Below are 282699 nucleotides of genomic sequence, written 5' to 3'. Positions count from 1 at the left end.
ACAAAGATGAAAAACAACTATAAAACACAATAAAAGTTGTGATATATAATAAAATTATGAGGGATACAGAGACTCATGCATTCAAAAGAGAAGATTTTATGGAAATGATAGCACTCATTAAGGAGAGACTTAAAGGATAAATAGGATTTGAAAAGCTGATGGTTCCAAGCTGAAATGCCATGTGCTGAAACCTATGTATATAAAACAGCTAAAATTTTTTTTAAAAACAAAGGGTCTATTGTATCTTGAGCCCATGGGAATATGTAATCAGGAGACTATGGATCTATCACATTAGGACAAATCCAATGTCCACATTAGGATAAATACCAAATTCCCATTAACAAATTTTTTTCCACTAACAAATTTTTATTTGTGCATACATTACTTGGATTATTCTCTTTTTGATTGGTAAGCATTGTGCTTTTCTCTCATAGATTTCCTCTTCTCTCTTTATTAATCCAAAAACTAGTGAAAGGCATCACATTTTCAGGTAATACTGAAATAGCAATAGAGTGTTTATGAATAATCAGTTTACCCAGGAGTATGGATCTGTATAGTGAATGACTAAATTAAGTAAAATGGCTTAACTTAGCCATTTTGCTATTTTTTCCAGCCTCAAATATTTGTCAGCCTCAAATAGGGACTACTTATGAATGAAGACCCAATATTAGAATAAAGATAAAAATGAAAGGCAGTGAAAGGTGAATGAAAGTCAGAGGCAAAGGAATTGTTGAGGAATAGAAATAAAATTTCAGTTAACAAAAACAAGCAAGAATAACTTTTGGTTGAGGATGTTTACTTAGCATCCCTGGCAACACCACTCATTACCACGTAGAAACACCAGGGGCAATAAAAGAGACAAGTAGCCTCAAAGAGGCTTGGTAAAAAAAAAAAAAAAAAAAAAAAAAGAACAAAAAAAGGACTTCTACAACTCTAAATGGTACATTCAGCATTTTTTCCTATACATTCCAAATGTCCTCAGATCCAGAACCTCATGATTCCTGATGCTGCACACCACTGATTGGGCATTCCCAGCAAAGGTCAGAGGAGCCATGGGGAACCACACCACTGTTACCGAGTTCATCCTGCTGGGGCTCTCAGAGGCCTGTGAGCTGCAGATGCTCCTCTTCCTGGGGCTCCTCCTGACCTACCTGCTCACTCTACTAGGGAACCTCCTCATCGTGGTCCTCACCCTCATGGACAGGCGCCTCCACACCCCCATGTACTACTTCCTCCACAACTTTGCTGTCCTAGAGATCTGGTTCACCTCGGTCATCTTCCCCAAGATGCTGACCAACATCCTGACTGGAAACAGGACCATCTCCCTAGCCAGTTGCTTTCTCCAGCTTTTCCTCTATTTCTTCCTGGGTACCACAGAGTTCTTCCTACTGGCAGTGATGTCCTTTGACAGGTATGTGGCCATATGTAATCCTTTGCGTTATGTCACCATCATGAGCAAAAGAGTCTGTGTCCAGTTAGCTCTTTTTTCATGGATCATGGGATTCCTTCTTATAGCCATTCCATGTTCCATCATATTTCAGCAGCCATTCTGTGGTCCCAATATCATTGATCATTTCTTCTGTGACAGCTTTCCACTCCTGGAACTCATATGTGCAGACACAAGTCTGATCGAGCTTCTAGGTTTCATCCTGGCCAACGTCAGCCTCCTGGGCACTCTGTCCGTGACAGCTGCCTGCTATGGCCACATCTTCCACACCATCCTGCGCCTCCCCGCAGCCAAGGAGAGGTGGAAAGCCTTCTCAACCTGTTCCTCCCACATCACTGTTGTCTCTCTCTTCTATGGCAGCTGCATCTTCATGTATGTCCGGTCAGGCAAGAGCAGCCAGGGGGAGGACAGGAACAAGGTGGTGGCCTTGCTCAACACTGTGGTGACCCCAGTGCTCAATCCCTTCATCTACACCCTCAGGAACAAACAGGTGAAGCAGGTGTTTAGGGAGCAGGTGAACAAGCTCTTCTAATAAACCTGTGGATCCAAGAGGCTGCACATAAGATCCCCAGTCAAGCTAAGGGAGCATCAGGCCTCTGCAACAGATGGAGGCTTTCTCATCCACAAAAAGCTTGATGACATGTTTCTGGGGCACCAGTCACTGTGCAACTCAGCAGCAATTCATAAGCTCTGTGGCCTCTCAAGGCATTTTTAGTAATTATCAGATCTGAATATTTCTCTTCATTCCATCAACGTCTGCTTGGCTTCCCAGCAGAATATAGCTCTCTGATAGCAGGTACTAGCTCTTTAGAGAAGGGCACAACAACCCACTCCTATATTCTTGCCTGGAGAATCCCATTACAGAGGAGTCTGGTAGGCTATAATCCACAGGGTCACAAAGAGTCGGACATGACTGAAGCAGCTTAGCAGGCACGCATGCATGCACCAGCTCTGTAATTCACCATAAGCCTCTAACACCAATCTGTAGTCATAGGTAATATCCATACTCAGAAAGTACTTTCAGGCATATTGCTTTGTGTCTGTTTATCTAACAACTTTGAGGAGAAGAGACCAGTCCTCATTTAGCACTGTTCTCATTTCACACTTACATTCTTGCCACAGATACATATCAGTAAAAATTCAAAAAAAAAAAAGGCTAGCTGCTTATTATCTTGCACATAACCTACTTATGCTTTGTTTAGTATAAAAATTCATAGAAATTCTTCATTCCTATTTAGAAAGACTCTTCCTCTTTCCGGTTGTTTACTTCCCTGAGCCCCAGTTTTCTCATTTGTAAAATGGGGATGACAATGGCCATTCCAAAGGATTATGATAAAAGTCAAATGAGATACTCTATGCAAGAAACTTAAATAGTGACAGGAACCTAATAAGTCTCACTAAATGTTAGTTTTTTTCCATCTATCTCTCATCTTACCTTTCCTCTCTTCCTTTTGAATTTCACACCAGTTGCTAACAAAAGCTTTTCTGTTTGAAATACTATAAATTTTATATTCTGAATGTCATATTAATCTTATTCAAAGCTAAATACAGTATTTAACCTATGAAACTTGTTACTAACATGTTCAATATTTTAATGAAATTTAAGTCATTGGTAAATCAAATATTAATTAAATAATGGAATTCACATGTTAATTTATTCTGAAATAATTATTATATGAATACTATATTCAAGGAAATGCACATTTCATTGATAATACTTAATTTATCCTTTGAATAGAAGTTGAAATCTAATAAGGAAGATATACATAAATAACTATAATTTAGGGTATAAAATGATCTATGTAAGAAAATACCATGGGTAGCTCTTCAGCAACAAATAGGAAAACCAGGAGGAAATGGATGAATCCCTAAAGAAAGAGAATTTTTAAAAATCTAAACAGAAATAGAAAATTTAACTGGCCCAATTACAATGGAAAGATTTTTAAAAAGGGGTTATATAGCCACTATAAGCTAAAAAACTATGTTCTCAACAACAAAAACAAACAATCCTTCTACAAATGGCTAACAAGTACATGAAAAGATGTGTAGCATCACTAATGATTACAGAAATGCAAATTAAAATCACAATGAAATATTACTTTATATCCATTAAGATGAATAGTATTTAAAACATTTTTATGAACAGATTATACCAACTATTGTCAAGAATGTGGATAAATTAGAACTCTCATGCATTGCTGATGAGAGTGCAAAATGATGCAGCCACTGTGGAAAACAATATGGCAGTTCCTAAATAAAGTAAATGTAGATTTATCATATCATCCAGCAATCTCACTTGTAGACATAAACCCAAAAAAATTGAAAGGGCTTGAACAGATATTTTATATCCATGTTCATAGTAACATTATTCACAATAGCCAAAAAGGTAGAAACAACTCAAATGTCCACAGACTGAATGAGTGGATAAACAAAATGTGGTATGTACATACAATGAAATATTATTCAGCCTTAAAAGAAATGGAACTCTGATAAATAAAACTCTACAACATGAAGGAAACTTGAATACATTATACTCAGTGAAATAAACAAGACATAAAAGGAAAAATATAGTAGGATTCCATTAATATGAGGTATCACTTCAGTTCAGTCGCTCAGTCGTGTCCAACTTTGCAAACCCATGAACCACAGCACGCCAGGCCTCCCTGTCCGTCAGCAACTCCCGGAGTCCACCCAAACTCATGTCCATTGAGTCGGTGATGCCATCCAACCATCTCATCCTCTGTTGCCCCCTTCTCCTCCTGCTCCTCAATCTTTCCCAGCATCAGGGTCTTTTCAAATGAGTCAGCTCTTCACATCAGGTGGCCAAAGTATTGGAGTTTCAGCTTCAGCATCAGTCCTTCCCATGAATATTCAGGACTGATTTCCTTTAGGATGGACTGGTTGGATCTCCTTGCAGTCCAAGACTGCAAGTCAAGAGAGTCCAAGACTCTCTAGAGTCTTCTCCAACACCACAGTTCAAAAGTACCAATTCTTTGGCACTCAGCTTTCTTTATAGTCCAACTCTCACATCCATATATGACCACTGGAAAAACCATAGCCTTGACTAGACGGACCTTTGTTGGCAAAGTAATGTCTCTGCTTTTTAATATGCTAGCTAGGTTGGTCATAACTTTCCTTCCAAGGAGTAAGTGGCTTTTAATTTCATGGCTGCAATCACCATCTGCAGTGATTTTGGAGCCCAGAAAAATAAAGTCAGCCACTGTTTCCACTGTTTCCCCATCTATTTCCCATGAAGTGATGGGACCAAATGCCATGATCTTTGTTTTCTGAATGTTGAGCTTTAAGTCAACTTTTCACTCTCTTCTTTCACTTTCATCAAGAGGCTCTTTAGTTCTTTTTACCTTTCTGCCATAAGGGTGGTGTCATCTGCATATCTGAAGTTATTGATATTTCTCCCGGCAATCTTGATTCCAGCTTGTGCTTCCTCCAGTCCAGTGTTTCTCATGATGTACTCTGCATAGAAATTAAATAAACAGGGTGACAATATACAGCCTTGACGTACTCCTTTTCCTATTTGGAAACAGTCTGTTGTTCCATGTCCAGTTCTAACTGTTGCTTCCTGACCTGCATACAAGTTTCTCAAGAGGCAGGTCAGGTGGTCTGGTATTCCCACCTCTTTCATAATTTTCCACAGTTTATTATACAGTGATCAAAATCATAGAGATAGAATGTAGAATGGTGGTTACCAGGAAGTGTGGGTAGGAATAGAGAGTCACTATTTAATGGATATGGAATTTCAGTTTGGGATGATGAAAAAGTTCTGGAGATGCATAATGGTGATGATTTCACAACAATGTGAATGTACTTGATGCCAACAAACAGTACACTTTAAAGTGGTTAAAATGATAAATCTGGGGCATGCAAGAGCAAGCGCGCAGTGGGATGGCCCCGGATGGTCAGTGAGTTTCGCATGAGCGGACAGGCGAGCGGGTGGTATGAGGGTTGGCTCCTGGTCACATCAGGGTGGGCTCCTGCAGTCCCTGGGGAGGGGGCTCCTGCCAGAGATCAAGTCCTGAGCCTTTGGAGTGGGAGCATTGACTCCAAGGGCTTCTAGGAGTCCCAGAAGAAGAAGAGAACTAACCCTAGGGAGTATCAAATAATGAGAACTCACACAAAGGAAACCACTTCAATAATTACTTTAAATGTAAATGGATTAAATGTTCCAACCAAAAGACACAGACTGTCTGAATGGATACAAAAACAAGACCCATATATATGTTGTCTACAAGAAACCCACTTCAGACCTAAAGATACATATAGACTGAAAGTGAGAGGATGGAAAAATATATTCCATGCAAATGGGAAGCAAAAGAAAGCTGGAGTAGCAATGAGACAAAATAGACCTTAAAATAAAGAAGATTACAAGAGACAATGAAGGACACTACATAACAATCAAGGGATCAGTCCAAGAGGAAAACATAACAATTGTAAATATCTATGCACCTAACATAGGAGCACCTCAACACAGAAGACAAACACTAACAGACATAAAAGGAGAAATTGACAGTAACACAATAATAGTAGGAGACTTTAACACCCCACTCATACCAATGGACAAATCATCAAGACAGAAAATTAATAAGGAAACACAAGTCTTAAATGATACATTAGATAAGATGGATTTCATTGATATCTTCAGGACATTCCATCCAAATGCAAAAGAATACACCTTCTTCTCAAATGCACGTGAAACATTCTCCAGGATAGACCATATCTTGGGTGACAAATCAAACCTCAGTAAATTTAAGAATATTGAAATCATATCAAGCATCTTCTCTGACCACAATGCTATGAGATTAGATATCAATTACAAGAAAAAAACTGTAAGAAACACAAACACATGAAGATTAAACAACACATTTCTAAATAACCAACAGGTTACTGAAGAAATCAAAAGGGAAATCAAAAAATTTCTAGAAATAAATGATAATGAAAACATGACAACTCAAAACCTATGGGATTCAGCAAAAGCAGTTCTAAGAGGGAAGTTTATAGCAATACAATCCTACCTCAAGAAACAAGAGAAACATCAAATAGACAACTTAATTTTATACCTAAAACCTAAAACAACTGGAAAAAGAAGAACAAAAAAACCCACCAAAATTAGTAGAAGGAAAGAAATCATAAATATCCAAGCAGAAATAAATGAAAAAGAAAATGAAAGAAACAATAGTAAAGATTAATAAAACTAAAAGCTGGTTCTTTGAGAAAATAAACAAAATTGACAAGCCTCTAGCCAGACTCATCAAGAAAAAAAGACAGAAGGGTCAAATCAACAAAATTAGAAATGAAAAAGGAGATGTTACAACAATGAAGAAATACAAAGGATTATAAGAGACTATTATGAACAACCATATGGCAAGAAAATGGATAACCTGGACAGATTCTCAGGAAAGTTCCAATATTCCAAGACTGAACCAGGAAGAAATAGAAATTATGAACCACCCAATTACAAGCACTGAAGTGGAAGCTGTGATCAAAAATCTCCCAAAAAACAAAAGCCCAGGACCAGACGGCTTCACAGGAGAATTCTATCAAACATTTGAAGAAGAGCTAATGACTACCCTTCTAAAACTCTTTCCAAAAATTGCAGAGGAAGGAACACTTCCAAACTCACTCTACGAGGCCACATCACCCTGATACCAAAGCCAGACAAAGACAACACAAAAAAAGAAAACTACAGGCCAATAGCACGGATGACACAGATGCAAAAATCCTCAACAAAATTTTAGCAAACAGAACTCACCAACACATCAAAAAGCTCATACACAATGATCAAGTTGAGTTTATTCCAGGGATGCAAGGATTTTTCAATATATGCAAATCAATCAATGTGATACACCATATTAACAAATTGAAAGATAAAAACCATATGATAATCTCAATAGATTAAGAAAAAGCCTTTGACAAAAGTCGGCAACCATTTATGATTAAAAGTCTTCAAAAAATGGGCAAAGAAGTAACCTACCTCAACATAGTAAAGGCCAGACATGATAAGCCTACAGCAAACATTCTCAATGGCAAAAAACTGAAAGCATTCCCCCTAGGATCAGGAACAAGATAAGGGTGTCCACTTTTGCCACTATTATGCAACATAGTTCTGGAAGTCCTAGCTACAGCAATCAGAGAAGAAAAAGAAATAAAAGGAATCCAGATTAGAAAAGAAGAAGTAAAGCTCTCACTGTTTGTGGATGACATGATACTGTACATAGAAAACTTTAAAGATAGTATCAGAAAATTACTAAAGCTAATCAGTGAATTTAGCAAAGTTGCAGGATACAAAATTAATACACAGAAATCACTTTCATTTCTATATACTAACAATGAAAAATCAGAAAGAAAAATTAAGGAATCAGTCCCATTCACCATTGCAACAAAAAGAATTAAATATCTAGGAATAAACTTACCTAAGGAGACAAAAGAACTGTACACAGAAAATTATAAGACACTGATGAAAGAAATCAAAGACAATATAAATGGATAGAGAGATATTCCATGTTCCTGGGTAGGAAGAATCAGTATTGTGAAAATGACTATACTGCCAAACACAATCTACAGATTCAATGTGAATCCCTATCAAATTACCAATGGCATTTTTCACAGAACTAGAACAAAAAATTTCACAATTCATATGGAAACACAAAAGATCCCAAATAGCCAAAGCAGTCTTGAAAAAGAAGAATGGAGCTGGAGGAATCATCCTTCCTGACTTCAGGTTATACTACAAAGCTACAGTCATCAAGACAGTATGGTACTGGCACAAAAACAGAAATATAGACCAATGGAACAAGATAGAAAGCCCAGAAATAAACTCATGCACCTATGGGTACCTTATTTTTGACAAAGGAGGCAAGAATATACAATGGAGCAAAGACAGCCTCTTCAATAAATGGTGCTGGAAAAACTGGATGGCTATGTGCAAAAGGATGGAATTAGAACACTTCCTAACACTATACACAAAGATAAACTCAAAATGGATTAAAGACCTAAATGTAAGACCAGAAACTATAAAACTCTTAGAGGAAAGTATAGGCAGAACACTCGATTACATAAATCAAAGCAAGATCCTCTATGACCCACCTCCTAGAGTAATGGAAATAAAAACAAAAGTAAACAAGTGGGACCTGATTAAACTTAAAAGCTTTTACACAGCAAAGGAAACTATAAGCAAGGTGAAAAGACAACCCTCAGAATGAGAGAAAATAATAGCAAATGAAACAACTGACAAAGTACTAATTTCCAAAATATACAAGCAGCTCATACAACTCAATACCAGAAAAACAAACAAACCAATCAAAAAGTGGGGAAAAGACCTAAACAGACATCTCTCCAAAGAAGACATACAAATGGCTAACAAACACATGAAAAGATGCCCAACATCGCTCATTATTAGAGAAATGCAAATCAAAACTACAGTGAGATATACTTCACACCAGTCATAATGGCCATCATCAAAAAGTCTACAAATAATAAATGCTGGAGAGGGTGAGGAGAAAACGGAATGCTTTTGCACTATTGGTGGGAATGTAAATTGATACAGCCACTGTGGAAGACGATATGGAGATTCCTTTAAAAACTAGGGAAAAAAAAACACCATATGACCCAGCAATCCCACTCCTAGGCATATACCCTGAGGAAACCAAAATTGAAAGAGACACACGTATCCCATTGTTCACTGCACCCCTATTTACAATAGCTAGAACATGGAAGCAACCTAGATGTCCATCGACAGATGAATAGATTAAAAAGTTGTGGTACATATACACAATGGAATATTACTCAGCCATAAAAAAGAAACTCATTTGTGTCAGTTCTAATAGGTGGATGAACCTAGAACCTATTATACAAATGAAGTCATAAAGAGAAAGATAAATATCGTATTCTAATGCATATATACAGAATCCAAAACCATGATACTGAAGAATTTATTTATAGGGCAACAATGGAGAAACTGGGATTTTGGAGAAATTGGGATTCATTCCAATCCCAAAGAAAGGCAATGCCAAAGAACATTCAAACTACCACACAACTGCACTCATCTCACACGCTAGTAAAGTAATGCTTAAAATTCTCCAAGCCAGGCTTCAGCAATACGCGAACCGTGAACTTCCAGATGTTCAAGCTGGTTTTCGGAAAGGCAGAGGAACCAGAGCCAAATTGCCAACATCTGCTAGATCATCGAAAAAGCAAGAGAGTTCCAGAAAAACATCTATTTCTGCTTTATTGACTATGCCAAAGCCTTTGACTGTGTGGATCACAAGAAACTGTGGAAAATTCTTCAAGAGATGGGAATACCAGACCACCTGACCTGCCTCTTGAGAAACCTGTATGCAGGTCAGGAAGCAACAGTTAGAACTGGACATGGAACAACAGACTGTTTCCAAATAGGAAAAGGAGTACGTCAAGGATGTATATTGTCACCCTGTTTATTTAATTTCTATGCAGAGTACATCATGAGAAACGCTGGACTGGAGGAAGCACAAGCTGGAATCAAGATTGCTGGGAGAAATATCAATAACCTCAGATACGCAGATGACACCACCCTTATGGCAGAAAGTGAAAAAGAACTAAAGAGCCTCTTGATGAAAGTGAAAGAAGAGAGTGAAAAAGTTGACTTAAAGCTCAACATTCAGAAAACGAAGATCATGGCATCTGGTCCCATCACTTCATGGGAAATAGATGGGGAAACAGTGGCTGACTTTATTTTTCTGGGCTCCAAAATCACTGCAGATGGTGATTGCAGCCATGAAATTAAAAGCCACTTACTCCTTGGAAGGAAAGTTATGACCAACCTAGACAGCATATTAAAAAGCAGAAACATTACTTTGTCAACAAAGGTCCATCTAGTCAAGGCCATGGTTTTTCCAGTAGTCATGTATGGATGTGAGAGTTGGACTATAAAGAAAGCTGAGTGCCAAAGAATTGGTACTTTTGAACTGTGGTGTTGGAGAAGACTCTTGAGAGTCCCTTGGACTGCAAGGAGATCCAACCAGTCCATCCTAAAGGATATCAGTCCTGGGTGTTCATTGGAAGGACTGATGTTGAAGCTGAAACTCCAGTACTTTGGCCACCTCATGTGAAGAGTTGACTCATTTGAAAAGACCCTGATGCTGGGAATGATTGAGGGTAGGAGGAGAAGGGGACGACAGAGGATGAGATGGTTGGATGGCATCACTGACTCAACAGACATGAGTTTGGGTGGACTCTGGGAGTTGGTGATGGACAGGGAGGCCTGATGTGCTGCAGTTCATGGCATCGCAAAGAGTCGGACATGACTAAACAACTGAACTGAACTGAATGGAGAAACAGACATAGAGAATAGACTTATGGACATGGGGAGAGGGGAGGAGAGGGCGAGATGTATAGAAAGAGTAACATGGAAACTTACATTACTGTATGTAAAATAGATAGCCAATGGGAATTTTCTGTATGGCTCAGGAAACTCAATCAGGGTCTCTATCAACCTAGAGTGGTGGGATGGGGACAGATATGGGAGGGAGTTTCAAAACGGAGAGAATATATGTATACCTATGGCTGATTCATGTTGAGGTTTGACAGAAAACAGCAAAATTCTGTAAAGCAATTATCCTTCAATAAAAAAAAACAAAATTTTTTAAAAATGATTTATGCATTTTACCACAATAAGAAAAGTACTTATTGCTCCAGATCAAAAGCAAAACTACATTACCTTTGACTCTTTCTCTTTCATTTCCCAAAGTCAATACATTAGCAAATTCTGTGGATTATACATTCAAAATAGGTATCAAATTTATCACTTCCTACCACCATACTAACATCTTTGTCCATACCACCTTCCCCTTCCTCTAGGATATCTATCCACTACATGCCAACTCAATCCCATCCCATATCCCTGGTGGAGGACAAAGGATAAAGGGAAGGTCTACTTGCATAGTAAACAGAAAGGATGCCAAAGCCACACACCCTTTCTCTCTGAAGTTCTCCTGCCTGAAATAGGCCTTATGTGAAGAAATGAATACATTTTCACTTTAAGTGACATTCAAAATTTAACAATTATATGGGTTCAGACAATTTAATAATTCCATTCTTTGAACAAATGGTAAATGAAGGACTTCTAAAATTATATGTATGCCCAGAAAATTTGCATAGCTGTCCTGAATTCTATCCAAGGTCAAGGAAGAAATAACTACATGAACAGGTTTAAATGGACATTCAAGAAGGAGGTAGAGGGAAGAATGTAAATTACAAATAAAAGATTATTTTCTATAATAAACAAACAACCCAAGAGATAAATGAGATAAGTATATACATAGACACCTGACAGAAAAGTAAACCCAAAGGGCCCATATACAAGTGAAAAGATGTTCAACTTACTAACTGTCGCTGTTGTTTAGTCAGTAACTTGTGTCCAACCCTTTGGTGACCCCCAGGGAATGGAGCCTGCCAAACTCCTCTTGTCCATGGGATTTCCCAGGCAAGAACACTTAAGTATGTTGCCATTTCTTTCTGCAGGGGATCTTCCTAACTCAGGGATCCAACTCGTGTCTCTGCATTGCCAGGATGCTGCTTTACCATTGAACCACCAAGGAAAAGTGAAGCCACTCAGTCGTGTCTGACTCTCTGAGACCCCATGGACTGTAGCCCACCAGGCTCCACTGGCCATGGAATTTTCTAGGCAAGAGTACTGGAGTGTGTTGCCATTTCCTTCTCCAGGGGATCTTCCCGATTATACTGTTGGTCAGGATAACTCAAATTAAAATGAGTTTTATTTTATTTTTTAAATAAAATAAGTTTTATTTTAAAGAAATTCAAACCTTTGATTTACAGAATTTTAGACATCTAATCCAATCCCAAAGAAGTGCAATGTCAAAAAATGTTCAAACAACGGTATACTATACTCATTTCATATGCTAGCAAGGTAATGCGCAAATCCTACAAGCTAGGCTTCAACAGTACGTGAACCAGGAACTTCCAGATGTACAAGCTGGATTTAGAAAAGGCAGGAGAACCAGAGACCAAATTGCCAACATATGTAATCATATGAAAAAGCAAGAAAAAGATCATAGAAAAAGCAAGAGAATTACAGGAAAACATCTACTTCTGCTTCATTAACGCTAAAGACTGTTGGATCACAACACACTGCAGAAAATTCTTAAAGAGATGGGAATACTGGCCCACCTTACCTGCTTCCTGTAAAATCTGAATGGAGGGAAAAAAAAAAAAAAAAAAAAACAGTTGCAACCGAATACAGAGCAATGGACTGCCTCAAAATTGGGAAAGGAGTATATCAAGGCTGTATATTGTCACCCTGCTTATTTAACTTCTATGCAGAGTACATCATGCGAAATGCTGGTCTGAATAAAAAAAGACAAGCTGGAATCAAGATTGCCAGGAGAAATATCAGTAACCTCAGACATGCAGATGACACCACCCTAAAGGCAGAAAATGAAGAACTAAAGAGCCGCTTGATGAAGTTGAAAAATGAGAGTGAAAAAGCTGGCTTAAAACTCAACATTTAAAAAATGAGATCTGGTCTCATCACTTCATGGCAAATACATCGGGGGGAAAATGAAAACAATGACAGACTTTATTTTCTTGGGCTCCAAAATCACTGCAGATAGTGACTGCAGCCATGAGATTATAAGACACTTTCTCCTTGGAAGAAAGGCTATGACAAATCTGCTGCTGCTGCTGCTGCTGTCGCTTCAGTCGTGTCCAACTCAGTTCGACCACATAGACGGCAGCCCACCAGGCTCCCCTGTCCCTGGGATTCTCCAGGCAAGAATACTGGAGTGGGTTGAGCATATTAAAAAGCAGAGACATCACTTTGTGCACAAAAGTCCATATATTCACAGCTATGGTTTTTCCAGTAGTCAAGTACAGATGTGAAATCTGGACCATAAAGAAGACTGAGTGCAGAAGAATTGATGCTTTTGAACCATGGTCCTGGAGAAGACTTTTGAGAGTCCTTGGACAGCAAGGAGATCAAGCCAGCCAATCCTAAAGGAAATAAACCTTGAATATTCATTGGAAGGACTGAGGCTGAAACTGAAGCTCCAATACTTTGGCCACCTGATGCAAAGAGCCAACTCACTGGAAATGATCCGATGCTAGGAAAGATTGAGGACATGGGGAGAAGTGGAGGACACAGGATGAGATCGTTGGATGGCATCATCGATTCAATGGATATGAGTTTGAGCAAACTCCAGGACAGGGAACCCTGGCATGCTGCAGTCCATGGGGTCACAAGAGTTGGACATCTCTGAGTGACTGAAAAACAACTTTATGTAACTTCATCAGGAATATCTCCTCATACTTCAGTCTGGTTCAGGATCTCCGATGTGGTCTTCTTCAGACACTAGTCTCAATAGTGTCTTATTATTTAATGGCTGTCTTCCCCACAAGACATTGCCTATATCTGGCATCTAGAGTCATACTTACCACACAAAAAGCACACCACAAAACTTATTGAATGTTTTAATAACTATGTTTCTTTGTTACAGTTAAAACTCATTAGAGGTTTCTCAGCTTCTCAGTCAAAATAAAGCAAATTTTAATTCCAAAGTTGAAGAAAGTAAGAGGTTAAGGACTTTCTTAGGTCTTATTACCACTGATGATAATGAATCTCCAGGGAAGCATAGCTCCAACCAGTAAGAGAATAACATGAATCTCTAGATTGGTTAAGTTTGAGCTCTGCACCTTCTGTATCTCTGAGTTTCCATGGAGACCAAACAGAACCCCAAGCAGTCCAAGCCTGATGCCAGCTCCACAAAGGCAGAGTCTGCCATTACTATTTCACCCAGAACCCTATATGGAAACCATACTCCTGGAAGGGCCAGAAATCTCTTACGCCCAACTAAAAAGGAGTTATATTAATCAGCATCTATTGATGTCTGTCTCTGCCTTACTATGTGAGGAATGGAAGAATCATTAAATAGGTTTTCATGTCCATTTCCCCAGGAAATTGGTCCAGTGGTAACACAGTGATGGATCAGGAGCAATAGAAGCTTCCTGAGAAACTGGTGAAGTTTCAGGTGAATATTCAGATATTCAGGGAATATCCAGAGATTGTTACTTTCTGAGGACAACTGAGAATATGTAGATAGTGAGAGTCAGAGAATATTTCTTAAGAGAGATTGGTTGTTGGAAAATATGAATATTTGCAGACACTGTGTACAAGAGAACAGGACCTGTCTGTGTCCATGACCTGCAGACCATATTACAGCTCTGGCACGTCCTTCACTGCATCTCAGGTGAGCCCCCAAGAAGTGTACTCCTCGGGCAACCTTGCAGAGTCAGAAGGTTCCTGTGAAAATCAGGAATCTCCCCTCATCAGAACTGCCTTGAAGACAAAATGAGCATCTCACCTAGTATCTACTGAGGTAATCTACGTTGGTGCGATTTTTGGTGTGGGGAAGGGGAACCTGATTTCTCTGGATGCTCTGGCTGGAAGCCTGCCATCTGTTTTCAGGTGTCCACTGGCCGGCTGTGGCACAGCTCACTTCTTTGATTTTTTGTATCGTTCTCAGTATCCTGACTCAGGAACAGCCGATGGCTCACAGAATCATTAAGACTATTTTTTCACTATTCATGGGCAGCCATTTATTTCCCATTTGTCTCAAACTGTTTTACCCAACTCTTAGTCCAAATGGGCTCATTGTGCTGGTTTCTTTTATGACTTTGAATTTAAGTTATTTTACAATCAATAATAACATAATAAAGAGACAGAACAAAAATCACCCAGCATCCTCCCATCCTATTGGGGCAATTATGCTCATTTTCCTGTGTTCTCATCCAATTCTTCTCCATATAGATACATATTTTACACAGCTATACTGGCAATGGCACCCCACTCCAGTACTTGTGCCTGGAAAATCCCATGGACAGAGAAGCCTGGTAGGCTGCAGTCCATGAGGTCGCAAAGAGTCGGACAAGACTGAGCAACTTCACTTTGACTTTTCACTTTCATGCATTGGAGAAGGAAATGGCAACCCACTCCAGTGTTCTTGCCTGGAGAATCCCAGGGACGGGGGAGCCTGGTGGGCTGCTGTCTATGGGGTGGACACAGAGTCGGACACGACGGAAGTGACTTAGCACCAGCACCAGCATACTGCACTGCATTACCATTTCTCTGAGGCAGGCGTATCACATTAGTTCCTGCTCCTGTCTCACACAGAGTCAGCTTTTCTCCACAGAAGCTTGCCTTTACCTGTCATTTCTATAAACAACAACCGATGGCGAGAATGCCTACTTCTTTATCCAGAACCAGAGAGACACTGTTGAACAATGTAAAAACCAGAAAAAAAAATCTTAGAAAAGACCAGGAAAACAAAGACATATTCTCTAAAACTGAAATTGAACCAAAAAATTCTAAATATGAGCATTTATCATTATTGTTAATATTACTTAGCAATTTATCCCAAAGAAATAAGCATCATGCCTAATCTACAAATGCATGTTCTCTCCTCTGATACAACAATTTCATAGCACATGAATCCCTCAAACAATATCAGCCAATAATATCTAAGAAAGGATTTGTAATAGCATAACAATAATTTGTTGTACTGATAATGTGGGAAGCAAGGATGTTGAAAATAATAATCTGTGTGCTCATTGACCATTCAAATCCATACACTGTAAAAAATAGAAAAGTACAATAGAAATAAATGAATATATTAATAGCAGTTGTCTCTGTAGGACTATAGGTGATTCTTTCCATTTTCTGTATATCTTAAAGTGTCCATGATGACCTGATAATATTTTTATAATTTAAAACTTTTCGTTTAAATACACATTGCCCATACACACTGAGGAAACCAGAAGGGAAAGAGACACGTGTACCCCAATCATTTGTTTATAATAGCCAGGACATGGAATAGATGTCCATCAGCAGATGAATGGATAAGGAAGCTTTTCCCAATTTTAATTTTACTAAATGGATGAAATAATTATCAGAGTGAAGTAAGCAAGAATATCAACCCAGAAAGGAATTTAGAAAGATGATAAAATAACCCTGTTTAGCAGCAAAAGAGACACTGATGTATGGAACAGTCTTATGGACTCTGTGGGAGAGGGAGAGGTAAGGATGGCATTGAAACTGTTATCATGTATGAAACATTTTCAATGCACAATACTGGATGCTTAGTGCAAAGAGGATGGTATGGGGAGGGAGGAGGGAGGAGGATTCAGGATGGGGATGACCTGTGATGGATTCATTTTGATATTTAAAAACTAATACAATTATGTAAAGTTTAAAAATAAAATAAAATTTAAAAAAGAAAAAAATAATAAATACACATTGTCCGAAATCCAGTATGTTTTCTCCAATTTTATTTTTACTTATCCTTAATTATCCTGCAAGAATATCAGCCCAGAAAGGGAGAAATAAAAATAGCTAGCATTGTGTGACTGCATGGTCCATGGTCAACCTTGTGTTAGGTGTTGAGTATACATTACTAATTTAAATTCTGGAGAACTTTTCTCTTGTGAACTGTGACATATTCATATTCCCATTGATGAAGCAGAGTTTTGTGAGGTTAGAGAACTGGCCCCAGACAGATTAGTAAATGTTGAAACTCAGGTGCACACACACAGAGTCTCTAAATGAAATGTCTGTGTAACAAGTTCTAGAGTAAATTTTCCATCAGTGTTTTTGATAAAGGTCTGTGATCAATGGATACAGGATTTGTAGAGAAAATATTTTACTTTATTAGAGAGACCACTTAAAACATTTGGACAAATATAGGAAAAGACATCATCTGATCAAGAAGAAATAAAGGGACACACACTTCCTAACATAAATAAGAAAAACAGAAAAAGAATTGATAAAGGCAAAACTTTCCCCAAAGAATACCAGACAATTGAATCAAAGTATGTGACTTGATGCTAACTGAGTGTGAGGACCTGGACAACCAGCCTGATGAGGGAGGAAAAGGGACCTGCAAGTTGAAGAAATAAAGGATTCCTTCAGCTCAAAATCCCTCTTTCCTTTCAGTTCCAAGTGTCCTCAGATCCCCAGAACATCACGACTCTTGATGCAGCACACCGCTGATTGGGCATTCCCAGCAGAGGCCAGAGGAGCCACGGGGAACCACACCACTGTCACCGAGTTCATCCTGCTGGGGCTCTCAGAGGCCTGTGAGCTGCAGATGCTCCTCTTCCTGGGGCTCCTCCTGACCTACCTGCTCACTCTACTGGGGAACCTCCTCATCGTGGTCTTCACCCTCATGGACAGGCGCCTCCACACCCCCATGTACTACTTCCTCCGCAACTTTGCCGTCCTAGAGATCTGGTTCACCTCGGTCATCTTCCCCAAGATGCTGACCAACATCCTGACTGGAAACAGGACCATCTCCCTGGAAGGCTGTTTCCTACAGTGTTTCCTCTATTTCTTCCTGGGCACCACAGAGTTCTTCCTACTGGCAGTGATGTCCTTTGACAGGTATGTGGCCATATGTAACCCCTTGCGTTATGTCACCATCATGAGCAAAAGGGTCTGTGTCCAGCTAGTTCTTTCTTCATGGATCACAGGGTTCCTTCTCAACATCATTCCAGGTTTCCTCACAATTCAGCAGCCCTTCTGTGGTCCCAATATCATTGATCATTTCTTCTGTGACAGCTTTCCACTCCTGGAACTCATATGTGCAGACACAAGTCTGATCGAGCTTCTGGGTTTCATCCTGGCCAACGTCAGCCTCCTGGGCACTCTGTCTGTGACGGCTACCTGCTATGGTCACATTCTCCACACCATCCTGCACATCCCCTCAGCCAAGGAGAGGCAGAAAGCCTTCTCAACCTGTTCCTCCCACATCACTGTTGTCTCTCTCTTCTATGGCAGCTGCATCTTCATGTATGTCCGGTCGGGCAAGGGAGGCCAGGGGGAGGACAGGAACAAGGTGGTGGCCTTGCTCAACACCGTGGTGACCCCAGTGCTCAATCCCTTCATCTACACCCTCAGGAACAAACAGGTGAAGCAGGTGTTTAGGGAGCAGGTGAACAAGCTCTTCTAATAAACCTGTGGATCCAAGAGGCTGCACATAAGATCCCCAGTCAAGCTAAGGGAACGTCAGGCCTCTGCAACAGATGGAGGCTTTCTCATCCACAAAAAGCTTGATGACATGTTTCTGGGGTGCCAGTCACTGTGAAACTCAGCATCAACTCATAAGCTCTGTGGCCCCTCAAGGCAATTTTAGTAATTATCATATTTGTATATTTTGCTTCATTCCATCTATATGCCTGGCTTTCCAGCAGAATACAAATTCTTTGATGAGAGGTACTGGCTCTGTAATTCACCATAAGCCTCAAAAACCAATCTGTTGTGATAGACCATATAAATACTCAGAAAGTACTTTCAGATTGATTTTGTGTTTCTGTTTCTCCAACAACTTCAAGGGAGAGGAGAACACTGTTAACACTGTCCTCATCTTGTCACAGTAATATATCCATAAGAATTCAAAAAATAAGGTTAGTTGTTTATTATCCTGCATATAAGCTAATACTAAACTCTTTGTTTAGTATTAAAATTCATAGATATTCATCATTCCTATTCCAAGTAACCTGGTTGGTTACTTCCCTGAGCCCCTGTTTTCTCAACTGTAAAATCAGGATCCGTTTCAAAGCATTATGATAAAAGTCAAATGAGATACTCTATGCAAGAATCTTAAATAGTGACTGGCACATAACAAGTCTCACTAAATGTCAGTTTCTTTCATTTGTATCTCATCCTACCTTCCCTCTCTTCCTTTTAAATTTCACACTTGTTAAGAAAACTTTTCTGTTTGCTAATACTATATATTTTATATTCAGAATATCCTATTTATCTTATACAAACTTAAATACAGTATTAAACCTATTGAAATTTGTTACTAAGATATTCATTATTTTCATGAAAAAGAAAATTAAGTCATATTGGTAAATAATCAAATATTAACTAAATAATGAGATCAATTCACATGTTAACTTATCCCAAAATAATTATTACATGAATGCCATGTCCAAGGAAATGTTCAGTGGATAACACTTAATTTATGCTTTCAAAGAATTTGAAATCTAATAAGGAAGATAGAAATGACAAAATAACTATATTTTAGGGTATAAAATGATCTTTATAAGAAAATACCATGGGTAACTCTTCAGTAACAAATAGGAAAACCTAGAGAAAATGGACAAATCCCTAGAGAATGAGAATTTTCAAAAATGTAAAAAGAAATAGAAAACTTAACTGGCCCAATTACCATAGAAAGATGTCAAGAAAGGATTATATAGCTACTATGAATTAAAACCTATGTTTTCAATAACAAAAACAGCTCTTCTACAACTGGCTAATAAGTACATGAAAAGATGTGCAGCATCACCAAACATTCAGTATAGTTCAGTTGCTCAGTTGTGTCTGACTCTTTATGACCCCATGAATCACAGCATGCCAGGCCTCCCTGTCCATCACCAACTCCCGGAGTTCACTCAGACTCACATCCATCAAGTCAGTGATGCCATCCAGCCATCTCATCCTCTGTTGTTCCCTTTTCCTCCTGCCACCAATCCCCCTCACCATCAGAGTCTTTTCCAATGAGTCAACTCTGGGCATGAGGTGGACAAGGTACTGGAGTTTCAGCCTCAGCATCATTCCTTCCAAAGAACACCCAGGACTGATCTCCTTCAGAATGGACTGGTTGGATCTCCTTGCAGTCCAAGGGACTCTCAAGAGTCTTCTCCAACACCACACTTCAAAAGCATCAATTCTTCGGCACTCAGCTTTCTTCACAGTCCAACTCTCACATCCATACATGACCACTGGAAAAAACCTAGCCTTGACTAGACGGACCTTTGTCGGCAAAGTAATGTCTCTGCTTTTCAATATTCTATCTAGGTTGGTCATAACTTTTCTTCCAAGGAGTAAGAGTCTTTTAATTTCATGGCTGCAGTCACCATCTGCAGTGATTTTGGAGCCCAGAAAAATAAAGTCTGACACTGTTTCCACTGTTTCCCCATCTACTTCCCATGAAGTGATGGGACCAGATGCCATGATCTTCATTTTCTGAATGTTGAGCTTTAAGCCAACTTTTTCACTCTCCTCTTTCACTTTCATCAAGAGGCTTTTGAGTTCCTCTTCACTTTCTGCCATAAGGGTGGTGTTATCTGCATATCTGAGGTTATTGATATTTCTCCCGGCTATCTTGATTCCAGTTTGTCCTTCTTCTAGCCCAGTGTTTCTCATGATGTACTCTGCATATAAGTTAAATAAACAGGGTGACAATATACAGCCTTGATGTACTCCTTTTCCTATTTGGAACCAGTCTGTTGTTCCATGTCCAGTTCTAACTGTTGCTTCCTGACCTGTATATAGGTTTCTCAAGAGGCAGGTCAGGTGGTCTGGTATTCCCATCTCTTTCAGAATTTTCCAGTTTATTGTGATCCACACAGTGAAGGCTTTGGCATAGTCATTAGGGAAATGCAAATTAAAATCACAATGAAATATTATTTTATAGCCATAAAGATGGATATTATTTTTAAAAATTTTCTTGAACAGATTATACCAAGTTTTGGCAAGCATATGGATAGATTAGAATTCTGGTGCATTGCTGATGAGAGTATAAAATGATTCAGCCACTGTGGAAAACATTATGGCACTTCCTAAATAATACAAACATAGATTTAGTGTATCATCCAGCAATCTCACTTCTAGACATAAACCCAAAAGAATTGACAGTAAGGACTTGAACACATATTTTTACATCTGTGTTCATAGCAGCACTATTCACAACAGCCAAAAAGGTAGAAACAACTCAAATGTCCATGGACAAATGAATGGATAAACAAAATGTGGTACATACATACATTGGAATAGTATTCTGCCTTAAAAAGAAATGGAATTCTGATAAATTAAATGCTACAACATGTAGGAAACTTGAAGACATATGCTAAGTGAAATAAGTAAGACATAAGAGGACAAATACAGTCAGATTCCACAATATGAGGAATAGAGTGAGCAAAAAAAAAAATCATAGAGACAGAATGTAGAATGGGGGTTACCAGGAAGTGTGGGTAGGAATGGAGAGTTATTATTTGATGAATATAAAATTTCAGCTTGGGATGATGAAAAAGTTCTGGACATGGATAATGGTGATGATCTCACAACAATGTGAATGTACTTGACACCACCAAACAGTACACTTCAGAATGGTTAAAATGAGAAATTTTATATTATTATGTATTTTACCCAATAAGAAAGTACAGATTCCAGGTCAAAAACAAAACTGCATTACTTTGACTTCCTCCCTTTCTCTTATTTCTCAGTCAATCCATCAGCAAATTCTGGGGATTATACATTCAAAATATGTACTAATCCACCATTTCTTACCACCACCACTACCATCTTTGTCCATATAACCTTCCCCTTCCTCTAGGAAATCCATCCCTACCTGCCACACCAATCCCATGCCCATACCTCTGGAGGAGGACAGGGTTAGCAAACTCAGGTGAGGGGGAGGTGGACTTGCATAGTTAACACAGAGGAAGCCAAAACAACACACCCTTTCTCTCTGAAGATTTCCTGCCTGAAACAGGCCTTATGCATCAATAGAAAACAATTTACTTTAAATGAAGTTCAAAACTTTAACAATTACATAGGACCAGACAATTAATAATCCCATTCTTTGAACAAATGGTGAATGAAGGACTTCTAAAAGTATACATATGCCCATCATCGTAGCACTGTTTATAATAGCCAGGACATGGAAGCAACCTCAATGTCCACCAGCAGATGAATGGAGAAGAAAGCTGTGGTACATATACACAATGGAGTATTACTCAGCCATTAAAAAGAATGCATTTGAATCAATTCTAATGAGGTGGATGAAACTGGAGCCTATTATACAGAGTGAAGTAAGCCAGAAAGAAAAACACCAATACAGTATATTAACACATATACATGGAATTTAGAAAGATGGTAACGATAACCCTGTATGGGAGACAGCAAGAGACACAGATGTATAGAACAGTCTTTTGGACTCTGTGGGAAAGGGCAATGGTGGGATGATTTGGGAGAATGGCATTGAAACATGTATATTATCATATGTGAAACGAATTGCCAGTCCAGGTTTGATGCATGATACAGGATGCTCAGGACTGGAGCACTGGGATGACCCAGAGGGATGGGATGGGGAGGGAGGTGAGAGGGGGTTCAGGATGGGGAACACGTGTATACCCGTGGCAGATTCATGTTGATGTATGGCAAAAACCAATACAATATTGTAAAGTAATTAGCCTCCAATTAAAATAAATAAAGTTATATTTAAAAAAGTAAAAATTATAAAATTATACATATGCCCAGAAACTTTGCATTACTGTTCTGAATTTCATACAAGGTCAAGGAAGAAATAACTTCATGAAGAGATTTAAATGAACTTTCAGGAAGGAGGTAGATGGAAGAATGTAAATTACAAATAAAGAATTATTTTCTATAATATGCAAAGATAAATAACCCAACAGATAATTGAGATAAGTATATACATAGACACTGACAGTAAAGTAAACTCAAAGGATCAATATAAGTGAAAAGATGCTCAACCATATTAATGGTCATTGTTGCTGTTTAGTCCCTAAGTCTTGTCCAGCTGTTTTCCGACCCCAAGTACCCTACCCCACCAGGCTCCTCCTCTCCATGGGATTTCCCAGTCAAGAATACTGGAGTCAGTTGCCATTTCCTTCTCCCAGGATCTTCCAGACTAAGGGATTAATCTCACATCTCCTGAATTGCCAAGAGGATTCCTTACCCCTGAGCCACCATCTAGTCAAGGTTATGGTTTTACCAGTGGTCATGTATGGATGTGAGAGTTGGACTGTGGAGAAAGCTGAGTGCACAACAATTGATGCTTTTGAACTGTGGTGTTGAAAAAGACTCTTGAGAGTCCCTTGGACTGAAAGGAGATCCAACCAGTCCATCCTAAAGGAGATCTGTCCTGGGTGTTCATTGGAAGGACTGATGTTGAAGCTGAAACTCCAATACTTTGGCCACCTCATGCGAAGAGCTGACTTATTTCAAAATACCCTGATGCTGGGGAAGATTGAGGGCAGGAGGAGAAGGGGATGACAGAGGACGAGATGGTTGGATGGCATCACCGACTCAATGGACACGAGTTGGGGTAAACTCCAGGAGTTGGTGATGGACAAGGAGGCCGGGCATGCTGTAGTTCATGGGGTTGCAAACAGTCGGACACAACTGAGTGACTGAACTGAACTGAACTGAACTGAGCCACCAGGGAAGCCCTTGTACTAATGGTCAAGATAACTCAAGGTAAAATAATAACTCTTTTGATGGTAAAATATTTTAGACATCTAATCCAATCCCAAAGAAGGGCAATGGTAAAGAATGTTCAAACTACCACAGAATTGCACTCATTTCACATGCTACCAAGGTAATGCTCAAAATCCTTTAAGCTCAGCTTCAACCATATGTGAACTAGAAATTCCAGATGTACTATCTGGATTTAGAAAAAGCAGAGGAACCAGAGATCAAATTGCCAACACCTGTTTGATCATAGAAAAAGCAAGAGAATTCTAGAAAAACATCTATTTCTGCTTCATTGACTATGTAAAAGCCTTTGACTGTGTGGATGACAAACTATGGAAAAGTCTTAAAGAGATGGGAATACCAGATCACCTTATCTACCTTCTGAGAATCCTGTATGCAAGTCAAGAAGTAACAGTTAGAACTGGACATGGAATAGTCAGTTAATTAGTTCAGTCATGTCCGACTCTTTGCAACCTCCATGGACTGCAGCATGCCAGGCTTCCCTGTCCATCACCAACTCCCAGAGCTTGCTCAAACTCATGTTCATAGAGTCGGTGATACCATCCAACCATCTCATCCTCTGTCATCCTATTCTCCTCCTGCCTTCAATCTCGCCCAGCATTAGGGTATTGTCTAATGAGTTAGTTCTTTGTATCAAGTGGCCAAAATATTGGAGCTTCAACTTCAGCATTAGTCTTTCTAATGAATATTCAGGACTGATTTCCTTTAGGATTGCCTGGTTTGATCACTTTGCAGTGCAAGGGACTCTGAAGAGTCTTCTCCAACACCACAGTTCAAAAGCATCAATTCTTCAGTGCTCAGCTTTCTTTATGGTCCGACTCTCACATCCATACATGACTACTGCAAAAACCAAAGCTTTGACTCTATGGACCTTTGTTGCCAAATAATGTCTCTGCTTTTTAATACGTTGCCTAGGTTTGTCAAAAGTTTTCTTTCAAGAGCAAGTGTCTTTCAATTTCATGGCTGCATTCACCATCTGCAGTGATTTTGGAGCCCAAGAACATAAAGTCTGTCACTGTATCCATTGTTTCCCTACCTATTTGCCATGACGTGATGGGACTGGATGCCATAATCTTTGTGTTTCAGATGTTGAGTTTTAAGCCAGCTTTTTCACTCTCCTATTTCACTTTCATCAAGAGGCTCTTAAGTTCCTCTTCACTTTCTGCCATAAGGGTAATGTCATCTGCATATCTGAGGATACTGATACTTCTCCCAGCAATCTTGATTCCAGCTTGTGCTTCTTCCAGCCCAGCATTTCATATGATGTACTCTGCATATAAACTAAATAAGCACGGTGACAATATACAGCCTTGACATATTTGACATGGAACAACCAGGGAAGTAAAGTAAGTTGTATTCCTTGGAGAGACTGGTACTGCCATACTTTACATGCATTCTAATCTGATTTGACAATACTTTTTCAGGCTTTCCTGGTCGCTCAGATGGTCAAGAATCCTCCTGCAACACAGGAGACCTGGGTTCAGTCCCTGGGTTGGGAAGATCCCCTGGAGAAGGGAATGGCTTCTCACTCCAGTATTCTGGCCTGGAGAATTCCATGGACTGTAAAGTCCATGAGGTTGCAAATAGTCAGACACAAAGAGCAACTTTCACACCTCATACACAAAGTATCATCTATGCACTGTACATCATGTGACATGTGAGGCTGGATGAAGCAAATTGGAATAAAGATTGCCAGGAGAAATATCAACACCTTCAGATATGCAGATGACACCACCCTTATGGCAGAAAGTGAAGAGGATTTAAAGAACCTCTGGAAGAAGATGAAAGAGGACAGTAAAAAAGCTGGCTTAAAACTCAACATTCGGGCTTCCCTAGTGGCTCAGTGATAAAGAATCTGCCTGTCAAGGCAGGAGAGATGGGTTCAATCCCTGGTCCAGGAGATCCCACATGCTGCAGAGCCACTAGGCCCGTGTCACGCAGCTACTGAAGCCCAAGAGACCAAGAGTGCATATTCGCCAAAAGGAAAGCCACTTCACTGAGAAGCCTGTGCACCACAGCCCCTGCTTACTGCAACTACCAAAAAGTCCAAACAGTAACAAAGACCCAAAAATAAATAAATAAATAAAATAAAATAAAAAACTCAACATTCAAAAAACAAGATCATGGCATTTGGTCCCATTACTTAATGGCAAATGTATGGGGGGGTGGGGGAATGGAAACAGTGACTGCAGATGGTGACTGCAGCCATGAAATTAAAAGAAACTTACTCCTTGGAAGAAAAGCTATGACAAATCTAAACATACTAAAAAGCAAAGACATCAATTTGCCCACAAAGATCCATCCAGTCAAAGCTATGGTTTTTGTAGTAGTCATATACAGATGTGAGACTTGGATCATAAAGAAGGCTGAGAGCTGAAGAACTGATGCTTTCAAATTGTAGTGCTGGAGAAAACTCTTGAGAGTCTCTTGGACAGCAAGATCAAACCAGTCAATCCTAAAGGAAATCAATCCTGAATACCAGTCCTGGAAGGACTCATTCTGAAGCTGGAATTTCAATACTTGGGTCACCTGATGCAAAGAGCTGAGTCATTGGAAAAGACCTGGATGCTAGAAAAGATTGAGGACATGAGGAGAAGTGAATGACAGACAATGAGATGGTTAGATGGCATCAACTCAATGGACATGAGTTTGAGCAAACTCTGGGAGATAGTGAGGGACAGGGAACCCTGGGTGCTGTAATCCATGGATCACAGAGTCAGACATGACTGGTGAATGAACAACAACAATGCATTGAGTGCTCCATCAGGACACCTACGGAATAAAGACCAGACTCTCAATGAGAACTGTATTAGCCTCTGGCTCCAGATATCTCATAAGGCTGTAACCAAGGTACAGGCCAAATGCTTGTCTAAGGGAGGATCTGCTCCCATGTTCACTACGATGGCTGTTCATTGTCATTAAATCCTTGCTGTCTATTGGCTGGAGACATGAGTCCCTTGCCATGTGGGCTTCTCTACTGGACAGCTAATAATATGGCTTCCTTCAGAGCAAGTAAGAGAGCAAGAAAGGACATGCAAGATGGAACCACAGTCTCTTTGTAACATTCTCAAAAATGACATCTCATCCCTTTCACTGTATTCCATTTGTTAGAAGACTATCACTAGGTACAGCCACACACAAGGGGAGGGGATAACACATGGACAGGAATATCAGGAGATGGGTCATCGGGGCCACCTTAGAAGCTATCACAGGCACTATGTCAAATCGATCTGTGACACCAAGGACATAGGCTATATCATGTCTAACTGAAAATTATGAAAGTTCTGGTCAACCAGACGAGGTACACAATTTTTACAAGCACATCTCAGCAGATGCCACCAGTGTGTGCCATGCACACTTCTTAACCTCAGCTATCCAGTCACATGAGCCTACTTCTTATAAGTTATTGATTAGTCATGACTCTTTATCAGGAATAAGGTGACTACACATGCAGTTTATATGAGGTGACCAGGTGTTTAGAAAGTGAGTTGGTAGCCATCTGACCACATTAAGGATAGCCAGACTCTCAGGAAAGATAACCCTAGTCAGATTAACCCACTCATGCACTGAGAGAACTGAAAGCCTGTCATTCATTTGCCTTTTCCAACATATCATTGGCTCCTACTCATACCATTTCTGACAGTCATGTTACATTAGCCAGTTTTCTCCAATCCACAGAATAGTTCGGTGACCAAAGAAAGTGGGATTACAAAGTAGTTATAGCTTGAATGGCCCAAGGACCAAGACAAACACAATTTCAACATCCTTTTACAAAGATTCACATAATAGAGAGGATGCTCAACAGGGACTGGACACCATCTCTGTTTTGTTCACCACTCATAGTCATCTTCAGTACACAGTATAGAGTCTAGTACACAGTAGGTAAGTAGGTACTCAAGAAACATTTATTAAATGAATGATTAATTAATTAATTAAAGGTCCTACACCTCCACACACACTCCAATTTATTCTTCAGGTCTCAAATTGATAGAGATGGAAATACCACAACACCTTACATGCCTCCTGAGAAACCTGTATGTAAGTCAAGAAGCAATAGTTAGAACTGGACATGGAACAACGGATTGGTTAAAAATTGGGAAAGAAGTACATGAAGAGTGTATATTGTCACCCTGCTTATTTAACTTTTATGCACAGTATATCATGAGAAATGCCAGGCTGATGAAGCACAAGCTGGAATCAAGATTGCCAGGAGAAATATCAACAACCACAGATATGCAGGTGACACCACTCTTATGGCAGAAAGCAAAGAGGAATTTCAGAGCCTCCTGATGAAAGTGAAAGAGGAGAGTGAAAAGGCTGGCTTAAAATGCAACATTCAAAAAACAAGATCATGGCATCCAGTCTCATCACTTCATGGGGAACAAAGAAAACGGTGACAGACTATTTACTTGGACTAAAAAATCACTGCAGATGGTGACTGCAGCCATGAAATTAAAAGATGCTTGCTGCTTAGAAGAAAAGCTATGACAAATCTAGACAACGTATTAAAAAGCAGAGACATCACTTTGCCCACAAAGATCCATAGAGTCAAAGCTATGGTTTTTGCAGTAGTCATGTACAGATGTGAGAGTTGGATCATAAGGAAGGCTGAGCACCAAAGAACTGATGCTTTCAAACTGTAGTGCTGGAGAAAACTCTTGAGAGTCCCTTGGACAGCAAGGAAATCAACCCTGAATTATCATTGGAAGGACTGATGCTGAAGCTGAAGCTCCAATACTCTGGCCACCTGATGCAAAGAGTTGACTCATTGGAAAAGACCTTGGTGCTAGGAAAGATTGAAGGCAAGAGGAGAAGGGGACGACAAAGGATGAAATGGTTGGATGGCATCATCGACTCAATGGACTTGAGTTTGAGCAAACTGGGGCGGAGGGGTTGGTGAAGGACATGCAAGCCTGGGTGCTGCAGTCCATGGATCACAAAGAGTCAGACATGACTGGCGACTGAACAACAACTTTATGTAACTCAATCAGGAATACCTTTCATCATCCTTCAGTCTGATTCAGGATATCCTCTGAGCTCTTTTTCACACACTAATCACAATAGTAATTAATATTTATCTGATTATTTCATCTCTGTCTTCCCCACAAGATACTGCCTATCTGTGGCATCTAGAGCCATACTTATCACACAAAAGCACATCACAAAACTTTTTGAATTAACTGTGTTTTTAAATGAACTTTTTATTAACTGTGTTTCTTTGTTACAGTTAAAATTCATTAGAGGTTTCGCAGCTTCTCAGTCAAAACAAAGTAAACTTTAAATCCCAAAATTGAACAAAGTAAGAGGTAAGGGACCTTCTTAGGTCCTATTACCACTGACGATAATGAATCTCCAGGGAAGCAGAGCTCCAACCAGTAAGAGAATAACATGAATCTCTAGATTGGTTAAGTTTGAGCTCTGCACCTTCTGTATCTCTGAGCTTCCAAGGAGACCAAACAGAATCCCAGGCAGTCCAAGACAAAGAGTCTGCCACGATTATTTTACCCCAGAACTCTCTATGGACACCATACTCCTGGAAGGGCCAGAAACTTCTTAAGCCCAACTGAAGATGAGTTAAACTAATCAGCATCTAATTATGTCTGTCTCTGCTTTACTATATGAGGGATGGAAGAATAATTAGATAGGTTTTCATATCCATTTCCCCAGGAAAGTGGTCCATGACATGGTGATGGATCAGAAAAATAGAAGCTTCCTGAGAAACTGGTGAAGTTCTGGGGAATATCCAGAGATTGTTACTTTCTGAGGACAACTGGAATATGTGGATGGTGAGAGTCACAGAATATTTCTTAAGAGAGATTGGTTGTTGGAAAATATGGATATTTGCAGACACCTGCGTGTACTGTGTACAAGAGAATAGGACCTGCTTGTTCCATGACCTGCAGATCATGTTTCAGCTCTGGAGCGTCCTTCACTTCGTATCTCTGGTGAGCCCCCAAGAAGTGTGCTCCTCAGGCAACACTGCAGAGTTGGGAGTTTCCTGTGAAAACCAGGAGTCTCCCCATCATGAGAACTGCCTGGAAGACAACTGAGCATCTCACCTAGTATCTACTGAGGTAATCTACATTGGTGCAATTTTTGGTGTGGGGAAGGGGACCCTGATTCCCCTGGATGCTCTGGCTGAAAGCCTGCCATCTGTTTTCAGGTGTCCACTGGCGGGCTGTGGCAGAGCTCACTTCTCTGACTTTTTGCATCGTTCTCAGTATCCTGATCAAGAACAGCTGATGGCTCACAGAATCATCATGGCTTTCCTTCACTCTGTTCACGGACAGCCATTTATTTCCCCTTTGTCTCTCTCAAAATTTTTACCCAACTCTTAGTCCATATGGACTCATTGTGCTGGCTTCTTTTCTGATTTTGAATTTAAGTTACTTTATAAGTGATAATAAAAATAATAAAGAGACAGAAGAAAAATCACCTGCCATCCTCCCATCCTATTATGGCAATTATGCTCATTTTCCTGTGTTCTCATCCAATTCTTCTCCATATAAATACATATTTTACACAGCTATACTGAACTGTGTTATAATTTCTCTGAGGCAGGCTTATCACATTAGTTTCTGCTCCTGTCTCAGAAAGAGTCAGCTCTTCTTCACAGAAGCTTGCCTTTACCTGTTATTTCTATAAAGGACAACCGATGGCAAGAATGCCTACTTCTTTCTCCAGATCTCTAAGTGAGTGAAGCCACTCAGTCATGTCCGACTCTTTGTGACCCCATGGACTGTAGCCTACTAGGCTCCTCCGTCCGCAGGATTTTCTAGGCAAGAATGCTGGAGTGAGTTGCCATTTCCTTCTCCAGGGGATCTTCCCAACCCAGGGATCAAACCCAGGTCTCCTGCATTGTAGGCAGATGCTTTACTGTCTGAGCCACCAGGGAAGTTGGTTAAGACACTGCTACATAATGTAAGAACTAGAAAAAAATTATTCAAAATAAAGACATATTCTCTAAAATTCAAATTGAACCAATGTATGATTCTAAATATGAGCATTTATCATTATTATTCTTCATTACAATTACTTAGGAATTTATCCCAAAAAAGTAACCAAGATGCCTAATTTTCAAATACATGTTTTATTCCCACTGAAGAAGCAGAGTTTGGTGAAGTTAGAGAACTGGCCCCACACAAGTTAGTAAATGATGGAGCTCAGGTACAAACACGAAGTCTAACTCAAATGCCTCTGTAACAAGTTCTAGAGGAAATTTTCCATTAGTGTTTTTGATAAAGGCCTGTGACCAATGGATACAGGATTTGCAGAGGAAATATTTTACTTTATTTGAGAGACCACTTAAAACATTTGGACAAATATGGGGGGAAAAAACCATCATCTGATCAAGATTTAAAGGGACAAACACTTCCTAACAGACACAAGAAAAATGGAAAAAGAATTGGTAAAGGCAAAACTTTCCCCAAAGAATACCAGACAATTGAATCAAAGTATGTAACTTGATGCTAACTCAGTGAGGGACCTGGACAACTGGCCTGACGAGGGAGGGAAAGAGACTTGCAGGTTGAAGAAATAAAGGATTCTTTCAGCTCAAAATCCCTCTTTCCTTTCAGTTCCAAGTGTCCTCAGATCCCCAAAACATCACGACTCTTGATGCAGCACACCACTGATTGGGCATTCCCAGCAGAGGCCAGAGGAGCCACGGGGAACCACACCACTGTCACCGAGTTCATCCTGCTGGGGCTCTCAGAGGCCTGTGAGCTGCAGATGCTCCTCTTCCTGGGGCTCCTCCTGACCTACCTGCTCACTCTACTGGGGAACCTCCTCATCGTGGTCCTCACCCTCATGGACAGGCGCCTCCACACCCCCATGTACTACTTCCTCCGCAACTTTGCCGTCCTAGAGATCTGGTTCACCTCGGTCATCTTCCCCAAGATGCTGACCAACATCCTGACTGGAAACAGGACCATCTCCCTGGAAGGCTGTTTCCTACAAAGTTTTCTCTATTTCTTCCTGGGCACCACAGAGTTCTTCCTACTGGCAGTGATGTCCTTTGACAGGTATGTGGCCATATGTAACCCCTTGCGTTATGTCACCATCATGAGCAAAAGGGTCTGTGTCCAGCTAGTTCTTTCTTCATGGGTCACAGGATTCTTTATCATCATCATTCCAACTTTCCTCACATTTCAGCAGCCATTCTGTGGTCCCAATATCATTGATCATTTCTTCTGTGACAACTTTCCACTCCTGGAACTCGTATGTGCATACACAAGTCTGATCGAGCTTCTAGGTTTCATCCTGGCCAACGTCAGCCTCCTGGGCACTCTGTCCGTGACGGCTGCCTGCTATGGCCACGTCCTCCACACCATCCTGCGCCTCCCCGCAGCCAAGGAGAGGTGGAAAGCCTTCTCAACCTGTTCCTCCCACATCACTGTTCTCTCTCTCGTCTATGGCAGCTGCATCTTCATGTATGTCCGGTCAGGCAAGAGCAGCCAGGGGGAGGACAGGAACAAGGTGGTGGCCTTGCTCAACACCGTGGTGACCCCAGTGCTCAATCCCTTCATCTACACCCTGAGGAACAAACTGGTGAAGCAGGTGTTTTACAAGCAAATTAACAAGCTCCTCTCATAAATAGGAGCTGGATCTGAGAGGGTGGAGAAAGTTGGCTCCTTTCCTGAACCTCTCCAAATACTGCTGCTTCCCGATTTCCATGAACCATTTCCTCTCAGCCAATTTCTTAGCAAATGCTATAATCTACAGTGGTTTCTTACTGGCTCATGCAATCTTGTCAGAGAGTACAAAAAACTCAGTGTACCACAACTGTGTCTGGTATGTCTTTCTGATCCTAGAGTGTATCTCAGTGGTTTTTTTGGTTTCCTTGTTGTCAGGTTTTGGTTTTGGTTTTGGTTGCACTAGGTCTTCGCTGCTGCACACAGGCTTTCTCCAGTTGCACCAAGCAGGAGCTACTCTAGTTGTGGTGGTCAGACTTCTCGTTATGGTGGCTTCTCCTATTGCAGAGCTCTAAGGTGTCTGGGCTCAGTAGTTAAAGTCCACAGGCTTAGTTGCCCAGTGGCATGTGAAATCTTCTCGGACCAGGGGTAGAATCCATATTCCCTGCATTGGCAGGCAGATTCTTAACCACTGGACTACAAGGGAAGTCCTGCTGTCATGTTTGTTTGTATGTTTCGTTTTGTTTGCCCATGCCACATGGCTTGTGGAATCTTACCTAGCTCCTTGACTAGGGATTGAACGCAGGCCCTCAGCAGTGAAAATGCAGAGTCCTTAACAACTGGACTGCCCTGAGTTTCTTAATCCGGCCTCATTTCAAATTACAATTTAACATACCTTCTTCACTAAAACCTTTAAAAACCAATGAAAATATTCTCAATGAGAATACATTTATTATAAACTTCAGAATTAGTATGTGTCCAGAAAAATTAATGAGGTGGAATAGCCAAGAAATATTGAACAAAAAAAGTGTCAGGTATTAAAACACTAACTTAAGAACAAACAAATAGAACAGTGGAATTGGATAGTCTAGAAAAATGATGCAGATTAGACATAAAGATCTAATAGATGATTAGGGTAGACTTTCTAGGAAATTCCCTGGTGGTCCACTAGTTAGGACTACAAGCTTCCATTGCAGGAGGCATGAATTTGATCCCTGGGTAGGAAAGAAAACCAAAATCCAGCAAGCCACATGGGGAGGCCAAGAAAATAATAACAATAAAACAAAGTAGACTTTCTAATCTGTAAAAAAGAGAGAGTCCAGTGGATAAATAATGCCAAGACTATTGGCTAACCACAATAGAAGACTGTTGTCTTTAAAAAAGATTGGGGTCTAGTACATTACTGGGGAAAGGTTAGAGCAGAAGATCAATTTAAAAGTGATACATGAAACTGTAATCAGAAATCTTCCAGCAAACAAAAGCCCAGGTCCAGATGGCTTCACAGCTGAATTCTACCAAAAATTTAGAGAAGAGCTAACACCTATCCTACTCAAACTCTTCCAGAAAATTGCAGAGGAAGGTAAACTTCCAAACTCATTCTATGAGGCCACCATCACCCTAATACCAAAACCTGACAAAGATCCCACAAAAAAAGAAAACTACAGGCCAATATCACTGATGAACATAGATGCAAAAATCCTTAACAAAATTCTAGCAATCAGAATCCAACAACACATTAAAAAGATCATACACCATGACCAAGTGGGCTTTATCCCAGGGATGCAAGGATTCTTCAATATCCACAAATCAATCAATGTAATACACCACATTAACAAATTGAAAAATAAAAACCATATGACTATCTCAATAGATGAAGAGAAAGCCTTTGACAAAATTCAACATCCATTTATGATAAAAAGTCTCCAGAAAGCAGGAATAGAAGGAACATACCTCAACATAATAAAAGCTATATATGACAAACCCACAGCAAACATAATCCTCAATGGTGAAAAATTGAAAGCATTTCCTCTAAAGTCAGGAACAAGACAAGGGTGCCCACTTTCATCATTGCTGTTCAACATAGTTTTGGAAGTTTTGGCCACAGCAATCAGAGCAGAAAAATAAATAAAAGGAATCCAAATTGGAAAAGAAGAAGTAAAACTGTCACTTTTGCAGATGACATGATCTTCTACACAGAAAACCCTAAAGAATCCACCAGAAAATTACTAGAACTAATCAATGAATATAGAAAAGTTGCAGGATATAAAATTAACACACAGAAATCCCTTGCATTCCTATATACTAATAATGAGAAAATAGAAAGAGAAATTAAGGAAACAATTCCATTCACCATTGCAACAAAAAGAATAAAATACTTAGGAATATATCTACCTAAAGAAACTAAAGACCTATATATAGAAAACTATAAAATACTGGTGAAAGAAATCAAAGAGGACACTAATAGATGGAGAAATATACCATGTTCATGGATTGGAAGAATCAATATAGTGAAAATGAGTATACTGCCCAAAGTAATTTATAGATTCAATGCAATCCCTATCAAGCTACCAACGGTATTCTTCACAGAGCTAAAACAAATAATCTCACAATTTGTATGGAAATACAAAAAACCTCGAATAGCCAAAGCAATCTTGAGAAAGAAGAATGGAACTGGAGGAATCAACTTGCCTGACTTCAGGCTCTACTACAAAGCCACAGTCATCAAGACAGTAGGGTACTGGCACAAAGACAGAAATATAGATAAATGGAAAAAAATAGAAAGCCCAGAGATAAATTCACACACCTAGGGGCACCTTATTTTTGACAAAGGAGGTAAGAATATACGATGGATTAAAGACAATCTCTTTAACAAGTGGTGCTGGGAAAACCGGTCAACCACTTGTAAAAGAATGAAACTAGAACACTTTCTAACACCATACACAAAAATAAACTCAAAATGGATTAAGGATCTAAACCTAAGACCAGAAACTATAAAACTCCTAGAGGAGAACATAGGCAAAACACTCTCTGACATACATCACAGCAGGATCCTCTATGACCCACCTCCCAGAATATTGGAAATAAAAGCAAAAATAAACAAATGGGACCTAATTAAACTTAAAAGCTTCTGCACAACAAAGGAAACTATAAGCAAGGTGAAAAGACAGCCTTCAGAATGGGAGAAAATAATAGCAAATGAAGCAACTGACAAACAACTAGTCTCGAAAATATACAAGCAACTCCTACAGCTCAATTCCAGAAAAATAAATGACCCAATCAAAAAATGGGCCAAAGAACTAAATAGACATTTCTCCAAAGAAGACATACAGATGGCTAACAAACACACGAAAAGATGCTCAACATCACTCATTACCAGAGAAATGCAAATCAAAACCACTATGAGGTACCATTTCACGCCAGTCAGAATGGCTGCGATCCAAAAGTCTACAAGCAATAAATGCTAGAGATGGTGTGGAGAAAAGGGAACCCTCTTACACTGTTGGTGGGAATGCAAACTAGTACAGCCACTATGGAGAACAGTGTGGAGATTCCTTAAAAAACTGGAAATAGAACTGCCTTATGATCCAGCAATCCCACTGCTGGGCATACACACTGAGGAAACCAGAAGGGAAAGAGACACATGTACCCTAATGTTCATCGCAGCACTGTTTATAATAGCCAGGACATGGAAGCAACCTAGATGTCCACCAGCAGATGAATGGAGAAGAAAGCTGTGGTACATATACACAATGGAGTATTACTCAGCCATTAAAAAGAATACATTTGAATCAGTTCTAATGAGGTGGATGAAACTGGAGCCTATTATACAGAGTGAAGTAAGCCAGAAAGAAAAACACCAATACAGTATACTAATGCATATATATGGAATTTAGAAAGATGGTAACAATAACTCTGTATATGAGACAGCAAAAGAGACACTGATGTATAGAACAGTCTTTTGGACTCTGTGGGAGAGGGAGAGGGTGGGATCATTTGGGAGAATGGCATTGAAACATGTATAATATCATATATGAAACGAGTCGCCAGTTCAGGTTCGATGCACGATACTGGATACTTGGGGCTGGTGCACTGGGACGACCCAGAGGGATGGTACTGGGAGGGTTCAGGATGGGGAACACGCGTATACCTGTGGTGGATTCATGTTGATATATGGCAAAATCAATACAATATTGTAAAGTTAAAAAATAAAATAAAATATTAAAAAAAACCAAATGGAAAAAAAAAGTGATACATGCCTTAAATATTTATTTGAAATTAAAGCTAGAAACATGTATTCACTAACCTATAACTATTCTTTTCTTTGAGTATGAATATGATGATTGTTGTAGTCTTTTTTGCTTAAACCACATTCACAATATGAAATTTCAGGATTTGCTTCAGTGGTACAAAAATTGTAAAGATGCCAGAGAAACCATCTGTGAACAGAATTCTAGAATTTTTGCATTTTGTTTGTCTGTTGCCAGTCTTCACAGTCCTTGCCCACACCTCAATCAACAATTTTTTTCATTATCTGACTTTATGGAATCTCTCACAAAGACTCAATTTTGTTTTCGCAGAAATAGCTTTGTTTTTATACTCATATTTCATTGGTTTATCTTTATTTAGTTAAAAATGTCATTATAGTAACAAGTCCAATTATCAAATCAAGGTTTGGAAACAACTGATTCTTGGTACAAGCTAACTGGTGGGAATAAAAATATGCATGGGTACAGCAGACAATTTCTAGCTGCAAAGGCATGCTGTGAACATCAAGGACTTGGGGAGGTAATACAGCAAGAGAGGCTGAGAACAGCTACTAGAAGTCCACCACCTAGGTTTAGATTCCCACCTATTAGCCATTTGAGCTTAAATAAGCAATACTTCTTGCATCATATATATTGAAGGCAGAAGGAGAAGAGGGCAACAGAAGATGAGATGGTTGAATGGCATTACCAGTCCAATGGACATGAACTCGGGCAAGCTCCGGGAGATGGTGGGGGATAGTGAGTGAGGCCTGGCATGCTGCAATCATGGGGTAATGAAGAGTCAGACACAATTTGGCAACTGAACAACAACATACATATATATGGAGATAATAATATATCTACCTCATAGAATCCTTATAAATATTATTAATGTATGTCAGAATGCTTAGCTCAGGGCCTGATAAAGTGCTATGTTAAGTGTCGGGTACTATATTTTACTGAAGGAATAAGCTGCATAAATGAAGATAAATGAAGGGATTACCTAGAACCTTGCAGAAAAAGTTGTTAGATCCTCATCTCATATCTTGCTGCTACTGCTAAGTCACTTCAGTCGTGTCCGACTCTGTGTGACCCCACAGACGGCAGCCCACCAGGCTCCCCCGTCCCTGGGATTCTCCAGGCAAGAACACTGGAGTGGGTTGCCATTTCCTTCTCCAATGCATGAAAGTGAAAAGTCAAAGTGAAGTCGCTCAGTTGTGTCCGACCCTCAGCAACTCCATGGACTGCAGCCTTCCAGGCTCCTCCATCCATGGGATTTTCCAGGCAGGAGTACTGGAGTGGGGTGCCATTGCCTCTTCTGAATCTCATATCTTAAACAAAAATAAATTCAGGATAATTAAGTAAATAGATATAAACCACGAAAAAGAAAGTTTGGATAAAAATTATCTCATTAAAGATGCATAGGGGACTTCCCTGGTGGGCCAGTGGTTAAGATACTGTCTGCCAATGCAGGGAACATGGGTTTGACCCCTGGTCTGGTAAAATCCCACATGCCATTGGGCAACTAGACCCTGCACACCACAACTGTTGAGCCCAATGCCCTACAGCCTGTGCTTAGCAATAAGAGAAAAGCCTGGGCACAGCAACAAAGAGAGTAGCCTCTGCTCACCTAAACCAGAGAAAGCCTGCACACAGCAACAAAGACCCAGCACAGCCAAAAACTTAAAAAAAGAGAGCTTGCATACCGCAACTAAAGATCCTTCAAGTGGCAACAAAGATGAAAGATCCCAAGTGCCACAGCTAAGACCCAGCACACCAAATAAATATATATATATTTTAAAAAAAAAGATGTGTAGAGAGTTTTTTCAATAGAACTATAAACATAAATTTATAAACTTGGCTATATAAATTTTTAGACTTCTTTATGTTAAAGGAAAAAAAACAGTAGTCATGTATGGATGTGAGAGTTGGACTATAAAGAAAGCTGAGCGCAGAAGAACTGATGCTTTTGAACTGTGGTGTTGGAGAAGACTCTTGAGAGTCCCTTGGACTGCAAGGAGATCCAACCAGTCCATCCTAAAGGAAATCAATACTGAGTATTCACTGGAAGGACTGATGCTGAAGCTGAAACTCCAATACTTTGGCCACCTGATTTGAAGAACTGACTCACTGGAAAAGACCCTGATGCTGGTAAAGATTGAAGGCGGGAGGAGAAGGGGCCGACAGAGGATGAGATGGTTGGATGGCATCACCGACTCAAGGAACATGAGTTTGAGTAGGCTCCGGGAGTTGGTGATGGACAGGGAGGCCTGGCGTACTGTGGTTCATGGGGTCGCAAAGAGTCGGACACAACTGAGCAACTGAACTGAACTGGACTGAACTATCTGCCTGAAATCTATTTCCCATTCTTAAAGTAGTAGGTCCCTGACCTTAATAAAGCCCCTCTCCCCTCTCAGTTCATGTAACTGACATGGCATGATGTCATCCCCAACCAGTTAGAGCATGACCATGGCTATTGGCTCAGGAATGGCCATATCACTAAAATCAGACCAGTGAAGCCAAGCAAATCTCAATTCTGAGATACTTACAGGAACTTGTGGAAGAACAGTCGCTCATCTGGACTTGGGGTTGAGAGGGTGTTGGGGGAAAAGGACAGAAGACACAAATTACCAATAAGGGGAACAAGTGAGTAGACACCACTATGGATTCCTTAGGCATTAAAAAGTAATAATGGAACATTATGAACAACTTATGGTAATGTTTTTAACAACTTAGATAAAATGTATAAATTTCTGAAAAGACAAACTACCAAAACGGGAACTTCCCTGGTGGTCCAGGGGCTAAAACGTGCTTCCAGTGGAGGGGACCCAGGTTCAAACCCTGGTTCACATGTCACAACTAAAGATTCCACATGCCTGATAAGGGGTTAATATTCAAAATATACAAAGAAGTCATAAATCAATAGCAAAAAAGATAAACAATCCAATTTAAATGGGCAAAGGGCCTGAATAGACATTTTTCCAAAGAAGACACACAAATGGCCAACAGGCACCTGAAAAGGTGATTCACGTGATTAATTATCAAGGAAATGCAAATCAAAAGACAATGTGGTATCACTTCACACCTATTAGGATGCCTCTCACTATAAAGAAAAGAGATAACAAATGCTCTCAAAGATGCAGAGAAAAGAGAACTCTTGTGTACTGTTGGTGGGAATGTAAACCAGTACTATCACACAGAAAACAGCACAGTGATTCCTCAAGAAATAGAACTAGCATAAGATTCTGCAATCCCACTTCCAGATACAGAACCAAAGGAAACAAAAATCGTTGTTTCAAAAGTATCTGCACTCCCACGTTCACTGTAGCATACTCACAACAGCCAAGGTATGGAGACAACCTACATGTCCACTAACAGATGAATGAATAAAGGAAATGTGGCATATATAAACAACGGGCTATTATTCAGCCTTTATCCTGACATTTTTGACAACATGGATGAACCTGGAGGCCATTATGTCAAGTAAAATAAGCCAGACAAAGACAAACACTACATTGTATCACTTACATGTGGAATCTTAAAAAAAAAAAAAAAAAGGTTGAACTAATAAAAACAGATAGTAGAAAAGTGGTTGCCAGGGGCTGAGGTGGAGAAAATAGGGAGAGGTTGCTAAAAGGCTGCTGCTGCTGCTAAGTTACTTCAGTCATGTCGGACTCTGTGTGACCCCATAGACGGCAGCCCACCAGGCTCTCCTGTCCCTGGGATTCTCCAGGCAAGAACACTGGAGTGGGTTGCCATTTCCTTCTCCAATGCATGAAAGTGAAAAGTGAAAGTGAAGTCGCTCAGTCGTGTCTGACCCTCAGCGACCCCATGGACTGCAGCCCACCAGGCTCCTCTGTCCATGGGATTTTCCAGGCAAGAATACTGGAGTGGGGTGCCATTGCCTTCTCCATGCTAAAAGTCTACAAACTTTCAATTATAAGATGAATAAAGTATGAGGATCTAATATAATGGGGTGAATATAATTGATAACACTATACTGTGTAATTGAAAGTTGCTAAGAGTGTAGAACTCCATTACTTTGGCCACCTCATGCGAAGAGTTGACTCATTGGAAAAGACTCTGATGCTGGGAGGGATTGGGGGCAAGAGGAGAAGGGGACGACAGAGGATGAGATGGCTGGATGGCATCACTGACTCGATGGACATGAATCTGAGTGAACTCCGGGAGTTGGTGATGGACAGGGAGGCCTAGTGTGCTGCGATTCATGGGGTCGCAAAGAGTCGGACACGACTGAGCGACTGAACTGACTGAAGAGTGTAGAACTTACATGTTTTCATCCAATAAAAAGGGAAATATATAAGGTGATGAATATGTTAATTAACTCTGGGGGGGGGGATCCTTTAACAGTATACACATCTATCAAATCATCACCTCTGTACACTTTAAATACCTTGCAATATTGTCAATTATACCTCAATAAAAAGGAAAAAAAAACACACGAGGGAGGGAGGGTTGAGAGAAAGTAAAATGGTCTTTGTTTGCAAATGACATAATCATCTATGTAGAAAATCCTAAGGAATCTACCCCAAAATGTTCCTAGAATTAATGAATAAATGTAGTAAGGTTGTAGAATACCAGATTTTTGTGGGGAATCATATGGTCATGGTGGTTTAGTCACTAAGTCCTATGTGACTCTCAGGACCCCACTGAATCTTTGCCAGTCAGGAATCTAACCCACGTCTCCTGCATTGCAGGTGGATTCTTTACCACTGAGCTACCTGGGAAGCCCTTATAGAGAAGCCTATGATACTACCTTATATGCTAGCAATAAACAATTAGAAGTTGAATTAAAAAAAAATTTACAACAACACCAAAACATATGAAATACTTGAAGGGGTAAATTAACAAAAGATTTTTAAGACTTGAATATGCAAGCCTGAAAACAATAAAACCACTGAGAAAAAATTAAAGGCTTTAATAATAAAAGGAGAAATACACTCATGAATTGCAAAACATTATTATTATTAAGATGTCACCTCTCATAAATTGCTGGTGAGATTATAAATTGGTACAATTTCAGCCTTGTTGAAGCCAAGAGAATAACATGGATCACCAGCAGCTCTACTGGAGCCATCTGAGACAATTCGGCCAGGGTTCTCACTCTTGCCAGGTCTGCTCAAACCGGCGTGGTCTGATCCAGAAACAGGCCTCAATATGTGTCCCTAGAGTTTCCGCCAGTACACGAAAGACATCGGCTTCATTAAGTTGGACTAACTGAACTTCTTTAAATGGATCATCCAGCACAGCTACCTTATGCAGAAACAATACCAGCGCTTTGCATATAAAAGTTTTTAAAACTTCAAAAATAAATAAATTGATACAATTTCATATTATCTAAAGAAGCTGAAGATCTGCATAACCCATAACCTACTAAAACCACCAAACCCAGCAGGTACCCTGGAGAAATTCTTACATGTGTATCCAAGAGAGTTGTCCAAAAACACTCACAGCACACTTCTAGAAACTGGGGGAAGAAACTGGAAACAATTCAAATGTCTCTCCACAAAGTAAAGGATAAAGCAATGTTATATAATAGGATAGTATACAGCCACGAAATGAATGAATGATAGTCACACATTTTAAAATGGATGACTGTCAGGAACATAATATTGCAGTCAGAAAAGAATATACACAATTTGATGCCATTTATATAAAGTTCAAAAATGTACGAAGATAAAAATGTACTCTTTAGGAACAATACTTCCCATCCCTCTGCCCACTGGTTCCAGCATTCTCAGCCTCTGGGTGCCTCCCTACCTGTCCCTTTATGATGCCACCAGCATCTTTCTTAAAAAAGGAATTTAGTCCTTTCCCAGCGTCTCCAGGCTTTAATTCCCACATGCTGCTCAACAAACAACATTCTTAGGATATTCCCTTTTTATAGAGCAATAGGGATTATAAATGGTAAATTAATGTTCCTTCCCATTTTATTATTACACCACACTGCAGACTTCTATGTTAGTGCCCAACTCACTTCCTGCAGTGCTTATCCTTTAGCTTTCTCTAACATTCCATTAGGTACTTACAAGTCACACTATTTTAGAAATCTCAGAAACTTCACATTGCTCATGTAAAGGGTTTAAGGCCTTCAGTACTAGAAAGTTAATTACAGACATAAGGTGTATATAGTATCTAGCTTTGTTCACACCACAAACCAACTAATCCAAATTCCCTTGGTATGAAATATTCATTCATTCATTCATTCAGCCAATCAGCCATCTATGCATTTGTAACCAATATATCAACTGGTCCACCAACCCATGGAGATATGTGGCTACATGTGCTCATATTTTTTTTTTCCAGTTAATTATGTAAGCGTCCATTTTCTGTATTGACATCAGTTCTAATATCTGTTATTGGACCTACCTGTTTCTCCCCTAAAGGGTCCCTGAATTCCAGTCCTTACATAGAAAGACGGTTGGACAAGAGCCCACTCTCAGGCTCTGGATGGGACCCCCTCCCTACAATAATATTACAGAGTTTTAACAGTTAAGTGAAATCATTCTTTGCTTGTTCCTTGGAAAAGAGTTGACTTATTATATTTTGGAGAAGGAAATGGCAACCCACGCCAGTATTCTTGCCTGGAGAGTCCCGTGGACAGAGAAGCCTGGCGGGCTGCTGTCCATAAGATCACACAGAGGCGGACACAACTGAAGCAACTTAGCATGCATGCATGCATTGGAGAAGGAAATGGCAACCCACTCCAACGTTCTTGCCTGGAGAATACCAGGGACAGTGGAGCCTGGTGGGCTGCCGTCTATGGGGTCGCGCAAATTCAGACACAACTGAAGTGACTTTGCAGCAGCAGCAGCATTATATTTCACCTCAACAACCTGGAGAGAAAAAACTTGAGCAAAGATCCAGCTAGATCCTCAGTCTGGAAGGCTCTTTCCTTGTCAGAAGGCTCCTCCTTAAGAGGATGGAGGTAGGAGCCCAAGGAGTGGTTCTCCTTCCTCCCTGTGCTGATCACAGTGGCTGCCTTGGAGTAACCCTGGAGAGAGGGGAAACAAGAATTGGGCACAGAGAAAACACACTAAGACGCTAATTCAAGTTCTCTTCATAAACACAGTCCTGAATCTTGACTCTGTGGATGACATCTAGGTGAAACCTTCCCTTTGGGTGAAGCGTGCCTCCCTCCAGCGGAAGAAAGGAGCCTCACTTCACCCTGCCATCCTTAGAAATAAGCACTGTGTTCAGTGGCTTTACGTGTAAACAAGACCTTGCAATCATTCATTATTTTGCCCCACATTTTTAATGTACTCATTTAATGTAAAATAATTCCCAACCTGTGGAGCTGAATACAAATCATAACCAAGATATATTTTAAAAGATTTTCCAATTGTCTGTTTATCCTTCTTAATCCTCCCTATCTTCTTGTCTTTTAGGTCATCTACCCCTTTGCTGTCCAACTTACTGGAAGGAGAGAAAAGGAGTCAGTGCCGGAAGAAGACGTGAGGGTAGGTAGTTTCTAACTAAACTTCTGCAGACAGTACAAACCAGCATTAAAATGGTGATGCTGCCGATGAAGTTATGTAGCATTTCCTAAAAAGGCCTCTTATCAATCAACCAATAATTATTTACTGAGTCCCTGCCATATGCCTAACATTCAATCACTCATTCAACAGAATTTTGCACTGCCAGGAGCTGTGTTAGGGACTGAAATGCAAAAATGAGTAAGATATGGTATCTACTCTCCAATAGTTCTTTTCTGAAATAAATAAATAACTATAAGACCACCAATTCATACAACTGAAGAATAATCTGTATTAAATTATGTGCACTAGAAATGCATGTCCATAGACAGTAGAGCTCAGTGGACTGAAATTGTAAAGACGAAAAAAAAAAAAAAAAACCTTCTTAAAGGAGGAAGTGTCTGAAAAGAGCTTTGAAAGAGAAGTAAATAATAGATAAGCACAAGAAAGGAGGGAAGGCACCCCAGACTGTGGGAACAGCTTTGGCAAAACCAGAGGCTGAAATAGGCTTGAGATGCTTTGGGAGCAGCAGGGAAATGGAAAAGACAAAGTAGGCTCTTCATTAGCTCTGCAAACCAGTTTAAACCTCTTTCCAAAGGAATGGTGAAATTTTGATAAGATATTGTATGTGGGTTAAGAGTCTTTTAACTGTGGCAGCTTATAATTAAACCATTGTCTCTAGTCATTGTTAGACAGCTACTGAGAAAAGCCAGCTACCCCATGCTAATGTATAACTTCTTTGTTTCATGCAAAATAGTCAGCTCCAGTCTGAAAAAGAGCTGTGTGCCTCTATTCAAGTAGAAATGAATACCTCCTTCTGGTTGGATAATAAAAACCCAGGGCTTTCAAGCTCACAGGGCCTTTCCTGGACACACAGTCAGAGAATCATGTAATTTTCTCTCTTTTCCTTCTATGTATGTGGAAAAAGAAGCAAAAATGCTCTGCATGCAGGAAAGTCAAGAATAAGCCAAGACCTGGCTGTCCCCACGCAAGGAATCATGCAAGCAGATGCAGCCACCCATCACAAAGGCAAAGAACAATATCAAGATACACTTCTGAGGAAAGGAAAGGAGAAGAAGGACTTTCAAAAAATCAAAATGAAAGGAAATATAAGGGAAGGGAAATCTAAATCACCAGGAAATGTGTCTGTCTATAAAATTAAAGTTCAGAGAGAACATGTAAAGATTGCGTGCTAAGTCACTTCGGTCATGTCCAACTCTTTGCAAGCCTAGGGACTGTAGCCTGCCAGGCTCCTCTGTCCATGTTTTCTCCAGGCAAGAGTACTGGAGTGGATTGCCATGCCCTCCTCCAAGGGATCTTCCCCAGATAAAGATTATCCAATCCCAATCCTCTTTATCTCTGACTGTTACTCACACTCCTGAATTTTCTTCAGGAGTGATGAGAAAAACTGAAGAATGAATAGGAGAGGCCCAGAAATGAATTTTGCTTTTTTTAATATCAAAAATAAAAATCCTTGACACTAATAATTAGTTAGCTAGCCAAAGTTTTTAATGTTGTTCACCCTAATGAAGCGGAGAAGGTAACGGCACCCCACTCCAGTACTCTTGCCTGGAAAATCCCATGGATGGAGGAGCCTGGTAGGCTGCAATCCATGGCATTGCTAAGGGTCGGACACGACTGAGCGACTTCACTTTCACTTTTCATGTTCATGCATTGGAGAAGGACATGGCAACCCACTCCAGTGTCTTGCCCGGAGAATCCCAAGGATGGGGGAGCCTCGTAGGCTGCCGTCTATGGGGTCACACAGAGTCGGACATGACTGAAGCGACTTAGCAGCAGCAGCAGCACCCTAATGAAGAAAGTGAAAAGGGACTTCCCTGTTGGTCCAGTGGCTAAGACTCTGCACTCCCAATACAGGGGGCCCGGGTTCAATCCCACATGCTGCAACTAAGACCTGGTACAGACAAATGAATAAATATTTTTTAAAAGAGGGTAAAGAAAATTCAGGAGTGATGAGTAACAGTCAGAGAAAAAGAGGATTGGGGTTGGATAGTCTTTATTTCTAAACATGAGCGTTTCTTAATGGTGCAATCTGTTATACTAACCATTAGAGTGAGTAACTGAAACATCCTACAAAACCTTTTCTGAGCTTTCACAGTAGAAAGGATCCTCTCAAAAATGACCTATTATGGTAGGAAAAGTAGAGTATATGTATGTGAAGGATCCTTAAAGAGTCTGGAGCTCTTATGTTGCCAGTAGGAATGTTCAACAGTCTTTAATAAAGATAAATATAAACTTACCACATAATCTAGCAATCCCACCTTTAGATGTTTACCCAGAGGAAATAAAAAAGTACGTCTACTCAAAGACTTGTATGCAAATATTCATAGAAATTTACTCAAAAATAGCCCTAACCTGGAAACAACCCAAATATCAACTGGTGAATAGATAAATAAATCAATGGGATACTCATACTGTTAGGGAAAACACAGTGACTGAAATACCCTACCCTGGCCAAGCACCATAGTAACCATTTGCATGAGTTATTTTACGATGGGAGGCCCTGGTAAGGAACACAGAACTAACAGGTTACCACTAACCAGAAGTATTCAGGAAAGTTTAAAAGGAGATGCCATGTGTCCTACCAACCTCCCAGAATCCTCACTGGAATTCTTGGTGGAGCAATGCATCCACCACCAGGAAGGACCTTGAGCCAGAATGACTGGCCAGAGACAACCCAAAAACTAATCCTATTATAATAAAACCCAAGACTGCAAGCCATGTGGCAGAGTCCTCCTGGGTTCCCTTACCCTCCTGCTCTCCTCCCAGGCACCCTTTCCCAGTAAAGTCTCTTGCTTTGTCAGCATGTGTCTTCTCGGACAATTCATTTCCAAGTGTTAGAACCCAATCTCGGGCCCTGGAAGGGGTCTCCCTTCCTCCAGCAATACCACAGAATGCTGTGCTTGCATGCATGCTCAGTTGCTTCAGTTGTATCTGACTCTTTGCAACCTATGAACTGTAGCCCACCAGGCTCCTCTGTCCATGGGATTCTCCAGGCAAGAATACTGGAGTGGGTTGCCATGCCCTCCTCCAGGGAATTATCCGGATCTAGGGATCAAACTCATGTCTGCCTGCATCTCCTGCATTGCAGGTGGATTCTTTACCCACTGAGCCACCTGAGAAGCCCCATGGAATGCTACTCAGCAATAAAAAGTTATAACTAATGATATAGGCAGAAATATGGACTCATTTCAAAAGCATTTGCTAAGTGGAATAATCCAGACACTAAAGACTACATACTGCATGATTCCATTGATGTGACAGTCTGGAGAAGGCAAAGAGTACAGAGATCAGATTGATGGTTACCAGGGGCTGAGGATAGGAAAAGGGAATGGGTTCCAAAAAGGAGGGAATATTGGAAGGAGTTATGGAACTCTTCTATATCTTAATTTTGTGTGTGTGTGTTGTATTTTGAGAACTTTTCTCTGCCATGTGGAAGGTACACATATTGACAGCCAACTGAATAGACCAGGATTCTGAGCAGTCTTTTTTCTGACTGTGCCAACTTTCAGGGGCTTTTTGAGATCTTAACCATCATTGCATCAGCTATACAGTGAAAGCCTTTCCTTTCTTAGACTATCCTGGGGAATAAATTTTCTGGATCTTATATCTGTGGCATCCTTCGTGATCTCTTGTGGGGACACCTCTTTTATCTTATTGGTTTGATTCACTATTAAGATATATTTCATAAATGGCCAGATGACAGATCATTTACACTGGAGAAACTTCTAAACTGGTAAATTTTTAAAGAGCTCTCATCATAAACAGCTGTTTTATTGGTGGAAAAAAAAGTTAAATAGTGGGAAAATATATATATAATGGTTAACCTAAGAACTCCTTTAATTTGGAAAAAATGGTTTGAGAATCTTTATTTGTGGTCTCTGCTTCTGCTCAATGAGTCTTATCGATGCTAATAAAAAAATTAGGATAATTAATATTAACTAGGTTTATTAGCAGGGAAGTAAGAAAAAACTTAAGTCTAGAGACTTTTTCCCAACAAGGTGGAAATTTTAAAAGAACTCATCACAAAAGTATAAAAATTTTTAGATGATTATTAAGAAATGAAATAAATAAAATAGATGTTAATAGGATTAAAAACAAAAGGTTTTGATACAACACTACCTAAGGTCGAATGAGTCAAAGTGAAGTGAAGTAGCTTAGTCATGTCCAACTCTTTGCCACCCCATGGACTGTAGCCTACCAGGCTCCACCATCCATGGAATTACCAGGCTCCTCCCTCCATGGGATTCTCCAGGCAAGAATACTGGAATGGGTTGCCATTTCCTTCTCCATGGGATCTTCCCGACCCAGGGATCAAACCCTGGCCTCCCGCATTTCAGGCAGACGCTTTAACCTCTGAGCCACCAGGGAAGCCCCAAATGGGTCAAAGGGACCCTCTATTGGTCCCTCACTGTGTGGTCAGTCCATTCAAGACGGCTGTTCTTTTGCTCTCTGTGCCTCCCCTAATTGACAATCTGCTTTACCTGTACCCTACTCACATGAACCTCCTTACCCCTTAGACCAGAAAGCCTCCACCTGCTAGGAAGGAAAACATCTGCCTTCCTAATGGTTGTTAACCTGAGGGGCTATGAGGGATGTGCCCCAACTGCTGGTTTCCCTGGTAACTGATGAGCCAATCCAATATCAATTCCCCCCATAAATGGTAGCCTCCTTCTACCCACAGCAGCAAAGATTGCTGTTGTGTCCTGCCTGCCACAAACAGTGGGATATCACTTCAGGAACTTGTTTCAGGTATGGAAGATCTCCTGTCTATTAAATCACTGATATCTCTTGTCACTATCTTGGGGCTATTTCTTTGGTCTCTTGAGGCTGGACAACTACAAGGCTTGCAGGCCCACGGAATGCAACCCAATGCCAACTTTAAAAGGCCCCAGACAAGTGTACTCTATTCACCCCAGTTTAAATATTATTTATATTTAAAAGACTGGAAGAAAATTATGAGATAACTGGCCAATAATTTCTCGGGCCAATTAATCAAGTGAAAAAAATTAAGAAAAAAAATTTTTTAATTAAGTGGAAAAAATTAACTCTTTGATCAACCAAAGAGTTGGATTGGGGACCCCAGAGCCTTATTATGTAAAATGGTCAAGATAAAAAGGATGGTTTCTGGACTCCTTGTAAGAGTAAAGCTTGTTGATGGGATCTTAATGGAGAATAAAGTTAAAAGTATAAAAGCTGATAGAATTGAGATAAAAGCTTATGAATATTGGCATATTTAAATGGGCTTTATATAAGATGGCTACATCTCTTTGTCTAATTATATTGTGGGATAGACATTACATCTTATTGGGGAGTGCTTTTCTGCCTGGTACTATAGGACAGGGCATATGAATCTGATCCTCAGGAAAATCTAATTAAACACACTAAAGGAAATCAATAGGGTTATCTGGTGGTGGTAGTTTAGTCACTTAAGTCGTGTCCAGCTCTTTGTTACCCCCATGGACACCTAGCCTGCACAATATAAAGTAAAGACTGGGAGCAATATTCAGGGGCTAATAAAGGTGATCACAGAGATTTGCTCTGGATTTAGCCAGTGAATTCAGAAAGAGGACCTTTGTTAAGTGCCTTATGCAAGCTTTTGAATGCATGATAAATTAAACCCTAAAATTCTATAACATAGAACTCTGAATTTCAGTTCAGTTGGAAATCCCATTGATACTAAAAAAGCAATAAAAGAAAATATGGTGGGGCAAATCAATCCTTCAATATCATTTAGGCAGCAAACCACTTCTTTGGAGAATTAAAATATAACCAATAGAATGGGAGAAAATATTTGCAAATGATGTGACTGACAAGGGCTTAATTTCTAAAACATACAAACAGCTCATACGGCTCAAAATCAAAAAACAAACAATCCAATCAAAAAATGGGCAGAAGACTTAAATAGACATTTATCCAAAGATACAGATAATCAATAGGCACATGAAAAGATGTTCAATATCCCTACTGCTGCTGCTAAGTCGCTTCAGTCGTGTCTGACTTTGTGGGACCCCATAGACAGCAGCCCACCAGACTTCCCCACCCCTGGGATTCTCCAGGCAAGAACACGGAGTGGGTTGCCATTTCCTTCTCCAATGCATGAAAGTGAAAAGTGAAAGTGAAGTTGCTCAGTCGTGTCTGACTCTTAGCAACCCCATGGATTGTAGCCCACCAGGCTCCTCTATCCATGGGATTTTCCAGGCAAGAGTACTGGAGTGGGGTGCCATTGCCTTCTCCGAATATCCCTACTAGAGAAATGCAAATCAAAACTACAATGAGGTATTACTTTACACCAGTCAGAATGGCCATAATCAAAAAGTCTATAAATAATAAATGCTGGAGAGAGTGTGGAGAAAAGGGAACCCTCAAAAACTGTTGGTGGGAATATAAATTGGTGCAGCCACTATGGAGGACAATATGGAGGTTCCTTTAAAAAAACTAAAAGTTACCATATGAAGCAGCAATCCCCTCCTGAGCATATATCCAGAGAAAACTCTAATTTGAAAAGATACACGCACCCCAATGTTCCCAGCAGCCGTATTTACAATAGCCAAAACGGGGAAGCAATTTAAATGTCCATTGACAGATGAATGTATAAAGAAGATGTGATATATATACATACAAAGGACTGTTAGTCATAAAAAATGGAATACTGGCATTTGCAGCAGCATGGATAGACCTAGAGATTATCATCCTAAGAGAGAAAAAGACAAACACTAATTACTTACAGGTATTACTTATATTTGGACTCTAAAATACAAGCGAACTTATTTACAAAATAGAAATAGACTCACAGACATAGAAAAAAACTTAGGGGACTTCTCTGGTGATCCAGTGTTGAAGAGTCTGCCTGCTGACGCAGGGGACACAGATTCGACCCCTGGTCCGGGAGAATCCCACATGCCAAGGGGTAGCTGAACCCTTGAGCCACAATTACTGAGCCAGGTGCCACTGGGCTCATGGGTGCCCAGAGCCTAGGGCACTGAAGTGCCCAGAGCCTAGGCTCCACAACAACAGAAGACATCACAATGGAAGCCCATGAGCTGCAAAAAAGAGAAGCCCCCACTTGCCACAACTAGAGAAAGCCCGCACACAGCAAGGAAGACCCAGCACAGCTATAAATGAATAAGAGAAAACAAACTTATGGTTACCAAAGGGGAAAGAGGAGAGGGGGCTGGGGATTAACACACACCACTATACATGAAATAGACAAACAAGGTCCTATTTTATAACATGTGCTTGTGCGCTCAGTTGTGTCTGACTGTTTGCCACACCATAGACTGTAGCCTGTAAGGCTTCTCTGTCCATGGAATTTTCCAGGCAAAATACTGAAGCAGGTTTCCATTTCCTCCTCCAAGGGATCTTCCCTACCCAGGGATCAAACCCGCATCTCCTGCATTGGCAGGCGTATTCTTTACCACTCTGTACCTGGGAAGCCCTACTATATAGCTAGCATAGGGAACTATATTCAGTATCTTGTATTAACCTGTAGTGGAAAAGAATCTGAAAGAATACATATGCATAACTGAGTCACTTTGCTGTATATCAGAAACAACATGGTAGACCCACTATACTTCCAATTTAATAAAAGCTTCCCTGAAACCCACTGGGGACTTTGAATCTTTTTAGCCTCCCCATTCTCCTTGCTTGGCCTTGCAATAAACCTTTCTCCACTCCAAATTCTGACAAACTCTTCTCCACTCCAAACTCTTAGTTTGGCCTCTCTCAGTGTCCATAAAGCATAATTCTCAGCTCTTAGGCTGTGTATCTTTTCATTCAACACACTTTAAGGCAGTTATCCTAAGGATAAAACTATGGTTTTGCAGTAGTCATGTATGGATGTGAGAGTTGAACTATAAAGAAAGCTGAGTATAGAAGAATTGATGCTTTTGAACTGTGGTGTTGGAGAAGACTCTTGAGAGTCCCTTGCACTGTAAGGAGATCCAACCAGTCTATCTTAAAGGAAATCAGTTCTGAATATTCATTGGAAGGACTGATGCTGAAGCTGAAACTCCAATACTTTAGCCACCTGATGCGAAGAACTGACTCATTGGAAAAGACGCTGATGCTGGGAAAGATTGAAGGCAGGAGGAGAAGGGGCCAACAGAGGATGAGATGGTTGGATGGCATCACTGACTCAATGGATATGAGTTTGAGTAAGCTCTGGGAGTTGATGATAGACAGGGAAGCCTGGTGTGCTGCAGTCCATGGGGTCGCAAAGAGTCAGACACGACTGAGCAACTGAACTGAACTGATCCTAAGGACATAATTGAAGATAATGTGTACAGACTTAACGAAAAGGATAACATTTTATACAAAAGTAAAAAACTGGAGTCAGCTAAATGCTAGCAAAAAATGACCAGTTTATATTATAACTTAGGAAAAGGAGTACATCAAGGCTGTATATTGTCACCCTGTTTATTTGACTTATATGGAGAGTACATCATGAGAAACGCTGGGCTGGAAGAAGCACAAGCTGGAATCAAGATTGCCAGGAGAAATATCAATAACCTCAGATATGCAGATGACACCACCCTTATGGCAGAAAGTGAAGAGGAACTAAAAAGCCTCTTGATGAAGGTGAAAGAGGAGAGTGAAAAAGTTGGCTTAAAACTCAACATTCAGAAAACGAAGATCATGGCATCTGGTCCCATCACTTCATGGGAAATAGATGGGGAAACAGTGGAAACAGTGGCAGACTTTATTTTTCTGGGCTCCAAAATTACTGCAGATGGTGACTGCAGCCATGAAATTAAAAGACACTTACTCCTTGGAAGAAAAGTTATGACCAACCTAGATAGCATATTAAAAATCAGAGACATTACTTTGCCAACAAAGGTCCATCTAGTCAAGGCTATGGTTTTTCCTGTGGTCATGTAGAGATGTGAGAGTTGGACTGTGAAGAAAGCTGAGCACCAAAGAATCGATGCTTTTGAACTGTGGTGTTGGAGAAGACTCTTGAGAGTCCCTTGGACTGCAAGGAGATCCAACCAGTCCATTCTGAAGGAGATCAGCCCTGGGATTTCTTTGGAAGGAATGATGCTAAAGCTGAAACTCCAGTACTTTGGCCACCTCATGCGAAGAGTTGACTCATTGGAAAAGACTCTGATGCTGGGAGGGATTGGGGGCAGGAGGAGAAGGGGACGACAGAGGATGAGATGGCTGGATGGCATCACTGACTTGATGGACATGGGTCTGAGTGAACTCCAGTGATGGACAGGGAGGCCTGGCGTGCTGCGATTCATGGGGTCGCAAAAAGTCGAACACGACTGAGCAACTGAACTGAACTGAACAGACAATGGGATGTTATACAGCCATTAATAATCATGCACAGGGGAATAGTTAATGACATGAAAATATATTCACAATGCCCTAAGTAAAAAAAAAAAAAGCAAGCTTAAAAATAATCTAAAGTATATAATAATCCATTTTTTAATTTATAAATTAATAGACATAGAAAGTGGCTTTCCTGGTAGCTCAGCTGGTAAAAAAAATCCGTCTGCAATGCAAGAGACCCTAGTTCAATCCCTGGGTCAGGAAGATCTCCCGGAGGAGGGCATGGAAGCCCTCTCCAGGATTCTTGCTGGAAGGAGAATTCCCACAGACAGAGGAGCCTGGCAGGCTACAGTCCATAGAGTTGCAAACAGTCAGACACGACTGAAGTAACTGAACACACACAGTCCACTTTTCTCACAGGGCTGCTATGAGGATACAATAGATAATGCACCTGAGAAGCACTTTTAGTATTGAAAAGCACCATACAAATATTGGACTTCCCTGGTGGCTCATCAGTAAAGAATCTGCCTGCAATGCAGAAGCCTCAGGAGGCACAAGTTCAATACCTAGTTCTGGAAAATCCCCTGGAGCAGGGCATGGCAACCCACTCCAGTATTCTTACCTGAAGAATCCCATGGACAGAGGAGCCTGGTGGGCTACAATCCATGATGCCACAAAAAGTGGGACACTATTGAAGCAACTTAGCACAGACGCACATAAATATTATCACCTACTCTACCTAAATCAGGGCTTCCCTCATAGCTCAGTTAGTAAAGAATCTGCCTGCAGTGCAGGAGGAGACCCGGGTTCGATTCCTGGGTTGGGAAGATCCTCTGGAGAAGGAAACGGCAATCCATTCCAGTATTCTTGCCTGGAAAATCCCATGGACAGAGGAGCCTGGCGGGCTACAGTCCATGGCGTTGCAAGAGTCAGACGCAACTTAGTGACTAAACCACCACAACCTAAATCTTTCCCACCATTCATACATAGACTCTGTATTCCTGTTTGAAATCTCCTTTCTTACATTCTCTGGGTCATCTCCACATCCGTTGACCACCAGACAATTCATTCTTCCCACATTTCTTCAGCCATCTTACCTTTGGCCTTTTTTTTTTTTTTTTGGCTGCCCAGTTCAGCTTGCAGGATCTTAGTTCTCCAACCAGGGATTGGACCTGGCCGGCCCTCAGCAGTGAAAGCGCTGAGTCTGAACCACTGGACCACCAGGAAATTCCCAGGCCTTCATTCTTTAACAGATTCTCACATAGTTAGCAAACCTTGGTGCTTTATCTTTTTTCATATATAATAGATTATTAAAAACCCAATGATATTATTCTAGTGAAGGGTCACATTTCCATTTATTCTTTTCCCAACCCTTTCCATCATTACTCTGCTTTGTCTCTTCATATCCTAGCCTCTCCACCATGTTCACCACCCCCATTCCATTTATAATCTGCCTAAGCCTATAACTTCTCCTTTTCTTTCATTCATTCCTTCATCTATTCATACAAAAAATATTGATTGGTTACTTGATATGCAACAATCAATGACTAGTTGTTGGACCATAAAGATGAATAAAATACAAAGGAGGTGGGAAGAAGGACAGCATAGGTGTCAGATGAGTAAAGACTCAGAGGTGGAAAAGAGCATCTCATTCCAGAGACCTAGTTTTATTAGAGAGTGAGTGCTGAATGAGGAACTGCTCTTCCCAGAACTGCTGCTTTTAGGAATCTGCTAGAAACTACTACTCATCCAGACCTCACAGCCCAGAATCAGTTGGGGAGCACCACTGCCAGTGTGAACACTCACGTCCAGGAAGCTCACACATCCACTTACCAATGCTGCCAAAAGAGAAGGGGGTAAATGCCTGGGCTTCTCTTCTGCTTTCCACTCTTGCTAAGTGCCATCATTGGCAGAACATAAACTGCAGCAAGAACCATGAGAGCAAGGGCATTTGGTGAATACTGTTCCCAGGTTTCTAGACTTATTGATACAAAAAAAATGGGCTGAAGAGGCTCTGACTGCCCAGGGCACCCTTCCCCCAAGCCCTTATTACAATTTCGTTCTTTCCTCCAGAGTACTTCAGGATGCTGGATTCTGCATGTATTTCATTCAGCCTCCTATCACAGCTGCTTTGTTATTCCAACTAGGTTGTGAGACTCTAAGAAAGTCCTCTTGTTTGAATCCTTTCTTTGAATCCCCTCAATGCTTGGCAGGCATATTGCTTTACGTTCGGGAAGACAGACAATACATATTTGCAAGTAGCTGCAAAGTTGAAACTTGAATTTTGACCTTCTGGCTCCCAATTCAGAGTTCCACCCAACAACACTCACTCTTTCTTCATTAACAAGAGGATTGTTTTTAATGGGTGTTAAGTACAAGTTTGAAATTGCTTGGTTCAGTTTTGCTTGGCAGAGAAATTCCTCTAGAGTAAAAAGAATTGAATAGACCACAATGATTGAAAAGCTGTCAGCAGACACTGGTTCAGATTAGTGGTATATTGGTACCTATGAAAGCGGTTCCAGCTTCTTGGGGAGGTAATGATGGAAACATAAATGGAACTGAAGAAAACAGCAGCTAAACCCAACCAGCTATTTTTCTAAAATAGACTAACTCAATCTCATCTATCTCAAATTAATGGAGAAGCAAATAGAAGTGATCTCTCTACATTTTTAGTAGTAAGCTCACAATAGGAGAATCAAGACAAAAAAGCTGATGAGATTTGTTACAGAATTTTTTAGTTAAGAATGAATCTGCAGCTTAAGATGATAATAACAATCACAACTGCAAACTGATCTTTATTGGGTGCTTCTCATATGCAGGAACCAATCTAAGAATTGTGTGTTGGGGACTTTCCTGGTGGTCCAGTGGCTAAGACTCCGTGCTCCCAACGCAGGGGGTGCAGGTTCTGTTCCTGGTCAAGGAACTAAATCTGACAAGCGGCACCTAAGGAACCTGCACGCCATGACAAAGACTGCAGATCCCGTGTGCAGCAACTAAGACCCAGCACAGCCAAATAAATAATTTTTCTTATTAAATAAAATAAAAACCTCATGAGATCCCCAGGTAGTACTTCTACAGATGAGGGAACTAAAGCACAGAAAAGGTAACTGACATGCCTAAAGACACACATCTAGTAAGCAGTGTTATCAGGATACACACCAGGCAATCTGAGATGCTTCTCAGGCCTAGCCACTGTTCTACGCAGCCAGAAATGCGAGACCTGGCCAGTTATCTCCCACTGTTAGAAATTCAAACTACATCTTTCAGATTGTCAGTAATGACTATAACAAACAAATCACTGTAATTAACGTTACTCTGATTCATGAACTTGTTAATTACTATCACCTGTTTACACACATGAACCAAAGCATCTCATGTATATAACTTTATAACATTAGATAAACGTCACTTAACTTGTCTGAGTTTGATCCCAGACCATCCAACTCTTATTCTTTCTAGTTTATTAGACAAAAATGTGGAAGAGAATCTGCCAAGGAGTTCTCTAAGTTTGCTAATAAACAAACAAGGCAATGAAAGTGGTTAGACCAGATTTAAGTTGAGGAAGATCATACAGTGCTCCTCTGCCCTCCAGAGGCCATTCTGACTCCAGCCTGGCTCAGGGGTCTGGGAATTTCAAGCAGCTTGCAAATTCTAGCCTGACCACAAGGCATCTGGGAAGACCAAATTGATTCCAAAACCATCCTAAAATGTGCATTCCACTTCAGGATAGACCTGAAAACCTATCTTCCAACCCACTCCAACCAAACCCAGCCTTCCTATGGCAAGCTCACATTCTGGTTCCTATGAGTGCTCCTGCCCCATTCTCGCTGTGAAACTGACTTGAGCTCTATCTAAGGCCCAACAGGAGTGGTGACTGTTTATCCTTCACCACATTTTCTTCCCCACCTGCTGCTGCTGTTTCTCTTTCCCCTATTCTCAGTAAACAATGCTTAATCCTGCAACTGTTCAGTTCAGTTAGTCACTTTAAATCCTTAAATTACCCAGCACCCTGGGATTCTTAAGGGGCTAAACCCAGTGGGTATAAGTTCCTAAAGAGAGTTGAATTCTTATTAAGGAGCCATATCAATATGGCTCTTTGGCCACCTCATGCGAAGAGTTGACTTATTGGAAAAGACTCTGATGCTGGGAGGGATTGGGGGCAGGAGGAGAAGGGGACGACAGAGGATGGGATGGCTGGATGGCATCACTGACTTGACGGACGTGAGTCTGAGTGAACTCCAGGAGTTGGTGATGGACAGGGAGACCTGGCGTGCTGCTATTCATGGGGTCGCAGAGTCGGACACGACTGAGCGACTGAACTGAACTGAAGAGTTAAAATAACAGGATGGCTCTTCCTCTCCCTTCTTCCCTGCCCTTCCTTACTGATCTTTGAAGGTGGCAGTGTGGCTGCCAAAATAGCCACAGGGGAAAGTACAAACCAAAGCAGACGCTGGCCAAGGAGATGGCATCAGGGCTGGGACTGAGAAGCTGGCAGGACCAAGAAGAAGGTCAGCCAAGAAGGCAGCCTTTGTGGTTGGGAGATTGGTTATAAACAATGAGAAATAGGCAAATATATGATGATAAGAGCCCAGTTTACAGAGCCTGAGGAGGAATTTACACATTTGGAATGGAGGAACACTAGAAAAAAACTGGAGGCATTGGATTGGAATTGGAGATGTTGGTGTGAACTCATACTTGATACAATAAATAGATGAAAGAAGACTGGATGGATAGATAGATAGAAATAATCAGTGGATCCTTGTGATACATAGTTATAAGCATACTAAACACCAAGATCTTGGTTTCTAAATACCATTCTCCACTAAAAGAAACCAGGGCAGGGGAGGGATAAATTAGGAGATTGGGACAGAGTATGTAAACACTGCTGCTGCTGCTGCTGCTGCTGCTAAACAGTGTCAGTACCCTTTAACAGAGGGAACATTTTAATTACTCCGTTATTGAAACCCATAATGGGTTTATGTAGCATAATATCACCGCCAACCTGCTTTTAGGGTCTGCTGCTAAGTCGCTTCAGTCGCGTCCGACTCTGTGCGACCCCATAGATGGCAGCCCACTAGGCTCCCCCGTCCCTGGGATTCTCCAGGCAAGAACACTGGAGTGGGTTGCCATTTCCTTCTCCAATGCATGAAAGTGAAAAGTGAAAGTGAAGTCGCTCAGTCAGGTCTGACTCTTAGCAACCCCATGGACTGCAGCCTACCAGGCTCCTCCGTCCACGGGATTTTCCAGGCAAGAGTACTGGAGTGGGGTGCCATTGCCTAGATATAAAAGATATCTAATAAGAACCTACTATATAGCACAGGGAACTCTACTCAGTACTCTGTAATGACCTATATGAGAATAGAATCTAAAAAGAGTGGAGATATATATATATATATATATATATATATAATATATAATGATTCACTTTACAGCATAAACTAACATTGTAAATCAACTACACTCCCAACAAAAATTAATTCTAAAATAATAAAAAAATAAATAAAAGGAACCAGGGCTTCTCGAAGAAATAACTGATTCCAGGACTAGGGCATAAATGAGTTTGGAACATTCTATTGTATCAGAAAACAAGGAAGTGCTCAAAGAACACTTTGATATGTCCAAAAGACATGGGAGTCAGCTTGAGTGGGTTCTCACTAGCCAAAACTGGAACATTCTGATCATTATAACAATGACAGTACCAGATCCTAATGCATTGACTAACATAATACATCCATGATTCATTCCATACTGATATAAATAAATGAATGAATGAGTGAATAAGAAAGAAGGGAAAGAGCTTTATGACAATTAAATCTTATCTAATCACATAGAAAGAATGATTGACTTTTAAAAATCAACATGTGCCAATCATGATATTAGTGGCTGGTTTAGGCAGGAGTCGTCAATGGACCCCACTCCAGTGTTCTTGCCTGGAGAATCCCAGGGACGGGGGAGCCTGGTGGGCTGACATCTATGGGGTTGCACAGAGTCGGACATGACTGAAGCGACTTAGCAGCAGCAGCAGCAGCAACTTAGCCGGGTGATTATGGTTAACCTCATTAGCAATGGGACAGGTTGACATCACCTGTTTCCTGATGTGATTCACTGAGATGAGCATGGCACCAGTTCAGAGGTTTCTCCTGCCAAGAACGCATGGCAAGTCTGGATATGAGGAAGCGTCAGACAAGCCCCAGTCAATAGTGCTAACAGAATGAAACGTGTATAGACTTTAAAACTGTCAAGGTCATAAAAAACAGCAAAACATTAAGGAACTATTCTGGGTTGCAGGAGCCTAAACAGACATGACAAATAAATGCAACATTATACTGGATTGGAGTCTAGACCAGAAAAAAGAGGGAGAGAATGGGATAGTTGTCAAAATTTTAACAGGGTCTATGGATTGAATAATAGTGCTGTATCAATGTTGATTTTCTGACTCTGGTTAGTTATATCAGAAAGTGCTCTTATTTGGGGGGAATACACTGTGGTATTTAAGGGATGGGTCATTGTTCTCCAACTTGTTCTCAGAAAAAGAATCATCATATACATTAAAGAGAGAGAGAAATGTGGTAAAATGTTAAAAATTAGGGACTCTAGGAAAAGAGAAAATGGAAGTTTTGTATACTGCTCTTGCACCTTTTCTCTCAATTTGAAATCATCTCAAAATAAAATATTTTCAGATGAGATGCCATAATGACTAAATTAAAAAGACTGCTAATGCCTAGTGCTGCTGAGCCTGTAGAAGAACATATATTACTGATAGAGGTATACACTGCGACAACTACTGTGGAAAACTATAAGGCAGTATCCACTAAAGGTGTCATAATATACCCTGTGTGTGCGTGCTCAGTCGCGTGTGACTCTGATGAGACCCCACGAACTTGCAGCCCGCCAGGCTCCCCTGTTCATGGAATTTTCCAGGTAAGAATATGGAGTGAGTTTCCATTTTCTACTCCAGGGGATCTTTCCAACTGAGGGATTGAACCCCATGTCCCCTACATTGGCAGGTGGATTCTATATCACTGAGACACCTAGGAAGCCCCTCATGACCCAGTAATTCTATTCCTAGGTATATTTCCCAAAAGAGATGACCACATAAATACATTACACATATAAGCAGATTCAGCCAGCACTATTTGTGATAGCCAAAAACTAGGGGGAAAACCTCTATCAAATATCAATTACTGCCCAAAAAATTACCCCAAAAGTTAGAACCTAATTAACATAGCAGTAATATCTCATTTATCTAACTGTAACCCTTCAGCTATGACAAACCTAGGAAGTGTATTAAAAAGCAGAGTCATTACTTTGCCAACAAAGGTCCGTCTAGTCAAAGCTATAGTTTTTCCAGTAGCCATATACGGATGTGAGAGCTAGATATTAAAGATGGCTGAGCATCAAAGAATTGATGCTTTCAAATTGTGGTTCTGGAGAAGACTCTTAAGAATTCCTTTGACTGCAGGGAGATCAAACCAGTCAATCCTAAAGGAAATCAGCCCTGAATCAGTAACTTACTGGAAAAGACTCTGATACTGGGAAAGATTGAAGGCAAAAGAAGAAGAAAAGGACAGCAGAGGATAAGATGGTTAGATAGTATCACTGACTCAATGGACATGAATTTGAACAAATTCCAGGAGACAGTGGAGGACAGAGGAGCCTGGAGTGCTGCAGTCCATGGGGTTGCCAAGAGTCAGACTTGATTTAGCAACTGAACAACAACAACGTAGACATTAATATCTTGCAGATTCCATAACTCAGGAATCCAGTATGGCTTCTTAGCTCAGTCTGTCATGATGCTGCAGTCAAGTTGTCAGCCAGGCCTGCAGTCATCTCAAGGTTTGCCTGGGGCTGAAGAATCTACTTCCAAACTCACTCATCTCTTATCACTTGGACTTCTGCAGAGAGCTACCTCAAGTCATGGCATTGATTTCCCTCAGGTAAGTAGCCAGACATCCTGGAATGTGAAGTCAAGTGGGCCTTTGGGGACATTTATGGGCTATATGAAGGTCAGGAAGCAACAGTTAGAACTGGACATGGAACAACAGACAGGTTCCAAATAGTGAAAGGAGTACGTCAAGGCTGTATATTGTCATCCTGCTTATTTAACTTATATACAGAGTACATCATGAGAAACGCTGGAATGGATAAAGCCCAAGCTGGAATCAAGATTGCTGGGAGAAATATCAATAACCTCAGATATACAGATGACACGACCCTGATGGCAGAAAGTGAAGAAGAACTAAACAGCCTCTTGATGAAAGTGAAAGAGGAGAGTGAAAAAGTTGGCTTAAAGCTCAACATTCAGAAAACTAAGATCATGGCATCTGGCCCCATCACTTCACGGGAAATAGATGGGGAAACAGTGGAAATAGTGGCAGATTTTACTTTTTTGGGCTCCAAAATCACTGCAGATGGTGACTGCAGCCATGAAATTAAAAGATGCTTGCTCCTTGGAAGGAAAGTTATGACCAACCTAGACAGCATATTAAAAAGCAGAGACATTACTTGACCAACAAAAGTCCATCTAGTCAAGGCTATGGTTTTTCCAGTAGTCATGTATGGATGTGAGAGTTGGACTATAAAGAAAACTGAGTGCCGAAGAATTGATGCTTTTGAACTGTGGTGTTGGAGAAGACTCTTGAGAGTCCCTTGGACTGCAAGGAGATCCAACCAGTCCATCCTAAAGGAGATCAGCCCTGGGTGTTCTTTGGAAGGAATGATGCTAAAAGCTGAAACTCCAATACTCTGGCCACCTCATGAGAAAAGTTGACTCATTGGAAAAGACTTTGATGCTGGGAAGGATTGGGGGCAGGAGGAGAAGGGGACGACAGAGGATGAGATGGCTGGATGGCATCACCGACTCAATGGACATGAGTTTGAGTGAACTCCAGGAGTTGGTGATGGACAGGGAGGCCTGGCGTGCTGTAGTCCATGGGGTCACAAAGAGTCAGACATGACTGAGCGACTGAACTCAACTGAAGCAGACTAAGAAAGAGAACCCATTATGGAAGCCGAGTTGTTTTATAACTTAATCTTAAAACTGAAATTCCATCACTTTTTTCGTATTCACTAGAAGCCAGTCACTGGATCTAGCTCACACTCAGGGAGAGAGGATTACACAAGGTGATAAATAACAGGAGGTAAGGATTTCTAGCAGCCATCTTAGGGACTGTCTACCACACAACTCAAGTGTCCAACAGTGGTATAACAGGTAAATTAATTATGGTCTATTTAAATACAGTGAAATATTAAAGAAAACTAATTATAGCTACTTGCATCAAGAAATGACTCACAGACAAAATGCTGGGAGAAAAATAAGCACACACAAAAAATAATCATATGGTATGATTCTAATTATATAACATGGAAAAAAAAGGCAAAACTAATCTGTGACAATACAAATTGTATAAAGGTTGCCTTTGCAGAAGAAGGGCTTCCCTGATAGCTCATTTGGTAAAGAATCCGCCTGCAATGCAGGGGACCCCGGTTTGATTCCTGGGTAGGGAAGATACCCTGGAGAAGGGAAAGGCTACCTACTCCAGTATTATGGCAGGGAGAATTCCATGGACTGTATAGTCCACAGGGTCACAAAGAGTCGAACACATCTGAGTGACTTTCACTCACTCACTCACTTGCAGAGGAAGGATGGCCTAATGAATAGGAAAGTTGCTTCCAGAATGTCAGTAATGGATCATTACTACATTGGCGGTGGGGGGGGGGGTAATTTCATAAAACTGGAGAATCTGCCTGTATACTTTTGGTGTCTGCACTCTTCCATATGCTTACTATACTTCATTTAAAGGTTTTACTTTAAAAAATTAAGCCCTCAAAATTCAGAATTGTATTTATTTGGTAACTTTTTATTTTGATATAATTTTAAGTTTGCAGGAAATTCGCAAGACTCATGCAAAGCACTCCAATATTCACCAAGATTCACCAAGTGTTTACATTTTGCCCCATTTGCTTTATTATTCCTTTTAAATATTTACTTTCCACTACATACATTTACGACTGAGCGACTTCACTTTCACTTTTCACTTTCATGCACTGGAGAAGGAAATGGCAACCCACTCCAGTGTTCTTGCCTGGAAAATCCCAGGGACGGTGGAGCCTGATGGGCTGCCGTCTATGGGGTGGCACAGAGTTGGACACGACTGAAGTGACTTAGCAGCAGCAGCAGCACATACATTTAGGGGACTTCCCAGTGGTAAGAAGTGGTAAAGAATTATGATGGCTCAATGATAAAGAATCCATCTACAATGCAGGAAATGCAGGAGACTCAGGTTTGATCTCTAGGTTGAAAAGATCCACATGGGTGTGGCAACCCACACCAGTATTCTTGCTGGGAAAATCCTGATTTTTATATATTTATTCATTAACTGTGCACATCAGTATGCATTCACAGATTCTTATTCTAGTTAGTGGATTATTATGTTACTATCCTTAATTCTGAGATTCTAATTGTTCTCCATTTGGCTATTCAGAGATCTAAGCTAAATTCTTGACCTGATTTATTTATTACCAGCCAAGTGACCTTATATTCTGAAATTCCCTCATAATGTAATAAAAGTAGATTGTGAGTTTGGACTTCACAATGTACCCAAGTACAACAAATATATAGGGGAAAGGCAGTACAACATAAGAAAAGAAAGAGGGAAAATTAGAGCAAGGCTATGAACCATAAGTTGAGAAATCTCCCTAGTTTTTATCTTTAAGTTTCAGTAATAAATGGTTAGCTCAAAGTAAATGAGAAGAACAGGGATGGGTTTTTAAGGCTCTGTTAAAATATGCCATTTTTGAAATCAGGAATAAACAGTAGTTAAAGTTCACAGAGAAGTAACTTCAGGCTTCTATTTTCTTTGTTGTAAAAGCTCCCTTTTCCATTTTCATTTGTCGGACACAACTGAGCGACTAACACACAGGCTTCGTGATAAGTATCAACTAACAATAGTAAGAACTAGAAGTTCGCCTACAACTCAGCACAATACAAAAAGAAATTGTTTATAAGACCGGGTTGTTTTTCCCAGTAGGATGTTTTTAAGTAATCGCTCTTTATTTATGGAGAGACAATTCTTCTCAGTCAACGAGCTCTATTTTCTGCATCTTGAACAACAAACAAAATCTCTAAGAAGCATTCTACCTTTCAAAATCTAGATTATGCTAAATAACTCCTACATTTACGAATAAAAGCCTGTCAAAGAAAGTGGGGCTTTTTTCTCACATTGAACTTTGGGAGTTGGCAGCAAACACCTCCAGCACTCTAAAAACCTGACAGGTAAAATCAACACACACCATTAGGAAATGAAAAGCAAAAATCAGAAGAGAGAATTTGACCATTGCCCCAGCAATGGAATTGATCTATCAGAGAGATTAGAAATTGAAAGATTTCAACAGAGAATTATAGAATTGGAAAGGTAAGCTCTGTTTAGGGAAAATACTACATAGGGAGCATTAATCTCTTATAGGATTGGTTACTTTAACCAGCCTTGGACACAATCAAATACCTAGACTTTCAAGAGAGGAAGCTTTGACATCACTGCACAGCATCCTACAAAGCCTAATGAACCGCAACTGGCTTCTGGTAACACCCACAACCACTTCATGACCCCTTCAAACTGCTAAATGGAAATTAGGCTTAATGACATTTAGTCATCCAAACTTTTTTGAAAAGTTTAGAACAAAAAGATGAGAAGAAAATCATATGTTGTGCTATGAAAATCAAGAGAAGAGAGTTTTAGAAAAAAGGGAGATCAACAGTGTTGAATACCACAGAGGAGCTAAAACAGGGAGGGCTGGGAAAAAGCACTTTTGCCTTGTGATTAAGAAGCCAGGACTGCTATTCAATGAGCAATATGAATCACAGGGACAGAAGTTGAAGGAGCAGGAGGAGTCAAGAGAGTAGAACCAGGAGCGACTGTGCACTAGAAAATGGAGTTTCATTCTTAAACCAGCAACAATAAAAGGATTAGAAAAGAGGCTAAGAGTTCCATCGAAGTCAAACAAAGGTTTTTGGTGTGTGTGTGTATCTGTCTGTATGTTCCAACACAGGGAAGAAAGATTATGTACACAAGCAGAGGAGAGAAGAGGAAATTAAAAGTTCTCAAGTTAGGACTTCCCTGGTGGCCCAGTGATTAAGAATCCGCCTGCCAATGCAGGGGCTAGAGTTTCAATCCCGTGTCAGGAAGATTCCACATACCTTGGGGCTACTAAGTCCATGCCACAACTACTGAAGCCCTAGTGCAGAGCTTGTGCTCCCAAACAAGAGAAGCCATCAGTGAGAAGCCCTCAAACCACAATGAAGAGAAAGCCCATAAGCAGCAACAAAGACCCAGCAGAGCCAAAGAATAAATTAATAAACAATACAGAGAAGTATTTTTAGTAAATAAACGAAATGAAAGGCAGCTTTAAAATTTTTTTTAAAAAAGGCGCAAAAGGCTTTTTCACAATGGGTTTGCCACCAGGAACATGTGTCATAAAAACCATCACTAAATCTAAGCCAAAATAGGAAAGGAAAAGACTCATATCCACATTGCTGTTACTGGACAGGTTGACTCAGGCAAGTCTACCAATACTGGCCATCTGATCTACAAATGTGGTGGAACTGACAAAGAACCATCAAAAACTTTAGGAGAGAGGCTGCTGAGATGGGAGAGGTCTCCTTCAAGTATGTCTGGGTCTTGGATAAACTGAAAGCTGAACGTGAGATATCACCATTAATATCTTCCCAAGGAAATTCGAGGCCAGCAAGTACTATGTGACCAACATTGATGCCCCAGAACACAAAGACTTATCAACAACATGATTGCAGACATATCTCAGTCTGACTGTGCTGTCCCGATTGTTGTTGCTGGTGCTGATGAATTTGAAGCAGTCATCTCCAAGAATGGGCAGACCTGTGAGCATGCCCTTCTGGCCTATATTCTGAGTATGAAACAACTACTCATTAGTGTTAACAAAATGGATTCTACTGAGCCTTCTAGAGCCAGAAGAGATACTACAAGGAAATCATTAAGGAAGCCAGCACCTACATTAAGAAAATTGGCTACAACCCTGACACAGTAGCATTTGTGCCAATTTCTGGTTGGAATGGTGACAACATGCTGGAGCCAAGTGCTAACACACCTTGGTTCAGGACTGGAAATTCACCTGTAAAGATGGCAAAGACAGTGGAACCACGCTGCTTGAAGCTCTGGACTGCCTCCTGCCACCAATTTTTCCGACTGACCAGCCCTTGCATCTGCCCCTCTAAGACATCTATAAAATTGGTGGCACTGGTACTGTCCCTGTATGTCCAATGCAGACTGGTGTTCTCCAGTTAATGTTACAACTGAAGTAAAGTCTATTGAAATGCATCATGAACCTTTGAGTGACTCCCTTCCTGGGGACAACGTGGATTTTGATGTCAAAATATTCATTGTGGCAATGCAGCTGGTGACAGCAAAAATGACCCACCAATGGAAGTAGCTGGCTTCATAGCTCAAGGTGATTATATTGAACCAATCAGGCTAGATCAGTGCTGAATACACACCTGTGCTGGACTGCCGCACAGCTCACATCACTCCCAAGTTTACTGAGCTGAAGACTGATGGTCATTCTGAGGAAAAGCTGGAAGTGGCCCCTAATTCTTGAAGCAGGTGATGCTGCCATCATTGATATGGTTTCTGGTAAGCCCATGTGTTTTGAGAGCTTCTCTGATTATCCTCCTCTGGATCATTTTTCACTGTTCATGACATGAAATAGATGGCTGTGAGTGTCATCAAAACAGTGGACAAGAACACAGCTGGAGCTGGCAAGGTCACCAAGTCTTCCCAGAAAGCTCAGAAGACTAAATGAATATTATCCCCAATATCTGCCACCCCAGTCTTAATCAGTGGTGGAAGAATAGTCTCAGAACTGTTTGTCTCAATTGGCTATTTACATTCAATAATAAAAGACAGGGTTAATGATAACACTGTATCACAAAACCTTCAGAAGGAAAGGAGAATGTTTTGTGGACCATCTGTTTTGTATGTGCAGTTTAAAGTTATTAGTTTTTAAAATCAGCAATTTTTTATTTGAACATTTTTAAATTTTTATTTTATATTTAAGCATCGTTGACTAACAATGCTGTGTTAGTTTCAGGTGTACAGCAAAGTGATTCAATTATTCTTATACATGTATCTATTCTTTTTCAAATTCCTTTTCCCATTTAGATGACTGCAGAATATTGAGCAGTATTCCCTATGCTATACAGTAGGTGCTTGTTTATCTATTTAAATATAGCAGCATGTATGAAAATCAGCACTTTTTAATGGAAACAACTTGACCAAAAGTCTGTCACAGAATTCTGCGTTCCATTAAAACAAACCTTTTATTTAACTTTTACTTATTTTTGGTCATGCTGGGTCTTTGTTGCAGCTCAAGGAAGAGTTTTCTCTAGTCGCAAGGGCTTCTCTAGTTGCAGAGAATGGGCTCTAGAGGATGCGGACTCTAATCGTAGTGTACAGGCTTTGCACATGGGATCTCAGTTTCCCGTTCAGGGATCAAACCTGAGTCCCCTGCATTGAAAGGCAGATTCTTAGCCACTGGACCACCAGAGAAGTCCTAAAGCAAAGCTTGATGAGAGGGAAAAAGTGCGAAAGATAGGAGACTTGCTCCCTGCCTCTAGAATTGTATAATCTAGAGGAGGAAACAGGGCTAATTTTCACGAAAAGGCAATAAAAAACACAGAAAAAAAGTCAGAAACAAGTGCAAACTAATATAAGCAGAACTCGGTTAGCTTTAGTAGTAATGAAATGTTTTCTGAAGTACAAAAACCTATTCACATAACATTTTAATTCATTTCAGTTATCTACTGCCACACAACAAAGTACTCTAATGTGCAGAAGCTTTTAAGGTTAATTAGGTCCCCTTTGTTTATTTTTGCTTTTATTTCCAATATTCTGGGAGGTGGGTCATAGAGGACCCTGCTGTGATGTATGTCAGAGAGTGTTTTGCCTATGTTCTCCTCTAGGAGTTTTATAGTTTCTGGTCTTACGTTGAGATCTTTAATCCATTTTGAGTTTATTTTTGTGTATGGTGTTAGAAAGTGTTCTAGTTTCATTCTTTCACAAGTGGTTGACCAGATTTCCCAGCACCACTTGTTAAAGAGATTGTCTTTAATCCATTGTATATTCTTGCCTCCTTTGTCAAAGATAAGGTGTCCATATGTGCGTGGATTTATCTCTGGGCTTTCTATTTTGTTCCATTGATCAATATTTCTGTCTCTGTGCCAGTACCATACTGTCTTGATAACTGTGGCTTTGTAGTAGAGCCTGAAGTCAGGTAGGTTGATTCCTCCAGTTCCATTCTTCTTTCTCAAGATCGCCTTGGCTATTCGAGGTTTTTTGTATTTCCATACAAATTGTGACTATGAGGTACCATTTCACACCAGTCAGAATGGCTGCAATCCAAAAGTCTACAAATAATAAATGCTGGAGAGGGTGTGGAGAAAAGGGAACCCTCTTACACTGTTGGTGGGAATGCAAACTAGTACAGCCACTATGGAGAACAGTGTGGAGATTCCTTAAAAAACTGGAAATAGAACTGCCTTATGATCCAGCAATCCCACTGCTGGGCATACACACTGAGGAAACCAGAAGGGAAAGAGACACGTGTACCCCAATGTTCATCGCAGCACTGTTTATAATAGCCAGGACATGGAAGCAACCTAGATGTCCATCAGCAGATGAATGGATAAGAAAGCTGTGGTACATATACACAATGGAGTATTACTCAGCCATTAAAAAGAATACATTTGAATCCGTTCTAATGAGGTGGATGAAACTGGAGCCTATTATACAGAGTGAAGTAAGCCAGAAGGAAAAACACCAATGCAGGATACTAACGCATATATATGGAATTTAGAAAGATGGTAACAATAACCCGGTGTACGAGACAGCAAAAGAGACACTGATGTATAGAACAGTCTTATGGACTCTGTGGGAGAGGAAGAGGGTGGGAATATTTGGGAAAATGGCATTGAAACATGTAAAATATCATGTAAGAAACGAATTGCCAGTCCAGGTTCGATGCACAATACTGGACTTTGGACTTATGGACTCTGTGGGAGAGGAAGAGGGTGGGAAGATTTGGGAAAATGGCATTGAAACATGTAAAATATCATGTAAGAAACGAATTGCCAGTCCAGGTTCGATGCACAATACTGGATGCTTGGGGCTAGTGCACTGGGACGACCCAGAGGGATGGTATGGGGAGGGAGGAGGGAGGAGGGTTCAGGATGGGGAACACATGTATACCTGTGGCGGATTCATTTTGATATTTGGCAAAACTAATACAATTATGTAAAGTTTAAAAATAAAATAAAATTTAAAAAAAAAAACCAAAGTACTCTAAAACTTAGTGGCTAAAACCACAATCATTGAATCTGCTTGTATTCTACAACTTAGGCAGAGCTGGGCAGCCTATCTACCATACACAGAGTCATCTAAAGTATCAACAGCTACAGTAGAGGCTGAAGAAGCCGCTTGCAAAATGACCTTCTTCACATAGCTGGAGAGTTGGTTGTGACTGTTGGCTGGGAGCTCAGTGGGTGCTGTTAGCCAAGCCCTCAGCCAGGGTTCCTCCATGTGGTTAGGTTGGGCTTTACAGTTTACACAGCATGGAAGTCCAATGCCACTTCCCCCTGAATGCAAAAGTAGAAGCTATTAAGCTTTCTTAAGGCATACAGTCGGTAAAGAATCTGACTGCAGTGTGGGAGACCCAAGTTCGATTTCTGGGTGGAGACAGTCCCTGGAGAAGGGAATGGCAACCCACCCCAGTATTCTTGCCTGGAGAATTCCATGGACAGAGGAGCCTGGCCAGCTACAGTCCATGGGGTCACAAAGAGTAAGACACGACAGAGCGACTAACACACACACACAAACACACACACAGCACAAAGAGTCAGACACGACTAAGCAACTAACACACACACACACACACAAAAGGCATAGGCCTAGGATGAATTCTAAGGACCAAAGCAAGTCATAGGCCAGCTCAGATTCAAGAGACAGGAACTATCAATGGTGCAAAACCGAGAGGGAAGATTCATTTGGGGCTACCAAAATGCATCACTAAAAACAAAGCTAGTTGAGGTGATGGAATTCCAGTTGAGTTATTTCAAATCCTTAAAGATGATGCTGTGAAAGTGCTGTGCTCAATATGCCAGCAAATTTGGAAAACTCAGCAGTGTCCACAGGACTGGAAAAGGTCAGTTTTCATTCCAGTCCCAAAGAAAGGCAATGCCAAAGAATGCTCAAACTACCGCACAATTGCACTCATCTCACACACTAGTAAAGTAATGCTCAAAATTCTCCAATCCAGGCTTCAACAATATGTGAACGATGAACTTCCAGATGTTTAAGCTGATTTTAGAAAAGGCAGAAGAATGAGAGATCAAATTGCCAACATCTGCTGGGAAAAGGCAATGGCACCCCACTCCAGTACTTTGCCTGGAAAATCCCATGGATGGAGGAGCCTGGTAGGCTGCAGTCCATGGGGTCGTGAACAGTTGAACACGACTGAGCGACTTCACTTTCACTTTTCACTTCCATGCATTGGAGAAGGAAATGGCAACCCACTCCAATGTTCTTGCCTGGAGAATCCCAGGGACAGGGGAGCCTGGTGGCTTCCGTCTATGGGGTCACACAGAGTCGGACACGACTGAAGTGACTTAGCAGCAGCAGCTGGGTCACTGAAAATGCAAGAGAGTTCCAGAAAAACATCTATTTCTGCTTTATTGACTATGCCAAAGCCTTTGACTGTGTGGATCACAATAAACTGTGGAAAATTCTTAAAGAGATGGGAATATCAGACCACCTGACCTGCCTCTTGAGAAATCTGTATGCAGGTCAAGAAGAAACAGTTAACTGGACATGGAACAACAGATTGGTTCCAAATAGGAAAAGGAGTACATCAAGGCAGTATATTTTCACCCTGCTTATTTAACTTATATACAGAGTACCTCATGAGAAATGCTGGGCTGGATGAAGCCCAAGCTGGAATCAAGATTGCCGGGAGAAATATCAATAACCTCAGATATGCAGATGACACCACCCTGATGGCAGAAAGTGAAGAGGAACTCAAAAGCTTCTTGATGAAAGTGAAAGTGGAGAGTGAAAAATTTGGCTTAAAGCTCAACATTCAGAAAACTAAGATCATGGCATCCGGTCCCATTACTTCAGGCAAATAGATGGGGAAACTGGAAATAGTGGCAGATTTTACTTTTTTGGGCTCCAAAATCACTGCAGATGGTGACTGCAGCCATGAAATTAAAAGATGCTTGCTCCTTGGAAGGAAAGTTATGACCAACCTAGACAGCATATTAAAAAGCTGAGACATTTGCCAACAAAGGTTCGTCTAGTCAAGGCTATGGTTTTTCCAGTAGTCATGTATGGATGTGAGAGTTGGACTATAAAGAAAGCTGAGCGCAGAAGAATTAATGCTTTTGAACTGTGGTGTTGGAGAAGACTCTTGAGAGTCCCTTGGACTGCAAGGAGACCCAACCAGTCCATCGTAAAGGAAATCAGTCCTGAGTATTCATTGGAAGGACTGATGCTGAAGCTGAAACTCCAATACTTTGGCCACCTGATGCAAAGAACTGAGTCATTGGAAAAGACCCTAATGCTGGGAAAGATTGAAGGCAGGAGGAGAAGGGGACGACAGAGGATGAGATGGTTGGATAGCATCACTGGCTCAATGGACATGAGTTTGAGTAAGTTCCCAGAGTTGATGATGGACAGGGAGGCCTGGCGTGCTACAGTCTATGGGGTCACAAAGAGTCGGACAAGACTGAGCTACTGAACTGACTGACCAAAGTAACAGTCTATCACAGGTTGTTTGGTTTTTGGTTTTCTGGTTTTCAATTTTTTGCCAAGTGTTCTATAGCTGTATATTTGCCATTACCTCTGTATTAATTTTTCAAAGCAACTTTTAAAAGCTTGTTTACAATGACATCCAACATATGTTATTAATATGTCATAAAGATTTCGACAATAAAGACCATCAGTTATCTTACACAACAAAATCTGGAGACAGGTGGGTCTAATTCTGATGCAGCAACAGCTCAATGACATCATCAAGTATTCGGGGATTTTCCAGGGGATTTTCTATCTTTCCATACAACCATCTTCAGCGTGTTCGCCTCTCATCTTTAAAGATTTGTCCCCTAGGGGACTTCGCTGGTGGTCCAGTGGCTAAGACTCCTTGTTCCCAAGGCAGAAGGCCAAGGTTCATCCCTGGTCAGGGAGCTAGATCCCGCATGTCCTGACTAAGAGTTCACATGCTGCAACTAAATACATATTTTTAAAAAAGATTTGTCCCCTCAATGTCACAAGAGGCTCCTCAATCACCCTAAGGAAAGCGCAGAGCCTCCTCTTGAAGTTTTCTCTTTTTATCTGGAAGGAAAGTATTTCCTAGAAGCTACCTTCCTTCAATTTCTAATTCCAGACCATTCTCAAATTTCACTGGATCAGTGATTACAGGGGCTTCCCAGGTGGCGCCAGTGGTAAAGAACTTGCCTGACAATACAGGAGACATAAGAGACACCGGTTCGATCACTGAATTGGCAAGATCCCCTGGAGGAGGAAATAACAACCCACACCAATATTCTCGCCTGAAGAATCCCATGGACAGAGGAACCTGGTGGGCTACAGTCCATGGTGTCGCAAAGAGTCGGACACGACTAAAGTAACTTAGCACGCACTGTAATTTGTTGTAGTTCAGTTGCGTCCGACTCTGCGACCCCACGGACTGCCTGCAGCACGCCAGGCTTCCCGATACATTACAATATTACCTAGCAACAACAAATCAAACATCACTGGGTACAGAAAACCCACACCGAGGACAGCCAGACCCTCTGGAGAGTCTTTTTTAGAGAATAGCGGATTTTAAGTATAGAGAGAAAACCGCTCAGGATTTACAGCCACTAACAAAACCCGGTTATTAGGCTCTGAACTTCAATCTCCTGAAAACAGAATCAGCGCGATCTCGTTAATGTCCCTTTGCGGCTTCTTACCCACTTCAAATATGGCCGCCAAGCGCCAGTTTCCTTTACCTCTGGAGTGTGGTAAAACTCTGACTTCACGCCCATTTCCAAAAGGGCTTCCTCCCGCGAGGCTGCGGTTCTCAGTGCGCAGACGCGAACGTACGTCCTCTTCCCGGCAAGATGGCGTTGGCGTTGATGTGCGGACGCCGGCAGCTTCTGCGCTTACTACGGCCCCAGCGTCAGGTAAGGATACCCCGGGTCCGAGCGCCAGGATGCCTCACTGTCCCTGTGAGCCGAGCCAGGAGTGGCTTGTGCAAACGGGCATGAGCAGACGCTGACCTGCTCACCCTGACCTCCTTCTCGTGGCCTCGGGTCATATGAGGGCGCGGAAGGGTTACGTCCCAGACTCCGCGGGGTCAGCAGCCCCGTATTTTAGTCTGTTCCTGGGACAAGCGTCACTTCTTCTAGAGAAACCTCAGCCTCAACTTCTGGGCCCCGGGGTGGGTCTGCGGTAGCTGAGAAGCAGGACTCACAGCTTGCATGCTTTCGGGCTCGCAGTCTGAGCGCGGGGAGTAGAAGAGTCCTCACCTGTGGAAATTGGCTGCCTGTCTCCTGAGGGGAGGGATGAGCATAATTATCGATTTTACCTGATAAAAGGACTCCATCTCCCTTCTACCCACTCAGTTCCACAGCGTCGCAGGGCCCTGCCAGTGGCCCCGGAAACCGCTGACAGCTGGGCTCGGGTTCCCAGCCGACCGGTGCCTCGGGCACCCGCGCTATGTCCTGCTCATGGCCCCAGGCCCCCGCGGCCTCAGTACCTCTGCCGTCTCTTTTGGAGAAGCCCAGGTAAGAGACATTTCGTCACTGAAATGTTAGGAATGGTGCTTCTTGCAGATTTTATTTTTATTTTGCTTTTATTGGGAGGAGGGGAATATGGAGCTGTGTTCTTGTCCACACACCACCCAACTCCCCAAATGATAGCATCTCTGCTTGGGATAGATTTTCACATCAGTGGTAAAATTATTGAGAGCGCAGGAGGAAAAGTTTATGTTGTAAACAAGGCGTTGTTTGCCAGAATGGTGGCAAGCCACTGATGGTGAAATAAGATGCAATTCTGTTTGTATATTGGAAAAATTATAATTTGCATGTCAAATGTGGATAAAGAATGTCACCTGCCATATCAGTAAACAAAGGATGTTGAGGCCAGCAGTCCCAGTGGCCACCCCCAACAAGTGCACCCTGAGGGAATTGAGGATGGAGAAACAATACTAGCGGTAGCTAGTTAGGGTACATATCAAAGGAGTGATTTCAGTAAGCCCGAACTCTTGCATCTTTCCATACATAGAAAAACACTAAATTCATTAACTTGAGACTTCTGGTTTTTATTAGCTGTAATTTTTTGGTGTTGTAATTACCTGGTTGGGCTGGGACTGAGGGGCATTGTTTGGCAAACTCCTGTATATCCTGGCTCCTCCCTTACCTCTTCTGAACAGTCCCTCAGAGCTGAGAGCCTGTGTCCTAGGCTTAAGACCCGAGTAATAATAATAAGTATTAGTCGCTCAGTCAACTCTTTGCAACTTCATGGACTGTAGCCCGCCAGGCTCCTCTGTGCATGGAATTCTCCAGGCAAGAATACTGGAGTGGGTAGCCATTCCCTTCTCCAGGGGATCCTCCCCACCCAGGGATCAAACCCTGTTCTCCTGCTTTGCAGGGTGATTCTTTACCATCTGAGCCACCAGGGAAGCCCCTCAGTAATGCCCCAAATGAAACACAATTCTCAACTTTTAGGTCTTGTTTTTTTTCCAGTGGGCAGTTTGGGCTACCAGCGAAGGGGCCCAGAGTAGCGTTTTCCCCTTCCCCTGAACTGGGGCCTTGGTACAAGCAGGGGCCTCTTGTGCCTATCTGCCTCCTCAGAGAGTCCAGACAAATGTGGGTGAGTCTCTCCTGGTTCTCGGATCTCCCACTTACCGGTTGATAATCCTTGTATTTGGCAATGTCTAACAGGTACCTGGCTCCCGTTTGAAAGTATGGTGTGCATTCGGCAGCCAATTAAATAGACTGAGCTTCTGGGCAGTCTTTTGTCTGACCGTGCCAATTCTCAGGGACTTCAGTCATCTTAATCTTGGTTGCATCAGCCTATACAATAACGACCTTTACTTTCTTATACTGTTTTGAGTAAACTTTATAGATCTTCTGAAGGCTACATCCTTTGTACTTTCTTGTAGGGGTACCTCTTTTGTCTTACTGATTTGAGTTGTAATTAAAGTGCCACCTGTCAATAACCACTGATGCTTTAAATTGGAAAAATGTCTTCATAGATACATTTTTACAGAGCTCTCATTATATACAGCTGTTTATTGATACCTATGGAAAAAAAAACAGAAGGTGACTACACACAAACTCACACACACACACACAGTAGTTAACCTAAGAATTCTGTTAGTTTTTTTGTTTTTTAAAAAAGGTATGGACAACCTTATTTGTGGTTTCTGTTTCCCTTCAGTGAGTGGGTTTTACAGATGCTAATAAAAACATGAAGATCATTAATGTTGATTAGGCTGATTAACGGAGGTTTAAGAAATGAAGAGAAAATCTACAAACTTCTTCCCACTAAAGTGGAAATGTTAAAGAACTCGTGTCTCAAATGGATAAAGAAATCTTTAAGTGGTTATATTAAGAAAAAAGATATATAAAACAGATGCTAATAGGATCAAAACAAAAGGTTTCAACACATTACCTTAGGTTGGATGGACCAACATTATTGGTCCCAGTATTAGCTTTTCTTCCCCCTAAAGGCTAGAAGAAACTTAAACAGAGATATCTGACTAACAGTTGCTTGGGACAACAGTTGGGGCAGTTGATTAAGTTTTAAAAAATTGATAAAAGAGCCTGAGTCCCTTGGCTCAACCTTTCACTGGGAACCCGGAGCCTTTTATACAAAAATAGATCAAATGATTTTATTAAAAAGGAAGTTTCTGGACTGCTTCTAAGACCAAGACTTGATGTGATCCTGACAGAGACTAAAGTTAAAGTTATAGAAGTTGATAGAAATGAGATAAAAATTTATCAAAACTGGTATATTTAAATGGGCTTTATGTAAGATGATTATATCTCTTTTGCCTTATTGTGGGATAGACATCATGTCTCACTCCCCTGCCTGTTATTATTATAAGACAGGGCATATAAATCTGCTCCTCAGACTATAGTAATTAACCATACTAAAGGAAACCAGTAGGGTTATCAGAGCACACACACCATAACGTAAAAACTGGGAGCTGATGTCCCAGGGCTAGCAAAAATAGTAATAGAGATTTGCTCTGGGTCTAACTGGTGCACTCAGAAAGAGGGCCTTTGTTGAATGCCTTATAAAAACTTTTGAAGACATAGTAAATTGAACCCTAAAGTTCTATAATGTAGAAATCTTGATTTTCAGTTTAGTTGGAAGTCAGTGATTAAAAAAGAAAACAAAATTTAGTTCAGCAAATCAGTCTTAGTATCACTTAGGCAATTGACCAGTTCTTTGGGAAATTAAAAGCAACTATTTTTGTCTTGAAAATCTCTATAAATCAGAAATGTAAATATAGCCTCTAAACTAGTAAGTTTATTAATACTTGATTCAAAACTTAAGTTTTTTGTTGTTGTTGTTGGTTGCTAAGTTGTGTCCGACTCTTTGTGACCCCATGGACGGTAGTCCCCCCCAGGCTTCTCTGTCCATGGGATTTCTCAGGCAAGAATACTGCAGTGGGTTGCCATTTCCTTTTCCACATAACTAAGTATTTTAATGAAACTATGAGATCTCTAGTATTATCTGTTTGTATGTCTGTATATATATTATGGAGAAGTCAATGGCACCCCGCTCTAGTACTCTTGCCTGGAAAATCCCATGGACGGAGAAGCCTGGAAGGCTGCAGTCCATGGGCTCGCTGAGGGTCGGACATGACTGAGCGACTTCACTTTCACTTTTCACTTTCATGCATTGGAGAAGGAAATGGCAACCCACTCCACTGTTCTTGCCTGGGGAATCCCAGGGACAGTGGAGCCTGGTGGGCTGCCGTCTATGGGGTCGCACAGAGTCAGACACGACTGAAGTGACTTAGCAGCAGCATATATATTATACATATAAGATGTCACTACCTCTGGGTATACTTTTCAAAATTTATAAAAGGCCTCTATTTAATTGACTTTAAAGTAAGTACTTACAAATTAACTCTTTCTATATAAAGGAAACTGGCCAGAATGAATTTCGGGTTCATGTGATCTAGGAAGTAGTAAATTAATATCCGGTGTTAAAGCTAGCTTAAGCATGCTGGCTTAATCAGTTAGACATATCTTTTATTCTACCTAGGTTTACTAAAAGTCAGTAAGTTCATATTCTTTGGCAACGTTTTCAGCAAGAAAAAATAATAACTTGGTGTTATTTTCATAAGTTAGGAAATCCACAACCCACATGGTGCAGCAAAATAAATGAGTTGAGTTATCAACTGGGGGGAAAAAAAGCACAACATAAAGGTTGAGAGTTGAGTCTTACTTGGGGCATTCAGTTCAGTTCAGTCACTCAGTCGTGTTCGACTCTTTGTGACCCCAGTAAACTGTAGCACACCAGGCTTCCCTGTCCATCACCAACTCTGGGAGCTTACTCAAATTCATATCCATCAAGTCAGTGATGCTCTCCAACTATCTCATCCACTGTTGGCCCCTTCTCCTCCTGCCTTCAATCTTTCCAAGCATCAGGGTCTTTTCAAATGAGTCAGCTCTTCCCATCAGGTGGCCAAAGTATTAGAGTTTCAGCTTCAGCATCAGTCCTTCCAATGAATACTCAGGACTGATTTCCTTTAGGATGAACTGGTTGGATCTCCTTGCAGTCCAAGGGACTCTCAGGAGTCTTCTCCAACACCACAGTTCAGAGGCATCAGTTCTTTGGCACTCATCTTTCTTTATAGTCCAACTCTCACATCCATACATGACTACTGGAAAAACCATAGCTTTGACTAGACGGACTTTTGTTGGCAAAGTAATGTCTCTGCTTTTTAATATGCTGTCTAGGTTGGAGCTTTTCTTCCAAGGAGCAAGCATCTTTTAATTTCATGGCTGCAGTCACCATCTGCAGTGATTTTGGAGCCCCCAAAAATAAAGTCTCTCACTGTTTCCATTGTTTCCCCATCTGATTGCCTGAAGTGATGGGACCGGATGCCACGATCTTAGTTTTCTGAATGTTGAGCTTTAAGCCAACTTTTTCACTCTCCTCTTTTACTTTCATCAAGAGATTCTTTAGTTCTTCTTCACTTTCTGCCATCAGGGTAGTGTCATCTGCATATCTGATGTTATTGATATTTCTCCTGGCAGTCTTGATTCCAGCTTGGGCTTCATCCAGCCCAGCATTTTACATGATGGACTCTGCATAGAAGTTAAATAAGCAGGGTGACAATACACAGCCTTGACATACTCCTTTCCCAATTTGGAACGAGTCTGTTATTCCATGTCCAGTTCTAACTTGCTTCTTGACCTACATACAGATTTCTCATTAGGCAGGTAAGGTTGTCTGATATTCCCATCTCTTTAAGAATTTTCCACAGTTTTTTGTGATCCACACAGTCAAAGGCTTTGGTGTAGTCAATAAAGCAGAAGTAGATGTTTTTCTGGAACTCTCTTGCTTTTTTGATGACCCAACAGATATTGGCAATCTGATCTCTGGTTCCTCTGCCTTTTCGAAAACCAGCTTGAACATCTGGAAGTTCATAGTTTATGTATTGTTGAAGCCTGGCTTGGAGAATTTGGGGCATTACTGAGGACTTAACTAGGATGCAAGCTCCCAGCTCTGAGGGATTGTTCCAAAGAGGTGAGTGAGGAGCCAAGGTATATAGGAGTTTTGCAAAACAAACAAAAAGGTAGTTGAAACATCAAAGGATTACTGTTAAAGAAAAACCAAGTGTCTCAAGTTTATGAGTTTAGCACTTTTCTGTGTAAGGAAAGATACAGGAGTCTTTTGTTCAGGTGCTCAGTGATGTCCACCTCTTTGTGACCCCATGAACTGCACCATGCCAGGCTTCCCTATCCTTCACTATCTCCTGGAGTTTGCTCAAACTCATATCCATTGAGTCGATGATGCCATCCAACCATCGTTTGCCACCCCCTTTTCTTCTTGCCTTCAGTCTTTCCCAGCATCAGGGTCTTTTCCAGTGAGTTGACTCTTCACATCAGATGGCCAAAGTATTGGAACCTCAGCATTAGTGCTTCCAATGAATATTCAGTGTTGATGTCCTTTAGAATTGACTACTTTGATCTCTTTGCTGTCCAAGGGACTCTCAGGCATCTTCTCTAGCACCACAGTTTGAAAGCACCAATTCTTTGGCACTCAGCCTTCTTTATGATCCAACTCTCTCACCTGTACATGACTACTGCAAAAACCATAGCTTTGAGTATACAGACCTTTGTGGGCAAAGTGATGTCTCTGCTTTTTAATACATTGTTAGATTTGTCATAGTTTTTCTTCCAAGGAGCAAGCGTCTTTTATTTTTTTTTTTTATTTATTTTTTTAAAGGCTTAAAATGTATTTTAATAAGTTCATGTTGCATTATTCATTTCTCAGAAAAACTTCAAAGGTATTAGGGACAAATCAAACATGGTACACCAATAAAAAATGCACAGCATAACTACCTAAGATAGGCAAAGCTAAGAGCTACCATCTGACACTCAGCATACAGCAACCCTGTTCTCAGGGTTGTACTAGGCCTATCAAGAAAGCTGTGAATGGCAACATCACAGACACAAAAGGGCCATTTCTGGGTTGTCCTTACCCAAGAAAAAGATGGAGGCAAGTTTAACACAAGATTTTTTAAAGATACACTAAATGAAAATCTCTAAGAGAAAATGTCTTCCTTGGGACATGAAAGGGTAATATATGGGACATAACAGAACCGTATGTATGTTGTCTGTGACCTCTGTGGACATGTGCCTGAATTCCCACCTGGGAGTGATTGGAACAGTGGGGCCAAGGTCATTGGGGGATGTTTGGTTTTTGTGGTATATGTGACAGGATCTCTGGGGTGAGACAGTGCACTAAGTCATGTCCGACTCTTGCGACCCCATGGACTGTAGCCTGCCAGGCTCCTCTTTCTATGGGATTCTCCAGGCAAGAATACTGGAGTGGGCTGCCATTTCCTTCTCCAGGGAGCAAGCGTCTTTTAATTTAATGGCTGCCGCCACTGTCCACAGTGATTTTGGAGCCTAAGAAAATAAAGTCGGTCACTGTTTCCATTGTTTCCCTATCTATTTGCTATGAAGTAGTGGAACCGGATGCCATGATCTTAGTTTTTTTGAATGTTGAGTTTTGAGCCAGCTTTTTCACTCTCCTCTTCGACCTTTAGTTCTTTAGAACCTTTAGCCCTTTAGTTCCTCTTCACTTTCTGCCATTAGGGTGGAATCATCTGCATATCTGAGGTTATTGATATTTCTCCCTGCAGTCTTGATTCCAGCTTGAGCTTCATCCAGTTCGGCATTTCACATGATGTATTCTGCATAGAAGTTAAATAAGCAGGATGACAATATACAGCCTTGACGTACTCCTTTCCCAATTTGGAACCAGTCTGTTGTTCCATGTCCCGTTCTAAGTGTTGATTCCTGACTTGTGTACAGGTTTCTCCTTTCTTACAGGAGGCAGGTAAGATGTTCTGGTATTCCTGTCTCTTTAAGAATTTTCTGCCGTTTGTTGTGACCCACACAATCAAAGGCTTTAACACAGTCAATGAAGCAGAAGTAGATGTTTCTCTGGAATTCCCTTGCTTTTTCTGTGATTCAGCGTATGTTGGCAATTTGACCTCTGGTTCCTCTGCCTTTTCTAAATCCAGCTTGTACAACTGAAAGTTCTCAGTTCACATACTGTTGAAGCCTCACTTGGAGGATGTTGAGCATTGCTTTGCTAGCATGTGAAATAGGTGCAGTTGTGCAGTTTGAACATTCTTTGGCATTGCCCTTCTTTGGCATTGGAATAAAAACTGACCTTTTCCAGTCCTGTGGCTACTGCTGAGTTTTTCCAAATTTGCTGGCATGTTGAATGCAGTACTTTCACAACATCATCTTTTAGGATTTGAAATAACTCAGGTGGAATTCCATCACTTCCACTGGCTTTGTTTGTAGTAATGCTTCCTAAGGCCCATTTGACTTCAAACTCCAGGATGTCTGGCTCTAGATGAGTGATCACACCATCGTGGTTATCCAGGTTGGTCAAACTTAACTGCAAATGCAATAAAAGAGCCCCATATTGGCCATTTTCAGGGCAAGATTTCCTTTAATTCCCAATTAAGTGAGTACTTACACGTTTTGTACATACATAGACGTGGCTAGAGTGTTAGTTGGAGGCAAAGATGTTAGGCCAGCCTCTCATCTAATCACCCAGTTTAGACTGCTTGGTGTCTCTACTGAGCAACTCCCCATCTTTCATCTGGGCTCCCCTAGTATCTTTCAGCTGGGGAGCCAGGTACCAGTTAGAGACTGCCAAATAAAACTCAGAATCATCAGCCAATAGTCAGGAGATCCAAGAATCCCCCTGAATTGTCTGGACTCTCCAAGGAGGCAGACAGTCCCAAGAGGCCTCTGCTAATATGAGGCCCTAAGTCCTCAAAGAGTTCAGGTGAAGGAGAGAGGTATACTCTGGATCCTTTGGTAGTCACCAAAATGGTTAACTGTGAAAAGTGTACAACCTAAAAGTTGAAGATTATGTTTTATTCAGTGAACTTGCTAAGGACTTAAGCCTGGAAGACTGCCTCTCAGATAAGCTCTGAGGGGCTGTTCCAAAGAGGTAAGAAAGGAGCCAGGATATATGGAAGTTTGGGGAGGTGGCGGGAAACAGGTAGTCAGAATATCAAAAGATTTTTTAAAAATAGTATTAAAGAAAAACCAGGCTCTTCTCTCTCCCGGCCCCTCAGACTGATTCGCCAAGATGACCAACACAAAGGGAAAGAAGCGGGGCACCCGCTACATGTTCTCCAGGCCTTTCAGAAAACATGGAGTTGTTCCTTTGGCCACATCATGCGAATCTACAGGAAGGGTGATATTGTAGATATCAAGGGAATGCGTACTGTTCAAAAAGGAATGCCCCACAAATGTTACCATGGCAAAACTGGGAGAATCTACAATGTCACCCAGCATGCTGTTGGCATCATTGTAAACAAACAAGTTAAGGGCAAGATTCTTGCCAAGAGAATTAGCGTGCGTATCGAGCATATTAAGCACTCTAAGAGCCGAGATAGCTTCCTGAAACGTGTAAAGGAAAATGATCAGAAAAAGAAGGAAGCCAAAGAGAAAGGGACTTGGGTTCAGCTGAAGCACCAGCCTGCTCCACCCAGAGAAGCACACTTTGTGAGGACCAATGGAAAGGAACCCGAACTGTTGGAGCCCATTCCCTATGAATTCATGGCCTGATGGGTGTAGAAATAAAGACCTGGACTGTGCAAATGATTCTCTTAATTGAGTAGAGGTGTTGTGTCCAAATTGAGTGGGTGATGTCTTTTTAAATTTAGTGTTTTTTCTTCCTGAAAGGTGTAAGATAGTTTGTTGTTCAGTATGCTCCATTTTTTAATAAACTGCCAGATATTATTTATAAAAAAAAAGAAAAGCAAAACCAGATATCTCAAGTTGATGAGTTTAGCACTTTTCTATGTATGGACTGATGTAAGAGTCTGGGCTTGTTGAGATCATTCCTTTGATAAGCACCTTAAGTATAAAGTAAGTAAGTGAAGTCGCTCAGTCGTGTCCGACTCTTTGTGACCCCATGGATTATAGCTACCAGGCTCCTCTGTCCATGGGATTTTCCAGGCAATAGTACTGGAGTGGATTTCCATTTCCTTCTCCAGCGGATCTTCCCGAGCGTGGGATCGAACCCGGGTCTCCCGCATTGTAGACAGATGCTTTACAGTCTGAGCTACCAGTATATAGCACCAATATTCTGTTTTCCTCCGTCCTGAATCCCCTCAGGGTATACAGTTGAGGGTGGCTGATGGCTCCCGCACCCTTTGTTTACTCATATGGCAGGCAACATTTTTCTTGCACATAGCGGTCTTTCACAGGCAATCTAGAGAATTTTAGATTATCAACAGGGCCTGATCCAAAAGTAAGCAGTTTGAGTGGCCTATTGGCAGAATCTTTGCCAGATCTACACATCAGCCTTCCTAGTGCCATGAGACAAAACTAGTCATAATGCCTCCCAACTTTTGGTCAAATTTATGACCTGAAAAGAGGAAAAAAAGAGAAAAAATTTATGACCAAAGAATGTCACCTGCCGCGTCAGCAAACAAAGTATATCGGGGCCATCAGCCACTGCAGCCACCCCTATAGTGCATCCTGAGGGGATTCAGGATGGAGAAGCAGAATACTGGCCCTAGAAAGTTAAGGTATATATCAAAGGAATGATTTCAATAAACCGAGGCTCTTGTAGCTTTCCATACATAGAAAAGCACTAAATTCATTAACTTGAGACACCTACCTGGTTTTTCTTGAATTAGCAGTAATCTTTTGGTGTTTGACTACCTGGTTTTTGGGGGTTGTTTGTTTTGCAAAAATTCTTGCATATCCTGGCTTCTTCCTCAGACCTGAGAGGCTGTGTCCTGGGCTGTGTCAGTAATGTCCCAAATAAAACACAATTCTCATCTTTGAGGTTGTGCGTTTTTTCAGTTGACACAATTACAACTTGTATGTCCCTGATTTCATGGACATTAATATTTCTCAGCACCAAGTAGATACCATCTTAAAAACTGAGTTGTTTAAAGAAAAATTATAATAGTTTAAGTGTATGCAAAATTGTGCCAGTGATACTCATACAACTGAAATTTGGAAAATACTAATAAAAGAAATAACTTCCTAACATGAAGGAGAGTCATGAAGTCTTATTCTGAGTAACTTATCTTCCTGCTTAGAGGGGAAAATAAAATATCCTTTTTTAAAAATCATGAACAGGAATATGTATTTAAAATAAGAAACCTTTACAAAGTAATGTTTTTTGAAAAACTGACAAATACCATAAGCATCATAAAACCTAGAAAAATAATTTTTAATTGACTTCCTGACATTAAATGTCATTTTTAAGCTTTGAATTCTTTGGACAGTATAGGCTACCATGGGAGAACAAGAAATAAGGAGTCCAGAGAGTAAGTACCCCAGTGTTGGTTGTTGTAAGAGGGACCTCGTTTTCTATGTGTCTGCCCCCTGCTGAATATAATGTGCTTAGTCGCTCAAGCGACTCTCTGTGACCCTTTGGACGGTAACCCACCAGGCTCCTCTGTCCATGGGATTTTTCAGACAAGAATACTAGTGTGGGTTGCCATTTCCTCCTCTAGGGACCGAATATAATACATGACTTTTTTCCCCCACAGGTTCCGGCCCCTCCAGTCATTCCTGCAACTCCCCCACCCACAGCAGTACCAGCAGTACCTGAAGTGGCTTCTGGAGAGGCCGCAGATGTCATCCAAGCTGCTGCGGAGCAGAGCTTTGCTGAACTTGGGCTGGGGTCCTACACCCCAGTGGGACTGATCCAGAACTTACTTGAATTTATGCATGTTAACCTAGGCCTACCATGGTGGGGAGCCATTGCTGCATGTAAGGGGAACATATCTGTACAAGGGTAGAGGAAATGGGGGTTTGGGGTAGAACTTTAAAGATAGCAGCTCTATGCGTGGATAGAGGAAATAGTTGCATAAGTTTATAGCTGAGAAAAGCCGATGATGCAAATGAGTGAAAGAGGTTCATGACACTTAGATGCACTCCACTGTATTTCTTGGGGGCATTTTAAAACCACTAGGTCATCTAGGATTTAAGAAGTGTAAGTTTTTGAATGTGAGGGTAGGGTTTAAGTATGGGGACCTCCGTAAAAGTGATGAAGCCTGATAAGAGAGCAGAAGATCAGGTCAGATGGGAAGATACTCACATTGCTCCTCTTATAAGGTTAAAACTGCTTTAAATTCTGTTTCTCCCCATACGTTGCTCCAGTGATCTTCTCTCCCCCATGTCTTCAGTTTCTCCATCTTTACTGCCTTCTCTGAACATATAGGTGTGTGCAGGCATACCATGTGTTTCTTGGTAAATTCCTTCGCCTCATCGTTAATTCACTTTTAACTACTACCCTTTCTCCGTCTCTTCATAGCTATCATTTAAAAGAGTATTCTACACCCAGTAGGCTTTTCTCTCTTTCTGTTCTGTGACCCTCAGCAGTCTGATTTATACCACCTCGTTCTAACTGCCAGTGATATCATTTCTTAGTCCACTTTTCATACTTGCCCTTTCTGCATCAGACACGGTAGAGTGTGGAACCTGCCCCTTGGCTTTTGCAACTTTGTCCATATCCTCCTATCTCCATTGCTCAGGACTCTACCTGCCCCTTCAGTGCTGGTATTCCGGGTTCTGTCCTTAGCTCCCTTCTCCGTCCACTTCACACCATTTATCATTATGGTGATAAAGCTTAAATGTGTATCTCCCCCTTGTCTCTTCTCAGCCCAGGCCCACTTGCTTATCACAGATACCATCAACTAAATAAATATTTGTTGAAATGATCAGGAAATGTGAAATGTAAGAAAAGAAATAGGAAGGAGTTAAAGCAGTAGGCCACCAGGTTACCTCCTATTCCAGACATTTCTAGGACAGCATTTTTCAGACTTCATTCCTGGGAGCCCCAGAATTCTGTGAAAGTGCTTCTGAGCAAAGCAAATTCCAAAGATTGAACAGTCTTAACAGTCAGACAAGCCTCCTCACCCAGGGTAGCTTGATTTTATTTGTTATGTATATTGTGGTTACACTTAGAATTGAGGAAAAAAGGAGTCCATTAATCATAGAAAAGTTTGGAAACCATTGATCTATAAAAGTAGCTTCTGTCACCTTTTTGAGGAAATAAGATTGCTGGTTAGTTGTTTGGAGAAGTTAATGCCAGACTTTTGATGTCAACGCAGAGGACTGAGCCTCAAAGGAACTGAGTCACACCTCGCCCTTTGTTTGGGGCCTGTGGGCATGAGCCACAGGGTGGGAAGGTCCAGGCAAGAGACCCTCTCAGGGAGGACCTAGAAACATTTAGCCGTCTAGCTACAGAATGGCTTGATGGAGAATGCAGAATGTCACTCCACTCCTAGTTTGTGTTTCCAGGCACAGTCCTTGCCCGCTGCCTGGTGTTTCCTCTCATCGTGAAGGGCCAACGAGAGGCAGCCAAGATTCACAATCATTTGCCAGAGATTCAGAAGTTTTCCGCTCGAATCAGAGAGGCCAAGTTGACAGGAAACCACACAGAATGTGAGTCAGTCACAGAATGAGCATGGGAGAGGACCTGTTTTCCCTACATACAGCTGGGGGTGGGGAGAGGGCAGTGGGTAGGAGGGGGAACAACTCAAATTGGGAGTTACTACAGTTGGGCAAGTTCTGAGATATACCTGCTTCGTGGGCCTACTGCTTCCAGTGCCTGGCCAGGGTCGGTTAGATGTGACTCATGGGCCAGGTTATGAGGATGGTCACCTCCACCAACCTAGCTGTTAGCCCAACCATTAACTTCTACTCCCTTCCCAGTTTACAGGGCCTCCTCGGAGATGACATTCTACCAGAAAAAGCATGATATTAAACTCTTTAGACCTCTCATTCTACCACTGACTCAGGTGAGCAAAAAACATTTCCCCTCTAACTTCAGAAACAATCAGATTAAGAGAAACAACAACAAAAATTAAAAATCAGATTACCTCCTCTGTGTTTCCCAGGCAATGGCTCCCCACTCCAGTACTCTTGCCTGGAAAATCCCATGGACGGAGGAGCCTGGTGGGCTACAGTCCATGAGGTCGCTGAGTTGGACACGACTGAGCGACTTCACTTTCACTTTTCACTTCCATGCATTGGAGAAGGAAATGGCAACCCACTCCAGTGTTCTTGCCTGGAGAATCCCAGGGACGGGGGAGCCTGGTGGGCTGCCATCTATGGGGTCGCACAGAGTCGGACACGACTGAAGCGACTTAGCAGCAGACCCTAAAAGCAGGTTGGCGGTGATATTATGCTACATAAACCCATTATGGGTTTCAATAATGGAGTAATTAAAATGTTCCCTCTGTTAAAGGGTACTGACACTGTTTATCCTGTGTCACAGGCCCCGATCTTCATCTCCTTCTTCATTGCCTTGAGAGAAATGGCCAACCTTCCCGTGCCCAGCCTGCAGACAGGTGGTCTCTGGTGGTTCCAGGATCTCACACTATCTGACCCCATCTACGTATTACCTCTGGTGGTCACAGCTACAATGTGGGGTGTCCTTGAGGTAAGCCCAGGTTCGCCAAGTGCCTGTCCTGCAGAGTGGGGAGTGAAAGGAAAGCAGTTGTATAGAATGGTCATTCTTCACTCCCTGGAGAAACAGAACTGATGGGTAAGAGATCTGAACCAGGATCAATGACATGCATTTGCTCGTCAAATATATGTTCTTCCCTTGCTTTTTCTTTTTTTCCCAGTTAGGTGCTGAAACTGGCATGCAAAGTTCTGACCTTCAGTGGATGAGAAATTTTATCAGACTAATGCCCCTGGCAGTCTTGCCCATAACTATCCATTTCCCCACGGTAGGTGATGGCGTAGGGGCTGTCTCCAAGTCTCCTGGCAAGGTGCCCAGAGACGCAGCTTCCGAGTGCCTTCTCTTCTCATCCAGGCAGTGTTCATGTACTGGCTCTCCTCCAACATGTTTTCCCTGGGCCAGGTGGCCTGTCTCCGTATTCCTGCTGTACGCACTGTACTGAAAATTCCCCAACGTGTTGTGCACGACCCAGACAAGTTAGCTCCACGAGAAGGCTTCCTAAAGAGCTTCAAACAAGGTAAGGGCCCGTCCTCTGTGACAAGGACAGGGGGAACGTGGTCTTGAAATGGGTCCAGGACCAGTGGTCTTCCTCCCCTTTACACAGGCTGGAAGAATGCCGAAATGGCCCATCAGCTACAGGAACGGGAACGACGTATGCAGAACCACTTGGAGCTCGCTGCCAGGGGTAAATAACCCTTGCAGGCCAAATTCTGTCATTTGCTTCTTCCTTTTCTTCGTTCATCGGGATTTGTTTTCTCTTCTTCCCCAGGTCCGTTAAGACAGACGTTTGCCCACAACCCTCTGCTGCAGCATGGAAAGAATGACCCTCCCAACACCCCCAACAGCAGCAGCAGCAGCAGCAGCAGCAACAAAGCAAAGTCAAAGCAACCCTGGCGTGACACGCTTGGCTGACCTCTGCTGCCTGCTCACACTGGCAGGAACTCTGTCTCTTCAGAGACTCAGCCTTCGAACACGATTTCATGCTGGGTCTTTGCGCCAGACCTAGAAACTGTGGGACATACTGATGTTCATTTAAAAATTGGATTCCACTACAGACTCTTCCACCTGATTGTGAAAGAACCCTGGGAGCCAGGTGATCTTTCCGTCCGCAGAGTTAGTAAACCTCTGTGCTACACACTGCTTCCTAACACTTACTAAACAGGGAAATGGATTGCGCGCTTCAGGAAGAATAGCTTGGGTGATGACTGCTCTTGCTGGCCCATGATCTTAGGAGGCATCTCAGTGTTGTAACCTGGCATGAAGGGCTAGATGTGTTGTCACACCCGTATTTGCCTTGTCTTCAGCGGTGTATGCCTGGTAAGTGGCGAATGTATATGGAGGAACCACATTCACTTATCCCAAGATTACCTATAAAATATCCTTCAAGAAGTAGATGTGCTCAATTTCTTAGTGATAAGAGGAACAGAAGTTGATACAGCTTTTATCAAATAACCTAGCATTTTGCTACAGCAGCATAGGTGTTTTCTTGGGTAGAGGCTGATTGCATCAGCCTTCAGCAACTGGGTTAAGAGGGAAGAAATGCTCAGATTCTTTGTAACATAAGATTGTTTTTAGTCTTCCTGCCTGGCTCATGGAAACTATCCCTAAGACACTGTATAAAAATGATGGAGCCACTCAGAGTTTAGAAGCATACCCTTTTATTGTCTAGCACCTGTGACAGTTTCATGTCTCTAAAGGAGAAGGAAGTTAAAGCATTGTTGGATTTTCCAGTGGAAGAGGAGTGGGCAGGCACACTGGAGGTGAGTGGATATCTTAACACGTGGGAACATGCCACTGGAACATCCAAGCTCACACTCAGCATGCTTCCCATCACAGTCTGCTTTATGTCCCTTTAAAAGAAACCTGGAATAATATGTAGCAAAACAAATAAATTACTCTCCATCTCTCAGAAAGCAAGTTCAGAGGTTGCTGAAGCTGCCTAAGAGGCTTCTGGACAGGTGCCTCCAAAGAAGTGAGCTTTCCTTTTCAACTTCCTTGCCTCCAGCCAGCAGGAGATAGAAGCCCCTGCTTTCCACATCTCGAAATTTCTTGTGGTTATTTAGACTTGGGATCCTGTTGTTTGGACTGCTGTCCTCCATCTTCCAAATCCATCTCTGCAGCAACTGACATACATAGGACCTGGAGGTACCACGTGACAGAGGCTACAAACAGAGGTTTGAGTCAGAACTGAGAAGAAGTCAAGTCAACTGGACTGAGTCCAAGTGACACTGAGTGGGGCTGGGCCCAAGGGGACAATTTCAGTTAAACCTCAACAACAGGTAGGAGCTATGGCAGAGGTGGCTTGGGAGAGTAAGAGTTGCAAAAGAAAAAAAAACCAAGCCTAAGCTGTACAACAGCTGAGCTGACTTAAGGATCCAAGGCTTACCCACAATCCTGCGGAGCCAAAGAGGTCGTTTGTGTTCTGGCACTCTGATGATGAAGAAGTAAAAGGGCAAGCCTGAGAGAGCAATGCCAATGCCGATGAGAGAATTGATGGTATCACTGTAGAGTGGAACAGCCACCAGGAAGACGGTGCAGAGGCAGAAGACAATGGGGAAGAACAGGCTGAGCTGAGGGCCCAGAAGAAACAATCGGAGGTTAAACAGGTCAGGGTGGACAGCCACAATAACCCCCCACTCCCGTAGAGCAGAGTGCTGAGCCTTCCTGTCATCCCCTTCATTTCAATGAGTACCACCCACAGTTCTGGGCCAAGGTTTCTGAGTAGGTGTCAGAATCCCTGGAGCAGGTGCAGCAAATGTGGGATGGAGAGGAATTACCTTGAGAGGACGAGGCCTGTTGGGCTCCTTCCAGCGCAGATAAAGCTGACCCACAATAGAGAGCCCCACGAAGAACCAGTAGCTGAAGCTGTAGTAGTTAATGAGCTTAAAGATGTCCTCCACACACAAATAGATCAACGCCATGAGACCCTGTAGGCACAAGCCCACGTCAGCTCCTGTCAGCCTCTGTCATGCAAAGCCGTTTCCAGTCCCCTTTATCCCACAGATCCACCCCCCCTTGTTAAGTCCTCAGTTTCTCCAACTGTCCTTTTCTGTTCCCACCCCATTTGCCACCTTAACTTCATTCATTTCCTATCAAGTCAGTAGCCTTTTTCAGCCCATTCTTCAAATCCTTGCCAGCTTAATCCTCTATACAACACAGCTCGAAACAATTCCTCAAATAGCTTTTGCCCCAGAACCTCTCCAGAATGGCTCCAACCTATACGTCCAGCTTTTACTTTCTACTACTCAACTCCACACCTCCAGACTGCTGATGCCATTTTTCTAACCTAAAGCCCATCAATATTTGCAACCCTAAATTTTGAAGACCCATTTCAAATTCTCCAAAGTCTGTCTTTCACTTCTACCCCTACAGAAATGACCATTTCTCCCCATAGACACTACATCATTATCTGCCACAGCAGCCATTACAATGTATTCCATGACTATTATGCCTCACCCTAGACGACGAGGCCACCATTCGTTAGAGAAGGTGGATTCTCTTCAGAACCACCGCAGCAGTTAGCACAGTGCCTTGCCCATGGTGAACGGTCTGCTGATAGTTTTTCTATTAGAATATTTAGAGCTTCTTGGAAGCTAGAACAATTGTATCTACTGTTACTAAAGCTTCCCCATTACCTGGCTTTCAGCCCAATCTTGAGATCACTTACATTGAAGAGAAGAGCTGACACCGGTGTGAACCGCTCCACATGAATCATGCAGATGGTATCAGGGAGATGGCCTTCTCTTGAGCCCACAAAGAAAAGCCTATTTGGGGTAAGATAGGAGAGGCTGAAAAACCTGGGGAGCATGGGTGTGGCCGGGTTCATGTGCCACAAGTCCTTCCCTCCATCAAAAGGGTTTGATTAATTTGGAAAGAAGTTGAATACCAAGACGTGTGAGCACTGGAGGCTGCTGATGGGAATGAGGCCAAAGGGTTGACTATCATTTGGGGAGCATGGTGACTCAAGTGGATCCTGTAAGTCTGGCCCTGCCATATCTCTTCACAATACTCCTCAGTAAAGAAGACACTCATACCTAGACGCAGCCACGATGGAGGCATTGAGGCCGCCAAAGCAGGATAATGCAACCGCTAATGGAATGGTCCAATTGAATATTCCAAAAATCTGGTCTGCAAAAGTCTAAGGGGAAGAAATGGAGAGGAGTCATTAGCCAACAGAGATGGAAGGCAAGGAAGAGCATGCCCCCTGGTCCCTCTGCTGGCAACCCAACCCTTCTTACATAGCATGGCTAACAGGACCTGACAAGCCCAGTGCCCTAAGCATACTCCAAGGACTACCGGATTTCTGGGACTCTGAGGAGCAACATCATACCCCAGAGCCCACAAACACACCCTCACCCTTCTAGTGAAAATCCTTTACCACAGCAACAGCATCGCTTGCCAGGATGTCCCTCATGTTGAGCACAGTATAATAGGCCACATTGGTGAGGATGTATATGATGGTGACAATGGGCATGGAGATGCCAATGGAGAGGGGCAGATTCCTGCAGCCAAACAGAACAGTAGATCCATCAGTCCCACAGTCTCAGCCCCATTGTCCTTTGATTCTTAGACTGCCCGCACCAATCCAGGGCTGGGGCCTCCAAGGCAGTCCCCAGTGCTTTTGCCTTTAAGTTGGAGAGTGGCTTAAACTCAAGAACTAAAGAGCGTCAGGTGGAAGAAATATCAGATTCAGAGAAAGGCCTACACACACAAAAAAGGGGAAAGGATTAACAAATAACCATGTCACGGTGTGATAATAGCATGGGAAGGTTTTGTTTTACTCGAGGTTTCTTAGTATCAGGCTTCCTTCTCCAAGATTATCAACACTGGAAAGTTTGTCTTAAGGTTAAATAGAAAAGAAATTATGGAGGGAAATTGTGAAATCTAATCTCTCTAGAGAGTAAGACAGGCCCTCAGTAATAACAATACGTACACCTGAACGAGCAATCAGAAATATGCCCACCCCACTCCCTTAGTCAGTTTGAGAACCTTGAGTGCTACCCTAGCCCTTGGCCAAGACAGCGTATAGTCCCTCTGGCCCAAAATAAGCCATGATCTTTATAAATGTTCTTTGCAGTGAGACTTGGAGCGGGGCTGGGGTAGAGAGAGGCAAATATTCAAGTCATTCAGCTTCTGTCCAGTAGGTGGAAGCACCACTCAGGCCTCCATCAGCTATTGTCTGCTCCCAGGGTTGCAACACTAGATGTATATCAAGAATACTCTTGTTTTTCAAAGCCAAAAGGAGTTTATTATTATTTTAACTTAAGAATTTCAGAAACCTCATTTCCTGGCAAATCTTAGTTCCTAGAGTCACTGAATTTTAGAGCCAGGAAAGGCTCTGAAAGTCATATAGTTCAACCCCCTCAGTTATAGATCGGGAGCAGGCAGAGATGGCAGTGAATTCCCTCAAGGTCACCCAACGAATCAGTGGAAAGACAAGTCCAGGCCCTCTGACTCCCTGCCCAGTGTTCTTGTCACTCTCTGTGACTACAGGACAATTCAGTGGTGTCCTGAAACAAACAAATTCCTAAGTCACTTAGGAATTTGAGAAACATGGGATCAGAAGGAAAAGGTTTCTGGTAGTCTGTGACCTGAAGTTATACACATAGGAATAAGGGTGAGTGAAAATCTATCAAGGAAAGTCTTTTTTTAATTTAAAAAAACACAAACACATGATACAGCCTACTTTGATTAATGCAGAAATGCAAGAACAAATGTGAAAAGCCCTGTAAAATTTTTTAGTATAAGAAAGTTCACCTCTTAGCCCTGTCACTGTGATCATGGAAAGCCCAGTTACTTGTCCAGCCTCAGGCCTGTCAAAATGATGCTGACAAAACTGACCAGTTGTATGCCATCAGCACATAGTAGGAGTTCAGTAAATGACAGCTGTCATCGCTATGGAAAGTTGAGAGTGAAGTACCTACCTCTCAGGGTTCTGGATCTCTTCAGTGACATAGTTGAGGGTGTCCCAGCCAGAGTAGGAGAACAGAGCCGAGTACAGTGCCAGAGCAATGTCACCCACTGAAAATGATGAACCCTCAAAGGAATTTTCAAAGTGAGTCGAGGCTCCTGGAACCCAGAGAACACAGAAGGCAGAAGGATTAGTGGCCTATACCCCAACCACAAGGTGATTCAGTAAAGGAGAGGAAGAATACGACAATAATAGAATGCCTGTGGTTTCGAACACCTTAGCAGTAAGGGTACCAGTGAAAGAATGGGGAGCAGAAGAGAGACACCTACAGAAATGGGCCAGACTGCAGGGATCAGCACCCGGATCCTAGCAGGAAGGACCCTGGTGAATTTCTAGGGTAAAGAACAACAGAGCACAAGGGCTAGAGAACAGGAGTGATGCAGTTCTGTCTGCTCCCCTCCTAACACCACACAGCTGACACGGAGTGGAGGATGGGCAGGGATCAGTGTGCCCAGTCAACAGAGCAGTTATAGGCGTTCACATCTGGAAACTGGGTGAGGAGTGGGTGCCACAGGTTCATTTCTGCCCATGCCCACTCCCAGGGGGGAGAACAGTCACTGCCACAGCACTGGGCTCGACAATCTGCAAAAGCTGGCTCAAGATCAACCTCCCCTGGGAGGCAACATGCATAGACACGACAGGACAGGTTTGGGGGTCAGTCTGCCTGGTACAAATTTCAGCTCCACTATTTAAGCTGGGGCTTCCCTAGTAGCTCAGATAGTAAAGAATCTGCCTGAGACCCAGGTTCGATCCCTGGGTCAGGAAGATCCCCTGGAGAAGGAAATGGCAACCCACTCCAGTATTCTTGCCTGGAAAATCCCATGGACAGAGGAACCCGGCGGGCTGCAATCCATAGGGTCACAAAGGGACACGACTGAGCACCCAGCATGCACTTAAGCTAGGGACTTTAGAGAATTCCTTGGCAGTCCAGTTGTTAGGACTCAGCTTCCATTGCAGAGGGCACAGGTTCAATCCCTGGTGGAGGAACTAAGATCCCACGAGCTGTGGGGCATGGCCTAAATAAAAGGAAATAGTAACAGTACCTATTAAATGAAATCATGCACAAAGGCTACTTAGAAGAGTACAGCTCGTGGAAAATGCTTAACAAACATGAGTTGCTGTTACTATTATTTCTTACCCTGGCCAAGTCTAACAATGCCTGCGATGATGATGGCGATCAGTGCCAATACTTTAGCGTAGGTGAAAACATCTTGTACCAGGGTTCCCCACTTGACATAGGCACAGTTAATGAAGGTTAAGAGACCTGAAAGAAAAATAATGCTGATTGGTGACTGACCCTACCATCCAGAGGGCCTTAGACACCCCAAGCGATTTTTCTAGTACCCATCACAAAAACAGACCCTTTGGCCAAAGACAGAGGTGTTTAGGCTCTGACCTGCTCTGCACTGGAAACCTCTGCCCAAAATTTCCTCACCATTATCATTCAAAGGCACTTGCTGAGCACCTGGGTGCACAGCAATACACACACACACACACACACACACACACACACACACTCAGCACTTAAGAGATACAAAGTGACTGGATCTGCTTACACACAAATGTGCTCACAGCAATAGGAGGCAACTGGCGGCGGAACAGGATTAGTGATGTATTCTGGCTGTTGGCTCTGAAAAGTCAATCTCTCCCCATCTCCAGCCCCGTAGCCCCTTATGTGGGCCCAGGAATAAACACTCTCATGCTGTGGATCACTGTTAACCTTGATGAGCCTTGCTGTAACTTATCCAGTGTCTGGACCAGCAGGTCAGGATGTGTGACCAGGATTAGGCTGGAGTCCAGACTTCCTGCCTCTGCTGGCCCGTTCAGCTGCTTGTTTTCACGCTTGGAAAGATTCTTGAAACAGGTTCCTATACAAAGGAAGGGGGCATTTTTCCTGACTGGACAATGCAAAAGTCAGAGCCATGGCCATTCCTCAAGTCCTTCCACCCTGGGGTAGAGGCAAACTCTTTACCTGGAAGAGCTCCAGCAAAGTTCATGGATTGCCCTTAGAGCCAAGGTTCTTAACCTAGGGCTTCCACAAGGCCTGGAATTCTCTGTAAAGTGTTATGTTCATATGTCCAAAGTATATGCATTTTTCTAAGAAAACGGGTCCATAACTTCCATCAGAATATCAGAGAAATCCACTATCCCTCTCCCACAATAAAACCTATAATCTGCTACTTCAGAAGAAGAAATTCTAGAGCAGAAGCCCACACAGGCTGTGAGGTCAACCAGTAGCCCCAGGATGTGGCCTGGGGTGGCAGGGGGGAGGGGAAGGGGGGGAAATCAAAAGAAACAATTCTGAAATTCAGCAGAATGTCCCTCAACCCACACCCCCAAACCTCTTAAACAAGCAGGTAGGCACATACCCTGTAGCTTTCCTGCTGCGGTACAGCAGATCCCGGTACTGCTCCCTCCTTCCCAGCTCAGCAACTGGGGCACCAGGAGGAGGGCTGCCTTCCCAGAGAGAAAGCACTGGGCCTGCCTGCTTCTGGCCCCCAGCTCAGCCCGAGGGACTCCCTGTCTCCCTTCTGGCGGTGGTGTGGGCTTTAGGGTCCCCAGCCATCCTGGTTTTTTGTGTCCTGGTCTCAACACACTCTGGCCCAGGACTACTTCCTCCTGAGGGGCAGGAAAGAGCAACCAAGCCGTCTCACCTTCTGTCTCCCCCTCCCTCACTGCCTAAGTCTCTTTCTGTTCTTCCAGAAAGGGGGCTTTCCTGTCCCAAACAAACATTAGGGCTTTCTGCCTAATAAACAAGACAATGAACAACCAAACCTTATCACAGGGCTGGGCAAAAATGCACCCATAACTCCAGGCCAATGCAGTGTTAAGTTAATAATTAAAGACACGAGTGTGTAGTCGCCACAAGCACCCCCACAAGATGGCCAAATCTTTCAGATCTGCTGATCCTCCTCAGCCAGTCACTCATCCTTCACTCCTCACTGGCGTCTGCCTCCAGCCATTCAGCAGCCCTCATGCCACTTCTCCCCATCTTGTAACCTCCACCCCTTACCCTCAGGCTCTGCTGCTGACACACAAATATAACTTAAGCCAGGCTGGATTAGAAACACCAGGACAACTGGAGCTGCCACATTCACAAAGGAACAGCATCCCATAATTAAAATTCACAGTTAGCGACTTCCCCGGTGGTCCAGCGGTTAAGAATCTGCCTCCCGATGCAGGGGATGTGGATTTGATCCCTGGTTGGGCAACTAAGATCCCACATCCCTCAGGGCAGTAAGTCCGAGTACCATAACTAGAGAGAAGCCCCCACACACAACAACAAAGACCCAACACAGACATTTTTTTATTAAAAAAAAAAAAATTCATGGTTAGCCCTTAGCATCACCAGGGTGCCAGCACCAAACTGGGATGGGCAGGGACTGGCTCTAGCTCTGAATCAGTCTGTACCCATGTGCCACAAGGTTCTGTTCTCAGCTCTGTCCAGGGAGCTGGACAGGGAAAAGCCGACCCATTACCCTTTGCTACAGCAAATTCTGAAAAGAAAATACAGGGATCGCTTACATTTTAATCCCTACAGCTTCTCTAGTCTACTTCCATATCCATCCATTCATAGCCTTCCTTTGACTACTAGTGTTTCCTCCTCCTGAGCCTTTGTTCTCAGCCACGGACCCACCATCACCCCCTGATCTGCTCTCTATATTGAGCATGGGAGGCTCCGTTTGAAAGAAGAAGGGAATCCTCTGGACAGAGCGCCAGCCCTCATCTTCCCCAGCGCTCAGCTGCCTCCAGGGCCTCTTGGCCATGAGAGCAGGAAACGGGTCCTGCAGGCAGCAGTGCTGACTGAGCGTCCCCACCCGCAGCGGATACAGCTGACCGGTGGCCCCGGAGCCCAGCCAAGTGCACTGTTCTTGAAGTGGAGCCTGACCTCCTGCTTCAGAGGCAGGGAAGTGGGTGGGGTGGGGCCTGGGGTTAGGATAATATAAGGACAAGGGCATTTAATCTCAAGGATCAGGGATGCCCTACCCTCCTAGGTACAATTCAGTCTCCACCCAGTGCTGGGCCAAGTCCACAGGAAGATGGCCTGAAAATCACCTCGGACCCTTGACTCAGGTGCACCTCCATTTCTGCTTTGACCCCTGCTTTCGAGGAAGAAGCAACTGTGAAGAAGTCACTCCTATAATTTCTAAAGAGATGCTCCTTAATGGGCGTGAAACCTAGTCTCCATGGACACCTAGAGAGGGAGGCCAGTTCCAGCAATAAGGCCCAGCGTCAACTCTAGAACTAAAAGCAAGGAGAGTACCTGCATGGGCTAATCCAGAACAGAACAACTCAAATGCCAATCAAGAGTAGAATAGCTAAATGAATACAATGGAATACCACACAGCAATAAAAATGAATCATCTACAACCACAGACAAAATCAGGAATACACTTCACGAACATTAAGTGAACAAGCCAGACACGAGAGGACATACCCTTTGTGTCCATTTACATAAAAACAGGCTAAATTAATCTATGCTACTAGAAATCAGAACAGAGATTTCCCTTAAAGTGTGCACAGTGAGCATGGGGGAAGTGACTTGAACACAAGAAAGGTTCAGGGGGCTGCTTTCTACAATCTGAGCACACATCAAGCTGTACACTTATAAAATGTGCACTGTTTCTTCTCTATATATACACTTGAATAAAAAATTAAAATTGAGCTTAGCTTGCTTTTAGCAAATCCATCCAGGTTATTAAAGATCTTCCTTTCTTCCCTTCATATTTTGCTAACCAGTTTTAACAGATGAGCCTAGAATTTGGGCAGGAATCAACCTCAGATTACCAGCACAGAATGCTCAGAATCCACTTCTTTCTCTTTTTTTTGGAAAGCCAGGTTATCACTTGTGGTGGGCATAGTAGTGACCCTGAGAAGCAGAAGAGTCAGCAAAAGACTTCTGATGTGAGAAAGACTTGACTAGCTACTGATGGCTTTGAGGATGGAAGGGGGTCATGAGCCCAGGAATCTGAGCAGCCCCTAGAAGCTAGAAAAGGTGAGAAAATGGAATCTCCCCTAGAGCCTCTAGAAAGGAACATGGCAACACTGACACCTTGACATTAGCTCAGTGGGACCCATTTCAGACTTCTGACCTACTGAACTGTGAAATAATAAATTTGTGTTGTTTTAAACCACTACATAGGTGGCAATTTGCTACAACAGCAATAGGAAACTAATACATCACTCAATAGCTTCCTTTTTACACCCTTCCTATTCTCCAAGATCCTGGAGATGCCTAGTGGTCACTGTCATCACAACTAATTATAAATCCTTTCCATTTGCTTGAAGCGGGTAGTTGTTTAGTCACCAAGTCATGTCCAACTCTTCACGACCCCATGGACGGAAGCATGTCAGGCTTCCCTGTCCCTCACCATCTCCCAGAGTTTGCCCAAGTTCATGTCCATTGTAAGTGGGTAGTTAAAAACATTTAAAGCAATGACATGCTTTATTACTATCTCCTCAACTCTCTTGGTCTTGTTTCTTTGTTGGCCTAGATCTATTGGCTTGTTGGGTTTTTATTGAACCCTTTCCTAGGTAAGCAATTCTTCTGCAGGTAAAGTTAGAGAAAAAGTGGGACTGTGGTGTCTCCTTTCTCTCTACCATCTACTATCACAGATCTAAGTGACCCAGGGCATCCAGCCTTTCTCCTGCTCTTCTGACTCTGAGCATTGCTCTCAGAACCTTTTGTTGACCTTAGTCACTTCTTCAGGTCTTAGTTTATTAACCTTCAGGACACTTTCCTCACAGGTCTGGGCCACTCCTATATTTATTTAGTCTTGATTATGTCATCTCTCATTATCTCTTGTATATCTTGTTTCTAAAAATCTGAAGTCATCAAAAATCAGTGAGTTCAACCACATCATCTTCTTTGGATGATTCTCCTATTCTTCCTAAAAAAGATAATGTCACTATTTTATCAGAATACACTCCTGCTCTTTCTTGTTTTTAAATCCCTGGCTATAAAATTATAATTCCTTGCCCTGAATTTTCCTGCAATCTCTTTGCCTAAAATTTAGAGTACATTTTGGAGGAAATTTAGCATTTTTTTTTTTTTCTGGGAAGTACCAACTCTGAGAAGGCATAGTCACTTCCTCACAAGGATTCCACATTTCTCCTGGTTATAGAAAATAATAATTAATCTTTATCCTTTATATATTCACATTGAAGTCTTTATGGACTACATACCTTGATGTCTTGGATTTGATTTAAATATCTAGTGGTGGGTGATAAAAGACTGGGTGGAGCATAGACAATGATAAAACAGTGGTGACAGTCACTGATCTGGTGTTTGAACCCTGAGAATTCATTGTATAATTTGCTCTACTTTTGTATATGTGAAAATTTCCACAACAAATCATTTTTTTAATGTAGAGAAGTACTGCTTCTGATAGAAAGCAATTGATTTTAGCCAAAGAAGCTCAGGGAATTGAAGTTTCCATTGCTACCATATCTTCCTTTTGTACAAATTTTATGATTTGTACTTAAGAGGAAAGCAAAATATTTATTCTCATCTGATGCTGTGCAGTATACTCCCACAATTACATCATTCCCACTTCTTTTTGCTTTTGTCCTCTTGTTCTCTTTACCATGCTTCTTCCTTTAGGGTGAGGGGTTTATTTCCATGCTCTTTCCTAAGGGAAACCTTCAGCAGAAATTCCTAGGTAAAACCCAAGAGCCCTCTAATAGCACCATGTAGTAATTCCTCCCATGGCAAGCAGACAGGATTAACAGAGGGCGGGCCCTTGGCACCCTTTCTAAGAGATGGGCCACATATCTGTATGAGGAAGAAAGAGACTTCTCCTGCTTACTTGTGAGGAGCAGCCCTCCTGTGGGGAGAGAACTGGAAGCAATAGAGACAGTATTGTCCATTACATTGTGGGGAAAGTGAAAACGGAGAGGGAAAATCCTCTCCAGAGGTTTCTGAATCTTGGTCCTGAAATTTCCCTCTCACTGCAATCAATCCCAGAGGGAGCAGGCATCCCTTGTTACAGCAGAGCCTCATACAAGTACCTCTCTTTGATATACTACAGCAGTCTCAGCTCTTCTACAGGTACATCACTTTTGAACAAGGTATGCATCCCAGGTGGCTCAGGGGTAAAGAACCTCCTGCCAAAGCAGGAGACGTGGGCTTGATCCCTGGGTTGGGAAGATCCCCTGGAGGAGAAAATGGCAACTCAGGTATTCTTGCCTGAAAAATCCTATGGACAGAGGAGTCTGGTGGGCTACAGTCCATTGAGTTTCAAAGAGGCGTATACAATTGAGCATACACACGTGCTCTTTCACTGTCATATTCTTATCAAATATGAAATTGCTTCTTCCCGCAGTAAAAGTAAAAAGCAAATGTATTTATTAGCCTCACTGAATGCTGATGAGTCCAAAAGCATCACTCCCAGTCTTCTAGCTTCTACAAATGCATTACTGAGCAACTTTTCACCTTTATTCTTCTTTCCCTATAATATCTCATAGCCTCCAAAATACCCAGATGAATACTTTTATCTGTGTGTTTTTCTCCTTTCCTCTAAAATTTCAGTTTAAAGTTTTATTAAATGTACCTCTCCCAATCTCTATGAAATCTGCTCCTCACCAGAGTGTCTCTTTCTGGGTGTCTTAGCATTTACATTTCAGCACTCAGTTCCGTGTTCTTTTTCTTCCACATTCACAGCCTTCAAATGACAGAGATGAAGATTCCACCTGCCACTCAGTTTGCTATCTCAAACTTCAAAGTCAGTGGTGACACATCTCACATGTCTTCTGACTGGTGAAATTATTCATTCCTCAGCGGTCATCAGCAGGATAGCAGTCCCTGGGCTTAACTGGGGTGAGCAAGCTCTTTGTCACATGGTCCTCGAGAAAAACCACCCATCTCTGCATTAGGCCAGGCTGTGTGTAGTCAGTCAACTGCTACAGAGCAGCCTAGCCCCTTAGGTGGAACATCCAGACCTGCAAACCCCAGATGCCTCCAGGGTACTCTACCACCGTGTGTCCTCAGGAGGACCAGATGTAAGCTCTCCAAAAAAACCTCAGATCTGCTGCCCTAAGCCAGACATTTCAAGTTTTCCCTCTTTTCTCTCTACTGCTTGTTTTTTGTTTTGTTTTCTGGTTGTGCCACATGGCTTGCGGGATTCTTAGTTTCCCAACCAGGGATTAAACCCAGCGCCATGGCGGTGGAAGCACCAAGTCCTAACCCCCAGACCCCCAGAAGTCCCACCACTGCTGGTTTTGGTTTTTGTTGTCTGATGGTGGTTTAGGACTCTCTCTGGATCTCAAAAATCCCTTTTTCTTCTTAGCTTCCTTGATGGGTTATTTCTTCCTTCCAAGGAGCCGCTGTATTTCCCAGATAACAGATGACCCTCAGACTCTTTTACCTTTACAGGCTACAGAAATTTTGCTTACTGCAGCATCATGTGTGACAGCATCTGGCAGGAAGACACACAGAGCATAAACCCCATGGGTCACTCGATCAGATCCTCCCACTCTGCCTACTGGACTCAGCATTTCAGTCGCCGTGGCTCCGCACCGCCCAATAGAGCAAGCAAACTGGCAGGCTCGCCTATTAAACCACTCCATCAGCTCTCATCTTGAAGCTAGTGAGTCCTGGTGAACTGGATTCTTACTGGTTTGCTCAGCTAGGTCCAGTTCAGGTTCTAAGAAACGGGACACCAAGCCCGACTGAGCATCAGAATGGCCCAAGAAATGTGAACCTACAGCTCTGGGTCTCCACCTCTGAAATTCTCAGAAGGGCTGAGATGGGGGTCCCCTGGGGGAGCCTGGTTATCTGCTTGCCTCAGGCTACCTTAGCTCATGAAACAAAATCATCACATACAGAACTACCCAGATCAAGGCAAGCCCAAACCCTCACTGCTTAGCTCAGCTCTCCTGGCTCCACACAGGCATCACTTGACAAGCTTTAACAAAGTCCAGTGCTCAGGCCCCACCCAGGCCAAAGAAGCCAGGCTCTGGAGTGGAGCCCAGGCATCGGTATGTTTTTAAAGCTCCCCAGGTGATTCTAAAGCTGCCAGTTGATAACCTCTCTTCCCAAGGCCCCAGTTAGTTCTCCTCAGCAGCAACTTTCTGCTTCCTCAAGCCTTGTCCTCCAAGTCTATTCCCATTCTTCTACCCAGTGGTTCAGAGTTATTTGATTGATGAAGAAGAGAGGGAGAGGAAGGGGCCATGAATGTTTTTTTAAACCCCCTTGGTGACTCCAATGTTCAGCTGAGATTGGGGCCCAAGCTCCTTTACCAGCCTCCTCTAGGCCATTTCCTTAACCTCTTCTGAGACAGAAAGAAAGAGAACAGGAAAAAAGATAAAGGTGAACCCCTGAAAAGCCTTGGGGCTCAGGCCAGCACAGAGCCCCACCGCCCTCCCTGCTGGTGATGAGTCTGTTCCAAGGTCCATGGTGACGCCCTTCCAGAACGACTCTAGTCCCTGTGTTGCTGTCAATGTGGAACATGAATTGTAAGCTTCCTCTCCCTTAATGTACAATGGAAAACCCCTCTGGGAGAGGCAACCAGCTTCCAAGTAGAAAGTTCAAAGGGCAATAGGCAGTTGGGGGCCCAGTGTCTGGCTGTTCCACCTCATTAGCCGCAAGGACATGAAGTCAGTGGTTCTGGTACCAGAAGAAGCTGCCCGAGGGCAGGGGCCAAAGCTCTCAGAGATCTGAGGTCCTCAGGAGTCCACAAGCAGCTCAAGCAGTCACCCTCCCCTCAGCCCACAGCAGCCATCTGCCCCACCAGCACCCTGAGAGCCAAGAGCAGGCAATGCCCTTCTCTGCCAAGATGAACATGGAGCCGGACCTTCTGTTTATTCCTCCAGCCAACATTCACTGAAAAGCACCTGCTGCTGCTAAGTCATGTCAGTCATGTCCAACTCTTTGGGACTCCATGGACTGTAGTCCACCAGGCTCGTCTGTCCATGGGATTCTCCAGGCAAGAATACTCGAGCGGGTTGCCATGCCCTCCTCTAGGGGATTTTCCCAACCCAGGGATCGAACCCACATCTCTTATGTCTCCTGCATTTACCACTAGCACCACCTGGGAATCAGCTATATGCATACATATAACCCTTTCCTCTTGAGAAAAGCACTTACTACACACAAATCACAAGGGTCAAGCATCAGGGACACCAAGACTACCTGATACTAAAGAGCAGTCTGTTCACAGCTCCCCCTCCAGCCCCACATGTGTGCTGCTAGCCGACCAGTACAGAACACACAGGAGATAAACCATCCCATTGACCAAAGGCAAGGATCTAGACCAAAAAAACTAGGTCAAAGGGAGGGTGAGTGTAGGCAAAACAGGAGCAGAAGCATCCAGGGCTGCTAACAATGGGCCAAAGCAGGGAGTTCCCTGGGGGTCTAGTGGTTAGGACTCAGCGCTTTCAGTGCCCTGACCCGGATTCAATCCCTGCGTGGGGAACTCCCAAAAGCCAGAAATCAAAATAAATAAATAAACAATGGACCAAAGCACATTGGCTCCAAAGAAAGGGCAGTCAGTCAGGGCAGTCAGCCAGCCATGTGGAGCTGGGTTTCTGGACACCTCATCCTAACAACGCCACCTCCACCTCCCCCGCAAAGAGGAAGAGGAGTCTCAGCCATCCCTGCTGATCTCTAAGCTACTTAAGATTAAAACTGCTTTTAATCATCTAAAGACAGAATACAGAAAGTCAAGGTTTTAGAAATTAATAAGATGTATATGACTGTGCGTATAACTTGCAGCAATAGATACCATTTTTGACTGACAATTATGTGTTGGGTCACTCACATTCTTACATGTGTGCATGTGTGTGAGTTGATCAGTCGTATCCAACTCTTTGCGACTCCATGGACTGCAGCTCACCAGGCTCCCCTGTTGATGGGATTTCCCAAGCAAGAGTACTGGAGTGGGCTGCTTCTCCAGGGGCTCTTCCTGACCCAAGGATCAAACCCAGGTCTCCTGTATTGCGGGCAGATTCTTTACTGTCTGAGCCACCAAGAAATCCCAACATTGTTACATACATTATCTAATTTAATCAAACAGAGTAGGTTTACTATCTTCAGCTTACAATTGAGGGAACTGAGGCTACTCACTGGCCAGCTCCAAGGCTTGTACACGTTCCACTATACCATATGCTCTATTTGCATGCAAGGATGTGGGCCAGGGGGTGGGACTATTGCCCTCTGGGGTATCAGGGCTTCTGGCTGCAAAGAACTGGAGCAATCCTCAAAGAGCTCCTAGAAGCCAGAGTAATTAGTTTCAGGAGGGACCAAATGTACACCCATCTGGTTGGGAAAAGTAACCATTTATAGCACCCTAGACAGGACAGCAAGGTTCCTTCAGAACTCAGAATTCATCCACTCATCCATTCATTCCCCCATGGATCCAACCATCCAACAAGCATGTGTTGAGCCTGAACCCACTATATTCCAGAAGCTGTGCAGACTCTGTTTTTAAGACCCAGGGCCCTGGGACTTCCCTGGTGGTCCAGTGGCTAGGACTCCATGCTCCCAATGCAAGGGGCCTGGGTTCAACCCCTGGTTGGGGAACTAGATCCCACATGCCATAACTAAGAGTTTGCATGCCGCAACTAGATCCCACGTGCCATGGGGAAGACTGAAGATTTCACATGGTGCAACTAAGACCTGGTGCAGCCAAGTAAATAAGTTTTTAAAATATTAAAAATAAAAACAGTCTCCAGCCTTCCCAGAAAAGTGAACATGGACAATTGCAAGAATCAGGTGCTGTGAAAGTCACTGAGAGGCAACCCACCCATTCTGGGGCAGCAAAGTGGGTTCAGGCAGACACCAGGGCCATTGCTACCTGGACTGAGTGTAGAGGCTCCATGCTGGGGTTGAGGGAAGGGAGGCGGAATTCCTGGCAGAGGGAGCACCGTGTATTTGCCCTAACAATGAAATCAGCAATAAGTGGAGTCACTCATGCATACCAACAACTTATTTATGCAATAATCGGTCAATGATTCCAAGATCTATTCGCAATACTAGCTTATCTAGGGCTGTAGTTAGTTCATCAGCAGCTTTAAAGGAAGATTATGCCTGTAAAGGAAATACATGCCACCCCAAAAGAAGTAAAATCTTTATTTGCTGTCTCGAAATTGTCACTGATGAAAAGGATGAAAGTATGGTAGAAATATACATCATGCTTCTAGAGGTAGAATCCCATTCTACAGATGAGGAAATCAAGGCTAATAAATTCAACCTGCCTGATTCCGTGCTCTTACCCACCATGCACCACTACCTCTTAAAGGGGTGAGGGGATGCTCTGCACGGTTCAAGGGGCAGAGATGCTGACTCTGGGCGCCCAAGCATTCCAATGAAGAAAACCTCATTGTAGGCTAAGAACACTTTATCCAAGTTGAGAAATATACCCCAAACCAACATAAGGCAGGCCTGTCTTTCCCATAAGCTCCTCCCTCAGCCTGAGCCCCTGCCTCTAACAACTGCTCTTCTTGCCTGCAGAGTCCATCTTTTAGAAAGCACACCTACATTCCCTCACCTGCCCTTGTCTCCACAATGCAGCTCCATGACCCCAGTGAAAAAACTGCCAAAGTGCTCCTTGACTTCCTTCTTCCCAAGTCTAATGCTGTTCTGCTCCTTATCTTACTTAACAGTTCCTCCAAAAAAGACTAATTTTGAGTGCAAACCAACCTCTCTTGGGAGCGCTGCCTTTCTTCTGAACACTTTACATATCTGTCTCTCCCGTCAACTGTGAGCTCTGTGTGGGTAGACACTGGGTCACACTTATCCTTGTATCCCCAGGCCCTAACCCAGAACTAGGCATAGAGTAGATACTCAATAAATCTTGCAGGATGAATAAACCATCTGTCTGAAATCTAACTCTACCCTCATTGCCCTGAAAGTTCCCTCTCCAAAGTCACCAGTGATCTTCATGTTGATAAATTCAACTCCACCTGGTCCTATTTAGCTTGACCTCTTAGCATATTGGACACTGTCGGCCACTGACTCCTCAAATTGCTCTCCTCTTCAAAGAATTCTAAGAGTATATCCTAAGCCCTTTTCTCTTCCCTTTCTTATTCTCTCCTAGGATAATCTCATCTCCTAATGTGATTTCAACTATACATTGAGCATTCCCAAAAGTATATCACCAGCCCAACTGTCATGATTCCAGATACCTATGAATATCCAACCACCTACTCAGCATCACCAGGCACAAATTGATCCCAACAATTTCCAGCAAACCTACTGCTCCTCCAGTGCTCCCCCATAAGTAAATGGCAACACCATTCACCCAGTTGCCCAAGCCAGATGCCAAATCGAAGTATCTTATCATCGACAACCTCTACCTGTATCTAATCAGTATCCAAGTCTTAACCAGTCTCTTCATCCCTAAAACATGACTCCAGTCCAAGCCACCATCATTTCTCACCTCATCATCTCTCATCTCTCTCAAGATCATGGCAACAGCTTCCTAACTGGTCTCCCTGCTTTCCATCCTGCAAAGTCAGAATAATCTTTCTAAAAATCACAAGTTCTAAAATCTAAATCACAAATATCACTCCCCTGCTTTGAAAACCCAAAGAGGTTTTTCATTGCCTTAGAAGAAGCCCACTAAGGGACTTTCCCAGTGGTCCAGTGGTTAACAGGTTAACACTCTGCCTTCTGATGCAAGGGGCACGGGTTCAATCCCTGGGTGGGGAACTAAGGTCCAGGAAAAAGATGTAATTTCTCCCTAACTTTTAGGACTTCCCTGGTGATACAGTGGTTAAGACTTCACTTTCTAATGCAGGTGGTATGGGTTCAGTCTCTGGTTGGGGAGCTAACATCCCTCACAGCCGTGGTCAAAAAACCAAAACATAAAACAGAAGCAACATTGTAACAAATTCAATAAAGACTTTAAAAAATGGCCCACATCAAAAAAAAAAAAAAGAGGCAACTCACCAAACTCCTTAATAAAGCATGTGCTATAGATTGTGTTTTCCAAAGATATCAAGGCAATATCTCCCATCCACATGTGCTTTTCATATACTGTGATTTTAACACTCTGCCCATCAAGAGACAGGGTCCGTGCCTCTTCTTTGGAAACTGGATGGTATTCTGTGAATGTTTCTACCCACATAGTACTGTAGCAGGAGGGATACCATGCAACTTCAGAGGCTAGGTCATAAAAAGCAAGGCAACTTCCACTTTGCTTGCTTGGATACTCATTCTTAAAGCCTTCGGTCACAAGTAGAACAGTCTGACTGTGCTGAGGCTGTCATTATGGGAGGAAGCTCATCATAGTCCATAAAGAGAGACCACAGGGAAAAGCCCCAACCCAACTTGAGAAAGCCACCATCTAACTACAATCACGTAAGAGTAAGAGCCTAAGCCAGAACTGCCCCCACTTCAGATCAGATCAGTCACTCAGTCGTGTCCGACTCTTTGCGACCCCATGAATCGCAGCATGCCAGGCCTCCCTGTCCATCACCAACTCCCGGAGTTCACTCAGACTCACGTCCATCGAGTCAGTGATGCCATCCAGCCATTTCATCCTCTGTCGTCCCTTTATCCTCTTGCCCCCAATCCCTCCCAGCATCAGAGTCTTTTCCAATGAGTCAACTCTTCGCATGAGGTGGCCAAAGTACTGGAGTTTCAGCTTTAGCATCATTCCTTCCAAAGAAATCCCAGGGCTGATCTCCTTCAGAATGGACTGGTTGGATCTCCTTGCAGTCCAAGGGACTCTCAAGAGTCTTCTCCAACACCACAGTTCAAAAGCATCAGTTCTTCAGCACTCAGCCTTCTTCACAGTCCAACTCTCACATCCATACATGACCACAGGAAAAACCATAGCCTTGATTAGACGAACCTTTATTGGCCAAGTAATGTCTCTGCTTTTGAACATGCTATCTAGGTCGGTCATAACTTTCCTTCCAAGGAGTAAGCGTCTTTTAATTTCATGGCTACAGTCACCACCTGTAGTGATTTTGGAGCCCAGAAAAATAAAGTCTGACACTGTTTCCACTGTTTCCCCATCTATTTCCTATGAAGTGATGGGACCAGATGCCATGATCTTTGTTTTCTGAATGTTGAGCTTTAAGCCAACTTTTTCACTCTCCACTTTCACTTCATCATAAGGCTTTTCAGTTCCTCTTCACTTTCTGCCATAAGGGTAGTGTCATCTGCATATCTGAGGTTATTGATATTTCTCCTGGCAATCTTGATTCCAGCTTGTGCTTCTTCCAGTCCAATGTTTCTCATGATGTACTCTGCATAGAAGTTAAATAAACAGGGTGACAATACACAGCCTTGACGTACTCCTTTTTCTATTTGGAACCAGTCTGTTGTTCCATGTCCAGTTCTAACTGTTGCTTCCTGACGTGCATACAAATTTCTCAAGAGGCAGATCAGGTGGTCTGGTATTCCCATCTCTTTCAGAATTTTCCACAGTTTATTGTGATCCACACAGTCAAAGGCTTTGGCATAGTCAATAAAGCAGAAATAGATGCTTTTCTGGAACTCTCTTGCTTTTTCCATGATCCAGCGGATGTTGGCAATTTGATCTCTGGTTCCTCTGCCTTTTCTAAAACCAGCTTGAACATCAGGAAGTTCACAGTTCACATATTGCTGAAGCCTGGCTTGGAGAATTTTGAGCATTACTTTACTAGCGTGTGAGGTGACTGCAATTGTGCGGTAGTTTGAGCATTCTTTGGCATTGCCTTTCTGTACGATTGGAATGAAAACTGACCTTTACCAGTCCTGTGGCCACTGCAGAGTTTTCCAAATTTGCTGGCATATTGAGTGCAGCACTTTCACAGCATCATCTTTCAGGATTTGGAATAGCTCAACTGGAATTCCATCACCTCCACTAGCTTTGTTCATAGTGATGCTTTCTAAGGCCCACTTGACTTCACATTCCAGGATGTCTGGCTCTAGGTCAGTGATCACACCATCATGATTATCTGGGTCATGAAGATCTTTTTTGTACAGTTCTTCTGTGTATTCTTGCCACCTCTTCTTAATATCATCTGCTTCTGTTAGGTCCATACCATTTCTGTCCTTTATCGAGCCCATCTTTGCATGAAATATTCCCTTGGTATCTCTGATTTTCTTGAAGAGATCCCTAGTCTTTCCCATTCTGTTGTTTTCCTCTATTTCTTTGCATTGATCGCTGAAGAAGGCTTTCTTATCTCTTCTTGCTATTCTTTGGAACTCTGCATTCAGATGTTTATATCTTTCCTTTTCTCCTTTGCTTTTCGCTTCTCTTCTTTTCACAGCTATTTGTAAGGCGGAGGCAGTGGCGATGGGCGCGCTAAAGCGCAGGCGGCGGCGACGGGCGCGCTAAAGCACGGCCGAGAGGAGGCACCCCCACGTCCAAGGTCAGGGGCAGAAGCCGGGAGGACCCCATGCCCGAAGGGCGGCGGCCAAGAGGAGCTACCCCACGTCCGAGGTCAGGGGCCGCAACGAGAGGGGTTACCCCGCGTCCGAGGTCAGGGGCCGCGACGAGAGGGGTTACCCCGCGTCCGAGGTAAGGGCCGGTGACGAGAGGGGTTACCCCGCGTCCGAGGTCAGGGGCCGCGACGAGAGGGGTTACCCCGCGTCCGAGGTCAGGGGCCGTGACGAGAGGGGTTGCCCCGCATCTGAGGTAAGGGCCGGCGACGAGAGGGGTTACCCCTCGTCCGAGGTCAGGGGCCGCGACGAGAGGGGTTACCCCGCGTCCGAGGTCAGGGGCGGCGACGAGAGGGGTTACCCCGCGTCCGAGGTCAGGGGCGGCGACGAGAGGGGTTACCCCGCGTCCGAGGTCAGGGGCGGCGACGAGAGGGGTTACCCCGCGTCCGAGGTCAGGGGCGGCGACGAGAGGAGTTACCTCGCGTCCGAGGTCAGGGCATTGGCCAGGAGGAGCTACCCCACGCCCCAAGCCCGAGGCCAGGTCAGTGGGCTGGAGGAGCTACCCCACACCCCCACGCCCGAGGCTAAGGGCGGCGGCTGGGAGGACCAACCCCACGCCCGAGGCCAGGGGCGGCGGCAGGGAGGATCAACCCCACGTCCAAGGAGCCGTGGCTGCGCAGGCGCAGGAGGGCCTAGAGGAGCTATCCCACGTTGAAGGTCAGGAAGGGCGGCGGTAAGGAGATACCCCTCGTCTAAGGTAAGGAGCAATGGCTGCGCTTTGCTGGAGCAGCTGTGAAGAGATACCCCACACCCAAGGTAAGAGAAACCCGAGTAAGACGGTAGGTGTTGCATGAGGGCATCAGAGGGCAAACACACTGAAACCATACTCACAGAAAACTAGTCAATCTAATCACACTAGGACCACAGCCTTGTCTAACTCAGTGAAACTAAGCCATGCCTGTGGGGCAACCCAAGATGGGTGGGTCATGGTGGAGAGATCTGACAGAATGTGGTCCACTGGAGAAGGGAATGGCAAACCACTTCAGTATCCTTGCCTTGAGAACCCCATGAACAGTATGAAAAGGCAAAATGATAGGATACTGAAAGAGAAACTCCCCAGGTCAGTAGGTGCCAAATATGCTACTGGAGATCAGTGGAGAAATAACTCCAGAAAGAATGAAGGGATGAAAAAAAAAAAGAATGAAGGGATGGAGCCAAAGCAAAAAGAATACCCAGCTGTGGATGTGACTGGTGATAGAAGCAAGGTCCGATGCTGTAAAGAGCAATACTGCATAGGAACCTGGAATGTCAGGTCCATGAATCAAGGCAAATTGGAAGTGGTCAAACAAGAGATGGCAAGAGTGAATGTCGACATTCTAGGAATCAGCGAGCTGAAATGGACTGGAATGGGTGAATTTAACTCAGATGACCATTATATCTACTACCGCGGGCAGGAATCCCTCAGAAGAAATGGAGTGGCCATCATGGTCAACAAAAGAATCCGAAATGCAGTACTTGGATGCAATCTCAAAAATGACAGAATGATCTCTGTTCATTTCCAAGGCAAACCATTCAGTACCACAGTAATCCAAGTCTATGCCCCAACCAGTAACACTGAAGAAGCTGAAGTTGAACGGTTCTATGAAGACCTACAAGACCTTTTAGAACTAACACCCAAAAAAGATGTCCTTTTCATTATAGGGGACTGGTGTGCAAAAGTAGGAAGTAAAGAAACACCTGGAGTAACAGGCAAATTTGGCCTTGGAATACGGAATGAAGCAGAGCAAAGACTAATAGAGTTTTGCCAAGAAAATGCGCTAGTCATAACAAACACCCTCTTCCAACAACACAAGAGAAGACTCTATACATGGACATCACCAGATGGTCAACACCAAAATCAGATTGATTATATTCTTTGCAGCCAAAGATGGAGAAGCTCTATACAGTCAACAAAAACAATACCAGGAGCTGACTGTGGCTCAGAACATGAACTCCTTATTGCCAAATTCAGACTTAAATTGAAGAAAGTAGGGAAAACCACTAGACCATTCAGGTATGACCTAAATCAAATCCCTTATGATTATACAGTGGAAGTGAGAAATAGATTTAAGGGCCTAGATCTGATAGATAGAGTGCCTGATGAACTATGGAATGAGGTTCGTGACATTGTACAGGAGACAGGGATCAAGACCATCCCCATGGAAAAGAAATGCCCCCACTTAGCTCTTTCCAAATTCCTGAGAAGAACCATGAAAGAATAAAATGACTGTTTGAAGTCACTTAGTTTTGTGTGGTTTGTTACACAGTGATAAAAACAGGAACAGTTTATAAAGACCTGAACAACTTATCTGAAAGACTTTCATCTACCTCTACAAGCCAACATTTCCTACCTTAAACTCAATATCTGAACCCCTGAGACTCCCCTGGTGGTGCAGGGGTTAAGAATCTGCCTGCCAATGCAAGGGACATGGGTTCAATCCCTGGTCTGGGAAGATCCCACATGCCTCGGGGCAACTAAGGCCATGCACCATGGCAACTGAAGCCCTCACACCTAGAGCCTGTGCTCCACAGGCAGACAGACCACCGCAGTGAGAAGCCTGCACACTGCAATGAAAAACAGTCCCCGCTTACAGAAACTAGAGAAAGCCTGGGTGCAGCAACGAAGACCAGTGCAGCCAAAAATACATAAAGAAAAATCTTTTAAAAGTAAACAAATAAAGTTTATTAAAAAAAAAAAAAAAAGACTCCAAGCTTCTACTGCAGAGGATGACCCAGGTTTGAGCCCTGGTCAGGGAACTAAGCTCCCATATGCCAAGCAGCCAAAACAAAAACAAAAAACTTGAACCTGAACTCCTTTCAGTGTCTCAGAGATGTCCTTTCTTGTCTTCAGGGTTTCATACATCTGTTCTTGCTGCTTGAGATGCCCCTCTTCCCTCTCTGCTGCTGCTGCTGCTGCTAAGTCGCTTCAGTCGTTTCCGACTCTGTGCGACCCCATAGACGGCAGCCCACCAGGCTTCCCCGTACCTGGGATTCTCCAGGCAAGAACACTGCCATTTCCTTCTCCAATGCATGAAAGTGAAAAGTGAAAGTGAAGTTGCTCAGTCAGGTCTGACTCTTAGCAACCCCATGGACTGCAGCCTACCAGGCTCCTCCATCCATGGGATTTTCCAGGCAAAAGTACTGGAGTGGGGTGCCATTGCCTTCTCCGTCTTCCCTCTCTACTCTCGGTTAATTCTTCTTTATCTAGGTGCCAGTTTAAACTTCCTTTTATAGAGTTTTCAAACCCCTAGGCTAGTTCAGTTTTCCTCCTGTAGCTCCCTGTGCCTTGAAAATCACAATACTTATCATGATCTATTGTAATCTTGAGTTACCCATCCTGTATACACACAAGCACAACACACACTGAGACCTTCATAAAAACAATGATCAACGCTGGGGAAATGGCAAGTGTTTCGTGAATATTTGCTGAATGTTCAGTCTCAGCCCCATCTCTTCCCTGAGCTCCCAAAGGGCACATCCACCTACCATTTTACAAGTAAATTTCAACTTCAACATGATTCTCTCCTCCCCTTCCCCATAGGTGATGCCACTGTCTACCAGCTGCCCAAACCAGAAACCTCATCTCGTCATTGAAAGAAGTATGTATCAAGCTCCTCTCTGTTTCACTGTTGGGTGTACAGTGGATCATAAGACAGGCTCAGCCCCTGTGGCACAGACTCACAGGCTTGTGGATGTTTTCCTCATCACCTGCCTCTCACGCTAGACATTCCAGTAAGAGTTATTGGTTGCACAAGTTATAATTTCTTAATACTCTCCTATCTATCCTGTACACCGCACCTACCACTGCCCTAGTTCAGGCTTTTCTAGTTTTGCCTAGATCTCTTAAGAGAGCTTCCTAACCCGTGTCTCTGCCTTCAGCCTTGCTCTTATGTCCCACCCCGACTGCATCCCTTCCTCCTTCAAATCCTGTAACAGCTCCTTGTATGCTTCGGAAGAAAATCTAAACCTACTAGGAAGGTTTGGCCTTGTGCACTAACCCCTTACACCCCTAGTGCCCTCACATCCCAAAGTCGCCCACACATACCCCACACCCCGACACTTCTTCTCACCTTATCCCTTTACATTGCCTTTCCCTGTGCCTAGAATTCCTTGCCCCTTCTCCACTTAACAGATATTTACTAAGTACCTAGCAGACATCAGTACACAGCACTGATCAAGGTGCCAGAGACTCAGTAGTGAGCAAAACCAAGTCCTTACTCTCATGATGTTTATACTCTAGAAGGAGAGAGACAATAAGCAAAAACATAATCAATGTCAGGTGGTAAGGAGTCTATAGACAAGAGACTTCCCTGGCGGTCCAGTGGTTAAGACTCCGCACTTCCACTGCAGGGGGCACAGGTTCCATTGTTGTTTGAGGGAACTAAGATCTTGCATGCCTCACTGCACGACCAAAAAAAAACACAAACCTCTACAGAGAAAAATAAACCAGCTAGAAGACTGAGAGTAAGCATTTTAGACAAGGCAAGCCTTCAGCAAGGTAATATTTGTGCAAAGACATGAATGGAGTGAGGGAATAAATTCTAAGGGTATCTGGGGGAAGAGTCTTCCAGGAAAAAGGAAAAATAAGTACAAAGTCCCTGAAGCAGGAACATTCCAGGCAAACTGGAAGAAAAGCAAGGTCAGAAGCTGGAGCAGAGAGTGGGGACAAGAGGTCTGAGGCAAGTTACTGTCAGATGGCATTGGCTTTGTGGGCTGTGGTGAGTGGGTGTTTCATGGGCCCCTTGACTTCTTTCCATCCTTCAGTGTTGAGAGTGGATCTCATCTCCCACTCCCAGAACTCATTAGCCCACTCCTCCCATTCCCAGCACTCATCATATACAACTGACTACTTTTGCTCTTCCAGTCCACTGACTGTGAGCTCTGGGAAGGAAGGGCTCTTAGCTTTCAGCTCCATATTTTACAGAACCCACCACATTCAGTAAATTTTCCTCAAATAGTCAAAACTTTCTTTGTTCTGGTTACATGCCCTGCAAACAATTCCCAGATTACAATTAATAGATGGGTTCCCCAGTGACTATAGTATTAGGAAAGGGGTGCCTTGATCATGAACATATGACTTCTGATCATTAGAAACCATACAGGTACATTCACCATGTACACTAATAGGCTGACATCATCATGGACACATCAGCCTCTTTTTAGTAAAGTGTGGTGGTGATGGTGTAGTCGCTAAGTCATGTCTGACTCTTTGCGACCCCATGGACTGTAGCCCAACAGGCTCCTTTGTCTATGGGATTTTACAGGCAAGAATAAAAGAGCAGGTTGACATTTCCTTTTCCAGGGGATCTTCCCAACCCAGAGATCAAACCCACATCTCCTGCATTGGCAAGTGGATTCTTTACCACTCACTGAGCCACCAGGGAAGCCCAGGTAAGTGTGACTTGGTGGGAAAACGACAACTCTGCGTCACAACAAAGGCATGGCTCCTGAAAGGGCATATGAACAGCTCAGCAGAAGCCCCAGACACTCCCCTTCAACCATCAGTCATGACTGACTGCCCACCTCCCTATTTCAGAAGGTAACCCCATCAACCTTCCATCTGTCCAAGGCTGAATTCTTAGCATCATCTCTGAGAGCTCCTATGTCTTCCACAACCAGAATCAGAAATTCTACCTTCTGACTATTTCTTTATCTATTCCTTCATCTCCCTTACAGTGTAGGCCATCACCACTCTTCAGGTTTCAGCTCCCTAACCTGGTCTCCCTACCTTCTATCTCTCACTTTTTTCAAAAACATTCTCCACAAAGTCAGAGTTCCTCTTCAAAGCAACTCTGATTTCATGTCTCCACTTAAAGTCAAAAGTTTTTGCCTGCTCTCAAGATAAAGTCTAACCTGTTTAGGCAGCACAAACCGCCCCCGCGGAGCTGGCCCTGAGGCTACATTCCCAGGCTCTCCCTTCTCACCCTTCTACCCACATTCCAGCCACATCAACCATCTGGAATTCCTGAACCTGGACTGGTTCTGTGCCTTTTTGCACCCACTACCTTCACACGCAGTTCCCTCTGTGAGAAGTGTCTGAGGAGACAGCTATGTATATATTCAAAATTCAGTGCAGACATCACAGTCCCTGTGCTATCTTTCTAAGCACTCCTCCCCACAAGAAGAAAGCCATCTTGTCTGCTCCTAGAATGTCTCTTTCCTGGCTGCTTTGTAAACCCTTTCTTCTCCTTACTTCTTGGTTTTCTCTTGAAGGATTGTTGTTGTTTAGTCACTAAGTCGTATCTGAGTCTTTCGCGACCCCATGGACTGTAGCCTGCCAGGCTTCTCTGTCCATGGAGTTTCCCAGGCAAGAATGCTGGAGTGGGTTGCCATTTCCTTCTCCAGGGAATCGTCCCAATCCAGGGATTGAACTCGGGCCTCCTGCACTTCAGGCAGTTTCTTTACCTACAGAGCCACCAGGGAAGCCCTCCTGAAGGGTCATGGTTAGATAAATGACATATTACTGCCTGGATGCTATCTGGACAGAATGTCTTAACATCTGACTTGCAGTGTGTGTGTTCAGTTGCTCAGTCGTGTCCAGTTCTTTGTGGCCCCATGTACTGTAGCCTGACAGGATCCTCTGTCCATGAGACTGTCCAGGCAATAATACTGGAGCAGGTTGCCATTTCCTACTCCACTGACTTGTACTGAGTGCTCATTAAACAAGAGCTGAAGGAAGAAACTCATGAATCATATGCCCCTAAATTCTTACTTACAATCTCAGTTGCCCTTCTGAACCTTCTTGCAGATCTCTATGTGCCTCTGAAGATTATTAGAGATAGAACACAGAGATAGAACGAAGTCCTAGAAGCAACCGGGAGAGGGCAGTTTTAAACATCACAATCATTAAAACGGTACACTTGAGTCATGATCTGTGATTTTTCAATGAATCTCATGTCATGCTCCTAGAACCTTGGAAGTAACAAGTCACTACACACAGTTATTGAGCCAGCCTCAAACACAAGTCTGGTATGCTTTTCACTCTATCGGGCTTATCTCAAATATATGCCATAAATCCAGGCACAAAGCTCTGTCTTTTATTAACCAGGGAGCTGTCCAGACTAATCATAACTGTGGCTACTTAACATGTATTCTGAGGAGGACACACATGTGTGCATATGTGTACCTAGTGCACAAGAGTTTGAGTACCTCCCTACTCCCAAATTAGAAGCAGCAAATTAAGAAGACTACTGAAGACAGGCCCAAGGTCAGAATCAAGGAAAAATAGCTGTCAGAGAAGACACAGATCAAAATCATGAGAGGAGAAAACCTGAGGCCCTGAAGTCAAGCCAGTCCTCTGAGGCCACTGAAGAAGCAAATATTCATCCCCACCCAGGGGCCTGGAAAGGCCTCTGTCATATAAGCTTTGACATGTACAGCGGGGTGACCTAGAGTCACACACACAAAAGAGTCACATTATGCAGGCAAGAACACACAGCGCTGGTTTGAAAGAGATTTCAATCAAGACAGCTAAAGTAGAATTCCGGTGCTTAAAGGAATGCAGCCGTCTTGGAAATCTTAGGTGGAATAATCCTTACTCTACACAACATATGTAACTATATGCCCACGTCTGAGGGGACTCCAAGACCAACAGATCCTAAAATTAGTTTCATTAGTAAGTCATCCTACCAAATCATCTGTAAATGATGCCAGAGAAAACTACAGATCGCATTTAAGACCTCAAGGGAAAACTCCGTCCTACAACACGGGGCAGTGGCTTTGCCCCTCCCTGAGCACTGCCAGCATGACACACCGCCCCGCACACAGCCCAAGCCCACCAGGGGCACACACAGCGCAGGAGGCCCCACAGAGCACAGCGGCTCTCTGCACAACCGTCAAAGGAGGGAGGCTGGAGAGGAAGCTAGGAGGAAAATGGGGCGGCGGAAAACCTGAAAGGGAAGAGCTCACGAGGGTGACTGAGGCTGGTCCAGCAAGCTGACACGCACCAGGCACACACTCAGTGGTGCCCCATGGCTGCCCCAAATCAGCTTCCCCACAGCAGGGGCAGGGAAGGGTCTCCAAGGTCCTCGGGCCTCCCACGCGGGGAGGTCACTTTTCCAGAGCAGAGGCAGCTGAGGGATGGGGCTGCAGAGGATCAGCCTCTGGGCACCCTCACGTGGCTTTGCTAAATGTACAAATTTAAATAATATTTATGAGATAGAGAAAAGGCCAGGGTACGTTGAAAGGATAGTTTTAAGAATCTAAGGACTTCCCTGGTGGTCCAGTGCCTAAGACTCTGCTTCTAATGCTGGGGGCCAGGGTTCGATTCCTGGTCAGTAGATCCCACATGCTACAACTAAGACCCGGCTCAGCCAAATAAATAAATATTAAAAAAAAGAAGAAGACTCTAGCCCACAAAGAATGTAAACTGGTACAGCCACTATGGAGAACAGTACAGAGGTTCTTCAAAAAAAGACTAAAAACAGAGTTGCCATATGCTCCAGCAATCCCACTCCTGGCAGATACCTGGACAAAAATGATACGCGAAGCCCCGTGTTCATAGCAGCACTATTCACAATTGCCAAGACATGAAAACAAACTAAATGTCCATTGACTGACGAACGGATGCGGTGTATATACACAATGGAATATTAGTCAGCCTGAAAAAGAATGAAAGAATGCCATTTGCAGCAACATGGATGGACCTAGAGACTATCATACAAAGTGAAGTCAAACAAAGACAAATAACATATGAATCACTTATATACGAAATCCAGAACACAACACAAATGAACAGACTCAAAGAGAAGACCGGTGTTTGCCAAGAGGGAGTGGGGAGTGGAGGGGAGGATTGGGAGCTTGGGATTAGCAGACATCAATTATACATGGGCTCCCAGGTGGCCCTAGTGGTAAAGAACCCACCTGCCCGTGCAGGAGATGTAAGACATGTGGGTTCAGTCCCCGGGGTTGGGAAGAATCCCTGGAGGAGGGCATGGCAACCCACTCCAGTATTCTTGCTTGGAGAATCCCATGGACACAGAAGCCTAGTGGGCTACTGTCCATAGAGCTGCAAAGAGTTGGACATGACTGAAGCAATTTAGCACCCACACAACTATTATATATAGAACAGATAAACAACAAGGTCCTACTGTACAGTACAGGGAACTGTATTCAATACCTGTGATATTCCGTGATGGGAATGAATATCAAAAAGAATGTATATGTATGTATAACTGAATCACTTTGCTGTACAGCAGAAATTAACACAACCCTGTAAATCATACTTCAATAAAATAAGTTGAAAATAAGAAAAGAATCTAGCCCACAAAAAACTCATGCAAACACAATAGGATATTCATGGGAGTGTTATCGGTAAGATTGAAAAACTGGAACCAACTGAAATGGCCATTAACAAAGGCCTGGTTGGTTAAATAAACAATATAGCCTTAAAATTAACATGGAATAACTTGAAGCTTTTTTTTTTCAGTAGATCTGTATGTCGAAAAGAAAACTACTGATAAATTCTGGGAAAAAAATAACTAGAAATATATGTGTACTATAACCCCATTTTTGTAAAACAGAACAAAATTATATCTCTTGAAGGTAAAGGTCAGCAAGGGCAGAGACTGTTAATGATGTTTACAGTGAGAAGTTGGAAGAAAGGATTTTTTTTTTTTTTGGACACTGAAGCCCTTTGAATTTTCACACTTAGCACACTCATGAACAACAACAAAAGTGTTTGTCCGAGGCATTCCTTTCCAGTTTCTTATCAGCTAAGCTGACTCACACCCCATCCCTCCTGCCCCAGCCCCACTTACAGATGCAGGCAGCAGCCAGCAGGCGGACAGCAGCATAGGGGGCCAAGCAGTTTGGGAAGATGGGCTGCACCAGGTAGTTGGCAAAGGTGATGGCGATGACGGCCTGGCTGGTGGGCTCGATGATGAGGAGCGAGGTCCACAGACGGACATAGGCAAGGAGTCCCCCAAAGGCCTCAAGGATGTAGGCGTAGCTGGCCCCAGATTTCTTAATGGTGGTGCCCAGTTCTGCATAACAAAGTGCCCCAAAGACAGAGAAGAGGCCCCCGATTGCCCAGATGACCAGGGAGAGGCCAAAGGAGGCACTGTAAATGAGCACACCTTTGGGGGAGACAAAGATGCCCGAACCAATCATGTTCCCCACAATCAGGCACACGCCATTCAGCAGCGAGATCTCCTTCTTCAGCTTCACCTGCTCCGGCTTGGGGCTGGCCTCATTGGCCAAGGGGGTGGCGTCCCTCTCATGCTGGGAGGCCACTTCATACTGAACGTCATCAACCATGGTGGAGGAGAAGAAAGCCTTTACCAGCTTCCTGGCATTGCCCTCTAAGGAAGAAAGATAAAGATATATATCAGGTTGGCAATTACAGAGAACTCTGCGCCCCAGAAGCCAGCATAGGCAATCCACCCACGCCCACCATTTTGGGGACCTTCTGCCTCTGAATGGAATCTCTTCTCCATCTGGCTCATCGAAATGACCCCAACTTGAATATTGAAAGAAAGGCACTCATCCCCAGAGAGAAAACATGTTTCTCATGAGGCTGGTGCTTCCCGCCTGATTTACAAAATAGAAAACTAAATCCTGGTTCTATCTAAGCTCACTGGAGACAGGAAGACGAGCAATTTGGCAATTCCAAGGTGTCACTATCATGACGTCAGCCTGTGTTTCAGCCTTACCCCCTAAAAGTCTGTCTTCCCTCCAATTTCAGCCTCATCTGTCACGTGATGAGATGCAGCCTTGGAAACCAAACTTGCAAGCAGCTAACCTGTGGGTTCTCAACACAACACTGCCCTTTTCACCCAAGGACCCTGGCTCTGGCAAACCTAAAAGCTTCAGAGATCTCTTTCTCTGGAAACTCAGAGCCATGTCCCTGCTCAGGGAGCATCCTTTAACAACCATCCGCTGAACTCTTCAGTCCTAGCAAAGCCCAAGCAGCCCAGCCCCATCCAGAAAGAAGACAGGCCCTTCTCTTTTCCATGCTTTTCCTTTCCCAGATACCACAACCCCTAGTACTGCAGGCCTCTAGCCATCAAATCCCTGCATAGTTGCATCACCCAAAAAAAGTACGGATGAGAGATTGGTCCTCCAAATGTACAGCCCAGCTAGAGATGACTGGAGGCTGCTGATGACCACTCCCCACCCAGGTGTTGCCGCTGCAGAGACACCAAAGCCGAGGCAAGGAAACAGCTGAAGGGGTAGCAAATGCCGGGCATCTCAGAGCAGGAAAAGCTAGGAGGAAGACAGGCCAGGCTGGCCAAGCAAGTGGACAGATTCTAGGGCTAGAGGCTCTCAGGAAAGGAAGCGATTGGACACTGCAGAGCAGTAAAGGGAGACTGGGCAAGATGAGGAGGGCTAAGAGGAAGCGGGGAAGCACACTCACTCCCCAGCCCTGAAGGAAGCAGGGCCCCAGCAGCAGCCAACCACACAGAGACCAGCCTCTGGGAGCTGTGGTCTGATCCCTCCTGCGTTTCAGTAAAAGGAAAGGCTAGGCAAATGCTTGTGGATTTAAGTCAAATCAAGAAGTCAAGAAGGGAGGAGGGAGGAAGAGAGAGGGGTGTTAAGCAACTGTCTGGGTCCAAGGTTCACTGGCCTTTCGCATATACAAGAGGAAGGCTAGGAGCTCTTGGCTCAGCAGTTTCTGCGATAAGAAGGCGCTCTCTCAGGAATCTCCTTTGTCAGCTCTGCTCCAGGACTGGGGGCCCAGAAGAAAGGACCGATGGTCAGCTGAGTGCAGTTTCTGCAACCCCAGGGAAGTTCCCCCCAACCCCCACCGCCAGCTGCCAACCCCGAGCAAATCAGCTGAGGACAGGGCTGTGGCCGAGAAGGAAGGCACAGCCCTCTCTCGGTCCTCCAGGCCCCACCTTAGCCCCACTTCTCTCACCCCCCACAAGAAAGGCAGGAAGGCGGCACATTGTGAACAGAGGTTTGTTCACATGCAGATTAGAGGAAGTGTAAGTACAGTCCAACTCGTGATCGAGTGTCCTAAGAGAACTCTGCATACTTCCCCACATACAGTGACAGTGGCTGCCCGAAATTTGTGCCATGACTGGAGGGCTGGGCCCAGGCTGCTTCCAAGATCAAAATATGAGACTCAAACCTCTGGCTGCATCTGTGGCCCACTCACACGTCCTTTCATCCTTGAGAAAACATACCAGGATCTCTGCATAAAGTCCTACAAACACCTTCCCCAAATACGTTTACTCAAATTTCCTAAAAATATGGGGAAAGAATTTTTATTTCCAGAATTTTATTCTGGAAAGAACCTCTCCAGAGCTATACTGGAGAGGTCCAAAACAGAGGAAGTTGAGCATTTGGGGGAAAGCAAAAATTCTGTTTTTAGGGGCTACTTAAATTTGGTATTCCTGGTTTCTTTTACCAATAGAAATGTGTTCATTTTGAAATGGAACTGTCTTTCTATCCCTTCTCATGCCCTTTCACATCCTCTTTCCTTATTATCAGAGAACTAAGATCTAAAAAGCCCCAAGGGGCCTTATCTCCACCCTACAACTTCCCAAGCTAGTCCCTTAAACTTTTTTTTTCCCCCCCAGGAAGCTGATTCTGCTGTTAGACTCCCCAGAGATCACATGTCTCCCAAGCCACCCTCACAAAAACATCTTGAAATCCATCCAGAAGACTGTCCTTTTTTCCCAGCTTCCCGCTAAATGCTTCTATAACAGTAACTGTCATTTATTGAGCACTTACCTGAGCCAGAAACACTGCTAAACATCTACATGCCTTGTCTCATTTAATTCCTCCAGCAGCCCATAAGGCAGACACTAAGTCACCTCCCAGGATGCCCAAGTAGCAAGGTAGGTGGGCAGGCTAACCAACACAGCCCAAGCTCTGTCTCTTCAGCCTCCCCACCCACTCTGACCTGCCCAGTCTCTAGCCCTCCTCTTAGGCAAGAAAGCACTTTAGATGGCTCCCTAATGAATTATCTAGAGGAGGATGTGATTAGATTAAAAGAAAGTCTCCGCCATCCTTCAGCCTGAAGTCCAAGCTAAAGACTCCAACAAAGCCTGTCCATCTCCTTCCTGATTGCTTCTTCCCTTTCTCATCCCTTTGCAGGGATGAGAGGCAATTACAAGTCCTCCTGGCAGTGCTGCTATTGCTAGGGTGCCCACTTCTAAAGCAAACAAAATACACGGAAACACATCATGATGCCAGGCTTAAGATCAAATTCCCTGGCACCAAGGATGGGCATGTGGCCTAATGGGACGTAGTGGAAAGGGATGAAGGAGACGAGGGAAAGGGAAACTGTGACAGTAAGTGGGGAGAGACGTGTGCAGGGTTTAGTTCCTGGTTGGTGGTATCTGAAAAGTGAAATCTTCATCACTCACTGGGGGTGAAACTCACACTCCAGCAAACAGCACACCCTAGTGGTCTCACCAGGAAATGCTATATCTATAAGAGTAGAATCCTCCTCCTAGCCTACTCTTCAATAAACCTGCACAAACTCCACAGAAGAGGCTAACTTGAGAGAAAAGATACCCCATCTTTTCACAGCTACTACCCAGCACCAGCTCTGTGGGCAGGAAGGCACATCCTTGGTGGTTCACATTCCTTCCTAAGACCCCAGCTCTCAGGGTAATGCCTCCAACCATTCAGGCACCCTGGGACCAGCATGACCTGCCCTGAACTGTTCTCTTACCCCAGGCTTTACAAGAGAATCTTGCAGAGTCTAGAACCTCAGAAGATAACCACCATTCCTGAGGTGCATACATCTCTGAGGACCTAGTGGAGATTACAGGACAACACATTCATCCAACAGAAGTTTCAGATTCAGGGCTTCAGGGAGCACAAGAAGCAGGGCTCAAAGCAGGCAGTGCCAGGCACAGCAGCCAGTGAAGCCCCTTGCCCTGACCCCTCCCGTGAATGGCAAAACCCAAACACACTTCCTCCAGGAACCAGCATACAGTTCCTCAGTCAAGCTCAGGTTGCTAAGGTGAGAAGGTTCTTTCTCCCCCAGATACCATGTCCTGCCATCCTAGCTCCAACTGGACTGTGCTGACTCCCCAAACAATAGAAACAGAAAACACACACTCTGCTACAGCTGAATTCCCCCCATCTCCCCAAGCTGGAAGCTCAGCTCCTCCCTTCCCAGTTCTCCATTTGTTTTTCTGTATTCCACTACAACAGTCCCTTAAAAAAAAAAAAGTGCAACAAGCAAAAAAGGATTTACTTCAATGACCATGGCTTCCACTAACATAGGGCTGAAGTCTCAGGGCAGAGGACTGAGACTGTGGAGGGCTGAGGCTAGGAAACAAGCAATTTTCAGGACTCACTCCATTCTCCTCCAGCAAGACTTTCCCTCTTGCCCATTGTCCCTCCCATCCCATCACTTACCTGTCTGAGACCTTTGGGCAGGTGCAAGGAGGAGCTACCAGCACTCTGGAAGAGGGGCCGGTGCTGGGAAAGGGAACAAGGGGTAAGGCTCAAGCTCCAGTAACTGTTGACTCTGAGGAGCAGAAAAGGCAGAGGGTGACTCCGGGGACCGAAACGGAAAACAGGAAAACACATGTGTGACTCTGGCCGGCAGTGGGGAGGGGCCAGGGAACGAGTTGGAGCTGGGAATGCCTGTTCAGACCCTGAGGACCTCAATGGCTGCCTGCCTCCAGGCACCTTCTCTGCTCAGAGCCTCAGTTCCTCCCCCCCACCTGCCTCAGTCCCTGAACTACCTGGTTGTCCTACATTTACTGAGTTCTTAAGTTCTCCCAGTGACATAGGGTACTCTCTTGATGCCCTTTGCATGCGTGCATGCTCAGTGGCTTCAGACTCTTTGTGACCCCATGGACTGTAGTCCACCAGGCTCCTCTGTCTATTGCATTCTCCACGCAAGAATACTGGAGAGGGTTGCCATGCCCTCCTCCAGAGGATTTTCCCAACCCAGGAATCAAACCCATGTCTCCTGTGTCTCCTCCATTGCAGGTGGATTCTTTACCACTGAGCCACCAGGGAAGCCCCTTGATGCCCTTTACAACTCCCCGAGCCCCTCATTCCATTCCCTGCTCAACTCCCACTCACATACTATCCTTGGTCCTGTGGAAGGCACAAGATCCATGGTTAGGGCATTAGAACTCTGTGCTCCCATCTCAAAAGCCTCAGCCACTTCAATCCCTATGTAAGGCAACACATGCCAAGGAAGGTCAGTTGTAGGGGGCACAGCCACGCACACACCCAGACACTAAGCAAACCTACTCACACCACAGGTCCCCAACTGGTTCAGGTGATACGTGGCAACCCAGGTAAGAGCCAGGCAAGTGGACCAGAGTAAGCCCTGGCACCCTGGGCAATCTAATGAGTTGGCACCCCCTCAAACCAAGATTATTTAAATATCTGTTGAATGTTTACTTAGCAGAAGTGGGGGAATACCGACGGAATAAAAATTGGAAGCCTCATTCTTTCTATTCAAGAGTAGAGTTTAAGGCATGAATTCATTACATGCAGTTTTCTGAAGCAGTTTCTTGGTAGGCATATCAAATGATTTTGAATGTAGACAATAGCACAAGTCTCAGGGAGTGGCACTTCACAGCGAGGTGCAGCATTTTCCAAATTCCAGCTGTGACCACTGCCTTTAGGCAACTTGTATTAATACCTGTACCTGCATGTTTAACAATTATTCTAGAGACAGGTGGTCTAGGTAAGCAGTCATCAAGGATTCTTCAGTGGAAGGGAGCCAACTTACACTTCACCAACAGACAGAAATCAGAGCTCATTGGCTCCAAAAGTCTGAATTACTCCAGGATAATTCAGTGCTCTTTTAGACCCAGGCTGCTTGCCCAGCTGGCCTGCACCTTAATCCCACCCTGGATTCAGGTACAAGTTGTAAATGAGGGAAATGCTAGGAAGACAGTCCTAAGGCTGCCCCTGTTGACACTGGCCCCTACTTTCCTCCCCTCACTCCAGCCATGCTGGCCCCCCTTGCTGTTGCCACACAAGCCCTGACATCTCAAGGCGTCTGCATTTGCTGTTCCCTTGGCCTGGAACATTCTTCCCCATGATATTGCTCCTTCTCTCACTCATTCCATTCAGTGTGCTTAAACCGCACTCTCAAGAGACCTTCCCTGAGGAGTCTCTGAAGGAGTAGCTTCTTCCTTCAGCCAATCTCCATCCCCTTCACCATGCCTGACTTTTCTTCAAAGGCACTGGCTACCACCTGGAGTTTGTTTGTTGTCGCTTCCCCCACTAGAACGCAGCCCCACCACAGCGTCTTCATTCACCGGTACCCCCAGCGCAGGGTCCGTGTAGACAAAAAAGGGTTTGCTGGAAGAATAACTGGATGAATGATGCCTTTCTTCCTAGACTGGTTTCCAAGTTGAACTCCGGGAATGTCTTGCACTTGCTCTTCAGGCCCTCCTATGCTGCTGCTGGCCTGGCTCCCAAGCAACTTTGAAAAGTATCTGCTCTTTTTGATAGTAATGGGTTGAAGGGAAGGAAAAAGTATAGTTTTCTCAGTTTTACTGGGAGGCCTAGAATGGTTTGAAAGGGACTTTCTGTTTCATCAACGGGAAAACAAAGACAAAAAGCACCTCATTAACGCGCCTTCCCCGATCGATCGGAAGCTCTGTGCTGCAGTCCCACACCCAGCTCAGGTGGCCGGTCTGGGCGCGGCGAGAACAAGGCGCGACGTCCGCGAAGCGGTGAAAGGGCAGAGGGGACGAAGGCGGAGTGAGGCGAGTGCTCAGGTTCACGCAGATGCAGGTGGGTTCGAGTGGAACCGCAAACCCTTCAGCGGGAACTCTTTTCCCAGACCCGCCCCCGCAGAGCCCCGTGCCCCTCCCCCTCTCCCCTCCGCCCGCGCCGGGCCGGCGCGCCGCGCTCACCTTTGCCCGGGTCTCCCACTCTGCCCCCCAGCCTCGCTCGCCGGCCCCGCCCCTTGACGTCGTCCCAGTCGTTTCCCGTTACTTCCCTCTTTCGGCCCACGGTTCCGTATCTGCAGCCCCAAGGTCTCGCCTTCCCAACCCCGACCCAGCCACCGCCAGTCCCCAAAGCCCTCTGGAGAGCTCGGTTAGCACCCGGTGTCCAGATCTGGCTGCGGAGGCCGAGGCGGGCTCTGCGCTGGGGCACCAGGGCCTCACTACACCTGGACCCCTTCGTTCCCTCCACCTGGCCAAGCAGCCCCCGCCCCTCCCCGGGCTGCAGGAGGCGCTAGAGGTGGGGTGGGGGAGATTGTGGTGGGTGCAGTCGAAGATCGCAAATGTTCGAGAACCGAGAGGCCTCGCAACCCGCTCCCCTGCCCTGTCCTCGCTCAGCCAGAGCTGCGCTGCCCTTGGGAAATGAAAATGACCGCGGATACCCTTAGAGGCGTCCTCCGCCCCACGAGCGCTCAGCTTCCTCTTCCCTCCCTCCCAATCCAGCTCGAGCTCGTCGGCCCAAGGTGGGTCTGGGCGAGAGCCCCAAACCCTGGCAGCCCTGCCTCCAGCCCCGAGACGTTTTCGGCTGAAACTCCAGAGGGACTCTGGACCGCAAAGCCCCGTGGGGGAAGGGAGGGAGACGTTCCCGCTAGGAGCCAGGGGAGGGGGTCTCCCGGAAGGGCGATTCAACTCTCCGCCCCCTCGGGGAAGCTGTTGCGTCAGCTTCGAGATCCCAAATTAAAGCAAGTGGTCTCCCCCCGGCTGGAAGGTGTCAGGCCGTAGAGCCGCCGCCAGGAGGCAGCATGTAACCAAAGATGTCCGAGCAGAGGCTGGAGTCCCCACCGCACCTTTCTTGGACCCAATAAAAGAGGGAGTTGCTGGGCTAATTCAAGGAAAGGAATCTGGAAATGTTTCACCACGTATTAAAACTAAAAGATGACTTGTAAATAATACAATTTCCTTTTGTATACCTTATGGACAGTCCAGCTTTGGCATCTTTTAAAGCCAAAGATTCGCTGCAGAGATTCATAGCGAACCAACCACCTTCAAGACCTGTCTGGTGGAAAGGCACATGTAAGAGACTTCCCCGGGACAAGGCAAGAAAAAAAAAAAAAAGGTAGCCCTGAGGTTATAATTTACCCATGTTGAAGCTGGGTCATTTAACACACAATTTAGCCTATACTGAATGAGCAAGGATTTGACAGCAAGGTAAAAGAAAAGGAATATGTTACGATAGATTATATAAGCAATAAGGAAACAATACGCAAAGCTATGTATTGTGTGAGTGGGTGGTTTATAACTGTCCGTTCCCACAGTTCTTGCATAGAGTGACAGTGATTTAGATCTTTGTTGAGCTGTCCTAAGAAGGAATGTGAAACAAGACACTTCCCAAGTAGTTCGCTCTTCTTCAATCTTAGAATTTAGTCACCGAATGCTGAAAGGGGAAGAGGTTACAAAATGAGGTGGAATTAGCCACCCAGAGTCAGCCTTACTTATGTTTTTTCTCCAAAGTCATCATTACTTATCACAACGGTTTAAAAAGAACCAAAATTCTCAGTGCACTTGTACAGAAATTACTGTATACAGACCTGACAGAACGATATTTGAATAAATGTGTTGGACAAAAACATCAGTGGTTAAACAAAATGTTAACGCCAAATACAGGCCATAGTGTGATGCCCTTGAGAGGCAAAGGACTTTTAAGGGGAAAGACACGGAGCTCAAATTCCTGATATTTCTCACCATTGTTACCTCCAGCCTTTGCCAGATGAAGTCCAGAGGTTGAAAGACATTGAGTTAGGGGATGATGAAGCCGCTTTCCTGTGGCTTAGAGTCTGGTGAAGTCACTGAGGAGTGCTGTCCAAGTGCCAAACCCCTCTCCGCCCAACAGGGTTCCATAAGGTCCCTGAGAATGCTGATGATGTTAGCTGTCAGCACCTGGAGTTCTCTTTCTCTCTCCCTCTCAAAATCCTGACACCTATTTCCTGCTATTTACAACCCACAGATTGTCCCCCTGCCACATCACTCTAACCACGTCAAAGGCTGAACTTATCTTCCTTCCAAAGACCTTTCCCCCACCCCCAACCCCCACATTCCCCAGTTTTTCAGATTTAGCTTCCCATCCTGCCCTGAAATCCTCCAGCCCTGGCTCCTCGACTCCCTCAGCTATTAAACTAGTACATGTGTTCACTTTTGCATGTGGAGTTCATACTGTCTACATTTTTTTCTAACATTTATCTTTGGTGATTTCTTTACAATTTGATTTGATTTATGTCATACGTTAACATAATAGCACCCCACTCCAGTACTCTTACCTGGAAAATCCCATGGACGGAGGAGCCTGGTAGGCTGCAGTCCATGGGGTCACCCGATAAAGAGTCGGACACGACTGAGAGACTTCACTTTCACTTTTCACTTTCATGCATTGGAGAAGGAAATGGCAACCTACTCCAGTGTTCTTCCCTGGAGAATCCCAGGGACGGGGGAGCCTGGTGGCCTGCCGTCTATGGGGTCGCACAGAGTCGGACACACCTGAAGCGACTTAGCAGCAGCAACATGAATTAACCATAGGTGTACATATGCCCCATCCCTCTTGAATCTCTCTCCCACCTCCTGCCCATTCCCACCCGTCTAGGTTGTTACAGAGCCCCAGTTTGAGTTCCCTGAGTCATTCAACAAATTCCCATTGGCTTTCTATTTACATCTGTTAGTGTATATTCTTCCATACTACCCTATTCATCTCACCTTCTCCCTCTTTTCCCCCACCCTTGTCCGTAAGTCTGTTCTCTATGTCTGTGTCTCCATTGCTGCTCTGAGAAGTTTCATCAGTACCATCCATCTATAAGTCATATCTATGTGTTAATATATGATATTTTTCTCTTTCTGACCTACTTCACTCTGTATAATAGGTTCTAGTCATCCACCTCATTAGAACTGACTCAAATGTGTTCCTTTTAATGGCTGAGTGATATTCCATTGTGTATATGTACCACAACTTCTTTATCCATTCATCTGTCAAAGGACATCTAGGTTGCTTCCATGTCTTAGCTATTGTAAATAGTGCAGCAATGAACATTGGGGTACGGGTGTCTTTTTCAGTTTTGGTTTCTTCAGGGTACATGCCTAGAAGTGGTATTGCTGGGTCATATGATGGTTTTATCCCTAGTTTTTTAAGGCATCTCCATACTGTCTTCCATAGCGACTATATCAATTTATATTCCCATCAGCAGCGCAGGAGGGTTCCCTTTTCTCCACACACTCTCCAGGGCTTATTGTTTGTGGATTTTTTGATTTTGGCAATTCTGTCTAGTGTGAGATGATTTATCATTGTAGTTTTGATTTGCATTTCTCTAATGAGTGATGGTGAGCATCTCTTCATGTGTTTATTAGCTATCCATATGTCTTTGGAGAAATTATCATCTACACTATCAGTTCACCTTAATGCATGTGGCCTTTTCTATGATTTTATACCCATAGTGTATGAGTTACTAGAAGACAGGAGTATTGCTGGTTTAACTTCTTTATATAGTGTTGATGGTAGTGCCAGCCTGCTTTCCTATGAATCTTGAATGTTAACACCGATTTTATTTTTCCAGTCCTTGGTTTCTACTACTTGATTCTCCAACTGTAAATTAGGTAATGGGATTTCAGTGCTGTCTGCCTCAGCTGCCTCTCAGAACCAGTCAAAGACACATGGAGGCTGGCTTGGGAAAGGTGTTACTCAGTCACTGTTGCAACTGTAAAATAAATCCACATCCACATTTTGGTTCAATTTCCTGATCTCTGAAAATTACAAGCAATCTCCATAGTGACTGCTTCCTGATCTGTCTTATCTACTTTATAGGTTTATTATGAAATTTTAAATAGAAGTGCTTATATCATTTATACAGAAGTGTTTTGATAACTGAAAATTAAGTGTACAAATGTAAAATGGTAGTAGTACTCTATTGTCTTACTTTCCTTGCTAAGTTTTTGGGTCCATCCATTGGCTTATAGCCAAGGTTATTTTATTCTCATCCTTTTTTCTAGTTCAGCCCTCCCCTGTACCATTCTTATTGTTATCCAAACAGCTGCCATTTACTTCTTAAACCAGGATCCACCCTTCCCCTCTTTCAAAGTGCAGTTCAGAGCCACCTCCTGTGGAAAAACTTCCCAGTCTTGCAGGAGGAAATGATAAACTTCCAGATAGACCATTACACCACTCCCTCAGGTTTCCCCAGTCAGCATGTATTTAAGTGTCTAGCCTAGCACAAGAGTAATGGACACTTCTGTAAAAGCTTCACCATTTTTATAGCACTTTCACTTACGTTATCATTTTCTAAATGTTTTCATAAATGTGATATATTCAGCTTTTTTGTCAATGAAGAAATTAAAGATAAATGACTTCCCCAGGGTAAGTACAGGCATACCTCAAGATAGTTCAGGTTCAGTTTCAGACCACCATAATAAAAGAAATATCACAATAAAGAGAATGACATGAATTTTTCAGTCTCCCTGTACATGTAACATTACATTTACACTATATTACGGTCTATTAAGTGTGACTAGCATTTGTTGTTTGGAGAAGGCAATGGCACCCCACTCCAGTACTCTTGCCTGGAAAATCCCATGGACGGAGGAGCCTGGTAGGCTGCAGTCCATGGGGTCGCTGAGGGTCGGATACGACTGAGCGACTTCACTTTCACTTTTCACTTGCATGCATTGGAGAAGGAAATGGCAACCCACTCCAGTGTTCTTGCCTGGAGAATCCCAAGGGCGGGAGAGCCCACCTGGCAGACGGTGGGCTGCCGTCTATGGGGTCGCACAGAGTCGGACACGACTGAAACGACTTAGCAGCAGCAGCAGCATTTGTTGTTATTGTTCAGTCGTGTCCGACTTGTTGCAACTCCATGAACTACAGCACTTCAGGCTTCTCTGTCCATCACTCTCTCCCTATCATTATGTCTTAAAAAAAAAAAAAAAACTAATTGAAAAAGTGCTAAAAAATGTCAAAACAAATTACAAGAGTAACATTAAAGATCACTGATCACAGTTCACCTTAACAATAATACCAAAGCTTGAAATACTTCAAGAATTACCAAAACATGACACAAAGGCACAAAGTGAATGAATGCTCTTTGAAAAACCTGGCACTGATAAGACGTTCTATGCAACGTTGCTACAAACCTTCAATTTGTAAAAAATGCAGTACTTGCAAAGCACAATAAAAGTATGTCTGTAAGTGATTTAAAATAAAAAAAGAAAGAAGCCACGGGATCTGGGTTTGCCACTTACTAGTACCTGCCTCACAAGGCTTTCGCATGGATATTACACAATGTGTGGTGGTAGCTTTATAAAAATGGAATCAGAGCTTAGCGCCAATTCAGCTTCCTCAAGAAAGCCTTCTTTGACACTATACTCCAGATCAAGTTTTCATATGCTTACAAGCAACACCTACTTCCCTTCCCAGTACTCATCTCAGCTGTAATATTACTGTAATGTGTATGATTACTGTCCTCTTTCTCTAGACTTGGAGCAGAGGGACCTTTGCTTTGCTCTCCACACTGACTACAGTGCTCCTCACATGTAAGCTCTTCAACTTTGATAAATGAGTGAGAACTGAAACCCTAATTTTGATTCACTGTAGATTTCACTCTGGCTAAGGAAAACATGTTACAGTGATGCTAGAAGACAGATGCTAGAAGACCTCATGGTCACGTGGACGTTACTCAACTGAGATAAATTTCAAAGGACTAGTGGCCGCGGCAAGGAGACAGAAGGCTGTGGGGAGACAGTTCAGAACGGTTTCGTCTGAGAGGACGCGACTTCCACAAAGTTGTACCCAACACTATGAACACATACTCAGAACAACCGCTCTCCTCCAAAACACCCTGGAAGCAATTTTGCCCCTCTTTTCCGTACGATGAGCCAAGATGGCGGGGCCCGTGTTTGAATACCAGATTCAAGATGGCAACTTCCTGCTTCCCGCGCAGCTTCGCGCGTGGCCAACGAGGCCACGCCCACTTCCGGCTCCTGCGCCTCAGCATGGCCGCTTTGGGTATGCTGCTCTCTAGTAAGTGTGTGTGAGGTCGGTGGGCTCCGGAGTTTCCCGGGGTGGGGATGGGCCGCAGATCCCTGGGCTGGCTGCGCGGCCTCTCTCCCAGCTCTGCCCCGTTTTCCCAGCAGGTGTCCGGAGACTGCACTGCGGCTCCGCGGCTCGGGCAGGCAGCCAGTGGCGACTCCGGTGAGTGCCCGTCGGGAAGAAACTGGGGGGCCAGAAGTTGGCCTGAATCCTCACCGAACTGTTTTTCTCCATCCAGGCAGGGCCTTGCTGCCAACCCCTCCGGCTATGGGCCCCTTACGGAGCTCCCAGACTGGTCGTACGCGGGTGAGCGCTGATCTGACAGTTAACTCCACTTCGGAGATTTTCACCCTGAGGGAACGCCCCTGGACGTAGCGGAGCTGGGAGTGGGGGGAAGGAGTGTCAAAGTGGAGGTGTGTCTGAACGGACAGCTTAATGAACTTTATGTTTGGAGTTGGAAGGGAAGAAGCCCTGCTGTTTACTTTGTGAATTAAACTACCCCTGTGGAAAGGAAAGCTGGACGGAACCTCTCGGCTTGTGGGGATAAGCAGAAAATAATTCTTATTTAGGGGGTCACCGGGGAGAGACAAGACTTTGTGTTGTCAAAGAGGGACGTGAATTTTTCGAAGTTAGGAAGGGGACTTCACTGGTGGTTCAGTGGTGAGGACTCCGTGCTCCCAATGCAGGGAGCCTGGGTTCGATCTGATCGGGGAGCTAAATCCCACCTGCCACAACTGAGAGTTTGCCTGCAGCAGCTAAAGATGCCGCAGGCCACCCACAACTAAGACCTGGTACAGCCAAGTAAATAATAAAAATTTTTAGAAAATTACAAAGAACTGCCCTTCTGTGTGGGGAGTACATTGTTGAGAGTTTGTTACCAAATGCAGGGAGAGCTCTTTGAAAGGCTGCCTAAATGATCCTCTGAGAGAGGCTTAGAAGAGTGAGGGCAGAGCATGGTGGGTTCCCTTTGGAAAAAGTTTCTTCCTTTAAAAAAAAAACGCCCTAAAAAAGAAGGACCTTAGAAAAGCTGAAGCCATTCCCCACTCCATTGGAACTTCAGTTCAGAGGTGGGAAAATTGCCTGGGAGCACACAGCTAGGTAATAGCAAAGCCAAGACTAGAACTGGGCAGAGACCAGGCAGGCCCCCTTCAACAGCACAGAGTATAGTTTATAGGAGTATGAAAAAGAAATAGTGAAAGTCAGTTGCACAGTCTTGTCTCACTCTTTGCGATCCCATGGACTCTAGTCCGCCAGGCTCCTCTGTCCTTAGAATTCTCCAGGCAAGAGTCCTGAAGAGGGTTGGCCATTTATAGGGATATAAACCTATATAATCAGATATGTGGTGGGTTAATCAGGGTTAATCAGATATGTGGTGGCTGCGGAGGATGGTGATTTTTTCTACTTGTTATTTACTGTAGGAAGTCTAGGATTTCTTGAGATATTGGAAGGACTCTGGAATTGATTTTTTTAATGCGGACCATTTTTAAAGTCTTTATTGAATTTGTTACAATACTGTTTCTGTTTTTTTATGTCTTGGCGGTTTTTTTGTTTTTGTTTTTTGGCCTCAAGACACGTGGGATCTTAGCTCCTGTTGTGGCACAGCACAGGCTTAGTTGCCCCACAGCGTGTCCCCTGCATTGGAAATAGGATTCTTAACCACTGGACCACCAGGAAAGTCCTACAATTGATTCTTAATCCAGGCTTGCTTCTCTACTTGGTAACTTTATGGTCTTGGACAAGTTACTTAATTGTATCTCAGTTTCCACTTCTGTAAAAGGATACCTATCTCAGGTGGTTCTTGTAAGGAGAAAATAAAACATCCAATGTCAAACACCTGATGTACACAGTATTGGTTCCCTTTCTTGATGAATAATATCTCTTATTTGTCTTGCCTTTGAACTTTGGCAGCATTTTCACTCTCTTTGTAGAAAGTATCCCTTTATTCTCCATTATAAACTACTTGAGATGAAGATATTGCATTTTTCTTTTTTCCAGCAAATGGTTATGAGATGTTTATTATGTGCCTACACTATTTATATTACAGTGAAAGTAAGGGATATAGTCCTTGATCTTAAGGAACTTAAAGTCTGAGCTGGTAAAACAAAGCATGATATTTTAAAGATTAATTAATATTTCAATGCTCTGCCCCTTTCCAGAAGAATTTGAGATAGATAAATAAGACTAAAAATAATCAGTAGTACAGTAAATGTCCCCAAGTAGTAGGTTCCTCTGTCCATGGGATTCTCAGGCAAGGATACTGGAGTGGATTGCCATTCCTTTCTCCAGGGGATCTTCCTGAGCTAGGGATCAAACCTAGGTCTCCTGCATTGCAGACAAATTCTTTACTGTCTGAGCTACAGGGAAGCCCTTCAGTTCAGTTCAGTTCAGTCGCTCAGTTGTGTCCGACGCTTTGCGACCCCATGAATCGCAGCACACCAGGCCTCCCTGTCCATCACCAACTCCCGGAGTTCACTCAGACTCATGCCCATTGAGTCAGTGATGCCATCTAGCCATCTCATCCTCTGTCATCCCCTTCTCCTGCCCCCAGTCCCTCCCAGCATCAGAGTCTTTTCCAGTGAGTCAGCTCTTCACATGAGGTAGCCAAAGTATTGGAATTTCAGCTTCAACATCAGTCCTTCCAATGAACACCCAGGACTGATCTCCTTTAGAATGGACTGGTTGGATCTCCTTGCAGTCCAAGGGACTCTCAAGAGTCTTCTCCAATACCACAGTTCAAAAGCATCAATTCTTCGGCACTCAGCTTTCTTCATAGTCCAACTCTCACATCCGTACATGACCACTGGAAAAACCATAGCCTTGACTAGATGGACCTTTGTTGGCCAAGTAATGTCTCTGCTTTTGAATATGCTATCTAGATTGGTCATAACTTTCCTCCAAGGAGTAAGCGTCTTTTAATTTCATGGCTGCAGTCACCACCTGCAGTGATTTTGGAGCCCAAAAAAATAAAGTCTGACACTGTTTCCACTGTTTCCCCATCTATTTCCCATAAAGTGATGGGACCAGATGCCATGATCTTAGTTTTCTGAACGTTGAGCTTTAAGCCCAATTTTTTCACTCTCCTCTTTCTCTTTCATCAAGAGGCTTTTTAGTTCCTCTTCACTTTCTGCCATAAGGGTGGTGTCATCTACATATCTGAGGTTATTGATATTTCTCTCTGCAATCTTGATTCCAGCTTGTGCTTCTTCCAGCCCAGCGTTTCTCATAATGTACTCTGCATATAAGTTAAATAAGCAGGGTGACAATATACAGCCTTGATGTACTCCTTTTCCTATTTGGAACCAGTCTGTTGTTCCATGTCCAGTTCTAACTGTTGCTTCCTGACCTGCATATAGTCCTTAAATGTCCCCAAATAGACAAATATTAAATGATGGAGATGCATTTCTTTCAGAAGAGAGTGACAGAGTTGAAGAGGTTAGAGAAGGGTTTCTGGGACAAGTAGGGCTGGGGTTAGGCCTAAGAATGAGAATTTGGCTGAAAGGAAAGGAAAAGAGGATATTTCATTATGGAGTGAATAGAATTCAGCAAGGACTCAGTGGTGAGTAGAACAGTAATCCAATTGCTTGAGTGGAGTGTATCTGAAGATAAAACAGGAGATTCAGCATCACAAAGGACCTTGAATTCTAGGCTAATGATGGGTAAGTAGAGTAGGAACATGCCTTGGAGCTTATTCTCGGTGGTTCTGGCATACTTCACCATTGAAGATGAAGGAAGTGTTCTAGGGGAATGAAGCTACAGTGGGTATGAAATAGAAGAGAGGAGCTTGAGATTGGTTCTTCCCTCTTTTGCTGTCACAGCCACTTGGCCAGGGTACTGTAGGCTCTAACACTTGCCTTTCCTTTCACTTCTATCTGCAGATGGCCGCCCTGCTCCTCCAATGAAAGGCCAGCTTCGAAGAAAAGCCCAAAGGGAAAAGTTTGCGGTGAGTAGCTAGATCTCCAGCCAGGACAAACTGTAACTGGCTGGAGAACATTTAAATTGTACTTTGTCCTGAGTTGGCACCTAAGCTGACACGTACCCCTCACTTGGAGGTTTTATGCACTGAAGGTTTTAACAGTACTGTGAGAAGGGAGAATAGACTGGGGCACTCCTAAGGCAGGAACCAATGATAGACACCCACTTTGCTTCCTTCCTCCTGCTTGCCAGCCCAGGACCTGGTTCCACCCCTTCCCCAGTCAGTGGTGTCACTTTCCAGCCGAAACCTGACTTTGATCTGTGAATGAAAGGATATATGGTGCAGAGCTCAAGCCCCAGATGTTATCCACACTGTTTTCCTGTCTGTTTCAGAGACGAGTTGTACTGCTGTCACAGGAAATGGATGCTGGATTACAGGCATGGCAGCTCAGACAGCAGGAGAAGTTGCAGGAAGAAAAAAGGAAGCAGCAGAATGCTCTTAAACCCAAAGGGGTTCTACTACAAAACCCAGGACCAAGTCAATAAAAAAAGCAACTCCTGTCTCCCTTCCCAAGCCTGTCTCTGGCTTTCTTTTCTAGTACCTGGATGTGTCTTCCCTGCCAGAAGAAAGCCTTATGTTCCCCATCAGGGCAAAAGGGTGGACACCAAGAAGAACGGGCTATAAAACCACTGCCTGGAAGGGTTGACTCAGTCCCCTCACCCCCAGCTCCATTCCAGTTCAGCAGAATCTTGCTCTGGAGTATTTACTCCCTCTTTTACAAGCCATACTGGCCCAACTATGAGCAGTAGTAGCTGCTCTACAAACATGAAAAAGGGGGCAACAGTTTTCCTGGTTTTAGCCAGGCACTCAAGCCTTTAACAGCCCATACACAATTGAGGCCACATGCAGTAATGCATTTAATAAATATTTTTATGAAAAGCTTTCTAGCTGAGATCTACTTTTTGGCAAGAAAATAGTATCAGTTTTCCTACACTTCAGATAGATGGCCCTAGAAGATACTCCCACTGGGAAGGCGGACATGGGAAGAGCCAACTTGGGTGTTGCACGTTCTGCTGAAGAGTTGGATCCTGAGGTTTCTGTGGTTCTGACTGAATTCCAGAGGTTGGTTGGTCCAGATTTCCCGACTCCCATTTGTGTAGGGGAGCCCTGAGGTGCTCAGTGCCCAAACAGTCACTGTGTAATGGGCACCTAGTAGCCAGCATGTACTTCCATAAGTCCCTTAGCTGCACAGGCCCCAGGAAACCTTTCATTTTATTGGTCATGGCTCCCATGGATTTCTGAGAGAAAAAGGACAGTACAGAGTACTGGACTTTTCCATTTTCCTGCCGCAAAATGTGATAGTTCCTGGATCTCTAGGATTTATGGAACTTTCTACCTGAAATAATTTATGTCCAGCCTCCTTTATTCCTTCCCTTGTTTTCCCTCCCCTCTTCTCCACCCCCACCCCCGACTACCTCCTTCCTCTCTGGCTGACCAGTGCAATTCTTGGATATTAGATTTTGCTGATGGTCGACTTTTCTGTCTCCCACACTTTTCCTGCTTCTGTTGTGTTGCTTTTCCAGATCTAGCCCTCAACCTCTTATCTGTCTCCCTTTCCCACTGCCTGCTCTGGCCGGCCCAGCCCCCTTCTCTGCATACCTCCATCTTTTGTTCTCAGAGTCTAGGCCGCCCTTGAAGGAGGAGGGTATGCTCTCTAAGGGACCGTCTCCTTTTCCAGTGTAGAGGTGGAACCCCCCCAGTCCTGACTCCCAGCCCCTCTTTTCTGCAGTCTTGCCAAACTTCATTTGTCTTTCCTCAGATGCCATGGCCTTGCACTCCTTTCCTGCTGTAGTTTAAGGGGCAATAGTTTAAGATCACAAAGGACAATAATAAAGGGAGCACATGTGTCTTTGTACAAACAGGACCTCCAGATCCAATGTGGTGGGATTTGTCAGTGGGTAGTTGCATTTTGTTATTGTTGCATTCCCCCCCCACGACGCCCTGCAGGGGAGGGACAGGTGGTTGTCAAGAATAAGGGACAAAAAATTCGATATGGTCAAGCCACAGGTCCCAGCAGACAAAACCCCCAAACCAGGTCTCTTGAACATGGAAGACCCCACCACCACCATCCCAGACCCAGCTCCTTGTTTGCCCCACCACTGAGCCTAGCACTTCCCACGGAAGTGAGACAAATGCTGAAAGCAGAGGAATCAAGCCACCCAAAATATGCTTAGAAGGAGAAAGTGTCCCACATCCCGTCCCGAGTGCCCCCAAGCCCCCCGCTCTCGGCCTCAACCCCTGCAGATGGCAGCCTCCACCACAGAAAGGCAACTTAGGAGTTTTTTTTTTTTTTTTTTTTAACCCGACTTTTGGCTGTAATTGGATTCAGGCTGAAACAACCACGTCCGCACTGGGAAAGGAGGGCATAGGGGCGGGGGCGGAGGGAGGCTGTGGAAGGGAGGGACCAGAGAAGAGAGCAAGAGAGGGCTCGCAATCCAGTTCGCCGACTAAGCAGAAGAAAGATCAAAAAACGGGAAAGAGGGGACGAGCAAACAGGCGCCTTCAAGACCGATCCCCTCATCTCCACGTGGACAGCGCTCTGGGAATCCAGATTCAGTGCCTACGGAAGACAAAGGCGCCCCGAGGGAGTGGCGGCGCGACCCCAGGGCTTGGGCCCGGCCGCGGAGCCCGCTTGGCCCGGCTGCCCGGACAGTCGCGGACCATGTCTCCCGCCCCACGACCCGCCTGCAGTCTGCTGCTCCCCGTGCTCACGCTCGCCTCCGCGCTCGCCTCCCTCAGCTCTGCCCAGAGCAGCTTCAGCCCCGAAGTAAGTGAGCTCCTCCGGCCCTGTCCGGAGTCGCGCCGGGGGAGGCGAGCCCGGGGGTCTCCGAGAGAGCAGCCCCGGATCGGAGGGGCGAGCGCTCGGGATGCCGGCTCCTCCGGCCTGCAGGTTCCCCCTTCCTCTCCACTTCCTCTCCTTTCCGTCCTCATCTCCAAACTTTCAAGTCCATCGACTTTGCCTCCTCCAACCACCCACTACCCCACTCACTGCGCGCTGCCGACTTTCTGTCCCGTTCCTTTCCTTGGAAGAGCTTTCCAGCCGGAGCCCCCTCCCGACCCCTCCCCAGCTCCCCTGGGCTCTAAGCTCAGTTCTGGAACGGGTCGGGAGCCTGATAAATATCTGGACTCTGCTGAGAGCCCGCGCTGTCCTGGTTTCTTGTCCTGTGCTAGTTTGTTGTTCCTTCAACTTTCCAGCTCGCAGGCGCTCGGCCGGCCGCGAGGCTCAGGGGATCGCGGCCCGGGCCCCCCACGCTGCGCCCTCCGCCGCCGCCTCCCGGGCAGTCCCGACCCTCTTCGGACACATCGGCTGCCAGGTGCGGTCGGGGGTGGACGGCGGAGCGGCCCCGGCCCCCAACCCACCCCCGCCTCCCCGAGAGGTCCTTCAGCGTCCCGGCCCGCAGCCCTGGCGTCGAGGGTCACGGCGCTGGCGCCTTGGCCCGCGTTTCCGGACACACAAAGCTCTCCTTGTGAGCTGGGGGCTCGACCCGGCCGCCGCCGCCTCACCCCGCTCCCCCTTCGGCGCCTTTAGGCGTTTTGGTTAATTGCTTTTTTGTGTTAATTGCACGGAGACTTGGGGGCGTTGTACGGGGAGCGGGGTGAGGGCCTGGTCCAGGGCGCCCGCACAGGTCTTCGCTGACTCGGTTGCCCCCCACCTCTCCTCCCCGAAGCTGGCCCACCGGGCCCGCCGGAAGTCGCGTGGGAGTTGTCTGAGGAAGTTTTTCCTCTCTCTTTTATTTTGGGGTGAAGGTGGGAGACGGATTTGATCAGTTTCTTATTTTGGGCCATCCCAGCCCACTCAGCTCGGCCAGGGCCTGGGTGCGGTCGGGAGGGGCAGGGAAGGGCCCCTGAGCAGGGGGAGGGGATCTGGACTTGGCTTCCTCCCTCCTGGTCCCGGCCCTGGTCCCACCCCCGGAGGAAACCTCTCCAGAAAGAACACACTCTCTCTGTCCTGAAGGGATCTGAGGCTGACAGAAGTGTGGCCCTCGGAAGGGGGGCGACCAGGGAGAGTGAAAATCTGCCCGGGCTAAGCCTGACTTGGTCCAGGAGGAGGCACCCTGTTTCCAGGCCTGGAGTCTTCATCAGAGGCCTAAAGAGGAGAGCTCCTAACAAAAGGAGCCTGGGCATCTGGGGGGCTTCCCGCTGCCAACTTCACCAGCCCTGCCTTCCTTCCCTCCCCTGCCCCACTAGGTCCCCTAGAGGAGGGGCGGCAGACCTGGCTCTGTATTAAGTGGGTCATGGGCAGTCGCAATGCCAGAACCACCGTTTGCTTCTGAGCCCTGGAGGGGTGGGAGGCAGAAGGAGGGAGGAGCAGGCCCAGAGGCTGGGATCCAGGGGCCTGCAGAAGAGCCAGAGATCCCCCAAACTCCTCTCCAGGATGCTAAGGCCAGAGAAGTGGGCCCAGGAATGGAAAGGGTTCCTTGTCCTTGACTTCCCCCTAGGGGAATACCTTGCACCTCTCAATTTTCAAGACAAAGCCAGCCAACTGAGTTCTCTGATCCTACCTAGTTGCTCTCTCTCCGGGCCTATCTGGAGGGAGAGAGAGCTGGGGTGGCCCAAGGTCTCAGGCCGCCAGCTCCCTTCTAGCACCTCCGGAGTCCTGCACCAGCTCCCGGATGGACAGCCCTCTCCTCCCCTTGGCCAATCTGGCACTTGGCCCTTCCCCCACTAGGCCGCAGACACAAGAGTCCTCTCTTCTGTGGTTCAGACCTCATAGTCTCCTCTGTGGTTCTTGCTTTGCTCAGAGCCTAGGCCTGGGAGGAGGAGAGGAATGGGGGGCACTTCCTTTCCAGCACTTGCGGCTCACTCGACTCCAGAAAGTCCCTTTCTTGACTAAGTCCCCACCTTTCTCGACTGGATATGGATGGGGTGGAGGTTGGTGGGTGTGAATATTCAGACCTGTCTGCCTGCTTGAAAGACTCTTCACGAAGAGGGATTTATCCCAGAGCTCCCGGATGTGGGTTTCCCCCACCTCTCTGCTGCCTTCCCTTCTGTCATCCTGCCCTATGAGCTTTGCCCCCCTGAGGGTTTCGGGGGGCCTGATCTCCGTCTTCCTGCCGGCTCCAACGGCAGTGGGCCATTCCCATCTTTTCTCAAAGTTAAAGCAGCTGCTCCCCTAACAGAGGGCATAAGCCCAGGGGTGTGACTACCCTACAGGTGAGGCCAGGGGCAGAGGGAGTTTCCTGCATACTTGGGCACAGGGCCACAGCAGGTCTCCTGCAGGCACTAGCTGTGGCATCAGTCAGCACAGGTCAGGGCAGGTTTAGAGCTCCCCAGAGAGCAGCCTGGGATAAGAGCCTCCTGCTCTGCTCCCCAGAGGTTAAACTTTGCTCCCCCTCCCCCACCCCGAGGAGGGGCTCTCAGAGCGGGTGGTGCTGGGGTTGTTCTGGCCAGGCCTGTTGGCTGAGGAAAAGCTGGGTTGTTTACATCTTGATCCCTAACTCCCCGTCATCAGCCTTGGGGGATCACTTCCCAGAACCATGTTGCAATTCTTGCCCCTGCGGGCTCAGGTCCCGTCAGCTGCTCCTGAATCACCCCCAGCCCCAATGCAAGCGCACTGCTCCATCCCTAAGGCCTGGCCCTGGAGGCAAGGGCCACATGTAGAGCCATCCTAATGACCTGGAGTAGGGGATGCACCTCTGCTCCAAGTTCGCATCCCAGGAACCTGTAGCCCCTCACCCTGGACTCTTTTAAGAAGGCAAAGCTGGAGCAGGGACTAGAGTTAGGGTTAGGGTTAGAAGTATCTCCCCATCGAGGCTCTGAGCATGTTTATGTTCCATATATAACTTGACTCATTTTACTTTTCCAACCTTAGGAAAACACTCTATTGTTCTTAGAATAAAGGCTGACTTTTTCCTCAACAGGGTTTTGCAGTGTGTATACCTTTCAATCAAACACCAAAAATATAACGTTATGTTAAGGCAATATGCCACCCTTTATATTATGAACAATTCAAACCATACCTGAAATAAACTACAGTCACCAAAATACTAAATAAAATACTAACCCTAATGCTAACCACCACCTCAATCTCTCACTCCCTCTTTTGAGAACCTTAAGTGGGATATTAGGTCCCAAGTCCTCGGTCTCATGCTGCCTGGGTAGAGACAGTGGCAGGATCCTGGCTGTTTGTCTAGTCACATCCCCACCGCCTCCAAAGACCCCAGCTTCCTCTCTCAGCAGTCAGCCTGAGCCCTAGCTTCTTTTCTGCCCTCCTTCCAAAAAGATCTCAGAGCTGTGTATATCCTGGAGGGATGCCTGTCCCAGGAGAACCTCATGCCAGGCCTCAAAGTGGAGCCCCCTCAGCCTCTCCCTTCTCCATCTACCATGGGACATACCCCAGCCTCAGGTAGAACATGCAGTATTTACAAGAACACTGACACAGAGGAGGAAAGAGCTGGAAGGGATCTCGGCTCTTAGAAGACATCCTAGAACTCAATTAAACCACCAGGGCTCCCATCAAAAGAGTTACAGCCAAAGCATGGAGCTGTGGCTCCCCACCCCTCCAAGAGGATCAGCCATTCTAGGACCTGGGCCAGAGTTTGGGTCCAGCCTGGGAGTTCTTCCAGACCCACTGCCAGAGCCAGGCTGGGAGCTCATGGCCCTTTCCACGCCAAGCAAGGCGTGTGTTCCAGGTGCCGTGAGGAGGCAGGGGCTCCCCTTGGGCCAGGTGGGGATGCTCCAAGCCACACCCCTTTCCCCACAGGCCTGGCTGCAGCAGTATGGCTACCTGCCCCCTGGAGACCTGCGGACCCACACACAGCGCTCACCCCAGTCCCTCTCAGCTGCCATCGCTGCCATGCAGAGGTTCTATGGTCTGCGAGTGACAGGCAAGGCTGATGCAGACACCATGAAGTAAGTGCTAGAACGTGGCAGGAATTCTGCCCAGCACCCACCCACATGACACAGCAGAGAGGTTGCCACCTTAAATGCCTAACCCTACCCGTGTACCTTATCCCCACAAGATGATCCTGACCCTCTCCTGTTCACCCGAACCTCATGATCTTCACTCTTCCCCACACGGACCCTGAGGCCAGACATTCCCCCTCTACTCTGAAGACCAACGTTGTTCTTTCATGCACTCTCCTGACCACAATCCCCACACCCCAACCCACCCCAGGGCCATGAGGCGCCCCCGCTGTGGTGTTCCAGACAAGTTTGGGGCTGAAATCAAGGCCAATGTTCGAAGGAAGCGCTATGCCATCCAGGGACTCAAATGGCAGCATAACGAGATCACTTTCTGGTGAGTCCAACAGGCAAGCGGCCTTTCTCACATCACGTTACCCTTCCCTATCAGGGATGCTTAGAGACTCAGAGGCCCCCTTCCGTACTCACCCCTGTTCCTGCAAAGCATCCTTGGGAGTAGGGAGGAAAATGGCTCCCATCCTGGAGAGAGGTGCAGTCCCTGGAGGGTATATTCCATGGCCAGAAGGCCCTTGGTTCCTGGGGCAGAGGCATCGTGAGACGGCAGAAGTGCCGGGTCAGACAAAGATGGCTGGGCGGCTCAGTCAGACCTGGGAGAGTACAGGGAAGGAGAGTTTTGCCCCTAACACACTCTCATCCTCTCCCCACGTGGCTGGACCTCAGCATCCAGAACTACACCCCCAAGGTGGGCGAGTATGCCACATTTGAGGCCATCCGCAAGGCATTCCGAGTGTGGGAGAGTGCCACGCCACTGCGCTTCCGAGAGGTACCCTATGCCTACATCCGTGAGGGCCACGAGAAGCAGGCCGACATCATGATCTTCTTTGCTGAGGGCTTCCATGGTGACAGCACGCCTTTCGATGGCGAGGGTGGCTTCCTGGCCCATGCCTACTTCCCAGGCCCCAACATTGGAGGGGACACCCACTTTGACTCTGCCGAGCCCTGGACTGTCCGGAATGAGGATCTAAATGGTGAGCGAGGTAGCCTTGGGTCTCTCATGCCTCCGAGAGTCAAGAGTCGTTGCATGCGGGTTCTCTGGCCTCCTCCCCAAACCTCAGACACCCCCCCACCCCCAATCACAGGGCTTATTGGGAACCACAAAGATCTCCTGGTCTGACTTCCAAGGAAGGCAGGAATCCTGTTTTGACTTATTTACATCTGGTCCCTTCTCTCGCCCAATAATTAACTTCCCAGTCAAAGACCTTGAAGCATCTGCATCAGCCACTTTTCCAGGCAAATGTCGGGTCTGGCTCCTGGGAGAAACTGAGGCCCAGATAGGACCTCAGCTTCTCTTAACACAACCCTCGCTGGAACTGGGATCCGGCCAGTCTCTCCTCTACCCAGAAGAGTTGCTGACTGGCTTTGTGCCTCATTTGCCAGATATGAGGCTGGAACTCAGGATTTGGTCACTGGGTAGAAAATTTGGCAGTCAGGCTTCACTGTGAAACTTCTGATGGGGAAGCGCAAGTCTGAGGGGAGGGACCCAGGCTGCCATCATAACCAGTCCCGTCCCTCCAGGGAATGACATCTTTCTGGTGGCTGTGCACGAGCTGGGCCATGCCCTGGGCCTTGAGCATTCCAACGATCCCTCGGCCATCATGGCACCCTTTTACCAGTGGATGGACACAGAGAACTTCGTGCTGCCTGATGATGACCGCCGGGGCATCCAGCAACTTTATGGTAACTAACCTATGCCCACATCTGCTCCTTTCTCTCTGCTGCTTGTCTCCTCCAGCTTTCTCTGGCCTGGGCATTTCCCCCTCCCTCATGCCCTACAGTCTTCTTGTTCCCCCACCCCCACCCCATGACTCCACCTCCATCGCCCCCACTTTTGACCCCACCCTTTCTGTCCTTTCCCAGCTGATTGCTTCAGTCTCCCCACAAGGTGTTTTCTGCCCATGTGTCTGTCCTTTCCTCCTTCTCTGCCAAAGTCTGAAGTGCCCCTCATGTTCCAGGGAGTAAGTCAGGATCCCCCACTAAGATGCCCCCTCAACCCAGGACCACCTCCAGGCCTTCCGTCCCCGATAAGCCCAAAAATCCCACCTACGGGCCCAACATCTGTGATGGGAACTTTGACACCGTGGCCATGCTTCGAGGGGAGATGTTTGTCTTCAAGGTAAGAGGAAGAAGTGGGCTGGTGTGGGGGACAAAGGGCTCTGTGACCGGGTGGCAGGGTGGACACCAAAGCTGGAGGACAAAACACGGTGAAAGTGAAGTCGCTTAGTCGTGTCCAACTCTTTGCAACCCCGTGGACTGTAACCCACCAGGCTCCTCCATCCTTGGGATTTTCCAGGCAAGAATACTGGAGTGGGTTGCCATTGCCTTCTCCAGGAGATCTTCCCAACCCAGGGATTGAACCTGGGTGTCCCACATTGTAGGCAGACGCTTTACCATCTGAGCCACCAGGGAAGTCAACCTATAAAACTGAGGCAGTGGGGGAGCTTTGGGGACTGAGCTGGAGGACAAAGCTAAAGACTGAATGAACTGCCTCCCAGGAGCGTTGGTTCTGGCGCGTAAGGAAAAACCAGGTGATGGACGGATACCCCATGCCCATCGGCCAGTTCTGGCGGGGCCTGCCCGCATCCATCAACACTGCCTATGAGAGGAAGGATGGCAAGTTTGTCTTCTTCAAAGGTAACCAGACATTCTGCCATAGTCTTTGGGTGTGGGCGGGGCTCCCTGGAGGAGCATGTTCCACTTGGCTCCTCCAAAGACCCCAGGTGGAATGAGATCCTGCCCTCCCCTCCCCACCCCAGGAGACAAGCACTGGGTGTTTGACGAAGCTTCCCTGGAGCCTGGCTACCCCAAGCACATTAAGGAGCTGGGCCGAGGACTGCCTACTGACAGGATTGATGCTGCTCTCTTCTGGATGCCCAATGGAAAGACCTATTTCTTCCGAGGAAACAAGTAAGACTTCGCCTTCCTCCATACACCACCCACCAGATTCCCTCAATTCTAGTGGAAGACCCACTTGCCCCCCGAGATGTCTCCCTGAAGAAGGCACTGGCTGAGCCTCTGCTGTTGCCTAGCAACAGGCAGCCTCCATCGGGTGCTGAGTGAGTGGGATATGACCCGGTCACCATCATTTTAGACCTGGTCATTTGACGCCTCCTGCCCCCAGCACCATGCCTCCGCCCCAGCTGCCAGGCACTGTCATTAAGGGCTGCTGGTGGCTCCTTGCAGCTTGGGCCCTCCCTTCCACCCCCAGCTTCCGCTGCTTTCAGCTGCAGGCCCTCATTAGTCAAAACCCCTGTCCCCCACCCTTTGCTCACTAGTGAATTCAGTCCCAGGTCACTCCCCTTGGAGGATGTGCCCAGTGTCAAGCCGCTTCCTTTCCCCGCCTCTCCTCTAGGTATTACCGTTTCAACGAGGAGCTCAGGATAGTGGAAAGCGAATACCCCAAAAACATCAAGGTCTGGGAAGGAATCCCTGAGTCTCCCAGAGGGTCATTCATGGGCAGTGACGAAGGTGAGAGGGGTACGGGAGGTGTCAGTGAAGGGAGGACAGGAACAGGGAGTTAAGGAAGAGCAGGATGAAAGACCGAGAGTGTCGGGTAGAAAATGGATGTGCTGAGAACCGGGGAGCCCTGTGCCAGGCCCTAAGTGCTTCCTGCACTTCAGACTCTTCGATCTGCCCCGCTCTCTCAGCCTGGTGCTATAGTTACCCGGCTTCACAGCTGAGGAGACGGGCGCTCAGAAAGATGAGGAGATGAACTCAGCGAGCTTGCACACTTAACAGTTTTCTTCCGCTCTGCTTCTCTCTTTGGCTCTTCTCCGGACACCGCGTCCACCTCGCGGCTTCCATGCCACCCTCTTGCTGACCCTGCAGTCTTCACTTACTTCTACAAGGGGAACAAGTACTGGAAATTCAACAACCAGAAGCTGAAGGTTGAGCCGGGCTACCCCAAATCAGCCCTGCGGGACTGGATGGGCTGCCCATCATCGGGGGGCCAGCCGGATGAGGGGACTGAGGAGGAGACGGAGGTGATCATCATCGAGGTGGACGAGGAAGGCAGCGGGGCAGTGAGCGCGGCCGCCGTGGTGCTCCCCGTGCTGCTGCTGCTCCTGGTGCTGGCGGTGGGCCTCGCCGTCTTCTTCTTCAGACGTCACGGGACCCCCAAGCGACTGCTCTATTGCCAGCGCTCCCTGCTGGACAAGGTCTGACCCCCACTGCCGCCCGCCCACTCCTACCACGAGGACTTTGCCTCTGAAGGCCAGTGGCAGCAGGTGGTGGTGGGTGGGCTGCTCCTGCCCGGCCCCAGCCCCATCCCCAGCCCTCCCCCTGTCCCTTTTTCTCTGTCCCATGACTGGCCTCTCCCACCCTCCACGCTGGCATTGCTTCTTCCCTAGATGGGTCCCCCCAGGGGCTGAGCAGGGGCCGCCCTCCCAGACCCTGCCCCTCAGGGGCCCCCATGGCTTGGTGTGTGTTCAGCCCCATCTGAATGTCTGGGCTCTGCACTTGAAGGCAGGACCCTCAGACCTCGCTGGTAAAGGTCACATGGGGTCATCTGCTCCTTTTCCATTCCCTGACATACCTTTAACCTCTGAACTCTGACCTCAGGAGGCTCTGGGCACTTCAGCCCCGCAATCCCCTAGGTGTACCCAGTTGGCAGCCTCCCACCACTCTCTCTGGCTAAAAGAAATCTAATCCTATTGTGGTGGGAGGTGACCCTGAGTGAGAGAGTGTGGGTTACACAGCCACCCTAAGACCTTGGGAGGAAAGCTAAGCGAGGGCCAGTCCTCTCCTCAAACATCTGCCTCTGCCCCACCAGCCCCTGAGAACTTCCACAGAAGGAGCCTGAGCCATTAGGACTAAACTGGGGCTGCAGAAACCCTTGACAGCCCTACCCTCCCTACCTTAGCCTCGGATGGGGATGTCAAGGTTGGAAGAGCTTAGACTAGGGGTGCAGCCACCGGGGTGGGGCCCACGAGCCCCAGGGGGTAAGCCTGGGGGCCACAGAGAAAGAACCTCGCTCATAATGCAGGCAGCTGGAGTAGGGACCCAGGGGCAGAGTAGTCAGAGGGGACAGGGCAGGACCAAAAGGCGAACCAGGGAGACGCAGCAGGAGTGGATGGCTGAGGGCCAGGCAGGGCCGCCACAGGGTGGGCTGTGGTACCCGGGAGAGGGCACTTTTCATTGGAGCTCTCAGGAAGGGCTCGTGAGAGAGGCACACCTGCTTCTGTTTGGGTGCCCTGGCTTCAATCAGACAGCATGGAGGGCAAGGCAGGCAGCCAGAGAAAGGGGCAGAGAGGGTGCCCGTCGGGGATCGGCGACTTGGGACTTTTTATGAGAGCAGCCACCTCGTTAGGGAGCCGAGGATCAGCCTGCCTCAGCCATCTTCTGCAAAAGGGCACCTGCCTGCGCGTCTCCGTCAGGTTAGCCCCTCGCTTTCCGATGCCCCCCGCCACTCGGCCCTTCCTACAGGTGCCCTGCCCCACTCCCACCCAGCCCACCTGTTTGAAGTCTCCTTCGGCCACCGAGGGTGGTCATGGTACCAGAGACTCGGGAGCATGAGAGGCCCTGTGGGGCAGTGAGAGGAAAGGGATGTCAGGGGTGGGGGGGCAGGGGGTGGGAGAAATGGGGTGAACGGTGCTGGCAGTTCGGCTAAAGTTGTCTTGTTTGGGGTTTTTGTTTTGTTTAATGTATATTTTTATTATAATTATTATATATGAATTCCCTTCAAATCGTTCCTTTTTGTTAACAAGGGGCATGGGGTGGGGTGGGGGTGGGGGGCAGAGGCATCCGACCCCAGGAACCTGCAGGGCGGGGCTGGGTCATTGCCCTCTAAGGACATTTTTGACCTTGTTCAACCTTTCCACGAAGAATAAACAGTGTTTCACATTCTTTGTGTGGCTGCAGTTTGTGTGCCTGGGATGTGGCTGCGAGGGGAATGGAAAGCAGGGGGCCTGCAGTGTTTTCCGTGAGGCGGGGTTTTGGTATTTTTTATAAAGGAATATGTTTATTCTCAGTGGACAAAAGGGATGCAGGCTCCAGAGCTGGGGGGGAGGCGGGCATGCTTTTGGTGGGCAGGGGAGTGGTCCACAGAGGCCAGCTAAAGCTACTGTACCCTAACGTGGCCTCAGGCCCAGGACTACAAAGGCAAGAGGAAGTGGCCAAGCTGAGGCTACTCGGAAAATCTTCCTAAATTGCGTTACCCTGTCGTGTGACCCAGCCGCAGACCCTCTGTTTCCTCAGGCCTCGTGCTGGCTGCTGGGGGATCCCCCGTCACAGTCAGCCTAAGGCTCCGGGGCAGGCCCTTCTCCCCAGCCCTCAGGACCTCAGCCTCTACCAGGCCCGGGGCTCCCCAGCAGGGACAGAAGAGTCAAGAAGGGAGAAGGTTGCCGCATGGCCAGTTAGGAGCAGCCTATCTGGCCAAATGAGAATCTCACCCCAGTTGCCCAGGAGAGGCAGGATGGTCAGATAGGAAGAGCAGAATGACAAGGCTTTGTTTCCTCTTTCCCTAGAAACTGATGCCCTAGACAGGGTTCCCAGGCTGTTGACCCACCCTTCCACCAAAGCAGCCTGGAGGGAAGAATCAGCTGCTGAGTCAGCTCAGCTGAAGGGGAGCAGCGCTCATTCTTCCCTCCTTCCCTTCCTGCCTCAGCCCGGCCCTCCCCGGGCTCCAGCCCAGGCCCCCTCCACGGCCTGCCTCCAAGAGCCCGGGCCCCACCTAGGCCAGGCGTTCTATCCAGCTGCTATTCAGGGCTGGCGGGTGTGATTGCTTTGGCAGAAGGGGTACCCCACCTTCCTGCCAGCCAGGAACCCTGACCCTACGCCTGGCCTCCTGCGCCTCTCCTGCCAACAGCTGTTTGGCACAGCCTGTGCATCTCTGTGGGGTTGGATACCACCTCCCTGCCACCCTCACCAGAGGGGATGGGGACCCTGAGAAGTCAGGGGCGTCTGGGGGCAGTGGGGCCCATGCGTGTGGCAAGGAGCTCAAAGATGAGCTCATGGCCCCTTTGTGTTTTTGTGGCTCACATCTGGAGGCAATTACAGATGTTATCCAGTGGGAGTTCTGCAAAACACAGCTGGAGCCAGCAGAGGAGCACGGGGAGTGGGGGACTGCCAGAGGGAAGAGCGGGGGGAGCCTGGGGCTCCCGTGGCTGGACTGTGGTTTCCCCATCACGAGGAAATTGTTTGGCCCTGATTCTGGAATCACAAGATGCTCTCTGAAGCCAAGGGGGAGAGATGGAATGGAGGACCAGAGACAAAGGGGGAAGAGGTGGAAGAGGCTTCGCAAGCAGGGAGAATTGCAGGGTGGAGGCCGCAAGTCCCGTGCTTCTGACGTGCCTTGGGTCTGAGGGATCCAGCCCAGTGAGGCAGCTGGGGGACCCCACCCGGCCCCAGCTGAGTGAACCATCAGCTCAGGCTGGTGAGGGGAGACCAGAGGCCCCGTGGCTCCCGAGAGACCTGCAAACACTGCATTCACTGGCCCTACCCTGCTTTGTCCATTGGGCCTGACCCAGTTTCTGTGGTTCCAAGTTCCTTTATTCGAAAGCAGCACATGTGAGTTAGAGCAGCCAGAAGGGAGCCAAGGGGAATCTGCAAGGAGGTTTGGGCAAAACCCAGGGTAGCAGGCTCTCGGGAGACTGGACTGGGGGCAAACACAGAACACAGGCTATACTCTGCCCACCACAGCACCCCACACGTTTCCGGGGGAGCCACGGACACCCTTGGCATCACCTCCCTCCTGGAGGTTCCTGCCATCATCTGGGCCTATGCCTCCAAGGCTGCCAGCCAGGCGCTGGGTCCATGGGATGGAAAAGAGAGGGGAAGCCCTAAGTGGAGCTGAGCTCTCTAGAGGAGAGGGGACTGAGCAGAGTGACCCCCACACACAATCTGGCAGCTGGGCTGGTCCTTCCCCGTCCTTCCCCGCCAGCCCCCATCTCCCCACAGTCTGACGGACTTCCCAGTCCTCTCTCTACTCTGTATCCCCACTTCCTTTTCCAGCTAAAAGGAGATGGTGGGAAACTAATACTTGCTGAGGTCCTCACACAACACTCAAGGACACAGGCACTGACATTGCCCCCATTTTACAGATGTGGAAACTGAGGCCCAGATAAGATTTGCTCAAGCTCCCAGCTTGGTAGTCCAAAATTAAAACCCAGTCCTGTCTGACTTTTTTTCCTATACAAGCAGACTCTGACCATGTCTCTTTGGTGTCCCTTCCAGTGTGAATCCCCACGTAGCTGGGCATGGGCATGGCAGTGTGCGTTCTGTGGAATCTGTCAGCACATGTGTGCTTGTCTGCTGTGCGATGTCACAGGAGCACAGGGGAGAAGGGCTGTTCCTCAGGAATCTGCTTGGCCAGGAGTCATCTTCCTGCTTAGGGGCAAGAACAGGTATTCTGACGGAATGGAAGAGGCATAGCATTGAGAAGCCAGAAGAACTGAATGGGACAAAGGCAGCAGCTAGGGGAGGGATGTGTGTGTGTACTAAGTCACTTCAGTCGTGTCTGACTCACTGTGACCCCATGAACTGCAGCCCTCCTCGGTCCATGGGATTCTTTATGTAAGAATACTGGAGCAGGTTGCCATTTCCTCCTCCGGGGGATCTATATGACCCAGAGATAGATCGAACCTACATTTCCCGAAGCTCCTGTGCTGAAGGTGGGGGAGGGATGAGGGAGGTCAGAGTCTGAGGCAGGAGCCTAGGGGGAGGAGGAGGCCTTCAGGGTGGTTCCCATACCCTGAGGCTCCAGGGAAACCCCAGGTGAGGTTGCTCCATTGTTCTGTGGTCCCCATACCCCCACTAACCCACCCCCCAAGTCTCTGCTTGCCTCCCTCAAACAGTCTTGGGAAACTGGGGAGACCCAGAGGCAGCCTTCTTCGAGGAGGCTGAGCAGCCAGGGCTTGGAAAGGAGGCAGGCCTGCCTGGCCAGAAGCCACCTTCCAAATGAGCTCACACACATATTTTCCACCCTGGCCCAGGGCCGTGGCTGGGTGCCTTCCAGGCCAGCCTTCCCCAGCCAGGCCCAGCCCCCTCTGTCCTCCCCTATCCCTCACCAGACCTGGACCCTGCGGTTCCACAACAGGACTGAGCACCCCAGGCCCGGGGCTGCCACCACACCCCAAGGGAGCAGATTTTCTGCCTCCAGACTAAGGCCAGGTCTCCCCAGGTTCCCTAACTCCAATGGGACTTTGTGGCTTAGAGAGGAAAAGACCAGTTTCCTGCTCTCAAAGAGTCACACCTGGATAGGCATGAGGATAGTCTGGAGGGGCCGTAGGGGGGAAAGAAGAGGTGACCACACTGTAGTGACTTGAAGGAACCACGTCCTTAGCCTGAAGTAGCTCACTGACTCAGGGACCGGGCCAGGTCTGGAAGCTGCCTCACCATGGATCACTTCCTGCACCCTCACTTGATTTCCCGCTAGGGCCACTTCCCTGCTCTGGGGCAGGATGGGGTCTGGGCAGCGCAAGGCCAGGCTGACCACAAAGCAGGGGAAAGACGGGGGCCTCAGAAGGGCCCAGCAGATTCACACACACGCGACAGGCTCCAGCTCATCTCGATCCAGCCTGTGGTCAAAGACGTCACCCTGCGCCCAGCTTCCAGAGACATGTAGCCCCAGGCCAGCAAGCAAGATCAATGCCTCAAAACACTCTCCTGGGCCGCTCAGTGCCTGGCTCTGTGCTAGGAGCGTGGCTGCCCTGACCCAATACCCTGGGTCCCACGATATCTTCCTGAGGTTCCATGAGTTTGTATATTCAGACACAGCAGATATTTCATCCCATTTTGGATTCCAAGAATACGGGCACTTCGGGTAGATCATACAGCCAGCCATTGCCCTTTCTGTGGAGGAATGACCAAGATTCGTTAACACCGCTGATCCCGTCACAGCCACCGGACAAACCTTCTGTTCTCACTTCCTTAGAAAAGAGTAGAATGGTGCTAGGTACACAAGAGCCCCTCTTAATAAAAGTTGGCTGACTTGAATTGCCAGTGAGAGCTGTGATGTACATACATAAACAGCTGTAGTTACAGACTTCCCTGGTGGCCCCAAGGCTAAGACTACTACGTGGTCCCAGTACAAGGGGCCAAGGTTTGATCCCTGGTCAGTGAACTATATCCTGCATGCCACAACTCAAGATCCCATGTGCCGAAACAAAGATCCAGCACAGTCAAATAAATAAATATTGTATATGTATGGCTGAGTCCCTTTGCTGTGCCCTTGAAACTATCACAACACTGTTAACTGGCTCTACCCCAATATAAAATGGCTTCCCAGGGCAAACAATCTGTCTGCAATGAAGGAGACCCAGGTTTGATCCCCGAGTCAGGAAGATTCCCTGGAAAAGGGAATGGCAACCCACTTCAGCATTCTTGCCTGGAGAATTCTATGGACAGAGGAGCCTGATGGGCTACAATCCATAGGGTTGCAGTCGGACAAGACTGAGCAACTAACGTGCACATGCAATACAAAATAAAAAGTTTTCAATAAATATTTTTTAAAAAACAGCTGTAGTTGTGAATACATAAGTATTCTATACATGTGCAAGAAGTATGTGACATAGTAAATATACAGGTTACAAAACCTATATGAGCTATATGCACTTACGTTTACTACATTTTTAGAAAATTTACTGTATATTTCACCTCAATCTTTAAAAGGTTCAAAAAAGAAACTGTATTGAGGGAAGAGATTCATATCTCCAGAACAGCTGCTCTGTCCCTACAAACCTCCTCCTTATGTGCCAACTCTACCCACTGCTGTGCTTAGTCACTCAGTTGTGTCCAACTCTGCAGCCCGTAGACTGCAGCCGGCCAGGCTCTTCTGTCCATAGGCAAGAATACTGCAGTGGGTTGCCATGCCCTCCTGCAAGGGATCTTCCCAATCCAGGGATCGAACCCAGGTCCTCCCGCATTGCAGGCAGATTCTTTACCATCTGAGCCACCAGGGAAGCCCTAACCCCACAGCCTGCCCTTAATCGGAGGATGATTGGTATTGGGTTGTGTCAGCCCAGCTCTTCTGGAAATACCAATCCTCTAGGCTGCACACTCAGGACAGCCGGCACCAGGACCCTGGAGCACCGGCAGGAAGGTCTCTCTTCCCTTCATCCCTCTAAGCTTCATCCCAGGTGTCCTCAGAGTGTCTTCTCCACTCTACTGACCTGTGCGCCAGAGGTCCTCCCAACCACCACAAGCCTGCACAAAACTGCCCATAAATTCTGGAGGGAAGAAAGCTGGAGAAGGGGACCAGAGGATCCCACCCCATCCTCTCAGGCTAGGAGCAGCCCAAACTGCAGTAGAGACCGGCTAGGCAGGGTTTGCAGGGTGGTAGCGCCCCCTCGTGCCAGGTGTTGGCACTGCAAACCAAGCCCGGAGAACTGAGAGGCGGAAGCAAAGCCTGCCACGCTCAGGGCCAAGGATACCGCCGGCCTGTCCCTTCCCCCTTCGCACTTTCCACACTTCCACCCAGGCCACCTGTACTTAAACGGGTGGGACTATGGGCGCGACAGGATGACAAGCCTTAGTCTTCCAGCTGCAGAGAGGGAAAAGTCAAGAGCTTCCGTCGTCTGCCCCTTTATGGGGGTTGGTGAACAGCCCTGGAATAACTCCAGGAAGGAAGAAGGGAGGGGAGGGGTTGCAGGAGAAGGGTTCTGATAGAGAAAGTAAGGGGGTACTGGAGTCCTGGCCTCTGAGTTGCCACACTGCCCTCCTGTGGACGCCGCAGGCACTGACCCCTCCAGGATGCCTGGCCCCGGCCTCTTCAGGTCAGCGGCAGGTGGAGCTGCACTCCTGGATCTCAGGATGCTAGGACAGAACCGCCTATGGCCAAGGCAAGCAGGCCTCTGCGACTCCTGTAAGAGTGGGACATTTCTGTACCACTTCTCTGAGGCTTTTGGAGGTCATGCCCAAGCCTTCTAGGGGGGTTTCTGACCTGCACCCATCCTTCCAAAGTCATCCACACTCTGGAGCCAGGACTCCTTTACTTCCTGTCTTACATTGATAAAAGTCTTAAATTTTTTAATTCAAAAAAATGCCTGGAGGTATATTGTGAATATCACTCTATTCTTGTCTGTTTATGCTAAAAATTTTCATTTATTAAATATAAGCATTTAAAATACACCAAATATTTTCAAAACAATCTTAGTTTTTAAATTTCTTAATATGCCACAGGCAGTCTAAATGGACATGATTGAGGTTTCTCTCAAACCTCCAAGGGGTGTCCCCAGCCCTGCATCTCATTCTTTCCAAAGCACAAGGAAACTTACTCCTGACACCATATGGTAGAGTCTTTAATCCCTACTCCCTTCCAACACAGAGGTTTCCCCATCTTGAAAAGCTCTCCTGGATTCTGCTGCGGTCTTGAATGATTTTTCTCATTTTCCCCTTTTCTCTCAAGCCAAAGTTTTCCAAAAGCTATCTGCATTCCTTCCCCAGTCATTTCTTTCTTTCCTTCTTTAATTTTTTGGCTGTGTGGCATGTGACATCTTAGTGGCTCATGAGATCTTAGTCCCCCGAACCGGGATCAAACCTATACCCCCTGCATTGGAAGCACTGAGTCTTAACCACTGGACCACCAGGGAAGTCCCCCTTGTCATTTCTTTTTAATCCAACCTCTGCGTCTGCATCCCAATCAGAAATATACTGAAACCTCCCGAAAAGGCCCTCATGATGACCCCTTTCTTCTAACCCCAGGCCTATTCTCTGCTTTCATTTCTTTGGCCTTGTATCAGCATTTAACATGACTTGCTTCAAGAAGCTCCTATGCCCCTGTCTTCTGAGAAGTTCTGCCATCCTATAGTCCATGAATCACACTGTTGTCAAGGAGTCCTGAAAGCCCAGGACTTGTGTCCCTCTGCCTCAACCCTACCTGCGCCCTCAGCTTCTGTACTTTGCTCAGGGACTGTCTTTATTTGTTCTGTTAATTCTAGTTTCTGCCCTTCAGACTGTACAGAATAAACAAATTCTTGTTCCACGCTACAGCTCTTCAAATATTTGGGTGTAGTTTCCATATATACAAACGCTCACTGAAGTTAAGCTTTTATAGGTGAAAAGCCTTTCTCGTCCCATAAACAGCTTTCACATGAAGTAGCTTAGAGACCCCCTCACCATTCCTATCACCAATCAGTCTTTAAAAGCGTAGCTTCATAGAGAAGTAGTACCACACAGCGGTTAGGACAAGGACTCTGGAGTTACATAATCCGGGTTAGGATCCAACCTTTATGACTTATTGGTCAGGTGACCCTCAGCACGTTATGTACCTTCCCTGAGCATCAATTTCCTCATCTTTAAAATGGGGTTAATAACTCAAAAGGTTAAAAAAAATAATAATAACTCAAAAGGTAGTTGAGTGGGTTAAAAGACATAACCTATGCGATGCCTACGATTGGCAGTCATGACTCACTTATTCATTCATTCATTCAACAAACATTTATTGAGTATTTGTTTTATGCCAGACATTGCTTTTGGCACTGGGGATTCACCAGTAAATGAATAGGCCCTTGCCCCCTATGGAACTTACTTCTTTTTTTTTTTTTTTAAGAATTCTTTCTTTTTAAAACATATTTATTTGGTTGTATCCAGGATTTTTGTGGCGTCATGAAGGATTTTTCATTTTGGCACATGGAGGATTCTCTAGCTGTGGCACGGGCTTAATTGCTTTGTGGCACATGGGATCTTAGCTCCCTGACCAAGGATCAAACCTGTGTCCCCTGCATTGCAAAGCAGATTCTTAACCACTGGACCACCAGGGAAGTCTCCCCTACGGAACTTATATTCTTGTGAGCCTGCAGGGAACAAACATGATAAATGAGTAAAATATAGTATGCTAGATAATGATAAGAATTTTCCAAATTTTTAAGTTCTGAATCCTATTTGATAAACAACTGCACCTTTAAATCATTTTTACTATAAGCATCCAAGAGAAACCAGGATGCTTCTTCAACACTTTGCTTAGAAATTTCTTCAGCCAAATATCTAATTTCATTCCTCACAAGTTCTATTAATACCTTTCACCAAACACTAGGACACAGCACAATTCAACCAAGCTCTTTGCCTGTTTATTAAAGATCGTCTTTCCTCCGGTTTCCAACACCAACATCCTGTTAGGTATTCTCTGAGGGATTGAGGCTCTCTCAATAGCTTTTCTTTTCTGAGCCCTCATAAGAATCACCTTTAACAGTCCATTTATGGCAATATAGGCTTTCTCTAGCATGCACCTCCAGTCTTCCATTCTCTGCCCATCACCCAGTTCTAAAGCTGTTTCCATATTCTTATGAACTTGTTACAGCAGCATCCCAGCTTTGTAGTACCAAGTTTTGGTCTTAGGCCACTATAACAAAATACAACCAACTGAGTAGCTTATAAATAACAGAAATTTATTGCTCACAGTTCTGGAGATTGAGAAGACCAGGATCAAGGTGCTAGCATAGTCACCTTCTGGTGAGGGCTCTCTTCCTTGTTCACAGCCAGTGCTTTCTGGACATTCCGTCACAGCCAGAACTTCATCACATGATGGAAAGGACTAATGATCTCTCTAGAGCCTTTCTTACTAGTTCCACTCTGAGGGCTCCACCTTCAGAAGGAAGCATCCCCCAAAGCCCGACCCCTAATACTACCATCTTTCAGTTCAGTTCAATTCAGTTGCTCAGTCGTGTCTGACTCTTTGCAACCCCATGGACTGCAGCATGCCAGGCTTCCCTGTCCATCACCATCTCCCGGAGCTTGCTCACACTCATGTCCATTGAGTCGGTGATACCATCCAACCATCTCATCCTCTGTCGTCCCCTTCTCCTCCTTCTTCAATCTTTCCCAGCATCGAGGTCTTTTCCAATGAGTCAATTCTTTGCATCAGGTGGCCAAAGTACTGGAGCTTCAGCTTCAGCATCAGTCCTTCCTATGAATATTCAGGACTGATTTCCTTTAGGATTGACTGGTTTGATCTCCAAGATGTCCACTATCATCTTTGGAGGGTAGGAAATCAACATGTGAACATCAGACCCGAGCATCTTGGCTGCTGCACATGCTAGTAGTTTGATCTTGAGCAAGTTACCTAATGACTTGCTTAGTTTATGACTATCTATTACTCAGTTTCCTCAATTATAAAATGAGGACAAAAATAATACCTACTTCCTGGAGATTTGGTGAAGATTAAATGAGGTGATATATGTGCAGTGATGAAAACAGTGCCAAGGGTATGGTGAGTACTCTTTCAAAGTTAGATATTGTCATCTTGAAAACCAGAAATCTGCCCATTTTTCAGTACTTCCACTATTTTTCACAATTTCTGAAAGTATTCCAAGAACATCTTCAAAGACCCATTTCTCTTTTTTTTTGTATTTTTTCTCATTTCTTAAATTAATTTATTTATTTTAATTGGAGGCTAATTACTTTACAATATTGTAGTGGTTTTTGCCATACATTGACATGAATCAGCCATGGGTGTACATGTGTTCCCCCATCCTGAACCCCCCTCCCACCTCCCTCCCCACAAAGATCCATTTCTAAATGTACTTGATGATCTATGGGGATTTATAGGGGCGTGAACACTTCAACTCACTAATCAAATTAAAGCTTAAACTCCTTATAAGCACCTAGGTTCTCTTTGATTTCTTCTCATCTTCTTTTGGCTCAAATTCACTCTTAAATATTAATCCTCATGGCTAGCACAGGGCCTTGCACTTTGAAGGCACTCTAATAAATATTTACAGAGTGAAAGTTTGTTCTAACTTGGTGCCATTTCTTTCTTTCTGATGATGACTGCTCCCAACAGCCTAGATCTTGATTTTTTTTTTCCAACTCTTAGTTTATTCAGTATCGCAGACCATGGTCTCTCTTCCTCCTCCTCTTGCCCCTTAAAACTCTACCCATCTCACCATCACTTTTCCTGTTTCACTTCTAAATTAACTTCTAAACTTCCCACAAGTATACCTCCATGGGTACTTACCATGGCTGTCTGACTTTAAATTTATGTGTCTGACCTCTCTTTTTTCAACTAGACTGTAAGCTCCCTGACATTAAAGTCTTACAAGTTCCAGGCATCTGCCAAGTACCCAGCATAGAGAACATAGCCAGCATTTAACTAAAACTTCCATGATCACTTTCAGAACTTAAATATTTTTAATTTCCCCAGCCTCTTTGCCCTGCAGTTCAACACCATCCTCCCACATTTAGGGTTCAATTTCACCTATCATAATCCCAAGGGTTGCAGTAGGGAGCATAGAGAGACTAAGGAACCAAGTTCCTTGGCATGGGACCAAGATCCAAGTGGAAGAAGGGCCTTTTTATGCCCAAATTTATGGTTTCAGGCCCTGCTGAGGTCTCAGTTTTGAATACATCAAAACTGATGTCAACAACAAATGTCACAAATAGAAAACTGTTTGTACCATTTGTAGAGAGGTTCTGAATGTACACTAGGTTCAAACCCTTGTTTCAGCATTTACTAGATCCATGGTCTTGGGCAATACCAAACCTGTCTGTGCCAGAGTTTCCTTACTTGTAACATGGGAGTAACAATAATAAGTACCTCACAAGACTATGCATATGTTCCAAGTTGCTTCAGTCGTGTCAGACTCTGTGTGACTCTATGAACCGTAGCCCACCAGGCTCCTCTGTCCAAGGGATTCTCCAGGAAAGAATATTGGAGTGGGGTTGTCATGCCCTCCTCCAGGCGATCTTCCCAACCTAGGGATCGAATCCACATTTCTTATGGCTCCTGAACTGGCAGGAGGGTTTTTTTTTTACCACTCTGGCCACCTGAATTAAAAGAGGAAATACTTGAAAAGTGCTTAGATCTGTGCTGAAATGTACAAAAAAGCTCAAAAACTATCTGCTATTCTTATTGTTTACTATTATTACCTGTAAGTGCCATAGGAAATCAGCAATCCCAAGCCCACATAAATTAGATATCTCTTTTGTGACTAATAATAATTGCTAGCAGGTATGAAGCACTTCCTAGATGTTCAAGTTCCATTACCTCCCTAAATGTTGACAATAACCTTAAGAGGGAATTGTACATTATTATTATTTTTTTTTGAATTGTACATTATTAACCCCATTTTGAGAAGCACAGAGAAGTTAAACAATTTTCTCAAGGTCACAGAGACAGCAAGTAGAGAAGGCACCATTTATTCGTTTGTTGAATTACTGTGTCTCAGCAGGCGAGAAGCATTGTGGGTACAAAGGTAAACAGTCTAGGCCCCAACCTACAGGAAGTTTCAGTTTCCACAGAAGGGGCGGGGCGGGGCGGGGGCGGGGTCAGGAAAGAGTAAACAAATAGTTATAACACGGTGTGGTAATTGCTGTAATAGAGGCGAACGAAAAAAAAGTGCTACCGGATCCCAGACATTGGGACGAGAGAAGCACCGAGAGTTTAAGGACCCAAAGGAAAGACATGACAGTTACAGAATAAGCAGTGGTCCTCTGACAAACGTGTACTGTAACGTTACACGGAAAGGACTAAACAAAGCAGAGTTAAAAGTAGGGGTGAGCACCTTAAAAGCCAGCGTGACACGACTCGGCAGAACCGAAAAAGGGTTAAGACGGGTGGGTGGGCGGGGCGCGCGTTGATTGGCAGGGGTGTGGCCAGGCTAGTCACCCGCCCCCTCCTCCGCCCGGGCTTCTCCAACCCTAGGGCCGGCGGGGGTGCCGTCTGGGCAAGGGACTGGGCGCTGGACGGAGTCGCCTGACCCCTCCCCCACTCCTCTGCCGCGTTCCGCGAGCTGGACGCGCTGGAGAAGTTGAGCAGCGCCCGGGCCGGCCCTGGGGGCTGACAGTCGGTAAAGTTTGGCCCGAAGAGGAAGTGGCCTCAAGCCCCGGCAGGTGGCGGCCAGGCCTGGACCTGAGCGCTCGCGGCCTGCGGGCGGGCTCTAGGCGAGGGCGCGCCCCAGCGTCAGGCTTCGAGCCGATTTCCGCGGCTTCGGGGACTGGCCTCGGAGAGAGCGCGGCGGCGGCCGGGGAAAACAACTCAGAAGTTGGCTAGAGGCACCGCCCCTGCACCCGGGCCGCTGCCTCCCCCCACCCGTCCCCAGCCCTGGCATCTAGAGCATCGGTCGGGGAGCCTGGGCCATGGAGCCCTCTCGGGGAGGCGGCACCGGCGAGCCAGGACGCCCGGAGCGGCGCCGCCTCCCCACTGAATAAACGACGGAAGCTCCGGGACTGTTCCTGCACCTCCGGACGGCTCACGATGCTGCCGGCCATCCTTCTCCTCTTCCTGGGTAAGAAACCGAAACGAGTCTACTCGCCCAGCACCCCGCTCCCAGGGCTCTCACAGGGCCCAGAGGGCTCTAGCTCCCTTCCTGCTACGCGGCTCCTCACCTGAACCTGCCCGGTCGTGCCCTCCACCCCCTGCCGCCGCCCTGGCACTGCCTGCCCCAGCCTCGGGGAAATCTCCAGCCGTTCCCCCAGTCTCCCCCTGACTTCCGTAAATCACTGTACCCACTCCATAGGCCGTGCTGCCAGACCTTCTTTCGAGGTCACACACCGCTGTCTTCCTCTGCTCCACCACCCTTTCCCGTAAACTACCCGGAAGCCGCAAATGGCTCTTGTTCCTCCTTGAGTTGCTCAGGTGAAGGAAACTCGGAAGCATGACTCTTGCCCTTTCTCGCTCTTCCTCTAGGAGGCACTGTGGCCCACCCAGATAGGATTATTTTCCCGAATCCTGGTGAGTAGAGGATGCCCCAGGGGTAATGAGAACTCAAGACTTTCTCTTCCTTGAATTCCTCTAGTAGTTACCATAGTTTTAGAGTGGACGTCATCCACTCTTTTTTTTACAGATGGGGAAACTGAGACCCAGCGTAAGCCCTCAGCTGGTAGTTAATGTACTTTTTTTTTTCCCAAATATCCATCCTTGATCTGCCTAGCCAAAATGTAGTTTCCCTGAGGATAGAAACAGTATTTCCTGTTCCTTCTGGCCCAGTGGCTGGCACAGAGCAGACCTCATGTTGTTTGTGGTGTTGATACGTAAAGTGGAATTATGATGAGGGAAGAGAGGGGGCTGCCTGAAGACTATGCCTGTAGTGTGTGTGTGGCTGGGGCGGGGGAGTGTCTGTGATCCTTCCGAAGAGCCCAGGCCCTCAAAGACCTCAAGCCTGGGCAGGGGTGTGATGGTAAGGGGCTCTTGACTGATGCCCCTACATTCCTCTCTTTCTCTAGCCTGTGAGGACCCACCAGCGGTGCTCTTGGAAGTGCAAGGCACCTTACAGAGGCCTGTGGGCCGGGACAGCCGCAGCTCCCCTGCCAACTGTACCTGGCTCATCCTGGGCAGGAAGGAGCAGACGGTAACGGTCAGGTGAGTGCAGGCACAACCCTATACCTTTCCCCTATGCTATGCTATGCTAAGTCACTTCAGTCGTGTCTGACTCTGTGTGACGCCATAGATGGCAGCCACCAGGCTCCCCCATCCCTGGGATTCTCCAGGCAAGAACACTGGAGTGGGTTGCCATCTCCTTCTCCAATGCATGAAAGTGAAAAGTGAAAGCGAAGTCGCTCAGTCGTGTCCGACTCTTAGCGACCCCATGGATTGCAGCCTACCAGGATCCTCCATCCATGGGATTTTCCAGGCAAAAGTACTGGAGTGGGGTGCCATTGCCTTCTCCGACCTTTCCCCTACTCCCGCACCTTTACCAGGGAGAAGCCTTCAGGGAGCACTTCTCCATGGAGCTTCCATCCTGTCCACGGGAAAGAGGAGAGTTAGATTTGGCGTCATCTGCCCTAAAAGCCTGGCTTGTTTGGGGCCAGACACAATGAATTGCAGGTGGACTGGAGTGGACATCTAGCTTGGGTCCTGTCATCTCTGAAGGACAACAGTCACTCCAGAACCTTCCTCAGCCTCCTCAGATCTTTTGAACAGTCCAGGTCTCCCTGGGCTCCTCCAACCTTGGGCTGTGGGGTTGGGGCCCACGTTAAGTACCTGGCTGTTTGCTTCACACAGTTCACTTCCCATAGATTTACCCAGAAAAGAATAAGGGAAAAGAGAGGCCGTCTGGGGAGAGCTTGTTGGAGCAGAGGGATCAGAATGCTACAGTGATCTCAGGTCTCACCACTGGGCACTGGGAGGGATGGTGAATTCTGGTTAATTAAGCTTACAGTAGTCGCCGGCACCATGCTTGGGTGACAGTGCTGCAACAGCAGGAAAGCAATGAATCTAACTCGGTCCAGAGCACAAGGCAGTTTTTCCAAGAGGCTCTAAGATGTACGCATGGTCTCAGGTACCATGGGCCTCTGTTAGGGCTGTTGCCTTGATTACAAAGGAATTTGGCTAACTGCATTTTCATCTGACCGTTTGGATTGTGGATAAGCAGGTGTTTGTGCTGCTTGGGGTAGAAGAGGCTTGACAACTGTCGGGGGAGAAGAAGCCAGCAGCGGTCAGGCATACCTTACGTCCTGCTCTCCTTCACCCCTGTAGGTTCCAAAAACTGCATCTGGCCTGTGGCTCAGAGCGCTTAACCCTGCGCTCCCCCGTCCAGCCGCAGATCTCCCTGTGCGAGGCACCTGCCAGCCCTCTGCAACTGCCTGGAGGCAACGTCACCATCACCTACAGCTATGTCGGGGCCAGAGCTCCCATGGGCCAGGGCTTCCTGCTCTCTTACAGCCAAGGTGGGCTGGACAGGGCTGATGTGGCACTTAGAACAGGCAATGGAAGCCCCAGGGAGGAGGGGAGGATCCGGCCCGCCCCAGTGCTTCACAGCCCCTCTCCGTGGTGCCTCTGCAGATTGGCTGATGTGCCTGCAGGAGGAGTTCCAGTGCCTGAACCACCGCTGTGTGCCCCTGCTCCAGCGCTGTGATGGGGTCGACGCCTGTGGCGATGGCTCTGACGAGGCAGGTTGCAGCTCAGACCCCTTCCCTGACTTGGCCCTAGCCCCTGTCCTCACCCCACCCTGCAATCACACCTTAGAAGACTTCTATGGGGTCTTCTCCTCCTTCGGATACTCACACCTGGCCTCAGTCTCCCACCCCCAGTCTTGCCGCTGGCTGCTGGACCCACGTGATGGCCGGCGCCTGGCAGTGCGCTTCACGGCCTTGGATCTAGGCTATGACGATGCAGTGCGTGTATATGACGGCGCGGGGCCCCTCGAGACCCTCCGACTGCTGCGCAGCCTCACCCGCTTCAGTAATGGCAAGGCTGTCACTGTGGAGACGCTGTCTGGCCAGGCCACAGTGGACTACCGCACAGTCCCTTGGAGCACTGGTCGGGGCTTCAATGCCACCTACCATGTGCGGGGCTACTGCTTGCCTTGGGACCGACCGTGCGGCTTAAGCTCTGGCTTGGGGGCTAGCGAAGGCCTCGGCGAGCGCTGCTACAGCGAGGCACAGCGCTGCGACGGCTCATGGGACTGTGCAGATGGCACGGACGAGGAGAACTGCCCCAGCTGCCCACCTGGACACTACCCCTGTGGGGCCGCCGGCACCCCTGGGGCCACAGCCTGCTACCTGCCCACTGACCGCTGTAACTACCAGACCTTCTGTGCCGATGGAGCAGATGAGAGACGCTGTCGCCACTGCCAGCCAGGCAACTTCCGGTGCCGGGATGAGAAGTGCGTGTATGAGACGTGGGTGTGCGACGGGCAGCCGGACTGTGCTGACGGCAGTGACGAGTGGGACTGCTCCTACGCCCTGCCCCGCAAGGTCATTACCGCTGCCGTCATTGGCAGCCTTGTGTGCGGCTTGCTACTGGTCATCGCCCTGGGCTGCACCTGCAAGCTCTATGCCATTCGCACCCAGGAGTACAGGTCAGTGGGAGTGCAGCTGGCGGTAGAGAAGTGGGCCCTGAGGGTGGGACAGGGCCCGTGTGGCCACAGGAGGCCTGAGGATGCGCACGTGGGGGACAGGCTCTGTGGCCAGCTGCTGGCTGCGCTCCTGGGGCTGTCTCACTTGGGGGCAGGTGTGCTCCCCTGAGGGAGGGACAGATCTAGATCTCGAAAGCCACCTCAAGGAAGGAGGGAGACCTCAGATGATTTTGGAGAGCCAGGGCATAATGCCGGGTATCCTGGCCTGGGTGTGGAGTAAAGAGGCCTGTCTGGGCTGGGATAGGCAGCTCTGGTCACCGGCACCTGTGACTGAGCAGCCCTCATGCCTTCCAGCATCTTCGCCCCCCTCTCCCGGATGGAGGCCGAGATTGTGCAGCAGCAGGCGCCTCCCTCCTACGGGCAGCTCATTGCCCAGGGCGCCATCCCTCCTGTAGAGGACTTCCCTACAGAGAACCCTAATGATGTAAGTCACCCTCCCCAACCAGACCACCTGCCGCTCCAGACCCCTGTGGCTGTTCCCACCCCTTCCAACTCTGATGTCTTCCTCCTCTCCTTGCAGAACTCTGTTCTGGGCAATCTGCGTTCTCTGCTACAGATCCTGCGCCAGGACATGACTCCAGGGAGCACCTCTGGTGCCCGCCGCCGCCAGCGGGGCCGCTCTATGCGCCGCCTGGTGCGCCGTCTTCGCCGCTGGGGCTTGCTTCCCCGAACCAACCCCCCAGCCCGGACCCCTGAAACCAGATCCCAGGCCACACCATCCACTGCTCCTCCTGAGACCTTAGATGGCAGCACAGGTCCAGCCCATGAGGGCGGGGCAGTGGGTGGGCAAGATGGGGATCAGGCACCCCCGCTGCCTGTCAAGGCTCCACTGCCACCTGCCAGCACATCCCCAGCCTGTCCTACTGTCCCTGAAGCCCCAGGGCCACTGCCTGCGGTGCCCTTGGAGCCATCACTGCTGTCTGGAGTGGTACAGGCCCTGCGAGGCCGCCTCCTGCCCAGCCTGCGGCCCCCTGGACCAACCCGGGCGTCACCTGGACCCCACACAACAGTCCTGTCCCCAGAGGATGAGGACGATGTGCTGCTGGTGCCACTGGCTGAACCTGGGGTCTGGGTGGTCGAAGCGGAGGATGAGCCACTGCTGGCCTGAGGTGACCTAGCTCCCTTGGGCATTCTGTTCACAGGGACAGCAACCCTATAGAGGGCAGCTCAGCTTCCCATCCACTACTTCCTTCCCTGTCCCTCAGTCTGAGGGGACTTGATGGGCCTCCTGTTGATCCCAGGTAGCTGCTATCAAGTTAGGTGTCCCTCAGACAGGGAGAGGGCCCTCACAGAGCTCCCCCTGTGCATGGCCAGAGACCACAGTCCACCACCACCCTCTCCCCACACTGCCACCGGTTGGTGGCTGTTTTTAAAAAGTAAAGTTCTTAAAGGGTCATGGGCCTGGACACTCCATCCTTGCCAAACCCATCCAAAAGTGGCCTTAAGCACCAGAATGCCAACTGGCTGGAGACCTCCAGCCCCCAAGGGAGGATTTGGGCAGGGCCTGAGGTTTTGCCAACAGTGATCCCTCCTACAAGGCCTGGCTCATAAAAAGAGCACAACAAATGCTTCTGTCCCATAGCTAGGTTGTTGCCCAGGAAGCCAAGGTTGAAAAATAAAGGAATCAGAAATTTCAGCCTGTAAGTGAGCTGTGCTGGGCCCCGCCTCTCTACCTAGCTCAGCTTATGCTCCCCTCACCTTGCTCCTCGCTATAAAGGCCTTTTCTCTGCCCTTTTCCTGTTTATCTTCAGATCACCCATCCTTAGTTTTTATACCACTCAGAGGGTAAGAAAATTCTAGGAACCCCAAGAGTAAGCCTCTCTATCTCCACTTACTGCCAGGGGCCCATCTGTATAGTGCCTGACACCAGCAGTGAGCACCAAGCCTCCTTACTGCCAGGCTCTCAGAATTCGTGAGCCAGCAGGGCCCTGCAGCTAGGAAACTTCCCATTTATGGAGAACTCTCAGATCACTTATCACAGAAGCAGACTGTCCCTGGTGAAGCACTCTGCCCCCCATCCTCCACCCCACCAAGCATTTCAGTCTGTCCTAAGGAAGACAGATGAACTCTTGTCCAGCATGCCCCAAAGCAGACAAAGATGCGTCCAGAGAAAAATCATCATCATTCAGGGTATGAAGATGCTAGCATCACCTTGGCCAAATCCAAGAGGTCTTTCTGGAAGAGGGTCCAAACTAGATCCTAAAGAATGCTGTCAGTAGTTGGAATAGAGTTGTGGATTTTAGGCAAGGTGAGAGGCCACAGGATAAGCAAACTAAGCAGACAGTGAGGGCTAGGGCTGTAGGAGGGCCCCAAAGAGCTGGAGAGGGTAATGGAGGGAATGACCAGTGAGAACTGCTGGGACATACGCTTGCTTACCAGTCTGTGGTAAGCAAGGTGACAGAGCTGTCCCAGAGTTTAAAAGGAAAATTAATGGGGACAAAGGATGTAGAAAGAGCCTATGGAAGTTGGTGTGATGCCTACAGAAGCAGAGCTGAGGCATTCCCTAACAGAATCAGTCCCCAGAGAAATGGGCTCCCCCTTAGGTTCATTTTCCCCTTCCTGCCTGGCCTGGCCTATCCCCACCCCTCTGCTGGAGGCGCCCTGTTGCCTACACCCTATCAGTGTCCTCACACCCAGCACTAACTGTTCAGCATTTCCTTCCAGCAAGCAGGAGCCTAGGGAAGCCCCAGTGGCAGGGAGACAGGGTTGACCTTGTACTGGCATAATGGGATATGAAGACAGAGGCTCATATCCAGGTAAGGGTGAGACACTGGGGGGCTGTCACCCAAGTTTATTTTCACCATGGCCCAAGGAAAAAGAAATGAGGTGACTCCAAATCCTTTCAAGATAAGATACCCTGTACCAGGGCATGGGACTCAAGCAAAGGCCCTTGGTGGGAAGGAGGGAGGTGATCTCAGTTATGAGATGGGAATCAGCCTGAGAATCAGACAATCTGAGCAGATACCAGAATTTGGTTCTTAAGGAGCAGAATCTGGGCCTAAAGCAAGCTCCAGGCCGCGCTGGGAAGGGAGAGGGATACCCAGCCACACAGCCTGAGGCTGTGGAGCACCAAATGGCAGGGGAACCTGCTGCATATCAGACCCTTTATCGGGTGTAGCTAACCCTCACAACGAAGCTGTGCCATGGATACCACAGCCCCAATTCACAGGTCACAGCAGCTTCAGAAGAATTACAAGACTGGTCCAGTCTCTATTGAGAGGCAGAGTTAAACCTGGATCCGCTCAGTTTCAAATCTCAGTCTGTCCCATTATTATACAGAACCTCCAATTCCTGAGGGAGCCTCAAGCCGGGCAAGTGCACAGCCACTTACCAGTGGGATGAGAGAGATGATGGTTCAAGATGAAACCCAGCCTGCATCTGTGGCCTGAGGCTAGATTGAGAGCCAGCAGAAGTCATGGTCAAGAGTCCTCGCTGGGCTCTGCAGACACTGGCACTCTTATCTAGTATCATAGAAATGAATTCTACCATCTAAATGAGCTTTCCAGATATATAAAGCTCACCCCTTTGTAATTTAAAACTTTTAAAAAACTCATTTTGGAAGGAAGTCATTCTAAAACATTACACTCATCTTCAGCACATCTGCAATATAACATAAATCCTTCTGGATAGCTGAGGATCACTCAGAAACCAAAGAACTCTGCAGCAATGTCTTCAGAAGCTGTGAACAGTGTCAGAAAAGCTATTCGCCTTAATGCTAGATGACCTTAGGCCACTTTTTAAAAGGACTGCTTTAAAAGTTTTCTGTGATGTTGTTTCTCTTACTATTAGCTACTGTAGGGGTCACTAGCTGCTATAGATGTACTTCTAATCTTCAAGTACAGGAACACAGGTGGAACATTAAGATTGTGAATAAAGTTAAGGACAAGTAGGCTGTGATTGAGGACTGTAAGTCTATCCAGTGAAGTACACGAGGATTGTAGCTGCTTAATAGTTCTGCTTCCGCTAGACCCTACACTGTTGCCCTGTAATTGACCTCCATCCACATACTGCACTAGTAATCCCCATATGACTATTTGCTTCAGTCGGAAAAATCCACTGAAGATGGCAATAAAGATTGTTCCCAATAATAGGAGACAGCTGGAATATTTAAGACAAAGACAGAGATGAAAGATAGTCTCTGGCACTGGAAGGATCTGGGTGGGAATCATGGTGTCCCCATTTTCCAGCTGCATGATTGATTTGGAGGACAGGCCACTCACCTATCACTCTGAGCCTCAGGATCATGAGGATGAAAGGAGGTAATTCAGGAAGGTGCTTAGCACAGCATCTGAAAAAAATGGGGTGAGAAGGGGCCAGTAAATCGAAATGTGTGTTTGGGTCCTTGAGGATGTCAGAAGACAAGAGTGGGAGCCTAAAGTGAAAGGGCCCTGGCAGAAAAGGCGCAGTAGAGAGGTGCCTCTATCTTGGCTTCCCCCAGAGAGGTGGGTGTCACCGTGTCCTCCCGGTATAGCCCAGAAGGCTTAGGGCTGTTCCAGAGAGCACTGAGGGGGCTTGCCTGCCTCCGGACTGGGAACTTCCAGATGGCTAGCTGCCCCTCCCCTTTTTCCTGCTCTGATTAACAGGAGCAGGTGGGCCTGGCACGGAGGGACAGGTGGGAAGTCTCCACAGTGGTTTGTACCCACTGGAACCAAGTAAAAAACCAAAGCTGCCCAAACAAAGCGCCATGTCTCCCTCCTCAAAGTCCCCATCTGCCTAGCGGCCAGGCTGGGAAATGGGTACTTTTGTGGGTCTTAGCCCAGAAGGGGCGACAGGTGGAAGGAGGGGGCGTCAGGAAAGCTTGGTGGCAGGGTGGCTGTCCTGTCCCTGTCTTTTTGGTTTCTTCCTTTAGCCCCACCATCTAGCTACTGGGCACCCACTCTGGGCTGAACGTTGGGCTAAGGGGTTGGGATATGCAGACAAATGACACATAGTCCTAGCTTCTGGATAAAGACCACCCAGGTCCTGGATCCTTGCTTCCTCCCATCCTCAGCTCCTTTACCCATAACCCCTCTCCCCACTTATCTGAACCTGTCTCTTCTGCCCCTCTGACTTTGTTCTGTTCACATGTTAACCAGACTCCGCTGTGGGTGTACTCCCAGAAGGAAGCTACACAAAGGAAGGGGGGGCAGAAAGGAGGGAATCCCGCTGACATCACGGCTTATTAGCATATGTGACCTCATCAGGGGGCGGGGCTATCTCCCCAGGTGTGGGGGGGTGGTGAGCATGGCGGGCGGGGGGGTGGTATTTAAAGGGAAAAGCTGACAGTACTGCTGAGTGAGCGAGCGGGTGCTGCAAGCTGCCGGGCTGCACACGCACAACGATGCATACGGACTTCGACACCGACATGGACACCGACACGGAAACCACAGCACTCTGCCCCTCCAGCAGCCACCAGGCCTCTCCTCCAGAGACACCCACACCAGGTGAGAGCTAAGCTGCAGTTTCTGGCTGAAACCGTGCGGGTGGTAGCTGAAGCTCTGGTGGGAGGTCAGAACTAGGGGTTGAAGGAGCTTGAACCCAACAAGAGGGGAAGAGCCACTGGAGAAATGAGGGAGCCACCTGCCTACACTAGGGCTGGGCTAAGTAGCGGGGGTAGAGGGGGGGCTGCCTAAATGTCCCTTCACCCATCACCCAGGGCTTTGCTGGAGAAACTGGTACTTAGCCCCTACGTCTGCCTCATTCCTGAGAGGTTGGGATGGGCAGGAGGGAAAGGGGAAAGACAAGGGGCAGCCAGCCCACAAGCCTGGGAATCACGGGCAGGGGGCTACCCTGGGGACCTGTTGTAAGGGTTTCTCTGGCTCCTGGATGCCCTGGCTGCCAGTCAAGTATTGATCCTGGGCTATTTCCAGCCTCTCTGCATCCCCCTTTGTTGTGTCTCCTTCCTCCTCCAGTTACCCTGACCCGTGCACTGTCACTCTCCCTGCTCCCGCTCTCTCGCTATTTCTCTCTCTCCCTCCCTCCACCTAGCCATGAACAGAATATTGTCTGGGACTCACAGGGACAGCCAAGGGTGCAGTAGGACTCACACACAGCCATGCACCGGGGCACGTCCCTACAGGGCCATGGGAAGAGGCAGCCCCTCCCACACACCCATGGAGACCCAACACACACATCTCAAAGAAAAGGCCCTTCCTTGGGAAGCGGTTCCCCACAAAGTTTTTGACTCTTGTCAGTACCCACCCCCAGAACCAGGGCAGTAGCTCATTTCTGGGCCCCTCCCCAGTGTGGAGATCAGCCGACGCAGGAAGCGGGAGAGGGCAGGGCCTCTCAGTGGAAGGAGTGGCAGCCCCTCTCCCCAACCCGGCCAGAGGCCTAGTCTGGGGGTGTGACTGTGTGTCAGTGTGAAGTGTGAGTGGGTGTGTGAGCCTGCGCACAGGTGCCTCCCCTGCATGAGGCATGTTTTGAACAGGTTGTGGCTGGAACCACGCTGGGCAAGCCTTCAGGTCAGCTCCTGGGAGCCCCACCAGTTCAGGCTTCTGGTGTTCTATGGAAGAGGTCAGACTAAAATTATCAGCTCCTTCTGGGTCATGGTCATCGACAGGGCCTCTGAGGCTGGAACAGCCAGATGGCTAGGCCTACCCCACTCATAGCTTCCTTCTCTTTGCCCCCCCCAGAAGCAGATGCCACACTGCTGAAGAAGCCAGAGAAACTGTTGGCAGGGTTGGACCGGGGCAGGCCACCCCCTGCCCTAGGGGCCCCCAGACGAAGAGGCAGTATGCCTGTCCCCTACAAGCACCAGCTGCGGCGGGCCCAGGCTGTAGATGAACTTGATTGGCCACCTCAAGCCTCATCCTCTGGCTCTTCTGACTCCCTGGGCTCAGGGGAGGCAGCCCCCACCCAAAAGGATGGCATCTTCAAGGTCATGCTGGTGGGGGAGAGCGGCGTGGGCAAGAGCACCCTAGCAGGCACTTTCGGTGGTCTCCAGGGAGACAGTGCTCACGAGCTGGAGAACCCAGGTATTTGGGGGAGCCCTGCAAGGGTTGAGGGCACCTCTGGAGCCCTAGTCAGGGATGGAAGAGCTCAAAGCATGTGCAGTCCTGGAGCCCAGAACCTAGAAACTGTTCCAATGCTTTCTGTGGCAACCTCTCTGGAGGGGGTCCCTGTTTACTAGGTCTTACAGGTGTTGGGGAGCCTCCTAATGGGCTCTGTTCCTTGTCTCTATTTCCCAACAGAGGACACCTATGAGAGACGCATCATGGTGGATAAGGAGGAAGTGACTCTAGTTGTTTATGACATCTGGGAACAGGTAAGAACTAAGATGTGGCTGCAAGCAGATGATGAAACCTAGAAGAACTGAGGAGGGGCAAAGTCTTGGCTAAAGGCTGGTACCCTGGTTTTAACAGTAATGGAACCTGACCCTTCATATATATGGTCTCAGAGAGCAAAGGCTGACACCCATGTACACACCATAGCATTGAGAACTGCTGTTTGGTTTCCAGGATCTTCTGACCCAGAGGGAATGTTAGGATCTGAATTTGACAAACTCTGCAGCTGGAAGCCAGGCTGGAAACCCTGAAATAGACCCACTCTGTACATTTTTTAGCCTAGAAGAGACTGATCTGACAGGACAGGAGCTCGGGGCTTTGTAATGTCAGGGAAGGAAGAAAAAGTGAGGCCCTGTGACTATATGGACATAAATGATTACTATGCAGAAATGAGGGGCCAGATTGCATACACTTGAATAGCATTCACTTTTGAAGAGCTTAGGCATAAGAAAGTAGGATGGACTACCCTAGTCTAGGATCCTATGTCCCCCATTTGCCCATGTGGGGCTCGTATTACAAACTTCTCCCCCCTCCACAAACACACTCTCAGTACTGGATGTGTTTGGCAGAATGCTCTGTGTCCTAAGCAGATGGCTTTGCCCTCACATCCTGGTGCCTCATCCCTGAGGTGCAGGTGCTGGGCAGGTTCTTCTGTGCCCCCAGCCCTGACATCCCACAACTTTCTGCCCATCTGCAGGGGGATGCAGGGGGGTGGCTGCGGGACCACTGCCTTCAGACGGGGGATGCCTTTCTCATCGTCTTCTCAGTCACCGACCGACGAAGCTTCTCCAAAGTTCCAGAGACCCTACTTCGGCTCAGGGCTGGGAGGCCCCACCACGATCTGCCTGTCATCCTTGTTGGAAACAAGAGTGACCTGGCCCGCTCCCGGGAGGTCTCACTGGAGGGTGAGTACCCTGAACCTCATCCATATTTGTAATCTCAGAGGAGTCTCTCCTTTCCAGGTCATCTCTTCTCCATAAGGCCCTTTTACCCTCCAAGGTGCACAAAATTGCAATTGGCCCCAGGTTAAGGGCAGACTTTCAATGCCCACGCCTAGGGCTTGAGACCCTCTCTTCACTCCCCCTCACCTCTTCTGAAGGCCCTTTACTCCCTCCCCTTCTGCATCACCATCGCCCTCCAATTGATCCTTGCTTGTTCCCTCTGTGCAAGCGATTGACTTGCCCCAATCCCTTTTCACTGCACGCCCTGGAGCCCCCAGGTCCAGCCTCGCCCCCATCCCGGGCCCAGCGCAGCCCAGTGGGCGGGCGGGCGCCTGAAGAGGTCCCTTCCTGTAGAGGGCCGCCATCTGGCAGGGACACTGAGCTGCAAGCACATCGAGACGTCGGCCGCGCTGCACCACAACACGAGGGAGCTCTTCGAAGGAGCGGTGCGCCAGATCCGGCTGCGGCGGGGCCGGAATGGCGCCGGGGGCCCGCGGCCCGAGTGGGGCAGCCCCGAGGGCCTCGCTCCGCCTGCGCGTCGCGAGAGCCTCACCAAGAAGGCCAAGCGCTTCCTTGCCAACCTGGTGCCGCGCAACGCCAAGTTCTTTAAGCAGCGCTCCAGATCGTGCCACGACCTCTCCGTGCTCTGAGCCGTGGTCGCCATGGTCACTGCGCTCTCTACCCGCCCCCTAGCCCCGCCCCGCCGTCGCCCGGCTTCCTCCAAGAAGACCGTCTAGGAAACCAAAAACTGCCGGGACACCTTGCTGTGACCGCGGGAGGCGGACCCCCCGCCCCCAGACCCCGGCGGGCGTCGCCCCACCCGCTCCACGCGCTCTCCGTTTACCTCCCGGCTTCGAGGCTCCTGGAAAGAGAGGACGCGGACCCGCGGAGGGCGAGCCGCGGCCAGTGGGCGGGGCGGCTTCCGGCGGGCGGGGGGGGGGAAGTAGTTTTGTAAGGGATTTTCTTTTTTATTAATTCGCGCTTGACCACCTCTCCTGTAAAGAGATGCTAAAAGCAAAAACTGGAACAGAGCTTACTAGACTTCTTTACAGTTTCCCACCATTGTACTCAGCGCGAACATGCCTCATCGTAAGAGATACTTAAAGTCACAGAGCCTCTTCTTTGAGACTTTCCTACAGCGTCCCAACTCTGATCTGCTGCACTTGCCCACTTTGCCCTTAATAAGTTCTTAAAGGCAAGGGCCTGGAACCGGTGTTCTTCAGATTCTGGGACTTACCGTGGCACCACGGCACTTCCCCTTTAAGGTTATTAAAGGTAAGGCGCGCAGAGACTTTTGCCTGAAGATTTGAGGGGTGGCAACCTGCCTTTGGCCAGGACCCAGGAGGCACCACCAAGGGGACCACCTTTCTCTTTTCAATAAAGAATTTTTCTACTGCACTTGCTCACTTTGACTCTCTGTTCTCAAAGCTCCCAAGAAAGGGATGGATGGATTTAGGTTCCCTGCACCTATGAGCCTAAGTTTTCTTGTCTAACAGTTCTAGGGAGGCTCCGGAACTTAGTCTGAGTAGTCCATGACAAGGCGAAAAAGGTCCCTAGAGAACAGAGTCCAACTTGTCCCTTTGCCAGTGAAAAAACAGGCCTGGAGAGGAGTAGGGACCTGCTAGAATAATTCGATAACTCAGTGATCAAGTCCCCATTTCCTTACCCCTTAATCCTGCAAGGAGCAGGCTGGAGGCTACATTGTGTGCCAAGAACTACTCTCAGCTGTGACCTGGGATGGTTCAAGGTGGGGCCCACCTCCAACAGGGAGGCCCACCAGCTGGGGTTTAATGGGGTCGTCCTGCACCTTCCCTGGCAGGGCCCCACCACCCCAGCTGTCACCTGCAAGGCCCGTGTGAGTACTGAAGCTGTCAGTGCCTCTCCTGGGGACGCCCACGCCTGCTGCTGCCTGAGCCATGAGTTTGAACAAAGAGCAGAGGCAGCAACTCCCCTCATGCCTACACAGAGGATACAGCTACCTGAGCATCTGGGGGCCAGGCCTCCACTCCACCTTACCCAGGTTCCCAGAGCTCGATGGAAAGGATGTCTGAGTCCTTGCAGCTGAGGAGCAGCCAAGGGGAACCAGCCTAGCACGGGTGGTGAGATGATGATCTTAGGACTTTATTCACTTTATCTCAATTCTTGAATGACTATAAGGTGTTACTACCTCTTTTACTTGCCTGAGGTTAATAAGCAATAGAACTGGGATTCCACTCATGTCTGCTTGATATTTAATGGTGATTGTATCTAACTTTGCAACTGAGGTTCATGAATTTCATCAGATTTCCAAAGGGGTCTGTGACAGAACAAATCACCAGCCAGGATGGTACTGATTACTACTGAGAAGGGGAAACGGGTAGGGGGAGGACAGGTTCCGAGGTTTACTTTTCATTGTAAGCTCTTTTCTCTGCCTTTTGAGTTTTTACCTATGGCTAAATAAACTAAATAATTTTAAACAAAACAAAGCTTCATTGTTCCAAAAAAGAGGGACCAAAGAGAGTGTCCTGAGCACAGGCAGATGAAGCACAGTAGGGATGTAGCTGCCAAAGAAGTGGTGGCCACTGCCCAGGGAGGAGGGTTACCAGTAGTCAAATGTCACTGGAGGAGAGAGTGAGGAACTGAAAGGCCTAGTGTCTTTCATGTGGTAGAATTCTAAAGATGATGATGGCAGGACCTCCCCCATAAGGGAGCCACACACGCTACAAGCTTCCCTCCCCCCAACTCAGCCAGTTCCATCAGCCCGACCCATCTGTGTGTTCCCTCCAAACGCCTACAGAAGAGCTCAGAACAGACGGAAACTGAAGCCCTGCTCCTGCCAGACTTCGGAGAGATGGGGTCTTCTCTGAGAGCCTGGCCAACTCTTCATCCTCTCTGATCAAGGCCAAGTAAGAGCAGGCTGTTGACCTGGGCTGCCATTAGAGACCAGCAAAGGGGCCTGGAGCCGAGCTGCCTGAACCAGGTAAGTTCCTCTCTGCCCTCATATCCTCTTAACCACTGTGATTTTATCTTGGGGTCTTTGCTCCCTTAGCCCAGCCCCTGCCCAATCTCTACAAACCCCACCCACCCTGGCCCACAAGGCCTCCTCATTGGCCAAGAGCACTCTGCTCTAGGCCTGTGCTTACAGTTCTGCCCTGCTACATCTAACTTTCCTCTAGAGACTGGAGCAAGGGCTTTTGTCTACTGAAAGGCCACCAGAGCTCTGGAAGGACACTCCATAAGTCTTCTGGGTTAAATCTGCAATCCCAGAAAGTCCATCCACACATACATCTTTTAATTTATCTAACATTACTCCAATCTGCATCAGTCTAAGTAAAATTTTCCTGGACTTTTTAATCTTTAATCTACAAATGCTTGTTCCACTCAAGTACTGTATATGCAAGTCACTGCGGTGGGCCCTATGGAGAAAACAAGACGCTATCCCTGCCCGCAGGCAGCTTACAATCGTGCTGGAGAGCAGGGACCAGGCGGAGGAAGCACTGACACGGCCGGAGCAGCAGCAAAGTACACATTCTAACTGCAAGCTGTAACAAGTGCTCTAAGAAGTCTGAATGAAAGAAACAGAACATTCGGAAGACATATATTAGGAACTGGGCCTTGAAGGCTATACATAGGCTGTAGATAGAAGGGGAGAAGGGAAAGAAACACCTTGTGGCAAAACCACCTGAGAAAATGCACAAAAGAAACGGTGGGCAGCCTGCCACATGATGAGGCAGAGACCCTCACTGTATAGGACAGAGCACAATTTGGGGGGATGGTGCATCCAAGTTGGAAAAGGGCCCCAAAGCCAGATTAAGAGCATCCTGCTTCTGAGTCCTCTATCATCCGGGGGCTCTCAGATGGATATACTCAAGGAATTTGAATCTTGATGTCATGCCTTTACAACCTAGAGACCATGTAAACTCCAGGTGTGAATACAAATTCGATGGGGCTATGCAAGCCTTTTTAGCTGGCACTCAGAAGTCTATGGAGAAAGTCACTATTAACCTCTCCTGTCTTTCTGAACCTCAGCTCTCCCAATTTAAAATGAGGATAACGGTGGTTCAGTGGTTAAAACTCCACACTCTCACTGCAGGGTGCATGGGTTCAATCCCTGGCCAGGGAACAAAGATCCCACATCCTACCAGATGTGATGAAGCCTAGATAAAATGCAAATATCTTCATAAATAAACAAGTGAGCAGTGGAAGTTATGCTTTTTTAAAAAAATTCATTATTATTATTTAAAATTTTTATTGGAGTATAGGGAAGTAATGTTTTTTGGCAACCTGTGTCCGGTCCCTTATTCAGGCACCATGTAATGTTCGAATCTCTCAAAGCATAGCCTGCTCTGGGCATACACGTTGAAGTTGCGGTCCACAGAGTCCAACATACCTCCCACAGGACTCAAGAGACCCATTATTGGATTTCTTTTTTGGGGAGTATTGAGGGGAAGATTGGCAACTGAAGCCTAAGGATGGTCTTATACTAGTTTCCCATTTTTCTGTTCAAATTATAACCTTAGGCAGAGCACCAATGCTGATTTAAAATACTTACTCTGAACTGCCAGAGCAGGTAGAGTTAGGCTCTGGAAACCAAGAAAGACAGGTGCTATAGGAATGCTTGGGGGAGATTAGGAGGGCAGTTTGCAAAGGACGGTAACAGAGAATGCTCTGGGATTTTCCCAAGCCAGACCAAGCAGAGGGTGCTCGGTAGCCTGAAGGTACCTGAGGGGCTCACCTTGATTTTCCAAAGCCATCTGGTTGTAATCCCATTGTAGAGTTTCAAGTATAAAAGGAGATTGGGCCAGTGGGATGACTGGTTTTCCTGAAAGCTAGCCTGACTGTGGGTGACCCGGGGCCTTGTGAGCCTGGTACTTAAGCCCAGAACAGTTCAGGTTTATTTTAATCACTGCCCTGTCATCGGTAGGGCCCTATCACCCCCCTGTAAATCTCGAGCATTCTCTGAGGCTGAAGCAGGTAGAAAGCCAAGTGTGGAGACATTCCCAGGAATGGGAATGAGGACAAACCAGCCAGTTCTAAGCCCTCTTCATGCATCATTTCACTGAATCCTCAGGACATGCCTGCGACAGGAACTTTTGTAATCATTTCCTTTCTACAGGTGAGGAGTCCGAGTTGCAGAAGTGAAGTAATACCCAAGCTGACTCAGCTGGTTTGTGGCAGAAGAGAGATCTGAACCACATGGTGGTGTTCCACGGTATGATATTTCTGCTGCAGGGTGGAGGTACCCTGTCTTGGTCAGGTCTAGGAAGTGGGAGGAGGAGGCAGATTCTCAGCACCACTCATTTTAAACAAGCAGGTTTCAAGATGCTTGAAAGCTGATTGAAGTTCCCATCCTTTCTGGAATACTGGCAAATCTGACAAGTTCTCTGATTTCCAAGGTCATTGTTTCCCTTCTTTTGCAATCCAGCACTGACTGGCTCCTTTACAATCTTCATGCACCTCATCCACCCATTGCCCTCAAAAATAACTGCTTAATGGGTCTCCAGTAACTCCAGCCAACTCCTTAAGGGCTCTTGAGAGCAGATCATCTGGGAAAGCCAAGAAAACTCATCCAACTTTTAAAAGTGATCTTTGATCAGATCTTTTCTTGCCTCCATCTCCTCACATGACCTGAGTTAATTGGTCTACTTCACCTCACACAGAGCTCTTTCAATCAAGAACACATATTGAGAGCAATCAATTCTGGATACAGTGTATAAAAGTTGGGAGGGAAGAGGGGATAATTGAAGCCAGAAAATTCAGATACACAGCTTCTCAGACCAGAGTTCCTTTCCTGCATTCAGCTCATGCCTACTGACTTCACCTGGTTGCCAAGGAAACGTCAGTCTCTGATGGCGGTAGCAGCACTTTAGACAGAAAGCATCATAGGCTACCATGGTAACCGCAAAAAGAGTAAAGCTGCCTTCTCTTTTAGAAGGGTGAGGAAGAAATGAAAGAGGCTGCTGAGCTAAGCAGGCTACAGGGGATAGCTTTTGGAAAGCCTAGGTCTGACTTGAACTGAGAGGGGATTAATTTAACTCAACAGATATAAACTATGTGCAAAGACAACAATAATGAAAATAACACACCTAAGGTTGACTTCATCAAGATATAACCACCGAAGTAACAGTTTACAAAGAACTGTAAATAAAGTCAGAATAAGAACTATAATAGGACCAAGAATACTGAAAGGAAAATAAATTTCAACTAGGAAAACATCAGTATCTTAAAGGACAGGATTTTTGACCAGCAGAAAGAATAAGACAGTGTAAGACAAGAAAGAACAAGACAGTAGACGTGGAGGTGGAAAAAGTCAAGACATACTGAGAAGTGTGGATATAGAGACAGAACAAGTGACACTTCCCCATGACTCCAAGGCTTTGGCTTTCACAGTGATGCTGAGAAGCAGGTTAAGATCAACGGATCTGAAGCTAGACTGTCTGGACTGGGATCCCAAACTTGTTAATTACATCATCGAGGGACAAGTTAGTTAACCTTTTGGGTGTCAGTTTCCTCAGTGACAAAGTGAAGATGATAAAAGAATACTTCAGAGAGTCCTTGTGAGGATTAAATGACTAAAATGATTAGAGCAATGCCTAACCCACAATAAATGCTGCATAAATATAAATTCTCATTATTGTTAACCACCTCCCACCACTCACTTTTCAGAGCCAGGACAGCCTCTTCTCACTGTCCAAGTAACACTTCCTGATTCACACCAGACTTTAAGAGAAAAGAGGGGCTATGACAGAGTATCTTTCTTTAAGTTTTTATTAGTTCATTTCCCTTTTTCGTAAGTGCAAAACGCGAAGACTAAAGGTTCGTAAGTCACAGCACTGCTTCCATGGTAGCTCACATCTAGGAGTGGTTAGAGTCTAAGAAGGAAATAGGATGAATCCCAATGTCAAGAATACAGCAGTTTAAAGAACAGGGCTGCCTCAGAGAAGACAAAAGTGGAAGCTGTAAGCCAAAAGTCAGATGAAAATCCCCTTTAGAGCTGAGGATTGGTGGGGAAATCGTAACTGCACTGGGAACGGATTTGAACAGTCTCATCTCTACTCTCACCTTAAGCCACCATGCTCAGGCAGGAGGTTGAGGGAGGCTTCTTTACATTAGGCTGAGCTAAGGGGTTATCTACTGCCCCCTTCTCTACACTCCAACCACCCCCTATAGAGTTATGAGTAATAAGAAGGCCTTGAGTCACAGGCAGTGACACTGTCACCCATTAGATGCTGTCACCTTATATGGGTTAACACTAGAACAGAAGTTGTCTTAGACATCCCCTTACTTTCATCCTTGTCTTTCTCCTGCAAAATGTTACGTGAGGATCTGAGAGCAAGGAAGAACTGAGGTGGAAGGACCCACAGTGCAGGAAGGCAAAACAGCCAGGCATGGAAATATAAGGAAACTGAGTAGTGATTGGGCCACCTGAGGCAGGAGGCAAGGCCTGTGCGTACTTGTAGTCTGAAGGCATTTGAGACTGCCATGAGGAGACCTGGTCCACAACCTTAGGATGATGTATACAAATAGTCTGTACTGAGCTCAGGATGCATTAGCATCCCAATCAATAACTACATGGGGACTGGGCTACAGCCAGCTGCTCCTACCTAAAAATAATGCAGCCTCCTTCCCTTCTTCAGGTCCAGAGAGCAAACAAGGATAAGGAGGGGGTAGGGGTGACAGTGGGTGAGGTTGCAGCAGTCTAGAAATCCCTCCGGAGTCCCAGTGGCATTCTGTGCCACAAGTAGGTTTCATGTACTTAACACTTCAGTGTCAAGAGCAACCTCAGAAGCTCACCACCAAAAAACCAGCACTCTGTTTAGAAGCCTTAACTGACAAATTAAAAAACCTAGCAGCAATTATCCATATTTTTAGCATGACAATAAAGCCTTAACATTGTTGCCATAGAGACCAGTAAAGAATGGAGGCGGCCCACAGGAGGAAGACAGGTCTGAGGTTCAGCTCTGTCCCTGGAACCTCAGACCTTTTTCTCTTGGCTGGTCCGCAGTTGGTGACCCAGGCTCTGGGCTTGCCCCCTGTCCTAAGCCTTACAAAGCAGGCAGAGGAAGGTGTGCCTCACCTTTGGTAAGGCCATGCCTAGAACACTCAGCTCCCTGGAATGCATGGATCAGCCCAGGCCTGTGTTGTCCCAGGCTGAGCCATACGGGAAGCAAGAGTTGAGGGGACTGAAAGGACGAACAATTACAGACCTAAGGCCTAGGGGAGCCCTGATGTATAATGCCCAAACCCCTTTGGATACTAGATTGGATTTCTACACAAAGAGGTCCAAAGGCAGGCCACAGGGTAAGAATGGTGAGCTGAGGAGGCTTCTTTAGTACTTACGCTTCTCAGGATCACAACCCCCCCACCCAACCCCACCCCACCCCCAGAAGAAGGGCAGCATGTGCTACTGTCACACTGCCATCTGGTGGAAAGACAAGATCTGTCCCCAGGTAGAGCCAGAGCTGGAGAGTCTGTCCAATGGGCACGTATGTTTAGAGATAATTAAGATAAAGACAGAGGTGGAGACCACAGGGCATGAAGACCATGGGAGTATAAAGCAGATACAGACAGGGTGTGTGTCTTGTCTGTTTTTCTTCCAAAAGATCTGATTTTTTTTAAATTAAGGAAAGAAAACACAATGACATTACAAATATTTTATATCCCAAGAACCATTTGTGGTGTTGGCTCAGAAGTTAACATCAGACAGACACACTAACAGACTGAGACCACACACATATGGGCAGCAGCCGCCACAACAGTGGGACATGCCTTTTGTACAAAGTTTATATAAGTATATATATATTTTATATTTATGTACATAGACACAGAGTATAAAATCCAGTGACAAGGGCTCATGTGTGTCCAGCGAGGGGACAAGAGTGGCTTTAACAGCTGGGCTGAGCCCAGTCTCCAGAGGCCCAGGGAAGTGGTGGAGAGAAGCAGTCTCCCCTCCATACTCCCACCCTGGGCCAAAGGAAAAGACAACTACACAAAGCTGGATGGTACCAGAAAGGTACCCTATCTTTCATTAAATTCCTGAATGCCCCAAAGACATCCAAAATGGCTGGCAGATTATTCCCGCACCTCCCAGCAAGATCCTGAGCCCACAGAAGCAGTTCTGGCCCCAAGGTGAGGTCTAAGGCAGGCTTCCCAACGCACACGTCCGCACTACCTTCCAGGGCCCTGTAGCAGCACGGTTCAACCCCTCACACTCCAAAGTCCTCACAAACCAGAGGTTTCAGGGGATTTCTGTGACAGATTGCAGGATAAAGGTACAGAAGGAGAGCAGTTAGTTTCTTCAGTTAATGCCCTATGGCCTTCCCAAAGGGGTAGGAATCGAAGAATCAGTAAGAGGTGGTTGGGAAGGACAATGAAGGTCATCCCAGGAGATGATGAACACAGAGAAACAGATGTTCAATGCAAATGAAGATGCTGTTCTCTTCGATCAGCAGCTTTGATCAGCAGAGTCTATTCCCACCAGGGCTGTGGTGGGTAGGAGCCCTTCTTGGTGTCTAAGGGGGGCCCCAGTTCCCCCACCGTCAGTGTTCATGCCCTCAGAATGGCTTGGTCCACAAAACGGAGAGAAGGGGCCATGGAAGGGTAGATGTGGAGCAGGGAGTGGCAGGACCCAGAGGCACAGGGAGGCAGTGGACCGAGCCACTAATTTACCTGTGGCAAGGAGAAGATGTAAATAGGAAGCTGAAAGAAAGAAAATAACTATAAACACCGATGCGAGTTGGGCCTTGTGACTCACATGGTTTGGGGGGTAAAGAGGCTGGAAAGCTGGAAGCACTGGGAGGCGATTGCCTGGGAGGCGAGGTTCAGGGCCGGACTCAGAGCTGGAACAGAGAGGCACGGAGAGTTAGCAGAGTATTCCTGCCTTCCAGGCCTAACCCTTCTCTCCCTTCCCCAAGTTCAAGTCTACCAGTCAGGGCCGCTGGGTTCAGGGCGCCCAGGGGAACTGCTCCATTCAATTGCAGGGCAGCAGCTTGAGCAGCAGCAGCTTGGGCCACAGCAGCAGCAGCAGCAGTGGTGGTTGGCAGCTGGATTCCAGAGCCTCAGAGGGAAAGAAGAGATGGGGTTAAGTCCTAACCCCCAATGTAAAACTCAACCCCACGTTCTTCACTCCACAAAGAAACCTACCTTCTGCCAACTTGGCCATGAGCTGCAAATGTCCACCCGCTGATCCCAGGTCTAGCTCCTGGTCTCCATCAGGAAAAGTGATATCTGTGCCACCATCCGGTCGCTCGGTCACGTGGCCAATCCTCATAGGTCGACCAGCAAGCTCAAAGCCATTCAACTGTTCCAAGGCCCGTCGGGCACACTCTGAGTCAGAGAACTACAAGAAATCCAGGCCGTATCAGGTACCTCCTGGCCACAGACATGCTCTCAAAGCCCCACGAACACTCCCTAGTCCTAATGTCCCAAGAAAATCGCATGCTTACTGTGGCTCAAACTTTTCTTTCCCAAGGAATGTCACCTAGGATCCCATCCTCCCAAATGGTTCTCTGAAAAGAACCCTTTCCAGCTGACTCAAGGGCCATCACTTTTCAATCTTCCAGCTCCACTAAGAACCTAACAGTGTGTTATCTGTAGGGAACCTCGCCTGACTGGCTGTTTCACAAATTGGTATGTATCAGATGGAAGTAATACAGGCTGAGATCCAAGGCTCCTGAGTTTCACTTCAGCCCTCAGGACTAGTAAGTTTCAGTCCTTAGTCAAGAACTAGGAAAGGCACAGCCTCAAGAGGGCACACAGCCTGGTACTGAAAGCAAGATTGCATTCCCACTCCCACCCCACCTCTCTGGCCTACTGGCCATAGGGCCTCTAACTCTCTAGTCCCTTTCAGCAGCAGCCTGACATAATGAGGATTCCTAATCTGCTGTTTATGTGTCAAGGGTGTTGACCTAAAAGGCAGTAACACAAGGGAAGAAAGATGCCAGAGGAACCTTTCTGAATCTGAGTCACGTGTGGAGCTAAAAAAGGTACTTGCCACCGTGAACCTCACAGCTGACTTTATTTACTCTGGTATTACCTGCCCTAGGGCCTGGCACGTGGTAATGACAGTTCCTAGGCAGGTGGTGTATGTAGGTGGCTTGCTTTTACTGGATACTTCTGTGATGAGCAATTCCCATGGTAGAACATAACCTACCTCCCCTCTGCCCTGCAGGCAACTGTGGGGGTGTAGGCTGCCTGGATTGAGCCCAGAACATAGCAGCTTCTATCAGACTTTGTGGCTGGCAACCAGTCCTCAGCCTGGAGTCACATGGAAGAACCAGTTATGGGAGACAATTTTGTTGGAGTGTCAGGAAGAGGTGAGACTTGCCCACTATTAGGTGGCCTCACTATTTTCCCTACGATAGTATTTAAATATGAAAGTATTTTTCAGTGGAGAAACTGCTTCAATCAGGGTAGCAACAGAAGGAAGTACATAACTTCTTATTCCCACCTCATCATGAAAATATACCAAATCTATAACACACATCTACAATAAAGCCCATACCTGACCTCCCTCATCCCCCAACCTCAGCTGCCGCCTGGAATTATTACTATTACCCAAAGAGCAAGTTGTAGCACCAGGGAGGCTGGTTGAACTCCTGGACACCCCATACCAGTGCCACTGACAGAGTGTGGGAGCAAAGCCAAGATCTCAAGCAATGCATTCATCTCAAGGGGCAGAAGGCTAGTCCAAGCTTCAGGCAGCAGGGTTTATGGGTCATTAAGACCGTTCCTATGGGAGGAGGATGAAGCTGAGCTACAAAATCAGACAAGTGGACAAACCTAAACTAAAATTACAAGTTAAAGACTAGAGACTCACCGTAATAAAACCATAACCTTTGGAGCGGCCTGTTTCTGAGTCCTTCATCAAGACAATATTATCAATCTGCAAAATAAAGAGAAATAACAATCTTCTGGCTAAGCCACACCTTTGCTCTTTCCTACCCAGACTTTTTTTCGGCTGTGCTATGCATAGCATGCGTCACATAGGACCTTAGTTTCTCCACCAGGGATGGAATCTGTGATCTGTGCCCTGTGCAGTGGAAGCACAGAGTCTTAGCAACTGAGCCACCAGGAAAGTCCCCTATTTAGATTGTTCTAAACACCTCTATCTTTCTAACCAACCTATTATGTCTCTCCAAATCATTTTAAAAAGAGAAACAAAAGCCATTTCTTTCTAAAACACTTTTGCTGACTCATCTTACTTAATCTGGACCCCACTATTTGATTTCACAGTGCCTAATTTATCTCCTGAGCAGTAAGAATACAGAGATGGAGCCAACTTTCCCAGGAGGGACCCACATGGCCCTTATGAAACATGCAATGGGTTAACCATGATCAGACAGATGAGGAGGTACACTCACCCTCCCCACTTTTCCCAACTCCCTTCAGAGGTTCCCCTCTCTTTCTACTCACTTTGCCAAAGGGCTCCAAGATGCCCCGGAGCATGTCCTCGGTGATATTGCAGTGTAGGGAGCCCACATAAAGGCGCACTGGTCCACCATTGCCCTTCTGCAGATTATTGGCCATGGCTGCCAGGCGGTTTTTCTCAGCCTGTGGAAGGAGGAAATGATAGGTTACGCTCACACCTACCACATTCAACTCCATCTTCTCAAGTCCATTTCTCAGGCTGCTCACCTGTGAGGCCTGTACAATGATAGGCACTCCTAGCAACCGCTGCCCAGTCAGCCCAATGGCCAGCGGCACAGACTGTATCTCACAGAATTCTACATAGGCAATGCCTTTAGACCGACGTGAGTTCCGATCTGAGATGATACGGACATCTCGAACCTATCCAGGGCAGAACGGAAATCCTGAGTTGGGCATAAAGGGGGATGGATAGAAGACAGGCTACCCCAAGCTAACTAAGAGGGAGAAGAGGGTTACCTTGCCAACAGCAGAGAAAAAGTCCTCCAGGTCTCGAGGCCGAATGCGGGCAGCTAACTGCATGCAGAACACCGTGCGGGCGTCCCGCTCCTCCGGACTCAGGTTGTCAACGGGCTCCCTGCAGAGCACAACTGCTGAGACCTTCCCTCCCAATACTTGGTCATCTTTCTTCAGCTGCCCTCAAGATCTACACATTCCTATGGTTTGCCTCAAACCACTTTTTATTCATAATTCACAGTCCCTAAAAGAGTGCTCATTATCAACTCACCTGACTGGGCTCTTCTCTCTGAAATGAGGACTCTTACTGTGTCCATACCTACGCCTACAGAACAGAGAACAACAAAACTGAAAACCACCTCTATTCACATTGGCCCAGTGCTGAGTCTTCCACCACGAGAAAAAAGATTACAGCATCTCATCACACATGCAAGTTCTGAGTTATCACCCCTCCAGTAACTGGGTCTCCTGCCCATCCCAACAACAGGACACAGGCACCCTTAGGCAGGGACCACGGTGCACTTGGTTTTACCCAGAATACAAAGGTGATCTTATTAGCAGAAGGTGATACCCAGCGGCAAGCGGTGGACTCCTGTAGTGCACACGATCCTCACGACGCCAGTCTCGACTTCGTGACTCACTACTATGTCGACGATCCCAGCTACGGCTGCGGTGGCGACGCTGCCGATCTCGACTTCGGCTCCGACTATTTTTCCGCCTGTGACGATCCCGGTCTCGACTACGACTATGGATAAAAAAGAATATTAAGTTCCTTAAAAAACCAACCAACCTCCTCTGGCCTTTCATATATAGCTTTCCCTGGTATCTTTCCATTTATAACTCTCAAAACCCAAGTGTCCCCAGAATGACTGACCTGCGTTTTCTCTCCCTGCTTTTACTATGGCTCCGACTCCTCTTCTTCCTGTGAGAGAGTATCAACTCTTATTACAGAGGTTTCATTCTCTCTCCCAAGGAAAGCCAATGACAGTGAGGCTAGGGTGAAACAAAAACCAGCAAAAGACCAAAATCTAGAAGACAGTATGGCAGGCGTTCACGACAATGGTATGACATCAGTTTACAAACAGCCCTGAACACTGTCAGGTATATGAAATGGCCATTTCCCCTCCATGGAACAGAACAGTATCTGGTGTTTTCAAATCAGAGATCCTCTTGTTATTTTATTCAAATGAAATACATCAAAACTAGACTGATCCACAAGTCTACACTGGAAGATCATTACACCAAATCACCATTATTCCCATGACCCAGTGGAGCCATTACTAAAGTAGAAAGTCTTATGAACAACCACCTCTCTGTTCCAGCTGTTTCTATAATGGACAAAGCTGTTTTCCCTCCCCAAGCGGCCAACCCACTTTCCCCATGCCACACTTACTTGCTTGCCTCCCCACTTGTGCCGTTCCCATTGGCGGCACTGGTCCCATCAGTGACGCTGCTCCCATCGGTACCACAGCTACTGGTGTCAATGCTGCTGGTGCTGTTGGTCGTGTTGCTGGGACTGTCCTTTTTAGCCTCTTTCCTTTGCTGCCCATCCTAAGGGGTTCACCAGGAAAATGACACAAGGCATCAGGTGGCAGACACACAAATTCCATTGGGCAAGGAAAGAACAAAAGTGGACAAGGAAGAAAGCTCATGAAATTAAAACTCTCAATTATCTTAACAGTTTCTGAGCACGTAGATCTCCTAACAAAGAGAGTAAGAGAAGGATGGAAACTACCCAAAAAGAAGAGATGAGATTTTAATGTCAAACGTTAGTTATCCCACATGTGTTCGTTCCACTAACACCTATTTCCCAGGAGAGTGATAAATGAGTTACGTCTGAGATGTAGCAACTTTCTTCTGTGTCACTGACAGCTGTGAGCAAAGGGTTCCCATCCCAACTTTATGTTGCCCCCTCACCCCCAATTTTCGGGGCCCTTTCTGCAAGTATGGCCTTTGAGTACTGGTCTCTAGCAGTGACTACTGAAAGATTATACCTTTCATGAATAGCCACTGTACATAATAAATGAACAGGGAAAGAAAATTCCTAAAACATTGAAACTGATGAGCCACAACTGCTTTTTCTTACTAACCCAATTCCAAGAGTGAGCTAGGGAATATTACCTCCTCTTTTTTATAGGGAGCCTCCAGCATGGCCTCAATCACTATATCAAAGTCATCGGATGCCATTGTAGCAGATCTGGGGAAGATATCGATACATAAGAACCTCATTTATATTTTTTCTCCCCTTCCAGCACCCCACATTCCCTCCCCCTTTGAAGAAACAGACATCAGAATATACAGTTTTGTTTCTCGAACTCCAAAGCAAACATCTTACCAGCTGTTGTTTACCCTACATTTATTTTTGCATCTTGCAGATCTGAACTAGTTCTGCTTTGTGGCTTATAAAAGGTCAGGGTCTAGAAGAAAATCAGATGTCTAGGGAGAGACAAAATATAATATGGTCCTTCCTTTTCCTGTTAAAAGAAAATGCAGGTACTCATACTTACTATTTATAGTGGGCACTTGGCCTCCATTCTACTATTCAAAATTCTGAATAAATAATTGCTTTAAACTTAAATTGGCACATATTCCATTAAAAAGGTAAGACTACAAGAATAAAAATTAAAAGCAAGACAAAGTAATACCAGAATAATGCAGATTTGTCCTAAGCTTTTCCCCACATCCCTGACCCAAACACACAAAAATGAGGGGATTCATCATTAAGCATCTTCTGTACAACACCAACTAGAGTTTGGGTACTTCAAAAAGACTGTGATTAAGATGGCTTAACCAGTCCCACTCTGAAGCATTTCTGTCTAGACACATACAGTAGGACTTCTCGCCTACCCCAAGCTTTCATATTTAGCAATGGTCTTTCTCAAGTCTGTCACAGGTCTGTCAAATAATAAAAACAGAAGACACCAAACGAAATCAACAGGATAAATTATTCAAAGATTACTGCTGCAAAATTATCAAAATATGTAACAGATAAATCTCAAAATAATTACACTGAAAGAGGTTATCAAAAAAAAGTACATACTGTATGATGTACATTTACATAAAATTTTAGAAAATGCAAACTAACCTGTAGTGACAGAAAGCAGGTCAGTGGTTACCTAGGGATAGGAACAGGTGCGGAGGGGCCAGGATGAAAAGAGTATAAAAGAACATTTTGGAATTTGAGGGGGGCGATGGTTTCATGGGTGTTAGTACATAACAAAACCCACCAAAATGTACACCTTAACATGTACAGTTTTATTCTACGTCACTGATATCTTAATAAAACTGAAAAAAAAACCTAATCTGAAGAATTTCTATGCAGAGAGGCTAATTATAATTAAAGACTTTCCATATACACAAGATATGTAAAACCAGCTTTTTAAAGCAGCTAATGCATCATCCAATCATGCTGTCTTGACTGGAGACAGAGTCCACAGCCTATTTTGATGATTTAATAAAAGTAATCATATTTATCATTTGTAGTACCTGACATTGCTGGGCACTATGCTAAACATGTTACAAAGATAAGATTCTTGGAAGCAGCCAACATTAAACTTAGTTGGACCCAAATTTAAGGCTTAAAATGGAAACCAAACCAAAATCAAATAGGTGTCTAAAAACCAGTGAACTCAATCTCTTACATTTATTTAGAAATCAATGGTAACATATGCTACAGGCAATACTGGATCTAATGCACAGATGAAAAAATGGAGGTTCTGTGAACAGCCCAAAGTCACAAAGCTCAAATGGAGGAGCTGATCCTTGATCAGAAGTCTTCTGACTCTAATGTTCAGGTTACCACTCTCTCTTGTGGTTTGTAACTTAGACTTAAAAGGAAATTTCTTAAAAAAAAAAAAAGTACACAGCATGCCAAGATGTCTATTTTTAAATATACACTCATCTGGAGAATTAATGTCCTTATAGGTATATGAAAAGAATCAGTCTCATTAGTCACATCTTATTGTGTGGCTTATAGAGATAACCAGTTCGCAATAGTATATGCTTCAAAAAAAAAAAAAAAAAAAACACATACAGTATATGCTTCAAAATATTAGGAACCAGGCTGATTTTAATATATGCTATCTGACCTATGGTGGGGAAAAAAATGGTTCTATAAGTAAGTTTTTGATCTACAAACTGTTCAGTCATTTGACTGCCAAGTCTATACAAATTTTCTAAGTGTCATAACACTCCTCTTCGTTTTTTATAGCCTGCCTTTCTAGTTTCAAGAACTGCTCTTTGTTGAGTGCTAGTACTGTGCAAGGATAACTTAAGATATGCAACAACTTTCACATAAGTTGACAAAGGAACCCCTACGTGTGGAATAAAGTTTTCAGACCTAAGAAACAAATGAATGGATATATTTAGAAACACACATATATAAAACACTAGCACACTTTAAAACTTGGAATCTTGCTGGGTTTAGTCTATCTTTCTGCTGCTGCTGCTGCTAAATCGCTTCTGTAGTGTCCGACTCTGTGCGACCCCATAGACGGCAGCCCACCAGGCTCCCCCGTCCCTGGGATTCTCCAGGCAAGAACACTAGAGTGGGCTGCCATAAAGTCCCAAACACTTGTGCGCTTTCAGGTCCGGAGTTTTCGAACTCTTTACGTTCTAACTTATGGGTCAAAATCCATTCAATACCATACCTTAAAACATTATACTGCTTTCTTCCAACCCTGCTCCAAAAATTGCATTAGGGACCCACCATCATGATATTGCATGGACCTTGTCACAGCACAGACTAGACCCAAGGCAGCTCTTAGGCCCCAAGGCAGCCGGGCCACAGGAGAGCGAAAATAATAGTCCCAATCAGACAGAATTCATTCACCAAACGCTGGAGTCCCAGGGGTGAGGGGCAGCGCCACCTCCTGGGTCTGGTCACTGAGCTGGGCACAAATATCTCCAAACTGAAGACAGCTTAATTAAGAACAAGAACAGTGAGAAAGACAAAAACATTCCCTTGTGTAACAAACCAACGCCACGCTTCGAAAAACGGTCCTACAAGTAAGTAACTGGCAGCATCTCTGTGAGGGCCAGCGTCCCGATGCTAAAACCTCCTATGTGGCCCCCCGTATGCTCCTCTACCACCACGGAGTATGTGGGCAGAGCCGCCAACATAGTGAACCTAAGTCTTCCACATACGGAAGACTGAGGAAGAAAGCTCAATTCCCTCATCTCTCTCTGGCGCCACTAGGGGGTTGAAAACGGATCCCACGAGCTCCCTCCACAGTGTGGGACACCCTGAACGTCAGGGCTACGGGGACCAAGAGACCAGTCATTCGAATCCTTGAAACATCTTCATCGCTAAAGGATACAGCCACGAGGGTGCCGATTCCTAAAATCGTGCCAGTGACTAGTTAGGCAGCGAACAGTTCCAGGTCAAAATAAGCAAAAACTTTTTTTTTTTAATTTTCTTTTATTTTAAAAGTTTGCCTGACTCTGCTCCGGACTCCATTTTCTGCCTGTGACGTCAAGGGGAGGGGCCGCGCGGCAACGTCACGCATAGGTGACGTTGCGGGGGGAACCCGGTTTCGAGGTTTCTTACCAGTTCCGGGTCCCCGCAGCGGGGGTCCCGGTTCCCCCTGTTCCTTTGGGTGTGGCGGGGTACACGAAACACCGCTATCTTCCAGAGACTCGGCAGTAAAAGCAGCACTAGAGCCGGAGCCGCTCCTCTTCCCGCAAAATGGCGGCAGCCCCACTGTCTTCCAGAACCTTCCCCAATCTGCGCAGGCGCCGAGACATTCGGCCGCTGGAATTTATCTCACTGGTTTCGCGGCAACAGTCCAAAGTACAGATTTTCATTGGCTAAAATCCTAAGTGTGGGTGGAGCCAAACTCAAAGGTCTCTTAGCAACAGTGAAGTTCCCATTGATTGGTTAACCTTGACGAGACTCAAGGAAAGCAGAAATGTCCTTAGGTACCCGCCTATTGCTCTCATTGGTTTCACGATTTGCGGAAGGCGGGGAAAGCGGTGAGGGAACTGAGACAGAACCCTCCTTTCCAGCTCCCAGCACAGTGGTAGTCTGGGCCAACACCGCGAGGTAATGAGGTGCAGTTGAGGTCCTTGCCCATCCTTACTGATTTGCCAAGGAGCTCAAGTCGGGCTTATCCAGAACAGCATTGTGGAGAGCAACTGCAGTTACTTCCCTAGGGGAGGGGTGTTGAGCTCCACATCCCCCGTTCCCAACCGCTGCCTCCTGCCCTCAGTGCTTGAACCTCAAGTCTGTGACAGGTTTATCTTCTTCCACATCTCACATACTTTTCAGTTGAAATCAGTGCCCCCTACAGCTCCCACTGCAAGGGTAAACTTCAGGCAGTGTCTCAGGTGACTGGGTGCAGCTGTACTCAGCCGTCTATCTGACGTCCACCCTCACATTCCAGGAGCCTCCAGAACTCCCAGATACTTCAACTGCCTAATATAGCTGCCAAAAACGTAGCTGATTAAAACATGGGAGACGGCCATGAACTCACAGGAACCGTTTGAGTACTGATTTGAATATTAACTTTTTATCATTATACCAATTCCTTTTCTGTAAAAATGTAAATTTGAACTAGATTACCTCTTAGGACTTCAAACTCTAATCCTGTGTTTTTATCCAAACAAAATAAATGGCTTCTTGCTGGAGAAGTGTGGATGACTTCCAGTTAACACTCCCAAGAGGTAACAGAGGAGCTGGTAGTGCAGCAGCTCAGGAAGGTGGAAGGGAAGCTGGCTTCACTCACTACCCCATCTCTCTCCGTGGCAGCAAACTCCATGCCTCCTCCCCAGAAAAGAACCTAATCAGGTCCTAAAGGACAAGACCTCTCTGTAGCTGGTCAGAAAGGCTTGTACCTGGGAGTCCAAGAGTCATCACTAAGCTTCTTAGATAGGAAATAAACCTAGGCCCCTTCAAGTATTGGATAAGAGCATAGATCTGAATATGTGTAAGTAATAGTTGAAGAAGTAGAGGCAGGGGGCAGCAGAGTTGGAGCAGGAAAGACCATAACCTCATTTTATTTGTATTTCCTCCTTACACAAAACCATCAAAATAGGAACAGAGATGGACAGGGAAGAGGGCTGAAAATTTGTTCAATACACATGTTCTCAGAGCTATCCCAGGGAGCCTTTGAGGCTGAATGCCTGTTGGAGTAGCCACAGATCCAACATGAATTCCTCATGCTCAGGCCTGAAGTCTTCACAGATTGGTGGCGTGAGCCCCACAATTCTCCTTTGCCATCTTGACGTAAGGTAGGAAAGCAGACTGAAATGTTCCTCTCTGATGGGCACAGCAAATCAGAGCCCATGGTGTACTGCACCTTCTGTGCTACAGGAACAGAATCTGCAGCTGCTTCCAAGGCTTCCAGACACTTGCAGGCAGGGCTAGAGGCCAATGGTGTAAGAGCGGCCTGTGGGGTTGTGAATAGCAGAGCAGACCGGTGCCGTCACAGCCCACTCATACCACACCTTCTTAGAGTTGCTGCATCGCCAGAAACGCACACAGATGGTCTGGCCTTCACGCACCGTAATGGGCTGCTATAAGAAGAAAGATAGGGAGGTTCAGGGCGGAGCTAATGAATTTTATGTGGCAAGGTACTAAGTTAAGTGTGGAGATAATGATGAAACGTAACATTCCAACCCTCATGAGGTTTGAAATCTATCAGAACAAATAATCAGAACTGAACAATCTGACACTGAACAAATAATCAAAAGTAGGATGAATGCTGTGAACAGGGACAGTACCTATGAAAAGTAATGCTAACCTAGTCTATGAGGTCAGGGAAAATTATCTGACAATAAGAATGTCTAATAAGACCTGGAAGATAAAGTCACCTGGGTCAGAAAATGAGCCAAGAACTTTATAGGCAGAGGACAACGGTGTGAAAAACCCTGAGGCAGGAAAGAACATGGGGTATTAGAGGAACCAAAAGAAGGTCCAAGGACTGAGCAATGTAAACAAAGGACAGCAGCTGCAAAGGCAGGTGAAAACTAGATCACACCAAGTCTAAGGAAGATTTAAGACTTTATCCTGGGACTTCTCTGGCGGTCCAGTGGTTAAGACTCTGCACTTCCACTGTGTGGAGCGTGGGTTCAATCCCTGGTCAGGGAACTAAGATCCCACATGCTATGTGCCAAAACAAACTTTATCCTAAGGGAACTGGAAAGATATTGAAGGGTTTTAAAAGCAGGAGAGAGAGACAGGATCATATTTGTGCTTTTAAAAGAAGATTCTTGCTCCAGGTACAGAATGGACAGAAGAACAGCCTAAGTAGATGTGGGAAGCCAGGTGGAAGGCCACTGCAAATATCCCAACATCTACAACTGCACGTGAGAGCAGCAAAACAAGGGTCACAGCCAAGCGTTATCCTGGGAGGAGGAAAGGGGCAAAACATCAATGCCATAAGTTACTTTTTAACCCAAGGAGCCTTAAGGTGAAACCTACCTTAATGGGGAAGAGGATGGGAAACCATGAAAACATCCCAGGAGAGTGAGTCTCTGGACGGATACCTAAGTGGACAAAATAATGATAAAAATTGAGAATAACTGATTGCTGTACACCTGAAACTAACACAACATTGTTTTAACTATATTCCAATAAAAATTAACAACAACAACAAAACAAGGTCTCCGTGACACTGTTTTTTGCCTAGGTTGAGGACAGTCTCATCTGTAAACATGGAAACAAGTCATCAAAGATCTCCATTCACTGATTGCTCAGTTCCTTGTGACTCCAAATGCAACATGTATTAAATACATAAGCTGCCCAGGTAGCATACTCTTAAACCCCCATCCACTGCCCCAGACACTCACTCAGAGTGATGTCCTGATAAAGCACAGTCTCAAAGTAGCCTGCAAAACCATGCAGCACTGTGTTCACCTCCACAGGAAACTCCAAGGTACAGTAGCGATTGTTGTCAATCATAGGATCTGTCAGGGAAGAGCTGTGTGGGTGATGAGGAACCAGAAACCGTAGACAGCTTGGTAAAGCATAAGCAGGAACCAGGAAAGGAAGCCTAGATAAGAGGCCAGATAGACCCAGGAGAGCAAGGGAAGAAACCAGGGAAGTGAGCTCCCCATTCAGTCAGAGGACAGCCATGCAGGAACCCACCTCTGTTAGGATGGCTGAAGGTAAAACAGGGCTGGGGTGCAGACAGCTGGTGGAAATTGTGCAGTCGTACCACATAAGGCATCTCAAACTGGGCCTGTCCCAAAACAGAGAAAATGATATCTGAAGAAGACAGGTGAGCACTACCTAATTCCTCAGGGAATACAGCCCAAGCTCTAACGACACGGACAAACATAAAAACGTAGTTTCACTTCAGTTACTTTCCCACATCCCCAACTCCTTCATCTCTTCATCTCCTCCAGTGGAAGAAAACAGTTATGCTGACAGAGAAAAAGAAAAGCATTAAAGAGAGAAGAGACCGCCAGAAGAGAGTGGCTCTTTACCTCAGGGTCACGGTCCTTTTCCCGACAGGCTCGGACCTCATTGTATAGCTTGGAGGAGGAGATGGGAGCTAGAAAGGAGGTGTACTCCCCAGGAATGCTCACGCCATCATCTGCAGAGCAGAAGGGGCACATTACTTCCCAGCGGATGGAAATGGTGCATCTGTACTGAAGGCCCAGACCTCCCACATCAAAAAAGACCAGGCAGCTCCATGTTGTCACATTCCCAGGCCACCCTGCCCCCTGCTCATGCCCTAAAGCATTCTACTTCCAGGTTAATTTAGAGTCACATAAGAGTAAAACTGGAAGGAACCCAAAGTATTCTAATCTAATGGTCCTTAACTTTCTTTCCTTTGAGCTAGTGATGAAAGCTAAATCCAAGGTACATGTCATGGCAGTTCAGGGAGTCCACAGATCTCAGACTAAGAATCTCTGCTCTGGGGGCTTTCCTGGTGGCTCAGTGGTAAAGAGTCCATCTGCCAATGCAGAAGACATGGGTTCGATCCCTGATCTGGAAAGATCCCACATGCAGAGGAGGAACTAAGCCTATGTACCACAACTACTGAGCCCACGCGCCCCAGAGCCTGTGCACTGCAGCAGGAGAAGCCACTGCAATGAGAAGCCCATGCATGGCAACTAGAGAGTAGCCCCCGCTCTCCCCGACTAGAGAAAAGTCCATGCAGCAACGGAGACCCAGCACAGCCATAAATGACTAAATAAATATTTTTTAAGTTTCTGCTCTGGTCCACTCCCCTCATTTTACAGATGTGAACACCCACACCCGAGGTTCAGGGAGATTGCGTCACTTGCTAAGGGCACTGACTCAAGTCAGCCCTGCCTCCCCTAAACTCTGTAACCTCTTCTAAGCTGCTGCCACACCCACCCCTGCCCAACCCAGGAGCCTTCCCAGTTGATAATCCAATCCCCTTATTCAGTACACCCCAGCCTGGAGGCACCTTTTAGGAAGTGCTGGGCTCCATCCAGGCACTCAGGTGACAGTTCATTGTCAGCAAAGGACCCCAGAAGCTCACTGACAATGATATCTGCTTTCTCTGGAGCCACCCACTCCCGCATGTCCGATGAGACTACTGTCACCTGGCTTCCCCATTCTTCAAACTGCCAGTTCTCCAACCTGAAACAGATGAAACGAGTCAGGAGGAGAAAGAAATACTGGCACTGGGGCCAAACTTCCCAGCATCAAGGTTGCCACTCACGTCACCACAGCATTTGGGTTCTTCTCCACAGCGTACAATTTTATCCGCCGGTCAGCCTGCTTGGCGGCCCGCAGGGAAGCATTCACCAGGGGCCCCCGGCCTGCTCCCAGCACCATCAGCACTCTAAGAAACAGAGGGAGCAGTCAAGCTGACTGTACATGTAGAGAGGCAGGCATGCACATCTCTGGGAATCAGGCAGAGAGCACTCACTGGATGTTGGTGTCCTTCTCTTCCTCTGGCACTCGATCTAACAGACATTTATAGATGGCCTGGGGGGCAGGAGGGAAGACCCTGTGGCTGTAATGCCATCTTCACCCAGGTCATCCCAGCCCTTTGCCTGATACTGAGACCCATACTGTACCTGCTGGTACTGAGAGTATTTGATGGGGTCCTTTTCAAACACTTCGTATGTCTGAGATTCCAGGTTATCCATCAGTGGCTGATGAATGAGAGGAAAAAGACAGAGTAAGTTAGCCACTTTTTGGCAAGGACAGTGCACCAGAATACCAAAACCTTCCCACTGTCCCCTGAGCTCCAGTGAGATTTTATGGTACCTGCTCTCAAGATACATTTCCTCCCCCCACCCCCATCCTCTTAGTGGACACCAGACCCACCTGGAGTGGGGACTGCAGGTAATCTTCATAGCCCTTGGCAAAGAGTTCGTAGGCATTGGGTGGAGGTCGGTTCTGGCTCAGGTATTCCAAGTATTGGAGGTAGGAGCAGAACTCCTTCTCTGAGTGGTGGTTGGTGCCTGTGATGATGAACTGTACCTCCAACTGTGAGAATAAGTAAGGCCATCAGACACAGTCCTTGAACCAAGAGGGTATTATTGAAGCTTATGGTCAAAGAGCTTCAGCATAAAATAAGGCCCAGATCACCAAATACCTCTGAATACCAACAAAAGCACCAAGAGCCCTCCTATACCACATAAGCATCACCTGGCACAAGGGACCCCATGAATCATTGCTGGAACTTCTTAGATCAAACTTTCTGCAAAGTTCTCATGATACCCGATTCCTTTTGAAATGTTTCTGGGGCTTCTACTGCTATTTGTTCTTTTGCTCTCAAGGCCCCCAGCTTTGCTGAAATTGCGCTCCAGAAATTAGAGAGGAAGAGTCAGCCCCACAAAGGAAAAAAAAAAAAAAATCCCATCACACATGTGTGAGTAAAACAAGATTAGCTGGAACACCTTTAGAACCCTTCCACTACACACCTTGAGAAGTCGGAAGATCAACCTCTGGTGCATCTTAGAAAGAACAGGAAATCCCTTCTTATTGGTCAGGAAAATGCTAGTGGGGAGAATGGCTGCTTTGATGGGCTCCCCAAGCCAACGATCAATGACATGATTAGATGGGAGGTCAGCACCAATTTCAAGAGCTACAAAAGGGAAAACAAAGACCTGTCGATCACATAGGCCAGAATCTTTGCGTGCTCTTTTGTGCAGGATCTGTCTCCTCCTTAAGCAAGGCAGACTAAAGCATGGAGAAAGTATGCCCCAGCAGCCAAGTATACATGAGACTCCTGATTTTTAGTCACAGGACTTCAGAGAAGGATAACCTATCCCAGGATCTTTGTGGACTTACCCACTGCAATCCTCTTGCTGTAATCACATAAGGTCCGGAAGTTGTGCCACCTGTGCAGAGTCAAAACACAGAAGTTAGTTGCTCAGTCATGTTCAACTCTTTGTGACCCCATGGAGTGTAGCCCTCCAGGCTCCTCTGTCCATGGAATTTTCCAGACATGAATACTAGAGTGGTTTGCCAGTTCCTTCTCCAGGGGATCTTCCTGACCTAGGGATTGAACCCAGGTCTCCAGCATTGCAGGCAGACCATTTACTGTCTGAGCCACCAGGGAAGCCCATCAAATACATATGGCCCACCAATCACCACACCTCAGGGAGACCTTCCTACAGGTTCCACTCTGTACTTCCCTCCACCCCAGGTACAGCCGCAAAAGGAAACATACCACATCCATGTCTTCTCCTCTCCACTGTACTCCTCTGTGTGTGAAGTTGGTGCGTTCTCAATTATATCATCTCTCAGGTCCTCTGGTGCCACCAATGGCACCCGCATCCAGAACTGCACATGAATAATAAATAGGTTCAACACCCTATTTAGAATTGTTTTGAACCCATTAGGTCCAGAAAGCTTCCTTCAATTAAAAAGATCTTGATCCAGATTTCAAGCTAATCCCCTTATATCCTTTTCCCAAGTTGTGATTATATGCTGTCTTTTATCTCTGGAAGTTGCGGGAAATAACTGATATTCTGTACGTTTTATAATACTTTGCTTACCACTCTTATTGTGAGTAGACAGTACTGACATTTCAATTCTCCCAAATGCACCCTTTACTGAATGGCTAGGAACAAGAAGATACTTAGCACAGCCTGACTATCATAATATGCAGCAGGAAAGGAAGCCCTCGCCATACCATGGAGGAGTGGTGGCCAGTGTGGATGTGATTGGTCAAAACTCTCGCCAAGTTTGTGTTATCTTCCTGATTTAGGGGCAGCAGGAAAGCTGGAAGACCCAAATATGCCCCAAAATTCAGCTCCTGTAACATAGCCTGGAATAGAGATTAAAAGGATAAAGTTAAGAGCTAGCAGCTCAAATAGCTTTAATTGCATTATATCAAATTTACTAAGTTACAGAGTGGGGAAAAAGTGCTCTCCCCACCCAGCTTGTTTACAGGTATTTAGAGTCAGTGAAGAGGTCAGTCTTACCGCCTCAGAGTTCCTGCGTATCTTCTCCACTTTTGAGTCTGGACGAATCCATGGAGAAAGCTTTCCCACAATTAGTGTATTCCAGTCTGCACTCCCCCACCCAAGAAAGACAAAGACTAAATAAGGTTCAGCACTTTACTCATACAATTTCTAGTTCTTAACAGGGAATAGAGTTAGAGATGAAAGACAAAGACTTTTTCTATCACAGATACAGGAGAGCCTGACAGAACAGGGAACTAAGGCTTTTAGTAGGCAGGTAAGGAGAGAACACGAGTTATCTATATCCGTGGGGCGAACCAATATATCCAAGTCAAGAAAGGAAGAGGAGGAAGGCACTGATAAAGCATAAGTTGTTACTGCCTCTAATAATTAAGGGGCATGTGGGATGCTCCCTACCCCTTCCTGACAGCAGTAGGTCTGATCGTGTCTGGGGGCCCGGCCGACTCTTAGCAGGTTCCTGAGTGAATTCCCTCTTGAAACGCGGGTGGAACACAGGCATGCAGAGGAAATCAAACCTACAACCGCGACAGACCCAGAATCGTCATGTAAAGACAGCAGCAGTGCCCAGAGATCCAAGTAATTGGACTGGCTCTCTTGATTCTGCACAACCCTTTCAGCTGCCACCAGCGACCCGACTAGACTGCTGAATTCAGCCAACCTTGGGGCATATCACTTCCGCTGTACTGTGCCTCAATTTCTCGCCAGGACACAGCCATGGAAAAGATGAGTTAAGAGAAAAGATGAATATCCACACCACGTGGACTTTCTACTCTGCTGTCACTGGTTTTCCGAGACTGTCACATCCAGATCGGCAGCAGTACTGCCCAAGTATCCCCCCTCAAGGTTTAGCTTTCCTCTCCCTAACCTCCTATTTCTCCCAATTTCATACAGTAATCTCGCTCTCCAGGGCCCGGGAGGTCTCTACGCCCCCTTTTTGAGTTTACCTGATAACTCCTCCGACTTTGGGGTTCAGTAACCACACGCCCCCAATAAGTTTCCCGCCCTCCTCTCAAGCTCCAGGGCCCGAGGCTTCTCATCCCGAAGGACTAAATGGTTTCTCCCGCCCTGGTCTCATCCACTTCGACCCCCTCACCCCTGCCTCTCGGGGATGACTGGTCTGTCCCTCTCGGTCCCCGAGTTCGGACCCCGCATTCAGCTCGCAGAGGTCCAGGCCCTCACCCCTGCTTGGCCACAGCCCCCAGTGTGTCAGCTATTTCGGGGACGCAATTCAGGTCCCTCCCGCTGGACACGCGGCTTCCACCGGCACCACCGACCGCCATCGCCGCCATCTTTTCCCTCGCGCAATCCACGCCGAGATTCCCTGAAGCTAGCAGCCAATCACAAAGCCGGAAAAAAGCCCCCAGAAGGCGGGACGTTTCACCTTAACAACCAGAGCGTCTCCCACGGCTCTGGAGCTGGAGGAGGAGGGGTGGGGAGTGGCTCTTCTCGCCAATCCGCGGGCTGCACAGTGACGTACGTCGAGGCTTCGGAAAAATCACCAATCTCAGGGTCTAGTTCTCGACGAATTTAATCTCCCATAATGCTTCGTGTACTCGTAGAACTCCGTGCAGAGACTACACGGCCCATGAAGCCCTGCAGTATAAGCTTGAAGTGTCATCATTGGGGCCACCAAAATCGTCTCGGGGCCAGTGGCGCAATGGATAACGCGTCTGACTACGGATCAGAAGATTCCAGGTTCGACTCCTGGCTGGCTCGGTGGGACGCGTGCGTTTTTGTTGCATCCCATGCAATACTGTCATAAGCAGTATTTTGAAAGTCTCCCGTTCTTCCCTTTCTAAATTTCCTTATGATCTCCTCTTACCCTCATTTTTAGCTCATAATTTTATTGCTTTCTGCAGCCATTTTATGTCAGCTTTTTCCATTGCCTAATTCAAAGGTGGTTCTTGTGTCTCTACTTAGGTCCTTCAAAATCCTGAGAAAATTAAGGTAATGACTAAACTGGGCTTTGTATGGGCCTTAGTATATTTTAAAATAGATTGTGGCAATTTAGCCACCAATTCCTTTCTATTCTATATTTCAAACAAACAAAAAATAAATAAATATCTAAACACACACTAAGATAGGAAGGAAAAAAAAAAAAAAAACTCATGGTGAGGAATTACAGTGGAGAGGAGTTATGAACAGCCTGGCGGAGACCTGAGAGAATCTCAACATTTTCCTTTTGAGAGAATCTCTATATTTTCCTTTGTGAACAGCTGCTACAGGGATGGAAAAGAAGGAAAAGAATGAAGCAAAGAAAGATATAGGGAGGAGAAAGAGAACCTGAAGGCAGGGGCCCAGCGGTGTTGAGGGCCTGGCAGCGAGGATGGATAGAGAACACAATACGAAAGGCCCGAGGCAGGAGATCACTTAGTGACCGACTGACAGGAAGCCTGACATGGGAAGTCTGCGGGTGAAGCCCAAGATTTTGGCCTCTTTGAGTGCTACAGGAAGTGAGAAGCTCTTTTAGGGAGAATCAGGGTTTCGGTTTGGAAATGCTGAATTTGACGCCTAGGGGGCGCTGTGTAACAGAGAGTTGGATGAATAGTGATCCTGAACCAGACAAGATTTGGAAATCGCCAGAAGAGAGGTAGTGACTAGCCACGAGACTGGTTGAGATGACCGTAGCCCGTGGGGGATCAGAGTTCTGAGAAATACGGAATGGGTATGGATAGGATAAGCTATAAGGAGCCCTGGGTGCAATGTATTTAGTGCGTGCCCCCAAAAGATAAAGCTTAGAAAACTAAAGAAATAAGAAAATGCCTATGAAGCTTAAGAATTGGAGGTACTTTTATCCTATCTTCTTCTTATTACTAGACTTTATTTCTTAAAACAGTTTTAGAATTATAGAAATATTGAGCAGGTAGTACAGCACAGCCAGCTCTCTCATGTCTTCCTACAGCTTTCTCTATTTTTGATGACCTTGATAGTTTTGAGGAATACTGGTTAGGTATACTGAAGGACATCTCTCCACTGGAATTTGTCTGATGGGGTTTTTCATTAGACTGGGGTTATGGGTTTGGGGGAGGAAGATCACAGAGGTAAAGTGGCCATTTTCATCACATCATATCAAGAGTACATACCATCAACATAATTTTTGACTGTTAATATTGACCTTTATGACCTGGTAGAACTAGTGTTTATCAGGTTTCTCTACTGAAAAATTACACTCCTCCCCCCCACCCCTTCCATCCTGTACTCTGGAAGGAAGTCACTGTGTGCATTCCACACTTAAGGAGAAGGGAGTTATTCTTTCCCTCCTTTAAGGTGAAGTGTCTCCAGTATTTCTTTGAATTCTTCCCTGAAGATCTTAAGAGTAGGGAGTTGACGGGAAGTGGGTGATTCTCTGCCGACATTATAAGAAGAAGAAGAGTTGTTGGGAAAGCCTGCTTGTTGTTCTCTGCCCCAGCTGTGCCCAACCAAACTCTATATTCACAGAAGACTTATGAGATGTTCGTCTTCAGAAAAAGTTAATTATCTGGGCTGTGGACCATCTGTGTTCCTAGCATCTTCCTCCTGATGTCAAGCTGGCTGGTGGCTGTTCTGTTGATTGTTAACTAACCCATCCATGGGTGAAAGGGAGAGAGGAAAATCTATGAAATCGTAATGTCAGTTTTGTCATCAGCGAAAATAATTTTCAAAAGGTTTTGTGTGAAAAAGAGCCTAGAATTTCTGACTGACCTTAAAGTAAGTTTAGATTGGCTGAATTTCATTCATCTGAGATGTTTTTGTTTTTTCATTCGAAATGATCTCTACTGTGTGGCAAGCATGATGCCGAACGGTTCCAGGTAATTCCACACCACATTGCTCTCCACCTCTTCTACAACACTTTGCTTTGTCTTAAAGAACAGCACGGACTGTGGGTCTGTCTATATGAGCTACAGAGGAGCAAAAGGGAATGAATGAAAAAGAAATAGAGAACCTTTTAAAGGGCTTGGCCCTAGGCGTAAAGTCAGAGTTAATCAGTTCTGTCTTATCCTCTGCTTCCCTCTCCTCTGCTCTCCATGCTGAACTTTTGGGCTCAGAAGTATGTGAGTCACTGTTACGCTATTGCATGTAGGCCTTTGCTGGAATGAAGATAGGGATTTGGTGGGTGAGAAGTAATGTTGCTTTCTCCAGGAGCCAGTGACTAACAGGTCAGAGCTCTGGAAACATTTCTGGAAGGAAAGGAGTACCCACTTCCAGATAATCCTCCAGCATTCCGCATCTTCAGGCCCAGTCCTTCTACCTGCTCCTGTTTTTCTGTCCTTGTTTAAATACTGCCAGTGAATTGTAAACTCTCCTTTCACTTTCTCTTGGGCTCTCCTCCTCCCTCAACACTGGTCTCCCTCCCCAGGCCCACCTTCACTTACCTCTGTGCCTGCCCAGCCAGCCGCACTCTTCAACCCCAAAATAATGGCCCGTTTGACCCTCCTACTGCTCCAAATTGCTTCTTCACAATCAAGGCTGTCCTCCAGCTATGAAAGTGGCAGAGTTACTGAGGCAAAATAATCTGTGCCAATTTGCATTCTCTTCCTTGTCATCTCTATTATACAGTATTTATCTGTCAAAATGAATAGAAAGTAGAAACTGTTCTGGAACATAGAAAAAGACGGAAAACTACCCAATTGTTTAGGAGGCCAGAATATACCTAATATCAAAACCTGTCAGAAGGAGGACCTTCCAAAAGAGCAAACCTATAGACTTAGCTAACTTAGGAATATAAATGTAAAAATCCTATAATATTTGAGATTAACAATAAATGTCAATAGTATATTAACATAATAATAATATACCAGAAACAGGGTTTATCCCAGGAATTAACACAGGTTAGGTATTAGGAAATTTATTTATATGATAAGTCAAAAGTAAAGCAAACAAGAAAAACATTTGATCATTTGTAATAGTCATCAAAGAGAACATGGCAAGTAATTTCCATTTTCTAAAACATTCTTTTTTTTTTAATTATTTTTATTGATTTATGTATTTGGATGGGCCGGGTCTTGGTTGCCACATGCAGGATCTAGTTTTCTGACTAGGGATTGAACCCCAGCCCTCTGCATTGGGAATGCGGAGTCTTAGCCACTAGACCACCAGGGAAGTCCCTCTAAAACATTCTTAATAGTCTTAATATTCTTTATACATAAACACATATATATGTGTATGAAGTCAACAATTCATGTAAATATAAAATAATACAAGAATGTCTTATCTCATCACCGTGTTATTTAATATTATTCTAAAAAAATCCAATACAATAAGCCTGGAAATTTTCAAAAAGGAGTTATAACTTTTAGAAAGAGAGAGGCAAATTTATCATTGTTTGCAGATGATATGATTGTGTATATAGAAAATCCATAAGAACCAATTCAAAAATGATGAGAATTAATAATGGCATTCAGAGACACCACTTGATACAAGACAAATATAAAACATATCCTAGCCTTCTTATAAACTAAGAATAACCAGTTAAAAGACGTAACTAATAAAAGTATCCCAATAACATGGTAGTTAAGGTCATAGACGGTAGAGCCAGGTGGCAAGAGGTTAAAGCCCTATTTATCCATTTACTAACCATTTGAACTAACTCCTCTGGCCTCAGTTTCTTCATCTACAAAACAAAAATGTAAATTATAGTTATCTTATAAAGCTATGATGAACATTACATTAGTTAATATTGTAAAGCATTTAGAACCTTTCTGCACATAGGAAGCTTTCAATATACATTAGCTATTGTGATTAGTTTCTTACCCATTCACAGAGGTAACAATAATATCACCATAAAATACTTAGCTATAATCTTAGTGGAAAATATGAATAAACTATATACAGAAAACCTAAAATTTTGCTGACAGATATGAAGACTGAAAAAATGGAAAGACAAGCCATGTTCTTAGAAAAAAATGAATCTTATAAAGATGTCAATTCCTAATAGTTTCTCACTTTTTCTACATTTAATCACAATTCTAGTGGAATCTTTTTTTACTTTACTAAATGATTCTACCATTCACTGCTGAGTTTCCCAGGTGGCGCTACTGATAAAGAACCTGCCTGCTAATGGAGTAGATGTGAGAGATGCAGGCTCCATCCTTGGTTTGGCAAGAAGTAGCAACCTACTCCAGTATTCTTGCCTGGAGAATTCCATGGACAGAGGAGCCTGGTAGGCTATAGTCCTCGGGGTCGCAAAGAGTCAAAACACGACTGAAGCGACTTAGCATACAAACATTCATTTGTTGTTGGTTTTTTTTAAAAAGTAGACAAGAAAGCAAAGAAAAATTTTTATAAAGAGGAGGAAGGAGAGGGAATTTGCTCTTCATTTTTAGTCCATTACTTCAAACCCTTTATGAGACAAGCAATGTATAAATAAATAAAAGGCCACGATGTGCAGTGGGTACAAGAAGAGACAGAATAAAAAGGCTAAACTAATAGTCTAGAAACAGACCAGTTGCTTGTGTATATATGTGTGATAAATATATGAATTCAATTTATGATAATAATAACAGCTAACATTTATTGAGCCCTTATTTTGTGTCAGATTCTATGAAAAGCACTTTACATTTACAAGAACCTGGTGATGTAGGAAATGTTAATCTATGGGTAAAGGAACTAAGTCTTAGAGAGATTAAGTGACTTGTGCCTCTAAGAAGGGGTTTAAATGGGGTACAAACCTAGGTCAACTGACTCAGAGCCTTTAATCTTAACCTTAAGACATACTATCTCTAATTTTCCTTCTAGAAAGCTATCCTAGACAATATTCACAAACTAGATAAAGGACAAAAATGGTATGGACCTAACAGAAGCAGAAGATATTAAGAAGAGATGGCAAGAATACACAGAAGAGCTGTACAGAAAAGATCTTCACGACCCAGATAATCACGATGGTGTGATCACTCACCTAGAGCCAGACATCCTGGAATGTGAAGTCAAGTGGGCCTTAGAAAGCATCACTACGAACAAAGTTAGTGGAGGTGATGGAATTCCAGTTGAGCTATTTCAAATCCTGAAAAATGATGCTGTGAAAGTGCTGCACTCAATATGCCAGCAAATTTGGACAACTCAGCAGTGGCCACAGGACTGGAAAAGGTCAGTTTTCATTCCAGTCCCAAAGAAAGGCAATGCCAAAGAATGCTCAAACTACCGCACAATTGCACTCATCTCACACACTAGTAAAGTAATGCTCAAAATTCTCCAAGCCAGGCTTCAGCAATACTTGAACCGTGAACTTCAGATGTTCAAGCTGGTTTTAGAAAAGGCAGAGGAACCAGAGATCAAATTGCCAACATCTGCTGGATCATGGAAAAAGCAAGAGAGTTCCAGAAAAACATCTATTTCTGCTTTATTGACTATGCCAAAGCCTTTGACTGTGTGGATCACAATGAACTGTGGAAAATTCTGAAAGAGATGGGAATACCAGACCACCTGACCTGCCTCTTGAGAAACCTATATGCAGGTCAGGAAGCAACAATTAGAACTGGACATGGAACAACAGACTGTTTCCAAATAGGAAAAGGAGTACATCAAGGCTGTATATTGTCACCCTGCTTATTTAATTTATATGCAGAGTACATCATGAGAAATGCTGGGCTGGAAGAAGCACAAGCTGGAATCAAGTTTTGCCAGGAGAAATATCAATAACCTCAGATATGCAGATGACACCACCCTTATGGCAGAAAGTGAAGAGGAACTAAAAAGCCTCTTGATGAAAGTGAAAGAGGAGAGTGAAAAAGTTGGCTTAAAGCTCAACATTAAGAAAACGAAGATCATGGCATCTGGTCCCATCACTTCATGGGAAATAGATGAGGAAACAGTGGAAACTGTGTCAGACTTTATTTTTCTGGGCTCCAAAATCACTGCAGATGGTGATGGCAGCCATGAAATTAAAAGACGCTTACTCCTTGAAAGGAAAGTTATGACCAACCTAGATAACACATTGAAAAGCAGAGACATTACTTTGCCAACAAAAGTCCATTTGGTCAAGGCTATGGTTTTTCCAGTGGTCATGTATGGATGTGAGAGTTGAACTGTGATGAAGGCTGAGCGCCAAAGAATTGTTGCTTTGGAACTGTGGTGTTGGAGAAGACTCTTGAGAGTCCCTTGGACTGCAAGGAGATCCAACCAGTCCATTCTGAAGGAGATCAGCCCTGGGTGTTCATTGGAAGGACTGATGCTAAAGCTGAAACTTCAATACTTTGGCCACCTCATGCGAAGAGTTGACTCATTGGAAAAGACTCCGATGCTGGGAGGGATTGGGGGCAGGAGGAGAAGGGGACGACAGAGGATGAGATGGCTGGATGGCATCACCGACTCGATGGACATGAGTCTGAGTGAACTCCAGGAGTTGGTGATGGACAGGGAGGCCTGGCATGCTGTGATTGATGGGGTCACAAAGAGTCCAACACGACTGAGCAACTGAACTGAACTGAACTGAGGACAAAGAGTCATTAAGAGAAATGCTTAGTGTGACATTTTTCTGATTACAAAAAATGTAAAACAAGTTGGATATCTTATAGGAGTATGGTCAAATAAATCATCCATGCAATGAAATCTTAAGCAGCCATTAAAATCAATGTTGTCAGTGAAAATTTAATAATATGGAGAAATGTTCATGATACAGAATAACGTCAGTATGTGCAGAGAAAATGTATTTTCCAGTTTTCTATAGTAAGCATGTTTTTTACTATATGGCAAACATTTTTTTCCAGTATGTATAAAATCTGTGATCTTTCCTTGGTCTTTCTGCTTGTTTCTAGTCTTCTTTCTTTTGAAGACCTATCAAAGGTCTCTCTCCTCTGTAGGACCCTCTAGCTCTCCAATCTTCAGTAGTCAGTCTCACTCATAGCAATACCTTAACAGTCCTCCTCCACACGCTACTATTTTTGGATTTGTTGTTTGTTTTTCATTTTTTTCCAGTTTTATTGAGAAATAATTGACATACCTCACTGTATAAGTTTAAGGCATACAGCATGACGGTTTGATTTACATACATTGTGAAATGATTACCACAGCAGGTTGGGCTAACATCACTTTATATAGATACAGTAAAAAGAAAAGAAACAAGAAAGGAAAAAATGTTTCTCCTTCAGATGAGAACTCTTAGGATTTACTCCCTTAACTTTTCCTGTGGACGGAGGAGCCTGTTAGGCTGCAATCCATGGGGTCGCGAAGAGTCAGACACGACTGAGCAACGTCACTTTCACTTTTCACTTTCATGCATTGGAGAAGGAAATGGCAGCCCACTCCAGTGTTCTTGCCTGGAGAATCCCAGGGACGGGGGTGTCTGGTGTGCTGCTGTCTATGGGGTCACACACAGTTGGACACGACTGAAGTGACTTAGCATAGCATAGCATATATCATACAGCAATGTTAACTGTAGTCACCATGTTATACATTACATCCTTAGTAATAACTTATAACTGGAAGTTTGTACCTCTTTTTTTTTTCTCTTTTTTAACATATAATCGTATTTATGTATTTTTGGGGTGTGCTGGGTCTTCGTGACCGCGAAGGCTTTTTCCTAGTTGTGATAAGCAGGGGCCACTCTCTAGTTGTGGTGTGCAGGCTTCTCATTGGGGAGGCTTCTCTCCTTGCAGACCATGGGCTCTAGGGTGCCCAGTCTCAACAGTTGTTTCGCACAGGCTTAGTTGCTCCGAGGCATGTGGGATTTTCCCGAATTAGGGACTGAGTTCCTGTCTCTTGCACTGACAGCTGGATTCTTTACCACTGAGCCACCAGGGAAGCCCCTAGAAGTTTGTACCTCTTGATCATCTTCCTCCAACTCAGCCTTCTCCCGCTCTCCACCTCTGGCAACCACAAGTCTGATCTCTTTTCCTATGAGTTTGCCTTTTAGATTTCACCTATAAGTGAGATTATACAGTATTTGTCTTTCTCTGGACAGATTAATGTTTATTAAGCTCTACCACATGCAGTATTAACATATTAATATATTATCTCACCTAATGCTCAGGACATACTAGAACTTATTAATATACCCATTTTGTAGATAGAAAACTGAGGTTAAGTGTTTTGAACAAAGTTATGCTTCAGCTATATAGGAAGAGCCAGAATAAGAATCCATTTCTTCTGATTCTCAACCCATTGCTTTTTCTTTTACAATATGATGTTTCCCCAAACGTGGTATAAGGACCCTGGGGCTCTCTTAGACTCTTTTAGGAAGTGTATGAGGATCTCCTCCATGTCTGTGTGAGACCAGATTTGACTTACTTTATTCAGTTAGAGCCACTTATTGTAACAGAAAGCAGATATGAGAATCCAGCTGTCTTCTATTAAGTCAGATACCAAGGAGATTTGCAAAAATGTAAAACAATATCACTCTTCTCATACATTCTTTTTGATTTGGAAAATACAGTTTTTTAATTAAAATGTATTATTTAATGTTAACACGCAATGGACTTATTTTTTTAATGAATTAATATTTAAAATTTTTTCAGTTTTTATTTATTTACTTACTTTTAATTTTTAAAAAACTTTTTATTTGTACTGAGGTATAGCCAATTAACAAACAATGCTGTGATACTTCCAAGTGAACAGTGAAGGGACTCAGCCATATATACATGTATCCACTCTCCCCTGAACTCCCCTCCCATCCAGGCTGCCACATAACAATGAGCAGAGTTCCATGTGCTATACAGTAGGTCCTTGTTGGTCATCATTTTAAATATAGCAGTGTGTACACGTTCATCCCAACTCCCTAACTATCCCTGCCCCTCATCCTCTCCCCCACCCCAACCCCTGCAACCATAAGCTCCTTCTGGAAGTCTGGAAGTCTGTTTCTGTTTTATAAGCAAATTCATTTGTGTAATTTCTTTTTAGATTCCACATGTAAGGGATGTCATAGGATAGTCTCCTTCCCTCTCTGGCTTACTTCACTCAGAATGATGCTCTCTAGGTCCACTGTTGCTGCAAATGGCATTATTTCATTCTTTTTAATGGCTGAGTAATAATTTCATTTATTTCATTCTTCTTAATGGCTGAGTAATATTTCCATTTAATATTACTGGATATTGGAAAGTACCACATCTTCTTTATCCATTACTCTATTGATGGGCATTTAGGTTGCTTCCATGTCTTGCCTATCGTAAACAATACTGTAATGAACACTGGGGTGCATGTTTTCTCAGTTTTTGAAACTTTTTTTGATCAGGAAAATATTCAGCTTCTTAAATATTGTGAATGTCTGGACTGTCAGATACATCATCTCAACATGTAAATGTCAAACCACATTTCAAAGCCAAATGTAATTTACCTGGATTTTTTTCTTTGCTTTTCTCTAACAAGGACAACTAAAACCATTCTATATTGTATTCATCTCTTCACTCTTTAAAATAGTGTTAAAAATAGTGTTCAAGTAAACTTCCAGCAATTATCTTCAACTTTTTCTGAATAAAAAGTTCCCATTCTTAAGGCCTGGGCTTCCCTGGTGGTCCAGTGGCTAAGACTCACACTCTCAATGCAGCGGGCAAGGGTTTGATCTCTAGTCAGGGAACTAGATCGCACATGCCACAGCTAAGACCCAGTGCAGCCAAATAAATAAATATATATTTTTAAAAAGACAGGCTTTTAATTCATTTACTTGATATTACTCACTGGCATTTTATCTGTAGTAGGAGGACGAAAATAAAATTTCAAAGAATATTAGAAAACCATTTAAGCCTTCCTCTTTGCTGCCTCCTTACGTGTGACATGTTCATAAAGCTCTCTTGGAAAGACAAATATCATATGATATCAGTTTATGTGGAATCTAAAAAAAAGATACAGATGAACTTACTTACAAAACAGAAATAGACCTACAGACATAGAAAATAAACTTATGGTGGGGAAGGGGGTTGGGGATAAATTAGGACTTTGGGATTAACATATATACACTACCATATATAAAACAGATAACAAGAACCTACTGTATAGTACAGAGAACTGTTTTATAATATTACAAAATATTAGTATTTTGTAATAATCTATAAGGAAAAAAAGACTCTGAAAAAGAATGTGTGTGTACATATATATACAATATATGAATGTATATATACATTCTTTTTATATATATATTCATATATTATATGAGTATATATATATATTCATATATTATATATATATATGAATCACTGTGGTGTATCCCTGAAACTAATACAACATATACTTCAATAAAAAAAATTTTTATAGAGCACTTTCAGTTCTATGGTTGCCACTAGGGATTGAGTTCTGCTTTTATAAAACCGAGATCTAATCAAGATCATATTTAAATATCAAAGCAGTTGTGACTAACTAGAGCTCAGATACTGCCTAACTCCATCTCGGCAAAGAATTATATTGAAAAAACCTCTGTGTTTAGTAAAACTGAATAATTTTTTTCCCTGATATCCTTCAGGAAAAGACTGATGATAGTCTCTCAGTTTTAATTTTTAATATCATAAATATCTATACATAAGGCTTAACATAAATAAAATCTCTTTTGGTGTCCTTAAAAATCATTGAGAGTAAAGGAGTCCACAAAGACTGAGGACACATGCTTTACAACCAGCGGCCCTCTGATGTTGTAGATAAGATTAAACATGCTGCCCAATAGGGTGATGAAATTCAAGGTCTGGACGACAGGCACCTTAAAGAAGTGGATGTAAAATGACACGGAGACCTTTTCTAGTTGGAATGATAATGGGGAAACAGAACTAGAGGTGGGCCTCCAAAATGATAGGATTTTTCCAGCAGAGGATAGAACCAGCCAGGTAGGTAGAACCATAGCAAGCACAGAAAAGCATGAAAGGGTGAGTAAGCCCACTGGGGAGGTGACTTAGGGTGAGCAGAAAATGTGTGTGGTGGGAAAAGTTTGCAAAGTCGAGCTGCATTGTGAGGGCTTGAATCCCCAGCACAGCCATGTGTGCTATGTTTGGTACACAGTAGGGTGACCTGATATAGTTTCAACAGAGAAATGACAACATGAAGTGCAAATCACAAACTACCTGTGAATAGCAAATCAGAATCATAAACATTAACTTGGCAGTGTTGTGTAAGAGGAGGAAGAGTTAGAACAATTTGCAGGGACACAGAATGAGGACCTGAGTCGGGGCGGGAGGCAGGGGCAGGGGAAGGGTGTCTGTTAGGCATGTCGACAGGTCTCACAAGGTGGCAGGATTCTGGGGAGATCTTCTGGTTCAGGGCCTGGCTCCAGCTGGGTGGTCTGGAGTCTCTGGAGAGCCCTGATCTTGTTCTTTGGATAACCCTCTTCTAAACTCTGGGTTAATTATTTACGTTTGCTTTACATTCTCTCTTCAACAGGCATAGTACGTTTAGGTTTCTCTACATTTCACTTGTACTTTTCTGAGACCAGGCCTTAGCCACTTTGTGGCTGGACCTTGGCCACTTGAATATAAAAGATTCTTTAGGGTAAATTCTTTTTACAGGTTCGTAGGACCTGTTCTGTTAATATAGGATGTGCCTTAAAAATCTTTGTTGAGTAATTTGCATGTAAAATCGGAGAAGGCAATGGCACCCCACTCCAGTACTCTTGCCTGGAAAATCCCATGGACGGAGGAACCTGGTGGGCTGCAGTCCATGGGGTCTCTAAGAGTCGGACACAACTGAGGGACTTCACTTTCACTAACCTCATTTCTGATAAGTTGACTCCTTGGTTCTTGATCAGATGGAAGAGAGACAAGAGAGACAGAGGTGTGGGAGAATGAAGGAGAGACTGTAAAGGCAAATCTTTTCCGAAAAGTGTGAGGGGGAGGTGCAAAGAAGGTCCAAGATGCTAACCCTCAGCTCTCACTCAGCTCCTCTGCTTGCCCTCCCCTCTCACCTCCACAACAGAGAAGTTCTGCCTACTAACCTCCAGTCACTGTGAAGAAGGAAAGGGCCAAGACAAACCATAGAGGGCTCCCTTCAGGAGCACTGAACACTCTTTGTGCCCCTTTCCGGCTTTGTGTCCCTTCAAACCATGCAACTGTTTTGAAAGACTTTTTCTGCCAAATTACCTTCGTAAGTTCAGGAATTAATTTACTTTTTCATGAAATAGCTAGAATTAATATACCAATTTACTATAATACCAAAAAAAGCAAAGGCGCTTGAGCAAGATATATATACAATGATATCCAGTGAAACATTTTTGTAATAGAGCAAACTGGGAACAATCTAAATATCCATCATGAAGGGAAGTTAAATTATGATACAGCCATACTTTAACAGTAATATGAGCTGATAATTCTGTATGTTTGTTTGCATATTTTTAGAAAAAGTCTGGTGCTGTATGCACCAAATTGGTTGCTCTAAGGAGGTGGATAGGCGTAATGGGGTGTGTGTGTGTGTTAGGAGGGGTGTGGTTCAGTCTTTTACGCTGTACACTTCTTTTATTTGTTTGGCTGTGTCGGGTCTTAGTTGCAGCACACGAGATCCTTGAGGGCTCAACAGTTATAGTGCACAGGTTTAGCTAAACCAGAGTAGGACACGACTGAAGCGACTTAGCAGCAGCAGCAGCAGCTCTGGGGCATGTGGGAATCTTGATTTCCAGACCAGAGATCAAACCCACAGCTCTCTGTTGCAAGGCAGATTCTTGACCACTGAACCACCAGGGAAGTCCCTGTATACTTTTGTTTTGAATTTTTTAAAAAATTTTTTCAAAGCACAGTATTTTTGTTTTTCAGCCTATGAAGATTTTTTGTAAGTAGCTTATGCACCCCTGTTGCAGGCAAATGTTCAATTTTCATCAGGCTTTTAGAAACAGAAGAAACACCTGACTGTCCATCCCCATGCCATTTAGGGAGCTTAGGCTGGAAACGACTGCCTTAGAAGCCAGTTTGCTTTCCCAGGCGGTTGGGTATCTAAACATTTCTCCAACACCAGCTTTCCAGAGTTTTGATTGAAGCCATGGGACATGTTTCTAGAATTTTATTCACTTAAGATGACAAACAAGACTTTCTTTGGTACGTGATTTGCTCATTCCTAACTCCATGCCTTCACATACTACTCCTTCCCTTTTCTTCATCTTTGTCAGTTTTTCCAAAATTCTATCCCAAACTTGCCTGTATAAATCCGAATCAAATCTGCCTTTCCCTACCATGGCTCTACCTTATGATTCCTGCTTCAATTCTCTTGGTTTTTAGTGACATTTATTTGCACTTTCTGTTACTTGATATCCTTAGGTGTTTTTTGTGTGTCTACTATTGTCTATAGGTTATGAATATTGAGGACAGGGTCCATTTCTTTTTTCATTATTATCTTTATTATTTCAAATACCTAAATCTAGTATGGTTCAAGATGAACACCTAATTAAATGAGGAAATGCTGAATGCCATAGTAAATTATCATGAAGAACTGTTTTGAGATTATTGATATTCATTTCCAGATGCTAGCTACAAAAGGAAAATGTGCTTTTATCTATGAGATCCAGCAGTTGCCACCTTAACCAAGAATCAAACTCAGCATAAGTAATAGTGAGATATTCTGACCTGATGTGGCTCTAGGGTGATGTAATGTGAAGTACATAATATCATCTATTAAGTATTCTTTGCAAGAATGTTTAAAGTGAATCTAATAAAGCCTGAAGACCTACTTCCAGTTTACAGGAAATGTAGGCTTATAGCACTATGTCCAATAGAATTTTCTGCAATGATGTAAATGTTATCTGTCTGCACTAATACAGTAACCACCAACCTACTAAAAGTTTCATTTTATTTCATTTTAATTAAATTTAAATAGCTACTTATGGCTAGTGGCTACTATATTGGACAGGAAAGGAACAACTTTGCCACCACAGGAAATAGACAATGGGACATTCTGTAAGGTAACTGGCTTGGATTTTTCAGAAAGTTAATTTTATTTAAAAAAAAAAAGTGGGAGGAATGATCTATTTAAAAAAAATTTAAAGAAACCTAACATTGTACAGGAGACAGGGATCAAGACCATCCCCAAGAAAAAGAAATGCAAAAAAGCAAAATGGCTGTCTGAGGAGGACTTACAAATAGCTGTGAAAAGAAGAGAAGTGAAAAGCAAAGGAGAAAAGGAAAGATATACCCATTTGAGTGCAGAGTTTCAAAGAATAGCAAGGAGAGATAAGAAAAGCCTTCCTCAGTGATCAAAGCAAAGAAATAGAGGAAAACAATAGAATGGGAAAGACTAGAGATCTCGTCAAGAAAATTAGAGATACCAAGGGAACATTTCATGCAAAAATGAGCTCAATAAAGGACAGAAATGGTATGGACCTGACAGAAGCAGAAGATATTAAGAAGAGGTGGCAAGAATACACAGAAGAACTGTACAAAAAAGATCTTCATGACCCAGATAATCACGATGGTGTGATCACTCACCTAGAGCCAGACATCCTGGAATGTGAAGTCAAGTGGGCCTTAGAAAGCATCACTACGAACAAAGCTAGTGGAGGTGATGGAATTCCAGTTGAGCTATTCAAATCCTGAAAGATGGTGCTGTGAAAGTGCTGCACTCAATATGCCAACAAATTTGGACAACTCAGCAGTGGCCACAGGACTGGAAAAGGTCAGTTTTCATTCCAGTCCCAAAGAAAGGCAATGCCAAAGAATGCTCAAACTACCGCACAATTGCACTCATCTCACACGCTAGTTAAGTAATGCTCAAAATTCTCCAAGCCAGGCTTCAGCAATACTTGAACCGTGAACTTCAGATGTTCAAGCTGGTTTTAGAAAAGGCAGAGGAACCAGAGATCAAATTGCCAACATCCGCTGGATCATGGAAAAAGCAAGAGAGTTCCAGAAAAACATCTATTTCTGCTTTATTGACTATGCCAAAGCCTTTGACTGTGTGGATCACAATAAACTGTGGAAAATTCTGAAAGAGATGTGAATACCAGACCACCTGACCTGCCTCCTGAGAAACCTATATGCGGGTCAAACAGTTAGAACTGGACATGGAACAACAAACTGGTTCCAAATAGGAAAAGGAGTACATCAAGACTGTATATTGTCACCCTGCATATTTAACTTACATGCAAAGTGCGTCATGAGAAACGCTGGGCTGGAAGAAGCATAAGCTGGAATCAAGATTGCCAGGAGAAATATCAATAACCTCAGATATGCAGATGACACCACCCTTATAGCATAAAGTAAAGAACTAAAAAGCCTCTTGATGAAAGTGAAAGAAGAGAGTGAAAAAGTTGGCTTAAAGCTCAACATTCAGAAAACGAAGATCATGGCATCTGGTCCCATCACTTCATGGGAAATAGATGGGGAAACAGTGGAAACTGTGTCAGACTTTATTTTTTGGGGCTCCAAAATCACTGCAGATGGTGATTGCAACCATGAAATTAAAAGACGCTTACTTCTTGGAAGGAAAGTTATAACCAAGCTAGACAGCATATTAAAAAGCAGAAACATTACTTTGCCAACAAAGGTCCGTCTAGTCAAGGCTATGGTTTTTCCAGTGGTCATGTATGGATGTGAGAGTTGGACTATAAAGAAAGCTGAGCACAGAAGAATTGATGCTTTTGAACTGTGGTATTGGAGAAGACCCTTGAGAGTCCCTTGGACTGCAAGGAGATCCAACCGGTCCATCCTAAAGGAGATCAGTCCTGGGTGTTCATTGGAAGGACTGATGTTGAAGCTGAAACTCCAATACTTTGGCCACCTGATGAGAAGAGCTGACTCATTTGAAAAGACCCTGATGCTGGGAAAGATTGAAGGCAGGAGGAGAAGGGGCCGACAGAGGATGAGATGGTTGGATGGCATCACTGACTCAATGGACATGAGTTTGGATAGGCTCAGGGAGTTGGTGATGGACAGTGAGGCCTGGCGTGCTGCAGTTCATGGGGTCTCAAAGAGTTGGACATGACTGAGCACCTGAACTGAACTGAATATCCAAATGTTATGTATGAATCTTTATTAGAACCTAGACCAAGAAAAAAAACTAGAGAAATCTGAATATGACCTGAATAATAACTATTATGAAATTATTGATTTTTTTCCCTAGTTTTTGGCTGCAGTGCTCAAGATCTTAATTCCCAAACTAGGGATTGAACCCAAGACCCTGTAGTGCAAGTGCAGCGTCTCAACCACTGGACCACCATTTTATTAGTTATACAGGGAGTCCCCTTATTTTTAGGAGTTGGCTCCTTAAGTGTTTACAGAATGAAATGTCAGGACGTCTTCAACTTATTATAAAATGGTTCAGGAAAAAAAAAGTCTACATAACTCTATAAAGAGAGAGTGGGCTTCCCTGATGGCTCAGTTGATAAAGAATCCTGCTTGAAATGCAGTTGACCCAGGTTCAATCCCTGGGTGGGGAAGATCCCCTGGAGAAGGAACCCACAACCTACTCCAGCACTCTTGCCTGGAGAATCCCATGGACAGAGGAGCCTGGTGGGCTACAATCCATGGGGTTGCAAAAAGTCTGACACAACTTAGAAACTAAACCACCATAAAAAGAGAGGAGGGAGGAGACAAAAGAGGGAGAGAGAGAAAGAAAAGCAAAACGTTAGTCATTGTTGAATATAGGTTAAGAGTATCCTGGTGCCATGAAAAGATGCTCAATATTGCTAATTATTAGAGAAATACAAACCACAACTACAATGAGGTATCATCTCACATGGTCAGAATGGCCACTATCAAAAAATCTACGAACAATAAATGCTGGAGAGGGTGTGGAGAAAAGGGAAGCTTCTTGTGCTATTGGTAGGAACGTAGATTGATACCAGCCACTGTGGAGACAAGCATGGAGATTCCTTTAAAAACTAAGAGAGTTACCATATGATCCATCAATCCCATTCCTGTGCATATATCTGGAAAAGATGAAAACTCTAATTAAAAAAGATACATGTGGGACTTCCCTGGTGGTCCAGTGGCTAAGACTCCACACTCCCAATGCAGGGGGCCTGGGTTCAATCCCTGGTCAGGGAACTAGACCCCATGTACCGCAACTAAGAATTCGAGGGCCGCAACTAAGATCCAGTGCAGTCAAATAAATTAAAAAAAAGAAAAGATACATGTACCCCAATGTTCATAGGAACTCTGTTTACAGTAGCTAACATGTAGAAGCAAAGTAAATGTCTATCGACAGATGAATAAAGATGTGACATATATATATACATATAAATATTTCTCAGCCATAAAAAAATGAATGAAAAATGACATTTGTCACAACGTGGATGGACCTAGAGATTATCATGCTAAGTGAAGTAAGTTGGAATGAGAAAGACAAATATCATGATATCACTTATTTGTGAAATCTAAAACAGTGATCCAAATGAACTTATTTACAAAACAGAGAGACTCAAAGATGTAGAAAACAGTCATATGGTTATCAAAGGGAAAGGGCGGCAGGGATAAATTAGGAGTTTGGGATTAACAGATATGTGTAAAATAGATAAAAAACAAGGACCAACTGTATAGAACAGGAAGGCTGAATCACTTTTTCCTGTACACTTGAAACTAACACAACATTGTAAATCAACTATAACTTAAAAACTGAAGACAGAAACTTCCTTGGTGGTCCAGGTAAGACCCTGTGTTTCCAATGGAGGGGGCACAGGTTCGAACTAAGATCCCACATGCCACGTGGAGCAACCAAAAAATAAAAAAACATTTTAAAAGTTTAAAAAATTGAAGAAAGAGTATCCTGGTGCTTACCATAATATTCTTTCAACTTTTCTGTAGGTTTGAAAACATTTCCCTGAAACAGGTTAAAAATTATACATATAACTAAGCAATGTGGACTGTTTGAGAGTTTTTACATTAATCGATACTGGGCTGACCTCACAGGCCTGCAAGCCTCATAGTAGCCCAGCCTTGAAACCAAAGAAAGAGCCCAGAGACAGTGACAGAGACATCAATGGCTTCTTGGACAGGGAATTTTACATATCCACAGCCAAGGGTGGCAGAGAAACACCCCCACCCCTGCAATGGCAGAGGGCAGCCTGGACATAACAGCAGTCCTCACTACTTGGGGGAGGAGGAGGTTACCATTTATAGGGGGAATTAAGTCAGGCTGGATCATCAGTTACCAGGGAAACCAGTAGCTGGGCCACATCCCTCCCAGCCCCTCAGGTTAACAACCTAGAAAGGCAGATGTTTTTCTTTAATAAGCTAGCAGGCGGAGCCCTTCTGATCTAAGGGGTAAGCAGGTTCATATGAGTCGGGTGCCGGTGAAGCAGGGACTGGTCAAGCAGGGGAGGTACAGAAAGCAAGAGAACAGCTATCTTGAATGGCCTGACCATACAACATAATTGCTTGTTCATTTTGTGTGGGCCAGCACTTACAGATAAATGGAAGTAAGCACAATGTACAGAAAAATTTAAAGCTCAGTCAAAGACCTTAATTTTACTATGATCAATCCAAAACCATCATTATACGATCTTAGCAAAAGAGCATCTTGAGACAGTCTCCCTGGAAAGTGGTTTGAGAAGCTGAGTAGGGCCTTCTAAATGAGGGTGGTCTTGGGCTTCTGCTTGTAGCAACCCCCAACCTCAGCATTTTTTTAAAGCTGACATTTTTTTCCTGTTCAGATTGTTTTTGAAGTGGGTTCCCCCACCAGGGATTGAACCCACGCCCCTTAGAGTGGGAGCATGGAGTCTTAACCACTGGACCACCAGGGAAGTCCCCTGTAGTCCCCACCAGTCAGGGCCCTGCCTTTTTCTAAGCTAAACAGACCAGGGAACTTGGTTCCTCAGGGTAATCTTCACCCACCCTCTGTTCTGAGAGAAAGAAGTCACCCTCAAACCACATCAGAGGGAAGCGAGAACACAAATGCCTTGTGTCCCTTCCTGTAACCTAGCTGGGTGCCCAGCAGCTTTATCATACCTGCCCCACTTACAGCCATAGTGACAGAATAGTTTCCTATCCATCTGAGCGTCTACTACTAGTCTGGAGACGAATTCTTCAAGAGCAAGCCCAGTTTTAGTCCACTTCTGCTGTCTAAGAATGAAGCCTCTAAAACCCCACATGCCAGGCTGGCCCTTTTACCCTTCACCCTTCCAGTAAGCATTAGGGAGCCATCTCTGCATGCACTCAAGTCTCCCTCCTTATCCATATAGACTTTGATGTTCTTTTTCTATCTTTGTCCAAACAAAAATGACTAAAGTCCTAAGGTACAACATCACCACTTTATTTAGGAGATAATCAAATAGGATACAGGGCTGACACAAATCACTGTACATAAAATGATACAAATCTGTTACATTTTCTAGAAGAGACTCAGTCCTTATAAACAAGGAAGAAAAACCAGAAGAGTGCCTAAAGGACTATAGTGTTTTGGACAAGGGTCCACACACGCCCTTGAGTGAAGGTGGCCTCTGGTGGAGGTGGTCCTTTCAGTAGGAAGACAAGCAGATGGTTCCTCTGCAGAAGCCAAGCCTCCTGGCCCCACCCACCCTCACCGGCATGCCTTGTTGAACTCCTGGAGGGTCCAGCGTTTGTTCTCAGCCGCCTGCTTGAGTTGGGTGTACTCTTTCACCAGTTTGTCAAACTCCTCCCCAAGGACCTCATAGGTGTTCAGGACCTGTCGGGACTTCTCCATGTCCTGCTCTTGTAGGCGAATGGCCCCCTCCAAACGGTCCCTAAGAACCCAGGCACAAGAGATACAATATAAGGATCTGGCTCCTCAGAAAATACACAAAAATGGGAAGGCACAAAAATGAATGAGTCTGGAGGGTGTGGGGTGTGTGGAAGAGCTGTATCAGGCTTTTGGGAGTTCTCACCTAATGAGACGATGAACTTCCACTTTCTCAGCGGTGTAAGTGTCAGACAAAATCTTTAGCTCTTCCATCCTGACCAGGGGAGGAAAGAAATGTCAAGCTGAGGATCCTAGACAGCAGCAGACTTAGGAATGGGACACAGGACCTGCCCATGGTCAACGTATGGGTTGAGCAGTGACAAGCAGTCATTCCAAATTCCTGAGCAATTTAGCTCACAGCAAAGCACCTATTTCAGAAGGCTTTAAAATGAAAGACCCAAGAATGCTGACAGCTTTAGATTAATCCAAAGGCTAACAGGGCTATGTGACATTTACTGCATACCCACAGGGTGTCAGGCACGGCAGGGAGGAAAGCGATGAGGGAGAGGGTTGGAGGGGTGGGGTGTGAGACGGAGTCTCTCAGATCCACAGGGGTCACAGCTCACCGCAGCTTAAGGATCATGGCGCTGCACTTGATCTCCAGGTACTGGGCATTGATGCGGTCCAGCTCAGACTGAGTCTTCAGCCGGTGCTCCTGAAGAAGCCTCTGCAGCAAGGCCAGGCAGCGGAGTAGCACCTGAGCCCCCAGGAGGCAGGAGGAAGAGGGCAGCCACAAAAGACAGCAGAAAAGAAGGCAGATCAGAAATCCCTGGCTTAGGAATTCCCTGATGGTCCAGTGATTAAGACTCTGTGCTCCTACTGCAGAGGACACGGGTTCAATGCCTGGTTGAGGAAGATCCATATGCCACTCGGCATGACCAAAAAAAATCCCTGGCTTCCCTAGAGGGGCCCCTGGGGTCAGGGTAGAAGAGAAGGGAGGCTGCCCCACTGCCCTGCCAGACCTGGGAGTAGGTGGCACTCTTCTTCTCCAGCAGCACCATCTGCTCCTCCTGCTGGCTCTTGGCAGCCTGGCACTGCTGCTTCTCACCTGCCAGAACCTCGGCGAGGTTCCACACCTTTGCTGCTTTCAGGGTTTCACTGTCCAAATCTGGGCAAAGAAACAGAATGCTGGATGGGAAAACCCTAACTGCTCCTGCCTTTTGAAAGCCATGTCTCAGTGCCCCTCTCCTACATCCAGCCCTACAGATTCTGTCTTCCTTACAGGTTTTCTTCTGATGGCCTGATAAAAACAGCCCAGTTCTCAAAATTAAGTTCTCTCCATCTGCCTGAAATGCAGGAGACTGGGGTTCAATCCTTGGGTCAGGAAGATCCCCTGGAGAAGGGTATTCTTGCCTGAAGAACTCAATGGACAGAGGAGCCTGGCGGTCACAAAGAGCCGCAAACAACTGAGTGACTTCACTTTCACTCTCACTCTGAATTCCAGATGTGGCCCTTGATTCTTTTTTTTTTTTTTAAACCCTTGATTCTTAAATCACAGAAATAAAGACAAAACAAGAGGCTTCCCTGGTGGCTCAGTGGTAAAGAATCTGTCTGCCAATGCAGGAGATGTGGGTTCCATCCCTGGGTGGGGAAGGTCCCCTGGAGAAGGAAATGGCAACCCACTCCAGTATCCTTGCCTGAGAAGTGGACAGAAGTGGACAGAGGAGAAGTGGACAGGTAGGCAACAGTCCTTGGGGTTGCAAAGAGTCAGACACGACTTAGCAACTTAACAACAAAGACAAGGTGGACACCTATTAGCCTGAACCTTCCTCCCTATTTCATTCTGATTCTCTTAAGAAGAACTCATCCTTCCGTGTGGCAAGAGGACACTGCCACTCAGCACTGGCCAAACGAAGGGAATCCACACAAAATTCCTCACTCTTATTCTACCAGCAAGGGAACAAAAAAGTAAGCATTTCCAATGCTTCCCAGCTTCTGTCCCAAATCTAAAACTCAACACATTATTCTCAAAAGAGCAGCCCAGGAACCCTGAAGGCCAGCCGTGAACAGGACACAGCCAGCACGCACCTGAACTGGGATTGTGGTAGCAGAGCACAGTGAAGCATTTCTTCTTGAGTTGCTCCTCCACTTCCAGTGGGAGCCGGGCTCTCATATATACAAAATCCTGCAGCCACAGAAGAGAAGGGGGAGATGCAGACAGACAGCCGGAACTTGGAAGATCCAGTCAATGAATACGTGATGATAACAATCTCAGTGATAACCAAAGAAAATGCATCGAGGGACTTCCCTGGTGGTCCAGTGGCTAAGACTCCGTGCTCCCAGTGCCGGGGGTCTGGGTTCAATCCCTGGTCAGGGAACTAGATCCCACATGCTGCAACTAAAGATCTTGCATGCCTCAACTAAGAATGGGCACAGTCAAATAAATAAATAAAATTTAAAAAAAAAAAGAAAGAAAGAAAGAAAATGCATCGAGAGTCATCAGGGAGATTTAATTTCAAGTCACCAGGGAGATTAATGTTAGCAAAGACTACAGTGGCTGTCAAGATCCCATGCTGATGAAAATGTGGGGACCTAGGGCACTGGAAGCGCCTCTCTGCAGTTTGCCAATATGTACCAGTGTGTTCTATGTGTGTGGCCTGTGACCCGGCGATCCCACTTTAAGGACTAACACTTGAGAAATAATCATACAAAGACACATATGAACTAGTACATTCCTATCATAGTGTTTCTACTAGCAAAAATGTGGAGACAACCTTAAATTAATATCCATCAATAAGGGTGAGCAAATTGTGCTACATATATACAATGAAATCCATCTGTGATTAAAACTGGTGATATACAATAAGGACACGAGCACTAACTATATGCCTGGATACTGTGCAGAGAGTGCTTTAGGAAGGGGAGAGGAATAAATTAGGATCTTGGGACTATCATATACATACTACTATATATAAAATACATTACCAACAAGGACCTACATATGGCCCAAGGAACTCCAATATTTTATAATAACCCTTAAAGGAAAAGAATCTGAGAAAGAATTGATATATAAGGCTTAACTGAATCACTTTTCTGCACACCTGAAACTAACACATTATAAATCAACTATACTTCAATTAAAAAGAAAAAATAAGAGTGCCTTAGAGGATATCATCTTGTTTAGAGTAATTTGAAAAGTAATATATATTTGAAAATAACCATATACTTGAAAATAAGTCCAAAATATATTGAGTGAAAACAGATTATATTCTATATATGCACAGGAGGTATAATACCATTTATTCGGTTAGCCACAAAGTTTGTTCAGGTTTTTCCGCAACATCTCATGGAGAAACCCAAATGAACTTTTCGGCCAACCCAATATTTCAAGTTATATATACTAATACTGCATTTATTTCTAGACTTAGTATTTCAGCTCTTACTTTCTTCCTTGTAATGTTTTTCTTTCTTATTTACTTAAGTTCTACCACCATGAACAAGTGTCATTCTCACAGAAAGTTTAACCATGAAATGTTTCAATACATGGGAGAATTTAAGCCATTTCCCTTCTTTGCTCCCAACATCTGTCCCCCCAGCCTCTGACCTCTGAGGGTGGCATGAGCTCCAGAAGGTCCGCCTTCTCCAGCCCTAGCAGTGGGGGCACCTCCCTCTCCTGGCTGGGACCTAAGAGCCGTGTCAGCTCAGTCACGAGTAGCCGCTGTTCAAGGGTCTCGTGAAACTGGGAGAGAGAATAAAAAGCAAAAAAGAATTTTCTATAAAACTTTCCCCATTCCACCTCCTCCACCCTCACGAGCAGTTCTTCACATATCTTCAAAGTCCTCAAACATGTCATCCCCTTTGGCAACTTTCTAGCTGCCAGTGCTTTCTCCTGTCAATCCTCCTTTTCAAAACCCTGACAACACATTCACCTCTTTCCCCAAGTCCCTGTCTTTCTTGATACCCGTTACTCAAAACTCCTATTTCCCCCATATCATAGAATCAAAGGAAGCCACAGCTGTCCCCGTCATTCCTACAGCTGCTCCCAGCGCTCACTTCCTGCTTCCTGCCTCACCTTTCTGTCCTCAGAAGTTAAATCTGCATCTTGTGTCTTCACATAGTAGTCCACAAGTAGCTCTTGAATGACTCTCTGTAAAATCTCAGACCTTAACCATGTTGTCTTATGCAGTCGAACGTCCTTCCACGCCTGGAAAACCGAAAAAATCCCAGGTGGGAGCCCCTCTCTCTCAGATGATTTTTTTCTTCCTCCCAGTCAGCCCTTCTCCCAGTGCCCTTACCTGAGCCTGCTCCTTTGCCAGCGTGAGGCTTAAACCACTCTCGTCCACGTGTTGTGAGAGACTCAGCAGTAGTTGGCTGAAGTGTGGGTTCTGTAACAGGTCCTCTTCACTCAGGTTACAAGGAGGAAGCTGTTTGCTGCACACTTAATGAGACGTCCCCCATAGGGGCCAAAAAGCAAAGATAGTAGTATGGATTCAATTTATATAATCGAGTATAAGATATGGGAAGGTAAGGGTCAGTAGCTCAGTCATGTCCATGTTCAGTGGACATACTCATGCTCAGTCATGAGGATTCTTTGCGACCTCATGGACTATAACCCGCCAGGCTCCTCTGTCCATGGAACTTCCCAAGCAAGAATACTGGAGTGGGCTGCCATTGCCTACTCCAGGGGGTTCTCCAAACCCAGAGTTCAAAGCAGCATCTCCCTAGGCTTCTGCATTGGCAGGCAGATTCTTTACCACTGAGCCACCTGGGAAGTCCCCATAATTGAGCATAACTCTCAGCTTAATATTCACTTCCAAAAAACCCTTAGGTTTTTGATAGGGAAGTTTTCTAAATCAAATGAAAAATTTTTTTTAAAAATAGGGAATTCACTGGCAGTCCAATGGTTAGAACTTCATCCTTTCACTGCCAAGGGCCTGGGGTTCAATCCCTGGTCAAGGAACTAAGATCCCTCAAGCCTTGTGGCACAAGTAAAAAATTTAAAAATCCACAAATAAACTAAAGGCAGTTCTCAAAGTAACAAGCATTTATATTATATACAAGGACGTTAACCAAGAATTAGAGAACAAGCCTTAAAAAAAGCTAAGAGCCTAGAAAATGGAAATACAGTTGGAAAATATTAGACAAAGAGAATCAAGAATAAGGGACTCTTTGGTAGGACTCATCACACTACCTAAAATGCCTCATTCACACATAATAACTAGAGTTTTGGGGGACGGAAAAAAAACAACACATGTACAGTTCCAACTTGGGATGTGATCTCTGGTTGCATAAGCAAGACTGAGAGAGGGTATATTCTTAAGAATAAATTAAAAAATTAACTAACTAAATTCTCCTTATTGTAAATAGACTGAGTACCCCATGTGGATGCAGAACAGTACACGCATGAGAAAAAGTGCAAGAAGCCAGGTTGTTGTTCAGCTGCTAAGTCATGTCTGACTCTTTATGACCCCATGGACTGCAACACGCCAGGCTCCTGTCCTCCACTATCTCCCAGAGTTTTCTCAAATTCATGTCTATTGAATCAGTGATGCTATCTAACCATCTCATTCTCTGCCACCCCCTTCTCCCTTTGCCTTCAATCTTTCCCAGCATCAGGGTCTTTGAGTCGGCTCTTCACATCAGATGGCCAAAGTATTGGAGCTTCAGCAACAGTCCTTCCCGTGAATATTCAGGGTTGATTTCCTTTAGGATTGACTGGTTTGATCTCCGTGCAGTCCAAAGGATTCTCAAGAGTCTTCTCTAGTACCACAATTTGAAAGCATCAATTCTTTGGCTCTCAGCCCTCTTTATGGTCCAACTCTCACATCTATACATGACTACTGGACAAACCAGTAGCTTGACTAATAGCTTTGACTAGATGGACCTTTGTCAGCAAAGTGATGTCTCTACTTTTTAATATGTTGTCTAAGTTTATCATAGCCAGATTCCATATGCTCAAGGGGCTTTTTTTTCCATCTGTTTTCCCACATGCTTTCTGCTGGGGTCTTCTATTTTACTTTCACATACCAAACACATTTTAATTCTCTGGACCATCATACCAAAGTCCTTTTAGAAAATTAAAAGTCTCTTTTTTTTCTCCCAAGGCATTAAAAAATCAATATGGAAATGGTTAAAATATAGAAGATTTACGTTTTCAAAGGACTCAAGATACAGAAAACATCTGCAATAGGCAAAGAATTCAAATATGGAAGGATTCTGAGATTTTAGAGGGTAAGATATGAGAAAATTCAAGATACAGCTTTCAAAAGTTCACTGGCCACCCATGTCATCAGGATATGCTTGCCAACACAGCATGGGAACATCTTGAAATTTCAGTCTATTGCACTAGCAGGTACTGAACAGGCATTTGTATAATCTGTCTTTCAATAAGAGAGTGTTTAAGAATCTTCAAGGATTCTAGTTTCCCTAGGAACTTATGCTTCTGTGAGAGAAACCGTACTGGTGAACATTATAAATCCTTTTTATTTTTTTGGCCACACCTCAAGACATCTTATTTCCCCAACCAGGGGTTGAACACAGGCCACAGCAGTGAAACTGCCAAGTCCTAACCACTGAACCACCAAGGAATTTCCCCTTTTTATTATAGAAGACAATACCCTAGATAACACCATTTTGGGACTTCCCTGGTGGTCCAATGGTTACCAATCTGCCTGCCAATGCAGTGGCCATGGGTTCAATCCCCGGTCTGGGAAGATTCCACATGCCACAGGGCAACTAAGCCATGGGCCACAGCTACTGAAGCCTGCGTGCCCTAGAGCCTGTGTTCTGCAGCAAGAGAGGCCACCGCAATGAGAAGTCCTTGCACCCCAACTAGAGAAAGACCACGTGCAGCAATGAGGATCCAGCACAGCCGAAATTAATTAGTTACTTAAAAAAAAAAACCTCTCTGGATAATTCTTCAAACCTCTTGCAAATGACTGCCCTTACCTTGTTGTAGCATTTCCATCCCTTCTCCAGGCGAGCAGAAATCGCCGGATGCCATCTGCTTTTCTGGTGATTCTTATCTGTTCAACTGAGTAAAAGAAAGCAAAAAGATATATAAACTGGCTTGGCTGCCCCAGAGAGACAACTACCTTGGGTTCAAATTTCTGTTGTCTACAAGCTGGGGAGGAGGAACACCTCTAACAGGGAGGTACTATATCACACATCCTGGGTCCTGTCTGAAAAGAAGCCTCCTTGGGAAAGAAAACTTTCCAATTCACTAAACAGAAGGATGCCCCCCCCCACCCCCCTACTATTATGTCTAAGGTTAAAACTGAGCTGCTGCTTTCTAGCTATGAGTGAGCTGGGGAAGGGGAGGGGGGAGAAATCCGTCTGTTTTTTACTCCAAATAACTCAGCTATCAAATTCCACAAGAGTTACTTGTGCTTCTTTAACTTGTCCTTTCATCTGAGATCTGTTGGTAGCTTTTGATCATTAGCTCTAGAAACATCCTTAAGGAGTGACACATCATTCCACACTTGAACGAAAACAACTGGTTTTCACATAACAGCATTAGGAAAGAGCACCCAGAGGAAAGAGCAAGACAGGAAGACTGACAGGGAGGTCAGTGCCAGGAGAGGAACGCAAAGGTGTGTTCATGTGGCTGAGGCCTGGACACGTGAGCCCTCAGCCCTGAGTGTTTAGTCAGAACCCCGAGTACACTGAAAAGAATGCCAGCTACACAAAGAGGAGGTAAGGATGGGCACAGTTTAGACTCTAGAGCCAAAACTTTTCCCTTGACATTATTCCCCCCCCCCCCCCGTTTTTCTTTTTTGCTCCAACCCCCCTCTCTGTAACGTATCAAACTCTTAAAAGAGCAGCTGAGCCTCCCAAAACAGAACAGACATAGGTTATTAGGATTTAACACTTCATGTTCACAGAACATTTGGTTTACTTCCTGGTTTTATGAGTAACATCAAAGTAACTACTCATTTGTTTTGTAACATGGTCTAGAGGGGGACGCAGCTGAGTCGGAATACTTAGACTTAATTTGCAGCTCAGCCTAGTTGCCTCTGTGTGAATTTAAGGGAAAAGCTTTTTTGTGCCAAACTTTTTCCCACCTGCAAAACTGAGATAACGACTCCTGCCTTGGATGAGACATTAAGAATTAATAACACAATCGACTTGTCAACAAAAGGCACTACTTAGTTAAGCTCAGTGTTTTAGCGATTCTGTTTATCAAGGATCTAAGCCTGCAAATAAATTCTTCAGGCGCAAACTTCGCTCACGGAAATGAGGACCAACCCAAATTTCAAAAAAGTCAGCTGTTCTTCCCTCCCTAGGGGAACTGCTCTCTTGGGGTATTTAGGGTGATTTTCTTTACCCTTTTAAAAGTCTTACAGGGCGTGAACGGTGGGGGCAATCAGGCTCGATTCTCCCCCCTTTGCACTCAGACGTGTTAAAACTCTCCTACAAGGACCCAAGCATTTAAATGTTCTGACTCAGGCGTCTTTTAAATTCTTAGAGCTGTCTTTACACGCTGCACTGAACGTTAAATTGATTTTACAGGTATTTTCACAAGATGTGACCCTTACAGGGCCCGAGATGAATCAAAATGCGAAGCGGGCTCTCCGGCGCCTACTTTCCTTCCGTCTGGGTAGCCAAGGATTCCCAAGGGCGAGGGCGGTCTCGGCGGCCGGAGACCGAGGACTGGCCGGCTTGACTTTCCCAGAGCTCCTTCTCCCCGCAGCGCCACCCGCTGACCCTCCGGAGCAAACCTGCACAGCAAGGGGCAGCTGAAGCTCCCGAGGCGGGGCCAAGGGGGCTGAGGCGGGCAGGTGGGCAGCCGGTGGCCGCAACACTGGACCGCCGCCCGCGCCCGGCCTCCGAAACCTCTCGATCCGGCCGGGCGCTGGGGCTGCGGGAAGCTAGGCCTGGGCAGCCAGCGCGGGAGGTCGGGGGAGGGGAAAAGGCCCAAACGCCCAAGAGGCCGCGTGGGAGGGAGGGGCGGCGCCACGCTCAAGGCGGGAACGGCAGGCTCCGCCTCCAGCTGGGCGCGCGCCCTTCGTCCTCCAACGGCCAGAGGACTAGGTGTTTGGAGTCGGGACTGGGAAAGGGAGTCATCGTAGGCAGACTTCTTTGCCCCTTCTCCAAGGCACCTCCCCCACGTTGAGGGAAAATGTTGAGAAGATGGTAATAATTGCCAGCTTTTACTGAAGGCCCACAATGAATCAGACTACGCTAAATGTTTTACTTGCCTTGCCCTGCCCCGTTTAGTTCTTGTGACCTACGAGGAAGTCACTATCATACCCATTTTACAGAGGGGAAAACTGAGGCGCAAAGAGGCTAACTGGCTTATTCAAGGTCGCTGATTGCAGTGTAAGCCTCGGGGACCCCTGAACTGTCCCAGACATGCCGCCCATCTGCAAGTCTCCTTGCTCAGGCGCTGCCAGCCCTGTCTCTTGAGTGGGCTTCTCCAGTTTTGCTACCCCAGGTTCCTCCTCTGCTCTCTTCTCATCCTTCATCAAAACCTCTGTCTTCTTTTTTTAAACTACACGGACATTTATTGTTTGCTTAACCAGAAATCTGGAGTTGGGGGGGGGGGGTGGGGCGCGGTCCTAAGACGTCTTAGGCTTCCCTGGTGGCTCAGTTGGTAGAGAATCCACCTGCAATGCAGAAGACCTGGGTTTGATCCCTGGAGAAGGGAATGGCTTCTACTTGCCTAGGAAACCCCCTTAACAGAGGAGCCTGGCAGGCTACAGTCAGTCCATGGGGTCACAAAGAGTCCATCACAACTGAGTGACTAACACTTTCACTTTTTAAGACTTTTTAGTAGCTCCCTGATCTCAAGATTGTTTGCAGTTCTCTTTGCAATCCCCTCATAGTCAAAAGGTGGCTTCAGAAGTCCAAGAAGTACATCACATTCTCTCAACAGTATCCTGAGCAGGAAGGAAGGAGAAGAGCCTTCTTCCTGTAACAGTCTGAGAAGAAAATCTTTTCCAGAAGCATCCATGACTTTTCCATATGTCTCATTGTCTCATTTTTGGGTCACCTGCCCACCCTTAGCCCAGAGAGCTGGATGTCTTCCATTTGCCCCCTAGATCCACTTTCAACTCTTCAACACCCTATGTAGAAGGTAAGAACTACTCAGTATCAGTATTCTCTGACTGGTTTCAGTCAATGGGGGAATCCCAGCAGGAGGTGGTAGGGAGAGAAATGATGGGAAGAGGAGGATGATTCCCCTGACATCCTCTCTGGGTTTGACCTCAGGCTGGCTAAGGTTCCCCCCACATCTCTCTGTTTTAACCACCCCCCCCACCCTTTTTTCAAAGTCAACTGGAATCTAGTCATTAGGTTCAGTTCAGTTCAGTTCAGTCGCTCAGTCGTGTCTGATTCTTTGCGACCCCATGAATCGAAGCATGCCAGGCCTCCCTGTCCATCACCAACTCCCGGAGTTCACCCAAACTCATATGCATCAAGTCGGTGATGCCATCCAGCCATCTCATCCTCTGTCATCCCCTTCTCCTCCTGTCCCCAATCCCTCCCATCATCTCTAACAATGAGTCAACTCTTTGCACGAGGTGGCCGAAGTATTGGAGTTTCAGCTTTAGCATCAGTCCTTCCAATGAACACCCAGGACTGGTCTCCTTTAGGATGGACTGGTTATTAGGTGAATTATTTAAAAAATATTTATTGCTAAGTAAATTGCACCAACATTATGAAATTTTTTGCATCAGAGAAGCAGGTGGGGAGGTGGGAAAGAACTCTCAGGGCTTGGTGTGCTGGGTGGCAGAGAATTTAACCTTTTCTTTTAATACCAACTAGAGAATTCTGCTAGCAGCAAAACATAGAGAAATAGTGTGATCCAGTGCAAAAATTTTATGTCCCTGGTCATCTTGTCAACTGCCACCTTTCGTGCTTAATGTTAAAGTGCTGTCATTTTCTGAGGCTTTTAAAAATCATTTCTGCTTCCTCAGTTCTGTAGTGCAGCATCATTAAATACCAGGCATAATGTCCCTAACAAATGGCAGTTGGAACAAAATAGCAAGGATGCTTTGGTGACTCAGAATTGATCAGAAATCTAGTGAAATTTCATGTATCCTATATTTGCCAAAATTTCTAAAATGGTACTACAAAGCTTTGGCTAAGTAGCTCTAAGGTACTGGAGGAGTGAGGGGGTGAAGGATACAGAGGCCTGTCTTGAGGTAGGAGGCGGGAGGGGAGTGCCATGGGAAGTCGTGAACTGGATCAAATCTTCATATGCAATTATCTGTTCCATCTCTGTCTCTAACAAACTGTGTGACCTTGGGTTTCAGGTTCCTTATCTGTCAGAAGGAGGAACTAACATATTTCTAGCTCATCCATCTCACAGCGTTGATGTAATGATCAAATGAGATAATGGCTGAGAAAGTGCTTTGGAAACACTATCAAAGTGAGGTGTTTTAAATTGACACTTATTAAGCGCTTAGTAAGTGCTTTGGGACAGACACAAAGAAAAATAGAACTCAGTCCCTCCCCTGAATTTCCTAATCTAGTTCAGAAAATAAAACATACACATGAAAAACAAATAATACATGGCAACAAAAAGGTGTCAAAAGAGCAGTTTAAATTATAAATACCAGAGAAACCTGAGGGAGGTACAGAATTCTTTCTGCAGGAATGGATAGGGAAGACTATGAAATGAATCTTCTCAGCCAGGCCTGAACAGAGAGGAAACTTAGATCATTTAGAATGAAGGAAACATCACAGCAAGTGGAGGCAGAGACAGGGAGTCCAAGCTGCATTCTGGGCCCAAGAGACCAGACCAGGTGAAGCCAAAAACTTTATAGTAAGACAAGAAAGTTGAAGCCTATAGACCATCCTTGCAGTTAAAACTGTTGCAGAAGGACTTCCCTGGCCGTCCAATGGTTAAGGATCCACGCTTCCACTGCAAGGGGCACGGGTTTGATCCCTGGTGGGAAAACTAAGATACCACATGCTGTGTGCATGTATTGAGGCAAACAAACCAAAAACCCCTGCAGCAGGATACTGAAAAAGAATCTTAAACAACATCATCTGGTGTCCTTGAAGAAAGAATTGCAAGAGAGGCCCTAGAATTCATTCTCTTTCGCTCCCTTCCTATCGCTTTATTATGGACTTAAAAAAAAAAGAAAGCTTTATTGAGGTATTTTGGCATACAATATTTAAAGTATACCACTCATTAAATTTTGACATAACTATATATCTGTGAAACCATCAACCATAATCAACACAGTGAACAAAAGCATCATTCCCTAAGTGATTACACATGCCCTTTTATAATACCTCTCTCTGGCCCCTCCCAACCACCCATCTCCTTTCTGTCACTATAGATCAGTTTGCACTTTCTAGAATTTTACATAAATGGAAACAAATAAAGATGTACTCTTTTCTCTGGCTTCTTTCACTCAGCATAGTTAATTTTGAGTTTCATGCATGTTGTTGCTCTTCTCAATGATTCATTTTTTTTCAGTTCCTGTCTTACTATTGTTGAGAAGTACTATAGATCCTCTAAAGCCTTAATTTGTTTGAGTTTGTATTTAAGGAGGTGCTTCCTCCATGACCCCAAGGTACTTAGCATCACACAGAGGCACTTTTTTTTTTTTCTGATGGGGCTGCTTGGCTTGCAGGATCTTAGTTCCCCCACTAGGGATGGAACTCATGTCCCCCTGGGGTGGATAAGCAGAATCCTAACCACCGGACCACTAGGGAATTCCCACGTTATTTGTTGAAGGGATGAATTTTGACCACCTCAACAGTGCCTAATACCTTATATAGTTTTGTTTGTTCCATGGAATGCTTGGTCTCTGTAGGCCTGTCTCTTCATGATGGTGTTCATCTCACCTTCTGCTATACCATATGCAAAATAACAACCACTCACTTCTTAAATGTTTTTTAATGATAAAGCCAAGAACATACTCAAGTATTCTTGAGCTAGACTCTGGGGGAAGGGGGAAGGTGTCAGGGGGGTGGTGGAGAAAGATAAATTAGGCATCACTCCTGCTCCCAGTGTAGCTCTACCTTCTTGAAGACACTGCTCTTGATCAAGTTTTCAAAAAATATGTTTTAACTTGATAATAAATGTAAGTGGGAGTCTGAGAAAAAGTCTATTTAACCTTTCAGACTTGGGCCATCCCTTTGCTGCATTGTTTAGAATTACAGAGAAGAGTAGAGATTTGCTGAGAATATTGCAGGGACTCTGCCTCCCATACTATAGCCAGGAAACAAAACCATGCTCCAAAGATAGAGATTTCGGGTGAGCAGTTAGTATCCTACTCATCTAACTAATGGAAAGGTTTAAGAAGAATATTTTCTCCCACTGAAAATTTGGGCTTAAATAACCAGTTTCACAGCTAGGACATTAAAAATAGCCATTGAATTATGGAACCATGCTTAACTGAGCAATTGTTTAGAAAAGAATGTTTTAAAAGCTGTACCATTTTAGGGAGTTCCTGATTGCCTAGTGGTTAGGACTTGGTGCTTTCAGTGCAGAGGTCTGAATTCGATCCTGTTCAGGGAACCATTCCACATGCCTCATCAGTTCAGTTCAGTTTAGTCACTCAGTCATGTCCGACTCTGCAACCCCATGAATTGCAGCACGCCAGGCCTCCCTGTCCATCACCAACTCCTGGAGTTCACTCAAACTCATGTCCATCGAGTCAGTGATGCCATCCAGCCATCTCATCCTCTGTCGTCCCCTTCTCCTCCTGCCTCCAATCCCTCCGAGCATAAGGGTCTTTTCCAATGAGTCAACTCTTCACATGAGGTGGCCAAAGTACTGGAGTTTCAGCTTTAACATCAGTCCTTCCAAAGAACACCCAGGCCTAATCTCCCTTAGAATGGACTGGTTGGATCTCCTTGCAGTCCAAGGGACTCTCAAGAGTCTTCTCCAACACCACAGTTCAAAACCATCAATTCTTCAGCGCTCAGCTTTCTTCACAGTCCAACTCTCACATCCATACATGACCACAGGAAAAACCATAGCCTTGACTAGACGAACCTTTGTTGGCAAAGTAATATCTCTGCTTTTTAATATGCTATCTAGGTTGGTCATAACTTTCTTTTCAAGGAGTAAGCGTCTTTTAATTTCATGGCTGCAATCACCATCTGCAGTGATTTTGGAGCCCAAAAAAATAAAGTCTGACACGGTTTCCACTGTTTCCCCATCTATTTCCCATAGAAAGTGATGGGACCAGATGCCATGATCTTCGTTGTCTGAATGTTGAGCTTTTCATAGCACTTTGAAAGTATCTGAAGACGAGTAGCAAGAGTATTATGGTATTATGGACTCAGAAGCTAGTTTCAGGAAAAAAAATTTTACAGACAGTCAAGAGATTTCAGAATTATTTTCAAGGGTGTTCACTGGAAAATGAAGGTATTCAGAGCCGCAACTATTGATGATTAAGCTAGAAAATTTCATGCCCATTGTAAGTACATGATTTAGGAAGAAAACAAGTGAATAAAGAAAATATGTAATCAACCTATGACATCAAATGAAAATTTAAGAACAAATGTTCATAATGTGCCATTTTTGCAAATGCTTAACCCTTCTAAGGGGGTTTGAAACCCAGCCCTTGTGGCTTCAAGGGTTGCCTGACTGTTCATGGAAACTTTTGTTATGCAGACTGGAATGAGCCTGGTTTTACTCTGAGACACTATTGCAAACCAGCATGTAAACAAGGCCCAATAGGAAATTTTGGATCTCAAAGAAAAGCTGAGAAATTTGGCTCAAAAAATGGGACAGATTGAAACCATTTTTACCAAAGGAATATGAGACAGTTAAAAGAAATTGATTCAGAAAAAGACTCCTATCATTTGGAAAAGCTAGACATGAAGCACAACGTGTTCAGTTCTTGTTATAACCGACCGAGTGTGCTGCTGTAATGCGCAAACACGTGCCAGGCTGATAAAGTATTTCCCTGGGTTTTAAACTGATGATGACACTGTCTCATACTGAGCTGCATATGAAAGAGATTTTCTCCTTTAAAAATTGTGTCAGAAGCAGTGGGAGAAACAGACCTACAAAGGGCATTTGGAGGTTCATGCTTGGGAAGAACACACACTGTAAATTTTGAAATGCCTCCTATGATTAAGGTGTTATGGGGGAAAAAAAAAAGCAAAACCTTGAGGAAGTTAGCAATGTGGTATACTTTCTATATTCCATTACCAAAGAGAAATTTTGCCAAACTAATTTATAGTGTTTAACCACGGTAGCTAAGTAGATTAAGAGTTACATCTGGGTTTCTCATGACTGGGTTGCCTTATAAAAACCCAGGCACAGATATTTCTGGAAAGCATGCTTTTCTTGGGCAGCTTTTCAAAACTAATTTATTGGTATTTTCAAATGATTAATAATGGGAGGCTCTAGTATGGATGTGAGAGTTGGACTGTGAAGAAAGCTGAGCGCCGAAGAATTGATGGTTTTGAACTGTGGTGTTGGAGAAGACTCTTGAGAGTCCCTTGGACTGCAAGAAGATCCAACCAGTCCATTTTAAAGGAGATCAGTCCTGGGTGTTCTTTGGAAGGAATGATGCTAAAGCTGAAACTCCAGTACTTTGGCCACCTCATGTGAAGAGTTGACTCATTGGAAAAGACTCTGATGCTGGGAGGGATTAGGGGCAGGAGGAGAAGCGGATGACAGAGGATGAGATGGCTAGATGGCATCACTGACTAGATGGACATGAGTCTGAGTGAACTCCGGGAGTCAGTGATGGACAGGGAGGCCTAGCGTGCTGCGATTCATGGGGTCGCAAAGCGTCGGACACGACTGAGTGACTGAACTGAACTATGGACGGGGAGCCCTTGATCTTCCAAATCAAGGGTTACTGACTCAAAAGTCCGTGGGAGCCAGGCAGGTAATTAAAGTGTGCACAGTCCAAAGAGGGCTGGGGACTGTAACAAACCAAAGGAAGAATACATCAGATAAAGGAGCAGCCTCATTCAGTTCCAGCCAGTTGTTGCCTTGTGGGAATGGAAGCCCCGAGTTGACAGATCTTCTCAGTATGCAAAAAACCTTAGAAACCCTGCTCTTTGTATATAATATCCAGATTTTTATGTGAAATCTCTTGAACTGTGAATGCTGGCAACCAGTTATCTTATTCATAACAGCTTATTGTTATTACAGGGCCAGGACACATGCATTGTATAAAAATAGAAAAATGTAGGCCAACAGCAGCAAAACATTTTTCCACCTCTCAGAGAGCACCACCGTTAACACCTTACTGCATATCCTCTCAGGTCTTTTTTATTCTTAGATATGTAGACATTTTAAAAGCAAAATGTGATTACCCTGCACATGTGGTTTTGGAACTGGTATTTTATTAATGATTTTGACCTTTCCGTCTCAGTACATTTTCACCTCATCTAATACCCTCTCCATATTAAAACATTTCCAGTTGACCACAAATTCCTTTTGTAGCAATTTGTTTAAACCAGTAGGGAATCCAGGACTATGTGTTTTCTTGCTATTGTGTGCCTTGTGCGTGTGCTCAGTTGCTTCAGTCGTGTCTGACTCTGCAGCCCTATAGACTATAGCCCGTCAGGCTCTTCTGCCCATGGGATTCTCCAGGCAAGAATACTGGAGTGAGTCGCCATGCCCTCCTCCAGGGGATCTTCATGACCCAGGGATCCAGCCCGAGTCTCCTGCATCTCCTGCACTGCAGGCAGATTCTTTACCGCTGAGCCACCTGGGAAACCCATTGTGAACCTTAAGTCTCTTCAATCTAGCAGTTTAGGCTTAAAATTATATATCTACTGACTTGCTGAAGAGAGCAGGCAAGTTCCCCTGCAGACTGCCTCACCTCCTAGTGTCCATTAGTTTGCTCCCTCTATTTCCTGTAAACTGCAGGTTATATCTAATACTTCTTTTGGGGTGGGGAGAATATATGCTAGGTTGGGCTATGTATTTGCCTCACACCAGAACTAGTCTATGGGTTAGCGATACCAGGACGGTTTCTAGGAAATGAGTGATGACAGTCTGATCCCTCCAACATACACTTACATTTTTGGCTTCAAGAACTATAAACTGATAGTGTTACTTGGCGCTGTATGAATGTACAGTTGTCTCCAGTCTTTTCACCTATAGTTTTAAACACTAAATAATAATTATTGCTGGCTTCCCCTGTGGCTCAGCTGGTAAAGAATCCACCTGCAATGTGGGAGACCTGGGTTCGATCCCTGGGTTGGGAAGATCCCTTGGGGAAGGGAATGGCTACCCACTCCTGTATTCTGGCCTGGAGAATTCCATGGACTGTATAGTCCATGGGGTCGCAAAGAGTTGGACACAACTGAGCGACCTTCACTTCACTTCAATAATCTTTGCTAGGACCAAAAATTTTTCTAGAGTTCACAAAATGCTGTTTTTCCAGTTCTGTCATTTTTCTACATTTATTAGCATTTTTTCCCTCTTCAACTAGGATTCAAATTAATACTATAAAAAATAACTCCCAGTGGGCCAAACTCAATGCCTATGGGTTGCTACCTTCTGATCGACACTTTAAGCCAGACCAGTCTCACCACTGTCATCAGTACCCTGTGCATTAGGTCTCTTATTTGTAACACTCAATGTCTTTGCACTTGTTGACATGTTGTTTGTAATCTTCTCACCGCCTTTTATGTGTATATTTATCTCCCTGGCTAGACTGTGACCTCCTCAAGGACAGGGACTCTCCTGCAGTATATTTCCTTTGCTTCTCCTAATGTGCTCTTAAAGGTACTTTGGTGATTGCTAATTCTAATTAACAAAAAAGTACTAGGAAGAACCCCAAATTTTCATATTGTCTCTTGTGTTCCCTGGCTTTCCCACTAAAACTTGTCCTAATTATCTGTCATAATGAAGTGCTTGTCTCATTTACTTATGCCCTGGGAGTCCCTGTGATGAGGAGGAGGGAAGAGGGGAAATAAGCCCTTTATTAATCTTCAAAAGTTGGAAAGCCCATTTCCAGCTTTGTGACCTTGGGTAAATTCCATCATCACTTAAGAGTTTCTATGTCTTCACTCAGTAAAATGAGGTGACGGGGTTATCTCTGAACTCACACCTCACTGGGCTCTAACAGTCTCAGATACAAATCTAACCAATACCTTTTAGTAGGTGCTCCTCCTAACCCATCTCTCCCTGCTTGGGTAGTACCTTGGCTCCCTTTATATGGGTCAACACTATCCTTTCTAAGATGAGATGAAGTCATACCCATGGTGGACAGAATTTGCCTCTGATGACTTCCTGACCATCATAAGTAGACTGGTCTAATCTCTATACAGTCATCAAAAACAAGACTGGGAGCTTACCGTGGCTCCTTATCACCAAATTCAGACTTAAACTGAAGAAAGTAGGGAAAACCACCAGACCATTCGATGAAAAAGTGAAGTGAAAGTGAAATTTGCTCAGTCGTGTTTGACTCTTTGTGACCCCATGGATATACAGTCCATGGAATTCTCCAGGCCAGAATACTGGAGTGGGTAGCCATTCCCTTCCCCAAGGGATCTTCCGAACCCAGGGATCGAACCCAGGTCTTCTGAATTGCAGGTGGATTCTTTACCAGATGAGCCACCAGGGAAGCCCCTAGACCTTTCAGGTATGACCTAAATCAAATCCCTTACGATTATACAGTGGAAGTGACAATAGATTTAAGTGATTAGATCTGACAGATAGAGTGCCTGAAGAACTCTGGATGGAGATGTGTAACATTGTACAGGAAGAAGTGATCAAAACCAAACCCAAAAAGAAATTTAAAAAGGCAAAATGGTTTTCTGAGAAGGCCTTACAAATAGCTGAAAAAAGAAGAGAAGTGAAAAGCAAAGGAGAAAAGGAAAGATATATCCATCTGAATGCAGAGTTCCAAAGAATAGCAAGGAGAGAAAAAGCCTTCCTAAGTGATCAATGCAAAGAAATAGAGGAAAAGAATAGAATGGGAAAGATTAAGAGCTCAAGAAAATTAGAAATATCAAGGGAACATTTCATGCAAAGATGGGCACAATAAAGGACAGAAATGGTATGGACCCAACAGAAGCAGAAGATATTAAGAAGAGGTGGCAAGAATACACAGAAGAACTATACAAAAAAGATCTTAAGGACCCAGATAACCACTATGGTATGATCACTCACCTAGAGCCAGACATCCTGGAATGTGAAGTAAAGTGGGCCTTAGGAAGCATCACTACTAACAAAGCAAGCTAGTGGAGGTGATAAAATTCCAGCTGAGCTATTTAAAATCATAAAGATAATGCTGTGAAAGTGCTGCATTCAATATGCCAGCAAATTTGGAAAACTTAGCAATGCCCACAGAACTGGAAAAGGTCATTTTTCATTCCAGTCTCAAAGACAATGCCAAAGAATGTTCACAGTACCGCACAATTGCACTCATGTCACACACTAGCAAAGTAATGCTCAAAATCCTCCAAGCAAAGCTTCAGTAGTATTTGAACGGAGAACTTCCAGATGTTCAAGCTGGATTTAGAAAAGGCAGAGGAACCAGAGATCAAATTGCCAACATCTGTTGAGTCATAGAAAAAGAGAATTCTAGAAAAAACGTCTGCTTCATTGACTGCCCTAAAGCGTTTATCTGTGTAGATCACAACAAACTGTGGAAAATTCTTAAAGAGATGGGAATACCAGACCACCTTACCTGCCTCCTGAAAAATCTGTATGCAGGTCAAGAAGCAACAGTTAGAATTAGACATGGAACAAAACACTGGTTCCAAATTGGGAAAGGAGTACATCAGTGCTGTATATTGTCACCCTGCTTATTTAACTTCTATGCAGAGTACATCATGCAAAATGCTGGGCTGGATGAAGCACAAGTTGGAATCAAGATTGCTGGGAGAAATATCAATAATCTCAGATATGCAGCTGAAACCACCCTTATGGTAGAAAGCAAAGAGGAACTAAAGAGTCTTTTGATGAATGTGAAAGAGGAGGGTGAAAAAGCTGGCTTAAAACTCAGCATTCAAAAAACAAAGATCATGGCATCCAGTCCCATCATGACTTCCGGTCCCATCGCTTCATGGCAAATAGATGGGGAAACAATGGAAACAGTGAGAGATTTTATTTTCTTGGGTTCCAAAATCACTGCTGATGTTGACTGCAGCCATGAAATTAAAAGATACTTGCTCCTTGAAAGAAAAGCTATGACCAACCTAGACAGCATATTAAAAAGCTTGCCGTGCTCGCTTCGGCAGCACATATACTAAAATTGGAACGATACAGAGAAGATTAGCATGGCCCCTGCGCAAGGATGACACGCAAATTCGTGAAGCGTTCCATATTTTTAAAAAAAATAAAAATAAAAAAATAAAAAGCTTGCCAACAAAAGTCCGTCTAGTCAAAGCTGTGATTTTTCCAGTAGTCATGTATGGATGTGAGAGCTGGAACATAAAGAAGGCTGAGCACTGAAGAATTGATGCTTTTGAACTGTGGTGTTGGAGAAGACTCTTGAGAGTCCCTCAGACTGCAAGGAGATCAAATCAATCAATTCTAAAGGAAGTCAATCCTGAATATTCATTGGAAGGACTGATGCTGATGCTGAAGCTGAAGCTCCAATACTTTTTTGGACACCTGATGTGAAGAGCTGACTTCACATTAGAAAAGACCCTGACGCTGGGAAAGACTGAAGGAAGAAAGAGGATGACAGAGGATGAGATAGTTGGATGGCATCACGGACTCGACGGACATGAGTTTGAGCAAGCTCTGAGAGTTGGGGATGGACAGGGGAGCCTACCGTGCTGTGGTCCATGGGGTCATGAAGAGTGGGACATGACTAAGTGATTGAACTGAACTGAACTGAATCTATGTATCCCAGGAACAGTCTGCTCAGATTTCCCAGGTCAAACCTTAGGACCTCCTTCCCAACCAGAGCCAAGTGTGGATACCAAGGGCCCTACACAAGCAGTTGGCACAGCAGAGGCTCAGTCTTAGGTCTTCCTTGCTGCAAGGGAGGAGGAGATGGAGAGAACTGAGATTGGTTATACTCTTGTCCTTCTTGTAGTGTCTCGCCTTTAGGCTTCTGAATGCCCCTAGGTCAGCTCTGGGGTATGGGTCCTTCTAAAAAAAAACACAAAATAAAAATGCTTTAGCTCACTACTTTTTCCCAATTCTTTTCTCTCAGTCCTGTAAGTCTCCTTCCCCTCTTTTTGTTCCCTTCCACATAGGTGCAGTCTCAGAAACCTCATCCAACTAGCTTTCTGTACCCAGTAACAGCTATTAGGTCCACCTTGACTGAGGGCGTAATCAAGAGATAAATGGAGCCTTACCATTTCCGTGGCCTTGAGCACTCCAGGTGGAAGGGGGAAGCAGCCAAGTCTCTAAGGAGTCAGGGACAGACCCTCCCCCAAGCTGCCTTATTCACAAACCACATTTGGGCCTGTAGCAAATAGGGTTGGCCAGCCAGAGCACATAGCTCAAGCATGCTATGAAAGCCTGACCCCTGTCCGTGACTCTCACCTAAAGAGACACAAAATGGATTCATAATTCTTCCTTTTCTCCTCTCCCCATCTCAGGCCTAGTGGCTGTTGATGAAAATCAGGTGGTGGATTGGCCAAACAAGGTCCACCTGTTGCTGTGTTCTTGGCGGCATCCCATGAACCTTTCAGCACCAACAGGAAATAGCAAACAGAACTACTAAAGATGAGCCATCTCCCCGTGAACAGGAAGAAGGGAAGCTCTTAACATGTGGGCTATGCTTGGAGCTTGCCTGTGATGCCATTGGGCGGCCGGAGCTGCTCTTATGCCATGGTCTGCCTTCCCTGGGCCCGTCTTCATCAGACCTTACCACTTGTTTTTCCTCAGAAAGGAGGGAGAAAGTGGCCCCTGTGGCAAAGACAGAATCTTGGGGATCCCCACAAACAGGGGTAGGACATATAAGTACAGACCTGGAAAGGAATCAGCCAGTCAGTGATGGAGGTCAAGATTCCCAAGAGTAAATGAACTGAAGGAGTTCAAACCTGGTGCTCTGTGACAACCTAGAGGGGTGGGATGGGGTGAGAGGTGGGAGGGAGGTTCAAGGAAGGGGCGTATGTATTATACCTATGGCTGATTCATATTGATGTATGGCAGAAACCAACACAATATTGTAAAGCAATTATCCTCCAATTAAAAAAAAAAAAAAAAAAACTGAAGGGATGGAGGTAAGGCTACACATGCTTGTCTGGATTTCCCAGGCCTGGAGTACCCTGATGAGAAATTTTCCCGGTCACAGAATCTTTGTATTCTTATTTAATAACAATAGTTCGGAAGAAGCAATTCCAGCTGTGCTGTGCTGTGCGCTTAGTCGCTTAGTTGTGTCTGACTCTTTGCGACCCCATGGACTGTGTAGCCCGCCAGGTTCCTCTGTCCGTGGAATTCTCCAGGCAATACTGGAGAGAGTTGCCATGCCCTCCTCCAGGGGGTCTTCCCAACAGGGATCAAACCTAGGTCTCGACCCACATTACAAGTGGATTCTTTACCATCTGAGCCACCACGGAGGCTCAATCCCAGCTGTAGAACAAGTAATTTCAGAACATTTATCCCACCAAAAACAAAGTACGTTTCCTCCCTTTCTGGCACTCTGGTGTGAATCTCTTCCACTTGCTCAGAGGCATCTATTATGCAATTCCCAGGTTGGCTGGCAAAGTCATTAGAATCATCCCTAAATGTGAGTTATTTCCAATATGAAACTAAGTGGCATAGAATGAAGACTAAGGATCAAAGGTTATCAGGTTAATTTGCCTAAAACCAATTTGCCTAGAGTCTCAAATATTTATCAAATCTGCAGCATTTCAAAAGAATTTAGCAGATTCACTCTCACTTTTTTATGACTTACAAAATAGCTTTCATGTATATTTATTAAACTTTAATTTTTACAAAATTGATATGTCTTTGCAAGCCTTCACTGAATAATTGTGAAAGTTGATCATATTTATTGCCACAAAAAAAAATGCATTTGAAAAAGGAAACTTGCACAGTCAACAATATTGGACCAAACTAAAGAATAAAACTTATTAATAAAAAATATTTAATACTAGTCATTGATGACAAAAGTTTCTCTCTCTCTACAAATGCCAACTGGTATAAATTTTTAAACTATGGAACAAACAATTTACTATATTATTATTTTGATTGCATGTAGTTTTAAAAATCAACCTGACCAAAAAAAAAAATCAATCTGACAAGAAGTTTATGCTTTAAAAAAAAGTAAGTAAATACCATCTAATTTGCCAAAGTGCAACCAGCGATATTTAACTTGTTACCTCAGGAGCCAAATGTGGAAACCTGATTTAGTACAGGATTTTGTATTTGGTCTGGTAAACAATTTGTTTTACGTGTGGGAAAACACTTTGTCCTGTTGCCATTAGCCCTCTGCCTCCTTGTTCTGGGTAGGTCAGAAATCACAGCCATCAGCAGGTTTTTCATATTTATCAACCTCTCGAGAGAGTGCTTGATTCCACCTCTATTAATTGTCATTAGTTTCACATGCTATTCTGAAGAACTCCCTTCCATATGCAATTGGGGCCATGTGAATAGGAAATTGAGAAATATCTGATATTTCCCCTTACTTTGTCATAATCCAGAGCAACCATCATTTGACCAGTAAAGCAACACAGCATGTGCAGCAGCTAGACACATGGACTCTAGAGTCAGGTGAGTACGCTGAGTGTGAATGCTGGTCCCCTAACTTACAAACTGCTGGTACTGGGGAAAGTCACTTAAGCTTGTGAAGACCCAGGATGCAAGTATAAATCGCAAAGAAAACCAGCATCTTTCTTCACCCTTTCACTTTCTACTGCTGTTGTCTGTACAACCTTTGTTAGTCAACTGAATAGGCCACATGCTTGTTTGTTGAGAATATATTGATTGGCCTTTTAATAGAACGAATGTAGTAGACAGACCTAGGCATCAAAATCATATTGAGTTGTATTTTTCAAGGCATATAATTTGGAAAAGAATATTGGATTAAGAAACACAAAAAATGATACACGAAATGTTTGTACCAATTATATTTATTGCTGGAAACTTTATACTTAAAAAAAAAAAAGTTTGGGATGTCCCTGGTGGTCCAGTGGTTAAGACTCTGAGCTGCCAATGCAGGGGCATGGGTCTGATCCTCGTGGGGGAACTAATCCCACATGCCACATGGTGTGGTCAAAAAATTAAAAAAAAAAAAAAAAACATTTTGTTTAATGTTTGAAAAGTAGGTTAACATAGAAAAAGATATTATCCACAAAGGTAAGAAGCAATCCAATCATTTACAAAGTGCTGCAAATCTGATAAATTTATGTTGCTGATAACTCAAAAGTACTCTTTGATAAAAAGATATAAATCTGAAACACCCAAGAACAGAACAGAACAATGAAATGGCTATAAAAATACCCAAAAGAGAACTCAGTTTTTGGCAACCTGGTCATTAAGAGAAATGAACTTTAAGTAAACTTTCAGTGAATTGATTTTAAGAGGTCTAGCCAAACATTAGAACCAAGAGTTTTGCCTCTCTGGCTCCCAGAACCTCAGAGCTTGGGAGCTGCAATGGACAATCCTGGTTCCCTCTAAGAGGCAGCAGGTCCAGAGAGATAAGCTACTTCTAATGAACCAAGTGTAACAGTCACTAAGGAGAGAGTGTGTGTGCACACAAATGCATACTAGAGACACAGACCAGAATCAGACCTTTAGAAAGTACTGGAACCCACCTGTATGTGCCCGTCACATGCTACAGCGCAGTCTGCACACATGGAACGAAGGCCAGTCACCCCTACCATGGCAACTAGAGGGCTCCTCCTCCACATCCATTTGGAATGTCTTTTTTTCTAAGAAAAAAATTATGTTTGGCTGTGCCAGGTCTTAACTGCAGCACACGTGATCTTTGATCATCACTGTGGCACATGGGATCTTTAGTCGCAGCACGCAGGATCTTCAGCTGTGGGATCCAGTTCGCTGACCAGGGCTCGAACCCAGGCCCTCTGCGAGTCTTAGCCTCTGGACCACTAGGGAAGTCCCCCATTTGGAATGTCTTGATCTTTGGGTCTCTGGCCGTTGGGGCCCTCCCTAGGGGACTCTCCTGCCAGGCCTGCAGTGCCTTTCTTGCCTTGGCTGGCCTCAGAGGGGCCCACTGGCCAGAGGAATTTGTCAGTGGTGGTGTTGGCAGCAGTAGTGACTACATCTCAGATATAATTGGCAGGGGGCTGCCGGGCACTGAGCCTCTGCATGTGACAGCCGTGGCAGAGCAAGTGCCCATCTAGAGGGAAGCAGCAGCAGCCTTCCTCATCACTCAGCTGCATCCGGCAGTCCTAGGAAAGAAAGACACCTAGTTCAACTCAGCCCGGGCACCCTGAACATCTGGGGAAGTCTGCCTTGTGCAGCACTGAACTCCCAGTGACTGGAAGAAAGCGGGTGGGGTTGGAGGGGATGAACACCCAGAGAAACCTGGGGAAATACCGCAGCTGGACACCAGGTGTCGCTGCTACAGCAGAAATAATGAGACAGGATCCCATTTCCAGCTGTTACCAGGAGTACCTAGTTTTAGGAGTCTTGACTCTAAGTGACGCCTGATTTAGAAAGGACTAAAGGACCAGGCCCAGAGAGAGTGGCTGAAGGGTGAGACAGAGACTAGAGATGGGTCAGAGCACCTTCCTGGTTTCCCACGGCCTATACCTGTCCTACAGACAACGACAGTTTTCAGACTTCACTCCCCCAGCCCCATTCCAGCTCTGGGTGCCCCGGCCCCTGACACTGACCTCGCAGTGGTAGCATTCAAAGTGATAATCTCGGTCCATGGATATCACCCTCACGATGTCCTCACAGCCCTGAAATAATGCACACCCCCGTGGGCATGAAAGCAGCTTGACAACCCCAGCTTCGCCCTCCCCACCTGGCCCCCTCCAAACGAAAGATCACACAGAGGCCTCCAGATCCTCTCTGCCTCCATCTGTAGCTTTTTCCTCTTTTGGCTGCACTACTGGGCACATTGAACTTCTCCGACCAGGGATCTGTTGCACCTGAGCCCCTTGCAGTGGAAGCTCAGATTCCACTGGACCACCAAGGACATCACCCTTCTGTAGCTTTGAGATGGCCTTTGCAAACCCTATGGGAACTTTCCCCTTCCCCGTCCTTGGCGCCACCTCCAGAAGGGCAGTGTCCCCTCTTGGAGCCTCCCCTCTGTCTGGGGGCTCAGGCCTTACAGAGGGAAGGGGCATGCAGCATAAGTAAGTTAAGCCGGGGACGAGGAGACCCTGCAGGGTCTGGGTCCTCACAGGCTTTTGGCATTTTTCCCACGGCACACAGTGTAAATCATGGCTGACCCCTTCCTAGCAGCCCTGAGGATTCTTCCCCACCTTTTCCCAGCCCCTACATCTGGGAGCTGGTGACCTTGACTTCAGAGAAAGTCTCCTTCTCTGGACTGGGAGAAAAGAGATGAAGCCTGGGCCCAGCGAGGCTGTCGGACAAGTCCAGGCCCGGATGTTGGGGTCAGGGTGATGACCCAGAGAGCAGAGTCACACGGGAATCTTCGAGGAGTGCATTCCTCAGCACCACCGCCTCCCATGAGAGGCCAGGCAGCCAGTCCCCAGTCCCTCCCCAGAGGCGGCAGCCCTGGCTGCCCTGTAGGAGAACCCAGACACACTGACCTCTGAGGGGAGGATGGGTTGGCCACAGGCTGCACACTTAGGAGCGTAGCTTCTGTAAGGGAGAAGACAGAGGTGAGCCGAGGTAGGGGGCTCCCTGAGCCGGGTTCCACACCGCAGCCCGCGGGCCGGACTCACTTGTGGTAGTCGGTGACACAGTACACCTGGTTGGAGAAGTCCACGGTAAAGGGAATGCCATCCAGGCATTTGTTGCAAACGATGCATCGGAAGCAGCCGGGGTGGTAGGACTTTCCCATTGCCTGGAGGATCTGGTTCATGGAGTGGGCGGAGAATCAGTCTCTGCTCTTCAGCTACTGATGAGGCTCCCTGCTGCTCCCCCTAACCTCATCCGAGCCCCTGCTCTCCTCCCTCCGCTGTGGAATCCAGGAGGACCAAGCAGTCTTAAAAATGGATGCAGAAACGCTGAAAAAGGTCTTAGGGAGCATCCAGGCCAGTGTTTCTCAGCCTTGGCTGCATATCAGGATCACACAGGGAGGATTTTAAGCCCATCCGTGCCTGGGTCCCACCCAGAAGTATTCACCACAGTCTCTGGAGATGACCCAGCCCTGGTATTTTCTTCTGTTCTTCCCAGGTGATCTACTAGGCTGCCAGGGCGGGGAACCACCAGCCAAACCAACTCCTCCTTACAGAAAAGAAAACTGAGCTTCAACTGATCTCAGCCAGTAGCAGAAAGGGGATTAAGACTCAGGACCCCATACTCCAGGCTCAGGCTGAGGGCGGGGCTGTGCCTGCAGAGTTAGGGAGGGGCTAGATGGCAGGCTGAGCAGTCCAGACTTGATTCCACAAGCAAAGAGAAGCCACTATAAACAGTTGTTTGGGCAAAGAATAGGATGCAAGTGATTGCTGATGGGTTTCTCCCCCCACTTTTTCTCAGGATCCATTTAGTTCCTGATTCCGCCCCTCGGCCCAGCAGCCTCACAGTCTCAGCTGAAGACAGTTTGCTTACCTTCTCCAAAATCAAGTGACCACAGACACAGCATTTCTCAGCTGCCTCCTGAAACCCTGAAAACTGGGAAAAGAAGACCAAGGGAGGGCATTACAGGCTGAGAACAACCTGAGGAGTGGAACCCCAGCCGGCCACAGAGCAAGGCGTGGGAGCCAATTCCAGACCCAGGGGACCTCTCACTCACCAGATAGTCTTCCTCACAGTACACAGAGCCATTGACGCTGTAGAAAGCCTTGCAGCGCAAAGTTCGCCCTAGAAGCAGCAGAGAAGACGCTGGAGTCTCTCCGGGGTCCAGCCACAGGGCATCCCCATGGCAGGGTCACTGCTCTCTGATGTTTCATGATTCACTTAAACCTGGACTTTAGCGCTTGTCCTCCTAACTGCTGTCTGCCCCACTTCCCCACACAAATACCCCATCTGATGCAATTCCCATTTGCTTTGGTCTCATTCCTGCCAATTCCCCACTCCTTTGCTATTACTTCTCCAGCTTCTGCCTCCTCACCAGTTTTCTACGGCCCTGCTTTACACGAGTGCCTTCTTCCCCAGTGTCTGGGCTTGCTCAGGGAGCCACCTGGGAGAGCAGAGCCCACCACAGGTTGGGGACAAGGTTCAGGGGCTCTGAACAAGATGCCATACGATGTGTTCAAATGCAATCACACTGTCATGGACTCTGCCCTCTGGGACCTTTCAACCCAGAAGCCTCCACACAGCTCTCCTCTGAGCCCTGTCTCCCAGGGATAAGCTCCGTGGAGGTCAGGACATACTGGAACTACCACTGGGGACAAAGTGCTTTGTTTGGGAGCAAAGTTGGCCCCCTTTCCTGCCACACTAGACTGTTTCCCCAATTTTAGAAGAACCCAGAGTCTCTGGGGTCAGAAGCAGCCCAGGATCTTCTGCAAGCAGACAAGGCAGGACGATTCCCCATGAAACCAACACCCAGGAACTGCTCCAGGGTGTCTAAATTATCAGGGATCAGGAGGAATGAGACCAGTGCGGAGAATGGGCAAGTTGCCCATATCTGCCCTCCTCTCATCAAAATCTCCACTTCCAGCTCTCCCCAGTGGTTCAGAAAAGTTGATTTAGAAACTTGTGAGACACAAGGGAGTAGAAGGAGGGAAACAGACATTCCCAGAAGAGGCTCCATAAACAGAAGGACAAATAGACAGATGAACCTAAAGAGAGCCAGGCAGAGGCTGGGAGTGGCGTGGAAAGAAAAGCTGAGTGCTGGAGTCAGACAGGCATAGATAGGAGATTAAAAGGTTCAGCAAAGGAAATCAGAGTGGGTAAGGGCGGGGGTTGGGGGTGGTAATGAGGGAGGTGAGGGAAGGCTGGGGAGTTGAAGCCACTGGGAGCACCCCCCTCCAGGCGGGCCTCCTGAGCTAACAGCAGCGGGCATTCCTGGAGCGTGATGTCATCAGCTTGGCATGGCCTGGTGGCCTGCACTCCAGCGAGGTGGCTGAACTCTGACCAGCCAAGAGAAAACCCCCCCTCTCCGCCCCCCACAGCTCCCCACTCCCCCAGCCCACCCCACCCTTCCCACATTCCAGTCTTTCACTGTCGCCCCAGGCAACTCGGGCTGCCCAAGACCAAGCCCCACCAAGGAGAGGCCAGAGGGCTGGGAGGGAGTCCAGCCTGGGCAAGCAGGAAGGCAGAAGAAAGGAGGAACAGAGCAAAGGAAACAGGCCGAAGAGACGGAGCGCTGACTCTGGCTAGAAAGCTGACCCGGCGTGCGGCGGGAGAGCCAGGTAGCGCACAGAGTAGGGGAGCAGGAAAGAAGGCGAAGGCCAGACCAGCAAATGCAGAGGCACAGCTCTGCTTTCCCTGGGCACTCATGCGTGTGTCCGCGCTCGAGGCCTCGGGCCTTGTCCAGAAGGTCTCTCTGGGGGCCGCACTCACCACAGGAGCAGCAGACAAAGCACTGGGTGTGATAGAGGCTGTCCAAAGCCTGACAGGCGTTGCTCTGCCCGTAGATGCCTTTGTTGCACTTGATACACGTGCCTGAGAGGAGAGAACAGCTTGTCAGCATCACATCCCACGCCCCCCGCTCAAACCCAGGCAGTCGCCATCTTTCCTGATGGCAGAAGACCACCAGCCACAACCTCTGTTTGATGGGCTCCATTCTGGGAAGAACGAGTAAATGGGACGCAGCCAGGGCTTGGCTGGACAGACTCACTCTTGTTGACTGATTAATCAACAGACATTATCTGAACATCCATTTAGCGCCAAGCAAAAACACTGTGCCCAGCACTGTGGAAAACTGGAAAAAGTCAAAGGTCTCCGGCTTTCAGACACTGGTTTCTGTAGGGGAGAAAAGACTAAAAAGGCAAGGTCGGATCCCTGGGGCACTGTGTAGACAGAGATGCAAGTTCATAAGGGCCCAGCAGCAGCCTGGAAAAAATGTCCTAGTGAAAGGAGGCCAGGCCCAGAAAGCCTCTCCAGAACCTCAGTTTCCCCATCTGTAAAATGAACTGCTGTTCAGTTACAGAAAGAGCTCTGCTCCATACCTCTAAGCCTCCAAAGATGGTGAGAAAGATGTGGCTCAGCAGAGGGCCCTGTGGAGACAGGGCCATGTGAGTGTGACTCCTCTGGGTAGGTGGCTGCTTAGAATGCAGGGTGTGTTCCAAGGATTGAGGGTTGCAGAGGAAGAGGGGGGAAGGTGGCAGAACCCCTAATGTCTCCCTGTCATCTTCTATAATAGAAGAAACAAAGCTGAACTGCTCTTCCCCAACATCTCTCCTAAGAAACATAACACTAGGCTCTGGCACCCGCCTTTCCTGGGTGTGTTCTTCCCTCCTTCCACTCCCCAATTCCAGGCCCATGAGTGAGGGCCAGGGCTTGTCTTTGGGGAGCAGATCCCAACCGGCCCGCCTCACCCCTCACCCTGCCCCACCTCTCCCCCTCGGCACACTGCCACACTCCTTGCCTGTTGGGGCCCATCCCAATCTTTGCCCAGGGGCTTGGGAGCCCGTGCAGCAGCTGCAGCAACTGATGGGCCCAGGCCTGCCCTGCTCCCACCCACCCTCTGGCAGCTGGGCAAGGCTGGAGCCAAGGAAGAGGGCCCCTACTAGGCACAGGAGTGGGAGGGCAGAGTTAGGTTGGGGGTTCTGTCAAGAGGAGGCAACCTGACCCCTCCCTAGGGAGAGAGGTCCCTCCCCACCCACCCTCTGCAGGGAGGGGAGCTCTGCCTGCCAAGAGCATCGTGCCAGGGGGCCCTATTAGAGCCACTTTGGGGGGAAGCATTGGACATTATGGGAAGATGAGAGCCAACTGCTCAGGCATGTCCGACTCACCACCTCTAACCTAGCACATCCACCTCTAAGTTCTTCCTGCCATTTTTACAGCAGTCTCTCCCAGCAACTTTCCTCCTTTTTGGTTCCGATGGCTTAGCTGAGGAGACTTCTGTCCACCCATCAGCGGGTCTCCTGGCCTCAAAAGGAAACTGCTAAAAGGTTCCCTTGACAAAAGGGTTATCTGCTCTGGGCTTTCTCAGGTCGGGGCAAACAGGGAATGATTAGAGTTGAACTAAGCAGGGCCCTTTCAGCCTTTAGCCCCTGCTACTTCTGAACCTCCTCCCAGTCTTCCTTCCCTGGCTGGGTTCCTCTCCCTATTTACATTTCTAGCCAGAGTTCTAGAGCTTGGGGTCTACCGCAGCAACATGGATGGTAAGAAAGGTGAGAAGGCGCTGGGAACACTGAACAGGCTCACAGACCTGGGTGTGAGCCCTCCAACTTCTTTCTGTACTTCCTATCGCAACCAGATCCGCATTTTTTAATACAGTGAAGTGGTGTCTGTGGGTCTTGGCTAAAAGATCATTCAAGACCGCAATACCCTCCCGCAGCTGAGACGTACAATAGTTAATATTTCTTGAAGTTAACTGCGTCGGAAGAGGGGCAGAGACCAGATTTCTTTAGCAACAGAAAAGTAAGGATTCTGAGCAGGTTATGACCAAAACTGATGGCCAGGTTATTTCTGGCAGTTACACACGGTCGTCATCCATCCAGGGCCATCCAGGGGTGATGCCGTCCCGGGTGGTCAAGGCTCCTGCCCTAACTTCCGGATGATGGGAAAAATAGAAGCTGACTCCACTGGGTCTGGACTTAAATGCCCACGCACGCACGGAGCCAGCAGGACTGGGGCCAGCCAGCAGCAGGGTCCCTGCTTTCCGTCCAGGGTTTTCTTCCTCCCCCCAGGCTCCATTTCCCCGACAGCGGCCACAGCTCCGCGCGTGTTAGGAAGCAGGTCCCCAACCCCCTGCACCCCACCTCCGCCCAGCGTAGCGCGGCCGGCCCCGCCCGCGGGCACCTGGAGCGCCCGGGCAGGAGCCGGCACGCACGCTGCCCGCCCGCCCCGCCCCCCCACCCTCGCATTCCCCGAATTCCTGCGGGCGGAGCCTGGGCCCGGGTGGGGGCGCGGAGCGCAGGAGCCTGCAGGGGCACGGCCGTCGAGGGGGGAATATGAAGGGGGATGCTCTCACCGCCTCATTTGCCCCCCACCCCCCGCAAGGCCTCCTACCGCGAAAACACCCAGGCTCTAAAGCCTGAGAAACTGGGATTCACGAGATCATCGGGGCGGAGGTGGGGAGGGGAAAGCGGTGAATTTAACAGGAATAAGATGCCCGTGGTCCATTTGAAACCCACTGGGTGTGGGAAATTCCTCTTGCTTCTTTCCTAGCCCCGCGTCTCTGCCTCCGACTTCCCAGCGTCAGCCGTCGGGGCAACCGGCAACCGAATGAAGCGACTGGTCCTTTCCCGACCCTAACCACTTCTCTCACTCACCAAAGTAGTCCTCTCTGGACTCTGGCTCCCGTATCCGGGCCCGGGCGGCCTCTGGAACAAACGCACCCGGCGGCTCCTCGAGACCCGACGCCTCAATCCCCGCGGATTCTCCGCGGACGCCGGCTTCTCGCCCACCTGTGCCCACCGTCAGGCGCAGCAACGCTGTTAGTTCATCCTGGTATCGGGCGCCCGCGGCGCAATCCCCGTAGCCAGTCACCGAGTGTCGCCCGGGTTGCGCCCCTCTTCTCTCCAAGGGCCCTGTCGCTCCCACCCCGGCCCCGGCTAGAGCTCCCGGGCTGCCCAGGGCCGGGGGATACGAGTGGCGACTTTCCTGACAGCCGAACCCCGCGGGCCGATGAGCGCACAGTCGGTCCAGGGCAGCGTGGAGCTCGGGGTAGGCGGACGGCACCCCTCCAGAGGAATAGCCCGCCGGAACCCCGGCCAGGGGTGGGCCAAACAGGCATGGCCCGGCAGGCAGAGGGCTGCCGTGGCGCTGGTCGTAGCCCATGCTGATGCCGCTGGTACGGTTGCTGCAGGGTCGGCTACCTCCGGCTCCACCAGCCCCCGCCCCGTCCAGCAGCAGACTGCCCCGGGGACTGGACGGCTTGCTCGCGTCGCTGGCTGAGCTACTGGCGAAACTGGAGCGGGGGCTTAGGGCTGGGGCCGTGGTCTCCAGCCGAAAGTCGGGGGGCAACGACTGAGGTAGAGGCAAGGCCCGGGAGGGAGGCGGTCCCCCCGGAAAGGAGCCTTCGTAGCGCGGCACCTCAAAGGAGCCGCGCGGGTTCCGCTCAGCGTCCAAGGGGCCTTGCTCCCGGGCTGGCTCCAACGGCTCATCCCCAGGTCCCCCAGCAGCTCCACGGGGCCCTGATTTCCTTGGTCCCCCCAGCCCACTCAGGCGTCCCTTGCCCGGCCCGGGGGTCCCATCAGACCCAGACCGGCTAGATTCACCCTTTCTGCGGCCGAACTTCGCGCTGCCGGAGTCCGAGAGTCTTAACTTCTCCAGCAGGCGACTGGCTTTCTCCCCTAAACGCTCCATGCCCTCGGGTCTGGGGCGTCCAGCCCCCTCCCCGCCCGGCACCCTGCAGCGTCTCGGCGGCCGCTTCTCTTTCCCTGCGGCCGGACTCCGGATCCCGAGGGGCACAGGATAGGCACAGGGGTTTAGCGGGCGGTCCGGATGCCCGGCGCCAAGAATCCCGCAGCATCCCCCAGCGAGAGGGGTTTCGTCCCCCCGCGCATCAGGGGTTAAGCGGGGCTTAGAAGGGCCTACGGCCGCGGCTGTCCCGTCCGCAGGTCTATCTGTTCACGCGTAGACTCGCCCGGCAGCCCCCACTCTCTCCGGCCCCCGCCCCCCTCGCTCACACTCAGCACCGACTCAACTTCTCTCCCAAACTTTTGTCTGCCTGGCCGGATCTACTTTCCTGGAGGGCGGAGCGCCGAACGCGAGAGGAACAGGGGTGTCGGCGCAGGAATCCTGTGCACCGGTAAGGGGTAGAGGGGGGGCGGGTGCTGGTGCTAAGTGTCCCGGAGCTGGAGATCCGCCGACTGGAGGCGAAAGGAGGGCGGGGGGCAGTTTAGGCAGTTGCTACTACATCACTCAAGAATTAGGACAGGAAAAAGTGGGGGAGGGGAGGGGAACTCTTTGTTCGCAGTTGGAATGCGCGGAGGGGCACGGTGGAATGTCGCGAGGCGAGACCCGGCGACGCGAGGCTTGTTCTGCGCAAACACCGTGACTTTGTTCCTAGTGTGGGGACTGTGGGAGAGATGAGCAGGGGCTGATACAGAAGTACTGTCGTGAGATAGAGAGACGGAAGAAAGGCAGATACATAGGTTCAGAGACGCGCAAGAGCCCAGGAAAGCGAGGAAGCTTATATAGAGAGGTGGTGGAAGACAGGTATGGAGAGGAGAGAACGACCAAAGGGGATCGTAAGTGGTGCGGGGATCGAAGGCTGGATAGACCTAGAAGGTGACAAATTCGCGCAAATCCAGGGAGAATGAGAGAAAAACAGATAAGCTGAGATAAAAAGACAACTCTCTGAACCTAGAGCTCTGTAATGGGTGGGAGTGAGCTTTAGTGTGTGAAAAAGGAGAGGAAAAGGCTGGGGACTAATCTCTACCTTCAGGGTAGGACAGATAGAAGGATAGACAGACACCCCCTGGTGTTGGAAAATGAGATTTTTAGCAAATATAGCAACTGGGGATAGAAAGCCTGGTTTGAGGGTTAGCGAACACCCTTGGTTGACCCATAGGAGACTGTTGATCAAGAGTAAGTACTAACCTAAGAGGAAGAAGAAAAAAAAAGTCATTTAGAGGCGATAGCAAGTGAAAATTATCAAGGTGGATAAGGAAAAGAAGCTGATCTTGGAGGATCAAGAATAAGGAAAAGAGGAAACCATGGCTGAAGCTGAATGCACCTAATTAAATATCAGCCAACTGATTTTGCCCAGACTAGCACATGGGGCGTGGGGGAGGGGAACGGAGAAAGAAATGACTCCTTTGTATTTAGATAGTAAATTAGTATGAAAATGATATGCAAACAAATCATGCATATATTTTCATCTCAACATTTTGAACACCTTTTATAATCTTAGTGTAGCCTTAGGGAATGAAGAAAGAAAGGAGGTTAATATCTTTGCGGAAATCAATTTGGCACAAACTATTAGGCTTCTTTGTCGTAGCTGTACTGTGTCTCTGACCTCATCTCTCTGGAAAAGCAGCCTGTTTCCCAGATCAGGCCTACAGCTTTTCTCTGATCCAGAGGAGAGTTTACTCTCAGACTGGAAGCATGGAGAAGGAAACCATTAGTAAGAGAGCTATCAGGTTGCATCTAGAACCTGCCATGAGCTACGTCTTCAGGGTCTACCAAAAGGTTCTCCCTCCTCTACTGTCTCCACATAGGGAAGGAGAACCTGGATTCTTCCTTCCAATTACTTACATCCTCCAATATTTGGGAACTTCGCTCCTCTGGGGTTAGAATGGGAGAGTAGATCTTATGAAAAGTTGAGATGCCATTAAAGGAGGCCCATCCAGGAGTTGGTGGTACAGCAGTGGGGCAGAGTTGGGATCAACAACCTGTGTTTTCAGGGGATAACAGAAAGCAGACACAGATGAGGGGAGGGTGTGGTGTGCTGACAGGGTATGCTCCAGTAGTGCTCATGACCTTGGAGTAGACACTCCATAGTCTGAACTGGAGCTAGGAGCTCCACAGGCCCTACTGTCCACACCCTTAATTAAGCTCTATATACACTGCTGCTGCTGCTAAGTCACTTCAGTCGTGTCCGACTCTGTGCGACCCCATAGATGGCAGCCCACCAGGCTCCCCCATCCCTGGGATTCTCCAGGCAAGAACACTGGAGTGGGTTGCCATTTCCTTCTCCAATGGTGATTCCCAAATCCACCTCTCTAGCCCAGACCTTCTTGGACTTAAAAAACTCAGCTGACGAGTAGCATCTTTACTTGGTTGTCTCAAAGGCACACAACACTCTAAACTGACCTCACCTTCCCTGCCTCCCAAAACTGGCTCCTCCAGCATTTCCTGAGTGAATACCATTTTTTTAACCACTTAGCTACTTACGCCAGAAACCTGAATATCAACCTTACGTCCTCCTCCCTTAACCTCAAATCCCACTGAATCCTATCACCATTTATCAATTCTGCTTCTGAAATATCTTTCAAATCTACCCTTTCCTCATCACTACTATATGTATGTGTCCTGTATCTCAGGCCACCATCTTTTCTCTCCTGGACCACTGCAAGTCTCCCTGCCTAGGCTTTCTCTCCTTCCCATCCATTGTATACACTGAAGTGAAGTGATTCTTCAGAAACACAAAACTGATCATCTTATTTCCTTGTTAAAAACTTGTCAACGAGTGAATTCACTGACCGTGGTTAAGACTCCATGCTCTCACTGCTAAGGGCCCAGTTTCCATCCCTGGTTGGGAGAGGTTAAAATCTTGTAAGCCCTGTGGCATAGCCAAAAATAAATATTTTACAGAGTCTGTCTGCCCCTCCACTCTCTTCTCTCGGCATCATCCCCTCCCCAAATGGTTCTGCAGCAGAACTGCGCTCTCTCTTGCCTCTGGACTTTTGTACTTGCTGTTTTCCCTAGGTTTGGAACACTCTCTCTGCCTCCTCTTCCTTCCTGGTTAACTCCTCCTCGTCTTCCAAGCATCAGTCTAAACACTCCTCTGAGAAGCCTTGCCAGACCACCAGAGCAAGTTAGCTACCCCTGTGGTACACAGCCATGGCACATACACGCCCCCATCATCACATTTATCCCAGTTCATTTCATTGCCTACTTAAATGCCTGGTTTCCTGATTAAATGATAAAACTGCTCAGCATCTAGCCTGTTCAACAGAGTATCCACAGCACCTAGCACAGTACCTGACACCTAGTAAGCAGTCCATATGTTATATGACGGACTGAACAAAGAGAAAGCCATGTTTATGTCTCAGTTTATCCAAAAATGCACACGTTCTCTGTGTTTGTGTGTATGTTCTGAATTTGTGCTTATGCGTACACAAACCCACATACACCACCTTCTTCAAAATAGTTTGGCTGACAGAACTAAGAAATAGCTACCAAGCTGCATATACTGCTTGGTCACACGGTGGGAAAGCAGCTGTTGGTGAGACATAGGAATTCTTTAAACCTTAATTTCCTCATGTGTAAGGCAGGAATAATAAATGCTTCCTTATATAATTGACTACATCCCACCAGGCTCCTCCGTCCATGGGATTTTCCAGGCAAGAGTACTGGAGTGGGGTGTCATTGCCTTCTCCGATAATTGAATAAACAATAGCTATTACTTCTAGATCCCAACTCCCAAATAGGTACAGAGCTTGTGCTCTGCTCAGAAGCATCAAGTCCATGACTGAAACTGTCCACCAGGTGGGAGTATTACCCCGGCCTGGTGCTGTGCTGCCTCCACTGCAGAGCAAGACCAGCAATTGGGGGAAGTCGAAGCTACCACCAGGGCCACTTGCTTCCCCAGAGCTTTGAGTGAAACTAGCAGAAAAAACAACTCAGAGACCAAGGCACATGTCAAGAAGGCCTGTTTCTTTGACCCATACTCCTCCTTTTCTCATCCTAGGCTCCTCCGAGGCACTGTTTATGCTTAGGAATAAGCATTTTCTGGCTTGCCATTCACAGTGGGGGGTGTTTTTCCCCCCATGAAAATAAGTCCTTTTATCCCACCAGAGCTGCTAGCTTCTACTTCCAGCGGAGACTGTGTTAAGAGAGGCGGGTTTGCTTACTCAGACTGCAGAAGACATCTCATTTTGGGAAGCCCTGTGGCCACCCCTTTCAGGGACATGGGGAGTGGCATATGCCAGAGTTATTCTTGATTTTAGATCTCACTCATCCTTTTCCACCTTGATTTCAATGAATGAGTTCAAGTCTGGACAGCAGGTTTTGTGGGCTTGGTCAAAAGATGGGGAGACAGGGCCATTCTCATCACCTCCCTCATCCTCCTCTTCTTGGAAATTAGGATTATAAAGTTCCGGTGGAAGAAGCTGGGCCTCAGCAGAAGGCAAACGGTCTGAGGGAGGCCCATATACACGGTTGGCTTTGGTGCCATGCTTAGAGTTGGCATCCAGGTGGTAGCAGAGCTGCGTGAGGCGCTGGGCCCGGAAACGGGGAGGCCGGGCCACCCAGACACCTGGCTCATTAAGACTGTCCTCTTCATCTGACATCAGCTCCTCTGTCACATCCTTCCATAGACGTTGGTCCTCAGGGCCAAAATGCCTCATGATGCTGGATCGGTTGGCAAAAAGCTAAGGTAGGAGCCCAGGACAGAGGTTAGGGAGAGCAACAAACCACGCATTAGGTTTGGGGAAAGGGTTTGGGTAGGAGGAAAGCTGTGAAAAATCTGTGCCTGAGAGAACTAAGTTCCCAAGAGAACCCAAATCAGATCTTAGAGAATTGGCTCCTGTCTTCCTTCTCCTCCACTCAATCCTGTTCTCAGAGGCCACACCCTCCCACTGTGGCTTATTAGGGTTTAGAGTTTAGCATCTTTTCTGAAAGGAAAGCCTAGAAACCTACCCGGTATCTGCGACTTCGAAGTTTCTTCTCCTCTTTCTCCTTCAGGCCTTTAAAGGGGTTTAAGGAGTTGCGATATTCACGCCTCTTAGTAAGGAAGTAGGCTACACAGGCTCCTGGTGGGGGGGGAGAAGGGAGGCAGCAGAGAGCAGGGGTCCTCAGCCCCTTTTATTTTTGCTGTAACACTACCAGGTGGAAGAGGGGAGAACCACTTTTACACAATGGGCTTTCTGGGCATATCCATCAGCATCTATTCCTTCCTCTCTGGTGTAGCTCTCTCTGCCCCTCTACATCTCTAACAGGAACTCCTCTCACTATAAAAAGACAACTCTGATGCTTCTGCAACTCCCCTCCCCCAACCACAGTCAAACCTACCCCATTCTACTCGGCTGACAGCAGATCCCAAGTACTTTTTCAGCAGACACTTTCTTAATGCTACAGACAAATAACAGAAGGGCACGAGAAGTAGGAAACCCAGGACTCGATATGCAGGGACAAAAGGGGAGGCCTGGATTCTAACCTCCTTTTCATAATACCCAAGACTTGGGCTCTGTATAAGCATCATGCATGATGGTGTTCTAACCCCTTCCTTCTCCCATTTTCATTTCAGACTGAGAAAGGGAATAAAAAGACAATCCTAGGTGAAAAAATAGCCAAAACCAATTTTTTAAGTCCACTATTTTCAAAACCACCTAAATCATCTCCATAGGCCTCTTCTCCTCTGGTCAGGAACAGGGGATGGTGAAAGGCTGGGGTGCAAGTTAACTCGGTCTTTCTCACCTTTCAGCTCCTTGTCAGTGTAATTGTGGGGACTTGTTACCAGCTCTTGCTTGAGCTTTTCCAGAAGGAACTTCACTACGGAAATATTCCAAGAGGACTTGATGCTGCCACAAGAGAAGAAAGTAAATAAGACAGTCAGCATTTTAAAAGCTAGACAGAGATTCCACCACTAATCAGCTTTGTGGGAAAGTCCTCCATGGCCTAAGGCACGACACAAAGCGCAATGGTGAGGTGGAAGCCCTAGCCTAAGTATTATATTGGAGCAGCCCCCCTCTACTTCCCTCTCCTTGGCAAAGTTCCTTATGATCTTTTCCCTCAAGAGGATCATACCTTTCAGACCCATTGAATCTCTTGTCATTGGTGATGTGGTTATGCACATTATGGACCAATTTCTAGGGGAAACAAACAAAACACAGAATCAAGCCAGGAAAAAAATATGATGAAACCCTTCTCTGGTCCCTATGGGGTTTTCTGCATGAATCTTGCCCATAGCCTAGGTACCATTTTCTGCTGATGCCCTTTTTTAGCCAGAGAGCCTACCCACGTTAGTGTCTCTAATGGACACCCCCTCCCCACTTTTTTTCCTTTTCATTTAATTTATGTGGAGCTTTCAGAATTATTCCGGGTCTTACTCTTGTTCTCAGGGAGTATGATCACTAGAATACAGGTTTTCAAACATTTCCACAAACATACTTCTAATAGCAAGGAGAGAGCAAATATACAACAGGGCTACTTCAAGTAGACATTTCTCAAAGCCCCTTTAGTCAGTCAGTAGCTCAGTCATGTCTGATTCTTTGTAACCCCATGGACTGTAGCCTGCCAGACTTCTCTGTCTCTGGGATTCTCCAGGCAAGAATACTGGAGTGGTTTGCCATTTTGTATTTCTCTTAACATGAAAATGTCTCCCAAAATCTTCTAGTAAAATTGGTGACCCAGGAAAATGTCCCAGGTATATGCCTTTGCACATTACCGGAAATCCCAGGGGTCCTCATATCATGGTCAAAAAAACAAACCTGAAATAACAGAAATGTGAAATGAAAGGGAACTTGGAGACACTGTCACCCAACCATCTGTTTACATCATTAAACAGGCTATCTTTCAGCTTTGCTTACATAACTTTAATGATGGCTTCTCACTAGTTTTTGACTCAGCTACTATGAACATCTCTAATTGTTAAAAAAAAAAAAAATTGCCTTAGATACTCCAAAATCTGACCCCAGTTTTGCCCTAATAGTACCTCAAGTATTTGAGGACGGCTTCCATGTTCTCCTGAGGTCTTCTCTTATCTGGTCTAAACACCAAGTCCTTCAACCGGTCCTCACGACATAGTTGCCAGGCAGACTCCTCATGAAACTATGATGCTCTGGTTTGCCAGTGTTCCTCTTACAACATGGCACCTGGAACTGAATCTAACTCAGCCACTGAGGTCTGGCCAAAGGGAGCATTACTTCCCTGAGTAGAACTCTAAACTTCTAGGAATGAAACCCAAGACGTTGTTACCTTTCTTAGCAACCCCATCACTACTCAGTGTCACAGGGTTCATTCATAGTGAGCCTGTAGTCATCTCAAGTCCATTTTTCACACAGGTTACTATTTCCACCCTTCTCCAACTGTTTTGTGTTTTTTTGTACTCTAATGCAGGATTTTACATTTCTTCCTATTAAATTTAGTTTTGCTGTTTCTGATTATATTTTCATCCCAAGGTCCTTTAGTCAATGGAAATTACCCAGTCCCAAACTGATGGGATGCTGATCTCAGGATTTCAGCTTTGTATTCAGAAATGCCCAATTTCGCTTCTTACTCCTATGGCTGACTCACCATATCAACTTAGGAAATTACTGTTAACTCTTTATGACTAGGTTCTCCACTCTATAAAAAAAAGAGTTGTACTAGCTTCATATCTGATATAGTTATTTTACCTTTTAGAAGTCCAAACTTGAGAAATCACAAGGGGATGGGTGAATGCTTCAGAAAGAATTTGAAAGAGTTGCAAAGAAAGAAAAAAGATGGAGGAGGAGTTGCAAAGCTTTCCAATTCAATTGACTTGGAAGAGATCAGCTGATAAAAATCAAACCAAGCTTGAAGTGAAAAGGGAAAATACTCTAGCCAATAATAAGTGTTAAGACTAAAGGATGCTGGCTCACCTGCCTCCCGAGCAAGCTAAAAATAAATAATTTCTCCAATGGGTGGCTGGATCTGCAGCAGTCCAAGGAATTAAGGTTCTGATTTGGACCTTTTGGATCCCTGGCAGAGCAGCAACCCACAGCAGCCTCAACAGATTGGAGAAATGCCTCTCAGATTCCTTCCCAGAGCTAAAGGTTGGAACAGTGAAGATCTGCAACCATCCCTCTCCCTCTGAACCTACAGACTCACACAAGAACATTTTATATCTTTCTCTGTGATGGGCAGCAAGACTCCCTGACTGGTCCACTTGCCCCTCTTCACATCCTACAACATGGAGCATGATGGCTGAGCATGCTTCCCAGAAGGCACCGTGCCAAGCTCTCCAGAGGGCAGGAGGAAGCCCGGCCTCACCACTAGACCTCGCACAGTAGGCAGTAGGCACAAGAGGAATAGAACTGACCAAGAAAACCCTGATTTTATGCAAATTGTAATTATCACACATATATTCTGATTTGAACACTAAGACTTCAGGGGAATTCTCTTGAAATGTATTTCTAGGTATAAGCCTCCATTTCTGCCACTGGCAACAACAGTGTCCTGTTGGATTAGAAATCCATGACAGAGAAACTAAACCTACTCCCCATTCTTGATAAGTGACATGGCATTAAACATAACCAAAATCTGAAATAAAGATTAGAAATCAGTTGATACTGATTATGAATGGTGTCTTCTGGAAGGGAGAAAAAAATATCAATGTAAAAACAAATCAAAGAAAAAGAGTAGGATATCTTAGAAAAAAGGAGAAAGAAGTAACATAAATAAAGAAGGTATAAATGGTAGTCAGCCGCTGTCAATCTTTACTAAGGCTGTAACAAGGAGAAGTGGGTTCTATACTCTGATGAGATTTCTCTGGATGTCAGTGGTGACCACCACCCTTGACCAGAACTCTCAGGTTACCTCATAAGCTATTATCCAGAGAATGGAGACCCATTACAGTCTCCATTAGAAAGACGTCTTGGATGACAGAGCTGATCCAAAGGTCTGTAGTCACCCTAAAACAGGGTTTCTCAACCTCGACTCTAATGACGCTGGATAACGGGGTTGGGGTTGGGGCGGGGAATCCTGTAGATGGTGGGGTTGTTTAGGGATGCACTAGGGCTCCAAGCCACTGTAAGGTTTCAGGCAGAACGGATTCGGGCCAGTACCTTCCCTGCCAAGAGCTCTGAGAATCACCAGAATCTTCTAACCTTTATCCTTGAGCTGAGTGTCTAATGGTCCTCTGCATCTTTGGGGGATGGGACCACCTCAGGACACCTTGGCCTTTCTGCCCAAGGGGCCCCTTGCTGCTTGCCCTGAACACTGGTTATTTGCAGGCAATTTCTATGCTATCCTGCTGCAGTCAATCTGCTGAACTCCATAAAGATCTTCTCATCAGAATTATGAGATCACCAGGAGACAGGACATAATTCCCTTATCTTTAAATGGAAGATATCAATCTATCCGGAAAAGCCTAAACAAGTTCCACTGATAGCAAAGGGACTGTCTGTCCCTGGGGCTAGGGAACAGTCTGTCTCCTTCTTGCCCTTCCCACTCCAGCAGGCTTCAGGATACCATTCATTCCACATGGGATGTTTAAAATCAACCCACATTTCACTCTTCACTTATCTCTCCAAACTGAAGAAAAATGTATAGCAATTGAGCTCACTCACAGAGAGGACCAGATCCCGCTTGCGTCTGGAGTTCTTCTGCCCACTCCCTCTGGTCCTGCATGGGGAAGCAGTGAACCCTAGAGACTGTCTCAGCTCCCCAGTTCCCCCAGGGCCTGACTCTTCCGAAGGCCCTTCCAGGGTGGCAGCAGCACTGAGCATGTCCTCAGGGCGGGGTGGCAGTAGCTTGGTTCCATTTTCTGGCCCGGTCTCTGAGGTTGCCCGCTGGATTGCCAGTTGTGTGACTGGTGAAAGCTGCTTGGCATAAGCAGGCACCAGCACCCGCTGCACTGCACCTTCAGAGGCCACATAATCGTCCACCAGCTAAGAACATACGGGAAAAAAAAAAACTCTATTAGCCAGCCGGGCTTGTGGGAACCTGGTCAACTGTCATTCACTGGTAAGTATGATGAACAGGAGTGGGGAACAGGGGGGAGTCTAGCCCAGTCTTCAGTGGTTCATGGCTTGTTTCTCTGGGACTCCGGTGGGAGCGTGGGGCAAATATTTCTTGCAGATACAGGGCTTCTTGGGCTTCCCTGGTGGCTCAGACAGTAAAGAATCTGCCTGCAATGCAGGAGACCTCAGTTCCATCCTTGGGTTGGGAAGATCCTCTGGAGAAGGAAATGGCTACCCACTCCAGTATTCTTGCCTGGGAAATCCCATGGACAGAGGAGCCTGGCGGGCTAGAATCCATGGGGTCACAAAGAGTCAGACACAACTGAGCAACTTTCACTTAACGGGGCCTCTCATCTTGGGTCATTACCCCAGGACTGATTGTAAGGACAAGGCTTGTTTCTGATGCTCTATTTGTGAGTAGTCATTGATGCTTTGCACCTGAGTATAGGTTAGGTAGCTAGGTAAGTGTTTTGCTTGAAAGGGATTGAGGGAGAAAGCGATGATAAGAAAACCAAGCAAGAGGAGTGAGAAAATAAAATAACAAGAAGGAGAAATAGGAAAATGGGAGCAAAGGAGGGAGATATAAAGTCGGAAACCTCTAGAGAGGCTGGTACTGCCTTCCCCCTCCCCATGCCCTGCCCTCTTCCCTTTGCGGGTCCAGCAGGTGCCCTCACCCTGATCCTGCCCTGGCTACATCTGACAGTCGCTGCCCTGACATCGGCTTGCCTGCCTGTGCCCTCACTCAAGGACACACAGGGTAGGGGAAGGAATGAGGGAGGAAGGGAGAGAGGGAGAGGAGAAGAAAGGAGGGGGATTTCTGCAGCCAGGAAAACAAAACAGTGAAAGTGGGGGAAAAAACACAGAAAGAAGCGGGGGAGGAGGCTGAGATTTATAGACCTGTGAGCTGCTTTCTGTGCTGTGAAATCTAATTCCATCCTGTCGGCTTGGAAGCCTTCCCTGCCAGAAAGAACCACAGCTCAGGGCACTGCCGGGCCTGGTGCCTCCCTGCCTCCTCTCACCTTCCCAGCAGCTCCTCCGACAGCCCCAAACCAAGTCTAGTCCCTGGCCGGGCAGACTGGGGCGAGCCTCGGGGCCATCACCCACCCGTGCGGCTAGGCCTTGGTGGAGCAGTGACCAGTTTCAGTATGACCCTGGAGGCGGCCTTCATTGCTCAGATCCAGCAGATGGGCTCAGAGTCTCAGCCCCCCTGCTCTGCTGCTCTACTCTTTCCTGGGTGTCTAGGCCTTGTCGTTGGGGGTGGAGGAAAAGACAGAGGGCAGAAGGAGGACGCGGTGGAGGAGAGGGTGGATGGGAGCTGACAGACCTCCCACTGTCTCTCAAGTGGCAACACATCTGTTAGCTTCACATCTCTGAGATCTCTAGAGTTGCTCCATCTCCTTTCCAGACTTCCATGTGACATTCTTCGGTTTTTACTCGACTCAGCCAGGATTTTCCTGCTCATATGGCCCTGAGCAGTAAAGAAGCTGAAATATCAGTGTATTTCTATGTCTTTTCCGGCTCACAAAACAGGCTCGTTGGCTTCCCTCTTCCTCCGTATGCGTTATTATCCTCTTAGGTAAACTCTCGACTGCCCATTTTTCCTCATTTTATTTCCTTTCCTCTACCTCCCTCCTACCTTACCTCATATTCTCTCCCTTGCATCAAATCTTCTTCCACTTAGGTTCATCTTTCTCCTCTGCTCTTTGTCTCCACTTTTTCTCCTTTCTGAACTCTTCATTTCCAATGGCCTCTTTCCCTTCTTGAACCTGTTGGCTACCAGCTTTGCCCTTTCCCTCCCTCATTCCCTGCTCTCCCTCCCCACCTCTGCCTCTCTCTCCTCACAACCCCATCTCTCTCCTAGTCCTGAATTCCTCTTGGCAAGCAGAGGGCCCGTGATCAAATATGAATGAGTCGTCTGCATGGCAGGCATCCTCGCCAGGAGAGGCAGAGCCCATGGAGCTGTCAGGCAGCTGTGGAGAAGGTGCCATGCGGCACAACAGAGTGGGAGGGCAGGGCAGCCCCGATGCCACTCATGCCAGCAATGACCTTCTACCAGAAAGGCCACGGGGTCAGAAAAAAACAGGAGGGCTAACTCTCCCTGACGACAAAGGAAACTGGGTACCCTGCTGTTGCATCACTGATACCACCAAAAGAAAGGCTGAAGGATGGAGAGGAGAGAGAAAGAGAGGAAGGCCAGGAAGGGCACAGGGAGCAGCTCGGCTCCTGTCCTGTGCTGTGTACTCACGGGGTTGAGCATCGGGGGCCCCTCGCCAGCAGTCAGGGCGCATCCCGGGAGCCGCACATCTCTCTGAGCTGCCGGGAAGCCCAAGGGTCCGGGCCCCCCAGCCGAGGCCGCTCCCAGCTGCCGCAGCTCCTCGATCACCACCTGCACGCCACTGCCCACACTGTCACACTCCTCCTCCACAGCCGGCGGCACGGCCCTGCCGGCCTCCCCGGGGCTCTCCTTGAGGGGCCCGGGCTCCTCCAGCGGGGAGCCGTGTGCCCGACTCTCCCTGTCTTCATCCGCGGCGGGCACCTTCCCTTGCCTCAGCTCACCCACTTCCTCCTGGAGTCGTTTTAACAATTCGTTGTTGGCCCTGGCGAGACTCAGCGCCGCCTCAGCCAGACCCACGGCCTTATCCACCCGCTGGTAGATAATATGCAGGAGCTGCTCGGAGCTCTGGACGGCCAGACCGTGTCCCGTCACCGTGATCGGGGTGCTGGGAGGAGGATTCCCGCCCTGACAGCCTGAGCTGGCCCCGCTTGTCTCGTTCTTACACGCACAGCAGCAGCATCTGGCCTCGCTGCCACTGGGAGGGGAGAAGAGAATGGTGGCGCTGAAGGACATGGTTGTCGAGGCGGGAAGGGCGGTGCTCACGCTCCTGGACTGCTCCAAAAGTGTCCCCAGCCGACCGGACCGCAGGAAGCGCTGGCCTCTCTGGATTCACTTTCCTTCCTCATGGAGGGTGGTCAGAGGAGCCTGGGCACCCGGGGTTAGGTTCTCTGAAGGAGCAGTGGGCTAGCCGTGAAGGCGCACACAGTCCATGGCTGCCTCTTCTCGTCCTGCAGAGTGGAGACGGCCTTCTCTGTGCAGATCCTGGGCTGCCCTAGTCCCCCACACTGGGGGGTCACCCTCACCCCTTCCCCATAGGGTGGGCCCACGAAGGCCTTCCCGAGGAACTTGGTTTCAGAGGGTGGAAGGCATGAAACCCCCCACCACTCCAACACTAAGGAACAGAGAGGGGACTCTAAAGGACCCACGGGCATCTGGAAAGATTAGAAGATTAAGGAAGAAAATGTAGATCTGTCTTCTCCGCCTCTCTATCTTGGCTGTAATAACAGTATTGCATTTTATTGCTTTGACATCATTCCTTAAGGAGTTCAGAACACTTCACGTAGGTTAATCTCATTCACACAACAGCTCTAGGAAACACATATTAACCCAGGGCCAGGGAAGAGATATGTAGAGAACTTATATATCTTTTTCAAGGTCAGGGGAAGACAGCAGAAACCAGTTATTGCTACTTTCAATCTAGTGTGCATGTGATTTTTTTCTTAAACTGATACCACTTTTTGTTGACATAAAGAATGATGATTCTACGGTCTCTATAATTTGCATACAGATGCACTCAGAGTAAGACTCCTAAATGAGGAAGAGGCCAATCAATGCAGCCCCCAAGATGCTGCCAACCTCACACTATTATATCATTAATGCTTTGGGGATGGGCAGGGAAATGAAAGGAAAACCTGGATGGGAGAACTGAGCTTCCCTAATCAGGGCTGCAGAGACCCCTACTCTCACACTTTGTACACCTGGGCCTCCAGCCTCTGCAATAGAAGCTAACTGTTCTGAATGCTCCAGCTGGAAGCCCAGAAAAATCACCTCCAGGGCCCCTCATCTCCACTTCTCATGCTGCTTAAGGGAGCGGCAGAGCTGAACGGGAGTTTCTAAGTAGCTCCATGCTGCCACTCTGCCCACACAACCAGTCCCCAAAAAGAGAGATCAGAATATCAATGATAAACCAAACTGCCTCTCCTCTGAATCACTGTAGTTAAACGACTAAAACTCCAGGAAAAAAAGAAGGAAAAAAGTGTGGGAGGGTTGTACCACTGAGAACACTCCAAGGAACTTCATATTGTCATTTTCTAAATGACACTTGATTATAGAAAAAAAGAATCTTTCTGCCTGAAGCTCCCTAAATGACAAAATCTTATGTTTACAATTTCCTCAAGAGATACATTTCTATCTTACCCTGTAAATTATATCATAACACCACAATTAAAAGGAGAGGAGGAGGTTAGGAGAATTTCCCACATACAGAAATTTGGGGTTTTATTTTTTTTTTGAATCAGCAATCTCATTTCAGAAATAGGCAATATCAATGCCTCTGAGGTACTAAAATGTAAATCTGACAATGCATTTTAATTACATTTGGTTATTAAAGAATAGTCTTTAATTTGCTCTTTCTACCCTTTATATCGAAGAAATGCTTTTCTGTGCTAGATATTCACTTCTTGAAATAACGTTAACTCAAATCCATTTACTGCTTCTCTGTCATTAGAGTCACTGGAAAGCAGAGCTAAACCTAAAAAACTAAAGGTTAAAGCCAAATTAAAACTAAAGGTTAAAGGAAAGCACTAAGCAATTCCCAAGTCAATTATGAATGAATCATTAATATATCCTTTTCCTTCTTAAATAAGGGCCTACACGCTCCTGTGGGGTTTTAACTTTTTTAAAACCAACATCATGCACAGAGTTTAACCTGAAACGTGGATGCCGTAAGAAAAAGAAAGTTATGTAAATGATAATATACAAATGATCGCTCACTTGGGTTTAGGATTTGTACAGTAAGAAATTAAGACCTGCCACTTATGTAATATTTTACATCAACTATAATTCAGTTAAAAAACTTTTTTGGCAGCACCACTCAGCTTGTGGGATTTTAGTTCCCCAACCAGGGATTGAACCCAGGCCCTGGGCAGTGACAGCACACAGAGTCATAATCACTGGACCACCAGGGAATATACCCCCCAAAATTTAATAAATCAGTAATGTATAAAATAAGCTATAAGGATATGTGTGTATGTGCATACTCAGTCATGTCCAACTCTTTGAAACTCCATGGACTATGCCAGGCTCCACTGTCCATGGAATTTTCCAGGCAAAAATACTGGACTGGGCTGCCATTTCCTACTCCAGGGGATCTTCCTGACCCAGGGATCAAATCCGAGTCTCCTACATTGGTAGGCAGCTTCTTTACCGCTGCGGGACCTGAGAAGCCTAAGAATATACTTTACAGAAGAACGTAGCTACAAGAATATACTTTACAGGGAACGTAGCTAAAGTTTTTATAACAACTATAACTGAAGTACAACTTTTAAAAACTATGTACCACTGTATTATATACTTGTAACCTATAATATTGTACATCAGATAAACCTCACTTTAAAAAAATTTTTTTAAAAACGAAGGTGCATCAGGTTGGGACTCTGCGTAGGTATCCTTCCTGGGATCAATCAAACTGACAACTGCTACACTCTTGCCCCAGATACTCTTTCTTACAGGGGGCCTTCTCCCCTGCTGGCCTTGTACCTGTCTCAAGCCCTTCTGTCCCTTTAAACGGTCTTTCTCAGGTCATCTTCCCAAAACAGCACTGAGATGGGAGTAATAAATAAGTAAATAAAATAAAAAATAGGGTTCTCATCATGCGGTACCACTTAAGGGCTATTTGAACTTGGGCCTCAGTGTTCTCTGGGGCTATCTACCTCCTCTCTGCCCACTTGGAGTGTTTTTGTGAAGATTATTTATAATAAAGGCACCAACAGGGTGCTGGCACATAGTCAGTGCTCCACACATAACAGCTGGATTCCTGAAACATTTTGTGTTCCTATCTTGAACATCCATGCTGATGTCCTCATTTTGGGGAAAAAAAAAAAGGCAATGGCTTGAAATAGAATTTGGGGAGCTTCCCCTCTAAATTCAATACCAAATTTGTAAGAAATTAATTCAAGTCTACAAAGATGCCTTTTATCAGTACAAAACCTTTTATGATGCAAATTAGAAAAGTAATTGAGAAAACAGTATTTGTAACTACTTGCTATCATGACCTGGCTTTAGACTAACGATACTGTTCAACTTTACTCATTTTTAATTTTGTTTATTTATTTGACTGTGCTACATATAAGATCTTAGTTCCCCAACCAGGGATGGAACCTGTGCCCCCTGCAGTGGAGGCTCGGAGTCCTAACCACTGGACCACCAGGGAATTCCCAACTCTGCTCGTTTTTAATGTACTAAATATATATTCATATTTGTGTTGACATAAAATATCATGATACTAACCTGCTCTACAATTCTGTCCCTCAGTTTCTTTCTGCTTTTCAACTTTGGGTATTACCTAACTTCATCCATTTTAGAATGCTACTTTCAGGGCAACAAATACATGTCTTCTTGAATCACTCTGTCTATAAAAACCTGGTACAGTGCAGCGTAGCACAGCGGGCATTCAAATGACTCTTTTGGGGTATCTATGGACATCATTTCTGATTTAGTTTCCCTGGGTCTTGCTAGAGTCTCCCACATAACCTCTAAGACCCTGAATAAAAAGATAAGGAAACTGGGGTTGGCAGGTATTACAGGAACATTTCACAATTACATTTACTAACCAGATACCAATTTAAAATGCTAATATCATTAGCTACATATATCTTCATTAGAGAAGAAGAGCAAGTTATATATATAAAAACAAGTGTTTCTAAAAATTCTGTCTATATAAGGCCATGCTAAAGGATGAGTCACCAAAATGGATTGCCACCTCCAAGTACTCAAGAGAAAGGAAGATAAAGTCCCTATACACAAGGAGCTTACAGCACATGTGAGAACTAAAGTCTAAAGAACAAAGCAAAATATACACAAGTGGCTAAAAATATAGTACAGAATAGAAATATCTTGAGTTAGTTCAAAATTATAGAAAGATCAACAGAATGAAATCACGTGAGAAAGGGGTCTTATCAAAGAAAAGTCTCCAACTGACACTTGAGCAAGGTGTAGAATGAACTGGTACCATGGTAAGAATAGAAGGTGAGTGAGAGGAAAAAAATCAAATATTACAGCATTAACAGGGTACACGTGAGAGGTCAGAGCAAAAGGGCTTATATACAAAGTACAGAGAGCTGACAGTGGGCTTTGAAAACCAAGTTAAGGAAACTCCTAGGTCAGGGGTCAGCAAACCTTTCTCTGGAAAGGACTAAAGAAACTTAGGTTTTGCCGGCCATGTGGTTTTTGACACAACCATTCGACTTTCCCATTGTAGCACAAAGGGGCCATTGATGATATATAAATATAAGTATGGCTGTGTTCCAATAAAACTTTATTTATTAATACAGAAATGTCACAAAATATTAATTTTAATATTCATATTTAAAAATATAAAAGCCATTCTTAGCCCATGGAGCCAACAAAAACAGGTGTAATGCCAGACTTAAGACTACATGCTATAGTTTACTGACCTCTGTCTTAGCACTTAAAGTGGAACAGTTAGAGATTAGAAGGCTGTTTAATCCTGGAGAGAGGTGATAAGAATGAACTTTTGTGAATATGAAGGTTCAACACCCTGGAGACAGGACTGATCTTATTTCTTAATAAATATGCGGGATAGAGAGATTGGTTAAGACAACATCAAGACTGTAAACCTAAGGGTCAGAAGATGGTAACACTGACAGAAATGAGGAAGCTGAGAGGCAGCACCAGCATGTTTGAAAAGATGTGTATTAATATAACATGTTAAAATATCAAACTGATGGCAGCATCTTTAAATGGAATGTTCCGAAAGCAACTGACTAGGACTGAAAAACAAAAACAGAGGAAGGTCAGAGCTGGAATGCAGACTTGGAAACTTTAGCAGGAGGTTAATTTGAACCTCAGAGAGTGAATGAGCTCTCCAAGGAGTACGTATAGGTCCTTGGCAGGGGCCAAGGACAGCACTTGGAGCCAATCCTTGAAAGAGTCTTCATTAAAAAAGAATGGTCAGTAAGATGGAATAAAAAGTGTTAGGAACACCAAAGTAGAAAGAATAACAAGAAAGTGGGTCTAGTCAACTGTGACAAGTGCAGCAGAATGGTTAAAACAAGATGAAAATTAAGGAAATGCATGTTATTTGTCTGTGATGGTCACTGGCACTGACTAGTAAGTTTGTTTTTTTTTTTTTGGTAGTGGAAGTAATACTATGCATTAGATGAAAGAGAAATTGATGCAGAGAATATGGAAGCAAGACATGAAGTCAAGTTTTCTAGAGTATAGATACGAAAGGAAGGAAGCAGGAAGTCAGAAGAGGCACTACAGCCTCAGTATATTTAAAAAGCAGAAAAAAAAATAAGGTCAGTGAAAAAGGAAAGGATGAACGTATTAGGAAAGGATTTAGGTTTTCTTCTAGCAAGGATCCTCCCAATGTGAGAAGGAAGGCAGGTGAGCTCTTCTCTGAGTCAGCAGAGAAGAAAAAAGATGAATCGGGGCAAAGATTCACTGATGTGGCGCAATGAAGACAAATATGTACGCTATTGAGACATTCTTTTTTTACGGACCTTCCTCAGTATGAACAATTCAAACTGATAAGAGAATTTCATTATAGATAGTGCTGCATTATTTGCTGTTACAACCTATTAAATCCTTCTTTTCTAACACTGCAGACTTAACATAATCATTCTTGCTTTTTTCCATAACTAGTTTAAAGTTTCAGAGCCCCTTTAACTCGGCCAACGTTATTAACATACTTAAACTTTATTCTGGTATCTTTATTTATTCTGGTATCTTTATTATACTTCTCAAAATGTGTAACTGTTTAATACCTGTGAAGCAATCCATGGAACGTTTGGCAAAGCAACGGTTAATAAATTATCCAAGCAGTGTCTATACCATTATTATTAAACATTAATACTGTCAACTTTTGCAATTTCGGATTGCTGATTTATTTTAAAACCAAGTTTGCATTTTTGTTCAAGAGGAATGAACTAAGACTGACCATCACTGAAGAATATATATGCCTTTTGCAAAATGCTATCAACTTTTAGAATTGGAATGTTAAGAAAATGATCTTCAATCCTATGATGACTTGCCAACACAAAATGACAGCAGCTGTCAAACTTAAGCGTGCATAAAATCTGTGTTTGGGGTTCATCAGTATCAGTCTAATTTTAATAATGTGAAATAAGTCTAGAAAATGTACTTTTCAATACTTCTGATATTTTTTCATAAATATTTAGATAAAGAATGAAAACTCATCTTTGGACAGACAGTTCAGGGTAAGGCTGTCCATAATCTTAACTATCCATTTCCTCCCAAGTCACATGTATTTTTGTTAGAACTAAATATATCATACTCTTGGCAGCTCCCTTGCTTGCTTCAACCCATTCTGAGTTTGAATTTTCTGCATGACTGAGTTCACCTCCAAACTAGGAAAAATAAGTTTTCTGTCTAATAGATGTGTAGTCTATGGTATCACTCAGAAGATAAATGTTTTTATAATGGGCCCTTGACTCATTCGGGGTCATGCCAGCAATGGACTTCCTTAAATGCGATTACTGAAAGCAGAGCAATTCATACCATAATCTTCATTTTAAGAAATAAAAAGGAAAATGGCCACTTATACCTCCTGCTGTGCCAGTCAGCCCTGCTCCTCCATCTGAAGGTGCAAAATGTCTCATCCGCTAAAAAATGTCTCACTTCTCAAAAAAATCTACTTCTATCAGAGATGAGCTCTTTATCAGACAAGAGCAGGCAAGGAAATATCATTAATAGTCTTTTTCTACATTTTGAAACACTGACCCAAATAGAGATCAACAAAGAAAATCTAAGACCTTGTTTTTTAGGGGTAAAAAAGAGATGTGGACCCAGAGGGCAGAGTGAGATCCTAAGAAAAGGATTTCACATAATCCGAAAATTTCAAGTACATCTGTATAGTAGTACCAGAGTTTTCAACCCAGTGTTAAACCGCCTCTTTTCTTTATATTTGCTAAAATGCAACTTGGTGAGATTAAAATGACCGGTGTAAGGTTTTCATAACCATATACCTGACATAAACGGCTCTTCCGGCATTTCCGGAGAAACTGAAAAATGAAAAACTAGCTCCCAAAGTTGCGTCGTATGCCCAGCGAGCCCTTGGTAAATGTTAGCTGATTAAATATTAGTCAAAGATGACAAGGTGGGCACCAGGGAAAACAGAACCATTTCCGAAGAGAGTGTTTCAACTACAGGTAGGGCGAGCGCAGCAGCGCAAAGGGGGAACAGAGCTGAGCTCTTCCCTTGGGGCCGCAGGGGACAGGGCGACCCGTCACTGAGCCCCCGGGTAGACGGTGTGCCCTGGGGGTCTCGAGGAAGGGGTGTTCCTCACAGCGCCGCAGACAGCCGACTGACCCGAGGAGATCTAGCTGGATCACCGCGGGTAACTGCCACGGGGCCAAGAAAGCGCTGAGGATGGCGGGGAATTCCCGAGGAGGTCTAGCTTTGGCTGCCCTACTGGTGTCCCACCGCGTGTGCCCCTCGCGCCGCTCCAGCCGCCTCGGCTTTTCCGAGTCGCGCGGCTCACTGCCAGGGAAAGCAGTGTCTGCTCGTGTACCCTGCCAGCGCGCGCACGCGGGGAGGCCCCGCCTCACCAGTCTCCAGGCTCCTGATGATTGGCGGTTGGGCGATGGGGCGGAGCAAGGCCGGGGACTTTACTGGCCGCAATCCACAATCACGCAACAAGTCAGGGAGGGGAGGGGCCTCTTTAGGGAGGGACACGACTGCGAGGCTTTTTCAAGGCCGCCCGACGCCATCTTTAGCTTGATTTTTTTGTTTGTTTACTCCCTTTTGTTCCCTGCTGCTCATAGAGCTGCGTGTACACGATTATAGGTACATTGGCTACAGATCGGCCTCATACATTTGGTGGTGGAAGGCTTTTCATTCCTGCCGGCCTCAGCTACAGATTTTTCAGATAACACTAGCAAGGTAGCAGTTGCCTTTAGTTCAAGTAAGTTTTCATCGCTATGGGCCCCGCAGATGCCAGGGCAAAATCAACCGACTTTAGCTTTTGCTTTGCCTTGGTAGGAGGGCCAAGCCAACGATATATTCGTGGGAGGAATTCTCTTACCATCAAATTCAAAGCAAGAATACTGGCTAAGAGCCTAAATTCCTAGTAAAAATCAATTAACCTAGGAAGACAGGGGCTTGGGCTGTGTACCTTTCTAAGAAGAGCTGACTTCTCCGAGACGGTAAAAAGTATACGTGATGACGTACAATGAAGGGGGAAAAGAATAAGAAAGAGCAAAATTCCATTAATAATCCCAGCACTACTGCCATCACAAAGGCTACTTTAAAACTCTGACTAGATTTCAGATATGCAGGTCTAAACTTGTGGAATGCTCCACATTTGAGACTGATCTAACTTGTATTGTTAGGGAATAGAAATGCACTCAGTACAGCTAAGAAACCCAGAGAGCTCACAGTCTGCATTCTGTATTACAGTGAATGTCAAGACTTGTACAAATAGTTTTATCGCCGTTGTTAGGTGTCCTAAATACAGCTTGAAACTGAGTGGGACGCAAGCTGGGGGATGGAATTGTATTATCATCGTACAGTGGTTTTGTTCTCCTGAAATTTCAACTCTACAGTAGATCTTTTTTTTTTTTTCTCGTGGTCACTATTTAATTTGTGACATTCTAGTTTCTCCCTCATCACCCCCATATATTTCCTATCCTTTCACTCCAATCTGCCAATACAGATTTGAATACGCTTTCCGTATGACTCCTAATAGGAGACAGTGGTTCTATAACAATTAAGTGAGAAAATGGCTCCTGTAACCGGAGGTACTGCTCTGAGCCTGTTGCCCTCTAATTCATACACTTATGTCCATGACTCTTATCTTAGGGAGAACGTTTTTCATTCCAAAAACGCAACACGGTAACCAAATGCATTTCTTATCCCTCCTATGTATTATTTGCCTTTGCCTCCTCTTGGCCCCTCCCCCATCACCACCATCAAGAACGGTTTTAGAGAATTGGACTTGACTGGATTATTTTCCTGATATTTTGCCAGCTGTGGAGTTATTCAAACAAATCCCAACCTATAAACGACCATTTTTGTCAAAAAGCCAAGAGAGAACTTCCCTTCTGAACACACCAACCAAACCACACATAAAGGCCAAAATATACACAGCTGTACATTTAGGAACGTGAGACAATAAAAAGCAAAACCACTTAGGCAAAACAGTCACTAAAGAAGGCTTTAAACCACAGAGTCAATAAATTGCTTACCCTCATTTGCCACGTGAACTGTGTATTCCCTAGCAATTATTTAATTATTCAGTAAGCTGATACTTTAGAAAAGCAGAAAATACAGTAAATGCACGTAGAATCAAAGTACCTAAGTAATTTTATGCATAGGATTTCTTCTAGGCTGTAGTTTGCACATGAAATCCTGTCTGGATCACATTTGGGAACACAAGAAAAAAAAATCCACATTCTAGGGGCTGCTTTGCACACATAAAACCAAAGGCAGTAGCTTTTAAAAACAAAATCTGATACGGCACATATACACACTGTACATATACACAAAGCACAAAACCCCAAGATAAATCTTAACGAACTTATTTGCTTCAAAACACACACACACACACACAGTCTTTATGAAAAATGTGGGTAAGACATACTGTAAAAAGGGCTTTGACCCCTCCCCCAGGGAAATGAGTGTCACAATTATAAAATACAAACATTTTTAACCTATTGGCCTTGGACAATTGCCACATTCAAGCCACTTGGTTTTGGTTCTGGAAGAGGGTGTGTAAAACGCACGCAAACAGCTCTGTGAGGGAGCCTCAAATCTGTTTACTTCGACGTTGCCTGTGGCAGAAATTTACATTATCCCTTCGGCCGGCTTCAAAAAGAAACCTCTACTTCCCAAGAGGCTAAATTTTTAAAAACCCCTCGACTATAAAAATTTACCAGTTCTTAAAATGTGATAGCAAAAAGAAAAAAAATCTCTATAAATTTGGCTGGAAACAGTTGTACACGGCCATCCTGCTTCTCAACTTCTTGGTATATTTAAAACCTTGACCAGGAAAAAGAAAGAGGAAGAGAGACAGAAAAAGAAATGGGGGAAAGCGCACATTCCCCTTAGCAACAGTTTCCTCACCCCAGCACTGCCACAGATCTCTATTTTTTAAAAAACTTGAATACACACACAAGATTAAGGAGAAAAAAAATGGAAAAAGGATACCCGAAGGTCGTATGGCTCTTTGTATTCGTGTGTGTGCAAAAAGGAGGACTCGCGGAGCCCGAGCCAGCAAGCCCCGCCCCTCCCCGGACGCCAGCCCGGATTGGCCATTGGCGGCCGCGGGGCGCCCCGCCCGCGAGCACACGCGCAGCGCCCGAGGCGCGGGCCCCAGGGGGCCCCTAAGGGCCGCTCGACCCCCGACCCCAGCCACCTTCCTCTCCGACCCGGGCGACCTGCTTGGCACCTTCCCCACCTCTCTCCCCTTCCTTTCACTTTTCAGCCTCCTCTCACCCTTTCCCATGTTTTTTTACCAGTGAACCCTGGCCCTTGTCACCAGCATAAATAACAGTCCAGTAAGCACCTTCTCTGACAGTTTGCTAAATTCGGTTAACTAGTCAGTAAAATTCTAGAATAGGATTAAACATCAGGCAGCCGGTGTGTGGGGCGAGTTCATGATTTCCAGGTGGAACTCTCTGAGTCACGTCTGTTGTTAACCCTTCCACCTTTAAATGAACCTTCACACACGTATGTGCCCTCCTTCAGTGGAAAGGCAAAGTAGCCTTACACTTCTGGCGTGGTTTTGCTCAATCTTCTCCCCAAATTTTTTCTCTATTTGGTTAACACTGCATTCTCAAGAACCTAAAATCGTCTCCCTTTACCTCCTGCATGAAGACCTGGTTGGTTATACCTGCATTATAAACCACTCATAATCTGCAGGTCCTAAGCCCCTGTTTGTACTTATTTCCCACTGCTCTTCTTCACTTCTGTAATATTCCTTTGTTCACGTGGTCTCATCTGCCTGGAGTAATAATGCCTGTCTCTTCTTCTCAGACTGTTACCCAGTCCAAGCTCTCTCTGCTCGTGGCATGATAGGCTAATGAATCTGAGAGAGGAGGTGTTGAGGCAAGGAACATACTTTAATTGGGGAGCCGGCACACCGAGAAGATGGCACGCTCAGTTCAGTTGCTCAGTCGTGTCCGACTCTTTGCGACCCCATGGACTGCAGCACGCCAGGCGTCCCTGTCCATCACCAACTCCCAGAGCTTGCTCAAACTCATGTCCATCGAATCTGTGACGCATCCAACCATCTCATCCTCTGTCGTCCCCTTCTCCTCCTGCCTTCAGTCTTTCCCAGGGTCAGGGTTTTTTCCAGTGAGTCAGTTCTTTCCATCAGGTGGCCGAAGTATTGGAGCTTCAGCTTCATCATCAGTCTTTCCAATGATTATTCAGAACTGATGGTAGGCTAGTGCCTCAAGATAACCATCTTATTGGGGGCTGGATGCCAGGTTGTTTTATAGATCAGAGAGAAGCAATGAGGCACTAAAGTCAAAAGACAGAATAGAAAGGGAGATGCAGTGGGGAAGTAAAGTGAAAGGGTCTTCAGTCTTGCAAACCATCTCCAAGGGAATGTCCAGCCTTCAGAAGGAGTGAGTTAATCTCTTCTATTCACAGGTGGGCAGGGACAAACTATCTCTCCCTGAGCTGAACAAAGGCTTTAGTTTACAGTCAAGCAGAGGGGCAGGATCCTCCAGACAAACCATTGAGTAGTATTATAATAATAAAAGCAAGTCAAAGAAATAGTTTCCAACATAGAGTCAGAACTGGCTTCCCCCCTGCAACAAGACTAGTCAGTTTTTATCCATTCTTCAGCTGTTTGAATCAACATAGACCACTTCCTTCTCTCTTCTATCAGCATGATCTTCATGTTCACTTAGGTTAACAGCACTTAACCCTACCTTGATTGTTTCCCATATTTTAGTAATTTCACACTAGGAAACTGAAGCTCATCTCTTAAACTTTTTTCCATTCAGGAGATTAAATTTTTTTTTTTTGCAGCAGCTGGTATAATTATAGACATTTAGTAAACACCGAAAAAAAAATCATTTATAATTGAGTGAATTTTTTTCCTAGCTAAACACAGATCTTGAAACTCAGATCCCACAACAAGAATTTGCCTTCTTTAGGAACAGTTCAATGAGCACTTACTGTGCAGGGATTGTTATGAACACTTTACATGTGTTTACTTATTTAATCTCCACAGTTATGGGGAGGTACTCATTATCCTCATTTTATATCAGTGGATGAGACTAAGGCACTGAGAGGTATAATAATTTGACTAAGGCTATACAGCTAGTAAGAGATAGACCTGGAACATGAATTCAGAAAATCTAGCTCCATAGCCCAAGTTCTTAACGGTTATGCCTCACTGGCTCAACAGTACAGGTTTGAAAAATATTGTTATCTGATTTCATCCTCACAACATTCCACAAGACAAATGGCCTGAACGCTTCTAAAATATCAATGTAATGAAGTCACATACAAAGGTGAAGGGACTGTTCTAAATTAAAGGACAATAAAGAGACATATCCAGGAGATAGGGAAGGACAGGAAAGCCTGCCTAGTGTGCTACAGTCCATGGGATTGCAAAGAGTCACACAGGACTTAGTGACTGAACAATAACAAAATGCAAAATGTGATCCTTGATTGAATCTGGGTCAGGAAAAAAAAAAAAAACTATAATGGACACTATCGGGATAATTGGGGAAAACTGAATATGGGCGATGAAATATATGAAATTAGATAACATGACTGTATTAGCAGTGAACAGGCAGGTTATTGGCATCCCTATGTTATAAGAAACAGAGGATCAGAGAGAGGTTATTACAAGGTCTCATAGCTTAATAGATGACTGACCTGGACCCCCAAGGCAGCTGTCTTGTTCAGCCTCCCAGTGCTGAAATGCCTCCTGCATTCACTGTTGGTTCTCAAAGTCCAGGATGTTCTTGATACGATTTGCTTCTCAGCAGAAAGGCCTATTGCCTCCAAGTGTTTTTTTTTCCACCCTAGCAGCACTCTGGCTTATACAGCAACCCAGGCAACAACTGTGCCTATTATATGAAAATGAGGTTGCATTTGCTTATATTCTTAAGGATTATAGACTTTGTGTGTTTCCTTTCCCATGTTTTCCATTAATTATTTCCTGCCAGCCAGGAAATCACTGGGAAAACATTTGATAGGAAGATACTAGAACATCGTATATCCTCAAGTTGTACAGGTGATCATTTTCAAAAATGTTAGGATAAAGGGAAAACAGAATTGTTAACAACAATTATTGTAGTCAACATTGAGGGTTTACTAGGTGCTAGACACTCTACTTCATTTAATCCAGTCTATGAGATAAGTACTAATATACTGCCCCTTTTACTAATGAGAAAACTAAGACTTAGAGAGGGAAGATGTTATATACCTCAGGGTTACTGAGCTCATTAAACAGTGGAGTCAGAACTTGATTCCAGGTCTTCTGACTCCGGGGCCTGTGTTCTTGGTCATTCATTAGTCTCTGACTAAATTTCAATCCACTCTACCTTGCTATGTTATCCTCTTTTGCTCTCGTTCTGAGTCCACGAAAGAGAAATCTGTCTTCAATCTGATTATCAATAGAATGTTCATAACCCCCATACAACATCCCTTGGGATATATCTTTAATTATGAGTGTATTTCTACAAAGATCAGAGTTAAGATGGAAAAGCCATTTTCTCTTTTTTACCCACACCATACAGCATGTGGGATCTTCATTCCCTGACCAGGGATTGAACCTTGCCTCCTGCAGTAGAAGCAGAGTCTTAACCACTGGACTGCCAAGGAAGTCCAGTCATTTCTTTTTAACTTTCTTTCTTTCTCTTTTTTCCCCCTATGGTCACAGGGGAATCTTTGGTAGAAAGTTCGAGTAAACCATTTTTGTGCTCTTACGTAATGAGAATAGGGAGAAAATGCACCGTTTTCATCTAATTACAATTTAAAATTCTAAAGCATTTGAGATTTCAAATGTTAAACTTCACAGATGACTTGTCGATTGAGGAAAAGCTACTTATTTAGCTTTGAATCAAGCAGATCTCTTTAGTATTTTAAGCTGTTTCTGTTTAGTGAGATCCCAAAGGGGCCCCTCCATACAGTGAAATCTAGCTTCTCCTGGCATGAGGCCAGGAAGCTGTTTCTGACAGTCAGTCATTAGCACATGGAGAGCATTTTAGAACAGAAGTAGAAGGAAATCCCAGAGTCAGCTGGGACTGTGTCCTCAGAGACCCTGGAGAGGGAAGAGTCTGAGAGTGTTGGAGAAATGAGAGATTACAGAAAGGCGGAAGATAATACAAAGGAAAAGAGAAGGAAGACAGGCAGAAGGACATAGTACTCAAGGAAGAGTGAAGAAAGGAGTTATGTTGTAGCAGGAGTGAGAGTCAATTAGGTTTTCAAGGGAAAAAGTTATGGATTTGGTGGATTGTTAAATGCAAAATAAACAGTATAAACAGCTGGGATGTCTTCCTTTCAGTCAGTTCAGCTGCTCAGTCATGTCCTACTCTTTGCGACCCCATGGACTGCAGCACACCAGGCTTTCCTGTCCTTCACCATCTCCCGGAGCTTGCTCAGACTCATGTCCATTGAGTTGGTGATGCTATCCAACCATCTTATTCCCTGTTGTCCCCTTCTCCTGCCTTCAATCTTTCCCCGTATCAGGGTCTTTTCTAATGAGTCAGTTCTTCACATAGAATATGTAAAAACAAAAAAAGAAAAAATACAAAAAACTTAAAATTCAATAACATAACAAATTAAAGATTGATAAATGCAAAGTAAAAGGAGGAAGAGGAAAAAAAGATCAATGTCAGCTAATATAGATAGAAGGACAGAATGTGAAAAACCAACATTTGCAACCGCCAATGCAAAAAGTGATTCAGGAAGGATCATCAGTGGATGCTAAAACCAGTGGGGTCAAGACTGTGGGAGAATAGGATACTCCCATGATTTCAAATAATCATTCTACTTACTATTCATTTACTCATAGTTAATTACAAAGGGCAAGTGTACCTTTATAAAGAAGAAACCTAGCAGGCACACTTCAGCACCATCAGTGATGTAACAAACTGGCATC

The 282699-nt window shown here is 45.4% G+C and overlaps 14 protein-coding genes, 1 long non-coding RNA gene, 2 other non-coding genes and 2 pseudogenes across 38 annotated transcripts; 12 read left to right on the top strand and 7 right to left on the bottom strand.

Moving 5' to 3' along the window:
* Nucleotides 1-1052: 1052 nt before the first annotated feature.
* LOC102286470 (olfactory receptor 6E1) lies at nucleotides 1053-1980 on the top strand. Its single transcript, XM_005895469.2, has one exon. It carries the CDS (start codon nucleotides 1053-1055, stop codon nucleotides 1977-1979), a length of 927 nt encoding a protein of 308 aa, XP_005895531.2. The 3' UTR covers nucleotide 1980.
* A 15420-nt stretch (nucleotides 1981-17400) lies between these two features.
* On the top strand, nucleotides 17401-18456 carry LOC102277850 (olfactory receptor 6E1). Its single transcript, XM_070378488.1, has one exon. It carries the CDS (start codon nucleotides 17482-17484, stop codon nucleotides 18454-18456), a length of 975 nt encoding a protein of 324 aa, XP_070234589.1. The 5' UTR covers nucleotides 17401-17481.
* Nucleotides 18457-31373: 12917 nt separating this feature from the next.
* Nucleotides 31374-32351, top strand: LOC138989473 (olfactory receptor 6E1-like). The gene has a single exon (XM_070378487.1). The coding sequence runs from the start codon at nucleotides 31374-31376 to the stop codon at nucleotides 32349-32351; it is 978 nt and encodes a 325-aa protein (XP_070234588.1).
* A 9131-nt stretch (nucleotides 32352-41482) lies between these two features.
* Nucleotides 41483-41652, top strand: LOC102283678 (small ribosomal subunit protein uS14-like; annotated as a pseudogene).
* Nucleotides 41653-73306: 31654 nt separating this feature from the next.
* Nucleotides 73307-88891, top strand: OXA1L (OXA1L mitochondrial inner membrane protein). The gene is made up of 10 exons (XM_005895463.2): nucleotides 73307-73455; nucleotides 73897-74058; nucleotides 84576-84798; nucleotides 86332-86475; nucleotides 86746-86831; nucleotides 87311-87475; nucleotides 87663-87767; nucleotides 87854-88016; nucleotides 88104-88184; nucleotides 88269-88891. The coding sequence occupies exons 1-10, from the start codon at nucleotides 73393-73395 to the stop codon at nucleotides 88409-88411; spliced, it is 1335 nt and encodes a 444-aa protein (XP_005895525.2). The 5' UTR covers nucleotides 73307-73392; the 3' UTR covers nucleotides 88412-88891.
* On the top strand, nucleotides 82095-82678 carry LOC138989491 (large ribosomal subunit protein eL21-like; annotated as a pseudogene).
* Nucleotides 88892-89205: 314 nt separating the features above from the next.
* On the bottom strand, nucleotides 89206-126650 carry SLC7A7 (solute carrier family 7 member 7). Of its 5 annotated transcripts, none has more exons than XM_070377486.1 (11): nucleotides 126627-126650; nucleotides 124150-124261; nucleotides 119586-120128; nucleotides 94609-94734; nucleotides 93424-93568; nucleotides 91878-92001; nucleotides 91534-91637; nucleotides 91167-91263; nucleotides 90277-90426; nucleotides 89886-90069; nucleotides 89206-89661 (listed from the first exon to the last, which is right to left on the bottom strand). In XM_070377486.1, exons 3-11 carry the CDS (start codon nucleotides 120082-120084, stop codon nucleotides 89555-89557), a joined length of 1536 nt encoding a protein of 511 aa, XP_070233587.1. In that variant the 5' UTR covers nucleotides 120085-120128; nucleotides 124150-124261; nucleotides 126627-126650; the 3' UTR covers nucleotides 89206-89554. The 5 variants fall into 5 exon arrangements, with proteins under 5 accessions (XP_070233587.1, XP_005895524.2, XP_070233589.1 ...); XM_005895462.3 differs by lacking the exon at nucleotides 126627-126650 and adding an exon at nucleotides 126333-126540; XM_070377488.1 differs by lacking the exons at nucleotides 124150-124261; nucleotides 126627-126650 and adding an exon at nucleotides 121394-121505.
* A 5819-nt stretch (nucleotides 126651-132469) lies between these two features.
* Nucleotides 132470-137574, top strand: MRPL52 (mitochondrial ribosomal protein L52). Of its 6 annotated transcripts, none has more exons than XM_070377490.1 (5): nucleotides 132470-132693; nucleotides 132822-132879; nucleotides 132956-133023; nucleotides 136593-136657; nucleotides 137023-137574. In XM_070377490.1, the coding sequence occupies exons 1-5, from the start codon at nucleotides 132569-132571 to the stop codon at nucleotides 137130-137132; spliced, it is 426 nt and encodes a 141-aa protein (XP_070233591.1). In that variant the 5' UTR covers nucleotides 132470-132568; the 3' UTR covers nucleotides 137133-137574. The 6 variants fall into 6 exon arrangements, with proteins under 6 accessions (XP_070233591.1, XP_070233593.1, XP_005895521.1 ...); XM_070377492.1 differs by having other exon boundaries at nucleotides 132617-132708; nucleotides 136593-136664; XM_005895459.3 differs by having other exon boundaries at nucleotides 132625-132708.
* Nucleotides 137575-139086: 1512 nt separating this feature from the next.
* On the top strand, nucleotides 139087-149455 carry MMP14 (matrix metallopeptidase 14). Its single transcript, XM_005895457.3, has 10 exons — nucleotides 139087-139457; nucleotides 143394-143542; nucleotides 143808-143930; nucleotides 144275-144582; nucleotides 145130-145291; nucleotides 145567-145727; nucleotides 146107-146245; nucleotides 146368-146518; nucleotides 146964-147079; nucleotides 147440-149455. The coding sequence occupies exons 1-10, from the start codon at nucleotides 139353-139355 to the stop codon at nucleotides 147772-147774; spliced, it is 1749 nt and encodes a 582-aa protein (XP_005895519.1). The 5' UTR covers nucleotides 139087-139352; the 3' UTR covers nucleotides 147775-149455.
* Nucleotides 149456-157527: 8072 nt separating this feature from the next.
* LOC138989378 (uncharacterized) lies at nucleotides 157528-174930 on the bottom strand. 2 transcript variants are annotated; one of them, XR_011465586.1, is made up of 4 exons: nucleotides 174390-174930; nucleotides 169560-169627; nucleotides 160080-160309; nucleotides 157528-158517 (listed from the first exon to the last, which is right to left on the bottom strand). It is a non-coding gene; the product is annotated as an uncharacterized lncRNA (long non-coding RNA). The 2 variants fall into 2 exon arrangements; XR_011465587.1 differs by having other exon boundaries at nucleotides 157530-158517; nucleotides 160080-160237; nucleotides 174390-174509.
* Nucleotides 161168-166975, top strand: LRP10 (LDL receptor related protein 10). Its single transcript, XM_005895456.3, has 7 exons — nucleotides 161168-161769; nucleotides 162171-162215; nucleotides 162707-162842; nucleotides 163959-164149; nucleotides 164265-165282; nucleotides 165634-165763; nucleotides 165860-166975. Exons 1-7 carry the CDS (start codon nucleotides 161739-161741, stop codon nucleotides 166445-166447), a joined length of 2139 nt encoding a protein of 712 aa, XP_005895518.1. The 5' UTR covers nucleotides 161168-161738; the 3' UTR covers nucleotides 166448-166975.
* Nucleotides 170585-174383, top strand: REM2 (RRAD and GEM like GTPase 2). Its single transcript, XM_005895455.2, has 5 exons — nucleotides 170585-170762; nucleotides 171954-172295; nucleotides 172512-172585; nucleotides 173302-173509; nucleotides 173900-174383. Exons 1-5 carry the CDS (start codon nucleotides 170660-170662, stop codon nucleotides 174193-174195), a joined length of 1023 nt encoding a protein of 340 aa, XP_005895517.1. The 5' UTR covers nucleotides 170585-170659; the 3' UTR covers nucleotides 174196-174383.
* A 5348-nt stretch (nucleotides 174931-180278) lies between the features above and the next one.
* Nucleotides 180279-192152, bottom strand: RBM23 (RNA binding motif protein 23). Of its 4 annotated transcripts, XM_070377485.1 has the most exons (15): nucleotides 191725-191920; nucleotides 191056-191316; nucleotides 188528-188603; nucleotides 187800-187957; nucleotides 187281-187328; nucleotides 186978-187151; nucleotides 186678-186731; nucleotides 186410-186527; nucleotides 186161-186313; nucleotides 185939-186076; nucleotides 185343-185408; nucleotides 183668-183863; nucleotides 183450-183581; nucleotides 183279-183363; nucleotides 180279-183193 (listed from the first exon to the last, which is right to left on the bottom strand). In XM_070377485.1, the coding sequence occupies exons 3-15, from the start codon at nucleotides 188591-188593 to the stop codon at nucleotides 183190-183192; spliced, it is 1392 nt and encodes a 463-aa protein (XP_070233586.1). In that variant the 5' UTR covers nucleotides 188594-188603; nucleotides 191056-191316; nucleotides 191725-191920; the 3' UTR covers nucleotides 180279-183189. The 4 variants fall into 4 exon arrangements, with proteins under 4 accessions (XP_070233586.1, XP_005895515.2, XP_070233585.1 ...); XM_005895453.2 differs by lacking the exons at nucleotides 191056-191316; nucleotides 191725-191920 and adding an exon at nucleotides 191955-192151; XM_070377484.1 differs by having other exon boundaries at nucleotides 191056-191920.
* A 1221-nt stretch (nucleotides 192153-193373) lies between these two features.
* On the bottom strand, nucleotides 193374-201103 carry PRMT5 (protein arginine methyltransferase 5). Of its 2 annotated transcripts, none has more exons than XM_005895446.3 (17): nucleotides 200948-201103; nucleotides 200165-200283; nucleotides 199769-199854; nucleotides 199477-199611; nucleotides 199012-199124; nucleotides 198630-198679; nucleotides 198260-198423; nucleotides 197661-197822; nucleotides 197408-197485; nucleotides 197257-197315; nucleotides 197047-197169; nucleotides 196789-196964; nucleotides 195836-195945; nucleotides 195495-195588; nucleotides 195197-195313; nucleotides 194829-194893; nucleotides 193374-193921 (listed from the first exon to the last, which is right to left on the bottom strand). In XM_005895446.3, exons 1-17 carry the CDS (start codon nucleotides 201055-201057, stop codon nucleotides 193769-193771), a joined length of 1914 nt encoding a protein of 637 aa, XP_005895508.1. In that variant the 5' UTR covers nucleotides 201058-201103; the 3' UTR covers nucleotides 193374-193768. The 2 variants fall into 2 exon arrangements, with proteins under 2 accessions (XP_005895508.1, XP_005895509.1); XM_005895447.3 differs by having other exon boundaries at nucleotides 200862-200998.
* Nucleotides 201104-201411: 308 nt separating this feature from the next.
* TRNAR-ACG (transfer RNA arginine (anticodon ACG)) lies at nucleotides 201412-201484 on the top strand. Its single transcript has one exon. It is a non-coding gene; the product is annotated as a tRNA-Arg (tRNA).
* Nucleotides 201485-220798: 19314 nt separating this feature from the next.
* Nucleotides 220799-230125, bottom strand: HAUS4 (HAUS augmin like complex subunit 4). Of its 5 annotated transcripts, none has more exons than XM_014478132.2 (10): nucleotides 229744-230125; nucleotides 228155-228239; nucleotides 225502-225644; nucleotides 225279-225410; nucleotides 224811-224945; nucleotides 223295-223391; nucleotides 222229-222374; nucleotides 221833-221963; nucleotides 221412-221480; nucleotides 220799-221270 (listed from the first exon to the last, which is right to left on the bottom strand). In XM_014478132.2, exons 2-10 carry the CDS (start codon nucleotides 228207-228209, stop codon nucleotides 221087-221089), a joined length of 1092 nt encoding a protein of 363 aa, XP_014333618.1. In that variant the 5' UTR covers nucleotides 228210-228239; nucleotides 229744-230125; the 3' UTR covers nucleotides 220799-221086. The 5 variants fall into 5 exon arrangements, with proteins under 5 accessions (XP_014333618.1, XP_070233579.1, XP_070233580.1 ...); XM_070377478.1 differs by having other exon boundaries at nucleotides 229791-230125; XM_070377479.1 differs by having other exon boundaries at nucleotides 229927-230125.
* Nucleotides 230126-234043: 3918 nt separating this feature from the next.
* Nucleotides 234044-254853, bottom strand: AJUBA (ajuba LIM protein). Its single transcript, XM_005895443.3, has 9 exons — nucleotides 253490-254853; nucleotides 250611-250712; nucleotides 248899-248966; nucleotides 248715-248777; nucleotides 247886-248016; nucleotides 247751-247802; nucleotides 246863-246931; nucleotides 243029-246415; nucleotides 234044-242201 (listed from the first exon to the last, which is right to left on the bottom strand). Exons 1-8 carry the CDS (start codon nucleotides 254523-254525, stop codon nucleotides 246290-246292), a joined length of 1647 nt encoding a protein of 548 aa, XP_005895505.1. The 5' UTR covers nucleotides 254526-254853; the 3' UTR covers nucleotides 234044-242201; nucleotides 243029-246289.
* Nucleotides 241324-241430, top strand: LOC138989653 (U6 spliceosomal RNA). Its single transcript, XR_011465901.1, has one exon. It is a non-coding gene; the product is annotated as a U6 spliceosomal RNA (small nuclear RNA).
* A 3675-nt stretch (nucleotides 254854-258528) lies between the features above and the next one.
* On the bottom strand, nucleotides 258529-277822 carry C10H14orf93 (chromosome 10 C14orf93 homolog). Of its 4 annotated transcripts, none has more exons than XM_070377475.1 (7): nucleotides 277779-277822; nucleotides 266778-267595; nucleotides 264140-264460; nucleotides 260637-260698; nucleotides 260307-260410; nucleotides 259530-259642; nucleotides 258531-259261 (listed from the first exon to the last, which is right to left on the bottom strand). In XM_070377475.1, the coding sequence occupies exons 2-7, from the start codon at nucleotides 267378-267380 to the stop codon at nucleotides 258842-258844; spliced, it is 1623 nt and encodes a 540-aa protein (XP_070233576.1). In that variant the 5' UTR covers nucleotides 267381-267595; nucleotides 277779-277822; the 3' UTR covers nucleotides 258531-258841. The 4 variants fall into 4 exon arrangements, with proteins under 4 accessions (XP_070233577.1, XP_070233576.1, XP_070233574.1 ...); XM_070377473.1 differs by having other exon boundaries at nucleotides 266778-267799; nucleotides 277779-277810; XM_070377474.1 differs by having other exon boundaries at nucleotides 277695-277806.
* Between the last annotated feature and the right edge of the window lie 4877 nt (nucleotides 277823-282699).

Source organism: Bos mutus, chromosome 10, assembly GCF_027580195.1.
Source record: "Bos mutus isolate GX-2022 chromosome 10, NWIPB_WYAK_1.1, whole genome shotgun sequence".
Taxonomy (NCBI): Eukaryota; Metazoa; Chordata; class Mammalia; order Artiodactyla; family Bovidae; genus Bos; species Bos mutus.
This window is presented reverse-complemented; position numbering and strand designations above follow the sequence as displayed.

Excerpts from the sequence above, each read along its gene's own strand:
- LRP10 (XM_005895456.3), top strand. The coding sequence starts at position 161,739 with ATGCTGCCGGCCATCCTTCTCCTCTTCCTGG. Across the intron at positions 161,770-162,170 it reads CATCCTTCTCCTCTTCCTGG|GAGGCACTGTGGCCCACCCA; the intron begins GTAAGAAACCGA and ends CTCTTCCTCTAG. Across the intron at positions 165,764-165,859 it reads CTACAGAGAACCCTAATGAT|AACTCTGTTCTGGGCAATCT; the intron begins GTAAGTCACCCT and ends CTCTCCTTGCAG.
- MMP14 (XM_005895457.3), top strand. The coding sequence starts at position 139,353 with ATGTCTCCCGCCCCACGACCCGCCTGCAGTCTGCTGCTCCCCGTGCTC. Across the intron at positions 144,583-145,129 it reads CCGGAATGAGGATCTAAATG|GGAATGACATCTTTCTGGTG; the intron begins GTGAGCGAGGTA and ends CCGTCCCTCCAG. Across the intron at positions 147,080-147,439 it reads ATTCATGGGCAGTGACGAAG|TCTTCACTTACTTCTACAAG; the intron begins GTGAGAGGGGTA and ends CTGACCCTGCAG.
- RBM23 (XM_070377483.1), bottom strand. The coding sequence starts at position 188,593 with ATGGCATCCGATGACTTTGATATAGTGATTGAGGCCATGCTGGAGGCT. Across the intron at positions 187,958-188,527 it reads CTCCCTATAAAAAAGAGGAG|GATGGGCAGCAAAGGAAAGA; the intron begins GTAATATTCCCT and ends TGAACCCCTTAG. Across the intron at positions 183,364-183,449 it reads GAACCCAGCGGCCCTGACTG|CTCTGAGTCCGGCCCTGAAC; the intron begins GTAGACTTGAAC and ends TCTCTGTTCCAG.
- PRMT5 (XM_005895446.3), bottom strand. The coding sequence starts at position 201,057 with ATGGCGGCGATGGCGGTCGGTGGTGCCGGTGGAAGCCGCGTGTCCAGC. Across the intron at positions 199,855-200,164 it reads CCTACTGCTGTCAGGAAGGG|ACTGGAATACACTAATTGTG; the intron begins GTAGGGAGCATC and ends GGGGGAGTGCAG. Across the intron at positions 199,125-199,476 it reads CTGGCCACCACTCCTCCATG|TTCTGGATGCGGGTGCCATT; the intron begins GTATGGCGAGGG and ends ATTCATGTGCAG.
- LOC102277850 (XM_070378488.1), top strand. The coding sequence starts at position 17,482 with ATGCAGCACACCGCTGATTGGGCATTCCCAGCAGAGGCCAGAGGAGCC.
- AJUBA (XM_005895443.3), bottom strand. The coding sequence starts at position 254,525 with ATGGAGCGTTTAGGGGAGAAAGCCAGTCGCCTGCTGGAGAAGTTAAGA. Across the intron at positions 248,967-250,610 it reads CTTTGTCTGCTGCTCCTGTG|GGCGAACTTTGCGCTGCAAG; the intron begins GTGAGTGCGGCC and ends TGCTGCTTCTAG. Across the intron at positions 248,778-248,898 it reads ACTGTGAGGAAGACTATCTG|TTTTCAGGGTTTCAGGAGGC; the intron begins GTGAGTGAGAGG and ends TTCTTTTCCCAG.
- HAUS4 (XM_014478132.2), bottom strand. The coding sequence starts at position 228,209 with ATGGCATCCGGCGATTTCTGCTCGCCTGGAGAAGGGATGGAAATGCTA. Across the intron at positions 225,645-228,154 it reads GATGGAAATGCTACAACAAG|TGTGCAGCAAACAGCTTCCT; the intron begins GTAAGGGCAGTC and ends CGTCTCATTAAG. Across the intron at positions 224,946-225,278 it reads TAACTTCTGAGGACAGAAAG|TTTCACGAGACCCTTGAACA; the intron begins GTGAGGCAGGAA and ends TCTCTCTCCCAG.
- SLC7A7 (XM_070377486.1), bottom strand. The coding sequence starts at position 120,084 with ATGGTTGATGACGTTCAGTATGAAGTGGCCTCCCAGCATGAGAGGGAC. Across the intron at positions 94,735-119,585 it reads GCTGGCTGCTGCCTGCATCT|GTCTCTTAACCTTCATTAAC; the intron begins GTAAGTGGGGCT and ends TTTTTCTTTCAG. Across the intron at positions 90,427-91,166 it reads TGTCAGCTCTTCTCTTCAAT|GGTCTCATGGCGTTGATCTA; the intron begins GTAAGTGATCTC and ends TTGTGCCTACAG.
- MRPL52 (XM_070377490.1), top strand. The coding sequence starts at position 132,569 with ATGGCGGGGCCCGTGTTTGAATACCAGATTCAAGATGGCAACTTCCTG. Across the intron at positions 132,880-132,955 it reads GGCAGCCAGTGGCGACTCCG|GCAGGGCCTTGCTGCCAACC; the intron begins GTGAGTGCCCGT and ends TTCTCCATCCAG. Across the intron at positions 133,024-136,592 it reads CCCAGACTGGTCGTACGCGG|ATGGCCGCCCTGCTCCTCCA; the intron begins GTGAGCGCTGAT and ends TTCTATCTGCAG.
- LOC102286470 (XM_005895469.2), top strand. The coding sequence starts at position 1,053 with ATGGGGAACCACACCACTGTTACCGAGTTCATCCTGCTGGGGCTCTCA.
- OXA1L (XM_005895463.2), top strand. The coding sequence starts at position 73,393 with ATGGCGTTGGCGTTGATGTGCGGACGCCGGCAGCTTCTGCGCTTACTA. Across the intron at positions 74,059-84,575 it reads TCTCTTTTGGAGAAGCCCAG|GTTCCGGCCCCTCCAGTCAT; the intron begins GTAAGAGACATT and ends TTTCCCCCACAG. Across the intron at positions 86,832-87,310 it reads TCATTCTACCACTGACTCAG|GCCCCGATCTTCATCTCCTT; the intron begins GTGAGCAAAAAA and ends CCTGTGTCACAG.
- C10H14orf93 (XM_070377475.1), bottom strand. The coding sequence starts at position 267,380 with ATGTCCTTCAGCGCCACCATTCTCTTCTCCCCTCCCAGTGGCAGCGAG. Across the intron at positions 264,461-266,777 it reads GGCCCCCGATGCTCAACCCC|CTGGTGGACGATTATGTGGC; the intron begins GTGAGTACACAG and ends GTATGTTCTTAG. Across the intron at positions 260,411-260,636 it reads AGATTCAATGGGTCTGAAAG|CATCAAGTCCTCTTGGAATA; the intron begins GTATGATCCTCT and ends CTCTTGTGGCAG.
- LOC138989473 (XM_070378487.1), top strand. The coding sequence starts at position 31,374 with ATGCAGCACACCACTGATTGGGCATTCCCAGCAGAGGCCAGAGGAGCC.
- REM2 (XM_005895455.2), top strand. The coding sequence starts at position 170,660 with ATGCATACGGACTTCGACACCGACATGGACACCGACACGGAAACCACA. Across the intron at positions 172,296-172,511 it reads TCACGAGCTGGAGAACCCAG|AGGACACCTATGAGAGACGC; the intron begins GTATTTGGGGGA and ends ATTTCCCAACAG. Across the intron at positions 172,586-173,301 it reads TTTATGACATCTGGGAACAG|GGGGATGCAGGGGGGTGGCT; the intron begins GTAAGAACTAAG and ends GCCCATCTGCAG.